This window comes from Vipera ursinii (genome assembly GCF_947247035.1).
Source record: "Vipera ursinii genome assembly, chromosome: 1".
Lineage (NCBI taxonomy): Eukaryota > Metazoa > Chordata > Lepidosauria > Squamata > Viperidae > Vipera > Vipera ursinii.
In genome coordinates, this window is record NC_139512.1 from 335,795,715 (window position 1) to 336,084,072 (window position 288,358).

Here is a 288,358-nt window from a genome sequence, read left to right on the forward strand (position 1 = left end):
TCTGTACGATCAAACTGCTAATGCAAAAGCCAGAAATATTGGGGCTTTTCATTATTTTAAAAAAGCTGCTAAAATATCTTCACAATATGTATTCAAAATATGTGTTCAATTCTGACTGCCCTCAGGAATGAAAAAATAATAAATTTATCAACCACATAACTATCTACAATGATTAAAATGCCACAGAAACATGGGGCTTTCCAGTTCATAAATAAGATTGACACATAGATTGTACCTTTTGATTCATTTCCTGTTCGAAACAAGTTTTCTTTAAAAATGAAGCTTCAGTCATGATGGGGATTCTTCTACCGGTTTCATTCTTCCTTTTGAATCTTTTGACCTGTCTGTTCAAGGGGAACTGGATGATCATTCTTCTCCCACAATGGCACCTGGACTAGGAATGTTTGATGTTAGAAACCCCAGTCTCTTGATTCAGTCTGTAAACCAGTGTCTAAATCTAGATAGAAATAATTTTTGATATTCAAAATTTGGGTGTCCCCCTTCTCCCCCTTGTTCTTTCTGACAAGTCCTGTTGGACAAATCAATCTTTGTCTCACATGCATTTTACACAAACAGTAGAAATGCGGGGAGGGAGGGATTCGTTGTAGTGTTGCCCCTGTGGTATTATTGATTCCAGCATGCTGCAACTCTAGAAATATGACAAGGGACCAGTACTTCATGAAAAGCTTTCATTTCAAATCATAGAGTTTAGAGCCATTTTCCCCCTCTCAGATATATGGCAGTGTGTTTCAAACGACACTGAACATCCAAATCTAGCCATTTTAGTTAACTGAAATCAACATGCGCATATGGAAAATATATAACTGCAGAAAATCAGTCCGGAAAAGGTAGTTCCATTCATGCTAGAGATGTGTTCATATCAGTTGGCTCAAAGACCACTCTTGGCTTTGCACTGCATGTAGAAGTTTGTAAATCAAAAATAAGCAGATCCTAGTGCTGTTTTTATGGTGGAAGTGAAATATGTACCTTTGATATCTGTGAGGCTGATGACATCCATTTTGTATCTTATTTCCCTAAATTCTCAAACATGCAAAAAAGAAGAGGAACAATAGTTTTCTTTGGCTACATCCATTCTGGAGGCCCCCAGATTGATGATGCTGTGTCACGTATAGTCCCTGGGCTGCAATTTTGACACTTTCACTTTCTCTTCCACAGTTGGCTTTCTGGAACGATCTGATTGGCCACTGGAATATTAGATTTCAGATGAGATGAATTTTTCTCATTTGCTTTAGCAGGTCATTTCTTATCATAATTTATTTTGTAATTAAAATGACATTATAGAAACAGCCAATGCTACATATTGTGGTAGTAGAACCAATCAGATGCTAATCAAGATTGGCTGACCTTGTGTTGCCCATCTCTCCACAGGTCTGGGAATACCTTATGGTGTGCACAACCACCTTGGAAGTGGGGGACAAACCGCATTTGGCTGACTTTTGCTGTGCTATGTCTCACTATACTGAGCTTAGTTTGCCTACAGTCAAGGCTAATGCTGCATTTGGGTTCCCGTGACCCAGGAGTGCCCTCCAACTTTACGAGAACAGTCTTCCGGGACATCCAAATTTCCTCAGAGAGAAACAAAACTCTGAAGCTCCTCTTGGCTGCTGGATCAGTCAACCGGAACTTAGAAATTACAGCACAGACTCTGACAGAAGATTCCTTCTTCTCCAGAATCAAGAAGTTCTGGCAACGTCTTGAGAAGGTGCTTGCTGGATTTCTACAATTCAGGAAGATATCTAATTCCATCCTCCCAGCACAGCCCTTACCATGGCCTATGTGGCAGAAAAAGCTTTCATCCGAAGTACTGAGCCCTCGTCTTAAACAAATCTTCCAGAACTATCAAACAAGGAACAAGTATCATGTGCCCTCAGGTGCTGGGCTGCACCCAGGCAATCAACATCTAAGTGGGATGGACCTCTTGTGCCAGCTCAAAAGCCATGTGAATGTGTCCACTGTGTTGAGTGATGAAGGACCCTTTGCAGAACCAGAATGGAGAGATATGCTGCCTCAGAGGAGTTTGGCAGAAGATCTTGGTCACCTGAAGACATGTGCAGTTGTGAGCTCAGCTGGCTCCATGTTGGGCTCAGGATTGGGCAATGAGATTGGTGAGTGTTAAAGGAAAAATAAAATATTCCCATGGGGTGGTTGTGACTCAGTCTACTTAATCTTCCCTATACAGTTGGTAAATATATTCTTCTTAAACAAATGCTATATTTCATGGTTGTATTAAAATGTTATTATCTTCTTTTTATGGAAGAGCCAAAGAATACAAATGTATATTGCAGTAGGTGCTCCACCTTTCCTTTCTAGCTTGTAGAATAGAAAACCTGTTTCTAGCTCACTGCTATTTGGATGATGAAAATCATTCTCATTTCTTTGGGATTATTCTTTCTGATCTGGATACTCCCAGTTCCTGTTAAGTCCCACCCACCCATGCACCCACCCACCCAGGATTCAATATCAAAACTATTATTTTTTAATACACCACTAGTTAGATCATTATAATTAAAACTCTTCATCCATGTATTGGGATTTTTTAACTTAACCAGTTAAAGTGAATCTGTGATTGTCTTCCCATGAGCTTTTGTGGCAAAATAGGTAAAGATTCGTGTAGCTTTGCATAATACACTAAGCTTGGTTAAGATTATTGGTTTCTTTCTTTTATTAAGTGAATCTAGTGCTTAATAATGGCTGTGAATATATTTCTGCATAAATATGAATATGTCCTAAAATTAGATAAGGAGAACCCAATTAAATAAATGCATAAAAACATTATTCTTGTTCGCTTACTTATTGAGGACAATCATCCAAAGCTCCATATTTGCATGTGATAAAATCTGAATCTTTGCTTTTAGTGACTGGTGTGCCATTTTGGTTCAGAGGCACAAAACAGGTCCAAACCATGATACTGCCACTACCATCGGTAGGAATTTGGGCAATATTCTGAGAAATAAAATATTTCAAAATATATAGCTAGGTCCAGAAGCAGCAAAGTGTGCCCAAACTAGGACCAATGTCTTTTGAAGGGGATATGTTGATGCACATCATGCTACTCCAACTGGGAAAATAGAAGCAGCCTATACACTGCCAGTCTAAAAGAAGTGGAACAAATATTTGAGAAATATACAGAATACTAGAGTTGAAAGTTTTAGGTTGGATCACTCTTTGATAAGTTTCCATTTGTTACTTCTTAACTTGCCCTCCTGTACTTGGAAAATAGGTTGTCCCCTTCCTCTTTGTGACAATCTCTCAAATATTGGAAGATTGCTATCATGTCACCCCAATCCTTCTCTTGGTTAGACTAGACATGCACAGTTCCTGCATTACATATTTTAGCCTGTAGACCCTTAATCACCTTTGTTGTTCTTCTCTGCACTCTTTCTAGAGTCTCAACATCTTTTTTGTACCATGGTAACCAGAACTGGATGCAGTGTGGTATTACCCAGGCATTATATAGTGGTACTAAGACACATTATCTTGATATTCCTCTGTTGATGCAGCCTAGGACTGCTTTGGCTTTTTGGCAGCTGCAGCACATTACTGGCTTATACTTAAGTGGTTGTCTACTAGGAGTCCTTTCACAATTGCTGCTGTTGAGCCAGATATACCATTTGGTTTTTCTTGCCTAAGTGTAAAACACTACATTTCTCACCACTGAATTGCATTTTGTTAGGTAGTGTTCAAGGCTGTCAAGATCCTTCTGGATCTTGAGCCTATCTTCAAAAGTGTTGATTATCTCCCTAGCTTGGTGTAGTCTGCAAATTTGATGAATTCCCCTTCTATCCTGTCATCTAAATCATTTATGAAGATGTTGAAGAGTACTGGACCTGAGACAAACTTTGGGATACTGCATACTTCCCTCCATATAGATCTAGTTCCATTGAGGACTACACATTGAATGCAGTTTGTCAGCCAGTTATGAATCCACCTAGTAGTGATGCTGTCTATGTCACATTTTTCTATCTTACCAAATAAATTGTGGACTACCTTGTCAGATGCCTAACTGAGGTTCATGTATACTATGTCCACAGCATTTCACTAATCCACTAATTTAGTCACTTTATCAAATAATACAATAAGATTTGTTTGGCATGATCTGTTTTTGATAAACTCATGTTGGCTTCTTGTAATAGCTTTGCTTGCTTCTAGGTGTTCGCAGATCCGTTGCTTGATTATCTTTTCCAGGATCTTTCCAAGTATTGATGTCAGGCTGATTGGTCTGTAGTTTCCTGGAATCATTCTCCCCGCTTTTTATTGAAGATGGAAACCACCACAGCTTTTTTTCCAGTCATCTGGTAGTTCTCTGGTGCTCCAGGATCTTTTAAAAATATGGTTTGATGGCTCCAAGATGACCTCTGCCAGCATTTTTAGAACTCTGTGATGTAGTCCATCTGGTCCTGGTGATCTAGGGTGGACAAGTGTTGTCTTATCATTTTCTTGTCTGTTATAATGTATTGTGGGGTGTATAAACTTGCTGTGAAGGAAAAATCATGTTTGCAAACTGATCAGGAGAAATTAGAACTTTTTGAGGGCTGGAAAGCTGTCAAGGGTATTGGGTAGGTGGTGTGAATTCACAGCCCTGGCAATGTGTATGAACAGGCTGCGGGTGGTGAAAGATTTGCAAGGTTAGTTAATTGAAGACAGCAGGCTAATCTGCAAGCAGCTCCTTCTAGTCGCACGGGGATAAAGTGAAAAAGTGGGCTTTTTCTGCCACTGAGAAACAATAGTGAAACGGGGTGGGTGGGTTTAAAGAGACAGGTGTCTAGTGAATACCATGATAGTTATAGAGTTTCTTTAGAAGAGGCCTGTCCAGTTAAGACATTGCAATCCCTGATTTTTCCTCATAAGAATGAACCAATGACGAGGAAAGTTTTAGAAAAGGGTTTTATTCTGATACAGAATAATAAAAGATTCTATTAACAATCCTCAACATACAAGCAACATCAATAAGTTTATACAAACTGGCACATTATCAATACTGTGGAGTTCCTGAAGCTGTTCTGAATATTACTGTGGGCAGAATAAAAAAACGGGAAGGATGGATGGGAGTGTGTTTGGAGAGTTACATACTCAGCCCATAGATTGGGAAGAGTTCCAAATTCTGTGGTGAATGGAGGAGTAGAGAAAACAGCAGCTGCAGATAATGGTCATTCAGTCTGGTGAGACACTTAAAAACTGTAGGTTAGATCAGGGGTCCCCAACTCCTGGTCCATGGACCAGTACTGGGCCGCAGCATGCCAGCAACTGGTCCACAAAAACAAGCAAAGCCCCATCCACGGGATGCAGGCAGCACCTAAAACCATGCCCCCTCTGGTCCACGGAAAAATCTCTTACCACGTAACCAGTCCCTGGTGCCCAAAAGGTTGGGGACCTCTGAGTTAGATGGCACTTAACAGTTTTGAGAAATTCTGTGTAACAGGGCCAATTGTTGTCTTTACTTCTCCAGAGACTCACAACACAAATGAAGCTTTGTTACTTTTCTTGTTCCTTTCCTATTCTAAAAGCTTTACTGCCTCACATATAGACACCCTAAGCAAACTATCCAATGCAATATCTAGCTAGCCAAACTAGATTTGAGTTCCACCATGCAAAATATTTCAACTTATTTGATGGCTCTGAAATTACAGCTCCCATCCACTTGCATTACTTCCAATAAGGCTCGACCAATCTCACTGTAGCATTTTTCTCATGTCTCCTTTTACATTTCCACTTGAGTACCATTGTTTCATCCCACTTCACTTGAAAGTATCAATTCTCTCATTATGGGAACCACTTCATGTTTAAGAACTATCTCTTGTAGATTTAGAAATCTTAATGCTTGTATTTTTTACATGACACAAACATTAACTTCTTGGAAATATTTGTTCCATTCCATCCTCGAGAAACTATCACTGGACAATTCATTCTGCCTCTATGGCTTGCTTTGAGTGAGTCTCAGATACTCCACTTTTCATATAGGTACTCATGCAGCATTATATATCTATATTAACCATATGGATATAAAACAGAATATATATTAACATAGTTCAACACTAGTAACAACATAGCGACAATTGTGCCCACCTCCTGTTTTATTGTATATCATGGCTTCATAACCTAAAAACCAGATTGTTAGCCAAATGTGAATTATAAATGGAACAATGAGCACAGTTTACAAAGAACATTTTAAAAAGAATTCTAATGCACCCCCACACGCATAACACTAATGCATACACACGGGACAGCCAATTTAGTTTAGTGGTTAACTTGATTGATTAAGATTGAGAAAACCCAGGTTCTAATTCTGACATTGGTACAAAAACTATCTGGGTGACCTTGCCTAATTACTCTCTCTCTCTCAACCCTAGGAAGAAGGCAATGCAAGCCCCAGGGCTTGCAAAGATTTTAATGTAGCCCTGGTTAGCAGGGACATTGAATAAAGGAGGTCAGGCCACATCAGCAATGTGGCTGTTTTCTCCACCTCATCTTGCTCTGAGAAAGGGAATGTTATTGTAAAATAAAGCCAGATCAGGGAGGGATGACCTAGGGATCGGATCTACCTACTTTCACTCTCTCTTACCCTTATTTTTTCATTTTCTCAGATGCCCATGATGCTGTTCTTCGTTTCAATGGAGCCCCAACTGCTGGCTATGAACATGATGTGGGCACAAAAACAACAGTCCGCCTTGTGAATTCCCAGGTTAGTAATAAACTTTGGAGGGCCAGACTGAGCTGAGGTAGAGAAAATCCAATGGTTTAATTTCATTTGTTTGCCATGAAACAGACAGTGGCTTCAATTCGTTAACACTATTAGATCAGAGGTATCCTTAGATAGTCAAAAAAGTGAAGATGGTGGCCAGGTACCAATGTGATTGAAGTTCTAGCCATTTTCATATGCATCATATTTTATAACTTACATTGTTACTTCAATATATTTGGCTAACTGTCCTCAAATATATCAATATATAGGAAAGATATAAAATCAGATTCAGATAATTACAGACCTATTATAGACAATTATAGACAATTACAGACAATTACAGACCCAGCTGTTATGACAGAAGTAGGCAAATTGCACTGTATACCTTTAATTACAAGATAGAATGTGCATTACTTTGTCTTGAGAGGAAAACGTGAGGTGCCTAGGCTCATTAGGTTAGAAGATTTCAGGTGTCTTTTACTCCAGAAGACTTAGAGGTCTCCTACTTCAGCATGTGGACTGGAGAATTCTGGAAATTGAAGTCTATGTGAAGTCTATGCTTCTTTAAAAAAAGCCAAGTTTTGAATTACACTGTTCTAGTCCCTCTCTTTGCCCAGGGCAGTAATCCTTATGCTAACCCAAACAAATAAGCTATTCAACCTTTGCTTGAAAATTTCCTGTGATGGTACATGTCCAACTCTAGGTAGGAGGCAGGCTATTTGTGATCACAGTCAGGAAATTTCTCCTTGTCTTGATTTGGATTTCCCACAGTGAAGTTTCTATATCCTAAAGCTTTCACAGAGAGTTATGGAAGAATACATGACTTGTACCAATCCATCATCCTCCGGATACTTCAATGAGACATCATTACTGAAACAGAAACCCCTTCATCCAAAGGCCAACTGAGATGACTCATTTAAGAGATGCCATGATTTCAAGGACAAGTTTGGGGTTTTATGCAGCCTTTCTCTAATAGAGGCCCAGATTCAGTTTCCTGTGCTTGATTTTTCCTTCTGGCACTGAGAGCTATCACTCACTTACCTGCATTTGTTTTTTAGCTGATATAAGGAGAGACCTGCAAGGCTTGTGGTTTGGGATCTGGTTGCTAGGTTACTGGGATTACTGTGGGGTTATAAAACCTCCTGAAACCTGGCAGAGATTCTCCATCACTGTAAAGATTGCTTTACCTGGAGTTAACCTACATTTCATTTCATTTATTATATTTGTATACCGCCCTTCTCTCAAAGGACTCAGGGCGGTGAACAGGGCACATAAAAAATACAGAATACAAAAATTAAAAAAAGAATTAAATCAGAGCCCGAGCTAAAAACAGTAGAATAATAAAAATCCCCAATAAAAACCCCAGCACATCCCTCATCAGGCCAGGCTGGCTTGCTCAAATAGGTAGGTCTTCAGACCGCGTCGGAAGGAGCGAAGGTCAGGTGCCATCCGGAGCTCAACCGGCAGCTGATTCCATAAAGCCGGGGCGCCCACAGAGAAGGCCCTCCCCCTGGGGGCCACCAGCCGACATTCTCTGACCGGTGGCACCCTGAGGAGGCCCTCTCTGTGGGAACGCACAGGGCGGAGGGAAGTTGACGCCGGCAGCAGGTGATCCCCAAGGTACTCCGGACCCATGCCATGTAGGGCCTTGAAAACCATTACCAAAACCTTGAACCTCACCCGGAAGACAACTGGTAGCCAATGCAGCTCGCGGAGCAAAGGTGTAACATGGGAGTACCGGGAAACTCCCAAGACAACTCTCGCGGCTGCATTCTGTACCAGCTGGAGCTCCGAGTGGTCTTCAAGGGAAGCCCCATGTAGAGAGCGTTGCAGTAGTCCAGACGAGAGGTCACGAGTGCGTGAGTGACCCTACACAGGGCAACCCGGTCTAGATAGGGCCGCAACTGGCGCACCAGGCGAACCTGGGCGAAAGCCCCCCTAGTCACAGCCACTATATGATCTTCCAAAGTAAGCTGTGAATCTAGGAGGACTCCCAAGTTGCGAGTCCTATCTACGGGGGGTAAAAACTCACCCCCCATGGAAAGAGGTGGAATATTCTGAATATCCCGGGATGCCGGTATGCACAGCCACTCAATCTTGTCCGGGTTGAGTTGAAGTCTGTTCAACTCATTAGCAGGTGCTTCAAACCCATCTCTACTAATTTTCCCTTAAGCATTTTTAATATAAACCTTGATCTGGCTATTTGAAAAGAATTAGAATATGATCCCAATACATAATCTTTAATTAAGTAACAGAGGCTAAAATTTCCATATCCAAGGGTATAAAGCAGTCAGAAAAGTCACGATGGTGGCTTTGACTGCATGATCAAAACCCTGCCCATTTTTGCATGCATTGCACACATACATGTGTTAAAAAGGGTCAGGACTTTGATCATGCAACCATTGTCACTATTGTGCCAAAACCTCTTATAATTTAAGGTATTTGTGAGAAGTCATTGATGATGTTTATGTCTCACATATCAAGAGTGGATGCCTGAAGCTCAACATTCACTTTGTATTTAGAGATGGAGATAAGCTACCAAAATTGTTTTTACTTGTTGGGAAGAAGAAAGAAATATTTCTTCTTTCTTTTTTTGTACTTTTCTTTTTTCTTATACTTTTTTCATTTTGCAAATTTTGTATTGATTTTTATTTTTTTCATTTATAATCCTTAATAAAAAAATTTGGAAAAAATGAAACTCAACATTTACTTCACCGTCAATTAATTGATTTATTACAGTATTAATTCCAATTTAATGCCAAATATAACTGCATAGGACTCATATAAATACATTTAAGTTTTATCATAATTGAGATAGTTTTCATTTTATTGCTATTAAGGTCATGAATGCTGCTGGTGTTAGTATTGCATTTTGATATTCTTCACCAGCTGCATTTTGATATTCTTCAATAGATCTTTGATCATTGTTCTAAAAAAAAATCTTCTCCTCTGAAACTATAGCAGTGGTTTTCAATATAAGGTGGACTGTTGGGAGATAGTGCTGAGATGTTTTTTCTATTTCTGCCTGGCATTTTGCTGAATATGCCTGGAATCCAACCCATAGTTCAAAGTCAAATATCAAGGCCAGAAAATTATCAGCATAGCAGCCTTCAGAATATGTATTAATTATTACCTTAAGGAGTTCCAAGAGAAGTTGAATGAATGTTATTTGGACCTAGTCAAATGAGTTCCAGCAAATCTGCAAAGTACAATGTGAGGATGTCGGCATTTAGCATTCTCAACTAAAGGAATTAGGGCAAATTGCTTAGAATGGAGCAGCACAACTATGAAAGGGTAGAAAAAATGTATATCGCAAAGGAAGCTGAATCTGACATTTGGGGCTCTCCCTCTATGCAAATGAGGGACGCGGTGGCTCAGTGGGTTAGGAAGCTGAGCTTGTCGATCTGAAGGTCGGCAGTTTGGCGGGTTGAATCCCAAGTGCCGCGTAACAGAGTGAGCGCCTGTTACTCGTCCCAGCTTCTGCCAACCTACCAGTTCGAAAGCACGTAAAAATGCAAGTAAAAAAATAGGGACCACTACAGTGGGAAGGTAACAGCTTTCCGTGCGCCTCTGTCATCTAGTCATGCCGGCCACATGACCACAGAGACGTCCTTGGACAAGCGCTGTCTCTTCGGCTTTGAAACGGAGATGAGCACCAGCCCCTAGAGTCGGAAACGACTAGCACACATGTGCGAGGGAACCTTTACCTTTTACCTTTACTCTATGCAAATATATAAGGTGCTTCTGGGCAATTCTTGCAAAATGTAGGATATTCTTCTGATTGTTTCTAAGTTATTTCTAAATGAAGGGGAAGTACGCTTATTCTGATGAATTGGCCAGGCTTGCCATGAATGTCACTAGATTATTTTCCTCACAACTGCATGGTTGACTTGAATGTGTGGGTAAAAAAATGTTCTCATTCACATTCTTCTTCACAGCTGATGACTTCTCCAAAGCAGCATTTTCTAGATGGACTACTCTATGCCCAGGGAACGCTAGTTGCATGGGATCCAGCCCCTTACCCTGGGAATCTAGAAGAGGTGAGATTCTCTAGTTAGAATCACATTATGTGCTAGCCTAGGTTAAAATGGGGCTGGGGTAACTTGTGGTTCCCAATGTTATTGTAGCATCTTGTGTGAGCCAGGCAAACTTCTTAAGCTATAATATACAGGTAGTCCTTACTTACAACCAAAATATTGAGCCCAAAATTTCTGTTGCTAAGTGAGAGAGTTGAATTTTGCACCCTTTTATGACCTTTCTTGAGATAGTTGTTAAGTGAATCACTGCAGTTGTTAAGTTAGTTAGAATCACATTATGTGCTAGCCTAGGTTAAAATGGGGCTGGGGTAACTTGTGGTTCCCAATGTTATTGTAGCATCTTGTGTGAGCCAGGCAAACTTCTTAAGCTATAATATACAGGTAGTCCTTACTTACAACCAAAATATTGAGCCCAAAATTTCTGTTGCTAAGTGAGAGAGTTGAATTTTGCACCCTTTTATGACCTTTCTTGAGATAGTTGTTAAGTGAATCACTGCAGTTGTTAAGTTAGTGACATGGTTGTTAAGTGAATCTGGTTTCCCTATTGACTGCTTGTCAGAAAGTCACAAAAGGTGACTTGACTACGGGACACTGCAACTGTCATAAATATGAGTCAACTGCCAAGTGTCCACATTTTGATCATGTGACCATGGGGATGCTGCAATGGTTGTAAATGTGAAAAACTGTCATAAGTCACTTTTTTCAATGCCTTTGTAATTTTGAACGGTCACTAAATGAACTGTTATAAGTTGAGGACTACCTGACAACAATTGTCTATGTTGTATGAACATAGTCTCTTTAATATCTGTAGTCTGAGACAGAAAGGGATCTGTGCATACATACATACTGTTGAAAGAAAAATCTTCATCAGGGCCTAGTCCAAGCTGGGAATTAACAACATGGAGACTGCTTTAGAAAGAAGGTGTCGGGCCTCGGGAGCTCGACACTCGAGGGGGGGCCCCTCCACCTCCCCAGCACCCCAGCAGTCCGCGAGGCTCCTGCTGTCGCGCCGGACGTGACCGGCTCCGTGGCGGCCCGGAAGGTTCCGGGGGCCGCGCCGCCGCTTCGGCCGTCTTCTCCCGCGTCACAGCTGCTGTCTTCGCCTGGCGGCGTGTCGGCGGCCCGGAAGGCTCCGGAGGCCGCGCCGCCGCTTCGGTTGTCTTCTTCCACGCCACAGCTGACCGGCGGAGGCCCGGGCCCACTCACGGCGGCCTGGGAGGGTACAAGAGCTACGGCTGATAGCGGGACCGCCGTTTCGGGAGCCCGCAGCACAACGCCGGCCCTTCCCCGGCTTTGGCTACCGGGACTACGTTTGGCAAGGCAGGCCGAGGCACTGGACAGTCGGGCACAGGGCTGTATGGCCTGGGAGCCGGTGGGCCCGTTGGGGGACAGGTCCTTTCCCGCCGCGGTGCCTGGGTGGCTGGGAGCCTGGGGTGTGAACGACCACAGGGGGTTTCGGAGTTGGGCGCGGCAGGGAGGTGGTGAGGGGGTGGAGCACGGTGGCGGCAGCGCGCGGGGGGAGGCTTACCTGGTTGGGCGACGGGCGAAGGGACTTGTAGGGGAGGGGTGGGAAAGTTATAGGGAATGGGAGGGCGTGGGCGTGTTTGGGTGGAGTATGGGTGGGTGTTTCGGGTGTGTATATAACAGCGTTGGCTGCAGGTAGCGGCCAACGCTGGCTTTGTTTCTTGTTGCGGCTGTTGCCTTGGAGAATAAAGTGCTTGCAGATCGCAGCGGAGGTCTCTCATTCCTGTGTTCGGCACTCTGCCCTGCTTGCTGCAGGACGAGGTTTGACAGAAGGTTGTAGTTTATTGAAGAGGAGAGCCAGACAGAAAGATGGCTCTGGAAAAACTGACCACATGTAACAGGGAGTGGTGGCCTTTATACCTCCCTTGGGCTTTGTATTTGGAGTTCTTCCTGTGGCATGAACTTTGACCTGTGTCTGAGGGTGCCTTTCTGGTATTCTGATGGTGGTAGGTTAATCCTGTTATGTTCCAAAGATCACATATCCTGCTTCCCTTGGGCTGTGGCTGATGACTGTTGGATTTTTGGTGTGAGGGATTGTTGATTCTCGGGATCTTTCTTTCTAATCCAAATTTCCTGGCTCCAATCCTTTTGACAAGATTATCACATCTGCATTTCTGCAGATCTGGTTTCTATTTGGGGCAGAGAGACTTGTGGGGGGGGGTTTAGTTTCTGCCTTTAAAGTCCTTTGGGGAAATATATTCTGTCTTTTCAATATTTCCCCAAATATTTCTTTCTCTGGATTCTTCCCACAATACATACATGACGCCAACATAATACTTAAAATAGATTGTTATCCTAAAAACAATAAACCCAAGCATGAAAAAATCAGGTCCAAAGTCTAATTTAAAAAATATGACTCTATGGTATGAAATGTTCCTTTTCTGTAGGGGATTAGAGAGATTCAACAAGTTATAGAGAGAAAATGAAGTATGGCATTCTTTGCTCCTCCTAAGTATTTTTTTCCATTGGAGGTATATAGAAGCAGTCTTTTGCAGCTTTTTACTTTTCAGTTGTAAGCTATCCAGAGTCACTGAGAACAGAATAGATGAACAGAATAAATGAACTGTATGATGATTGAAAATGGACCTAGATATAAGTACTATTTCCTTTCATTTGGATTGGAATGAAACCAAACTTGGCCAGAGTTTTAATTGACATAGATTTAGGCCAACACATGTGGAAATGTGTTTATCTGGGTGAATATAGTGGAGAGACATTTATATAAAATACAACTATCTTGGTCTTTGATACTTTAATTTCCAGATCCATGCTTCTGGTTGCATCATACAGTGCAGGGGTCCCCAACCCCCAGTCTGTGGCCTGCTACTGGGCTGCAGCCCATTTAAAACCAGGCCGTGGAAGTGGTGGGTAAATGCATGTCCACCAAGCTGCGTTTGTGAAAGAGGTGCACACGCATGCAAAACCATTCCCTCCCCCACCGTATTTGCTGGTCCACCAAGTTGGACAGTTTGGAGACTGCTGATATAGTGTATCTAAGTTTGCTGCAAAATCATTTTGACTTTTAACCGAAACCATGTGTCCTTACAAAAATACTGAAATATTAAATAATACATCTCTATTCTTACAACAATCTTTATTTACAGTGGTATCTTGGTACTTTACTCCTTTGAAACTCATCAAATTTGGTACTCAATGCATTTTGATGCAAAGATTTTGTCCCAGTACTCATCATTTGATTGGTACTTAATGCACAAGCTAGAACTTGTTGGTGTCGGCCACCTTGTGACTCACTACATAATTCTTTATAGAAAAATGTGTTTGGTACTCATCATTTTTGATACTCTTTGTGCCTCCTGGAACCAATTAATGATAAGTGCCAAGGTACCACTGTATATGTTAATCCATAAAAACATTAAGCAACCAAGGAAACCTCATAAGTCTTTGTTGTGCACTCTGCTCAGTATTGGACATTTGCAAAGCATTATATTTTATTCTCAGGCATCATATCTTATAACAACTGACCTTTAGCAACCGACCTTCAGCTGTAGATTCAGAAAAAGACAAAACCAAAGTCACTTGGTTGAATTGGACAGCTATAGAAATTGATTGAATGAATAAATAAAAAACATGAACTAATTCAAGTATATTAATTTAACGTATGCTTTCTCTAACTTAGCAGGTGCATAAAATAATTTATGTTTCATGAATGTGGTTGCTTCTTTTTTTCCAAAAGCACAATTAGTGATCTCACAGTTAGAAAATGGAGTTACAGACTCCAACTTGGACAATTAAAAAAAGATCATATTTGGTAAAACATAAGGGATAAATGGACCCTTTTGTTGGAGTTGGACATCCAAATTCCAGTCCACACCTAGGTATAAAAGTTCACTAGATGACTTTGATCTGGGTGGGAATAAATGACCCAATCAGCCTTACATTATAGTCACTGTAGTAAAAAATTGGACAAAAGAGAGCTATGAATTTTGCCTTGAGATTCTAAATAAAAAATGGGATATAAATCTAATGAATGAATGTGCTTTCCCACTTTTAGAAGCACTAAAACTATCAAAATGATATTAAAAAAGCTAAATTAAAGAGATATGTCAACTCTTTCTAAAAGTAAATAAAACGGGCTTCAAGTAGAATGAAAAGGGTTGTTCCTGCAGAGAAAACCTTTCCCATTCCTTTATCCTTCTGAGATGCCTTCAAAAGTCCTCTGCAAATTCACTTTCAGGAAAGAACTTGAAAACTTTCATTGTTGAAAAACATGTTAAATTTTGTAGGAGGATTGTTTTGTTTTATGATGTTTGTGAACTCAGGCCATTTGGTATGTCTATATTTCAGCCCAGGTAGTCCTTGACTTATAACCATTCATTTAGTGATTAAGTGAAAAAAGTGACATGAAGGTTTTTCACACATATGACCATTGCAGCATCCTCATGGTCACGTGATCAACATTTGGATGCTTGGCAACTGACTCGTATTTATGACAGTTACAGTGTCCTGGGGGCATGCAATCACCTTTTGCGACTTTCTGACAGCAAAGTCAATGGGGAAGCCAGATTCACTTAACAACCATGCTACTAGCTTAGCAGCTGCAGTGATTCCCTTAAAAACTGTCGTAAAAGGGGTCAAAATTCACTTAAATATTGTCTTGCTTAGCAGTGGAAATGTTGAGCTCAATTGTGGCAGTAAATTTTTTTTTTATTCCATTTATATCCCGCCCTTCTCCGAAGACTCAGGGCGGCTTACAAACTTAGCAGTAGCCGCCCTGAGGATGGAGGGATAACTATGTAAACCCACCAAGAAATTCAATTAATTCAGCAACTAGGTTAAGAGCAAAGTGCTATTGCAGCCATCATATTGTTACCAGCTACTTGACCTCTCTACTGAATTTGGGGAAACCTGGAGATGAAATATAACGTCGGTCTTTGGGACTGGCGAGGCAGTGATGTTCTATCCTGAGAGATTTGTCTTTTTCATTCCCAGTGGTACAAGTCTCCTGAATATCCCCTCTTTGAACCCTTCCGTACCTTGAGAACCAAAAGACCCTGGCAGCTGTTCCATCTATTGCATCCTCGGCTACAGTGGGAGCTCTGGGAGCTGGTGCAAGGAGGGGCAGATGAGCTGGTGCAGCGCAATCCTCCCTCTTCAGGCCTGTTGGGTAAGTAAGAAAGGAAGTTATTCAGCCTAATGCTTTCTCTGTAGCCTCAACTATTACACCCATTGTATTTGCTTGCAACTGCCTTCTACACTTGCTGTTTCAAAATAGTCACTCTCTTCATACCTGTGGCCTTAAAGTTACTGTTTTGCATTCCTTGTCCCATACTTCATTTTGATCAAACTTCCTGAACCAAACCCCTAAGTGCCAAGAGACTTGTCCTGTTGACTTCCTAGACTGAGACTGTGTGGCTCAAAAGTATCTGGAAGGCATTCCTTCCTTAATCCCAAGAAGCTCTTTCTGCTAATTATAGCCCGGGGGGGGGAGCAGTTGGAGGTAAACCTGAAATTATTTAGTGACAATAGCTGAATTGGGTATGTCTAGTGTAGTGAAAGGAAGAACTAGGGGTGACATATAGCAGTAGTTCAATATTTGAGAGGCTGCCACAAAGAAGCACCAGAAGACAAGAAACAATGGATTGAAAGAAGGAGAGAAGCAACCAAGAACTAAGGAGAAATTTCCTAACAGTAAGAACAATTAACCAGGAACTGCTTGCCTTCAGAAGTTGTGGGTGCTTTTAAGAAGAGACTGGCCAGCCACTTGTCTGGATTGGTATAGGGTCTCCTGCTGGAGTAGTGGGTTGGACAAGACCTCCAAGGTCCCTTCCACCTCTATTATTCTGAGTTCACATAACACACTAAATCTGGGTTAGCAAAACGTTGCTATATTTACATAATATGCCAGCCTACGATTACCAGATTTGAATTGCAAAAGTCCAGATGACCATTAAAGGCAGCAAACAGAGACAACTTTTATATTTTTTATATTCAGCGTGTGGTCCTCAATGGAACCGCATCTACATGGAAAAAAGTGTGTAGTGGGGTGCCCCAGGGCTCTGTTCTGGGCCCAGTGCTCTTCAATATCTTCATTAATGATTTGGATGAGGGGATAGATGGGGAACTCATCAAATTTGCAGACGACACCAAGCTGGCAGGAATAGCCAATACTCCAGAAGATAGGCTTAAAATACAGGAGGATCTGGACAGACTCGAACACTGGGCGCTATCTAACAAAATGAAATTCAATGGTGAAAAAAGTAAGGTGCTACATTTAGGCAGGAAAAATCAAATGCACAGGTATAGTATAGGTGGCACCTTGCTCAATAGTAGTAACTGTGAGAGGGATCTCGGAGTCCTAGTAGACAATCACTTCAATATGAACCAGCAGTGTGCTGCAGCTGCCAAAAAAGCCAACACAGTGCTAGGCTGCATTAACAGAGGGATAGAATCAAGATCAAGTGAAGTACTAATACCACTTTACAATGCTTTGGTAAGGCCACACCTGGAATACTGCATCCAGTTTTGGTCACCACGATGTAAAAAAGATGTCGAGACTCTAGAAAGGGTACAGAAAAGAGCAACAAAGATGATTAGGGGGCTGGAGGCTAAAACATATAGGGAATGGTTGCTGGAATTGGGTATGTGTAGTTTAATGAAGAGAAGGGTGAGGGGTGACATGATAGCAGTGTTCCAATAGCTCAGGGGCTACCACAAAGAAGAGGGAGTCAAGCTATTCTCCAAAGCACCTGAAAGCAGGACAAGAAGCAACGGATGGAAACTAGTCAAGGAGAGAAGCAACCTAGAACTAAGGAGAAACTTCCTGACAGAACAATTAACCAGTGGAACAACCTGCCTCCAGAGGTGGTGAATGCTCCAACACTGGAGGTTTTTAAGAAGAGACTGGACAGCCATTTGCCTGAAATGGTATAAGGTTTCCTGCCTGAGCAGGGGGTTGGACTAGATGACCTCCAAGGTCCCTTCCAACTTTATTATTATTATTATTATTATTATTATTATTATTATTATTATTATTATTATTATTATTATTATTGCTGCCATCTATATAGTAATATATAGCATTTCACCTCTATTGCTAGATTCCACATGTAGCTGAATCTAACCCATTTTTGATCTAGTTAAGCATATTGTATGGACCAAGCTAATCAGAGGTATAAGCACGGGGTAGGGTTCAAATGGTGAAAGCAGAATTAAGTCGAAGCCACACCCAGACCATCTCTTTTATACTGTATATTGGTCATGATATTGTACATATCAACAAAAGGACCGGAGCTTGCATGGTATAACCTTTCATTCATCATTTTAATAAGCATTGGATTCTATAAGGTTCCCCTGCACATGCGTGCTAGTCGTTTCCAACTCTAGAGGCCGGTGCTCATCTCCGTTTCAAAGCTGAAGAGCCAGCGCTTGTCCAAGGCACACGGAATGCTGTTACCTTCCCACCGTAGTGGTCCCTATTTTTCTACTTGCATTTTTACGTGCTTTCGAACAGCTAGGTTGGCAGAAGCTGGGACGAGTAACAGGTGCTCACTCTGTTACATGGCACTCAGGATTCGACCCGCCAAACTGCCGACCTTCTGATCGACAAGCTCAGCGTCCTAACCCACTGAGCCCCCGCGTCCCTATCCTGGATTCTATAGATGCCTCTATAGCCAATGAAAGAGTCATTTTGCATATGCTCACAGGAGATCTCATCAATATTTCAATCCAGATGAAGAGAAAGCCATAACTGACAGAACTCTTGTCTGATCTTGGTAATGAACTTCCCAGTCCTGGAGTTCCTTGTGTACTAATCACTTTATTTCCTTATATCTCTCATTCTCTCCTCAATCTTTAGGAACAGTGCTAATGATGTCCTTATGTGAACTTGTCCATGTGTATGAATTCCTACCATCTCAACGGCAATCCCATCAGTGCCACTATTACCAGAATTTCTCTGATGTAGCCTGCACACTGGGTGCTTATCATCCATTGCTCTTTGAGAAGAACTTGGTGCGGCGCATGAACCGTGGCACACAGAGTGACTTGGCACAAAGGGGTCGTGTGACTCTGCCAGGCTTCCAAGTCCTCAATTGCATCCAGAAGGCATAAAATCTGAGCATGGTCTGAAGTAAGGTGAGACAATCTATTTTATATGGCAACGGAAGGGCTCATACAGTAACTCTAGGTCAAGGCTTTTCAACCTTTTCACTCATTGTACCACTTTTAGGATATGGCAATATCCAAGTACCACCAGTTGCCTAGCAAGTTATCAAAAACTTAATGACCAAAGAAAAAAGTGATGAAGTACAGGTAGTTCTCGACTTACAACAGTTCGCTTAGTGACTGTTCGAAGTTACAATGGCACTGAAAAAAGTACCCCCCCAAGCCACAGCCGAGCAAGACACTTGCCTGCCCGCCCGGTGGCACTTTTCCTCCTGTCCGAGATTTTCATTGTTGTGAGTATTTCTGTTGAGGATTGGCAGCGGTGGTGGGTGGGGGTGGGTGTTTGGTTTTTATTCCCCCTGCCCCCATCTGCTGGGTGGTTGCAGCAGGTTTTGGTCACTTCACATGACCCTGGGACACTGTGACCGTCATAAATACGAATCAGTTGCCAAGCATCTAAATGTAAATCACAAGACCCTGGAGATGCTGCAACATTCCAGCTGATCGGTGCTTCTTTTGGGCTCAGCAGAAGTGCCAGGATCAGTGCTGCTTTCCAGCTGAATAGTGCTTCTTCAGGGCTCAGCAGAAGCACCAGGATCGGCGCCAAGCTCCAGCTGGAGCCTGGCGCTGATGCTAGTGCTTCCCCTGAGCCCTGACAGCCCCGATCAGCTGGAAAGTGGCACTGATCCTGGCGCTTCCGCTGAGCCCTGATAGCCCTGCTGCTCCAGTCATCTCTTGCTCAGGCTTGTGCGGTGCTGCCACCAATCCAGCTTATTTCCCTCCCCCACTACCACTTTTCTAGGATGGTCGTGTACCACCTGCCAGGTGCAAATGTACCACAGGTGGTACCCGTACCACTAGTTGAAAACCCCTGCTCTAGGCAGGATACAATTAATCAATAAAACACCAATAGAAAACATTAAAACAATAGTAACATCACTTTGATTTAAAATTAACAAAGATGGGGAGGAAGGGAGCAAGAGGTACACAGGAAGGCGGTGGGTCTTAATCTATTAATCACTTCCCTAATGACACATTCCCATTGGGGCCCCACACCAGTTGACAGAGCCAGGTCTTCAGGCCCTTTCAGAAGGCCAAAAGGTTTACCCTGGATTTCACTTGAGGAGGGGGGAAGTATGATTTTCCTGAGTGCTGTATAATGTTATATTATGGCTGTCCTGGCATTTTAACTGCTTCCCTAAGACAGCTAGAAAAGTTGAACAGTGTGTGTTAACCTCTTAGTTTAGCTAATGCCATTTGCTCCTTCAATGTAAGTCTAAAAGGAAATAAAACTATCAATTTTTGCAAGGGCATTTGAGACATTGCATTTCTGAGCCGAGAGTGGTAACAAGACCTAATCCAATGATAGAGCTGGGTCCTTTAATTCTGGGTTCTGAATTCTGCCAGCTATGTCTTAGCAGGATAAGAAAAATGAGAGATTGTTCTTTCATTCTGAAGGAAAATATAGCAGGATCCAATTATATGTATTTAATCCTCCAAAATAGCAGCTTAGCAATTTAGCCTTATTTGAAAGTAAAATTCATTTTAAGTAAGTGTTAGGTAGGACTAGTCTGCAAAAGATTAGTATGCAAAATCTTCAAGCAGAAACTTAGCATACTCATGTAAAAGCCAATCAGCAGCCAATGCTATACCTTGCCAAGCTGGTACAGATTATTACAAACACAAGAGTTATTTATGTTTTTCTATTTTTAAAAGGTATGCACCATCTAGCTGGGCAAAAAACAGACAAGGCAGCTGGCAACAGAGTAAAAAAAATCATCAATCAACACAAAATGCATCATGAAAAATCTGTAATCCTTGATGTTGGAGCTAAGATGAAGAAAACTGGAAAGTGGCTGGATCACAGGTGGAGGAAAACCTATGAATCTGATTAAATATGACTGAGGGAATTCTGTGGAAGTGATAGAGAGGAAGAATAAATTTTTCTTTGCTTGTGGAATTCACAGTAGCCTACTGTTTTTATTTTATTTAGTTATCAAATTTAAGCACTGCCCATCTTACTATCTAAGTGATTTGGGGTGATTTATAGGTTAAAATAGGGACGTGGTGGCTCAATGCGTTAGGACGCTGAGCTTGTCGATCAGAAGGTTGGCAGTTTGGCGGGTCGAATCCCGAGTGCCGCGTAACAGAGTGAGCGCCTGTTACTCGTCCCAGCTTTTGCCAACCTAGCAATTCGAAAGCACGTAAAAATGCAAGTAGAAAAATAGGGACCACTCCGGTGGGAAGGTAACAGCGTTCCGTGCGCCTTTGGCGTCTAGTCATGCTGGCCACATGACCACGGAGACGTCCTCGGACAAGCGCTGGCTCTTCGGCGTTGAAACGGAGATGAGCACCGGCCCCTAGAGTCAGAAACGACTAGCACGCATGTGCTGGGGAACCTTTACCTTTACCTTTTATAGGTTAAAAATCATCAAAAAACTATACATGCAAAAGACATTAATAATGTTGCAAGAGATGTCTAGAAGGATTGTCCAGATCTGAATCTAGAATAACAGAGTTCTTCTTCTAGTTCAACCTCCTGCTCAAGCAGGAAACTCTATAACCTTCTAGACAGATGACTATCCAATCTCTTCTTAAAAATCTCCACACCCACAACTTCCGGAGGGAAGTTGTTGCACTGATTAATTGTTTTCAGTCAGGAAATTTCTCCTTAGTTCCAGGCTGGTTCTCCTTGATAAGCTTCCATCCTTTAACTTCCTGTCCTGAGCTCAGGGGCTTTGGAGAGTAATGTGGTCCCCTTCTTCTCTGTGACAGCCCCTCAAATGTTGGAAGACTGCTACTCTGTCACTCCAAGTCCTTCTCTTCATTAGACTAGATATACCCTTGTCAAGTTTCCGATGTATGGGCTTTTCAAGTGACTCTGAAGCATTGTTAACCTTAAAAGTCCTTTATTAGCCTAATACACCGGCAAATGCTTGCTCAAAGGAAGCTGGAATCTGAAATCTCCGCCCCTTGCACAATATAATTAAACACAATTTTCCACCTTTCTTGTTATGTATGCAGGCACCTGCATAGCAACAGCCACCAGGGGGCGTTGGCCTGGACAGTTTTGGCGGGAAACCTAGGGCCAACCCCATTGGCTGTTAGCTTACCTGGCCTGGTATATAATATTTTTAATATTTAATATTTTTAATATTTTATTGCATTTATATACCGCCCTTTCCCTGAGGACTCAGGGCGGTTTACAGGGAGTTAAAAATCAAGCATACAAAAGTTAAAAACCAATTTAAAAAATATTAAATCAACCCTGTATTATTAAAATAATTTACTCCTCAGCCTGGGCCCGAGAGCTCAAAGAGCCAGGTCTTCAGGCCCCGGCGGAATGATCGGAGGTTGGGGGCAGTCCTCAGCTCCACCGGCAGCTGGTTCCAGAGGGCAGGCGCTCCCACCGAGAAGGCCCTATCCCTGGGTGTCACCCGCCGGCAATCTCTTACCGGCGGAACCCTGAGCAGACCCTCCCTGTGGGAGCGCACTGGGCGAAGGGCGTTTGATGCCGGCAGTAGGTGTTCCCTCAAATACCCCGGACCCAGGCCATGTAGGGCTTTATAGGTAATAATAATATAATAATAATATAAGGAGGTCAGGTAGCCCTCATTCCCCAGTTCACTTCCCCTTCCAATAAAGAGCTGAACTCACACACCGGCTGGCGTCTCTCTTGCGTCGGACCCACTACACAATATTTCTAATTTTGTTATTAATCATATTCTCCAATTAATTTAAAGAATCAGCTTCCCTTCCGTTAGAAGAACCACCAAAGTCTTATCTTCTTTAGAGAGACAAATGGCCTTCAAAGTGAATTCCTACTCTTCCCTCGCACCAATTTTAAACTAAAACAATACACAAGTCTTAAAGCAATACACAAGTTTAACATATGAAATAGCTACTTCTTCATCTCATGTCAAGCAATAACATTCAATGTTAACAGCGTTGACATCCCTCTTCCTGCAGCCATTCATCGTATGTTTTAGAGCAACCATCTTTGTTGCTCTTCTCTGCACTCTTTCCAGAGTCGCAATACTGTTTTTATATCATGTTACCCAAAATGGACACAGTATTCCAAATGTGGTCTTGCCAAAGCAGTATAAAGCAGATCTAACACTTCATGTGACCTTAATACCATCCCTCTTATGTGAGTTCTGGTTATGTTGGTCAAGGAAATTTCTACTCTTGATTAAATCAAAGGCCCTTCTACCCCGGCTCCATTTTCACTTCCCAAATGCAATTTGAAGATGATTTACAACTGTCTTCACTTCCTGTGAAACTGAGCTGAGGAGGAGAAGAGGTGAAAATCACCATAGGGAAATTTAGTTGTGTCCATGAGAAAGGGTTGGCAGAGAATGTACAATTATTAGCCCTGAGAAAATAGAAAGTATGAGACAGATTCAGAACAGCCCAGCTTTGACCTATTGGCCCTTTAAAAAGGGCAGGCTTTTACAATTCTCTTAATATTTTTTCTTCTGTTTAATTGTGTCTTATTCTGGACATGTTTTGCCATTTTCTTGGCAATATTTTTCAGAAGTGGTTTGCCACTGTTTCCTTCCTAGGCAGTGCTTTTTTTGTAAAAGAAAAAGGTGCCGGAACTCACACATGTCATGCAACCCACCTTGCCTGCCCTACAAGGTTCCATCCAAAAAAGGTGCCGGAACTCCGTTCTGAGCGTTCAATGAGAAAAAAGCCCTGTTCCTAGGGCTGAGAGAATGTAAGTTGCCCAAGGTAACCTAATTGGCTTTATGCCTAAGGCAGGACTAGCTTTCTTGGTTTCCTGATTTCTTACTTAACCACTACACCAAACTGTCTCTCTCTGTTAAAATATTCTACAACAATAAAGTAGCATGATTACTTTGTGCAGTGTCTGTTTCTTTATCTGGTCTGCCTCAAAGGGCTGACAACCACAGACCCAGCCCAGACCCACCCCTGCAGGTTGTCTAGAAATAAAACCCTTTTGTTTTACAAAAAAAGAGACAGAGGGAGAGGAGGGGAAAGAAATCCAGCAGTCTGACACTTCATATCTGGCTTTCAAAGCAAGAATCAAGCTTACAGAATCAGCTTTTAGATAACCAAAAGTCAAAAACCTGGGAGGAAAAGTGATGCAGAATGATGGCAGATAACAGAACTATAGCTTTGAAATAGTTTCAGCTACACCACAGCTGAGCTGTGAATATAATGTATCTCAGCTTTGTTGCACTGCTGTTAGTCCAGAATAGTTCGGATACTTCAGTTGGTCCAAAACAGCTTGCGAGGATATTAATTAATCTGGGTTTTTGATCATAGTGTGTTTTTTTTATTATTATTACATGGCTTACAATTTTTCTGAATGAAAGTTTTTTCCCTAAAATGGGTGGTGAGCAGGCTATAGTAAGGCCATCATACTTTTGTTGCCATTTAACAAGCTTCGGAATTTTGCAGCCCGTCTAGTAGCTTTTGGTTATGAGAAATATGACTTCAAGGACTTTATTCTCATTTGGCACAGTCTTGGATGCCCTTTGAATAAGATAATAAATAAATTCTATATCTTAAGTTTGACAGGAAATTGTTTTGCTTTTTGAATGTTCTGTGTATTATTAATTTGCTTTTCGTGATTATTACAATCACTGGATCTTTTAGTTTGCTCTTTAATAATAGATTGCTTAAATGTTGATTCTGAAAAGGCACTCTGCTTGCATTCAATCTCTATGGGTAGAAGGAAGTGTCAGTTGTTTAAATAATAATAACAGGAGGGAAAACATACTTTTTCCAATTTTAAGAAAATAATTGTTTTTTACAGGTTGCTGAAACTTTCACAGCTAATAAGAATACTTAAGAGATTCATGTGATTATTGCAACTATTGTTCAGGCAGATGGTGTGCTCTATTAGATGCTGCAAATCAGTATCTTTCTGAGTTTCTTGAGTTAACTTCTGGCTGTTTAGGCCCCTATCTCAAAAAACTTTTAGAAACTATTGATTTTATCCAGCCATGAGCTAGATTAATATCTCAAACTGATTTCTTTGGAACTGATTGCTGGCAAAAGTGTACTGTGGAAAGGGAACAAAGAATATCCTCTTTTAACCAAATTCATATGGCTGCATTCTTGTAATACTTTTAATTGTGTAAGCTCCCTCTGTGAAGCAGAAAATATTATGATATATGATTTTGACAAATAGAAATAATAATAGATAGTAGAAAAATGAGTAAACTTGTAACTTAGAATGTTTAATGTACATTTACACTTATATCAGGGATGTGGTGGCTCAGTGGGTTAGGATGCTGAGCTTGTCGATCAGAAGGTCGGCAGTTTGGCGGGTCGAATCCCGAGTGCCGTGTAACAGAGTGAGCGCCTGTTACTCGTCCCAGTGGGGGAACCTTTACCTTTACCTTTATACTTATACCTGTTGTAAAAGAAAAAAGTCATTCTTTGTATTTCTTTTTATTTCTGCACTTTTGCTTTTGTTTTCATTCTTTTTTGTCTATGTTCTATCTTTATCTATTTATTTTATATCCCACCTTTATAATTGGCTCTTGTAAGTTTTTATCTCTTTATTTTAAAATCTAATAAAGTTATTTAAAACCAATACATTTAGGTGTGTCATGCTGTATTTGTCTAATATGTTAGGTATAGTCAATTTTCACCTTAGTGATGCATAGGTGATGAAATTTCATCATAATGACTAAAATACATCATAAAGTCACAGTGCAAATTCTGTCCCTTGCGTATTTACAAATAGGAGAAGAGCAGGCAGAGCTCTGCGTCAGAGTTCAATGTGTCATCAACTTAGAGTACTTACATTGTCACAAATAATCCAGCCTCTCTTGAATCCCATTGACCATTACCTGGCACCAATTCAGATATGAACTATAATTGACTAGATTCTTGTGTATAGGCTTAAACAGTAAATCTTTTTGAATTGCAACTTAACGTATAGTCCTACTTTGCACCTGACAATGACATAACACATACAAAAAAGGCAGAGTTGTGTCACACACATTGTGGCATCCCCCTATGCCCACACCAGGCTTAGTGGACTTAGCATAATACTGGGTTTAGTGACCAGGTTGTGCAAATTAAGCCATTGAATATTTGAAGATAGATTCCTGTCTAAGACAAGGGTTTGTAATTCTGCTAGAAGCTTGTGTGACTCTTAGGGTCTTCTTAAGGAAGGAATCCTTTCCTATTAATAGAATGGTTCTAATTTGATGCCTTGCGAAGTTTCAACCTGGAGATCTTTTACCTTCCCCCACCAGTAAATAGTTTACAGAAAATGTTTTGAAAAATGTAACTCAATTGGCGCAAGTACTGAAATGACTTCTGAGAATGCGGTTTCTATCATAGGAGGTGGAGTGTGGTTTTCTTCAGCTTTAAATTTTAAACAGCAGGAAGGAAGATGATTGTGCTGAAGATATACATGCAGGTGATCTCTTCAAGCAGCTCCTTGCTCTTATGACCTGTCATTCCAGGATGTGAATATCTGTGAGTAAGTTTTTGGGAAAGAAAGGAGAAGATAGATGTTCTGATTAAGGGAATACCTGAAGGAGAGGTTGCTTTAAGATCCATAGAGAGATTTCCCACCCTGACTTACATAGTCACTCTGTGTTAAGTAGACAGAGATACCTTGGATTGTAATGGTTATTCTTAAATGGTTCTTTTCCCCCTAATCAGAGATGTAATACCATAACTTTTTCAAGTCGAAATAGTGTCAGATGAAATGTTCAGTAGTAGAAGTCCAAATGGTGCAGTTTATCTATAACAAATTTCAGACACATTTCCTTGAGTGTCCCAAAGGTGCTTTTCAAAAGGCAACAGGTCTTTCTTGGTTTTTTCCTTTAAAAAGTTTTGCTTCTCATCCAAGAAGTTTCTTCATTTCAGCTGAGACAACCACTGTGGATGATTGAGAATCTCCATAGACATTTCCTTGAGGGGTTCTATGCAAAGAAATTAGTGGCTGTAAAGAATAAGGATGTTTCTTGAGGGATATGAGGGAGCATTTTGTCAGGGCATCAGAAATTAGCTTTCCCCAGAAATAAACCAGCGGTTAAGACAGCTAATATGGCTCCCAAAATAGGGTTACAGAACTGCTCAGAATAAAAGATTAAGTCTAGGCCTTTTTGACAGTCTACTTCAGAAATGTCTGGCTGTCTTTTTTTCAATGCTCTAAGCTAAAATGGAATTGAGGAATTTGTAATATAGCATTGATGTTCAAATCCAACCATTGTCTTAGCATGTTATGCAAATCAACTCATCATATGAAGCCACGCTATTGTTAATATTATATGTTATTATGTCACTATGTTGTAATTGCATTAGCTATAGCTAATTACATGCTATTATGTAAATTACATTGCAGAAATTGTATTCTACTGTTTATTGTGGTGTGTGAACCAGCTCAAATTTCTGACTCATGGGTACTATTGGGGTTAAAAAAAAGTTAGCTCAAGTCATAATATCTTGCTCTACCGTAAAATTCTAATATTAGTTGAATCCAGTATATAGCTGAATAGGGAAAAGATCAGTGACTTAATCCATGAAACCCTGAAAGTTGAAGGATTTTCCAGTGATTCTTCATGAAAACTAAATTATTTGAGGAACTACTACTACCTTAGAGTAACTAATAATGGTTAACTGACATGTTGGCCAAACAATCCAGAAATAATACAATTACTTATGAAAAATATCTAGCAGAGCTGGGAAAGATGCAGAAAAGAGTACAGTAACTATAATATCCTTATATTTTAAATTTTAAAAAAAATCTTTAATTTAAAGGTAAGGGAAGGTTAGGATATGATATAAAATTATGCACGACAGAGGGGGAAAATGGAGTCGGGCTTTTCTTCTTTTTTTAGGACAATGATAGCTTTAACCAGGGCTTTTTTTCTCATTGAACGCTCAGAACGGAGTTCCGGCACCTTTTTTGGATGGAACCTTGTAGGGTAGGCCAGGCAGGTTGTATGACATGTGTGAGTTCCAGCACCTTTTTCTTTTACAAAAAAAGCACTGGCTCTAACAGTATATAATGTGAAGACAAAAGTCACAAGGAGAGGGGTGCCGGCTTGGAACTACTACAAGCCGCTTAAAAGAGTAGAACTTTGATTGTATTTAGGCAGAATTTGTATGGCTTGCGTCAGTCGCTTCTGTACTTCAGTCATTGCCAAGTATAGAACCAGTTTAATCAAAGTTGAATATAGAAAAGAAACTATTGAAAAACCAATTTGTTAAGTAAAAGAACAAGCCAATGCCAGTGCCACAGCCTGATAGCTTCCATGCCATGCCGCATTGAGGCAGTAATTGCTGCAAAAGGGGCCCAAACCAAATACTGAGTACATATACATGCTTATACTTTTCAGAGGTCCGATATTGTTCTATGTACACTCCTTGTTTTATTGATTGCATGTAATATTCTAATTTTCTGAGATTGTGGATTTGGGGTTTTCATGAGCTGTAAGCCATAATCATCACAATTATGACAAATCACGGCTTGAACTATCTTGCTTTGCATGTAATGAGTCTATCTCATATATTAGTTTCCCCTTTTAAGTTGCATTACTGAAATAAATAAACTTTTGCATGATATTCTAATTTTTCGAGTTTCACCTGAATCTGTGGCAAATGCAGTATTTCAATCACAGCAAGAATGGCTATTAATTTTGACATATTTTGGGCAGTGTGCCTCAAATGCAACCAAAAACCAGAACATAGGCATCTGATAAAAGCCACAATGCTTGTAAGAGCAAACCAGAATGATGATATTTGTCTTAACATCATAACCCAAATAATGTAATGATATTGTCATGGTTCCAACAGATGAAATGCTTCAAAGAACTTTGAGGCATTGTTTACCTTAAAGAATCTTTATTTGAGTAGCATAGCATCGCCATTAACATAATTGAAGCTAAAATCTGAGTTCCCCTCCCCTGAGCACATAGTATCAAAGCACAATTCCCTCCTCCAATTAACAATCATAAATCACATTCTCCAATTAGTTTGAACTGCAGGCTTCCCCTCCAGTTCTCTAGCCCGCCAATTCGTATCATCTTTTATTTCAATAACCTTGGTTCACACACTAGCTTCAATATTGTTATGTCTAGCTAAATTCTCATGCACATACCTTCCCCCAGCATCATCTAACTCTAACTCTGAGTAAAACATAAGAAGAAAATGGTTGCATCTCCATCCGTTGTCAAAGCAAAAAATCCAAAGTTACCAGTGTTGATATACAGATAGTCCTCGACTAGCAACAGTGACTATTTGAAGTTACAACGGCATTGAAAAAAATGATTTATGACTGCAAATATTTCATGACAACATGGTTTACAGTACATTGGCTCCAAATTTGTAAATTTGTGTTCTCTCTGGTGTATATCAAGTTTGCAAATAAGGATTCAGAAATCTGTGGAACTTCATTTTTTAAAAAAGATTGTATGTCTGATACCTCATTCTCTTGATATCTGTTTTAATATTATGACCTGAAGCTCAGTTTAGGGACCAAATTCTGTTTCAGAAAGCCTACAAACTTATAGGATGGCATATCCTAAGGATCAGCCATCTTTTTTACAAAGATGATGTATACCAATTAGTCAAGAATAGAATAGAATAGAATAGAATAGAATAGAATAGAATAGAATAGAATAGAATAGAATAGAATAGAATAGAATAGAATAGAATAGAATAGAATAGAATAGAATAGAATAGAGCTGGAAGGGACCTTGGAGATCTTCTAGTCCAGCCCCCTGCTCAAGCAGGAGAATCTATACCATCTCAGACAAATGGCTGTCTGATCTCTTCTTAAAAATCTGAAATGTTGTTTAAACTTGAGATGGCCATCTATCCTGTTCACTATAAACTGAATGCTGTAACTTACAATTTTTAATGTGGAATTTCAGTCTGGAGAAAAGAAAAGTCTTACATTTAAGCAAGAAAAATCAAAGGTACAACCTTACAAGTACAGATTAGGCAAGACCTGGCTTAAAAACAGTAACTGTGAGAGGAACCTTGGAGTCCTAGGGGACGATCACTTGACTATGAGCCAGCAGTGTGCAACAGCAACCAAAAAAGCTAATACAATCCTGGCTTATATAAACAGAGGCATAGAATCAAAAACACGCGAAGTATTAGTACTGCTTTATAAAACCCTAGTAAGATCACACCTGGAATACTGCAGCCAATGTTGGTCACCATATCACAAAAAAGATGTTGAGAGTTTGGAAAAAATTCAAAGAGCAACTGAGATGATCAAAGGCCTGGAGACTAAAACATATAAAGAATAGCTGCAGAACTTGGGTTTGGCTAGTGAAGTCTAAAGAAAAGAAGAAATAGGGGAAATGTGATAGCAGTATTCCAGTATTTGAGGGGCTGCTACAAAGAAGAGGGGGTCACATTATTCACCAAAGCACCAGAGGGCAGGACAAGAAATAATGGTTGGAAACTTATCAGAGAGAGAAGCAACCTGGAATTAAGGAGAAACTTCCTGACAGTGAGGACAATTAACCAGTGGAATAGCTTGACTCCAGAAATCATGGGCGCTCCATCACTGGAGATTTTTAAGAAGAGGCTAGACAGTCACTTGTCTGAGATAGTATAAGTCATGCCAGCGTTTCCCAACCTTAGGAACTTGAAGATGCGTGGACTTCAACTCCCAGAATTCCCCAGCCAGCTATGCTGGCTGGGGAATTCTGGGAGTTGAAGTCCACGCATCTTCAAGTTCCTAAGGTTGGGAAACGCTGAGTCATGCAATAGCACTCAAAACACATGGCTTTGAAAAGCTGCTTGAACTCTTGGATTTTAAGTCTGAAGGATGGGAATAGAGTTCCTATTTTATACTGTGAATTATTAACTGAAGGTCAGGGAGAAAACTCAAGATTTTAATTTATTCAGCAAATATTGTGGACCAATTGGATAGCCCTCCAACTTTATGGGGCTGTGGCAGTTAAAACCCATTACCCACTTCTGTTGAATCTCTGCAAGAAACTTCTTGGCATATTCTAGATCAACTAAAGAATTGAGATGTCTATGATCTAGCTACCCACTGAGAAATTCTGGCTGTAATGTGTGGGTGTCTAGCTCCTTTGCAAGATCTCAACCCCAATGCACGCTTTGCTGCTTTCATTGGATAGAACTAAACCAGACATTCTCTTGGCTTTTCCCTGCTTTATAGATCAGGGGCCATAAATCTATATTGGCCTCTGTTTTTTGTCAGACTATATGAATATTTGTTGATCACTATTGGACTGCTTCCCAATCAGGCTTTATTTGTTTAACTATTAACTTTTTTCCCTTCCTTTTTTGCTATGTTAAATGCCACCTCTCGTTTACTTTTTCCTCTGCATCATTCTGCAACACAAAGATTAGATCTATGAAATAGCTGAACTTTGCCCTTAAAAACTTAGGCAGTTAGCTAAATTTCCATTTCCAATGCCACAGCTTCCTGTCTGATTGGTGAAGTTTAGAGGGTTTGTTTTAAGGCGTCCAAAGACTGTTCAGGTTTCAGAAGTAAAGTCTAAAAGAGTGCAGTGGGGGATGACTAAGAAGAACCATTATTTTGGAAGAAAAGTTCCACCTTGAAACTTGGGGTAAATTTCTCACAAGTGGCACAAAATAGATTGTCCTTAGCCCCAATATTGTTGCATGAACAAGGCTGCAGGGAGCTTAGTTTGAAATAGATTGGACTTAAGCAGAAAGAATAAGAAGGAAAACTAATATTTATAAGTCAGGAAAGATTTGGTTGTATGGAACTTTAGAATGAAACCTTAAGGCAATGACACAATTTGTGGAACTTTATAAAGTCTCTCACGCAGACAATATATGAAAAATAAGTATCTGACCTTGGCAATTGTAATCTCACAAATATAATATACATTGCAAATTTTTTTTTTCAACTAGGAGGAAGGCATCACCTGTTTCATGCTAGCCAGGATATATATATATATATATATATATTTAAGTCTGCAAAGTGTGGATCTGCTGCTAGACATTTAAAGATGAATTTCAGCAACTGCAGCAACTGTGCCAGAGTACATGATCTGGTCTTTGCCAGTAGCTACTCACTAATCTTTATGATAGGCCTCCTGCTGAACTCCACAGCTCTGTACATTTTTATCTTCGGAGATGTTGTTCGCTCCATCACCACCATCTACATGAAGAATCTAGCAGTCTGCGATCTTCTGCTGTTGGCATCAATGCCTCTGAGGATATACTACTATGGCTGGCAACCCCAGCTATCTCAAACCACATGTGAAGTGGCAGGCCTGCTACTCTTGGTTAACATGTATGGCAGCATCTTCCTTCTGACTTGCATCAGCTCAGACCGCTGGATGGCTGTGCGCTTTCCACTCAGCTCCTGGGCACAGGCCATACGTCGACAAGCCAAGTACATCTGTGTGGGTATATGGACCTTGAGTATTGGGGGAGCCATTCCCACATACTTTGCTGCCAGGAATGCTACAAAACCCAACAGCACTCTCTGCTTTGATGAAAATCCTCAATATATCACAAATGCTGGTATTTCCAGTGCTATGGTGCTATGCTATGCCATTACATTGGTTGTCACGGTAACTTCCTCCTATAATTTGCTGCATGTTTTCCACCAGAGTGTAAGTGTGGAGATGGAACTGATCAATATATCCAAGATCAGATTAATGGTAGTGACGAATGTGGTCATCTTTCTGGGTTGCTTCTTGCCCTACCATTTGACAGTACTTTGCTTTCTTGTACCAGAGTTGAATGGAAAGTATTTAGTTCAGGCGTACAGATATGTCCTGCTCTTATCCTGCGTGAATGCTGCCCTAGATCCTCTGGCCTATTATTTTACCACTGAGACCTTCCAACGACAAGTACCCCTAGAACCTTTTCTTAGGAGCCGGGGTTCACACTGTGTCTACGTAGAAGAAGAAATGCTGGCTGGCCAGCCCTTGGAAACACAACCTCCCTCTGCGTCTTGAACAAGGAAGAGGCCACTGCAACAGGACAGCTTTTCCACCCAAGCTGTAGCTTTTAAATCAAGGATGCACAATTTTTGGGCTAAGACAGCAGCCTCCAAGCTTTTGAGCACCAGGAACTGGTTCTGTGGATAGAGGTTATTCTGTGGACTGGAGGGGGTGTGGTTTCGTGTACTGCCTGCATCCTGCAAATGGTGCTTTGCTTGTTTGCAGTGCCTGATTGTTGGCATGCCACGGCCCAGTGCTGGTCCACAACCCGGGGGTTGGATACCCCCTGGGCTAAGGGTAAAGTTTTGAGAGCATAGAGGACACACACACAGCAGTTGTGTTGAGAAGTTTCTCCATTGGCAAAAGTGGCTGTTGTAATGGGTAGTTTGTAAAGCCCTATTCACCAGATGAGATCTATAGACTGTTTTCTGGCATCATCGTGGAACCCACTGTTGTGCATGGATATTTTTAGGTAAGTCATCAGGCATTAAGGACAATTTAATTTTATCTGTTATTTTGCATTCATGTGCATGCATGCACACAGACAAATGCAGACATGGAATGAAAAAATGACTCTCATTATGGCCACAGTGTTGTTGTTAGCTGCAAAGTCGTGTCTGAGCCATCGCGACCCTATGGACAACGTTCCTCCAGGCCTTCCTGTCCTCTATCATCTTCTGGAGTCCATTTAAGCTCACGCCTACTGCTTCAGTGACTCCATCCAGCCATCTCATTCTCTGTCGTCCCCTTCTTCTCTTGCCCTCAACCTTTCCCAGCATTAGGCTCTTCTCCAATGAGTCCTTCCTTCTCATTAGGTGGCCAAAGTATTTGAGTTTTAGCTTCAGGATCTGGCCTTCTAAAGAGCAGTCAGGGTTGATCTCCTCTAGGACTGACCGGTTTGATCGCAGTCCAAGGGACTCGCACGAGTCTTCTCCAGCACCATAGTTCAAAGGCCTATGGCCACAGTAGTGCTGGCTATATGCTTAACTCAGTGTTTCTCCACTTTGGCAATTTTAAGATGTGAGGACTTCAATTCCCCAAATTCTCCAGCCAGCAAAAGAGTTCTGGGAGTTGATGTTCATGCATCTTAAAGCTGCTAAGGTTGAGAAACACTGTGTTAAGAAAATGGCAGCACCTAGCGGGTCTCATCCGAAGTGGGAAGTGAAACAGGGCCAGGCCTTGTTAATACACGTGGAAGATCACCAGGGAATTCTAGCGCTATACATTGTGGACTGGAAATGGGAAAACCATCCCAGCAGATGACAGTAGAAAACCAATTCCATATTTTTATTCAAAAAACTATCTAGGGACCAAGGCTCAAGCACAATACAAAAGACACTTGACTTCTTTTAATATTGCCACTGATGTTCTTTCTCTTTTCTTCATACAGGATAAACAACATTGTGCATGCATGAATGTAAAAGCCAAGCTTCACAGAAGCTCAGGCAATGTTTGTATTTGTACGCTGGCTCAATGACTTCTGTTAAAGTTCTTGGAGCTTCATTTGCACAACATTGCTAAGTTTGGCTATTGTGAAACGATTAGTTTTCCATGGCTTATCATGGTATGGAAAGCCAGCCCATGTGATTAGTTTATAGGTTAATGTATTGTTTGGTGCAAATACAGAAAAGAGTCAGTTTAGTAACCAGGAACTTGTGTGAACCTGGCCCAGATACATTTTTCTTTTTATTAAAAGTATTCTGTAATTGCTCTAAGGCAGGGGTCGGCAACCTAAAAAAGAAAAAGAGCCACTGGGAACCGGTTCCATCACAAATTAAAAAAAGAGGGAGCCGCGTGCGTGTGTCCATGCACGCGCATGCGCAAAAAGGTTTTTTGCGCATGCGCGGACGCACGCGGCTGCCATTTTTAAAAAAATGAGATGGAACCGGTTCCCGGTTGCCCGATGGCGACGGCCCGTCTGCAAAGCTGCCGCTTTCGGCAGCTTTGCAGACGGGCCGTGGCAGCTTCCGCAAAGAGCGGCGCCCCTGCCCATTCCGAGAGGTGCGCGCGCACCTCTCCGAACGAACGGAGGTGCGCGCGTACCTCCGCGCGAATGGGCAGCGGTGCCGCTCTTTCAGGAAGCCCGCCGCGGCCCGTCTGTGAAGCTGCCGAAAGCGGCAGCTTAGCAAACGGGCCGCGGCAGCTTCCGCAAAGAGCGGCGCCCCTGCCCATTCCGAGAGGTGCGCGCGCACCTCTCCGAACGACCGGAGTTGCGCGCGCACCTCCCCAAACCTTTGGGGAGGTGCGCGCGTACCTCCGTGCGAAGGGGCAGCAGCGCCGCTCTTTCAGGAAGCTGCCGAAAGCGAAGGGTCAGCGGCGCCGCTCTTTCAGGAAGCTGCCGAAAGCGGCAGCTTCCTGAAAGAGCGGCACCGCTGCCCGTTCTCCGAACGACCGGAGTTGCGCGCGCACCTCCCCAAACCTTTGGGGAGGTGCGCGCGTACCTCCGCGCGAAAGCGGCAGCTTCCTGAAAGAGCGACACCGCTGCCCGTTCGCGCGGAGGTACGCGCGCACCTCCCCAAAGGTTTGGGGAGGTGCGCGCGCAACTCCGGTCGTTCGGAGAGGTGCGCGCGCACCTCTCGGAATGGGCAGGGGCGCCGCTCTTTGCGGAAGCTGCCGCGGCCCGTCTGCTAAGCTGCCGCTTTCGGCAGCTTCACAGACGGGCCGCGGCGGGCTTCCTGAAAGAGCGGCACCTCTGCCCATTCGCGCGGAGGTACGCGCGCACCTCTCAAAAGGTTTGGGGAGGTGCGCGCGCACCTCCGCCCATTCGGGGAGGTGCGCGTGCACCTCTCCAAACGGGCGGTGCCACTCTCCATTTGGAGAGGTGCGCGCGCACCACTGCCCGTTGGAAGAGGTGCGCGCGCACCGGGCGGCTGGGAGCCGCAAGAGACGGCTCAAAGAGCCGCATGCGGCTCCGGAGCCGCAGGTTGCCGACCTGTGCTCTAAGGCCTTTTGAAACAGGAATGGTTTAATATATGAATTGTATTCATTTCAGTGAGATTACAATTTTGATTTATTCTCCGTTTCTGTCCCCTCAATTGGACATCACCTGAATAATTTTGTAGCTCCCATAATTAAAGCACTGCTATAAAACTGTGTTCTGCCTCTTCCCTTCTATGCTTCCCCTCTCTGTCACGAACCCAAGGCAACTTATATGGACTGGAGGTTACTGAATTTCTTTTTCTCATTTTCATTGGAATCAGGTTTTCTTTATTTCTATTTATATGGCACGCAAAGGGCAAACATTTTCTGGACTGTGATAAGCAGTGTAAATTATAAAGTGTGATGCACAGTGGGTTTTTAAAGACCTGGCTTTCTAGCTTCACCCAGTTACAAAGCACACCAGAAAGCTTAGGCTGGGCACTCTCTGTTTAGAGGTCACACCATACTGTACTAATCAAAACTGGGATTGCCTAGTTGTGCAAAGCCAATCAAACTAGCCACGATTGCAGTTTTCCTCCTGACTTTTTAAACATGCACCTGAGCTTTGTCAATTGTAGTTTGGCTATAGACAGACCAACTGTTTTTATATTTATATATATATATATATGTATATGTGTATATATATATATATAAGGGACGCGGTGGCTCAGTGGGTTAGGATGCTGAGCTTGTCGATCAGAAGGTCGGCAGTTTGGCGGGTCGAATCCCGAGTGCCGCGTAACAGTGAGCGCCTGTTACTCGTCCCAGCTTCTGCCAACCTAGCAGTTCGAAAGCACGTAAAAATGCAAGTAGAAAAATAGGGACCACTACGGTGGGAAGGTAACAGCGTTCCGTGCGCCTTTGGCGTCTAGTCATGCCGGCCACATGACCACGGAGACATCCTCGGACAAGCGCTGGCTCTTCGGCTTTGAAACGGAGATGAGCACCGGCCCCTAGAGTCGGAAACGACTAGCACGCATGTGCGGGGGAACCTTTACCTTTAGGTTTAGGTTTAGGTTTTATTTAATTTATATACCGCCCTTCTCCCTGGGGACTCAGGGCGGTTCACAGGGCATATATAATTACGATACAAAAGTTAAAATAAGATTAAACCAATGCCCAAATAAAAACGATAATACAATAATAAAAACAACTATTTTAAAAACCCAAATATTCCCCCATCAGGCCAGACCAGCTAATTCGAATAAATGGGTCTTCAGACCGCGACGGAAGGTTCGGAGGTCAGATGTCATCCGGAGCTCCACCGGTAGTTGATTCCAAAGTGCCGGAGCGCCCACAGAGAAGGCCCTCCCCCTGGGGGCCACCAGTCGGCATTCTCTGACCGGAGGCACCCTGAGGAGGCCCTCTCTGTGGGAACGCACAGGGCGGAGGGGAGTTGACGCCGGCAGCAGGTGGTCCCTGAGGTAACCCGGACCCATGCCATGTAAGGACTTGAAGATCATAACCAAGACCTTGAACCTCACCCGGAAGACAACTGGTAGCCAATGCAGCTCGCGGAGCAAAGGTGTAACATGGGAGTACTGGGAAACTCCCAAGACAACTCTCGCGGCCGCATTCTGTACCAGCTGGAGCCTCCGAGTGGTCTTCAAGGGAAGCCCCATGTAGAGAGCATTACAGTAGTCAAGGCGAGAGGTCACGAGCGCATGAGTGACCGCGCACAGGGCATCCCGGTCCAGATAGGGCCGCAACTGGTGCACCAGGCGAACCTGGGCGAAAGCCCCCCTAGTCACGGCCACTATATGGTCTTCCAGGGTTAGCCGTGAATCTAGGAGGACTCCCAAGTTGCGAGCCCTATCCACGGGGGGTAAGAGCTCACCCCCCATAGAAAGAGATGGAACATTTTGAATGTCCCGGGATGCCGGAATGCACAGCCACTCAGTCTTGTCAGGGTTGAGTTGAAGTCTGTTCCTCCCCATCCAGACCCGAACCGCCTCCAGGCAACGGGACATCACAGCGAGGGCATCACTGGGGTGGTTTGGGGTCGAAAAGAAAAGTTGGGTATCATCGGCATATTGATGATACCCAACTCCAAAACCACGAATGATCTCACCCAGCGGTTTCATGTAGATGTTGAACAGGAGAGGCGAGAGAACAGACCCCTGAGGAACTCCACAAACGAGAGACCTAGGGGCCGATCTCTGCCCTCCTGCCAACACCGACTGCGAGCGTCCCAGGAGATAGGAGGAGAACCACTGAAGAACTGTGCCTCCCACTCCCAATCCCCTGAGACGCCGCAGCAAGATACCATGGTCGATGGTATCGAAAGCCGCCGAGAGGTCTAATAGGACAAGGACAGAGGAATATCCCCTGTCCCGCGCCCTCCAGAGATCATTCACCAGAGCGACCAATGCCGTCTCCGTGCTGTACCCGGGCCTGAAACCCGATTGGTAGGGGTCCAGAAAATCCGCTTCATCCAGGACCAGAGGGAGCTGATGCGCCACCACACTCTCAACAACCTTCGCAAGAAAGCGAAGGTTGGAGACTGGACGAAAGTTGTTCAATCCAGCTGGGTCCAAGGCAGGCTTCTTGAGGAGAGGTCTCACCACCGCCTCCTTCAAGACGGTGGGGAAATAACCCTCACTCAAGGAAGCAGATATAACCGCCTGGAGCCAGCCTCGTGTCCTCTCCCTGGCTGCATAAACCAGCCAGGAAGGGCACGGGTCCAACAAACATGTGGAGGAGCTATATATATATATATATATATATATATATATATATATATATATATATATATATATATATATATATATATATATATATATATACAGGGAGTGCAGAATTATTAGGCAAATGAGTATTTTGACCACATCATCCTCTTTATGCATGTTGTCTTACTCCAAGCTGTATAGGCTCGAAAGCCTACTACCAATTAAGCATATTAGGTGATGTGCATCTCTGTAATGAGAAGGGGTGTGGTCTAATGACATCAACACCCTGTATCAGGTGTGCATAATTATTAGGCAACTTCCTTTCCTTTGGCAAAATGGGTCAAAAGAAGGACTTGACAGGCTCAGAAAAGTCAAAAATAGTGAGATATCTTGCAGAGGGATGCAGCACTCTTAAAATTGCAAAGCTTCTGAAGCATGATCATTGAACAATCAAGCGTTTCATTCAAAATAGTCAACAGGGTCGCAAGAAGCGTGTGGAGAAACCAAGGCGCAAAATAACTGCCCATGAACTGAGAAAAGTCAAGCGTGCAGCTGCCAAGATGCCACTTGCCACCAGTTTGGCCATATTTCAGAGCTGCAACATCACTGGAGTGCCCAAAAGCACAAGGTGTGCAATACTCAGAGACATGGCCAAGGTAAGAAAGGCTGAAAGACGACCACCACTGAGACACACAAGCTGAAACGTCAAGACTGGGCCAAGAAATATCTCAAGACTGATTTTTCTAAGGTTTTATGGACTGATGAAATGAGAGTGAGTCTTGATGGGCCAGATGGATGGGCCCGTGGCTGGATTGGTAAAGGGCAGAGAGCTCCAGTCCGACTCAGACGCCAGCAAGGTGGAGGTGGAGTACTGGTTTGGGCTGGTATCATCAAAGATGAGCTTGTGGGGCCTTTTCGGGTTGAGGATGGAGTCAAGCTCAACTCCCAGTCCTACTGCCAGTTTCTGGAAGACACCTTCTTCAAGCAGTGGTACAGGAAGAAGTCTGCATCCTTCAAGAAAAACATGATTTTCATGCAGGACAATGCTCCATCACACGCGTCCAAGTACTCCACAGCGTGGCTGGCAAGAAAGGGTATAAAAGAAGGAAATCTAATGACATGGCCTCCTTGTTCACCTGATCTGAACCCCATTGAGAACCTGTGGTCCATCATCAAATGTGAGATTTACAAGGAGGGAAAACAGTACACCTCTCTGAACAGTGTCTGGGAGGCTGTGGTTGCTGCTGCACGCAATGTTGATGGTGAACAGATCAAAACACTGACAGAATCCATGGATGGCAGGCTTTTGAGTGTCCTTGCAAAGAAAGGTGGCTATATTGGTCACTGATTTGTTTTTGTTATGTTTTTGAATGTCAGAAATGTATATTTGTGAATGTTGAGATGTTATATTGGTTTCACTGGTAAAAATAAATAATTGAAATGGGTATATATTTGTTTTTTGTTAAGTTGCCTAATAATTATGCACAGTAATAGTCACCTGCACACACAGATATCCCCCTAAAATAGCTATAACTAAAAACAAACTAAAAACTACTTCCAAAAATATTCAGCTTTGATATTAATGAGTTTTTTGGGTTCATTGAGAACATGGTTGTTGTTCAATAATAAAATTAATCCTCAAAAATACAACTTGCCTAATAATTCTGCACTCCCTGTATATATATATATATATATATACATATATCACTGGAGATTTTCACTGGAGACCAGCCTGAGGATGACGGATGGGAGTCCGTCGAAACGTTGCTCCTACACCTTCAATTCTACGCAGGAAAAACCCGAATGACCAAAGATCCATATATATATATATATATATATATATATATATATATATATATGTGTGTGTGTGTGTGTGTGTGTGTGTGTGTGTGTGTGTGTGTGTGTGTGTGTAAATTACTAACAAAGAATTAAGGGAGACTGAAATGCATTTCTAACTTATTAGTTTTCATCAGTCAGCCATACCCTTCGGAGATTCGAACCTGGGCTGATTGCACATTAGGCAGTTGTTTTTACCTCTTGAGCCACAGGATCTCTCTCGCTTTGTTAGCTTCTGCAAGGGGAGATATGTGTCAAATGTTAACTATTTAGATTACCTTGCTAGGCCCCAAACATGGGGCAAATCATGGGGCCTAGCAAGGTAATCTAAATAGTTAACATTTGACACATATCTCCCCTTGCAGAAGCTAACAAAGCGAGAGAGATCCTGTGGCTCAAGAGGTAAAAACAACTGCCTAATGTGCAATCAGCCCAGGTTCGAATCTCAGAAGGGTATGGCTGACGGATGAAAACTAATAAGTTAGAAATGCATTTCAGTCTCCCTTAATTCTTTGTTAGTAATTTACACAAATATATGAGCTGTCTGGTGTGACTACTGCCTGTTCGATGGCCTTCAAGATAGGCTGAAAACAGGAAATAAAGATTTGCCCCATGTTTGGGGCCTAGCAAGGTAATCTAAATAGTTAACATTTCACACACACACACACACACACACACACACACACACACACACACACACACACACACACATATATATATATATATATATATATATATATATATATATATATATATATATATATATATATATATGTATACACACACACACACACACCTGGTTTGCCCCCCTTTTTCTTTCAGATGGAATATAAATTATTTGTCCCTCTTTATGATCTGCTTCAAGTTTCCCCTACAAAAGCTCTTTCTTGTATTTCAGTGATGCCATGAGGGGATTTGGTTCTTTCTCTTTCTCACCTGGCAGTTCTTGGCCCCATTTCCCTGACTGCAGTTGGGCCTTAGAAGGAAAACCACACAGAGGAAGAGAGAAGATTGCCACGTGGAGCATTCTAAGGTCCTTATTTTGGATCTCCAGTCTTTATGCAATTCTCACCACAATCCTGCACCAACTCCCAAGCACTGGGGCCCAATAGCCGATAGTTTCTGCTACGATAGGTGCTCACACTGCAGAGACGGCTGGCATGGGTATCTTCATAAATTTGTTGGACAGCAGGTGGCACAGGTGTGAATCCAGCAAGGTGAGCTAGCTCCTCCATATAGCTCCACTGTTGTTCCCTCATCTTCAGGAAGTACCGGGCCAACCCTCCATTCTTCAAATGTTGTTCCAACTGTCTTTGGACTTCAGCCTCCATATCAGCCGCAGAAGGGAGGGAACAGCGCCCACTTAGCACAGCCAGTGCAAATAGCACCTGGCAGTGGAAGTGTGGGAAAGGACAGATGTGCTGACAAAGGCCAATCAAGAAAAGTGAAGGGTGCTGGGGGGGCAGTAAATGCTGGTACAGGGGGCCCACTCCATAATCTGTCTCTTGTAAGCCCAATTTGGCCAAGTCCAAGAAGGGGAAGTTGTACTTGTAGCCTGTACAGAGAATCAAGACATCAGCTGGCATCTTGGAGCTGTCAGTGAATACCATTGTCTTTTGCCCCACCTTCAAAAGTGGGGGTACCTGTATCACATCCTTGGGCAGCCCACACACATGTTGCCTTTTATGGCTGAGCACTACTTGAGCAGCTACATCAGAGAGTTGCAAGGCCAGGTCAACTCCTGATGGACCAGCACCTACCAGCACTACAGATTGGTTGGCAAAGGGCTCTGGATAGCGATAGGAGTGGCTGTGCAGAATACGGCCTGGGAAGACAGAGGGAAAAAATGTTGGCAAGTAATGTTGGCATTCTTGCATAGGGTACAACACATATCCAACCTGTGCCTATTGCTCTGTTTTAAAATTATTTTAAGATAAGGATGGCATCTTTAAAATGGCTGTCTCGTGTAACTCTGCACTGCAACAAAAAACAAACCAATCACAAAAAGGAAAATCCATGAACAAAGTATGAATATGCAATGCAGGACTAAGTTCATGGAACTGGCTGCTTAAGACATAAGGGTGGTCATTGGCTTTAAATAACTTCAAGGACATTTATGACAGGTGTGTGTGTGTGTGTGTGTGTGTGTGTGTCTGTGTGTGTAAAATTGACTATTAGGCACTGGGCTGTGCTACATGGAACATTATCTTTTAGAGGCAGCCTACGTCTAAACAATAACAGAAAAAAAGCCCACAGCCTTCTTCCTCGGGTTAAGCATTTTCCAGGGGCCCCTGGTTGGACAATGTAATAAGTACATTGTCTATTAAATAAGTCTCTAGACTATTTCAATTAATTGGACAATGGAGGAAGTAAAATGCTGGACCTGATGTTTTTAACTTGATCCAGCCGCAAGTTCACCCTTGTCACTAAAGAATAAGGAAGATTTAAAGCTTACCTTGGAAAGTGTCCAACCCAGGAATGGGAGGTATAAATGGGACAGTGTAATGGCTGCAGAAATAAAACTATTAGGATGGAGGTTGGAGAACAGAGACATGTCAAGCATCACAGCGTATTCTCCTTTTCTTTCTTGATTTATAAAAGCATCAAGTGATTTGCCTGGCCTTTCATTCATTCTAACATGATCTTGCAGCAATCATGAGGAGGTTAGTCATCTTCACTCTCTACTCTCTCTTTGAATCTTGACCTCCCCGCAAAGCAACAAGAACAGCAAAAACTTCACAGGCTATTAATTTATTGCTTCTTCTCTACTTATCAAAAGCACCATCCCTGCCCCAGCCCAGCTCAACTAGGACTTACCCAGTGCAGACCATGACGGCATCAAAATGCTCTTTGACTTGCTGAGTTGACTCTGGGTGCTGCACTGTTGCTGTGACTTCCCAGCCACCTAGGCTGCCTGCATCCCTCTCAACAGGCCTGACCTCCTCCACTTGCCATTGGAACTAGTGAAGAAAAAATGGAAGAGAACAGGTGAGTTCCCAGAAACCAGCTAGCTCTGGATCTGTAAGGCTCTGAATATTCTGCGGCAAAACTAATGGTGTAGTGGTGAAGGCGCTGGGGCAGAAACCAGGATGCTGTGAATTATATGCCACCCTTAGACATGAAAGCCAACTGGATGACTTGGTCCATTTACTCTCTCTCAGCCCAGTCCATCTCAGAGGGGTGTTATTGTGGGGAAAATAGGAGGCAGGTGTATCACATATGTTTGCTGCCTTAACTCTCTTGACTCTCTCGCTCGCTCGCTCTCATCTATCTATCTATCTATCTATCTATCTATCTATCTATCTATCTATCTATCATCAATCTCAGGATAAAAATAATAATTTTAGCTCTTTGGGAAGGGCTTGATAAGCATATAAAAATGCCAAATCCCTTCTAAACATCTGGCTCACTGTGCAACCAACCGTGATAATAATATGAAGAGGTGCAGCATTTAATCTGTATTGCATTGAAAGATCTAGAAACAAACCGTGGCAACTTATTGTGCTCCCATCCTCCCCCAGGGAGCACGTGCCTCTTTTTGCTCTGCCACGCCCTGCTTTTAACAGCCCGATCATCTCTCACCCTGATATGGTCACAGACTCCAGACTGCTCTGCATAGCTATCCAGGTAGGCCAGAACATCCGAGTGGTGCAGGAATGAAGGCAGTGATGGGTCAAAGGGGAAATCTGGAAAGGCCATTGATTCCTTGGGCAGGTTGGTCCTAGGAGCAGAAGCAGGATAAAGCACACTTTCCACACTGCATTCCACTCCTCTCCCCTGCCCAGATTCCATTCTTTTTTGCATTTAAAGAACAGCTGCCTGAGGCCTCTTCCTAGGCTGTCTAGTACATTGGTAGAGTAGGGCATAAAGAACCCATCCCAAAGTGCAGAGAGGCTGCAGCACCCTTAGGTGACTACCTGAGGTCACGATACATGCTGGAGTGGATGGTTCTTCCCATGGCATCTTCTTTCTCCTCTGTGTAAATCCAGGTGCCTCCCAAGCGATCTGAGGCCTCAAACACCACCGGCGGAGCAAAAGTCTCAGAAGAGACAAGGATGTGCCGGGCGGCGCACAGTCCTGCCGCTCCTGCCCCAATTACCGCCACACGTAGCTTCGTTGGTACCATTTTGCAGAAGGGTCTGCAGGGGAAAAGTAGGAGATACCTACAATAAGCATTGCAAATGAGCCCTCCAGTTATGTTGATTGAAGAAGCCTGCAAGGCAGTCTTCCCTTTGACTCCAAGGGATAAGAACAGTCACGACACTCAAAGTCCAGAAGATCATCATTGGAATAACTGGAGGGGAGAAATAAATGAGATATTTGAGCATAGGGATAGCAAGAGGTCACATTGGCAGAAATAGACAAGATCTCAAAGCATGGAGCCCTAGACCCAACTATGTTGCTATTTCTGAGACAATAATCATTTTGAATGATTGGAATATACAATATACAGGCACCAGAAGTCTGCTTGGTTGTATTTAACTAAAATGTAAGATTAATAAACTCAGAATTCTCTGTCAGATGCATGTGACAAAAATTAAGGAAAGAGTCTGTTTCATTTTTCTATAAAGCAAATAAATAAAATTAATCAGGGCTAGAAACACTAGGCTGTAGTGTTCCTAGGAATGAGTATTGGCATTTAATCTCAGAAAGGTACACAAAAAAGCAAGATGCAAAGCATCATTCCAATAGCTCCATTGCTGGGGCACATAAAAAATGCTTCAGAGTTTCACCTCTGAATATACATTTGCCACGTAAGCACATAAAGCCAACCTCCTCCAACAGGTAACTGTGTTTAGGGTTGTAGGGCTTGCATCCAATCCCCTTCACCTAGCTACATTACCATTGGCCTTTGTACCTTGTTTCTGAAAGGGACAAACCAACATAGTGATGATTAAATAATTAGCTTGTGGATTAACTGGACATGCCTAGTCATGTTTACTTGCTTTCCTCTTTGACTTTATTCTTTTCCTCTCCCCTTTGACTTTGTTCCTTTCACCAATAAAACTGCAAGGGAAAAACTGGGGAAAGACCATGAGAGCAAGAAACTGAAATAAAAGATAAAATTATCCTCTGTAAGCAATTTTCAGTTGCAGCCTGAGAATTCCTCCATTCGGTACACTGTAGGCAGTGAGAAATCAAATAAACTCTTACAGTTGATTTTGAGACTTTCCAGGTTTGCTGGCTGGGGAATTCTGGGAGTTGAAATCCACAGATCTTCAAGCTGCCAAGGCTAAGAAAAGCTGGCCTAGGCTGAGCATCACGGTCTTCATCCCACTGAGGCGGCATGGCTTGGCTTAACCTTACCTCTCACTTCGTCCTGAAGCCAAGCATGGGTTCCATGTCACCACTAACATTGTCCATATTGTGCTCCTTTTCCCTGTAAGCTTGGCAAGGACTCATCCTTTTGCTTATTTCCCCAAACATCATTGAAATGAACAGCGCAATAATCTCTGGCTGAGTTTGCACAACATTCATGATTGGCTCAGTTAAAGATAAAGACCTTACAGTTGCAAGCACACAGTAAGGAAAGCTTGATTACTGTTAATTTTGATTAGCTTTTAGGGTGACTCAGTCTGTTATGCAAACTCCGTCTCTATCCAGTTATGTTTCAACACATAAACTCAGAAAATGAATTACTTCAGCAGCCAATTTAAGCATAATGTAAAAGCCCATCTGTGATGACACACGACTGACATTGATAGATTGGTCTTTGAGAATGCTTGACAATTAGAGTTTCTATAATATTAGCTTATCAACTTCTTGCCTGAAACAGCTCTTTGCAAGCTCAGGACTAATTTCTTTTTAATCAAAGGGATAAATCGACTGGCTGGTCTCAGAAGTACAGATAGTTCTTGGCATACAACCACAATAGCGCCCAAAATTTTGGCTGCTAAGTGAAACATTTGTTAAGTGAATTTTGCTCCATTTGACGATCTTTCTTGCCACAATTGTTAAGTGAATCACTTCAATTGTTAATTTAGTAACACGGTTGTTAAGTGAATCTGATACCCCATTGATTTTGCTTGCCAAAAGGTTGGAAAAGGTGACCACATGACTCCAGGACACTGCAACCAACATAAATAGGAACCAGTTGCCCCTGAAGTTTGATCACATGACTACAGGGATGCTACAAAGGAGGCTACCCATTAGACTAAATTCACCTGTCTATTACTCTATGTGCTGTATCAGTTAATTCCTTTGAACAGTCCCATCTCCCCAGTCTATCAGCACACTGATTCTGCAAAACTTTGTCCTGCTCCAAAATCTTGAGTGGGTTCCCACAACTTGGTTAAAACGGCCAGCATGGTTCAGATTATCACATCATGTAGTTAACTGCTTTGGACAGACCATGTGCAGTGGATACAGCAACTGCATTTATTAACCCAGTATTAGGGTCCTTGTGAAGCCAGCCTTCAAATTAGACACGGGGGACCCTGGGCCGGCTCTGCACGATCAGAGCTGGTGACAATTTGGTAGAATCGTTGGTTCCAATTGAAACTCAACTCCCAGCGGGTCTCCGGTGCTCTCGCCCTTCCAACATGTTATCAAAACAAGGACGGCCGCCCCAGCAATCGCAGAAGGACAGCCTGGAGGAAACCCCAGTAATTAGTGGCCCGGCCAAGCATTTTGCAAAGTTCCGCGTTTGTGCGCGTTCGCGGAGTTGCCCGAGAGGGTCTCCGGGCTGAGAATGATACTCCCACCGGTGTGGCAGCGAGCGGGGCTACGGATGACGGATGAATTAGGGCAGGGGTCTTCAAACTTGAGCCTTGGTGGAGCAGTGGGCCAATGCCTCCTTAAGTAACACCAGCTGCCTGCAATTAGTGCAGGTTCGCTTCCCACCAGGCTCAAGGTTGACTCAGCCTTCCATCCTTCCGAGGTAGGTAAAATGAGGACCCAGATTGTTGGGGGCAATTAAGCTGACTTTGTAATAATGCCGCTTGGGGTGTGTGTGAAAGCCCTAATAAGCAGGCATATACATAGAATGAAGGCTACTGCTAAGCTTGTAAGCCGCCCTGAGTCTTCAGAGAAGGGCGCGATATAAATGGAATTTTTAAAAAAAAACTTGGCCCTTTTAGGACTTGTGGACTTCAACTCCCAGAATTCCTCAGCCAGCATGGCTGGCTGAGGAATTCTGGGAGTTGAAGTCCACAAGTCCTAAAAGGGCCAAGTTTGAAGACCCCCGAATTAGGGGCTCCGGAGCTGGGAGCTTTTCTATGCTTGCAAACAATGGCGGGCTGTTTGGGTCTGCGCGCGCGCGATTCTTCACCTCCCCCCCCCAAACCTCAAAAAGCGGAAACACCCACCGCTCGTACCCGGGTCCCAGCAACTCTAGTCGGCGTCCGTCCCTGGTTGGTGGAGCGGCGGAGTCCGAGGCGAGGAGAGGCCCGTCTCTTCTCTAGGAAAAGAGCGGAGGAGGCGGGCTAGCAGCAATAACTGTCGGCTCCTCCTGGCGCCTGCTTTGGCTCTCTATCCACGCTCTACCAGGGAGGGCGGGAAAGGAAGAACGGCCGATTATAGGCCAAGGCAGAGGGCAGCGCTGCCCCTCTTCCGAGGGTCATCCTCCGCCCATTCAAAGCCAGCCCTTTGGCCCAGCCGAGACAGAACGGCTGGCTGACTGTGAAATGGCTGAAGGATCAGTGGGATTATCTTTCTGTCCCCTCAGCTCCTAGCAAGAAATTGCGGGGTTTTTTTTGGGGGGGGGGTTCGTCTCGCTTCCCCCCCCAACATCCCTTGACTGGAAAAAAGATCTAGCTAGCCTGCTAGAAATCAGAGTAGAAACCAGGGGACGTGAGTTCTAGTCCCACCTTTACCCATGAACACCAGCTGGGTGACCTTGGGTAATTCTCTCTCAGCCCAATTCCCCTCCCAGGGTTGTTGTTGGGAAAGGAGGAGGAGGAGGAAGGTGTGTATGTTCACCACCTTGTGTTATTTGTGAAAATAAGAAAGGGATACAAATAAATACATACATACATAAACAAACTGATGTGCATCGGGCACCTTCTGCTTCCCTTTGTCTCTTTTACTTTCTGGTAAAAGTCACAGTGCTTTGTTTTGCTATTCTTCTTTCCACCTTCTGTTTTTCAGTAAAACTGGATGGTGTGATGCCCTTTAACGCAATTTGTATTTTGAAAAATAAAGCGGTGGATAGTATATTAGACATTAAACATTTAGGGATTTTTAGATATTGTAGGACCTGCTTTAACTCAAGGCAGGTATTTGCAAGTCTCTTATAGCACCACAAGAGGGAGCTTTGGTCAGCTCTCAGCACAGTACTGCATTCCCTATCCTGCATTCAACATTCACAGACAACAGTGAAGATAGGGGCCGATTTGAGAACTTTAGTGGGATTGGAGAATAGCTGTGTAGGTGCTGATTCCATGGACTCTATGGTGAGTTTGCCCTTCATTCTTCTTGGTCTTTTGGGGTTTTTTTGTTATAAAGTTTGTTATTGTTTTTTAACCTCCCACCAGGCTCAAGGTTGACTCAGCCTTCCATCCTTCCGAGGTAGGTAAAATGAGGACCCAGATTGTTGGGAGAAATTAAGCTGACTTTGTAATAATGCCGCTTGGGGTGTGTGTGAAAGCTCTAATAAGCAGGCATATACATAGAATGAAGGCTACTGCTAAGCTTGTAAGCCGCCCTGAGTCTTCGGAGAAGGGCGGGATATAAATGGAATTAAAAACAAAACAAAAACATACATATGTTAGTTTTTCAAACAGCGTGCGATCTGGATTCATAAAACGCTAATACATAATCAAGTCCTATTCTTTGGTTCTCTCTTCTAACCATTTGTAGAATAAATTCCAGCTTTGGTAATATTCTGTTTCTTCTTTATCTTTCAGCCTCATAGTTAGTCTATCCATCTCTGCGCATTCCAGTATCTTTTTTATTACCTCCTCTTCTGAAGGTATTTGTTCATTTTTCCAACATTGCGCATAACTTATTCTTGCTGCGGTAAAACCAAGTATAATTTTTGCTTATTAATCTTTTCTGGTACTATACCTAATAAAAAAATTCAGGATTAAATACTACATGTTCTCCTAATATTTTTCTAGCCAAGCATGTATTTTTTTCCAATAAGCCTTTACCTTGTCACATGTCCACCAGATATGAGAATATGTACCTAAGTTATGTTTACATTTCCAACATTTACCTGATACATTTTTAAAATTTTTTGCAAGTTTTGCTGGAGGTAAGTGCCATCTATAAAACATTTTATACAAATTTTCTTTATACGCAGTTGACATTGTCAGTTTATAATTTGTCTCCCACAACTTTTGCCATTTTTCTAATTCTATATTATAACCAAAGTTTTCCACCCACCTTATCATCGTCCCTTTAATTTGTTCACTTTCCATCTCTAAAGTTAACAAAAAATTATACATTTTCTTAATTAATTTCTCATCTGAAGTTAATAATATCTTATCAAATACATTTTGTTCTTTATAAAATCCAATTTCATATCTTTTTCATATCTATTTTGTATTTGTAAGCGTACCCACCATGACATGTTGATGCCCTGATGTTCCAGCTCTTGTTTCAATTTTAATGTCCCATCAATATTTAAAATATCTCTATATGTCCAAGTTTTTTTAAAATCTAACAAATTTGTGTGTGAGAAAGCTTCAATTGTTGATAACTACCCTGGAATTTTTACATATATTTTCATTTTAATTTTTTCCCATACTGTTATCAAAGCATTTCTAATACAGTGATTTTGAAAATACCCATGGATTTTTTTCCCCATACCACAAAAAAGCGTGCCACCCCAACTGTAAGTCATGTCCCTCCAAATATAACAACCTTTTATTCCTAAGCATTATCCATTCTTTCACCCATGTTAATAGACGCTTGACAATACAAAGCCCACTCAGGTAGGCCAAAGCCTCCATTTTCCTTAGTATTTTGCAAGGTTTTCATCTTTATTCTAGCTTTCTTTCCTTGCCATACAAACTTCAAAACTAATGAATTCAACTCTTGAAAAAAATTTTCCCCAAGTTTTATCGGAATTGTCTGAAACAGAAATAAAAACTTAGGCAATATATTCATTTTAACTGTAGCTATTCTTCCTAATAATGACAGTTTTAAGTTCTTCCACTTTTCCAGGTCTATATTTGTTTCAATAACCTTGTGTAGTGAGACTTCCGGTGGTGGCGCGGCGCCGAAGACAGCCTTCCCGGGCTGCCCGCGGCTCAGCTGTTTGTTTTTTCGCCCGAAACAGCGCCGATCAGCTGTTCGGGCGAAATTGAAGCCCCCTCCTCGGGAGAAGAGGAGGGGGTGAGGCCCCAGGTAGGGGTAGAGTTCTCCGGGGCCGCCTGAGCTTGGAGCTTGGGCGGCTGAAGGATCGAACTCCCCCGAAGCCTGGGTTGCTCCCAGCTGGCCGGCGTCTCTGCTCCGAACTTCTTGGAGCAGAGCCAGGCGTCTGCGAACCATCCCTGCCTGAAGAAAGGACTATGATTTAAAGGAGCAGGCAGAGCGGTACAAGAGACAAAGGTGAAGAGGTTTATTTTACTATACTCTCTAGCTTGTTGGACTTTTTAAACTTTAAGTGAAAGTGCGTCATAATTGAGGACTAAAAGATGGCGGCGAAACCTCCCCCTAAAACTCTTCGGAGTGGTGGATCCTCGCCAGTGCAACAATCATCATTACAGGCATTGCATCCTCCTGAAGCGCTGACACCGAAGGATTTACGAGATGCTCTGGATAAACTTTTGGAATCAATCAATCAATCAATGGCTGACAAATTTGCGCAGATGGAGGAGAAATTGGAGAAATTGGAGGAGAGAATGGAAGAGAGGATGGAACAGAAGTTCAGCGTGATGAAGGTAGACATTTTGTCTTCAGTGCATAAAGTGGCGGAATGTGTGGAAGAATTAGATGAAAAAATGGATGATTTGGCTCAAAGGAATGCTATATTAGAAGTAAAGGCACGGGAGAATGAAAATGCAAGAGACAAAGTGGAAAAGGAGTTAAGCTTAGCCCAATATTACCAGATGCAGTTTGCTATCAGAATTAGAGGTTTAAAAGAGGATATTAAAGAAGATTTAAAGCAGCTGATCTCTGAGGCTCTTGAAGTGGTATTAAACCAGCCAGCATCTGAAATAAGAGCAGCTATGGATAAAGTGTTCCGGGTGAATTCATGGATTGCCAGACAGAGAAAGTTGCCTAGAGATGTGGTGGTTTATTTTGCAAAAAGAGAAATCAGAGACCAAGTTATACAAGCTGCCTATGATGCTAAAGTGGTGATTGCTGAACAAGAAGTCTTGGTTTTAAAAGAAATTCCTCCAAGGATCTTAAGGGGAAGGAAGGACTATACATTTCTCGTGCATGAGCTTAAGCAAAGAGATATAAGGTTCAGATGGGAGATTCCAGAGGGGCTGATGGTGATGCATGAAGGTAAAAGGTACCGGCTGATTACTGTGAAGCAAGCGCGTGATTTCTACAACAATGTCTTAAAAGCAACCCCATTAACACTTCTGGAAGCTGGAAAGGGATCTGGAGAAGGAGAACATCAAGAGGATGAAACAGAGGAAAGTGGTGTTGGAGGAGATCAAGTTACAACTTCTTTGGATGATCCTAGAGAGCAAAGAGTAACGCGTGCTGCTTTAAAACGAGCAAAGAAAATAAAAGAACAAGATCAGCAAAAGTCTTCAGATTCTTCACAACGTACATATAGTCAAGCTGTGGGAGGAGCACGGCCTAAAGAAGTTAGTCCTATCAAAGCTGTGGTCCAAGAGCTTCTGGAGGATATGCATGGCAACTAAATTTCTAACTTGGAATGTTAATGGACTGAATTCACCGCAGAAGAGGAAGAAAGTTTTTCAATATTTAAAACAATTTAAGATAGATGTTATATGTTTGCAAGAAACGCATATTAGAGTTTTGGATCAAAAGCATTTACTGAACTCGAGACTGGGTACGCATTTTGTTGCCTCTGCAGAGAATAAGAAAAATGGAGTGGTTGTTTATGTTAAAAGTGCCTTAACAGCAAACTTAATTGAAGCAGATAAGCATGGAAGATATGTTATGATTGAGCTGTTGTTAGAAGGTAAAAAGACGCTTCTAGTTGGATTATATGCACCTAACCAACAACAAGCTGATTTTTTTAGCTTACTCCACACAAAGCTTACCCAGTTGGATTATAAATCTTTTATTTTTATGGGAGATTGGAATGGTGTTCTGGATGTACAGTTGGATAAGGCTGGAGCTTTTAAGCGCATTCCAAGTCATGCTAGACTGCCTAAATCTTTTTTTGAAATGAAGGATGACCTGGAATTGCGAGATATCTGGCGTGAGAGACACTTGCAGGAGAAGGATTATACTTTTTATTCTGACAGACACCAATCTTTTTCGAGGATTGATTTTATTTTGTTGACTAATGATTTTTTTTGAGAACTAAAAAGGTGAAGATATGTGCAAGAACTATCTCTGACCACAGTCCAGTTTGGTTGGAGATTGATAAGGAGAAAAGAGACAGGCGCTCGTGGCGCGTAAATGAGAATTTGTTTAGAAATCAGAGAAATGTGGAAGAATGTAAACAGCGGATGAAGGATTTTTTTGAGATTAATATGAATAAGGGTACCTCTATGGCTATGGTTTGGGATGCTAGCAAGGCCTATATGAGAGGAGTGTTGATATATATGAATAATAGACTTAGACGTGCAGTGGAAACTAGAAGGAAAGAACTGGAGAATGAAATAAAGGAAAAAAAAAGGCTTTGATTTTGAATTCAGAGGATGTGAAGATCAAGGAGGCTATTAGACTGTTAAGAGGACAATTTGATAAATTAATGGCAGATCAAGTGGCAACCAATCTGCGGTTTGCTAGGCACAATACTTTTTGCAACGCTAATAAACCAGGCAGATGGTTAGCCTATAGACTGAGGAAAAACAAAGGGCCTCTAATATAGACAAGATTGAGTATAAAGGAAGGGTTGTGTTTAAACAGAATCTTATTAAGGATGCTTTTGTGGATTTTTATTCGAAATTATATACTAAAGAGGAAATTAATGTGAAAGATATTGATAAATATTTGGAGAATGCTAGCATCCCGGTTCTTACGCAAGCACAAAAAGAGGGGATTAATCAACTGATTACAGAAGAAGAAATTCTTATAGCAATTAAGGAACTGAAGGTCGATAAGGCGCCAGGCACGGATGGCTTGACCGCGGCCTTTAATAAAAATTTACAATTTGAGATGATAAAGCCGTTAAAGGAACTGTTTCAGACAATTCAGAGGGGGGGAAAGGTGCCACCGTCTTGGAAGACAGCTTTTATCTCTTTGATTCCGAAGGAAGACCAGGATGCTACTCAAGTTAAAAATTACAGACCGATATCGCTCTTAAATACAGATTATAAGATATTTGCTAAGGTTTTGGCTAATAGACTGATGAGGGTTCTGCAACAGGTGATTCATGGGGATCAAACGGGGTTTATTAGTGGTAGGCAAATGAAAAATAATGTGAGACATATAGTTGATGTGTTAGAGTTTTTGGAAAAGCACAACCAGATCTCTGCAGCGCTAATCTTTTTAGATGCTGAAAAGGCTTTTGATCAATTGAATTGGCAATTTTTGTTGAAAGTGTTAGATAAAATGGATTTTGGGGAAAATTTTTTACAGCCGATTAGGGCATTATATCAAAAACAAACTGCCCGAATTATAGTTAACAATAGCCTGACAGCAGCATGTAATATTGAGAAGGGCACAAGGCAAGGGTGTCCGTTATCGCCCTTGTTATTTGTGTTAACATTAGAGATACTATTGGTTAAGATTCGGAATTCGGAAAAAATTAAGGGGATACAAGTTGGAGATCAGGACTATAGATTGAGAGCATTTGCAGATGATCTGGTTGTTACAGTGACCCAGCCAGAGAACTCTGTTGTGGACCTGATGGAGATAATAACACAATATGGGAATGTTTCTGGATTTAAAGTAAATATACAGAAAACTAAAATTTTGGCTAGAAATATGACAGTTTCACAGAAGGCTCTCTTAGAAGGATTAACTGGATTTGAGATTGTTAAAAGGGTTAAATATCTGGGGGTGATTTTGTCGCCCTCTAATACAAAGCTATATAAAAATAATTATGAAAAACTATGGGGGAAGATTCAAAAAGAACTGGAGAGTTGGCAAAAATTGCAACTGTCTTTGTTGGGACGGATTGCAGCAGTGAAAATGAATGTCCTGCCCAAATTTTTATTTTTGTTTCAAATGATACCGATTCTTAAGAAAGATTCCAACTTGGAGGAATGGCAGCGTGGTATCAATAAATTTGTGTGGGCAGGGAAAAAGCCACGAGTTAAACTTAAGATAATGCAGGATACTCGTGAGAGAGGTGGCCTTAAACTGCCTAATTTTAAATTATATTATGAAGCTGCTGCATTAGTAGGAATAAGCGATTGGATTAATTTGACGCAATTGAGGTTATTAAATCTTGAGGGCCATGATTTGTTGTTTGGCTGGCATGCATATTTGTTGTATGATAAAAAGGTAGATACTGTGTTTAGGATGCATATTTTAAGACAGGCATTGCTGAGAGTTTGGAAGAAGTATAGACATAAGCTAAGCAGCAAGATACCATTGTGGGCAATTCCAAAACACGCAATAGAAAATATACATGCTGGTTTCAAACATGATGTGACTACGTACAAGGAAATTTTAAGCTTGGAAAGGAACGTTTGGTGTTTGAAATCATATAGCCTCTTGCGAGAAGAGAAGGTTGTTCAGACTTGGTTTCAATATATTCAATTACAGGCCAGGTGGAAAGAAGACCAGAAAAATGGATTTACAATGACTGATGAAAATTTGACAAAGCAGATTAGAAATCAGGGACCAGCACATATTAAACGGATATATCTTGCATTGATAGAGATTGACTCGGAAACAGAGCTTGTTAAGGATTGTATGATTAAATGGGCCCAAAACATCCAGGAAGTTATTACAATGGACACGTGGGAAAAGATTTGGGTGAGAAACGTAAAATTTACTCAAGCTCAAAATCTAAGAGAGAACTTTTACAAAATGTTTTATAGATGGCATCTAGATCCTAAAAAGCTTGCAAGTATGTATCCGAATTATCAGCCTAAATGTTGGAGGTGTGGTGATGAGGATGCAACATATTTTCACATATGGTGGACATGTAAGAAGGTTAAGGCTTTTTGGATAAAAATCTGGTGGAATATGCAGAAGATTTTTAAACAGAGGATAAAGTTTTGTCCGCAACTTTTTTTGCTGGGAATAATTGCAGACGCTACAGTTGTGGACACCAAGCTGATGTTGAACTTAATTACGGCGGCAAGACTTTTGATAGGCCAATATTGGAAGAAAGAGGAGTTGCCGACCATAGAAGAGTGGACTTTAAAGGTTTCCGACCTGGCAGAGATGGCGAAGATTTCGGCCTATTTGAAAGATCATTCGCAAGAACGTTATATTATGGAATGGAGAAAATGGATTGAGTTTATCCAGAACAAGTATAGGGTTAAGAAGTTTTATGTAGCATTCGAATAAGTCTTCTTTCGTTTCTCTTTCTTTTTTTTATTCTAGTTTTTTATATATATTTAATATTGTTAAGGTGTGTTTTATCCTATATAAGCTAGAGAGTGATGGATTTTAGAACTTATAGTTGTTAGTATATGGTTGTTTATGATTGCCTTTTTATATATATATACCTTGTATTTAGCTCTGGGAAGTCGGGGGGGGGAGGGGGGGTGGAGGGAGGGGGGGAGGGAGGGAGGCTGGGGGGAGGTAGGGGGGGGTATAGGGAGGGGGAAGGGGGGTTTTTTAAAGGAAAACTGTATTTTAAAACTTTTCAATAAAAAAAATAACCTTGTGTAGTTATCTTCTTTTAATGTTGAGCACTTAGCTGATAAATATATACCCAAATATTTTACCTTTTTCACTATCTGTACCTCTGGCACTTCTGACATTTTTTGCTTATCCGTAAGATTTTTAACTATTATCTTAGTTTTTTCTTTATTAATTTTTAGTCCCGCTACTTCACCATATTGTTCTAATTTCCCCCACAATTTTGGAATCATCTCTAAGGGATCTTCCAAAATAAATAATAAATCATCAGCAAATGCTTGTAATTTATATGTTTCACTCTTTATCCCCAACCCTCTAATTTCTGTATCTTGTCTTATATTTCGATTTAAAACTTCCAAAGTGAAAATGAATAACAGAAGGGATAGAGGGCATCCTTGCCTTGTGCCTTTCCTTATTTCTTTTTGATTGTTCCAATATTTATCTTTTGTAAGCCACCCAGAGTCATCTTATCAATGAGATGGGCAGTATATAAATGGAATAAATTGAATAAATGAATTTGCTTGGGAGATGATGGCATAAATTTGAGGAACATTTTCTTTGAAAAGTAGTGAACACACAACAAAGAGTGCATTCACTCCCTCCAGAAAGATATTGCGTGACTGATATAAAGAGAATCCTTACTAAGTGCAGAAGTCAGTCAAACTGCAGAGTACTATAAGAAAGGTTTTAATCTTTAACAGAAATTCCTTATGTGACTGGAAAGACTGCAAGGGAGGATTGTAATGATAGGAGTTGTGGTGTCAGATGAACACTTCCATTCTAGATTTCTTTTTTTTATTGAAAAGTTTTACAATACATTTTTTAATACAAACCCCCCTCCCCCTCCCCTCTCCCCAGCCCCCCCCAATCCTCCCCTCCCCTCCCCCTTCCCCGACTTCCCAGAGCAAAATACAGGGTATAAAAATACAAACAAACATAATCTAAAATATGCAAACAACAATAAAATATTAAATTCTATCGCACTTTAACTCTTGGTAAAATAACTACAAGCTAGTTATACATGATATATATCCGCTACTTATTCGAATGCTAAGTGAAACTTTTTAGTCCCATATTTATTCTGAATATAATCAATCCATCTCCTCCACTCCACAATGTATCTCTGTTGCGATTGGTCTTTCAAATACGCTGAGATCTTTGCCATCTCCACCAAGTTAGAAACTTTTAAAGTCCATTCTTCTATAGTCGGCAGTTCTTCCTTCTTCCAATATTGCGCTACTAAAAGCCTCGCTGCCATAATTAAATTCAACATCAACTTAGTGTCCACAACGGTGGTATCTGTGATAATACCCAGTAAAAACAGTTCTAGATTTCTTAAATAATTCCTATTCCCATTCCAAAAGCAAATCAACTGCAGTTCCTGGTTGTTCCTGGCAATCTCCCCCACAGTTGCTGGATCTTTGCTGTGGTGGCGAGAATCAGCCAGACGGTAGGAGGAAGGCCTTTCAGAGAGCTGGCTAATGAGCCAACCAGACTGGGAGGTCTTCACTCCTACTTAGCCCAAAGCCAGTGGTTGCAGTCCAAGTTGTTTTTGCCAGTACCCTAAGATTGGGGCATTTGGCAGTGATAGATTTGGAGCATGTAGTAAGGGCAGTAAGGGGAGAGATATTTTGATATGAATAACAAAAGCCTACATCAGTACTAGGTTGGGACAAAATCAAAGGGCCTCCAGTAGGAAGCAAGCCACCTGATGAGATGGGTGATCTCTGGTCTTCATATTGGCAGAATATATAAAGGGGTTTCAGCCCCCTCTAAACCTAGACATCCACTCCACAAGAAGTGTAAAACCATTTTTATTAATATTAATTACAGCAACAGAATCTTACAAATCTGACTGCATTATTACCCATCCACCTGTACCACCACCACCCCTTTATACTTATGCAAAGTAGGGAGGTGTTGCTTGCACATGCTTTCTTCTTGCTTGGGGCTTAAGCCAACTTTTTTTTTTGCTTTATCACTTTGCTAATGGACCTGGCCTCTTTCTTTCAAAGTCTTTTTCCTTTATGTCTGCAAATGGATACTACATCCAATGAACTCCAGAAAAGGGGGGAAATCTCCATCAATCTATTTATGACAGCAGATGAGCTGTTTTTCCCCCCTCCAAGTTCCATGTCTACTGGGCAGAGGGAAATAATGTGTTGTTTACATTATGCAAAGTGGCATTCTCTATATACTCCTGCCAACACCTGTCTAAGCAGCATGCAAGATAAAGATGCTCAGGAATTCAACTAATCTGGCCCAGGTGGTCATGGTGTTTAATCTTAGTAGAGATGAGGCAAGGGCCTTGCAGGCATGTGTGAACACAAAACAGATCTGCTAACTCTAAGGGCCAGATCCAGAGTAGTTACGAGCTGTATCTGGAGGATGAACAGAGGCATGTGTGCTATGCTGGCATGTCAAAGTAGAGATTGTTTTGATAACTAGACATCCCACTACAAGGAAGCTATATCAGAAAACCTGGACAATATTTGAATGGCAATGTAGAATTTTTTTTATAGCAATAAGATAAGGAATTGGAATTGCTGAGATTTCTACAAGCTGGATAGGCAAAGAGCTGCTATATCACATGGGATACTGACGTGTGGTCCATTCTTCTGGACAAATGGCAGAGCCTCTTTCAGGGCACCTATGCATGCTGGTTTCTTAAAGGCACAAGTTTCATCTCCCAATTATCTTCATGGGATTTTAGATTAGTTTTCTAGGAACTGACCACATTCCCCTTGTCTATTAAACAGCTTCCAATGAACATTCCGGGTGATAAAATGGGTTTCCTAGTTACTCTAAGTTCAGCCAAGAGGGTTAGGAAATTAATGGCTCTGTGAGGGAAGATGTACCGGTATCTCTTTTACCAGGTTAAGGTGATGTTAAAATCAGAACTATCCTTCAGACCTGAGATGGACTCCAATTTTTATAGGGCACAGTGTTCCACATAAACCTTGTTCTATGCCTTTGGTGAATTCCAATATTAATTTTGGTTCCAAATTTCTGCCAAATCCTTACAAGTGCTCAAAAGCTGCCATAAGCTAGATGTGCATGTTACCTTCAGAACTTACATCAAGCACACTCAAAGGCACAGGAAGTCAGAGAGTCTGTTCATTTCCTCTTGGGCAAATGTTCTAGGAATATGAGTAATAGCCTTCTCCTTCAGCAGATGGGTTAAGGAATGCACCACACTGGCCTATTCAGCTAAGCAACAGTCAGCTACCCAGGGCTATTATTGTCCCGTTGGGCAAAGGAATATCAGCCCTGTCATCAAGGGCTCTCCTGTTAGACATGGATGGGTGATATGGTCAGAAGCATCAATACTCGTGAAAAATTATAGGAAGACCAGTTTGAATTTGCAGAGGCAGCCTGTGATCCTGCAAGATTTCCTTAACCTTTTTCTCACCACCAGGGTACTTTTCTGGTTGGCTCTGTCTTCAGGTGCTTGAGAATGGCACTTTGGACAGGATTTATGAGGACACCAAAGACGGACCTGACAGCCCCAACTGTGCAAGGGCTTAATATGAGTCTTTATATTTACCCAGGAAATGTTTATGCTCTAAAATAAATAACCATGTTTGTTATGTGGTACATGCTGATTTACAGCTACATTACTTTCTGTCTAATTGGACTGTAAATAATAAAACTTAATTTAGGCTTCTTTCATGGAAGTCAGTTCATGCAAAGGAGGGATGGCAAAAAGTTTAGGATCTTTTAGTAAGAAGATGTAAGTTATCACTTCCCCACCAGACCCACCTTGGGCGAACAGAAAGACCTTCAGAGGTAGGTAAAATGAGGACCCAGATTGTTGGGGGCAATTAAGCTGACTTTGTAATAATGCCGCTTGTGTGTGTGTGTGTGAAAGCCCTAATAAGCAGGCATATACATAGAATGAAGGCTACTGCTAAGCTTGTAAGCCGCCCTGAGTCTTCGGAGAAGGGCGGGATATAAATGGAATTAAAATAAATAATAAAAAAAAAACTTCGCAGTGAGCCCACCTATTCTATTTGGCTGCACCCAAATATGATCCGTGATTACAACAGCATCTTATGTGCAGATGCAGACAATCTGAGGGTCGCTTGCTTCTCTTAATCACGCTTCCCCCCCCTAATATGGGAAATCCCGGTTCTTAATTTGACACCACTAATCCCATCCCCCAAACCATTATGTTGCAATTATTAACGACTGCGCTCCTCTTGCGTTCAGCAACGTTCCGCGATGAAAAGCACATCCCAGAGGATCTCATCCCTTTCAACCACTGCTGTTCGCCTATATGCGCAGATACGTCTCGCTACCTCTTCCCCGCCCATTTGGTTGACCCGGAAATCTCCCAAGGTATTCCCTCTTTTCAATACATCTCCGTTCTCCCCCCCCCCCCGCGATTTTGCAGCCGTGAAATGGTATATTCGAACCAATCAGCAGCAGCTACTTTTCCCGGTCCAGCCGTCCCCGCCATCCGAATGGTTTGTCCCCCTCTCTTAAAAGGGACCGCGTGGAAGCGCCTCGTTCTTTTTTTCGCGCTTCGTCGCTGGCGTCTTGTGTGTGGTTAAGAGGGAGGTGAGGGATTTCATGGCGCCCTAGAAAAAAGGGTGTGAGTTGCGGGGATGACGGGTCGGTCCTTTTCCGTTGTGGTTTTTTTTTTGCGAGCCAACATTCTCCCTGCTTTTTTTTGTTGTTGTTGTTACGCGGAGGCCTATGGCGCCTCGCGGAGGCCGAGAGGGAGGCTTTATTTTTTTTTTTCCCCTTCGCGGGGTGATGATGCCAAGATAGGAAGTGCCGTCAGATGCGAGAACTGACGAAAGACTCCTCATGGCTGACCGCGAGTTGCCCTCCCCTGTCACCGTTTCTTCCTCCCGAGACAGGCCTGTGTTCAGTCCGGAGGAAAAAAGGGAGGAAGAGGAAGATAGTGGGAGGTTGGGCCTATCGTTACAGAAATCTCTCTTTTTTTTTTAAAGGTACTTGATCGTCTGTTTTATCTTGCAGGTTTTCTGCCGTTGCCATGTGGGATCTGACTTCAAAAAGACATGGAAAGAACCAGTGCGAGAAACATCCAGAGGTAAATTTAGAAGTCTCTGAAGTTGGGTATTATGGAAAGGAGGCTCACCGTGATGATAGAAAACCTTAAATACGCTGGAATTACCGGCAGACTCCTGCTGTTGAGATGGTCTTTCTGAGTAGCCTCTAAGGCAGCGTTTCCCAACCTTAGGAACTTGAAGATGCGTGGACTTCAACTCCCAGAATTCCCCAGCCAGCTATGCTGGCTGGGGAATTCTGGGAGTTGAAGTCCACGCATCTTCAAGTTCCTAAGGTTGGGAAACGCTGCTGTAAGGAGGGAAAAACCATTGTTCCCACAAACACTCTTTATTACAAGCCTGTCTTCTTTCTTCAGGGAGCCAGAAGCTGCCCTCCAAGATGAGCGGTTGTGATTGAAATGCCAACTAGTGACTGGAAAGATGTAAGTCAAATGGATAGTTCTTGGCTTGTAAGGGTGTGTGCAACGTGCAAAAATATTTCCAACCCAGAACTATTATATCAGCTTCTGCAAATAAACCAGGTTTCATTCTGGATTTCAGGCAATTCAGAATCTGGACAAGGTATAATTTGTTTGCTGGGGTTCTGTGGAACGTTTGTGCAGGTTAGGCTTTCATAATGCTGGAACTGCCCTTAAGCAACAAATCTCGGACATAGATTTTCAAACAAGCCTAAGTAAGGAGTCACACTTGCATTATTTATCATTTGTATCCAGCTACATATTTAAAATCCTTTCTAATTTTAAATTTTTGTGAGTCCTTTAGTATCCAGGTTGGATACTATGTCCTCAGCAGTCCTTCCTGGGGTTATTTGGTTATCTTCATGTGGTGATAGTGCTTAATAGAAGTGCTTAATAGAAACTCTAGGCCACACACTATTACACTGTTCCCTACATAAGGTGTCTAGAAAAAAAATTCAGGTGGGAAGTGCAGTTTATTTAATGCTACTATTCAAAAGACAAGGACTTGAAAATAACCTCTCAAGTCACCCAATTCTGTGATATCATTTCTGTAGTATGCTGTACCATTACTTAGGATTGGAGTTTATTTTATTTGGATTAATTTTAGTAACCATGTTTTTAATTTTAGGCTCCATTATAGTTAGTTTTTCTCTTACACAGATGTTTTCATTCAGTATTAAATTCATTCAGTATTCTGGCCTTTGGGACTCTAGTAAAATTTGAATTGATAATCTGGATAAGGCAAGATTTTTTTCTTGACTTTCCTATTTGAGAAAAAAAGTGGCTATTTTTTAAAATAATTGCTTTATAAATAACTGAAAGCAACGGCATTCTTGGTGTTCTCTCCTATTTTCCCCACAATAACATCCCTGTGAGATGGATTGGGCCAAGAGAGTAACTGGCCAAACATCAGTCAGCCACCTTGCACACCTAAGTTGGGACTAAAATTCAGTCGTCTTGGTTTCTAGGGTGGCATCTTTTAATAACCTATTACACTAAACTAGCTTGGCAGCCAGAAGTCCTTTCTTCCCAATTTTTTTCCTTTATTCTTTAGATTTCTCACCTACCCAGTCTTCAAAGATGGAAGTCCCTCCAGATTTCGTTAAAGAGATAGATACACACTAATTGTACTTACTGTGAACATGGTTAAAACCAGAGACCATATTTGCATTATTAAAGTTGAGAACTGAAAGAGGAATATACTTCTAAGATGCATGGAGGTAGGTACAGATCCAGTTCTCTCTTTGTGTAGCTGAGACCCTCTCTGATAATCTGGGTGATTTGAAAGCTGTCTTCAGAGAAACACAGTCATTAAAAAAAGATATCTAAATTTGAATGCTAGAATGTTAATGTATTTTGCTGGGATTGATTTCTGCATTTTATTTTCAAAGGGATCTGTTCGCCTAGGACACAGGTCGGCAACCTGCGGTTCCGGAGCCGCATGCGGCTCTTTAAGCCATCTCCTGCGCCCGGTGCGTGCGCACCTCTGAACGGGTGGAGGTGTGCGTGCACCTCTCTGGATGGGCAGTGGCACTGCCGCCTGTTCGGGAGGGGCTGCGCGCGCACCTTGCGGAACAGGCGGTGGCACCGCCAGTTTGGAAAGCTGCTGCGGCCCATTTGCAGAGCTGCCGCCTTCCTCTGAAGGCGGCAGGTGTGCAAACTGGCCGTGGCAGCGTTCCAAACCGGTGGTGGCAGGTTTACAAACGGGTGGCGCCGCCTCCCGTTTGGGTTCAGGCAGAGCTGCTCGCGCACCTCTCCAAAGGTTTGCAGAGCTGCGCGCGTACCTGTTTGCTGCTGCAGCCCGTTTGCAGAGCTGCGTGCATACCTCTGTTTGCTGCTGCAGCCCATTTGCAGAGCTGCCGCCATCCTCTGAAGGTGGCAGGTTTGCAAACTGGCCGCGGCAGGTTTACAAATGGGTGGCACCGTCGGACGGAGGTGCACACGCACCTCTCTAAAGGCTTGGAGAGCTGTGCACGCACCTCTCCGAACGGGTGATGTGCGCGCGTAGCTCTCCAAACCTTTGGAGAAGTGCATGTGCACCTCCGCCTGTTCGGAGAGGTTCATGCGCACCTCTTCGAGTTTGCATACCTACCGCCGCCCAAACAGGCGCCACCAGGTCTGCAAACAGGTGGCGCCGCCTCCCGTTCGCAGTGGGAAGGTTTGGAGAGCTGCGTGCGCACCTCTCCGAACAGGCGGTGGTTTGGAGGTCGTGGGGGTGGCTCTGGCAGCGCCACAACCCAGTGCCCATTACCAGGGAGACCCGTCGGCGCGCCGGTGCCTCCCATTTTGCGCATGTGCAAAACATTTTGTTTTATGCGCGTGCATGGGCGCATGCACGCGCACATTTTGCAGCTCCCACTTGTGTCTGTGTGTGATGGAACCAGTTCGGAGTGGCTCTTTTGCTTTTTCCGGTTGCCGACCCCTGGCCTAGGCATACTGATTAGGGATAATGCTCTTCTCCCTCAAGTCTGTTACAAATGAATATTCACTGACTTCATATAAGAAGCTATTATTACAAGTAGAAAGTGCTTCAATGTAGGTTGCTAACCAATTTGTAAAATCTGTTTCAGGTTTGGACAAACACTACAATGCACTCAAGAGTACTAAAAGTGTCCTTTTCCCTTGAGACCTCTGAAGACCCATATACTGAGGCAAAGAGATTCTTTCCTGCATTATTGTGGCAGTAAACTTACAAGCTAGCTTCTCTTCCCTTTGTTGTACACAGTCACTGAATGGGTCCAGTTTCAGATGGCAGGGAAGGGATCCTTAACAATTCATCTTGCATCTCTGACAGCAGTCTCAAAGGTGTCTAGGCCCTGGGCCATCTAGGACTTTGGAGGTAATAGCACTTTCAGTTGAACCCATAAGCCAACTGGCGGCCAGTGCAGCTCTTAAAGCAGTATGATTAGGGAGCCTTAAAACTAAATGCGCCCAAGACCTATGGAATGCTGGCCTTAACGGAAGGTTCTGGGTGGCTATATTCAAAATGAGTGGCATTAGTTCAGCCAGAAGGTGACAAGGAAAGGAAAGCCGATCATTTGCAGATGTGCCTAAAAGTGAAACTGGTATGTTCCAGATGTTAACAGTTTCCATTACTTTTCTGCAGCCCTTAAGATTTTTTTTACTTAAGCCTGTAGATAAACTGTCCTTTAAAATGCCTATTGAAGTTACATGGAAAAATAACAGCAAGTGAACTGCTAACATTAATTCAAGCAATTAAGGCTCTGCACAATGTCAAGTTTCTGACATATGGGCTTTTCAAGTGACTCAGGCATTGTTTACCTTAAAAGTAACATCGAATGTGCTTGACACGCAACATTTACAATTTTCATTCATAACATTTAAATTGTGAAGTAAGACTACACTGTAGCTAAGCCTCAACAATGAGCTAAAGAAACTGCAGAGTTGTAAGTTTGATGACACCACCATTCTGTTTTGCTTCTGTCAATTTTGTACCCAATGTTGGAAATTCATGCAGGTTACAGCATCTCTTCTGCCATTATGCTTATCAATGTTATAATTGTGGCTTGAAGGGAGCCTCCCTGGAAGATGTATTTGTTTCCTGAATGCTCCTCTTTTATGATTGCTTATACCCAGAGATGGATATGGAGGCATGAGGATGCTTGGATATTGCCACCCAGCACAAGTGGGCTTTCATTAAGGAGTGCACAAAATGTTAATATTTATAAAAGCAAATAACACTTAAGCAATTGCCTGTCTTCAGAGTGTAATCATTGCTTCATAAACAGATGCATTGAATAATGTCTATTCTGTAATTTTTTCCTGGAATGGTGAGTTGGGCTAGTTTCCTATGGGGGCAAAAGTCTTTTGCACTATTAGACCAACTCCATAGAAGGAGGAATTAATTCCAGTTGCAGATTTTGAATTGCTTTATGCAGGTCCCTAGTTTCCTGATCAGTGCAGTTGAGGCATGTAAAAAAATGTTACTTCTATTTTGACAGGCAATTTTACAACACCCTACTTTATTTCCCTTTTGAGCAAGTATCCCTATGTTTCTATTCAGACAGCAAACTTTTAACTAAGCCTCCATATTGCGTTTTGGATTAATGGGATTGGAATGCATGAGTAAAAGCGTGATGGAAGGCATAACTTCACACTTTAGGAGTGGTGATGCTCACTACCCACCCTTCCTGCATAATCCAGTGTAACTGCCCAGCTCTATTCAGTAGCTGCACAAGATTTAGCTTTCCATTCCTGTGAATACATTTTCACAAGGAAAAACAGACACCTTCCAAACCAAGTTTTATTTCTTGACAAAGCATATAAAAGACTTGACTACATGCAAACAAGGACAATATGGAGCTGCTGATTTCTATGCGGTACCAGACTGACACTACTGAAAACGTGCAAGTACTCAAAAATGGGCACAATAGCAATGGGGTTTTAGGGAAAAACATTGTCTCTGAAAATTGGTCAGGTCTACATCTCATCCCTAAAGTAGATTAGTCCTAGCAATTGCTCATCGGAGCTCGCTCTGAGAGGTGTTAGGGTGCTCCTCAAACCTGCCAGGATGAAGTGCTTTGATGTACCAAAACTAGCATTGAAAGCTCACACGAGATTGGCATGATAGTTAATTTGGGCAAGATTCTTCATGGGTAGCTCAGGAAAACAACAAGGCCCACATTTACTTCATGACAGTCAAGTGCTGCAAAGGATTGGTTGGTGGCTTGAGCCCCCCCCCCCCAAAGTATGTAATCCAGGTACCTAAGAACAGCAGGAAATGAGACACTATAGAGCCGAATTGATTCTATTGTCTCTTTGCCACAGTGATGAAATCCAGAGTGACTGAAAGTAGCTGCATTTTTCCACAAAGTGTAATTATAACAACTTGCAACAAATGCCTGGGGTTGCCATCACCCACATTTCATCCCCTGGTGCCTAGAGCAAGGCCTTGCTAACCAGAAAAGGTACCCCCTCCCCACCAGGAAGGCACATGTTTTAAAGTACCACCAATTCACACATGTTAAAAGCGAGGGAATGGGGATTTTTTTCATTCATACTGATTTGTTTGCTTTATTAACCAATGCAATCTGTTATCTACCAATGCATAGTGTCTTCCTTCTCTTGTATTTAAATTTTATTTCGTTATAGAGGCAGTAGGAGTTCAGAAGGTGCAAGTTTTTCAGCCCTGCCATCTCGCACTGCTTTGATTTATAAAATTACATTTGAAGCTCAGCAATCTTGTAGCACCTTAAGACATTACAAATAAAACTCATGGATTACAGCCAAATTCATTAGATTCATGGCATAACCTGAGATAGGTGCACATCCATGGCTTATTTGGGACAGGAGACAATAAATTGGGAGAGAATGAAATGCAGAAGGTACAGTAGTGATGGTTACCATCTTGGCAGTGATTATTCAGTGAGACATTCAAACTTGTTTTGGTGAGTTGATTAACATGTTCCTGTTTAATCCATGGGATTAAAAAAAATTTCTAGCCAAGCATGGCATTTTCCCACCTAAAGCTTCTATTCAAAGTAATTTATTTGGAAAGTAAAAGCTCAGTAATGAGTACAGAATTATTTATATACCTAATATGAAAATTCTGATTAGTGTATTTAAGTGTTCAACCTTAAAAAAAACGGGCTCAATAGTGGCATTGCATTGTTTTGTGTGTGTGTTGTACCTTCAACTGAATAGTCAACTAGCAATCATCCCTGTGATGACTGCAAGCTTTCAGGGATTAAAGGGATGCTTTGATTTGGATACTGCACTGAGCAAGTAATTGGACTTCAGCGTAAATAATCCCTTCCAGTATAATTCTATATAATGGTACAAATTGTAGCAAATTGTTAATATGTGAATTGTAGCAAACTAATTTGGCCTCCCCTTTTTGGTCCTGCAAGTTAAGGAATTAAAAGTTTTTATTAGAAGAGAGCTTCATTAGCATAAACTGGCCAAGATCCTTTGGTTATAAAGGATCCATTTGGCACATCCTAGGCAAATGAGAAGCCACTATTTCATGTCTGAAACAAACCAGTAGAAATCTGTTCTTGATTTGTAGGTTGATTTGGCAACAGCTTAACCTCAATAGCTTCACCTGTCCATACCTGCCTGGTTTTAGTGTCTTCCAAGCCACCATCACTTTGGTCTTCATCCTGTGATGAAAGACCACCTTGGCTCTCAAGGTCACTCACCTGACCTTCACCAAATTCAAGAATAGTTGGGAGATTGCTTTGGGTAGGGCTTCGTTTCTTAAGGCTAACCAGAAAAGGCTGTGGCAGAGAGAATATGTCCACATTATTGCCCAGATCAATCCAAGTCATGCTGGGGAAGTTTCTGGTGTCCTTCAAAGCTTCAGTCAGGTCCCGGAGGACGGCCTTTGTGAGCCTGTTGCCATTAAGGGCAAGAGTTGTCAGACGAGGTAGGGCACTGAGAACTGGCAAAAGCTGGAGGAACACCTCATCTGTCAGCTCCGTGAAGCAAAGCTCCACATTTTCAATATACTCAGAGCTGTGCTGGAGGTACGAGATAAGCCGATCTAATTCCTTCATAGTCAAAGGGATGCCAGACAAGTCCACTGTGTTGTCCAGAGGATTCCCCACCAAGATTGTTTTCAAACTGAAAAACAATGAAAAATGAAATTATTGATTCACTTCCAGGTTATCTTAACAGCTGTAAAAGTTGTCAACTCTGGGGAAAATGATTTTGACTAGCTTAATATACAATTCAGTGGGGAGAAAATGGAACAAATCCATCCAACACAGTAATTTTTCTAGGGGATACTGCAGCCATTTAATATACAATACTCAATGACTACATTCACATCAATAGCATTTACTTGATTACCAGCCCATTTGGGAGATTTGCACACTGCAGAGCCATTAAGTGAATAGGCTGAATTTGTATTGAGGCAAATCACACACAAAGCAACATTAACTATGTTTATATTATGTAAATTCAGAATAATTTGGTCTGGGGAACATTTGTTCCATAAACAATATTTATATAACAGGCAACCCACATACGTAAAGCTGTTCATATATATTACACCATAATCTCTGTTGTGCAGAAACATAATAAACATGGAAGGTAGAAAGAGGCTGATCATGAGAAGCATTCTGGGAAGTCATTTTTTGCAATAAATTTCATACCAACAGGACATATAAAGCACCAAACCTATTAAGTAGTGGTCTGTTTAAAATAGTGAACCATACAAGGAAAGCAAATTATGTCTCTAATGCTCTTAAAGGGCATCTGACAATATAAAGCTTAAGAAAGGCAGAGGATTACTTAAACATCCAATAAAAGGGATGGCTTTTATTGAGAAGACGGGTAAGATACACTGGTGTCAAATACTTGAAAGGGTAATATTTGAAGTCCAAAATATTCTCTATCATCCTAGAGTGTAGGATGCACAATAATACAACTGCCGTATCACACAATAAGCTACTTACGGTAGCTTCCCACTAAACGTTAAGAACTTCAGGACAGCAATTCGAACAACAACCAGTCACCAAACAAAAAGATGAGTGCCCATTGTTGAATACCCAAGCACAATCAGGACAAATATTTGTTGAAAATACTTCATTTTGGATTTTTGCCTTAAACGGTTGTGGGAAGAGGGGGACATAGAGGTCCAATTCTATGAGTCTAAGGGAGCGCAAGGTTTGCTGAGATTATTTCCCTTTTTCTCTTTGTTATTTTAGCACAGACCTTTATTGAGTCATGAAATCTGAAATTACCACCTGAAATCAGCTGTTTTTTCCCCTATATATTGTACAGGGACACACATGGGCTGGCACAGAGCTTCCCTCCTTTGGTGGGGAAAAAAAAACTTTAGTGACTCACACCAAAAGGAGTGAAGCCACTGCATTGCAACAAGGTGAGGATCATAAATCATTCTGCTTGCAGAAGCAACAATTCAGAAATGCAAATAGAGGACATCAAAATAAAATGTTATGAAAACCTTTCTAGAATTTTTAACTGATACTAGCAGAGACCTTCAAGTGCAGGAAATGTAACAGCATGAGGAAGATCAATTAGACTTCAGCGTTCTGATTCATAACAAATTTCTACAATTTTACTACCATTTTTGGAGGGTTCTGTTTTTAGATGGCTTTTAGTAAATAAGAGACCTAGTTAATAGGAGCAAACCCTCATTTTACTTGTCTCCTCACTGCATCTTATCTCCTTGTTTTAAATAAGGTACTAAACTATCTTATAATAAAAATGATCATAATGGATAATCATAGAATTAAAAAATTAAAAATATCAGTTAAAATACTGTGCAAATGGTCTGCCTAAAATACATTGAAAAATAAGGAAAATGGTTGTGGCAGGGATGCCATATATATTATATTTCTCTAGGGAGAAACTTGAGTTTGCACAATACTCTAACCACAGTAATTTTTCATCCTGCCATATAGTTTAAATTACTATGAATTAGCATGTTGCGAGAATACACAGTGCCACTATTAACATGGTCTTTACCCTATTACCTAGAGGACAAATCATACAAATCACTACACTACCTCTAATTTCTGTCACTTTTAGTTGGCTGATAGGTTTGTAATCAACAGCATCTAAAAGGGACTGTTGTTAGAGAAGACTGCTAAATATTATGCTTTAGGTGTGAAAACGTTTTAGCAGTTTAATTCAATAAGACGAAGAGGAAGTAAGTAAGCTATCTTATTTTCTAAATGTATATTGTGTAATATGCTCTTTGCTGAGATGATCAGACAGGTTGTATAAAGAGCACATTTAATCATAAAAGATTCAGAAAACGAACTAACAGGCCCACTTTTTATAGTTAACTGGGACAGTATATAAAGTTTGTAAACCAACTTTTACTACTGTACATATATATCAAATAATGCTTAATACAGAAAAATACCTATCTGAACAGAATTGGTCCAGCAATGTTTAGTGGAAGAATTGCAATTGTTGTCAGACATAGCCCACCCAACTTTTGCAATTGCATCAAATGATTTCGTGGCTTCAAAATCTATTCTCAGGAATGTACCTCCACAAACAGGTACAAAAATAATTTAAAAATCTTAAGTTCATAGCAGCATTAGAATATCCACTGGACTTTATTTCCTCCTAGTCTATAAAAATTACAGCCTTCCAGATGTTGCTGAATAGACATAGCCAGCATAATCATTGATAAAAGATGCTGGAAATTAGCTCAGGAATAGAGTTCAAAACACATTATCCACCCCTTTGACCTAGTAAGTAGGCCCAAAGTAGGTTCATACTAATTTAAGATTGTGCCAATCTGAAATACAATATTAAACATAAATACAGCTTTGCATCTATTTTAATTTTGCAAAGCTGAAACTACAAGAACTAGAATTATTTAAAAGTGTGCGCATGCACACGCAAACAGATGGAAAAGGATCAGAAATTATAGGTTTAAAATATTTATCTCGTTATGACGCCAATAAGAAATAGAATTCTTTATTTATAATGAATGATATCAAAGCAGAAGGGATTTTTCTCTTCTTTCTACTTTCCTGTTTATAGACAATGATTGCAAAAATTTCTTCATAGAAATAGCTTCTAATTATTTATATAAGTTTTTCACAATTTCAAAATTTTGGTACAATCTGATGAAGTGAAAAAGGTTACTGTCTGAAGTATATCCGGTTCAATTTAAATTAGGAAAAAAAATAGTCCAAATCACTAAAAAAGTGATCTGTGCTGATCAACAGTAAAATTTCCTTGAAATCAAACCTGACTCCTAGTGGATTTTTGGACACATACCAGCAGTACATGTGGTGTTTTTTTCAGCAATACACTGTTTTGCTACTGCTATCTTCTAGTCTCCCACCAAATACTAATCAGAGCCAAACCTGCTTAGCTTACAAACTAAGACAAGGTGCACAAGGTTCTATATGTAGGTGCCAATGTGCCAGTTGGTACTATATAGTAAAACTGTGAAATAGGTAATATATATTTACCTGCTTATCTACAAAAATATAGGTTTGCTAAAATTCAGGAACAATGATGCCATTAAAATTTTTACGGTACTGAATATAAAAATCCAAAGCACATATTATAAGTAAAGTACTATAAATTATGTATTATTTATGGATATATAAGGTCAAAAAGAAGGTCATTTCATTGATACATTAGATTCCTATTTATTCCCTTGATGGAATAATACTTAACCTCAAATGTATTTTGTAGGTCAACTTCACCAGTTTGTTCTTTGGCAGACATCCAGTATGGGGATAAGATATCTAAAAGCATCACTTTATTCTATATCGACCTGCCTATTATTTATGACTGTCATCATAAATTGTCGTAGATTCTATTAATTTAATAGATTAGCTTGGCAGGTGGTTGAAAAAGGATCTTTGATAGCAGTACAATGACTGTAAAACCTTCTCTATGCAGCATTTTTTTCAGACACTAGCAGGAATTTAAACTATATGTTTTGTCACCATATAACATTAATGTAATTCTAAATTTTAATTCTATGATGTTTGTTTTTATAGGGTTTTTTGTTTTCTATGTAAAGTGTTTACAGTACTGTACAGTTCAATATCTTCATTAACAATTTGGATGAGGGGATAGATGGGGAACTCATCAAATTTGCAGACGACACCAAGCTGGCAGGAATAGCCAATACTCCAGAAGATAGGCTTAAAATACAGGAGGATCTGGACAGACTCAAACACTGGGCGTTATCTAACAAAATGAAATTCAATGGTGAAAAAAGTAAGGTTCTACATTTAGGCAGGAAAAATCAAATGCACAAGTATAGTATAGGTGGTACCTTGCTCAATAGTAGTAACTGTGAGAGGGATCTCGGAGTCCTAGTAGACAATCACTTCAATATGAGCCAGCAGTGTGCTGCAGCTGCCAAAAAAGCCAACACAGTGCTAGGCTGCATTAACAGAGGGATAGAATCAAGATCAAGTGAAGTACTAATACCACTTTACAATGCTTTGGTAAGGCCACACCTGGAATACTGCATCCAGTTTTGGTCACCACGATGTAAAAAAGATGTCGAGACTCTAGAAAGGGTACAGAGAAGAGCAACAAAGATGATTGGGGGACTGGAGGCTAAAACATATAGGGAACAGTTGCTGGAATTGGCTATGTGTAGTTAACGAAGAGAAGAGTGAGGGGTGACATGATAGCAGTGTTCCAGTATCTCAGGGGCTGCCACAAAGAAGAGGGAGTCAAGCTATTCTCCAAAGCACCTGAAAGCAGGACAAGAAGCAACGGATGGAAACTATTCAAGGAGAGAAGCAACCTAGAACTAAGGAGAAACTTCCTGACAGTTAGAACAATTAACCAGTGGAACAACCTGCCTCCAGAGGTGGTGAATGCTCCAACACTGGAGGTTTTTAAGAAGAGACTGGACAGCCATTTGCCTGAAATGGTATAGGGTTTCCTGCCTGAGCAGGGGGTTGGACTAGATGACCTCCAAGGTCCCTTCCAACTTCTTATTATTATTAGTAGTATTAGTATTATTAGTATTAGTATTATTAGTATTGAATGTTTAATGAGTAGTACTATTCACATGGAAATACTGATTAAAGCAGAAATAGGGAACCAATGATCCTCTAAATTATTAACTGAACTTCAATTTCTAACATCTTTCACTGTTGGATAGGGTTCTATGAGTTGTAGTTTAGTAACATTTGGAGGAGTCCTGGGCTTCAGCTTGTATTTAATGAGAAATGTGGAACATAACTTGTTGAACCTTGGGTAAAGCTCCTGCTGTATTTATGGCTCAGATTATAAATCTACAGAAACAGAAGAACTGTTTGCTAATGTTATTTTTAAAGTGCAGTATCGCCTTGTTGACAACTAAAAACTAAATAGCAAAGTTATGAAACATCTGCAAGCCCATATTCTGCCAAGATTTAGAAATGTATTGTCCCAAGAGAAATTTCAAAGAGCTGTTGCAATTACAAGAGCAGGTGATTTCTGAAAACAAATAGAAATTAATCTTTTGATATTTTTAAACTAAATTAAAATCATATAGGGGAAATAGGTGTAAAAAATAATCATAAAGTAATCATTCTCATAGGAGCCATTGGACTCTTAGATTTTACCCAGTAAATAAGCAACATCTCTTAAAAATAATAATGAAAAAGACAAGAGATCTATTGTATGTATATATTACAATCTATAAACTTGATTTTTACAACTCTAAGCTGGCACATTTCATTTCTCCTTTTTAATTTTTCCTTTGTACAGAGCAGTAGCTGTTGGAAAAAAGATCGGGTTTATGAAAGAGGTGAATCCATTATATCCAAGGCTAGAACAGTGTGTACACACAAACAAGATAGTTATGACATAACACATAAATATTTTCAAACATGGGAAAAGCCACAGATCACCAAATTGATTTATGACCCTTGTCTTCACAGATTCACCCTGCACTGTAATATAGAAAAAGAATAGGCTTTGGCTGATTTATAAAACAGAAAGAGGGAACCATTTTGAGGAAAAATAATCCTCAACTGGTGTTTTGTAACCTGTACAGCACTGCTTTCTTCCAGTCAAGAAATAGCAAACTAAATACTACTTTACGTCCATTCCATCCTACTTCTTTATGTACGGAGATACCCTGCTATTGCTGAATGCTTAGTAGGCACAAAGAAACGTTTCAACTGCAAGAATTGATTACTGTGAGTGTGTGTGTGTGTGGGGGGGAGATCGAAGGAAACAAAGAACAGCTGTTAACAAATCCTGTTGACTGCCAGACTTCATTTAATGTTTTCACAGACTAATAAAATTAAAAGCTAACTTGAAGGTCATCCATCCCAACTCTCTGCTTTACCTATGCAGGAGATTCCAAAAGGGAGGATGGGCTTTTCAACAATGAAGTGTTTTTGAAGAAAGTAGAAAGATTAAGCTCCTTCCCTCACAACTCTGCTTTGAACTGAGACTCCCATATCTGCTTTTCTTTGAAAAAAGAAAAGAGACATATTGGATTTAGTTTGACTATAGCTGAAATTTCAAATCCACCAATTTGCTGAACTGCACTCAATGGGATCCTCAAAGGCGAATTATTTTTCCCCCACCTGCTCAAGAATAGCAACAATAACAACAGTTGTACAAATCAACACAGATGCATAGAGACTTCATTTTCTGAGGATGCATAAGACTTCTTCATCATAAAATATTATGAGTTTAAAAAAACTTTCTAGGAATATCATTTACTAAATGCAATTACTAAAGGTACTAATCTTGTAGATCAAGGGAATGCCAAGTGAAAAAAATGTATTTTAGTTTCACCAAGACTGTCAACAATTTTTCCCATATTATTGGCAATCTTGTAAAATGCTGACTAGAGGTAGTAATAGATTTAATGACAGATTTATTTACTTATTCCATCAATTTATGTAGCCACCCATCTCAACAACAACTCAGAGCCATGAACAATACAAATTATTAGACTTTAAAAGTTCAGAAATGCTTCCACAGCAAACCAAAGTTCCGATTTTGGATTTATGTAAAAATATTAAATATTATTTGGATTTTAAAAAAGGTAAGGAATGTTCATCAAAGTTACAGATAAAACCAAGCTTGGAAAAGTTTAAAATACTTTTAGGACTTACCAAGCTTGGAAAAGTTTAAAATACTTTTAGGACTGAAAATACTTTCTGTTCTTCATGGACCACAGAACAAGACAAAATCTAAGACGTTCTGCATCCAGGCAGATGCACTAATTCAAGGTGAGTGACACCTATTCTGAAAGCAGCACATGTAGAAAGGCTGTAGCGGTTTTACTGAACCTCAGGCAAACCTGACTCAGATAAGATTCTTGATTGAAGCAACAGAATAATACTGCCCATACTATGACACTTGACTGCTTTGGTCAGGCCTCAGTGGAATACAGGTAGTCCTAGACTTACAACAGTTTCTTTAGTGACATTTTGAAGCTACAATGGCACTGAAAAAGTAACTTATGACCATTTTTCACACTTACTACTGTTGCAGCATCCCCATGGTCACATGATCAAAATTCAGATTATTGGCAACTGACTGATGTTTATGACGGTTGTAGTGTCCTGGGGTCATATGATCACCTTTTGCGACCTTCTGACAAGCAAAGTCAATAGGGAATCCAGATTCATTTAACAACTGCAGTGATTCACTTAACAACTGAGGCAAGAAAGGTTGTAAAGTGGGGCAAAATCCACTTAACAACTGTCTCGCTTAGCAACAAAAATTTTGGGATCAATTGTGGTCATAAGTTGAGAATTACCTGTACCGAGTATTATATATTCTAGGCATCACCATTTATGAAGAGTATTCTCAAGGCAGATTATTCAAAGATAATATAGGTGGCAAGAATGGAAATGAAGTCCTACCAGGAAAGGTTAAAGAAGTCAGGTGAATTCAACTCAGAGAAGACATGATTAATAGGCGTAAATATTTTCAAATATCTGAGAAGCTCTCGTACAGATTATGACGCAAAATTATTTTTTGTTATTCCAAAAGATTAGGGTTGGAATCTAAAACTAAAGGTTCACATGGAAAGGGATTTAGATGAGACATTAAGAACAGCTTCTACACATTAGGAGATATTTGACAATGGAGCAGGCTGCTTTGAAACTAATGGTTCTGGTTTCATTGTAGCTTTTAAAGGCTTGAATGCCAACTTTCAAGGAATGCTACAGTATTAGAAATTTTTAATTGGCAAGAATCTTTAATTGGACAAGATCCCTTCCAACAATGTTATTCTTTCTATTAAAGTGTCTGAAGAGGGTTGGACTAGATGATATTTACACATTCTTCCAGCAAAAAACAAGTCCCAAAATCAATTCAGTAAATTCTGGCAGAAAGGAGAAAAACTGCTTTCATACTGCAGTTGACACTGGCAGAGTCAATTTCTTAATTGCCAATTTTTCTCCTATTCTTTCTAGTAATTCCTAGCTCACGGAGTACAAAATAAGTGCCTTTTCAGTTGCTGCGTTTGGCTTTTGGAATATACTGTCTAAGGTTAGGGTGGTGCTGACTCTGCTGACCTTTCAGAAAGTCCTTAACAATCATAGACTCATAGCATTGGAATAAACCTTAGACTCTTCTAGATCTACCCTCTGCCCGGTCTTTTCATGAAAATCCCAGTGATGGAGCAATTAAACTTTAGGAGGCAAGCTGTTTCATTACTTAATAGCTCTCACAGTCAGGAAATTCATCCTGAATTCAATTGTTTAAAAAAATTCAATTTTTTTTTAAAAGAAGTCAAGATGGCAGCTGCAGCAGCATGTCGACTTTTTTGAGCAAGCCAGTATATAAGCAAGCCTGCTTATAATTTTAAAAAGAGCAATTGAAAATGCTGGGAATTTTTTTTACAATCCTGTAAGGGATGGGGGATATACAGGGAAGTATTTATGGGCTGGGTTCACACAACTTGCATAACCTGGTAAGTAAATTAACCCATTTTCTGGTTTTAAACAATGCAACAAATCATGCACTAACCAAAGATTCTGAAACTGCACAATATCCTAAACAACAATCAATCCAATCACCAAGGTTAAAGCTAATTCAGGATGCTGTGTGAATGCAGCCACTAAGCCTCTCAAACAGCTGTGGAAAACTTCAAAGAGATATTTCCCTTTGAAGGTTGATGCAAAGCATCTCTTCAAAGCTGCTTTGTGCCATAGCTATCCACCCCGTTTCCAGGAGCAAAGGTGCCAACAGCCTCCTTTTCACAGAGCTTTTGCAATTCCCTTTGGCAGTTCCACTTGTCAACACAGGGATAATAATATATATAGAGAGAAGCAAAGGGTCTTGACAGGGCAATAAGACCTCTGTGGCTCAAAGCACCTCCCTAAAGGCATGAGTTTGCCTAGGCTTGAATTTTAACTGGCTTTAGCAACTTCCAGGGAAAGCCCCTTCAAGGGATTTACTTGCATCTCTAAATGGAAATAATCAAATCTATTACAACTTGACAAAATAGCGAACTGAGAGAGAGAGACTGGTCATTAAAAACATAGAACACAACTCTTTCATTCATGCTTTCCCAACTTTAGAGCGCAGACAGATCTTCATAATGGACTACTCTTTGTTAGGCACTTCCCTCTTTTGTTAGACGTTAAATTAACTGAAATGATTAACTGCTGGATACAAGAACAGCAGAAACTTTTGGATGGTGTTGTCTCAAGCCACTCAAATGACCAAGGGGACCCAGAGCTGAATACTAGGTAAAAGGACCACTCCATGAGCCAGGATACAACAGCCACCTGCAAGCTTTCCTGGCCTGGCAAGGGCTGTGCAGATCATTGCAATAGACAAAAAACAAGCTCTGGTAGAGAGACAGAAAGAGACAAGCTATATAACTGATCTTCCAAAGACTGAGGAAAGAAAGGTCTGTATTTAACCAGCAGTGGACAGCCTGCAGGGGGAGATATCTGGCTGCTTTTAGTCTCTTATTAAGTTATTATGGTCACTCTATTTGTATTTTGTTCCTCTAGCTCAAGGCATCACATGTGAGGTTCTTCCCCTAATTTTATCCTGACAAATCACCATCTTGTAAGGTTTGAAAGAGTGTGTCTAGTCCAAAATTGCCAAAAGCTCAAGACATCACCCTGCCAACAAAAGTGCATATAGTCAAGGCTATGGTCTTCCCAGTTGCAATGTATGGCTGTGAAGAATTGAGGCCTTTGAACTATGGTGCTGGAGAAGACTCCTGCGAGTCCCTTGGACTTCAAGGCAATCAAACCGGTCAGTTCTAGAGGAGATCAACCCTGACTGCTCTTTAGAAGGCCAGATCCTGAAGTTGAATACTTTGGCCACCTAATGAGAAGGAAGGACTAACTGGAGAAGAGCCTAATGCTGGGAAAGCTTGAGGGCAAGAGAAGAAGGGGACGACAGAGAAGGTGTGAGCTTAAATGGACTCCAAAAGATGGTAGAGGACAGGAAGGCCTGGAGGAATGTTGTCCATGGGGTTGCGATGGGTCGGACACGACTTCGCAACTAACAACAACAACAACATCTAGTGCCAATACTTTGTTTCCCGAATAAAAGATTCTTTAAGGTAAACAATGCCTTGAACTTCCTTTGAAGGGTTTCATCTGTCGGAACCATGACACTGAACTCAAGGAGACGTGCTCAGCCCAACCCATGCCAGGGGAATCAAACACCTTCCTTCACATGCATCTGCCATCACTTTTCTTGGCAGTGGACACAGCTTTGCTCTCTTATTCAGCCATGTATCTTGTAGACGTTTCATTACCAAATTAGATAACATCATCAAAAACAACCAAGCTCAGAAACCATCAAGGAACCCACAGTTTAACTGTGAGCTTCAAACCTTCTCTTTTGTCAAAAGCAATAAAGTGTTATCTTAGACTTAGGGATTCAGAGTTTACAAGTAGTCCTTGATTTACGTCTGGTTGCTTAACAATCATTCAATGCTATAATTAAGTTGAAAAAAGTTACAACTCATTACAGTATAGTTACAATTGCTACCCCCCCTCCCCGAGCATGTGATTGCATTCCTAGCACCTGGAAACCACCTAACATTTACAACTGGTTGCTGCTTCCTCTGGTCACATGATCATATTTCGAAACTTTTTTGAGTGCCTTCCAGCAAAAAATACCCATTGGAAAAGTGAAAGACATAGGGCCTTTTCAGCTACTGCCCCATCTCCAGAATAGCATTCCCCCAGAAATTAGATTGACTCCATGCTCCTGAGTTTTCAAAAAGCTATAAAGCTATAAAGACCTGGTTCTTACAGTTACATTACCTTGTTCCTTTGTGTAGGAAAAAAATATCTTTATTTGAATTTTTGATACAGTAATCATGCCTGGGATATTTAAGTTTTTATTTTATGTACTATTTTAATCCAATTACTATACTGGGTATGTGTGCTATTCAGAGTCTACTATGATGTAGAGTCTGTAAGCCCAATAAATAAATCCATAGAAAACAGAATTAAAACAAAAATTAAAAAAAAATCACAAGTTCATCAAACAAGAAACACAGATTTATTTATTAAACTCATATGCCACCCACCTTGCAGAAGTCAACAGATGGCATCATTCCCCAAGTGCCGTCAAGCCAGTTTTTGCTAGCTTATGGGAAGCCATCAAGATGAACACATGCCTGTCCTTGAGGGGGAAGTGATTGCAAAGTATAGGAGCTATCCAAAAAAGAGGCTAACTGTGACCCCAATTTCCTTTACCTCCTTTGCCTGGGACCACTGACAGATTTGACCAAGGAGCATGCACTGCATGGGTCACTTCTTGAGGACAGACGTAATTAGTTCATATATGGCTTTATAGATACAGTAGAACCAGGATTTTGGATTTCAGCTAGAAACATCTAGGTAACCAATGCAGAGCCCACAACACAGTTATAATTTTTTGAGTATGTGACCTATTTGCCAACCTGCTACTTTTGAGACCAACTGAAGACTATTTTAAAATGTCTTGAATTCCTCTCTCCACATAGATGCTACCCCTTGTATTTTTCACAGGTTCCAACCTGCTGCTATGACCAGAAGGGTGGTCTCCAGCCATCCCAATTTTACTCACCAAGCCTGTGGCTTCCTCTTCACTATGCCCTGGCGTCTCCACTGAGAGTGGGGGCTCAGATGGTATGTCAGCTGCCTGCAGAGCTTCTCCATAGCCCCTAGTGAATCCCCCTCCTGCAGCAAGAACAAAAGAGGAAGAATAGTTATTGAAAAGGACGCCATGGCAAGGAACTAGCCTGAAGGAGATTGCCTGTAGACAATGTGCATGACCTCTTGAGAAGGAGGAAAAAGAGACTAAGCATAGAATAGCTTCTGCAAGACACAGGCCTCTCTGGATAAGCAAGGAACCAGTTCCTAACTGACTGAAAAGGGTCTGAAGATGACAAGTCTTCTCTCTCCCCCTTGTGATGAATCTCACTCTTCTACAGACCAATTAAAACGTTAACATATCAAATCCCCACTTTTACTGCAAGTACTCAAAACTCTGGTGGGGTAATTAAGCCAATATGATCGGTCCATTTCTCACTGTCAGTACTGTTTCTTCTTCGAAGGGTTAACACTGCTAATTAAGATTCTTAGTGTGCTAAGCAGCAGCCTCAGATTGCCCCAAACAAGCCCAGTGAAATACAGCCAGTGGTGAACCTGCAAGCATCATTATATATCAGATAATAATTTGCTTCCACCATTGTTAACTTAAGATGACACAAAATTCTTAGAGTGATCCACATTCATCTAGTTCTTTCACTCACTGTGAAGCATGCAACAGAGAAATGTCTAGCTCTGTTCTGTCACTGATTCAGGAAGCTCTGCAGCAAGGTTAGTATGCACAACATGTTTCCACTGGAGAAGAACTCTAGCCCACAGCATCAGCAATGACTCAGGAAGTGCAATTACTTGGCTTGGCTTGCTATCTTTCACACAGAAGTTGCTGTGATTTCACCCTGCTACCAACCATTGCGGTTATGATGGATCATGCAGAGTGGATTCTGCATCCCAGAGAACACCCTCTGTGTGCAGTGAAAGACTCTTTGCAGACCTCTGCAAAAGCACAGTAGAAAGATGGGCAAAGCAAATCTGCTAATCGAACAGTCTCATTTACTTATAGAAAGATTCTATCGCTTTGCTGCACTGCAAATAGCAGTACATTTTCTCACAGCCAAAGGAAACAGAGTAGATCCAAGACAAAACACACATACAAATCCAGAATGTGACAAGTTCAAAAGACAAACCCTTTTATTTCAAGCAGGCTTTGGGGTGAATGGGTATGTACCCCTTCCAAGCTGCATACACCCACAGGCTATTGCCAGTGGCACACCTGGGCAGGTATCTTTATCTGACAGCCCCCATTATCCATGGCCAAACAAATAGCATCAGAGCACTGGAGCAGAGCCAGAGGGATTATGCCTCTCATATGCTGACCCAGCTTCCTCCTCCATTAACTACTGTCCGTATCAGCCCTGTCGCCACTGTCACTAACAATATCATCAGATCACATTTTTAACCTTTTCCTAAAGATGCCCTACCAAAAGAAAGCAAGAAAAAAAAATCAGATATTTGCAAGAACATGGCTAGAGGGCCCAGCTGTGTCTTTTGACTGGTATATATAGTTACTCAAGAAAATGTGGTAGGAAGAACAAGGTAACTGTGCAATTGTGCGACTGCAATCAAATCAAAGGCCCTAACTAAGAGAGCAGGTTGATGTAAATAGAGGCCACTAAGCCAAACAGGAAAAACAGATTGGGTTGTCTAGCAAAAAAACCCAAGTTCAAATAGCAGAGCTTCCAATCAGGGGTGTCAAACTCAATTTCACTGAGGGCCGCATCAGCATTGCAGTTGCCCTCAGGGGGCCTGGTGGATATGGCCTGGGTGGGCGTGGCCTACTGGGTGGGCGTGGCTAGAGTGCATATGGCCTACCGGGGGGGCATGGCCAGCTCTACATCGTTCGCATCAAGGGTGCCTATGGGGGCCTGGGCAGGAGTGGGACAGATCTGAGGGTCTCTGGGCCAGGGCCAAGACAGTGGGGGCCATTGCCTCACTGTTTCCAGGATGGCTTCACGGGCCGCATGAAACCACTTCGCGGGCCGGATCTGGCCCCCGGGCCTTGTGTTTGACATGTCTGCAATAGAACAACTCTGAGATTAAGCAAATGGACATAAAGCTATCTCCTATTAAAGCCAATGACAGAAGAAAAAAAATAGCAGAGCAGTATTGAAACAGGATTCTGCTCAATTTCCTCCAACAGAACTTGCTTTTACCCAAAGGCAGCAGACGATTTATTAGTATTTATTTGTCTTTCCTCCAAGTGCCCAAGAAGGCATGCATTGTACATTTGTTTTACCATTGCAACAATCCTGTGTTTGAGAAAACCATCTGCCCAAGAGCATTCATGGCTGAGTGTGGATTTGGAGCTGGGCCTCCCAGATTCTAGTCCAATACTGACACTCCTCTCTGATTTACACATACCATTAGTCTTGCCAAATCTCTCCATCACACAGAGTAACCATCATCTCCTCACTGCATCCATTTCTGCTTATTGTCCCATGTCCAAATAATGCCTGGTAATAATGCTTCCTATTTTAATCAAGGAATCAGAGCTGAATATTCAAACTGAATTAAAAATTCTAAGTGGGGTGCAATGACTACCAAATGCTAAGCCTTGGAAATGTGGAAAAACATTTGTAAAGTTTCATGTTGTCTCTGGCTGTTTTGATTTTCTGTCAGATTGTTCCAATCTTATTGGAAGTTTTTCAATGCTGTTCTCACCATTCTGGAAGAGTTTCACAATCAAAACAGGGCCATTTGAGGCTCCTAACCCTTCTTGAAAGGACAAAACTGCTTTGGAACACGTCCAGGAAAATCAGGGCAGTCCATGTCAAACTATGGACAAAGAGTTTTGAATCTAAAAGTTAAGATTATAACTACCTGGCTTGCTTCTATCATGCTCAATGGGAAGTACAACAGAACTTGTCATTTAAGACTTGCAATTAATTCCCAGACATAAAACACCAACGAAGAGCCTCTGGGGGAACACTAGTTCTATGCCTCTCAATCTACAGCTCACTTCCAAAGCTGCCTTCCTTCCCTCCTTTAATTTATCATGTTCAATTGTCACAACTAAAAATGGTTACTGGAATGTTATCAGTACTGAGAACTCAATACAGCAGAGCTGCAGCCAGTAAAATTCCAGGCATGCACTGAAGTCTGTCTGGCTTTCCATATTAGGGGGTAGAGAGGAACCTCTCCCACCCAGATTTAGTCACATGCCTCATCTCCTTGCTAGATTGGAAACAAGTAACTGCAATACCCATACCCTTGCTCTTTACTTATAGCATGCTGTCTGTCTGGGTAGTGGGGTAGCATGAACGTTACAGAACGTCCTGGTTTTCAGCAACATTTCTGCTGTTTGAACACAGTCTTTAGTACTAAACACTGTTATTAGTACCCTCTGCTTTGGACTGCATCCATCCTACTTCTCATCACAGGGAATTTGTAAAGCTGAAATTAATCACTGCCTTTATTTTCAAGTCAAAGAAAATGATGTCATAGAAAGGCTTTAAAAGTCCCTGCTATGCTAGAAATCTCCTTGGCAGGTCATTTTAGTGAATTTAATTCATTCTGGGAACCTGGAATGCTAATCCCAGGAGAAAAACAGGGGAGGGGGCTTTGGCTGCTCAGAAGAGCTTTGGTTTATGCCCAGAAATACTCTATAACATGTTCAAAGATTTAAAAGTACGTGGTCTACAGCGGAGAGCTTACTTACTTTGAGCTTCCTGCAGAAACAACAAAGCCAACTTTAATGGCAGCGTCTCAGTCTGTTTCTAAACCCTGAGTGGAAGGGAGAAGTATGAGCAGGAGATGCTGGTAAAGCCAGACTCCCTTGGCCCTACATCCACTCCCAGGGAAGTTACTAACTAATTACTCTGTAGGATCAACCCCCTACTGAATTTGGGCATGAATTATTTATCAGGTACTGTGAAATATTCATGGTGACCTATTTTAGTTAACAAAGTAGGCCCCTGCTGCAGGTAGCCTAGCAGCATATATCTATGGACTGCAAATATGGTCTGGGAAAGTATTTTGGAGAAAGGGAACTGATGTGCCAATATTTATTATTCTGAAAGTTTCTTTGTTATTGGCAGTTTTTTTAAATTAAGGTCAGTAGCCACTCATCAATCTTTCTTTCTCACATAAATACTTGCCACTTGTTCCTACATTTGTGATGCACCCTAAAAAATTTCAAAGTCTTTCAGCCAGTGAGTTCAAGCATCTGTGCCAACTGAAACAGAATTCTTCAGGCATTTGGCACAGCTGCTGATCGTCATGTCTCCCAAATAAGACTTCCCACTGATCATATATGAGCTTACCCCTTCCTAGTGCCCACTTACTCTATTTTACTCAAATAATGATACACAAGAGCACATAATTAAGCACCCTCAAGCCAAGACTGTGTTGCCTTTTGACGAGATGGGCAGCAAACAAATTTTATAAATAAATAAATAAATAAATAAATAAACAAATAAATTTCAAATTTGAATACATGGATAGAATCTGTCCAGAATTATCTGTTTTCAATCTGGCCTCTCACTAGTGCATTCACTGCTGCTGTAGCTGAAGCCATCCACCTTGTCTCTTCTTTCTTCCAATTTTTCCAAGCATCAAGGACTTCTCAAGGGAATTGCATTTCCACATGTATGTCCAAAACATGCTAGCAAAATGCCAGAGGGCCTAGACTGTATTGTGATCAACCAGAAGCTTAGAAGCTTCTTGTTTAAAGCTCTAATAGCCTCTTTTGACTATGACTACTAGATATTGAAGAGGTATCTTTCAGAGTTTTTGAGGTCTGAAACAGATGAAAACAACAGCATAAGCCCTCGTATTACAAAAATGCTACCAGATATCTGAGATAAGTTTGACAATTACAAATCCATAGACATTTTTTCTTCTTCTTCTTCTTCTTCTTCTTCTTCTTCTTCTTCTTCTTCTTCTTCTTCTTCTTCTTCTTCTTCTTCTTCTTCTTCTTCTTCTTCTTCTTCTTCTTCTTCTTCTTCTCACATTTTTTTCAGGAATTATATGGAAATGAGTTTATTGTTATTTTATTTCTCATTTTTTTCAATTTTCACTTTGATATACATCCACAGGTTTTCCAACTAGTACAAATATGGTCCAACCTGATAGCCCGTGACATTCAACTTAGTGCTGCCACCTAATTGGTATGCTCTAGACAGCTACATAAACACACACACATACATACACACAAATATGTATACTAAGCCACAGACTCGCTTGCTGGTCCCAAGCCTGGATAAATGGGGATGGCTGAGATAAGACCTGGCAACCTATTATGCAAAACCTTACCAAAATAATTTTATAGGAAGCCTCTCAAATGAATCAGATATGGTGCCATTGATAACCCCCCCCCCCCCCAAGCCAGAAGCTATCCAACAAGATACTAGGGAAGAGCAAGCATCTGCAGTTAGTAGCCAAGGCATCATTGATGCACTTGGGGCAAATCTAACAGGCATTGGTAAAGCTGCCCAAAGACAGGTTGGGTGGCAATGTAAAATGTCTGAGGAATGAGCCAGGGTAAATTGGATACCATCAAACAGGAGAGTGCCAGGTGGAAAATTGACTTTCACGGCGTCAGTGAGCTGCATTAGATAGACAATGGCTATTTCCAGTCTGAGGAATTCACTATTTATTACATAGGACATGACATCAGGAAAACAAATGGATTGGCATTTATCACAAGCAAAAAACTCACCCAAGCAGCAGAAAGCTACTTGATGGTTAATGATCACATAACCATCTGAATCTGCGCCAAAGCCCTCAGGATCACAGTTGTCTAAGACTATGCCCCAACGACTGGTGCAATGGAGCTTGAAATAGAGAATTTCTATGCCAGCATTGAAAAAAACTCTGAAACAAGTGTCCAAAAAAGATATCATGTCTATACTGTGTGATTTCAATGTAAAAGTTGGCACCCAAGCAGAAAAAGGGCATCACTGGCAGCTTTAGGTTTGGGGGAAAGAATGATGCAACCAATCATTTGGTCAATTTTGCCATGAAAATCGATTTCATATCATGGAAGCCAGATTTAAATGGCACAAGTGTCATTTATATACAGTTGGACTTCACCAAATAAGCTGCATTGTAATCTGATTGACTATGCCCTAAGCAGCCATTGATGGACCAGCTTAGTCCTCATTGTTAAGACATATCCAGTTGCTGGTTGCAGTGCAGATCATGAATAGTTGGTGGCTCAGAGCACAGTCAAATTATGAAACACCAAAAAGACACTACGAAAGAAGTCTTGATATCGCCAAAATCCCATCCATGTATGCAATTGAGATGAAAAATACGTTTAAACTACTGGGCACTGCTGAGAAACTGGTTGACAAACTGTGGCAAGAAATTCAACTAATTTCATTTCATTTATTCGATTTCTATACCGCCCTTCTCCCTAGGGACTCAGGGCGGTTCACAGGGCATATATAAATAGCTATACAAAAATTAAAAGAGAATTAAACCATGCCCAATTAAAATACAGCAATAATAAATAATAAAAACCAATTAAAAACCCATATTCCCCATCAGGCCAGACCAGCTAACTCAAACAAGTGGGTCTTCAACCCGCGATGGAAGGATCATTACTGAAACAGCATTTAAATACAAACCATACAAAAACCCGAGAACAAGTATATATGGCTCTCAGATGAAACCATCAGAATAGTTGAGTGAAGAAAAAGCCAAAGCAGCAGGCAAATGGGAGGAAACAAGGAGACTGAATACAGATTTCCAAAGAGCAGTAATGAAATACAGCAAGGAAAGAAGAGGAATACATCTGTACCAAGTCAAAAGGATTCAAACACCATTTACTGCTCACAAAAACATCATCAAAAACAAGAAAGAACTGTCAACAAGATGTCAAGAACAGATGGCGAGAATATATAGAACAGCTATATGCCAGCAACAAGTCCAGCCTCCTCAGGATGATGAAGAAAGGGAAGTAGAAATAGAACCAGCCAACTTTTAGGAATATGTTTTGTGGACAATGAGCCAACTGCCAAAGAACAAGGCCACAAGTGTTGATCTCATCCCCACAGAACTCCTGAGGCCTGTATCTCCCACAACCATCACAGCCTTGTTCCAGATAACTTAAGAAATGAATACATGGCCACAGGATTGGAAATGATCCACGTTCATTCCATTCCCAAAAAAGGAGGACTGCAAGAATTGCTCTAATGATCACATAATTACCCTCATGCTATATGTCTCCACTATATGGAGACAATTCCTTCAAGATAAAGGACTACAGCAAGGTTGCATTCATTCACCTTTCTTATTCAATAGGTATGCTGAAGTGATCATAAGGAAGCTGGAACTTGAAGAATCAAAAATTGGAATAAAGATCGGAGGAAGGAACATCAACAATCTTCAATATACTGACAACATAACTCTCCTTAGAAACCAAAGTAGGCCTGAACCAAGCCTATGACCAGTGTGAGGAATGGAAATGTCAAAATAACAACTGATGGTGAAAGAGATTGAATATGTGCAAGAATTCACTTTTCTAGGATCACAGATTGATCAAAGCAGTGACTGCTGTCCAGAAATAAAACACTACATCACACACTGGGTGTCACAGCAATGAAGAATATAAATGAAATACTGAAAAGCAAGGACATCAGCTTGGCAACTAAATGCAGATTAATCCATCAGAAGACACATAAACAACTTCTGATACTACTCAGAGACAATCAAAAAGCCCAAAAGGACATAAAAAGCCCATAATATCTCTTCAGCAGCAGTCAACACCCCTATGAGCAGAGATTATCACTAGACCAACAATCAAGAAGTAAACAATACTCCAATCAAGGAACTCCCAATGCAGACAAACAAGCTAACAGTAAACAACAGCCTGATCAAGGAACCACTAAGAACAATCTCTTCCACACTGATAGGGCAACCACTAGTATATAAAAATAAGAGCACACCCCACTCCTTTCTAGCATTCATGATGGTACCTAGTTTGGTATTGAATAACTACAAGAAAACCACCAAGAAAATATCAAGGGCCCCACAATTCAACCCTGATCTACAAATATTCTCTTCTTTTGGCAGATTAGTCTCTACTGTCATATTTCTCTTGTTTGTTCTGTACCAGCCTGCTACCGGCCCTGCAAAAAAGGCGGGGACAACCCCTTTACAACCGGCAAGAGGCTGGAATTACGCCTGCCAAATTTATAGCTACAAAAACTAACAAGACACGAGCCAAGAAACAGGAGCTTTAAGAAACATGAACCATCCGAGCGGTTGCCTTCAGCAAACCAGCCCTCCCAGACATTCCCCTTATATAGAGTTCAGGGCGTGGCTTCTCTCTGCCTCCTTCCGAGAAGCCCCATTGCCTTCCTCTGTTTACTCCTAATTGACTGCCTCCTGCATCAGGCGTCCTTGAACAGGGCCAGCTGTGGGTCATCTTCATCCACACTGTCAGGCTCACACAGCTGGGTCTCCGTGGTGACCAAGCTGGAGGGGCCTGGCTGAGGGCTCTCATCAGCAAGATCTTCAACCCCCTCAGCAAGGTCTTCAACACCCCCCTCCTCCTCTGAGTCGTCCGACCCAACTGCCGAACCCACAGGCTGACCCTGAATCACAACAATGTTTACCTATGATTGTAAAAGTTGGACCATGAAAAAACTAGATAGAAGGAAAATTTGTTCAAGCTGTGGTGTTGGAGAAGGCTCCTGCACATTCCTTAGATAGCAAAGGTGACAAAGAAGCAAATACTGGAGCATATAAAACCATGCATATCACTGGAAGGCAAAATAAAAAAAAGGTTTAAGGTTTATTAAATTTATATGCCGCCCTTCTCCCTTCTGTCTTACTTGCTTCAGCCATGTCATGTTCTTAAACTTGCTGGAAAAGGCAGTTATAGACCGATTTTCTCCAGGAGGATCATTCTGTGGGTTCTTCCAACAGCGTACCCATCACCTTTGTAACTGAGTCCATCCGTCTTGTTGCTGATCATATCTCTCTTTCCTACTTTTCCCAGCATTGAAGCCTTCTCCAAAAGCTAGGACAGCAAACCTTTTAGAGACCGAATGCCCAAACTGCAACCCAAAACCCAATTATGTATTGTCGGGTGCCGGGTGGGCGTGGCCCATTGGGTGGGCGTAGCCCATTGGGTAGGCATGGCTGCAGTGGTAATGGCAGACTAGGTGGGACTAAAAAGTTCAATCAATCAATTCCAACTTTGCGAGATCTTTTTTTTCCCCCGCAAGAAGTTGAAATTGATTGATTGAACCTTTTTTTTTTTTGCACACGGCGGTGGAGGCCTAAAGCGAAAAGGTTTTATAAAACCCAGCTTGAAGGCCTAGGACTGGCATCATGACGTGTGTGCCCACAGAGAGGACTCTGCGTGTCTCCTGTGGCATGCGTGCCATAGGTTCGCCACCACGGAGCTACGTCTTTACTTAATATGTCCAAAGTGAGATAATCTGAATCCAATGTTTTGTACCTCAAGTAGGAATTCTGGGCTGATTTGTTTGTTGACCCATTTGGTGTTCTCTCTCTCTCTCTCTCTCTCTCTCTCTCTCTCTCTCTCTCTCTCTCTCTCTCTCTTTCTCTCTCTCTCTCTCTCTCTCTCTCTCAGGAGTCCATAAATATTGAAAAATGGTTTTTGAAAAAATATGCATGTGTCAGGCAATACGCCACAATCAAGACAGAACATGAAGAAACAAACATTCTAGATCAGTAAAGAAGTGAAAACATATCATATACTCTCTCCTTAGTTATTCAACTTACATGCTGAATATAAATTGAGGGAGGCTGTACTAGAAGAAGAAAGTGTTAAAATTTACCAGGCAAGCCAGCTTTCCCAAAGGATGACTGTTCTTCAAATGCATCCAGGTTTTTGAACAATAATGTCAAGGATCATTTTCACCTCCCCTTTGTTTTCATTGGGGATTGTCTTTTATTCTTTTCTTTTTCCTCAGTGAGTGACAGAGTCCCTCACTCACAGCTTAATATTTGGAGAAAAACCTAATTTTCTTATAGGAAGCTATAGCTGATCAACAATGGGTTGATTGTTGTGAACTCCAATGTGAGTTCCATATATCTATTTCTCCTCTTCTCCATTACAAAAATTAGTTGTTTTTTTTCTTTAGGAAACATTGCCTGAGATTCTCAGAATGCACTTTGCTTCAATGACGAAGATGCTTCTTGGCAAACAATAGGTCTCAGGTTAATGCCTACCCTTTCCAGATAGAGCTGGGTCTGTGACTTTGGATGAACTGATTCTAATCAGCAGAGACAAAGACAGACCATTGTTTGACTAGGCATAAAGCAGTTTCCCATGTTCCTATTTTATATCAAGAAAAGTTATTAAAATTTATCACCCAAAATATTCAGTACATTCTTGTTACATTGTATAATTGTCAAGGAATATCACATAAAGAAACAAAGCTAATTAATATATACCAGCAACTTGAAATGCATTGCGATACATACAAAATAAAATTATATTTTATAGTGCTGCTTTGCTCTATCACTTCCAGGGAAATAATTTTTACAAATGCCTGTGTTAACAATAATTTAGAGCAGCCAATCAGATCTGAGATACTTTAAAACGTTCCAGATTCCTATCCTGTAGCATTTTATTGGGGGCACTGGCACAGACTTACTTCTGTTTATCAGGAGCAGCTGGGAAACTGCTGTTATGCATCGGCATAACAATGTCATCACAAGCATCTTATTAACAATAGCCTTGTGAACTTCCCATCACTGAATAAGCATCTAATATTTCACAGTTGAGAGGAATTACCAAGAATACAGAGAGGAGGAAGAATGTATAATATCTAATGCCTATCAAGATCAAATCAAGGCTGATGGCTGTATTTGGCTGATTTTGAAAAAAAACTAAACAGGATCAAATCTAGTCATAATTGGAAAGGAAACTATCAGGTAATCCCCAAATTTTAGACTGGACTAGAGAGACACAAACATCCCAAATGAAATCAATGGCAAGCCAGTTGCCAAGAAAACAAGAGATGAGTTCACTCTGTTATGTGCCTTTACATTTTTCTACACTCCACCACTGTAGTAACTAAAGCAGTGTTTCTCAACCTTAAAATTTTAAAATTTGTAGACTTCAATTCCCAGAAATCCCCCAGCAAGCAACTGGGAATTTCTGGGAATTGAAATCCAGACATTGCAAAGTTGCTAAGGTTGAGAGCCACTGAGCTAGAGAATTGCTGAGGATGATTAAAAATGACAGTTTAAAAATCTGAAGCAACTCTCTCTGAGCATCCAAGGACAAGTGCTCAATGCCCTCTCTACCAAAGCCGAAAGAGAAAATAGTTCAGTCACCAACAACAGCAGATGCCTTCCTTATATATAATTGTACCCATAGCAGGTCCAAGCCCTACCATATTAGAAAGTTGATTTAAATAAATTTAAAACTGGGGTGTAATCAATTCCTGGTGCTTCTCTGAATATATACTGTACAAAAAATTACTGAAGATTCCATATTTTTTTCTTTTTTTAAACAAGATGATAAACAGTATAATTGCTGTAAGCAGACTCCATTAAGTTGGCTTCTGCACTTGGTGGCTGGATGGGCAAACGATCACTATTTCAACCTGCTTTTAGTATATAACACTAACTTGTAGAGGTTCCAATAGTCTTTGATTCTGTTCCTCCACCCATTTCTCCTCCCCCCCCCACTTTCCCTAATCTTGCCAAGTATAATCATCACCCACCTCATATGTGGATCAGAGTACACCTAAAAAGGGGAGAGGGAAGAGAATATACTTTACTTTAAAATGATGTCTTAATTAAAAAGGTAAAGGTTCCCCCGCACATGCGTGCTAGTCGTTTCCGACTCTAGGGGGCATGGCAAAATAAAAATAAAAATCTATATGGTCCACTAGTCTGTTTAAGTAATTAACCATGGGAGGGTTAGAGGAAATCTGCTTTTGGATCAAGCATGGTAAAAATATTATGCTATATAGGAGATAAAGATCACCACCAGGCTCAAGAAAAGTGCAGTTCTGGATTATTACTCAGATGACTAATCTAAGTAATAATCCAGCTGTTCAAATATTGCAATCTGTATCATTGTCACATTACAAACATCTAATATCCATGCTGTTAGGAAAAACCGGAGAACTTCTAAAGCTAAATAATATCCAACTACCTACCGATGACTTTGTTTAGGGTAGCTGTAGTATTCAGCCTCCTGAGGGTTTGCAATGGGTGCAATTAATTTCTAGTTACCATCTGAAAGCAGCACCATCAAATAAATAGTGATTTAACTATTCAATAAAGTAAGCCCATTAAAAAAAACAATGGAACTCATTTCTAAATCAAGGAGTTTTAGCAATAATTATCATAAATGTCTGCTTAAGGAGTGCATTGGATTGCCTAGCAATCAAGTTTTATCATATTCCTTAGCTTGGAAATGTCTCTCCAGGGCATGCCTATTTCTAAAAATCATGCTCTTGTTGCTTTGTGTCCCCCACCCAGCATATGCAACTTTCCTTCTGCTTTTCCTCTCTGCCGTGAAGGATCTAAAGGCACCTGCTGTATTAAGCCATTCATTTATCCCCAATTCAATTTGCTCTTCAGCAGTTTATGCGCTTGGTCCTTGTGATAGAGCAGAATAAAAATATTCCAAGCATTTACGGAAAGCTCATTTCCATGTAAACTACACTCACTATTGTCAGAAGGAAAAGCTGCTATCGTCCCAGAAATACCGAGGATTGCTCAAGAGGGAAAGAATCAATACAGTTGCTGTCTATTCAGTTAAACACAACCTCCCCACCTTAGATGTTTAAAATAAGTAACTCAAATGGCAATTATTCTTCCAAATCATCAATAAACAATGTAATGGTAGTCCTTTTTTTCACCTGCATATGGACACAGTTTTGGTTGCCATCGCATAAAAAAGAAAAGAGTTTAGAAAGAATACAGAGAAGACCAATAAAGATTACGGGACTGAAGACCAATAAAGATTACGGGACTGAAGAGAAAGACCAATAAAGATTACGGGACTGAAGGCTAAGACGTATGAAGATTAGTTGCAGGAATTGGGTATGTCTAGTTCAGGGGTCAGCAACCTGAAACAGTGAAAGAGCCACTCGGAACCGGTTCCCTCACAAAAGGAAAAACTGGGAGCCGCAAAAAATATGTGCGCATGTGCATACATGCGCATGCACAGAACAGGGTTTGACTGAAGAGTGGAACCAAGGCGAGATATGCACCTGTCCTGCATATTTGAATTGATTGGTTGAACTTTTTTTATTTATTTTATTTTATTTTTATTTTAATTCCATTTATATCCCGCCCTTCTCCGAAGACTCAGGGCGGCTTTACAAGCTTAGCGGTAGCCTTCATTCTATGTATATGCCTGCTTATTAGGGCTTTCACACACACACCAGCGGCATTATTACAAAGTCAGCTTAATTGCCCCCAACAATCTGGGTCCTCATTTTACCTACCTCGGAAGGATGGAAGGCTGAGTCAACCTTGAGCCTGGTGGGATGCGAACCTGCACTAATTGCAGGCAGCTGGTGTTACTTAAGGAGGCATTAGCCCACTGCTCCACCAAGGTTTTTTAGTCCCACTTTTTTTTTTTTTGGACTGCACATGGCAGAGGACTGGGAGCCGCAGGAGATGGCTGAAAGAGCCGCATGTGGCTCCGGAGCCGCGGGTTGCAGACCTGTGGTCTAGTTTAATGAAAATAAGGACTAGGGGTGACATGATAGCAGTGTTACAATGAAAAAGGGGTCAACCTATTCTCCAAAGCACCAGAAGGTAAGACAAGAAGCTATGGATGGAAACTAATCAAAGACAGAATCAACCTTGAGCTAAGGAGAAATTTCCTGACAGAACAATTAATCAGTGATGATTTGCCTCTAGAAGTTGTGGGTACTCCAAGACTAGAGGTTTTTAAGAATAGATTGCACAGCCATTTGTCTGAAATGGTATAGGTAGGGTTTCCTACTTGAGCAGGGGACTGGACTAGAAGACCTCCAAGGTCCTTTCCTATTATTCTGTTGTCCTAAAAAAGTCAGGATACCCCCGTACCTATGTCTTGGGTAAGAACACTTCCTTGGTTTAAGGGTACATTTTGATCTTGGCAAGTATCCTGAGAATCTGGAAAGCAGGTCACAGGCATAAGGTAAAGGTAAAGGTTCCCCCGCACATGCGTGCTAGTCGTTTCCAACTCTAGGGGCCGGTGCTCATCTCCGTTTCAAAGCCGAAGAGCCAGCGCTTGTCCGAGGACGTCTCCGTGGTCATGTGGCCGGCATGACTAGACGCCAAAGGCGCACGGAACGCTGTTACCTTCCCACCGTAGTGGTCCCTATTTTTCTACTTGCATTTTTACGTGCTTTCGAACTGCTAGGTTGGCAGAAGCTGGGACGAGTAACAGGCGCTCACTCTGATACACGGCACTCGGGATTCGACCCGCCAAACTGCCGATCTTCTGATCGAGAAGCTCAGCGTCCTAACCCACTGAGCCACCGTGTCACAGGCATACCTGGTTACAAAACAGCAGCCAGACTGGACTTGACAAACTGGTCTTTTCCCAGAAATTGGCAACATTGCTCCCTAGCCCCAGAACTTACCTTTGCCTAGACGTCTTGATATGGGAAACAATTCCAGCAACAGATTAGACTGCAGCCAATTACTACTTTTGTTTTCTAAGGATGCCTATGGGTAGAATTATAGCAATTATTGAATGAGCAAGGCCCAAACGAGGCATCGAAAAATTGGAGCCAGGTTGCAATAAATGCTCGGATTCTCTCTCCTGCATTAAAAAGGCCGAATCCCCATCATAAATGCTAGACTGTTCTTCACAGGCAGGCAGCTGAAAAATTTCCAATGACAAATATAATCTCCTTATAGGAAACAAGCATTATAGGAACACAATATCTCAAAAAGAGGGAAATAAGCCCAATAACAAAACAAATAGGAGCAAGGAATTCCCAGTGGCAAATATATATGCAGTTTTGTTTAAACAAGAACTACAGTAGGCTGCTCGAGAACAGCCCTAGAGTCAGATATTGAAGGATGGGCAGGAAAATGGAGGGAACATTCCTATTTATGCCTGTTTCTGCATAAACCATTCAGTCAGAGCCACAAAGAAATTGTGTGCCTTGCATATACTCAGTGGCGTAGCGTGGGGGGTGCAGGGGGGGCCGGCCGCACCGGGCGCAACATCTGGGGGGGGCAATCGCACTCGCAGCTCCCTGCCTGGCTCACTCACTCTCTCTCACTGCAGTGCTGGCTGTGCGAATCCGATCCGAGCCGCCAGGTTGCCGCCCACTGTGGAGGGGGGTGGGTGCCAGGCGTGCGGTGCGGTGCGGAGAGAGAGCGAGGGACTATCTGGGGGAGGGACAGTGCAGCGGCTGCCCAGCGCAGCGCTGAGCGCGGGACAGAACCACACCAGACCAGACCAGGCACGCTGAAAGGGGGCACGCTGGGTTAGGGGGCGCAAATTACTTGCCTTGCCCTGGGTGCTGACAACCCATGCTACGCCACTGCATATACTCCTAGATATTTTGCAGCTTAGACAAAAGCAAATTCTCTTCCAAGTCAGGCTCAACATCTGGCAACTTCATGGAACATTCATGTAGTTTTCTTGGCAACAAAACAATAGTGGTTTCCAATTTCCTTCTTTTAAGATTCTTTTCTCCAATTTCCTAATCTAACTAACTACAACCTTGGATTTCATGGAGTCTTTCATCTAAGCACTAAGAAATGCCTGGCCTTGTTCTACTTTTCAAAATCAACCAAGGTCAGCTAGAGGCTCCACCCACCTAACTTCTGTGGATAGTACAAAATGTACTGTGACATAAAAATTAGATATCAGATGAAAAGGATTACCAAGATGACGCAGTGATTGAGCTCCCACGCACTTATCCTGATTTATAAATTAACCTGGCTACTACACCATAAACTACCAAAATAGACTGAATTTACACTTTATGATAAACAATCCATATATAAAATCAAAATGAATGCTAACTGCACATAGTATGTTGTGGAATGTAACTGGTAGTTCTTCATTTAACCTGCTTAAGCAAGTTCTGTGGATACAACCTAGTTTGTATTAGCTACCACAACAAGAGCTCCCCCCCTTTATGCTCATCTTTTTCATCCATTTTGGATGACAGACTTTCTATCATAAGCCCAAACATTTTGCTCCCCTCTAATTACAACTACTTCCACACTCAGAAGCCCTTTTTGCAAATACTTGTCTTCCAACATTACATCCACCAGTGGCTGTTGAAACATTCCTGGACAGTTACCTGCATCCTATAAATCCAGCCCCAGAATCAGTCTCTGGTTCTCCACTAGGCAAGGTAGAAAAGTCGAGCAAGATGTGATCTCAGAGGAACCAGTTAGCAATTCCTTCTAAGAGATGTGAGCTCTAGCAACCCTTCTGTTCTAGGTAGCAATTTTATTCTTTCCTTGAACAAGCCCAAACAACTGCAAGCGAGCACTTACTGGTTTAGGGCAGTGGATGTATCTGGCAAGGCTGATGATCAGGTCATGGGTGATTGGATCAACAAGGTTTCTGAAGCTGGCATAGCGATATAAGACATCATCCAGTGAAGTTGATTCCATTCCCAAATCCTGCAGAGGAACAAGTAAATAAACATTTTGAAGTCATCAATGCATACTTAGTGTTCTCAGTGACTGGATGTATTGATGGGTACAGTCCTCCAAACAGACAACAGTCCCATTTCCATCATCTTTGGGGTTTGAGATTCTCCAGAAATAAGAACTTGTACAAATATACATATGCGCATATGGTGAAAGAGCCACATGCTATTGCTTTGTTCAATCAACTCAAGTTGGGACCTCTGGAGATAACCTGCATGGATGAAACTCATCATTATGCTAGTTATTGAAGTAGTCCATATTCTGGTCACATAATATTAAACCATAAGGTCATTACACTGGTTTTTCACACCATGCTAGCCCACAGGAAAGAAATTAACACAATAAATGACCTAGTATAGGATGTTGTATGAATGTAGCTTTAAAGTTTGGAACAAGCAAGTTCTTGGCTTCTCCCTCCCTCTTCATTCATATTCCTTAGCTTCGCAGAGAAAAATATAACAACTGCACTTTTCTTTAGGGGCTGCATTAACACCCAATCATCTGGCTTCCTCTCCCAGCAAATTTGGCTGCTCCCCTTGCACAGAGTGCTTCAACAGGCACCGAAGGAAGATAAGAGCTCTGCACAGAACTGTTTTTCCTGTAATAGGGAACTTTTTTCAGGATGACTCACACTCAACATGAGTCCAAACCAGACATATGAGAATTTCTCTTCTCTTCACATTTCTGTAACTGAAGCAGAATAAGGTATAATTTATTTAATGCTTGCATCAATCATTTTTTAATCTGAAGACCCTCCAGAGTCCAGACCATTCCTCAAATTCTCAGCCAATATAGCCAGGTAAATTCCAACCTGTTTGGAAAGTGCTGGCTGGATGATTGGAATTAATATATATCTGTCCTGATCTCTGGCCAAATCTCAAGTTTCGGAGGATTAGCATGATTCTAACATTATGAAAGAGGGGGAAAAAAGTCTGTATTATCTATGTTTGCAATGCATGACTTTACACATCTCTATCATGTCTAATTAATATGCAACTCCTTAATCCCGAGTCCATTTTCTTCCCAAACAGAGCACTTCAATTTTACCTAGATTGCAGTCCAAATCCTAATGTAAAATCAGCTGCTGTCATTACTATAAGAGAGAATGATAATATACCCATGGATGCTGGCTTTGAAGAAGTAAAACAATCTGAGCAAGTATGCTTGGCTCTGCCGCAAGGCTTGGTCAAAAAAAAAAAAGACTTCCATGGCACGGTGAGCTGTTAAGTCTGGCAACAGACTTTCATCAATTGCTCAAGCTCATGATAAGGTGGAAAGGAACAATTGTCAGTTTGCTTCAAGGTGTTGGTTATTATCCTTAAAGCCCTTTATAGCGTAGGTTCTGGGCATCTGAGGGGTCATTTTGTCCCAATGGGATTGGCCTGCTCCACTTACTCCAGCAGACCCCATCTGTTAAGGAATTTTGGCTGGTGGGGTTTAGGAGATGAGGCTTATCTGCTGTGGCCCCTGCCTTTGGAACATCCTGTTGTCGGACATGAAACCCATCCCCATCCTCTTGGACCTCTGGAAAGGCCTTAAAGCTTGGCTCTGCTGGTTGACTTGGGGCTCCAATGGAGTACTCTGTGCTAGAGTTGGTTGATTTGGTAAGAGAGAAGACCTCGCTTCATTACAGTTTGTCCTCTTGGTTTTTAATTCTTTAATTCTTACTAATTTTAGTTGTTTTTCTATTTATTTATTTTATTTATTTATTTTATTGCATTTATATACCGCCCTTTCCCTGAGGACTCAGGGCGGTTTACAGGGAGTTAAAAATCAACCATACAAAAGTTAAAACCCAATTTAAAAAATATTCTTTTATCATTTTGTAAGCCACTTCAACAAAGAGCTGAGTAGTATTTAAATTTAATAAATAAATAAATACAATAAACAGTCTTTGCTTTAATTCATGGCAGGAATTGCACTTGGAGAGTTCCTTCAGAACTACATAGCCTAGCAAAGTTTTGATATGAAATTCAATACTGTTCAGCTTTTTGAACTAGCTATGCTTCCATGAAGCAATAAGATCATTTCCACCTTCATTCTTACCCATTCTGGCAAATTTTTCCTCTCCAGCATGGAGCAAAATACAAAGCAAATCAGACCTGAATGGGCCAATTTGCCTTTCAGAGTGAATACATAAGCCATCATAACTGACCAAAATCCCCTGCTATGCTGCGTAACTATTTGGTACATTTAAAAGTGAAATGCATATGAGACAAGATTCAAAAAGCAACTCCTTTTATGCCTACTTAACTGACAGATACAATAGTACTAATAAAAGAGAATATTTGTAGCTCAGGGTTGACATGTGGGACCCTTGGTGCTCTCTGAGTTGGTTGTTTTCTTACAGACCTTTTATTAGACTATCACCCAGCCCAAAAAGGAAAAACAAGGCCCAATCACCTCTCCACCAGCAATCAGCACCGGGATCAGCATGGATTCCAAGGCTAACATCAGACCAACAATCAAGTAAACAATACCGCAATGGAGGAACTGCCAAAGAAGCCAACAGTAGACAGCCCAACCAAAGAATCTCTAAGACCACTCCCACCAACGCTGACAGGCAAGCACTAGAATATAAGCTGACAGCAAACTGCACTTCTTACTACCACTGCTAAGCTTGTCAGCCGCCCTGAGTCTTCGGAGAAGGGCGGGATATAAGTGGAATTTAAAAAATAAAAAATAAATGTTACCTAGTTTGGGTAATAAAACATCTGCAAAAAAACAAGCAAGCTCAGAGAGCTCCAAGGACTCCTGAGATACAATAGTTTTATGGAAGTATTCAGCAACATTATAGTTATTGATGCAAGCCGTCAAGGCCCATTGTGTGTGTGTGTGTGTTTTTTTAGGCAAGGCAATTTTGCTTCAAACCAATTTTATTTACAACACTCTCAGAAATTGAGGGTATTCAACAGGAACAACAACATAAAGTTTAAAATCTTGCTTCTTCCCATAAGAAACTAAGAAAGAGCAATCATTGGCCTGTCTCTTTACAACATATCTTGCGTTTATCTGTCTCACCAGCTGACCATTCTATAAAGCAGAAGAGAATTATGACAGCTTCACTTACTTAGTGAAGTACAAGCTGCTTTTTTGAACATAAGCTGTGTGCTGTTGGACCGGACCCCTGGCCCATCTAATCCAGCAGACTGTTCTTATGATGGCCAATCGACTGCAAAAGAAGCCAGTCTGTATTTCCCCAAAATATTTTCTATGTTTCATAAGTTTATTAGTAACAGATGGCAATGGCAAATACAATATTAGGTAAGAAAGCAGCTTTAAACAATTTTAATCATGATTATCCTTAGAAAGTATATGTTTCACCTGAAAATTAGCTTGACTTGAGAGATTTTTTTAATTTATTTTTTCCCAACAACCTTCAGCATTACAAATAGTTGACTTACAAGAACTGTTGGAAGTTATGACAGCCCTGGAAAGGTGCTTTATGGCCTATAAAGAACTTTTGGCTGTCATAAAAAGGGCCCTGCCCAGTCACATGATCATGATCTGGATGCCTGGCAACTTGTTCATTCTTACAACTGGCTGCCAAGTGCCCTGGAATCATGTGATTGCCATTTTCAGTCTTCTCTGTCAGTTTCCCCAGAAAATCAGTGGGAAAGCCAGCATGGAAATTTGCAAGCTGCTGGCACCTGCCAAGAAGACTCCTTCTCATCTCTTGGGGCTAGCTGAAAGAGCTGCTTGCCAAGGGGAGCTGAACTCCCTCGGTGAGCTCACTTCCTGATGATCTGAGCTGTTTCTGCACCCCATGGAAGGAGTTCCCTTCTGGACATGGAGAAGAATTGAGTTCCTTTGACGGTGTAGAGAAATGGACCTGATATCATGAAGATCTGAGGCCCATTCCTGCATCCCGCCAAAGGCATTCCCTTCCATGCACAAAGGGGAGCTGATATCATTCTGCAGGCAGCTCTTTCAGTGAGCCTCTCTAGAGAAAAGATGGAGCTGAAATCCAAGCAGAGATTGGAGAGGCAGTGCAGTAAGGTTAGATGTGAAGAGTGCCTGAGATGAGTAGGGAAAGCTTTAGGAAGCCTGCGGAAAGTTACATGTAAGTGTCCCTTCATTCAATGGCTCAAAATCCTGCATTTTGGTATGGAGGTTTCTCAGCAGAATCTCCCAGGATCTCCCCCACCCCAACCTCCACCCGTAAGGCACTCCTTGTTTCTTACCTGGGACTCTGTCCGTTCAATAACACACACAATCACTTAACAACAATATCAGGATTGCACTCATTAAGCCAAGCAATCACATCGGGAGTCATATAATACCTCAAATAAGGATAGCTTCACTTAAGATTCCAGGCTCAATTGTGGACATAACTCAAGGACTATCTGTAAGCAGTCTGTTGTAAACTACAGTGAAGAGTCATTTGATCATTAACATGGAAGACCACAGAAAGCTTCTGCAGTCAGGGGGAGAAGATTGGGGAATAAAGTCAGCCCATCTCATTGATATATGGGGTAATCAAGGTTTGGTTCTCTCCTGCTTTTTTAAATATTTATATGAAGCCACTGAGAGAGGTCATTCAACAATTTGAGGTCAAGCATCATCAGTGTGCTGATATCATCCAGCCCTATATTGCCACTCCAGACCATGAGAGATGCTGTCAAAGTTATTTTCTGACATTTAGAAACTGTTAGGATCTGGAAGGGAAAGAACAGACTGAAACCTTTATAGATTGCTACTGATACACTGGGATTCTTAGATGCTGCCACAGTTGTTCATAGATGGACAAGTTTTACCCCTGAAGAAGTAGGTTCACCAACTGAGGTTTCTTCTGGATTCACAGCTTCCACTGGACCAGCAAGGTGAAGTGATTGCCAGAAGGACCTATGTTCAGCTTTGGTGAAGTATCAGTTGTGACAGTACTAGGCAGGAGGATCTGACTACAGTGAATCATGTATAGGAACTGACCAGGCTGAGGCCAAGGGAGGGATCAAGCATGTTATCAGTTTGGAGTCTCTCTGTGCCCATAAGAGATCTAAGTCCAGCCCGTCTTGAATTCTGTTGACTCTTATCTACCGCCAATTTGCCTTGACCATTAGTAGTTCAGATTCTTGTTTAGAGGATCTAACTCTGACTCCCAATTTCTTGTACCTGACCTCATGCCCTTATCATCCATCCGCTCCAGCTAGACTACTGCAATGTATTCTATTTGGAGCTGTCCTTAAAGATTACTTGGTAATTGCAATTGACCCAACATACAATGGATCATATACTTTTTGGTTCCTGGCATTTGGAGCACATAACTCTAGTTTTGCAGATCCTGCATTGGTTGCCAATTGGTTTCCAGGTACAATTTTTGACCTATGAAATTCTTTATGACCTGTTACCCAGATATCCGCAAGACCACCCACAACAATAACTACCAGCCCAACTGATCAGATTAAACAGAAACTGCTACAAATCTCACATTTTCAATGCAAGAGGAGCTGAAGTGAGAAGGTGCTGTTTTTCTTTTATAGCACTGATGCTGTGGTAGAGATTAGACCAGCCTACTCTTTGATGATGGTTCAAAAACTATTGTAGAGGGAATTGTTTTGGTGTCTTCCCCTGATTTTACGATGCCACGTTTAACTTTCACTATTGAAAGTTAACTATTGTCTTGCTTTTGGCTTGAGGCTGCTTTTTGTTACTGTTATTTGTGACGTTTCAGTGTAGTGATGTTACTGTGGATGTTTTAAATTGTCTTTTTATATTCTATGCAACCCACCAAGAGTCTTTTTAATGCAGTGGGATAGAAATGTATTTTAATGATGATGATGATGATGATAAGACAAATATTATTGTTAAAAACATATCCAGGCTTATAATTAAAAGGTCTTATGTGGTACTGAGCCCAAACTGAAGTGCTGAAACAAAATCAAAGTTATAGATAATGTTTCCTAAATTGTCTCTTTCATTAATTTCTTCTGAGCTGTTTCAAAGTTTCCGAAACAATTACATGACAACAGAGAGTCAAATTTTCATCCCACAAATGTTTAAACGTTTCAGCAGATACATAACCTAGGCATATAATTAAATTAAAATAGCATTTAGGAAACAAAATCATATATGGGAGGGCACTTTAACAGGAAACTTTGAAGCTGGGCTGCTCTGAAGAATACTAAGACACTTTAAAACATGTCTTTAATTAAATTCCAAGGGAGTCAAGCTTAACTGCATCCTGCCTTTCTGCACACACAAGCAATGACTTTCCTCACAAATTTGGGATAGCTAAATTGCCATCAGGAACAACGTCAGTCAGAAACATAAAACAGAAGTTCCATAAAGGACATCAATTGTATCAAGCTTTCAAATGTTCACCAGCTGCTCAGTATTACAGTAGACATACGATGGTTACTTCCATAATAGCTAACCATGCTTTGGCAAGCATTCACACTGAATGCTTACCAGAGCAGAAAGGCAGGGTATAAATCAGATACAAATAAACAACTTTGTGTTTATGGTTTCAATCCAGTAGATACACCTAACATAAATACTATAAAACAGCTAGGCATATGTTGATGAAGGGTGGAAGTCACACCAAGAGAAATGGCCAAAGCCATGCAAAGGGCAGCAACTGTAATACAGAGCAGTGGCTTGACATCTAAGACCTAAACTGCACCTGATCCCCCACCTCTGATAGAATAATAGAATAATAACTTTATTGTCACTTTAGGTAAAGGTTCCCCCGCACATGCGTGCTAGTCGTTTCCAACTCTAGGGGGCAGTGCTCATCTCTGTTTCAAAGCCGAAGAGCCAGCGCTTGTCCGAGGACGTCTTCCGTTGTCATGTGGCTGGCATGACTAGACGCCAAAGGCACACGGAACGCTGTTACCTTCCCACCGTAGTGGTCCCTATTTTTCTACTTGTATTTTTATGTGCTTTTGAACTGCTAGGTTGGCAGAAGCTGGGACGAGTAACAGGCGCTCACTCTGTTACAGGTGCTCATATCGGACAGCACTCGGGATTTGACCCGCCAAACTGCCGACCTTCTGATCGACAAGCTCAGCATCCTAACCCACTGAGCCACCGTGTCCCTCTTCCAACATTGTCACTTTGAATGTACACTAATTGGCATACATTAAAATGAAATTTTGTTGCATACAGCTCTCAAAGGGTCACTACTTCCGATATACACTACATAAATATGGCAAAAATAAATACAGAATTATGCATATACCCACATATATTATATGACACAGAGAAACAATAGTCTAGTACAGGGTATGTATACATGAGCATGGAGAGAAAAAACGAATCTTGAGAGTTTACCAGACGGATGGCATAGGGAACAAAGCTATTACTGAATCGGGTAGTCCTGCTAGAAATACTTCGAAACCTCCTCCCAGAGGGGAGCAACAGAAACAGATGTAAAGTGGGTATGTGGGTTCTCTAACAATGCTTTGAGCTCTAAGCAAATATAAGTGCTTATAAGCACCATCCTGAATACCAGGAAGCGAGCTTCCTATGTCTTCTCGGCTGATGCAACAGACTGTTGAAGACTTTCGGTTTTCTTGTTATACATGTCAACAATCAAATGCTCTAAACTGTGGGAAAAGACGTAAGAACATATGTATAAAACCATTAGGCACCAGACAGTGAACTGACTCTTAGGCTGCTAGATTGATTTGCTCTGGAAGAATTATGTCTCACGAAAAAAGACACAAAATTAGAACATAAAATTAGCAAATTTACTTTTCTGGAATATATCTTAAAAGCTTATTGAGTTGATATCGGACAGCCATCTTTTAGCCAAGTTTACATATCATAATGGTGTCTTAACAATAATTAACACTACTTAGGAGATAACATAGGCTTTCCCAACCTGAGCACCTACTATATACATGGATTTCAACTCCCAACATACTCAGCAATGACTGTGTTGAGAGGGAATTCTGGGAGTTGAAAACCACACATTTGGAGAGTATTGCAGGTTGAGAATATTCACAATAGATGAGTCATGCCACACCACACCAAGATCTGCACATCACCATTAGAGTGTAATATGAATTAGGTCTCTGACTACATCAGTGAATGCAAATGAAGTGGCTGAGCTAACCATTAGAAATTCTAGATTGAAAACTTACTGATCCTACAGAACATTTTCTCAATAGCAGATCTGATAGCCCATTCACTAAATTCAGGTTTAATATGAATTAACCCAGAATATTTTCAATTGCAAAAAAACCATTCAGCAACATTTCAGGGCTTCCACTAATATATGGAATGGAGGAGGAGATGCAAGAAAACAAGGATTTTCAAAATTATGCATGCATTTATTTGCTAGAGGGAATTACACATGGAATCTGATTCACTGGCTTTCTCATAAGAACATCTTAAATTTTAAAACATATGATTATCTTCCTAGAGTCAACAACATGGATCTCAACAACAGAAAATCTCATTCTAGTCTTTTTTTTATTAGATGTTCAGAATCACTCCATACAGAAAGCTTTAAGATAGGAGGAGTATAGTAACCAATTCTAGAGGGATAGATATGTTTGTGGTGGGTACATTTGGATGACATAACAAGCCAGGCTTGTGGCTTAGCTTGGAATGTGCCAGATTATACCCTCTGATTCCCCTGTGCACAGTTCAGAGTTTTTGTCAAATTATTACTCATTCTGCAAGCCTGTTTACTGCACATCACTCAGGTGTTGTGCTAGTGTGTGTGTATGCACCACACATTCCTTTATTGTGCATCTGTGTGTGGGAATGGTGTGTGTGTGTGTGTGTGTGTGCGCGTGCGTGCGTGTGCACACGCACAGAAATGCAGACACTCAAATACATCTTCTACTGGATGTTTGCATTTCCCCCCCCCCCTCAAAGTTTGCTTTTCTTTTTGTTCTTCCATTTGAAAGACTTTCATTTGGGGTCACTTATTTGATCTAGTGCCTGGGGAGGAAAAGCACATTGGCCTTATCTCTGAAATAACTCTGAACAAAGACATAATTGTTAGTTATACAAACTCTTCAGGATAATTGAGCCAATGAAGCCAGAAATCATGCCTCTCCCTATCCTTGTGGTTTCTTCCAACAGCCTCAACAGCTCCTTCATATATAGGACAAAGTGGAAGATAGGTGAGGGAAAACAGAACTTTCCCACAGTACTTAAAATCCTTGGATTTTTTTTTTCATAGGAGGCGTAGATGTATTGCCACAGATATAATGCAGAGCAAAGATGTCAGAGAATTCAGCCACGTCATATGAGGCAGGGAAAAAAGTATTTTGGACACACATAGCAAAATCAGAAGTTTCCAGGTGTCAGTTGGTGTTACTATACCCTGCACAAACCAACAGGAAGTAGGAAGTGCAAATGAAGGTGGCTCAAGTACTCTTGAAACTTCTCAAAGGTATCCTCTCAATCAATTGTAGCATAAGAGCAACATTTACTTATTCTCTAATTTCCTGAAAAAGGTTAGCGCCTATTCTTCCCAAAGTTTTCTGTCTAAATTTCACTCTAGTTATATTATTATTCAAAGGCCAATTAGAGAACCAAAGTTCTCTAGTTCTCCTTGTATTTTTTGGAACATCTTTAGAGCACTCCGAACTGCTTAAAACAGCTGATGGGATGAAGCTTATAACCACCACTTCACAATCTACAGTTGGAGATAAGAATGATTATATTCATACAACCCACTCAGTCGTGTTATTGAAATAAGTTCCTAAACCATAACCTCACAAAGTGAACATCTGAGCAGTATATTAAGCCACATACATAATAATAATCAAAAATAACATTACTCATGCTTACTATTTTGTGTGAAAATTTCTTCTAGGCTTTACCCAAGGTTTGCTCTGGAAGAATTATGTCTTATGATAAAGGACATAAAATTAGAGAACATAAAATTAGCAAATCTTATCTTTTGCTTAATGTAAGTGTAGTAAGAGGCTCTCCCTCCTGAGGGTGGAGATTGCATCATATTTCATCACAAGGCCAAATCATTTTACCAACAAGGACTTCTTTAGTAAGACCTGCTGCTTATAGCTGGGCATGGCATGGAAGGCAGAGAGTATAGTATATGGCCTCCATTACTCACAATGACTCCCCATTCCCTGCCACAAGCCTTGGCCTACATTTTAGGGAAATGTCTCAGAAAGAGTTCCCTGCAAGATAAGGTGTTCCTACAAATATACCCTTTTTTCAGGCAGAGCTTAGCAGATTGTTTATCAAAGCAGATTTAGATCTGACGCAGAAAAAGGCATATGGTCCACTCCGTTCAGGGATTATATTGTTTCCAGATCCAAGTAGACATCTCAGAAATATAAATTCTTCCCTACACTTATCTTTTCTGGCCTGCCAAAAACTAATGCATCTAGATGACGATGGATTTAGAAAACAGGAATTCTTCAAAATGCTAAGGTGATCTTTAGAGAGGTTTCAGGTCTCATGCCATCATCTCAAACCACACCTACTCCAGCAACTGAAGTGGTCCATATTTAATCGCTGCCGATTCCTTCCACAGGCATTGAGAACAAAGGAATGGATACAGATCTCATTCACAAAACTCAACTCGCCCATCTGACAGAGTGGGCTGTGATCCCTAAAAGCTTGCATGAAAATAAACTTATTTGCTAAGATGCTCCAAGATTTTGGGTTTGGAAGGGAACACAGAGACTGCAGCAACAAATAGAAACCTCGAGGGAAGGTTCTTGCAATGTAGATCCAAGAGTAGAATGCAATAATTTTGGGGGCACCAGTAAAAATACTGGATAAAACAGGAAGCCAGAGAAGTGTGTTATATGTGGGGGAAAAGGAACTGGTGGGCATTTTCCTAGGAGAAAGATCCTTTCAAGGGTCTTTATCCAGGTCAATCGGTGACTTTAGCAGAAACTGAAAAATTCCATCAGATTCCCCTTATTCTCTGTTATGGCATCGGGCAAAGTCAGTTCAGGTTGTTCAGCACTGAAATATATTCTGAAATTTTGGCACTAGGGAGAAATTAGTTACAAACCTAAATTTGATTTTATTATTTACTACATAAATAATAATTCATGACACAACAGATAAAATTGCACTGTCACTCCTACTTAGAAAATATTCAAAGTAAATACCTAGTAGGCCAATCCTTTACTCCAGGGGTGTCAAGCTCAATTTCACTGAGGGCCGCATCAGCATTGGGGTTGCCCTCAGGGGGCCGGGTGGGTATGGCCAGGGTGGGTGTGGCCTACTGGGTGGGCGTGGCTAGAGTGCATGTGGCCTACTGGGTGGGCATGGCCAGCTCTACATCATTCGCATCAAGGGTGCCTATGGGGGCCTGGGCAGGAGTGGGACAGATCTGAGGGTCTCTGGCAGAAGGAGGGTCTCTGGGCCAGGGCCAAGGCAGTGGGGGCCGTTCCCTCACTGTTTCCAGGATGGCTTCGTGAGCCACATGAAACCACTTCGCGGGCCGGATCTGGCCCCCAGGCCTTGTGTTTGACATGTCTGCTTTACTCATTACTGTATTATGACTTGTAAGTGGTTCTTTACTGGACTTCTGAAAACTGTTCTAGGATAACAGACTATAGATATTTGATGGTGTTTTATTAAATGATATTATACAGTTAGTTATTCCATCTAAGATGCTTCTGAGAGATTTTCACCATACCGTAGAATCAAAATAGGTCTCAGATGAATCTCTCAGTACAATCGGTTATCTTACATCTACCAAATTTTAGAGCAGTACCCTAAACTTTCTGCTCCTACTGTAGAATTTTTGCATATCTACTCAAAACAGCCAGCGCAAGTTAAGCCATTAAGACGTCAGACAAAGTACAGAAAGAACTAGGCTGCCGTCTACTCTCAGGCTACAGAACCACACTGAGTAATCAGCTCTCCCAGAGATTTTTTGTTGTGTGGAAAAATACTAGGGAGGGCTACAATGTACACCAGAACGAAAAGTGGTTTATAAATCTAATAAATGAAAATTTCATTTCAGAGCTGGTTCCCAAAGCCATGCTTCAGACTTTGGCTGCAGAAAATAAGGATGTCTATAAAAGTGCACAGAATGACAAAATAATATACTTCCTCCTACACCTTCCCCTCTCCCATGTACTGCACAAAGTGCAGCAGAGAATATGATCTATAGGTGTCTGGAATTATTATTTAGAGGAAAGATTTTTGTCAGCAAAGCATGCAACATATAGTAGAGATGCCATAGTACAGAACATTTATTTTATGAAATAATTAACCAGAAACTATATCAATAAAACATAGTTATTTTCTGCAATACTGTTCCAGATTTCATGCCAATCCAAAGTCGTCAATAACTGTTTACACTATCAATTAACACTGCTAACAAGCACCTTGGATACTATACTATGTTCAAATATGGTAGGAGATATTCAATTGGCGTATAGTTTTCAGTAGAAAGCCATGTTTTTCTGGCCTAAATGCCCATTTGGCAATTTCAAAGAAAAGCAGTTGTCCAACTACATATTGTATTTTTTTATAGATGTCTAGGTGTCCTAGTGGAGAATCACTTATGTATGGGCCAGCAGTGTGCTGCAGCTACCAAAAAAGCCAAGGCAATCCTAGGCTGTATCCACAGGTGGATAGCATCAAGATCACAAGAAGGAATAATACTGCTTTATACCATATTAATAAGGCCTCACTTGGAATATTGATCCAGTTCTGGTCACCACAATACAAAAAAGATGCTAAGATCCTAGGAGGTATACAGAGAAGAGCAACAAAGATGATAAAAAGTCTGCAGGCTAGATCATATCATAAACGGTTGAGGGAGCTAGGTATGCGTAGCCTATCAAAGAGAAGGATTGGGGTGACATAATAGCTGTCTTCCAGTACTTGAGGAGTTGGCAGAGCAAAGGCTTGAGGAGTTGGCACAGCAAAGAGGGTTATTAAAAGGAAGAACAAGAATGGTTGGAAGCTTGTTAAAGAGAGATCCAGCCTAGAACTAATGAGAAATTTCCTGACAGCGAGAACAATTAATGGGGGGGAAAAAAGCTTGCCTCCTGGAGCTGTGGGTGTTCCATCGTTAGAAGCTTTCAAGAATTGACTGGACAACTGCTTGATTGAGATGATATGAGGTCTCCTGCCTTGAACAGGGATTTGGACTAGAAGACTTCCAAAGTCCCTTTCCAGTCCTATGATTCTATTTTTATGTAGGTTATGGTTACCCAATCTATATTATGCATTTCCTTGTAGAAACATATGGGGATAGGGACATAAAATAGCTTCCATGAAAAACTTCCAAGGAAGGAAGGAAGATTGTACAATCTGTCCAGACAGCACACACCCACACCAAGCAGATCCTGACTAATATACAACTTGCCACTGTTTTGCTTGTGAATTGCTGTGTCTTCCAGACCTACATGCTAGACTGAAAACTCCCATTATACCCTCTATGGCCTGCAGCCTACCACTCAAGGCTAGCATTTGTACTTGCGCAATAAGGCTATGCATTAAACATAAGTCCCCACAGCTCAAATGGCTGCAAGTCTAGCTACAAACTGAATACATGTGAATATATGTACATATGAAGCCACCACCCATCTCAAAGCTTTGCTCCTATTATTTCTTCACTTAGGTTGAATTCTGAATCCTTCTCCTGGAACTCACATTTGTTCCTGTCTCTTCCACAATATCCTTCCCTTATTATTTGACTCAGTTAAGTGCCTGATCCTTTTATTTCTCGAGGTTTCAACGGTTCCATCTTTGGCTTTCTCTCCATCTTGATCATCTCTCAAATGCCTCTAAGAGCAGTGGCGTAGCGTGGGTTGTCAGCACCCGGGGCAAGGCAACCGGAAGCGGAAATAGAGGGGCGGGCGGGCGGTGACGTCACGGCACTGCTGAAAAGACGCGCCCCACAGCGGCGTAGACTTTCCAAGAAGAGTCGCGCGCATGCGGGATGCTTCCAGGTCCCTCTCGAGGGCGGCTGGGCGGGGCTCCGACCTGCAAGAGCCACTGCATTCAAGCTCGCACGTGAGCCCCGCTAAATAAAGCCACGCATGCACACGAAGCTAGGCCGGCCGGCCAGCGGGTCCGTCTTCGCTCGGCCAAACCTGCCAGGGCGCCTGCGGGGCGCTTGCGGTTGGCCTGAGCCTGGGCGGAGAGTTGGCCGCTTCTATTTATTTTATTCAGTTTATGTGGCCGCCCATCTCACCTGCCGGTCTCATTTCGCTTTGCAAGAAAGAGCAGCTCGAGAGCGGAGCCAAGCCAACTCTGTGCAGCCCTTGGGGCTCCCTGAGCAGCTCAGTGCGAGCGCGCCCCCCCAGATGTTGCGTCCGGTGCGGCCGGCCCCCCCTGCACCCCCCACGCTACGCCACTGTCTAAGAGCTTCCAAATGCTTCCATTTCCACAGAACTGATGAACGGATTGGTAGAAAACCAGTCCACCTAGCAACAGGCAAGCTGGGTTTTTGATCTCTGCCCGCCCCCCATCAGCATTTCTTCCCAAGAACACAAGGAATTAAATGCACAAGATGGCATGAGCATCTTCCAACAGTCACCTGGAATAGAGCCCACAAAAAACTCTTCCCCCTTTTATTTATTTTTATGCAGTCTTTAGCATAAACCCTTTCATTTTATTAAGAATTAATATTTCATTTTCATCTCTTGAGATAGGGCAAATTTGGACAATGGTTATACAGGATTTCCAACTTACATAGTACATGCTCTGGGCTGGGCCTTTTTAACTCCTGCCTACCCAAGAGATGAGAGAAAGGAGCACCCAGCAGCCACTGTGTCAGGTTCAACACCTTACAAAGAACATTTGTCCTAGCATTTGGAACAGACATTTGCCCAGTTTATCAGCAAACATTGAGAATAAATGGGCCAACAGCTTCTAAGAGTGCTACCTCACATGGGTGAGCCAGCTTTTGCAAACTTTTAAACATTCCACACCTTGGAATCTCCCAACAAATAAAGCAAATAAGTCTTAGCTATCCTGTGTCACTAATAGCATTTGAGGAGCACTGAATACAGAGCTGAGATTTCAAATACAACGCTGGCAAGCTGCTGTGCTGTAATCAGTAATAATTTAATGCAATCACGGCAGGTATAAGAAGACCTGAAATACATGAAAGAGTCTCCTCAACTGGGGACTGTTCCTTCCAAGCAAAAATCAAAACACCAGGAACCATAAAAACAAATTATAGTAGCTGCATGGCCACTCTATAAAGGGAAAAGGACTCTGCAAGAGGCAACTGTGCAAGGAGTTTGCTACAACTGGGGGGTTGAAGAATAAAATAAGGTTAAAAGATACTCCCCCTCCCCCCCACATAGGCCGTACCTTGAATTTTAAACAGCTTAGGTGATGAGAGGGCAACTTATACCTTTGGGCACCAATTTGCCCACAGTCACCTTTGCTAAGCTCCTTGCTCCATTTTTTTTCCTTTTTTAAAATATATCCATTTTAAAGAAATGGAAATTTGGCACATTGCAAAGCAAAGTCCCTGCAACCAGCAGACATTTGGGTTCCCCACAGGAATTCTTAGAAAATAAAAGCGATGAATGACTGCAACTTAGTGCTCTTCTTGGGAAGGGTGCTCATCTGGAAAATTAATGTTTTGTAGCTGACCCCATTCACTATGACAGCCCCTCTGCAAATGCCCAAACATCTCTCCCTCATGGAGGTATTTTATTAGCAAATGATAAAACACATGTTATCATAATCCAACCATTTTCTAGTCTTCATCTCAATAATATTGAAGTATCTGTTGCAATCCAAGACTTGGTTCTGGTCTCAATCAATCAGAATAGAGCTGGAAGGGACCTTGGAGGTCTTCTAGTCCAACCCCCTGCTCAGGCAGGAGACCCTATACCATTTCAGACAGGTGGCTGTCTAGTCTTTTCTTAAAAACCTCCCGTGATGAAAACCTCCCACAACTTGCCTTTTTTCAGACTGTTTTTTCCAATCTTCAGTCCTACTTTTACATTTTAGTGCAGTCTGGAGGGGGGGGAGAACTTATCCTAGAAATGCTACTGCAAGAAACTCAATAAATAAGAAGTCTTCCTAAGGAGCAATTTCCAAGCTGAGCTCAAGAAACCACCCACGGAAAGGGGTTTTAATAGCCAGACAATCAAGAGATTTGGATGTCTCTGATATTGTCAGTTATTATGGTTCCCACTAGAACAGAGCTTATTTTGTTAATTCTATCATTTGTATTCCCTCTCTGGAACATCCAGTTCAGCTAAACTGGTGACCCTTTGGCTAAGATCTCCCAAAGGAACATAACAAATTAACAACAATTCCTGCTCTGGGGTAAAGCTGGAAACTGTAATGGGAGAGGGACAAACTGGGAATTCTCAGCATTCAACAAAGATAATTTCTATAAGTTTGGGGGGTTTATTTTAAGCAGGATAAATTAATTTTATTAACCCAACTTAAATGAAATGTACTCTTACGGGGCTCCGTGCACTGCAACGGTGCAAGGAAATATGTCAAGTAATCCACAGGGTTCACTAGGCCAGTCCAGACTCCCTTTAATTAATTCTCAACAAATGTAATTCAATTACTGCCAAGAAACATCGGGCAGGGGGATTTAAACATGTTGTTAATCTCTGTACTGTAGCAAAAAACAAAGCAAAACAGAAAACAATTATACTAGCATTTGCATTTGATCTTGGCAAGTATGGCATAAGACTCATCTTCCTCAAATCCCCCCATCTTTATAGCTGATATACAAATAATCTTCCATATTAGTCTTTTTTCCTGTGCATACACTTGCAAATCAACTGGGCTGCCTTTGCTACTGAAGAAAAATCTGCACGCTATGAATCAACATATCTAGAGAAAAGAGGAAAAACCTGAACACATCGGATACAGTAGTTGAGTGCCAGAATTTCTCTCTGTCAGACACGGAGTAAAGTCAATCAAATAATCCTTGCTACACTTTTCACATAGCAGGTCAAGTGATATAAATTGATAGGTTACATCCAGGAGTTTTATTGAGCAGATTATGCAGTCCAATTGTTTTCAACCCATCCATCTGTGTAACAAAATGCTATGCTCTAAATTGGGACACTTCCTTTATTATTGCTCTTAGTGCCATGCAGAGGTCTGGATTTGAAGAAAAAAATATGATCCAAAGGACCCATCAACATGCATGTAACATCTGTTGACAACCCTTCAAGTTCTCTTTTCCTTGAAACATACGACAGCTGTGGAGGGGAGCCATAAGCCCAGGAAAAAATACGACACCTTTAAGAAGCTGCCAACAGGTGCTACATGTGCACCTACGGATGTTCTGAGTCACTTCTCCCTTCAAACCTGGATTTCTACACAGCCCCTTAGATGCCAGACCGGAAAAGTATCCCATACAATTCTTTCCAGGGGTCACCAAGCCCACCAATAGTAAGAAAACAATGACTGAGCTACAACTTGCTTAAACATGCTTTCCTGTGGCATTAGATAGATTTTAGACCACAGAAAAGCTTGGTTTACAACTTTTAGTGGTTTAGTAAAAGATCTAAACTCTATCACAACTTTGAAGAAAATCTTCTTTTCACCTCTAAGGTGACTACCATGAGTTTCACCCTAACCGAAACCAGCTCCTTAATGGGAAGGACCACAATCAGCTCCAACCTATCTGAGTTTCTCTACAGAGTAAGAAAATGCAAAAATGACTATGTTGTGACAGAGCTGAGAACTGAATGGATGCAAAGATTACTTTGAAGGGACTTTTGTACAAACAGTTATTCTTTATTTGCTCACTGTGGTACACAATCCTCTTTTGATCTTACAGAATGTGGAGGACATTCTTTTCAGGGACCTCCAACTCTTCTTCACTCAAGATAAGTCACTGAAATCCCCTTTGAAAATTCATTCAAGAGCTTCCTTTTTCAACTGTATCTCTTGGCTTTATGCCAAAGAATCTTCCTGGCTCAAAGTCAAATGGAGAACTTTGCCAATCTGCCACATTGACTAATGCCTCTCAGCCAGTAGCTATGCCAACTTAACCATAACCCACTCCCAATTTCTCATTTCCACATTCCTCCACTTCAGTGGGTCAAACCCCAATTCTATTAATTGGTTAGAACAATTCTCTGGCTTTCTCCTCGGTTAAGTACATACTAATAAGCCAAGCATGTCGAATATGCCCAGCAGGAACTGTAAGGTCCAGTACATCCATCCAGACATCGCCTACTGTTGTTGGAGCGTGTCAGTCGTCCCCCCCCCCACCCCGCCCAAGATCCCTGCTGAGATCCCATCTTCTTACCTGGCGCAGGTACTTCAGCAGATCGGTTGCCTCCTCGTGCCTGCCTTGTTTCAACATCCTCAGCATATCTTGGATCAGGACGATCCGGCGATGGTACGGGGGGAGGCTGCCGCCAGCCCCTTTGCCAAACTTTTCACTCGATCGTACTACGAGGGACGCCAAGAAGTTTCCGCGCTCCCGAGAAGGCAAAATCCGTCGGCGACCGGCGGAGAGGGGACCCTGGGGGCTGCTGCTGCTGCTACTACCGCTACCGGCGGAGCCGGGCAGCGAGCAACCCTTGGTCTGTTTGGCGCCCATACTGGAGCAAAGCCCACTCTTCCTCCCTCTCTCTCTCTCTCTCTCTCTCTCTCCCGGCCTTCAGGAGGACATCCTCGGCTCCTGCCCAGAGAGAGAGGCTAACCCGAGCAGCCGCAGCGCCGAGAGGGCAGAAAGGACGGCGTCTCCGAGCATCTCCTGTCAGCCCCGGCGGATGGATGGATGCCCCTCTCCGGCGCTTCACGCGGGGCGAGCTGCTGCCTACCAGCCCGTCTGCTCTCGTCCTTCCACCCTTTCGCTCGTCAACCTCCCGAGCGTCCGCCTGCTAGCTTCGGGCGCAACTTCGGGGAAACTGTTGCACATCCGGACCGAGCGCAGAATGGGCGTCGCCGGAGTCGGGAGGAGGTATGCGCGGGCCGGGCGAGGGCAATCGCACCCCAGCCGTAGCGAGCCGCCAACGGCGAACGAGCCAGGCCGCCTCCCTCCTTCTCCTTCTCCTTCTCCCTCCTCCTCCCCCGCTACGATTCGCCTGGAGCTGCAACTGGGCTGGGCCAGTCACAACCCCTTCCTGGCTGGTCGCGTCTCTGCCTGCCTGCCTGCCTGCCTGCCTGCCTGCGCGCGCCCGTCCTTCTGGCTATCCTCCTCGCTCCGCCTGCCGAAGGGGGCGAAAATGCACAACCGCCGCCTCCTGTTTGGGCCGGGAGCACGTGACGAGCGTCTCTCTGAGCACGTGCAGAGCGCGCGTCCTCTCTGGCGCGAAAGGAGCCGAGAAACATCTCCTGGGGGCAGTGGCGTAGCGTGGGGGGTGCAGGGGGGGCCGGCCGCACCGGGTGCAACATCTGGGGGGGGCGCTCGCACTGAGCTGCTCAGGGAGCCCCAAGGGCTGCACAGAGTCGGCTTGGCTCCGCTCTCGAGCTGCTCTTTCTTGCAAAGCGAAATGAGTCCGGCAGGTGAGATGGGCGGCCACATAAACTGAATAAAATAAATAGAAGCGCCCAACTCTCCGCCCAAGCTCAGGCCAACCGCAAGCATCCCGCAGGTGCCCCGGCAGGCTTGGCCCAGCGAAGACGGACCTGCTGGCCGGCCGGCCTAGCTTTGTGCGCATGCGTGGCTTTATTTAGCGGGGCTCACGTGCGAGCTTGAATGCAGCGGCTCTTGCAGGTCGGAGCCCCGCCCAGCCGCCCTCGAGAGGGACCCGGAAGCATCCCGCATTGCGCGCGACTCTTCTTGGAAAGTCTACGCCGCTGCGGGGTGCGTCTTTTCGGCGGTGCCGTGACGTCACTGCCCGCCCGCCCCTCTATTTCCGCTTCCGGTTGCCTTGCCCCGGGTGCTGACAACCCACGCTACGCCACTGCCTGGGGGAAGGCGGGGAAGGGAGAAGGAGCGACTGAGCGGATCCCGGGTTTGCTTCCGCCGCCGGCGGGCGGGCGAATTCCTTCTGCCCTCTGGCTGCGCGCCGCTCGCCAGTCTTTCGGGAAGTACCGTCTGAAAGCCGCGGCACGCTCTCTGCCTTCTCTGTCTCTCGAACTCCCCACCCGAAGCCTCGTTCCCATCGCGCCGACAGGGAGGCGGGTTGGTCCAGCCCCGCCCTTCGATTAAAAAACAAAACCGGTTGAGGCTTCTTGCTTCGCAAGGACGTCGTGATCTCTCGAGGTCTGAAAGCCTCGTCTTGGGGAACGGGGGCGGCTGCCGAGGGACCTCAAGGCAAGAGGTGGTCCGTTGAGTAGCTCACTGGTATTTCAGGTCCAGTGACTGTGAAGATGCTCAGTCATGGTTGTCCCGAAGTGCTTTTTTTCAAAAGGCAACTGGACTTTTGTTTTTCCTTGAAGACGTTTCGCTTTCTCATCCCAGAAGCTTCAAGGAAATACAAAGTCCAGTTCTGAAGAAGCTTCTGGGCTGAGAAGCGAAACGTCTTTCAAGGGAAAACAAAGTCCAGTTGACTTTTGAAAAAAAGCACTTTGGGTTAGGTCAGGGGTCGGCAACCTCGGCTCTTTTATGACTCGTGGACTTCAACTCCCAGAATTCCTGAGCCAGCTATGCTGGCTCAGGAATTCTGGGAGTTGAAGTCCACGAGTCATAAAAAAGCCGAGGTTGCCGACCCCTGGGTTAGGTCCAGTGAATTCAGACAACCCGCTAACCCCGAGTTGCAAAAAAATAGGTACTTCATTGCATAACTCATGCTGAAACATTTGATTCAATTGCTAAGACAATTTTTGGTTTCCCACAAGATAACCAAAATTACCCAAACTCATTTTAGCCTAGATTAGCATACTGAATTCAGGCTATCTACTCTGTGAATCCTTATCAATTTTATTCAGATCCCGTCTTTTCTCTGAGTGTTGGATGGGGGGAGTCTTGACTAGTTTTATTCTCTGGTAGCTTTGACTGAGAAATTCACTGAAATCAGATAATTTTGTGGGCAGATTGCTATTGCTTATCTCTTAAAACTAAGAAGTTCTATTTGTGGCCCTTTAAATAACTCGGGACGTTACAACCAGAGTTTTCCTTCAGAATATTGTCTAACTTAATGATTCAATCCTACAAGTCAGTGAGCCACCATAACACCACTTTAACCTTTTGATACCTTTGGATCAATCCTAACTCCCCAGAACTGCCTGGACAAGTGTCTGCAATTTGCTTGCAAGATTTCAAAAGTGATTTACCATTTTCATAGCTAGAAATGAGGGTGTTTTTTTTTTAAAAAAAAGAAGCAGCAGATTTCTTCTAACTAGTCTTAGAAGATTTCATTCAGCATTGCTGTGTGGTTTAGTGCTCTAACTATAGTATTACAACAAGTCTTCTCTGCATTTACCTTACCCTTCAGTTTTCAGCTTCTCTGAGATTCACTTTTAAAAATGCTATTCCAAATCCCATGGAACCTCCTTTTGCTTTCCTAGTCAGAAATAATGAACAGTATACATATTGTGAATTGATTTTCCACTGGGAAATATTATTTGAAGCAACCCAACAACACTCCCAATTATACAGAGCTGAGACAATCAAAATTATCAAAACGGACATCTCTGTTAATATCTGTACTACAACATTTGTTCATGAAACAAAGCCTGTCAGGCGTGAAGAATCAGGACATGTTAAGTTCCAGTTAAGCTAATTTATTACTCATGCTTATACACAAGAATCTAGTCAACTAACAGTCAGTATTAAATTGGCATTAGATAAGAGTTAATGGAATTTGGGGGGGGAGGGGCGGACTTGGATTGCTTGTGGGAACATAAGGACTCCAGGCTAATTCCTTTCTTGACTCCACCCCAGGCTCTCCCTCTTCTCTTACAAAGATGTAGCCGACCTTGAGTAATGTTAGAAAGCAGTATTGGGCTTGGATAAGAATTGCATAAAGCTCAGCAACCTTAGCTAAACTGGGAGATTAAAAAGACATCTGAATAAGCCACTGGCAAACCACTTCCGTTTTGGTCCCTGAAAATAATATGGGTGTGTTCATGGGTATATAACCATACATTTCATGTTTCTGAAACATACATCTTTATAGGACAAAAGCTTCTAATTCTGGCATCTATTCCCCATTCTAATGTCAATGTACTTTTTTTGAAATTACTTTCAAAATTAGTAAGAAACTTCTCAAAATACTCAGGCTGACACAAGACTGCAATTATAAACTGTAATGTCATAATGAATATTTGATCCTTTAAGGTTCCAGCCATGACAGTATTCTAAGGTTCAAATATAACTTTGTAAATATAACTAATTATGAAATTATACTGTGGTATAAAAACATTAATACCAAATGAATTCCAAGATCCCAGAGGATTCTCCCCCTGCTTTTCAGAGGAACTTACAGAGTTGAAATGAAATAAGACATGAGAGCACTTCTTTCACTTCTAGAGAAAGAAAAAGGGCAAATTTGGCCAGAAATAGATTAAGAAACTTTATTAAGGTTTATATGAGGACAATTCGGAAATAAACCTCTGTTTGGTTATCAATGACAGACACTTGCAGATACAGAACTTTTCTTATACACATTAGAAAACTACAGCATTACATTACTTTTTGACATAATCGCCATTCAAATTGAGGCACTTGTCATAACTTCTTACAAAGTTTGAAATTCCTTAGCAGGCGAGCATTATCGTAAACAAACACCATGGTGGTGCCATAGAAAATCCCGCCAAATGTGAAGATGCCAAAGGAGTGCTGCTAGTGAAGTTCATGGAGCGTTGTTCGACCATCAATTCAGAAGTCTACTGTGAAACATTACGAAAACTCAAGACAAGCCATCCATAACAAACGTTGAGGCATGCTGACTTCCGGTGTGGTGTTGGTTCACGATAATGCTTGCCCGCACATCACTAGACGCACCCAAGTACTTTTGAAGCAGTTCCGTTGTGATGTTTTTGATCATCATCATCCCCCCCATAGCCTCAGATTTGGCACTAAGCGACTACTACTAAGGAATTTCAAACCTTGTAAGGCGTTATGACAAGTGCCTCAATTTGAATGGCGATTACGTCAAAAAGTAATGTAATGTTGTAGTTTTCTAATATGTATAGTAAACGTTCTGTATCTGCGAGTGCCTGTCATTGATAACCAAACGGAAGTTTATTTCCAAATTGCCTTCATACCATGAAAATAAGAAAGGCAAAACATAGGTATTTTTCCACTCTATTTGCATCAACAAATTGCTCTTTGGCAGTCCTGTTTAAGGTAGCCCATTCTTCTTAGATAAGAGTGGGTCAGATTATTTGACCTTTGAAAGGACTTCTTGAGAAACCTATTGGATAAGGTTGTTTGGATTTACTCAGAGTTGAACTCTACCCATCCACGTCCTGTGGTTATCTGAAATGAGTTTAGCCTATTTGTCCCGAGGAATGGACAGAGCTTGGATGGACTTTGAGTGTAGCCACTTGTGTATCAGATCCATGTCCTTCCTGGGTTGCACAAGGGCCAGGCCTCCCAGGAGGTTGTCTAGTCATTGGTGAATTCATTCTTAAGTGAGGTTTCCTCCTTAGGGAATCATTTCTGAGCCATTTCCAGCTTTCCCTTGGGCAGGGTTGTGGAGAAAATGGGCAGGCTGCAGCTTCAGAATGCTTTAAATCCAAGGTTTTCTGGATCTCTTTTAGTTGTGTTTCAGGCCTGATCATAGGACCAAAACAATATTGATCACCCCTATGGTGGGACTAGGGTGGGGGTGGAATAGCCATCCTGACCCTCTTTGATTTCTTGGTGACCCTTGATACCACCAGTCATGGTGTCCTTCTGGATGTGTTTGATTTTACAACTGGGAGACATGATATGCTTCCTTTTCTCCAAGTTGGTTCCAAATCTTCATAGTGTGGGGAAAAGGAGAGTCATTGACCCCTTGCTTTGTGGGTACAGGTACCTCTCTGCACCCACTTAACATCTACAGCACACGACACCACTGAATGAGGTCATTGCTATAGAGCTGGGTATCATCAGGTCTATCCAAGCTGTCTTGGTATCTCAAAGGGTATGGATCAAAAACAGACAGAGAATTAAAGTTATCAAGACTGATTAACTATGGATTTTGAGGCCTCTTGAATCTAGGGATTTTCTATCTTTGGTTCTGAATGTAGTTGTACACCCCATTGGCCTTACCATTAATTATACTAATAGATCTAGTATACATTTTGAGGGTATTCCTAATCTCAGTTCCTCCTTGAAGGATAGGTGGCAGTCATGGTTTGGGGGATCTTCACATAAATCCATCTTATGCTTCAGTTACTCCAATTCCTGGATCAGCAGGTTATATTCACAGTCCCTCATATTTCAGTTTCCTTGTCTAGATTCCCTTTTGTTGTACATTGAAGACCACTTTGAAACTACAGCTGGTCCAGAACGCAGCAGCATAATTAGTACCTTGCTACACCCACATAGCATTGCTACTTTGTGAGCCACACTGGTTGCCAGCAGGCTTTCAAGTGCAAGTCACTGGTTATCAAAGCACAGAACCTGGTTATTTGCAAGATCATCTATTTCTAATTATTTCAACCTGGTGAATAAAATCCGATAAACTTGGCATGCTCAGAGTCCTGTTAGACAGCATCACCACCAGATGGATTCGTAGCTGGCTGACCGACTGTACTCAGCATGTGGTCCTCAATGGAACCGCATCTACATGGAGGGAAGTGTGTAGTGGAGTGCCCCAGGGCTCTGTTCTGGGCCCAGTGCTCTTCAACATCTTCATCAATGATTTGGATGAGGGGATAGATGGGGAACTCATCAAATTTGCAGGCAACACCAAGCTGGCAGGAATAGCCAACACTCCAGAAGACAGGCTTAAGATACAGGAGGATCTGGACAGACTTGAACACTGGGTGCTATCTAACAAAATGAAATTCAATGGTGAAAAAAGTAAGGTTCTACATTTAGGCAAGAAAAACCAAATGTACAGGTATAGTATAGGGCAGGGGTCGGCAACCTAAAAAAGAAAAAGAGCCACTGGGAACCGGTTCCATCACAAATTAAAAAAAGAGGGAGCCGTGTGCGTGTGTCCATGCACGCGCATGCGCAAAAAGGTTTTTTGCGCATGCGCGGACGCACGCGGCTGCCATTTTTTTAAAAATGAGATGGAACCGGTTCCCGGTTGCCCGATGGCGACGGCCCGTCTGCAAAGCTGCCGCTTTCGGCAGCTTTGCAGACGGGCCGTGGCAGCTTCCTCAAAGAGCGGCGCCCCTGCCCATTCCGAGAGGTGCGCACGCACCTCTCCGAACGACCGGAGTTGCGCGCGCACCTCCCCAAACCTTTGGGGAGGTGCGCGCGTACCACCGTGCGAAGGGGCAGCGGCGCCGCTCTTTGAGGAAGCTGCCGAAAGCGGCAGCTTCCTGAAAGAGCGGCACCGCTGCCCGTTCGCGCGGAGGTACGCGCGCACCTCTCCAAAGGTTTGGGGAGGTGCGCGCGCACCTCCGCCCATTCGGGGAGGTGCGCGTGCACCTCTCCAAACGGGCGGTGCCACTCTCCATTTGGAGAGGTGCGCGCGCACCACTGCCCGTTGGAAGAGGTGCGCGCGCACCGGGCGGCTGGGAGCCGCAAGAGACGGCTCAAAGAGCCGCATGCGGCTCCGGAGCCGCAGGTTGCCGACCTGTGGTATAGGGGGTACCTTGCTCAATAGTAGTAACTGAGAGGGATCTCGGAGTCCTAGTGGACAATCACTTCAATATGAGCCAGCAGTGTGCTGCAGCTGCCAAAAAAGCCAATACAGTGCTAGGCTGCATTAACAGAGAGATAGAATCAAGATCATGTGAAGTATTAATGCCACTTTACAATGCCTTGGTAAGGCCACACTTGGAATACTGCATCCAGTTTTGGTCACCACAATGTAAAGATGTTGAGACTCTGGAAAGAGTACAGAGAAGAGCAACAAAGATGATTAGAGGTCTGGAGGCTAAAACATGTAAGGAATGGCTGCTGGAAGAGTATGTCTAGTTTAATAAAGAGAAGAACTAGGGGTGACATGATAGCAGTGTTCCAATATCTCAGGGGCCGCCACAAAGAAGAGGGAGCCAAGCTATTCTCCAAAGCACCTGAAAGCAGGGCAAGAAGCAACAGATGGAAACTAGTCAAGGAGAGAAGCAACCTAGAACTAAGGAGAAGCTTCCTGACAGTTAGAACAACTAACCAGTGGAACAACCTGCCTCCAGAAGTGGTAAATGCTCCAACACTGGAAGTTTTTAAGGAGAGACTGGACAGCCAATTGTCTGAAATGGTATAGGGTTTCCTGCCTGAGCAGGGGGTTGGACTAGATGACCTCCAAGGTCCCTTCCAACTTTAGTATTATGATTAAGCAATGTCATATGGTGGGACTAAAAAAGACACCTTCTCTGTTGGTGCACCTACACTATGGAATCTATTCCTCATAATATCCAGATGGCCCAACACTGACTTTTTTAAGGTTTTGAAGACTTGGTTATTGCCCCAGGCTTTGGGTGTGAAGAGGTCTCGTGACCCATCTGGATTGCTGTTGGTTGTTAAATTGCATCTGGCAAAATTTGGTTTAAGTTTGGTTTTATTTTATATTTTTGTAATACTGTATACTACTTTTAAGTTGCCTATCAAGTGAACAGTTATAAAAAGTGACTATATAAATTCACAGGACCAACAATATGGGTTCTTTTTCCATAGCCATAACCAACGACGTGACAAGTAGATGATATTTGGACGTCCACCGTCAGTCCAATGTTTGATTTAGCAAGTCCCTTGGATGAAACTGCTGAAAGAATATTATGAAGGTGGTTTCTCTGGATCAAAGCCACAGGTGGTTGCCGAACTTCCAAAGTAGCCATGTTTTTTAATCAGAAGTTTATATTAGGATCTCCCATTTCACACACTGGGTTTTTCTTATTCCCCAAGGTCTCTAAGCAAATTCGGGACTTGGACAGTGTTGCCCAATTGTTCTAGATCATGAATAATGCACTTTCTTGCAACCTGTAAATGCTGCAGCCAATGAAGTAGATGCTAAAACTTTCTTCTTCGAAAAAATTCTACCTTGTCTTTTCAACATTTATAGCTCACTCTTCTGTGCAACAAAAATGGGACTTTGGATATCTTCTTTGTTTGTAAAAGGGGATTGGTCAAATCCATGCAAAGTATTTTTTTTCAGTGAATAATAACCAAGACCTATAGTGTGCTGGTCAGAACTCAGTAGGAAATTGCTAGGTTTTTTTAAAGAATTTTAATGTTGTGTTGCTATTCTGTGGTTTCTATTGAATTAATCATAATTCCTATTCCTATTCCTCATGTTTATGTTTTGCAGTTCTGATTTTAATCTTGTTTTATCTAATTTATTTTTATAATAACTTAACTATCATATGCAGAGAATTCCTGTCATAGCGTGGTATAAAAGCACTACATAAACATTTTAATTTCTCTAATTGAGAAATCTGATGTAAAATTTCCTTCTAACAAGCCTGACCTAAATTTCTTCTAAGGAGATTCATTTGTTTCTCAACTATGAAAAGTAGACCATAACATGAGCAAACAGAATGAGCCCACTCATACTCAATAAAATACTTCAGGTTCCCATTTTGTCAATAGGATTGATAATAAACTTTATTTTTGCAAAGCAATATCCACATCTTACAAACACAAAAAAATTTAACCTAGGAGAAAAATTGCATTAACAAATCACTGACCACCAGGCTCAGAGACAAATTAAATGCCATCTTAATTCTGCTGCTTAGAAGACTGTAACCTGCAGCGGGAGGCTAGGGGAAGGGAACTAACCTTGGGAACCTTCATATACTGCAGGGTTTCCTAACCTTGGCATTTTAAAGACATGTGGACTTCAATTCCCAGAATTCCTCAGCCAGCCATACTAGGGAATTCTGGGAGTTGACATCCATGCATGTTAAACTTGCCAAGGTTGGGAAACCCTGATATGCTGTTGGCCAGAGACCAACAGAAGCGGCAGATTCTAAAAGAAAACAAACAGAATCAAACTGATTCAAGTAATAAGCGAACATAAAAAAAGAAAAAAAGGCAAGATCAATATGATCCAAACAGCCACTGCAGTATTCCATTTGTACCCTCTTGCCTGGATTTTTTCACCAAAACCCTATAACCCACTGTAGCCCTCCACTGCCTGAGAATCATTCCTGAACCATCAGTAGTTCCTATCTAGAATGGACTATAAAAGCAAAAAGTAGAAATATAGCATTGTTTCCACCACCACCCCCAATTCCACAATCTATTTCCCAAGCTAGTACATTTAAAACCATCGGAAGGGAATGCTATTAAAAAACACAATGCTGTCTTTATTTCAGCCCATTTGCTGTTCAACACTAGAATGTGGATATCTCCCCTCTCTTGGAAATATATCAAGATATCAAGCAAACAAATTAACTTAATAAGAAATCTTTTTGAACAAAACAAGCAACCTGTTATTTGATGGAGACATTTGAAAAGGACATCTACTGTGAGCATCATCATAGCAGAAAGTGCAAACCAATTGCCAATGCGGGAAGATGCTGCTACCAAAGGAGAAAATGGAAAAGTCATTAAGGCAATTAGCAGTGTTTTCAGAGTAACGTCAAGATACAATATCCTGTGTTCCTTGAAAGAAGGAAGCTGACCAAAGTTATGAATGCTAAGAATCAGGATGGGGGCCAAAAAGAGTTGTGGGGAGTAAAACTTGTGCAGTGTCCAGAGCTAAACAGAGTTCATCTGTTCTCCGCAGCTCTAGACAGTTTGTCACTTCTCTTCACAAACAAATCAGCAGAAAAAGTGCTTCAGGATGCATCAAGGCAATAGTTTGGCCCATCCAAAGAGACTACCTACCCTTTTACATCATTAGAACCTCCCAAAGCCCAATTGTAGTTTTAGAAAACAACACATGTAGATAGAAGAGTTTCATTTCCAAATGCTTTCCTACATTCAAATGGTGCAAACATCTGGACATCCAAATACTTCTGTTCCATAACCTGGAAGATTCTAGTGAAGGCAAAACTTACTCATGGGTGACATACCCCAATTATGTCATGTGATTTATTAGTATATGCAACCCGACACAAAAGTTTTCTCTGCAGACAATAGCCCCAGCTTGGGATCTAGCATGAACAACGGACAATCGGCCTATGCTGACTTTAAACATTTTACTGCAACTTCAGAAGAAAGAGAATGTTAATTGGAACACTGCCCTTCTTGGTTTTTTTCCAATCTAAAATTATAAGCATCATTACTTTCTTAACTAGTATTAAAATGTGATTGAATGCTGGTTGTTTGTGTTGTTTTTTTTTAAAAAAAACAAATCTAGAAAAGTGGATAATTTTGCAAGCAGGACGAAAATGGGAAGAGAAAGCAACTCCCCCCCTTTCACACACACTTATGCACACACACACTTCAGTGGAACACATCAGTGACTTTGGAATTGTACTGTCATAGAAGAGATGTGTACTGTCTGGAACGCTGAAGAGATCACTGGGAGAAATAAGGTGCTTTGTTTTAGACACCCGCAAAGGCATCTATACTGTCCCAATGCAGTAAGACATCTTTCCAATCCTTCTGCTGCAGAGTCACACAGACACAAAACATTTCAATGAAAACAGAAAAGGGCTCCCATCAATCTTAGCTGCGCTGGCAAAATCTGTTCCAAGGATACTCTTTATATAAATAACCATTACAGGCACTTTAAAAGTCTTTGGTTGGAATAATCCAACGTCTCATGATAAATCCATAACCAATCAGGACCCACTTCTGGATTCAGCAGGCAATGACTGCAGACTTGGTCATTTTGGAGGAAGGAGGCAACAGATCACGCTTCTGAGAAAGCAACCTGGAGTTGAGGAAAGAGAAAAGGAGACCATATGGTCAGATTTCAGCTATCAGTTATATGTCATAATAACGAATTCCCATCGCCCAGTGCACTCACACAGAGAAGGCCTCCTCAGGGTACCGTCGGCCGCTAGACAATGTCGGCTGGCGACCCCCAGGGGGAGGGCCTTCTCTGTGGGAGCGCCAGCCCTGTGGAACCAGCTCCCCCCTGAGCTTCGGATGGCCCCAGATCTCCAGTCCTTTCGCCGCGGCCTCAAAACACTCCTTTTCCACCTGGCTGACCTGGACTGACAGGGATTTTAATTATGTTTACAATTTTTTAACTCTAATTTTTAATTTATTTTAATTTTAATTTATTGTACAGAGGCCTTTAATTTTAATTTTATCTTAACTTCTGTATTTATTGTATGTTATTGTTGTTAGCCGCCCTGAGTCCTTCGGGAGATAGGGCGGCATATAAGTCCCAATAAATAGATAGACAGACAGACAGACAGACAGACAGACAGACAGACAGACAGACAGATAGATAAATCACTGAGTGATCTGAATTGGGAAAATGATGAAAGACTGATGGCATATGGAGCTCCCCTTAGATGGACTTTGACATATGGAGCTGTTATAAAGTAAATCAGATCTTTTGCCTGTCAAACTCCTTAACTGTCTCTGTTGTCACCAGACAATACGATTCCCTTGAATAGATACATCCACATATGCAAACTCATAACTCTATGATATATCCTATTATATTCAGCAGAGTGCCCTTCTGAAAGCTGTGGTTTAATTTTGCATTTAAATATACCGTACTCCTTTCAAGCAGCCCAACTAATACCCCCAAGTCCCACATACCTCTGAAAACAAAATGTGTCAGGGAACCAACAGAATAGTGCTTCTTTTTCATGATGTTTATAATTAGCTTCACCCACCACATTTTGTGCACACAGCAGCTACTTGGTGATGCTGCCCATGACAGCCAACATTCCAGAAATGTCCTCTAGAAGTGCCTAGCAAAGATTCTGCAGATTTTCAGTCATAGGTCTTACTTGGAATGGGGGTTAGGGGGTTTCAAATCCACAAGATTAATCAATTCGGTTCACAGTATGCTTCTAGGCAAGTCATGTTCTCCTAGCTTACCTACATTGCAAGGTTGTGATGAAACTAAAACAAGCACATATTTTCAAGTCACTTTGAGTTTTTTGATAGGGAAGAACATAAAACTGTATGATAGAAGTCAAAGGTATCTAAACAAGCTGAAGTGACATTCTGTCTGACAGGGAATAAACAACTGAATAAGTTGATCTTTAAGTTTCTTTCCAACTCTGATTTTATAATTCTGTATAAAACACAACCAAAATAAAATAGGCAAGAGTAAAAAAATTGAGAAGGCCCAAGTAGCTTCCGTTAGATTTGGAAGACAAAAAAGCTGTCAAGTCTGCTACTGGTTTCCCTATTTGTAAGAGGTTAATCTATTACAGCAGGGACGCGGTGGCTCAGTGGGTTAGGACGCTGAGCTTGTCAATCAGAAGGTTGGCAGTTTGGCAGGTCGAATCCCGAGTGCCACGTAACAGAGTGAGTGCCTGTTACTCGTCCCAGCTTCTGCCAACCTAGCAGTTCGAAAGCATGTAAAAATGCAAGTAGAAAAATAGGGACCACTACGGTGGGAAGGTAACAGCATTCCGTGCGCCTTTGGCATCTAGTCATGCCAGCCACATGACCACGGAGACGTCCTCGGACAAGCGCTGACTCTTCGGCTTTGAAATGGAGATGAGCACCGGCCTCTAGACTTGGAAATGACTAGCACACATGTGCAGGGGAACCTTTACCTTTATCTATTACAAAACATCGATGGGGTGGAGGTGCCAATGCGTGAATGCAACATTAGTGCTTAGAGCTGTTTTTGAATAATTCCCAGAATGACAATAGTTGCTAAGGAAGCAGGGGCTCCCTCCCTCAAGTTAGCTCCTCCGCAAATAATTTTGGCCCTTACCTTTTCAGGACAGAACTCTGAGTTGCTTTGTCGCAATTTGATTGGTCTGCCTCTGATGACTGCGTAGCAGAACATGGTGATGACCATCACAAAAAGAAAGTAACTGGTGTGCATTAAATGCAGATTAATTAGGGAGCGGTCATCCTGAATGGAGAAAGAGACAGCATTTCCTAAGGCTGTAGAGAAACTACCGGCAACTGCCTCTGGAAAATGTAGGGACATTGTTGAGGCAAAACAATTCCAAACAACCCCCTCGCCCCACACATACATTTTGGCAAGCTCTGGACAGTGATACAATAGACAAGAACATGTGCACTTCTAAGGAGAGCATTTCCAAATCTTGCTCATACAAGCTCATTCACAGTTCACAGCAAAGTGTAAAAAAATCACTTACATCTGGAACAATAACCGTCAATTTGGGATTTAATGCATGATAGACTTTGCCGATGGCTCCTTTGTAACACCAGAAAGGGTTGTAGTCTTGGGCATATTTTGTGTTGGAGTCCCTTGCAGTGGTGACGATCTTGTACCAGAAGGTTGCGTTAATATATGTTTCCGGAATACAGTGTGGTGGCTGACTGTAGAGCAACACACAATTTTGAGCTGTTTATCTAAGTCTCCACCATCTCCTTCCACTGGGTCAACCATTCCCTTCCCATTGCTTCCCAGTTTGTAAGCCCATGCTCTCCTGCAGACTTCTCAGTGGAATGGCTCCCACTTATCCACATTCCCCCATTTATCTCACTCGTGCAAAATATATCTATCACTAAATTGGGGAAAATGCTGGTGATCAAACTAGAAGTTCCTATTTCTAGGAACACAGTATAAATTCTGTTTAAAAAATTTAGAACTGGAAAAACTGTCTCCATGTCTCTTAAGCAGCAAACCTGAAGGCATGAAAAACTGCAGTGAAATGCTTCCCTGGGAGAAATAAGGACTGGTTAGAGCCTTACACTGTGACTGGAAAAACTGATGCAACAGCTGTAACCGTCATGCAAGTCGTGAAGACAACTTGGTCACAGCGGCCATGCAGAGCACAGTCATCGGAATTCCAGGCAGTAGGTAGGGTGAATGTGATGTTGATTTCCTCATGAGCTTCTCTGCCTTTTGGAAGTAGAGCGAGGGGAAGAAAGAGAGAAAGCATAGCACGTCAGTAAAAATTTAGTTTTCAATGTTTAAGTACAGGTAGTCCTCAACTTACAACCACAACCGAGCCCAAAATTTCTGTTGCTAGGTGAGACAGTTGTTAGCTGAAATTTTGCCCCATTTTACAACCTTTCTTGCCACAGTTGCTAAGTGAATCACTGCAGTTGTTAAGTTAGTAATACAGTTAAGTGAATTTTCCCTCATTTTACAACCCTTCTTAACACAGTTGCTAGTAACACAGTTAAGTGACTCTGGCTTCCCTATTGACTTTGCTTGTCAGAAGGTCACAAAAGGTGATCACATGACCCCATGACACTGCAACTGTCATAAGTATGAGTCAGTTGCCAAGCATCCAAATTTTGATCACATGACCATCACATGTCACTTTTTTCAAGTGACTTTGTAACTTTGAACAATCACTAAATGAATTGTTATAAGTCGAGGACTACCTTTATTACATCATTTAAAGCCAGGAGAAAATTATGGTTGCAAACAACTTTCAATAAACTACTATGACATTATGGAAACCAGTTATAATGATAAGATAATGAAAGTGGATGCTTATAGGAAAAACAAAAAACTGTGTGGTGAACACAGGGTGCTCCTCAGGGTGCCGTCGGTCAGGGAATGTCGACTGGCGGCCCCCAGGGGGAGAGCATTCTCTGTGGGCGCGCCTGCCCTCTGGAATCAGCTCCCTGTTGAGCTCCGGATGGCTCCCGACCTTCACTCTTTCCGCCGCGACCTGAAGACTTGGCTACTTGAACTTGCTGGCCTGGACTGAGGGACTGGGGTTTTAGATTTTAGATTTTACTTTTTACATTTTAGAACATGTTTTATTGTTTAGGGCTACTTGGTTTAATTTATTTTAATTTTTGTATATTATGTGTTGTATATAGTGTTTTAATTGCCCTGTACACCGCCCCGAGTCTTTCGGGAGAGGGGCGGTATATAAATCCAAATAATAAATAAATAAACTTGTCAATAAAAGCTGTTCCTTTTTTAACCTTTACAGAAAGATGATTTCTAGATAAAGGAACATCCATGAAGAAGATCAAGTGAAGTACTAATACCACTTTACAATGCTTTGGTAAGGCCACACCTGGAATACTGCATCCAGTTTTGGTCACCATGATGTAAAAAAGATGTTGAGACTCTAGAAAGGGTACAGAGAAGAGCAACAAAGATGATTGGGGGACTGGAGGCTAAAACATATAGGGAACGGTTGCTGGAATTGGGTATGTGTAGTTTAACAAAGAGAAGAGTGAGGGGTGACATGATAGCAATGTTCCAATATCTCAGGGGCTGCCACAAAGAAGAGGGAGTCAAGCTATTCTCCAAAGCACCTGAAAGCAGGACAAGAAGCAATGGATGGAAACTAGTCTAGGAGAGAAGCAACCTAGAACTAAGGAGAAACTTTCTGACAGTTAGAACAATTAACCAGTGGAACAACCTGCCTCCAGAGGTGGTGAATGCTCCAACACTGGAGGTTTTTAAGAAGAGACTGGACAGCCATTTGCCTGAAATGGTATAGGGTTTCCTGCCTGAGCAGGGGGTTGGACTACATGACCTCCAAGGTCCCTTCCAACTTATTATTATTATTAAGTGCAGACGTGAATCTCTCTGCTTTGCTTTTAGTTATTCCTACTTTCTTTCACAGGGCTTCAGGTCCTTAAATATGACATTTGAAATAAATGGTACCTGAAAGTCCAATTTGGTGACCAAAAATGGTAGAAGATAAACTTGTGACATTCCGGGAAATGCCACCAAAGGGTCTGAGGGGGTCCAGTGTCAAAGTGATGGCAACGGAAGTATTGACAGGACCAGAATCTTCAAGTGTTTGTGGTGATGGCGTGGAAGGTCGAGCTTGGCTGCTGGTCATGGCATTCTCTGGAGTTGTGGTGTCATTTATGAGGTGCTTTAATGTTTCATTCTCCGAAATACAGAAATCCAAATCATTAAATCGCAGAAGGAAAGTGTTCCAGTCCTTAAATATAAACAGATCTTTAGTGCCTTTTGTGGAATTACAGCTCTCACAAAATCAGTATATACAGTATTATACTAACAAAAAACAAGGTTAATTCAAGAGAGCTCAGTCTCACCCAGTAACAGCAATACTTTTGATTTAAGACATACAGCCATGTCCAGATGCTGCACCTCTGGTTAAATGACAATGATTGGGACATCTTGAAAGAGATTACAATTTGAAACTACTATCCTTTAGTTATGGGGGAAAAGTAATCTAGGAAAACAGCATGTGGCACAATGCTAAAACCATGAATTAAGATGCATTAATCTGTGCAACAGTAGAGGTAAGCATCCATTTTACAATTTTAAATCTGAATTGCTAAAGTTTAAAATCAATTCAAGATTGGTGCCAACAAAACGGCCTTTACTTCTGAGGCAATATTGAGCGGCCTCATTAAAATAAGGTGCCAACTGTGTTCCTGTCTCAGCCCAAGGTTGTCCATATCCATCAGACACACATATTGAACCACAAGCCACTCATTTGAATCTTCATCTGTTATGCCATCCTGAACAGAACTCCCATTCATTAAACTACAGAATAAGTTCTACTCTATCTACTTATTCCTTTCTGGGGGGTAAGTTATAGATAGTCCTAAAAGTTAAACAGACAGTTTCTAGTCCCAGATATTCAGATATAGGCTCGATTTATACATTACCTCTGTCATTTCAGGGGACTTGATCTCTTTGATCTTAAAGAAATAACCCAGAGTCAGAAAGGCGATGGCCATTGCACTGACACTGATCATGAACACCACAAGGGGTGGGCGGCTGCTGATGAAAACCCTGAGGTTCTCCAGAGGATTTACGTTGAACATTATTCTGATCAGGCCCACCTGCAGAACAGCAAGAGCACAAACTGTAAAAAGCATTACATAAAATAAGGCCTTTGAGATAAATAAGACGTGAGGGAGAATCTTTTGAAATCTCCATTACCGCAACGTTTGCTTCTGTTATTAAAGGTGAGGAAGGAAGCTGGACTCTAGCAATCTGTGCTGAGATTGCTGGCAACTAGAAATGAGGAAGTCTCCTGCCTTGCAAGCTGTTCGGTACAACTGGCAGTAGCGAGGGCGTCAGCTGACTCGCAATGGGCACATGCTATTCGTCTGTGTAGTCAGAATGGAGTGGATCCCCTTGCTCCAGCCCAAGGCCATCTAGGTTTATATTTAGTTTAAAAATTGTTTTGGAATCTTCCCAAGGGGAACCTGCTTTGCTCTCTTCATCCTCTATCTCAGGGCTAAGGTCATTCATTACAGGCAGCTTCTTAGCTCACACCCAGCCAAGGCACAAAAGCAACTCTACAAGCCTCCTTTATGGATATGGAAATACTTAGGCTCTCTCCCAATGTCCACATTCAGGACTCCATCATGCTCTAATCAAGGCAGAAACAAGTACTTTTTTTGGCATAAAGTGAACCGAAGCATATGTTTTAAATTTAACTCAACTGAGAAATAGGGCATTTATTACTCTGCAGCATTAAAATTCTGCCCTATCTTCACAGAGCTCAGCACTGTTTTGTTGTGTTTTTTTAAAAAATCTGAAAACTAATTATCTACCCTGGTTAAAAGACTGCTAAACTCAAGATGTCTCAGACAACAACAAAGTTAAACAGGGATCTGAAATTTCACTGCCCGCTTCCAAATCACACAGCACTGCCTCTCTCTCCTGAAATATGACTGAAAAATTAAAAAGTTTTGTATTTATTTTTGGAAAGACACTATATCTGTGCCTAGCCCCCTTCCATTTTTGTCTCACAATTCAACAAAGCAAGCAAAGGAGCCCAAGTCTTCTTGGGCATTATTATCAACTCAGTAGTTTAATTTAATAATTTAATAATTCATGGTGACTGATGTAAAAGATAAAAGGACTGATGAGAGAACTCCTGGTCTGGAGAGACGTTTCATTCATTCCCTTTCCTGACAGAACTGTCACCTTCAGAACAGGCAGCCTCCGTAAGTATTATATTCTCTTTCACTGGACTGCAGAGATTGCAATCCCTGCTCTCCCAAACACCTTAGCAAATTCTGCACTGAATGGGGGGGTTGGACTAGATGACCTCTGATATATATTGCCATTCCAAGACTGCATGAACAATTCATGGAAGGAATATGGATCCCCTGCCCTCTGGAATGGCATCCTCCCAGCGACAAGCAACAGCTCACACTCTTCAAGCATTTCAGGCTCTGTTACCAGGCCTGGGGTTAGGCCAGGGGTAGGCAACCTCGGCTCTTTTATGACTCATGGACGTCAACTCCCAGAATTCCTGAGTCAGCTACGCTGACTCAGGAATTCTGGGAGTTGACGTCCATGAGTCATAAAAGAGCCGAGGTTGCCTACCCCTGGGTTAGGCTATGTTAGCAGAGACTTTGTTGAATTTGTATGTGGCTTTGTCCAAGCAGCCATGTTTTTAAAAAATATTTTTAAATATTCTAAAACATCCAGAGTCTTTTTGGAATCACACAGCCTCAAAATTCAATCAATCAAGAAGTTCATGACAGGTAAAAAGCAAAACAAACCTTCAAATAAAACAGACTAAAAACACTAGCAAGACATTGATGACTGGCAGGGGGAAAAAACAAAACAAAACAGAACTCCAGTTTTAACTAGTTCTGACATCATTAAACAAACCTTTTCTGAAAGAAAGATATTTATGCCACAAAGAAAGAGCATTAAGGAAGTGGCAGAGTAAAACTCATAGTATAAATCCTCTAGAGTTCTAGCACAGTCAATAAAAAGTCCCTTTTCTCTTTCATTTCAGTCAATAATAATAACAATAAAAAAGATTGGAACAAAGAGCATAATGATTGGAAATGACCTTGCAGATCACCTCGTCCCACTTTCTGCCCTGTTAAGAATCAGGTCTTTCTTGATATCACATTGGAATAACTTTATCATCCACAAAGTGTGAATTGTATTCCTATCTTAGGTATGAAAACCAGCAGGGCAGCTTTCGGCCAATTATTGTCTCTCGGCCAATTCTCCTTTACAAGGTTGTTGTGGGTAAAATAGGAGAAGGAAGGAGTATTAAATATGTTCCTTGCTTTGAGTTGTCTATAAAAGTAATAAAGGTGGGATATAAATAAACATAAACAAACAAGTAAAACATTAAGCCAGCTGAGTGTGTTTGGGCCAGTCACTTTCTCTTAGCTCTTGGGAGGAGGCAACTAAAAACCGCTTCCAAAAATCTTGCCAAGAAAACCGCAGGAACAAATCTGGGTAGTCAACAGAAGTCAATAATGACTTGAAAGCTAAAAGAAACAGAGAAAACAATTCTTCTTCATGCTTTTCAACTGCCTTCTTTTCTAGGTCACTGTTGATGCCTGGTTTTGCCTAGCTCAGGGGTAGGCAACCTCGGCTCTTTTATGACTCGTGGACTTCAACTCCCAGAATTCCTGAGCCAGCCATGCTGAGGGGAAAGGGAGAGGTTTCCAAGCTGAGCCATGCTGGCTCAGGAATTCTGGGAGTTGAAGTCCACGAGTCATAAAAGAGCCGAGGTTGCCTACCCCTGGCCTAGCTGTATCTTTGGCCCACATAATGTATTTCAAGTAACAGGCTGAAGTCTCCCAGAATGAAAGAATAAATGAGAGCTGCAGAAAGCATTCTAAAGGCCAATCTCTCCTTCCCTGAGGCCATATGAGGCATTCTGTGAAAGTATACAATTTTGAAAACACAAGCACCAATAATGCTGTAGATGAGTGTACCAAAATCCTTGCTATTTTAGTGCTGCATGCAGGTATTTTAATAGTATATACAATAAACACCAAACCATTTTCCCCAATGTGAAATCCACATAAAAACTGCCAAGCATCTGCCACAATATGTCACATAAGTAGATTAATAAATTGTAGATACATGTACAGTCTGCTAAGTGTCAAACATGTTTTCCTTCAGCTAAAAGCTAACTATTAAGTTACATACAAACCTTTCGCCTAGTCACGCAGCAGCAGCCCTGCCTGAGCTGCTCGATGTCCTCTCTGGGCTGGTGGTTGAGTTCCCGAAACTTATAGTTTTGGGGGACTTCAATCTACCATCGCTGGGAGGTTCATCTGAGTTGGCTCGGGAGTTCATGGCTTCCATGACGGCCATGGACCTGACGCAAGTAATTTCGGGACCGACTCATGAGGGAGGCCACACCCTTGACCTAGTTTTCTTATCTGGACGGTGGTTAGATGATCTTGGTGGGGGCTCTCCAATTATTATGCCCCTGTCATGGACCGATCATCATCTCCTGCGGCTGGTCTTCCGTTTTGCCACCCCCCGCCGTGGGTGTTTGGAACCAATTAAATGGTACCGCCCCAGACGCTTAATGGATCCCCAGAGGTTCCAGGCAGCGCTGGGGTCCCCACCTGCCTCCCTTGCTCACAGCTCGGCAGATGCCTTAGTGGAAGCCTGGGAAAGGACGGCCACTGAGGCTCTTGACCGAGTTGTACCCCTGCGGCCCCTGACCCGGTGCAGATCCCGTCGAGCTCCATGGTTCTCTGCGGAGCTTCGGGAGATGAAGCGTCGGAGACGGGGCCTAGAGAGCGGTTGGAGGTCCAGCCGATCCGAATCCGACCGATTGCGACTAAGAGCCTACATTAGGTCTTATCTCGCTGCGATAAGGGAGGCGAGGTCTAACCACTTCGCCACCCTTGTCGCGTCCGCAGATAATCGCCCAGCCGCCCTGTTTAGGGTGACTCGCTCCCTCCTAAATCAGGAGGTGAGGGAGGATCCCTTGCAGGGTCGTGCCGAGGAGTTTAACCAACATCTGTCGGACAAAATCGCTCGGATTCGGACCGGTCTGGACTCTGACTGGGCAGAGTCTGACGATCAGGACACTGGCGATCTTGTCGATATCACCTGGGAGGAGTTTGATTCTGTGACTCCGGAGGAAGTGGACAGGATCATGGGGAGACTGAGCACCACCACGTGTTTATTGGACCCGTGCCCTTCCTGGCTGGTTTATGCAGCCCGGGAGAGGACACGCAGCTGGTTCCAGGCAGTTATATCGGCTTCTCTGAGTGAGGGTAGCTTCCCCGCCGTCTTGAAAGAGGCGGTGGTGAGGCCTCTCCTCAAGAAGCCTGCCTTGGACCCAGCTGTATTAAACAACTTTCGTCCTGTCTCCAACCTTCGCTTTCTTGCGAAGGTTGTTGAGAGTGTGGTGGCGCATCAGCTCCCTCTGGTCCTGGATGAAGCGGATTATCTAGACCCGTACCAATCGGGTTTCAGGCCCGGGCACAGCACGGAGACAGCATTGGTCGCGCTGGTGAATGATCTCTGGAGGGCTCGGGACAGGGGATATTCCTCTGTTCTAGTCCTATTAGACCTCTCGGCGGCTTTCGATACCATCGACCATGGTATCTTGCTGCGGCGTCTCAGGGGATTGGGAGTGGGAGGCACAGTTTTACAGTGGTTCTCCTCCTATCTCCGGGGACGTTCGCAGTCGGTGTTGGCAGGAGGACAGAGGTCGACCGCGAGGTCTCTCATTTGTGGAGTTCCTCAGGGGTCGGTCCTCTCGCCTCTCCTGTTCAACATCTACATGAAACCGCTGGGTGAGATCATTCGTGGCTTTGGAGTTGGGTATCATCAGTACGCTGATGATACCCAACTTTTCCTTTCGACCCCAAACCACCCCAGTGATGCCCTCAACGTGATGTCCCGGTGCCTGGAGGCGGTTCGGGTCTGGATGGGGAGGAACAGACTCCAACTCAACCCCGACAAGACTGAGTGGCTTTGCATACCTTCATCCCGGGTTTATTCGGATGTTCCACCTCTGGCTATGGGGGGTGAACTATTACCCCCCGTAGATAGGGCTCGCAACTTGGGAGTCCTCCTAGATTCACGGCTCACCTTGGAAGACCATATAGGAGCTGTGACTAGGGGGGCCTTCGCCCAGGTTCGCCTGGTGCGCCAGTTGCGGCCCTATCTTAGCCGGGATGATTTGTGCACGGTCACTCATGCGCTCGTGTCCTCTCGTCTGGACTACTGCAACGCTCTCTACATGGGGCTGCCCTTGAGGACCACCCGGAAGCTCCAACTGGTACAGAATGCAGCTGCGAGAGTTGTGTTGGGAGTCTCCCGATACTCCCACGTTACACCGCTGCTCCGTGAGCTGCATTGGTTGCCAGTTGTCTTCCGGGTGAGATTCAAGGTACTGGTAACAGTGTTCAAAGCCCTTCATGGCATGGGGCCGGAGTACCTTAGGGAACATCTGCTGCCGGCATCAAGCTCCCTGCGCCCTGTGCGTTCCCACAGAGAGGGCCTCCTCAGGGTGCCACCGATCAGAGAATGTCGATTGGTGGCCCCCAGGGGGAGATCCTTCTCTGTGGGCGCTCCGGAGCTGTGGAACCAGCTACCGGTAGAGCTCCGGATGGCGCCCGATCTTCGCTCCTTTCGCCGCGACCTCAAGACGTTTCTGTTTGTACAAGCCAGCCTAGCCTGATGGGGATTGGTGGGGTTTTTTTTTAATTTTTTGCTTTAATTTTAACTTGGTGTTTTAGAATTTTATTCCAATTGTTTTAATATGGGCAATTATTTAATCTTGTTTTAACGTTTGTATGTAGTATTTTATTCTGCCCTGTGAACCGCCCTGAGTCCTCAGGGAGAAGGGCGGTATACAAATATTATTAAATTAAATTAAATTAAATTAAATCTTTGAGGATACTGTTTTCTGAATTAATCCTAAAGTTCAAATATTCAGGAATATTACACTTATATAACATTGGAAGGCACATGAGCATAGAAGAAGAAATCTTACTGAATTTTTCCATCAGTTCTTATCCTTTGCATTCAAAGATAAATTAACTTCTCAAAAATATGCAGACGTGCTATTAAACACTGTCCAAACCAGTTCGGTGAATAAACAGCTAACTAGTTCAAGGAAATGAAATAGTACAAAATTTGAGTTTCCTGTTCCCAGAGCAATACTCCAAGCTAATCATCCACATCACCGGCACACATTAGGAAGATTTAGGAGAAAAGAGACAAAAAGATCAGCAATGAACAGATGACAATGCTAAACCTCATCTGTCCCTGGATATACCCAACAGGACAAGTTTTTTCCCTCAGAAAATGTCAATATTTGCCATATTACACGTAAGCATTTTGCCCCCCCACCGCCCCCCTCCACTGTACCAAGTGACATTACTGGGTAGTTAGAAATTAACCAATAGGGTTAACTATCATCTTTTCTTTGAGCTACCTAGTCGTTTCTTCCAACATACTATAGGTAGTCCTCAACAACTGTCCACAATTGGGCCCAAAATTTCCATCACTAAATAAGTAGGTTAAGTGAGTTTTGCCCAATTTTACAAGTTTGTTTTGTCACAGATGTTAAGTGATTCACGTGGTTGTTAAGCGGAGTGGAGAAATCTCAGATGGTGATCACATGACCCCAGAATACTGCAGCCATTGTGAATACCTGCTGCTTGTCAATTCTGATCACTGACTGTGGGGATGGTGCAACGGTCGTAAGTGTGGGAACCAGCTATAAGTAATTTTTTTCAGTACCATTGTAACTTCAAATACTTGCTAAATGAATGGTTGTATATTTGTATATAATTGGCTATGTAAATGTTTAAAATAAATAACATTCAGTCAGAAGGAGTCCATAAGCAGACTAGATGGTACTGGGAAAAATGATCTTTGGGTTTTGGATCCTAAATCTTCTAGGGAGCTACTGACCTTAAAACGGATTCACTAACTCACAGAAAATCATTACAGGCTATCAATACAGTTGTTATGTAATCCTAGTAGCAATTGGAAAGAGACGTTAATGTATCAATAACATCTTCTTTAGATTGTCTTCGAGGACAGCCTAACACAGAGTATACAATATTTAAGTAATCCAATCATTACACCGTATGTTGCAGATGACTCCTGTTTTTCCTTCTGGGGTTGCTTGGCCTTTTGGTTTACTTAGGATTTTTCGGAGGGCTTGTGTGTTATGCTGATCTTATATGGTTATGTAGTCTGTTGGTGGTTTCTGAGATGTTTCTGATCTATGGCAATGTTATTTTTTTTACTTGCTTGCTTTGGTTATGCTATATTGGGTTGAGTGGTCAGGCACTTTTTGATGAAGTTTTGTGGATATCCATTTTATTGGATATGCTCTTTTTCCTTTTTCCGCTGTTCAGAGTTGCTGCAATGTGTTTGTGCTTGGCTAAATTGAGTTCTTACCACAGTTTTTCTTTTGGGAGCTTGAGTTATTGCTTTGATAGTGGAGCACTTGATTGGTGTGGGTGTTTTTTTCAGTACACCTGTGTTTCTAATTTGCCATACATCAGAAACTTCTCAGAAACCATCAACAGACCAACATTAGACTAACAATCAAGAAGTAAACAATACCCCAATCAAGGAACTACCAAACAAGCTAAGGTAACAATAACAGCCCAACCAAAGAAACTCAAGACCACTCCCACCAAACTCTGATAGGTAAGCCATTGTAATATAAACTGGGCAAATCCCACTCCTTATTGCACTGATGATGTTAGATAGTTTGGCTAATGAAAAGTCTGCAAGAAAACAACCCAGTCCGAGAGCAACAAGAACCTCTCATTTCAATCCTGAGCTACAAATATTATCCTTTACTGGCACTACATATGGGTGTCAAACGCTTCCGAAAGTATATGAAAGGGAAAAATTTGCCTGCGGGTACACTTCCACCAAGGAACAACTTTTCTTCCTACACAAATGCCTACAACAGCATGTCCTACCTATTAGCCTGAGATACAAACCTCCAATTAACTGCATAGCTGGATAGAAAATAGCCCAAGAAAGTGGGCGAAAATAATACGACTCATGATCACAGATGCACGCCTCAGATTAAGTATCAGCACATGATAGCAAACACAAAAAATAGCTGGAACCAACCATCACACCACAGTACATGGAGAGGCTGGCCACCCCCATCGTGATTGCATCTCATAGACATGCCGGAAAAAGAAAAACCAAACTTCAAAGCAAACTCCTCAAACTCAACCCCAGAATCAAAGAGGCACCAGAGCCTGAACATGTCCAGCCGTTCACTATCTACTGCAGAATACAATATTCTACACAAAGGCCTCAACTATAAAACAGATAATGCCAATGACCTGGAATTCTGTGAAGGAGCATTCCAAACTACTGGACTTCCCACAGGAGTCCAAGAAAACATCAGACAAACTATCATACCACAGACCAGAAGAAGTTGACAACAAAATCAACTCACAGCAAAAGATAGAGCAGCCCTTAGAAACCAGACTATCATCTTCCTACTAGAGATAAAGGCAGAGCCACGGTTACAGACAGATCATAATATATACAAAAAGCGGAAAAACTTACCTCCCAGTGAACACCAACACAATACAGAAATTAGACAAACCAGATCAAGAGAACTTAGTGACCTCACTAAGAAAGGCCTCCTCAGGGTTCCGTCGGCTAAGCAATGCCGGCTGGCGACCTCCAGGGGGAGAGCCTTCTCTGTGGGCGCGCCAACCCTCTGGAATGAGTTGCCAACCGCAGCTGCGGATGGCGCCTGACCTTCGGTCCTTCCGCTGTGACCTGAAGACATGGATGTTCCAACAATTGGGCCTGGACTGACTATAGTTTTAAATTTGGTTTTATTGGGTTAATTGTTATGTATTTATTACATGTATGGTTTAATTCTGTTTTAAATTTTGTATTTTGTGTAAAATTTTGACTTTTTATTGTTGTGAGCCGCCCTGAGTCCTTAGGGAGAAGGGCGGCATATAAATTTAATAAATTCAATTCAATTCAATTTACCAAAGAAAAACAGTGGTGGATGAGAAGCAGTGAAGTCATCTTCCTATGCCTCTAAGGATACCCCAAAATACAAAAGCCTGACATACCTCTCTGTCCAATTATACCATTATCAGGGATTACATTTATAACATCACAAAAGAATTAACAAAAAAGCTTGGGCATCTCACAAGGGAAAGCAAACACTCAATCAACTGCCTAGTACAGTGCCTTCAAACAATCAAAGATGTTAACTATAGATAAGGACAAAATCCTGGTCTCATCTGATGTCACAGCCCTCTTCACGTCCATAGACCCAGACTTAACAAAATACACAAAGACTGAAACACTCATAATTAAAGATCTCATAAACCTCTGCCTAACTACATACTTCCAATTTGATGGACAAACTTATCAACAAATTAAAGGTACACCTTTGGAATCACTACTTTCAGGACTTATTGTGAAGGTCATAATGCAACATCTGGAAGTGATAGCACTCCCACAAATATGAGCCAAAATATGATCAGATATGCAGACAACACATCATAATAAAAAAGGAGCAATTAGAGAATGCCCACAAAACCAATCAACAACATCTTCAAAGGAATTTACTTTATCAGAGAAGAAGAAAACAACTTACTATTCTTGGATATCCTGATCAGCACAGACCACAATGGCAAACTAGAAACACCACCCATACCAATGAAATATTCTCCTTTATTGGTATCAAACCTGGCAATAATCGCTTGACAAGGGAGCCTTGATCTCTTCAACCTTTCTGAATCCAAATTAAGAAAATACCAATAACCAAGGTGTTTATATAAACATCTCAAAATACTGAACTCTCACATCCTTTCCTTCCCTTCTTGAATCTTGCAAACTTTCCTGCACTTCTAACAAACCCACTAATCAAGTGTATTTACAGATGCCTCTAGATTGCTAAATTCTCCTACTCCCTAGATACTTCTTCACATCCACTGAAGTTACAGAAAAAAATAAAACAAACCTATTTAGGCCACCCTTAAACACACTCAGTTTTCCAAGACCAAGTTGGCTGTCAATTCTACAAGTTGGCTGCAGCCATTTCCTTTGTTCTAAGTTGCCACAGGATTGGGAGGGGGATGGAGGATTTCTACTAGTCAAAACATTTTACTGTCCCATGGGAACCAAGGTCATTTCTGTCATTTAGGTAGGGGCTGGAGCATTTAGTTAGAAGGCAACCATAGCTGATTGCATAATTCTAGAGTGGGAAGTTCAACTTTGTAATATTGTTGCTTCTGAAGGGAACTTCAGACTTGGTTTAACTTTTGACCATGCAGATACTATGTAACCAATAAACATGTTCTTTTGGGAAATCTCAAGCCATGGAGTTCTGATTTATTTGATCTTGTCTACTGGAACCTTGACATTGGCATTACTTGGTGTAGATCCAATTTGGCGCAGTGGTTAAGGTGCTGGTATATAAAGCAGGAGACTGAGCATTCCAGTCCCACCTTAGACATGAAAAAACAGCTGGGTGACTTTGGGCCAGTAACTCTCTCAATCCAACCCTCACAGGGTTGTTGTGGGGAAAATAGGAAGAGGAATGAGTATTAGCTATGTCTGCCATCTTGACAATATACAATATACAGAAGGTAGGATAAAAATCTAATAAACAAGCCAAACCCAAATCTTCTGTCCTAGAAAGATGTTCATCTTGTAAGCCGCCCTGAGTCTTCGGAGAAGGGCGGGATATAAATGGAATTAAAATAAATAAATAAATCTCACGCCTGGCTGGCCCCCCACTGCCCGTGAAAAGAACAAGCAAATTACCAAACCCAAGTCTTCTGTTGCAGAAGGATTTTCATCTCAAGGTCTGGCTGGCCCAACGCCCATGAAAAGAACCTAAGCCTGCAGCACCATTTGAAGCAGCTTCGGAGAACCGAGGGAAGCAAAATTCCTCCTCCGTTCCTGAGGCACGGCTCCTGCGAGGACCGGTTGAAATCCAGGCCTGGGGGGCTGCAAGAGAGAGCGCGGAGAAAGATGAAGGAAAAGGCCGAATAGGAAACAGGTCACATTTGCCACCCCCGAACCTCCTGCACCCCGTCCCTTGGGAGGTCAGGGAGGGATCTGCCCCCCAAAGGGAGAAAGGAAGCCTTTTCTGTATCTAGGTCAGGGGTCGGCAACCTTGGCTCTTTTATGACTCGCGGACTTCAACTCCCAGAATTCCCGAGCCAGCATAGCTGGCTCGGGAATTCTGGGAGTTGAAGTCCGCGAGTCATAAAAGAGCCAAGGTTGCCGACCCCTGATCTAGGTGGATGTGTCCCGCTCCACCCCTTCGAGGGGCACCACGAGTGGAGCAGGCAGCCACACTCACCTCGCCCTCCCTGGCAAAGGAGTGCCCTGCCCCCGAATGCCACTCCACCCACCCCCCGAAAGAGCTTCAGTGGGCTCGTCTTCTCTCTGATCACAGGACGCCTCCTCCACTACCTTGGGGGCCTGGCAGGTTTTCGCTCCCTTTCTCACCTGCGCCGAGCTCAGCACGGAGGCTGCCGCATCTCTTTTATCCTTGCCGTATGGCCGCCCTCATAGCGGAAACGCCGCGCGCCGCGAGGCCTGCCAGCAGCCCTGCCTACAGGGAAGCGGGGACGGCGGCGCCGCGGGGACAAACTTCCTCCACCTCCGCGCCTGGCAACGCAGCTCGCCCCGCCCTCCCCCTTCTCGGAATGGGAGCAGGGTCTTGACGTCATCGGCCTTTGCGAAGTTGCGCGCGCCTTCTCAAAGTTCTCGGCTCCGCAATGGTTATTGCCGCCGAGAGTCAGGGCAAAAAGACGCCAAGCGGCCAGTCGAGACCTAGTAAACACGTCCGGGACCGGGATCGGGACCGGTGCGTCTCAGTCTTTGGAAATGTTTGGATTTGATTTATGCACAATGTTTTGTGGGGAAACTCTGACACAATCGGCTGTGACACAATATTGCAAATCATTTCTATCAACAGCCGTAGCACGTCACCAAAGAAGTGGAAAGCTTCTTGTGGTAGCAATCATACGTACAATAGCAAATGGGAAGAAACATTTGTATGGGTCCAAAAGGCTGCTGATGGATCAGAGGCAGCTTATTGTAAATTGTGCCACTACAGTCTACTGATAATTAGCAACCTCTCAAATCAAGAAAAAACAAAGAAGCACAAGTGGAGAACTCCCTTATAAGGCCAGATGCAACGTAATGTAAGAAAACCTCCTAGGCAAGACAATGATAAAGAACTTCAAATTACTATAAGCATGACCTGCCATTGTGTGATACCTTCAGTTAACCACTGGGTGAAATCATGATAGTACACGATTACGGAAGTACAATGGTGCACATAAAGTTACATAGAAGCAGGGCTTCTTTTGTTATAGAATGTCCAGAACAGTTCTGGCACCTTTTTTGGATGGAACCTTGTATGGTAAGGTGGGTTGTATGATGTGTGTGAGTTCCGGCGCCTTTTTCTTTTAACAAAAAAAGCACTGCATAGAAGTAAATGTGTATGCTTAATCAAAAACATCATTTTGCCTGCATTAAAAACATGACTTTCAGAAATGTTTTTATTTATTTATAACCTGCCTTTATTATTTTTATAAATATATCAAGGTAGTGAACACACACAATACTCCTTCCTCCTATTTTCCACACAACAACAACCCTATAGAGTTGGGTTGGACTGAGAAAGTGACTGGCCCAAAGTCACGTTTATGCCTGAGGCAGGATTAGAATTCTTGGTTTCTAGCCTGATGCCTTAATATGCCATCATCATAGATAAATCTACTGATATTTCAAGACAAAAACACTTATGTATTTTAGTTTGATTTTTAAAGTGATCAGAGGACGTTGTAACTAGATCTGTAGGTTTAATACCACTGTGAAAGGCTATATATGATGAGGAAATAATAAGATGTGGCCAAAGTCTTGCAAATTGCATTGCTTTTGCATTGGGTAGTGCATCAAACATGATTGGGTGCTACAACTTTGTGTGGTCTAGACTCCTTTCTGTGTGCAACTCAAATGTATCTCATTTGCTGGAACAGTGCATTCAGTATGCAGAACCAAAGATGCCATCAAATATTGGGTTTTTACTGTCAGAAATACCTAATTGGTTTGCCATAGTGAATTAAGATGAGAAACATACAAAAGGTTGTTTAAAATGAAGAACACAGCTAGAGAATTTGAGGCAACCCAAACTGTTCCCCTCCCCTTTGAAAAACCTTCACAGTGGCTTGTGCATGGACAGGTTATGTTTAATATTTTGATGAACAGGGAAGAGCTAAAGACTTATTTTGCTTCTGCTGAACTTGCCCGTTCAAAGTTTGATACAAAATTCAAAGCAAAACTCCTAAAGGAAATTTATTTATTATTTATTAATTCGGTTTATATACCGCCCTACTCCCAAAGGACTCAGGGCGGTTTACAAGGCAAAATTTAAAAACAATACAATATAAAATTAAAATTAAATTAAGTCTAGCCACAAAAAATAAAATCACAATTTAAAAACATTAAACCTCTCAGTCCAGACCAGATAGCTCAAAGAGCCAGGTTTTTAGGTCCTGGCGAAATGAACGAAGGTCGGGGGCAGTCTGGAGTTCCGTTGGCAGTTGATTCCATAGGGGAGGCGCGCCCACAGAGAACGCCCTCCCCCTGCAGGTCGCCCGTCGGCAATCCTTGACCGGTGGTACCCTGAGGAGGCCCTCCCTGTGGGAGCGCACAGGACGATGGGAAATTGACGCTGGCAGCAGGTGTTTCCTCAGATAATCCGGGCCCATGCCATTTAGGGCTTTATAGGTCATCACCAGCACCTTGAATCTCACCCGGAGGGCAACTGGAAGCCAATGCAGCTCACGGAGAAGAAGTGTTACATGGGAGTATCGGGAGACTCCCATCACAACTCGCGCGGCTGCATTCTGCACCAGCTGAAGCCTCCAAGTGGTCCTCAGGGGCAGACCCATGTAGAGAGCATTGCAGTAGTCTAGCCGGGAGGTCACGAGCGCATGGGTGACTGTGCGTAGAGCATCTCGGTCCAGATAGGGCCGTAACTGGCGCACCAGGCGAACCTGGGCAAAAGCCCCCCTGGCCACAGCTCCTATATGATCTTCCAAACTGAGCATCCCAGTGTTTCCTAACAAAATAGCTGCTTCACCCAACATATTCATTAATACAGTTTATTAATTTTAGCGTAGCTGATTATATGAACTCAGCTTGTTTTTCCCCCACCCAGGTTCATTGGTTATATATTGTATGAATCCATACAATATTTGTTACTGCATATCTGAATCAGCCAAAATGTAGTTTAAATAATTATTTCTGTTCAAACTGCTGAATTGGATTATTCAATTTGAAGATCTGGTTCAATAAAAATGCATTTGTGTGCACTCAAACCATTTAAGTGATTAGATTCAAAGTGATACTTCGACTGTATTTAATGTTTGAATCAAAACTTCTCACATCCATTGGCTAAAAGTCTGTGAGATTTAAGGATTGATTTTGGTATAGACCATTCCTGTTTGCACAGAATGGATTCTTTTGTACTGAATTTTCCTCATTCTTAATACTGATGATGAATCATGGGGGCTGTCCTTATTTGTGTAATATTTTCAGAGGGGTTAGACTTCCCTAAATAAGACCTATCCCAAATCAACCATTGTTATTGTAAATTTCCAGACATGAAAAATAAGCCAGACCCTCTTATCCCAGATTGACCCTTCATGTAGGCTAGTGGAAAAGCAATCTATGTTCATATGTTAAAATTTTCTAAAATGTTGTCAAACTTATTCAGCATTATTTAAGTGTTTCGATATCTTATAATGGACCTATTTTGTTTTTGACTTCTTCCAAACCATGGAAATTTAGAAAATGGACTACCCACCTCCATGCTTGCTGCCCTTGGCTGAAGCAAGATGAGAAAAGTTTTGTCTTATATATTTAGTTAGTAAAGCAGTATACTGATTAGCTAACAAGGATGAAATGATAGATCTCCTCCATTGTTGCTTCTTATTTTTCTACAGCTAAATATCTATGTTCTCCTCCCCATAGATATTGCCCTCTCCACTGAGGCCTGATTATTTATGAAGAATTACAGAAGATGAATATACTAATACAGAATATGAGACATAGTGCTGGACAAACACTTTGTTATATTTTTCTGATGTATCACTGGTGATGACTGAGAAATTTCCCTCTTTCTGCAGAATATGGCAGCCATTCATTCCCCATCCTGCACCAGAGAAACATTTTGGGATCATATTGCTGAGTTCTGCCTGGGTCACACAAGATATACTGGCTCTGTGGCCTCATAAAACTTAATTGGACAGACATTAAAAAAAAGACTGCCACCTGTCTGCTACCAAAGTTTACTGCTGTGCATATGTTTGCTATAGAATAGATTACGCAAAATGCAGAAAAAGAATGAGGTGAGAAAAACCAATTCATTAACATTAAATATACCTATAGTTTAGTGCTCCATACCTTTCTGTCCTTGGAAGTCATCCTTTTTTCTACCACATTGCCTTTTGTTCTTTAAGTTTCTCATGTCTGTTCTTTGTGGATCATATCAACTCCATCCAGCCATGATTTTCCTGATCTTCCCGTTCTTCTTGATCCATTCTTTCTTCCTTCATATTGTTTCATGATTCAATTCTCATTCATTTTCTCTATAATGACTAAAGTTAAACCAACTCAACATTCTTTCATACCGATCATTTCAGTACAAATCTCCTTGAGTCCAGAGAACCTCAAGGAAAAGGTTGAGGCAGTCCTCATCTTATGACCGCAATTTGAACCAGAACTTTTGTTGCTAAGCGAGATGGTTGTTAAGTGAGTTGTGCTCAATTTTGCAATCTTTTTTTGCCATGATTATTTAAGTGAATCATTGCAGTTGTTAAATGAATCACAACGTAATTAAGAGAATAGGCTTCCCCCACTGAGTTTGCTTGTTGGAAACATTCGCTTTTTTTACAGTTCCTTTCACGTAGAGGAACAGTTATGACCTTATTCCAGTTATCAGAGACAGATGCATTTTTCACATACTTGTTAAGCAAATTATATTGACACCCCATAAGTAAAAAAATCATTAATTTCATTATTTCTTCAGCTATACCTTCTAAAATCATGGCTTTATTGTTTTTCAAAAATCTTATATTTATGATTTAATTTTCATTAGCTGTCTCCCTGGATACTGGCCTTTATATATTCCCTTTGATTCCACTCTTCAATATATTGCTATCATCCTAAATATTTTTTTTCATTTTTAATTCCCTTGATTCTATTTTAGACCAACTTTTCACCTACTTCCAAGATTTTTTAAAACATTTCCATAAAAATTATTCCACATTTTTTTGTCTTTTTTAATCTTAAAATTCCTTACTTCGACTATATTCTTCACAACTGTTCTCTGTATACATTATATAGTATTTCTTTGTTCTCATTTTTCTGTAGTAATGTCTTACATTCAGGTTTTTTTTCTCATTCAGTCTTTCATTTCATTTCCCAATCATATTTTTTCCTGTGGTACTTCATATTATTCTATTCACGCTTTTCTGAGCAGCTTTCTCATTACCATTCTTTATATCCCCTTTCATTAATTCAAAAAAGATTCATAATGCACAACAAAGCCTTAATAACTTAATAGCCCGGTAAGGAGACGTTTGGAAACCAACCCACAAACTCAGAGAATGAACCTTCACCCCCCAAAGCCTTAATAACTAGAAAAGTTCAGTTTTGCTTATTTTAATTTGTTCAGAGAGTATGTTGAAGAGAAGCAGCTTGTTAAAACACTTTATGCCAGGACATAAAAAGCTTGAATCAACATTTTAAAATGTTTTTAAAAATCTTCTTGGCTACTTTTGTATAAGGCTGTTGTTAGAGAGAGCACTGTGTGGGGGTTACAAGACTGATGTTTCCGACTCCAAAGAAAAATGAGGGAGCAAAAAACTTTTTTACATTCCCATTATTTCTCTATGGCAAAACACTTAGAACTTTTTAAATCTTGCTGTGTCATTATGATGAAATGTTCAGATTAGGCTGTTTTGATCCATGTTTATTATATTTCTTTTCCCTCATTCCACATAATTAAGAGTTGTTACCTATGATTTGTTCAGCTGCAAGTGAAAAATTTCATTTTTAAGGTTGGGAACATACATAAAATGTACTATTGAAAAATTCAAGGAAAATGGAAGTTGAAGATACCCCTCAGCATTAGCCACCAAACTGATCTTTGAGAAAATCCTGTGAACTCATGTTATTCCACAGAAAACACATACTGTTTGAACTACAGATAGTCCTCAACTTACAACAATTTATGATCAAAGTTATGATGGTGCTGAAAACTGACTCAAAAAGTGACCAGTCCTCACACTTATGACCATTGTATTGCCCCCCCCCCAGGGTCATATGATCAAATTTTGGGTGCTTGCAACCTGCAAATATTTAGAATAGTCACAGTGTCCCATAGTTATGTGATCACCATTTGAGACCTTCCCAGGGACTTCTGACAAGTAATGTCAGTGGGGGAAGCCAGATTTATTTAATCTCTGTGAGATTCGCTGAACCTTTTATTCTTCATCCATAGACACAGGGTCTGCGTCCAATCAGATAATTTTAATGTCCATGTTAATTGAGTCCTGTCACCTCTGCTTTGGTCTTCTGCAGGGGGATTGCCATCAGTGCTAAAGTGCTAGGTGGTATAGGCAACAATGTGAGCATACAACTAAGCATTTTTCTGCATCTCTAGGCATTTTCCTGCATTTTCTGTTATTGGTGCAACATCCATGATTTGCTTAATGACCGTGGCAAAAAAAATATTGCAAAATCCGATGCAACTGAATTAATGATATCGCTTAGCAATAGAGATTTCAGTCCCAATTGTGATTGTAAGTCAAAGACTATCTGTACTATTACAATCTTTAGTTCACTTGCCAATTCACCTGAAACAATCCACTATTGACCTAAACACAAAACACCATTTTAATGACCATCTGGTCTCCACAAAAAAGCAGCCTTATTTTGTGGTCTTTTTACCATTACTCTATATTAAACAGTTGTTTGTTGCAAAATCGTATCTGACCCATTGCGACTCCATGGACAACTTTCCTCCAGGCCTTCCTGTCCTCTACCATCTTCTGGAGTCCATTTAGGCTCACGCTTACTGCTTCAGTGACTCCATCCAGCCACCTCATTCTCTGTCATCCCCTTCTTCTCTTGCCCTCAACCTTTCCCAACATAAAACTCTTTTCCAGTGAGTCCTTCCTTCTCATTAGGATAGGTGGTCAAAGTATTTGAATTTCAACTTCAGGATCTGGCCTTCTAAAGAGCAGTCAGGGTTGATCTCCTCTAGGATTGACCGGTTTGATTGCTTTGCAGTCCAAGGGCCTCGCAGGAGTCTTCTCCAGCACCAGAGTTCAAAGGCCTCAATTCTTTGGCGCTCAGTCTTTCTTATGGTCAACTTTCACAGCCATACATTGCAACTGGGAAGACCATAGCCTTAACTAAACGCACTTTTGTTGGCAGGGAGATGTCTCTGCTTTTTAGTGTGCTGTCTAGATTTGCCATGGCTTTCCTCCCCAGGAGCAAGCGTCTTTTAATTTCTTGGCTGCAGTCCCCATCTGCAGTGGTCTTGGAGCGCAAGAAAATAAAATCTGTCACTACCTCCATTTCTTCCCCATCTATTTGCCAGGAACTGAGAGGGCCGGATGCCATGATCTTGGTTTTCTTGATGTTAATATTAAACAGTAACAAACTAAAAATGATAGCTTTAAAGTGTGAACCTGCTTTGTTGGGTCTATCAATTCCTTGTGATTTACTGACTTTTTCTTATTTGAAAGTACTTCCTATACATCAGAATGAACAGGCACCTGCATTAAACACTCTGCTTGTAGATCAGAGGAATTCTGGCTTAACACGATGTGACAATATCATTAGTTTCCTTCTTTCAGCTAGCTTTATGGCTTTCAGCTCTCCAGAGTTTGCAGTCAGAATTGAAACTGTGATAATCAGATAGCAGAGATGTTGAGATATACTACAGTTAAGATCAGAATTTTATTTGTAATAAAAACGTTTTGTTATATTAACCATGTGTGTGTGTGTGTACATGCGTACAAATAATTGGGTTTTATATGATGGAAAGTATGCACTTGAACAGTTCCTTCATAATCAAACATCACATTTACTTTGTCATTTATAATCTTTAGAATCCAGTTAAACAAATGAAAACCAGTACAAAAAAGGAAAGTCTTCAAGACCTTTTAACTGACCTTGCAAGTTTTGTTCATGGAAATAGTTTAAGTCATTTACTGCTCTTCTGTGTCACAAAACTCCAAACTAATGATCCAAAGCCCCCAAGCTGCAGAGAATGGGGAAAGCTCCCATTTTGTCAAAAGGAAAAGACGGAAGACCCAAGAAATGTATTAAATAAGCACTAAAGAGGTACATTCCCTGCAGAAGTCTAACAGGCTGGGAAGATTGTTTGCTACATGTCTTACTTTAAAACTTTAAAAAATCTGTTTCCTGCATTGGAAGAAGCAGGGACAGGGGAAGCTGCCCAGATAAAGGTTTATCACTTACCCATCAAAGTAAGAGTGTCAAAGAAACAATACAACTTAGGGAATACGGAGGAGACTCTACTACAGATATCTATATCATGACAGCAATAATGACAAAACATATGCACACCTCCAGTAACAGGGCTATGATTGACCAGAAACTAATCTTTACTTCACTTCTCATCTCAAAAGGCCTTATGCATAGGCTTTTATTGGATGCTATGCCGAGATCCATTAATCTATTTTATACACACGCACACGTGGATGCACGTGTGCATGCACATACACACACACACACACTATATATATATATATATATATATATATATATATATATATATATATATATATATATATATATATATATATATATATATAATGTGTGTGTGTGTGTGTGTGTGTGTATATATATACGTATATATACATATGTATATGTATATATATATATGTATGTGTGTGTGTGTGTATATATATATATATATATATATATATATATATATATATATATATATATATATATATATATATATATATATATGAAACCACAATAGTAGCTGATATATATATGTATATATAAAATTCTGTATATATAAAACCACAATAGTAGCTGTTACTGTAACCAACAACAAAACTGCCACAAAGATATGTGTGTTTATGTCTGTACATATGTATGTGTACACACATACATACATAAATTAATATTCCCAGTGAGCATTATACACATGGGTATTATTTTTAAGTTAATTTTCCATAATAAACAAAAAGTACCATTTAGGATTTCATCTGTTCATTTTAGATAAGAAATTTCTCTCCAATATAGAAAACCAATTCTGATGGAATCACATTCAGAAAATGCTGACACTAACAGAGAGAACATTTTCATTGTCCTTTCTTGGATTTACATTCATGGTCATTCTGGAGAAGGAGAAGCAGAAGCAGGGCCAGCCCAAATGGCTAACCAGAGAAAAACCAGAAAGGCAAAGGTGATCAACCAAGAATGTTCTGTATCATTTGTGGAGTATCAGAATCTTGTTTCCATTTTAATGGAAAGATACAAGTCTTCTACAAATCTTGACGGCTTCCTAACAGGAACACACACACACACACACACACTGCCTAAGTCACCTCTGCCATGCAAGGACATCTCATACTAGAGATTCCTTGAAACTTGGACCAGATGTTTGGCAGAGGAAGGCTCCTGGACCCAGGCCAGACAAGTCAGTTTGGAGCTGTAGAACAGTCTCCAAGGATGCACTAAAAGCCATCATGATTCTGTGTCCGAGCCTGAGCTGCTCTCTTGACTAATTTCAATCTGCAGCGATGGCAAATTATCAAGTCGGCTTTTCTTCTGACGTGACTGTTCTTTTTCTTTAATGAGGGCCCCCCATGCCCGCTGGAGCTCAGAGTCGTCATCTTCTGGTGATCCTGATGATTTTTCTGCTCTCTCTGGGACTTTTTCCTGCGTCTTTGATGCAGATCCCAAACGTGTCCGTAGATTTGCTGTCACTGTACAAAGAGAAGAATGTAGTAAGAATTGTATGCAGAGAAAAAGCATGCTGTCAAAGAGGTATTAAGTCTTCAATGATACAATTCAAACTAGGATTTTACAATTACAATGTATTCTGAACAGTAAGAATAAAGTATTGAGCATACATATCTCTTTTCCTGGGATAATAATACCTCATGTACTTTGTATCTCTGCCTACAGCTGTTAAAGACTTCCAGAGTGGTTTATAAAATATCCATCATTTTTTACATCTTTCTCTCCCTATCCTTATCATTACATATTAATTCCTGCCTAAGTCATTGATAACCTTTTTTTGGCCACCTCCCACTTTATTTACCACAGCAAGAATTTTAGGATCAGAGTTTTTCATTCTGTATTTCATTCCAGATAAAGTGGCAAAATGCAACTCTTCGTTTACACAGCAAAGATAGTGCTAAAACATGGAAAGAAATGGGTATTACTATCCCCAGAATCTCTCTCTGAAGAGCCAAATGTTGGTAAATGAAATATTTTAACCATTCCTTTTGAACAATATTAAACCCAGCATTCTCACCCATAAGGAAGGACACCGACACTCATTCTATTTGTGTCTGATTTGGTACGGTATAGAAAATACTATTTTCAATCTTCCAATCTTAACCCCATCTAAACAGCCTACAACTTTAAAAGTAGATCAAGTGGAAGACAGTAATGCCAAAATAAAGGATGCTAAAGATTAACAAAGACAGCTTATTGAAAGCCTAGATAGCCAAGCAGCAACTACAAAACTGGATAAGACCTTCTACTCAAATCAGATGAACCCAGAGGATGGAAGAGATCAGACCGAATTGAAGATAAAGACACTAGAGCAAATACAGAGATTTGAACCAACAGGGCAACAACCTAATGATTGTAATTGGTTTAGCTTTTGTGGATTATTGATGGTTAGATGGTCTCCTTCGATTCAAATAATATATGCTGGAGCGAAGGGAGACCTATCTGGCAACCTAAAGGTTTTGGTCTGGAAACCTGGTTGGCAAAAAAAGAAAGCTAGGGTTAGGTTTAAAAAAATGAGTTTTTAGAGAGCTGCTAAAGGCTATTCTTTTAGTAATGTGTGATCTATTAGGATCTGAAATAGAAAATGTTTATGAGATAAAATTAGAAAGTGCTTATGTATCTATCAGACTTATCTTAGATATTATAATTTGTGTAGTGAAATAATGGAAATTTGGTTTATGGATGCCACTTTTGATGTTAAAAGATGTTTGAATACTTCAACTAAGAACTAAGAATTAGGTAAAAATCAAAACAGAATTTGGTTATGTATAAGTAGAAGTAGATTGATAAATATAGGTTATTGTATTGGTAACATTTGATGTATCAGGATGAAAAATAGAAAATGGATAGGTAGATCTATTCAGCTATTTTGTGTATGTTAGATGTTACAATTTTTGGTGTAGTGAAATAAGGGAAACTTGGGTTGTGGATGTTATTTTGGATATTAAAGGCTAAACTCGAATACTATAACCAAAATCAAAAATTAGGTAAAATTAAAAAACAGGACATGGATAGGTATAACTAAAATTGGATTGACAAATTTTTTTAACTGACCATGTTATTCTTAGAAGTTTACTAGTTTAAGCATGTTGTACTAAATGTTAAGGAAAACAGAGAAGGATGTTTTGATAATGTAACCTGAATTATGTACTAAAAACTCTGTTACTGAATTTTTGATTACCCAGTCACCACGATGCTTTCTAAATATATGGATGTTAAACTGGAAAACCAATTAAAACTTGTTTAAAAAAATACTATTTTTCCCAGCCATAATTGTTTTATTTAAATCCAAATAGCTAAGGAAGCCTAAGGAATCCGAATAGCCAAGAAAACCTAAGGAATCCAAATTGCCAAGGAAGCGAATGAATCTAAGTGTGGTTTCCCAAAAGTTTTCAATGAATGATCTGATGTACAGAATTAAAAAAGATGTTGAGACTCTAGAAAGAGTACAGAGAAGAGCAACAAAGATGATTGGGGGACTGGAGGCTAAAACATATAGGGAACGGTTGCTGGAATTGGGTATGTGTAGTTTAACGAAGAGAAGAGTGAGGGGTGACATGATAGCAGTGTTCCAATATCTCAGGGGCTGCCACAAAGAAGAGGGAGTCAAGCTATTCTCTAAAGTGCCCAAAGGCAGGACAAGAAGCAACGGATGGAAACTAGTCAAGGAGAGAAGCAACCTAGAACTAAGGAGAAACTTCCTGACAGAACAATTAACCAGTGGAACAACCTGCCTCCAGAAGTGGTGAATGCTCCAACACAGGAAGTTTTTAAGAAGAGACTGGCCAGCCATCTGTCTGAAATGGTATAGGGTTTCCTGCCTGTGCAGGGGGTTGGACTAGATGACCTCCAAGGTCCCTTCCAACTTATTATTATTATTATTATTATTATTATTATTATTATTATTATTATTATTATTATTATTATTATTAACTTCAGCCATATTGTTTTTATAAACTTTCTTCTTGAGATAAGATTCATTTATTGTACAAAATTAATTCAACATACTCTAATCTTCTGGAGAACCAAAAACACTTATAGGTAATCTTCAATTTACAACCATTTCTTTAATGACCATTCAAAATTATGATAATGCTGAAAAGTGATTTACAATCAGTCCTTGCACCTACGACTGTCACAGCGTCCCTGCAGTTGAAGAAAGAGTGACCGTCTCAATCAGCATCAGAGTTCAGCAGAGATTTCAATCTATGCTTGCCAGATCATTGCACAATAATGAAGCTACTGTATGATATTACTTCCCATGCTGTCTACTGCAACAGAGAGTGACTTATGATTTTTATATAAAAAAAGAAACTAGTGCTGAATTACATGCTCTGTTTACATCCTTTGGCCACCACTGCTTCTAAAAAGCATCAGAAAAGTTGCCCGACAGAACGCTGCACAGAACTGACCAGATTTCTTCTCTCTGGTATCTGAATAAAGGCCTTTCCCTTCTTGCCTGGGGATCCCTAGACGACTATGAACATCAGACAAAGGCTCACGATGAGATGAAGAGATGCTGCTCGGCTGAGGAACTTCTGGTGAATGTGGCCTCTTGCCAAGCCTCTGTCGGACATCTGGAAACAATATATGGACAATCATGCATATAATTTCACTCTGCTTACTAACACTCAACATGGCAATGAAGAATCTGAATATAAGCATTATTATTAAGCTGAGTATACCAGTGGTAGTACATGTTCCAAGAGCCCGATGGGAAGACTGGGGGCGTGGATGGGGGTGTATGTGTACATGCACATGCAGTATCAGGAGGGTGAATGATCTGAAACTTCTTAACAGTGGGCCAAATCAACAATGCCATCTCAGGGGCATCGAGCATCTGAAAAATATCCACGTTGTTCATCCTATTTATTCTGAATTATGCAAGTAATACAATGTTACAAAACAGGTCCTCCAAAGCTGAAGTAAATCGGGATAATCAACAGCAGAGAATCCTTTACCTGATTTCACAGAGCTCAGGGGCTGATGCAGGCCAGGACTCCCATGCCTTTTTTCTTCCAACAGCAGTCTCACATCAGTAACTTTCTCCGAGGCTCCTTTGCTTCCAATACGATTCTTGATATTGCTGGAAGTGACACTGTCTGCTCTCATTGAATTTCTACATTAAAAAAAAATCTTGCATGAATCAAAATGCATGAAACTGCAAGCTCTGCAAACTCCATCAGAACACCTTTGTGTGTAAAAGGTGTGTGGGTTTAATGAGAATAGGTAAATCTGAACTTCAAAATCGAGGTTCCAGTTGTTTTGGAGTGAGAAAGTGCTCCAACCTCTGTTCTGTTGAACATCTCAAAGCCAAGGAAAGATCACCCAGCGGCTAGCTGAAGTCCTTGACCCCAGGGAAGACTAAATATTAGCAGGAGCAAACATTTCCCAAATGTGATCACCAATGTGAGCGGAAAGGAGTCCCAGCACTAGAATGGTGTGTGTCTATCTTGACCAAAATAAGATGTTTGAATCCTCCCAGGCAATTGCTTCTTCTGCCCATGTCTCACCATCTCTAAGAATTAAAACCTTCAAGTTTTCTGAGATGGGTATCGTTCAGAAAGTCTTAATTTGGATATTTGTTGATGTTCCACAAACAAGGAAACTGGGAGAACCCACTAAAGTCTGGATCAAAAAAAGCATGAACCAAATTCATATCTTAAGGAAGCTGTGGGAAAAAATAACCATCAGAACCTGAATCAAATGAAGACTGAATTGGGTACATTTGGTGTAGAAAACATTGTTTGGAGCATTGCTCAGTTCAAAAATTAATTTAAATGGACCTAAAAATTTTGACTCACAGAATCCACATGTGACTTTTCTCTTTTCCAAAGATGCATGGAGTCCAAAAATAAAAGTTGGTCTAAATTAATGAAAAGGTTTGCTGGACAAAAAAAACACAGCAAAATTATATGCTGTTAGAAGCTATTTTAAGTTTGAATGAGTAAAAATGATGCATCTACATTCCTTCTCATAAAACTGAATTATTAAAATGATTACATTCACTTTTATATATAGCACTTCATTGGATCATGAAGGACCTAGAACTTGCTAGAACATACTGAGTATTTAAAACTAACAATGTAGAAATAAAGTCAATAATAATGTACATAGCTATTGCTAAAAACATGGAACTTCACCTTAATGTAAAATTATTATTTAGCTTTCATAATTGCACTGTCACCTAATATTTTGATACAGAAACAAAATTTTATTAGAACATACAGACCCATGTGTGATTTGTTTGAGCTTTAGTAACAACGGTATTAGTAACTAACTTTACTTCTGCAATGTGTCAGTGAGAACCAGAACATATTATCCAATTAAAGTCTTACATTCTGCTTTCTTTTGCATATTGTCAGAATTATGTTTGTTTTATTTTTAACTTTTATGAGATGATTTCTGGAAACTCTAGGAAAAATGTATGGTCTGTCTTGCCAATTCAATATGGAGGCTTTAGTATCATAGACAGAACATCTGGCGTGAGCCAATAAATGGTTTGGTTACTGGTAGGAAAGTTCAGATGCATCAAAATTGAGGAACATAGGATCAAAGAAATTACTGATGTCTTCAAAGTCCAGAAGTATAGGAACATAATCAACCCAATATACAGGTACTTCTTGGGTTACAAATACAGTTGCAAGAAAAAGTATGTGAACCCTTTGGGATTACGTGGAGTTTTGCATGAATTGGCCATAAAATGCGCTCTAAACGTCATGTAAGTCACAACAATAGAAAAACACAGTCTGCTTAAAATAATACTACACAAACATGAGCTGTTGTCATGTTTTAATTGAACATAAGATGGAAACATTCACAGTGCAGGGTGGAAAAAGTATGTGGACCTTTGGACTTAATAACTGGTTGACCCTCCTTTGGCAGCAATAACCTCAACCAAACTTTTCCTGTAGTTGCAGATCAGACCTGCACAACGATCTGGAGTAATTTTGGACCACTCCTCTTCACAAAACTGTTTCAGTGTAGCAATATTCTTGGGATGTCTGGTGTGAATCACTCTCTTAAGGTCATGCCACAGCATTTCAATCGGGCTGAGGTCAGGACTCTGACTGGTCCACTCCAGAAGGCGTATTCTGTTCTGTTGAAGCCATTGTTTTGTTGAATTACTTGTATGCTTTGGGTCATTGTCCTGTTGCATCACCCATCCTCTGCGGAGCTTCAGTTGGCGGACAGATGGTCGTACGTTTTCCTGCAAAATGTCCTGATAAACTCTGGAATTCATTTTCCCATCAATGACAACAATCCGTCCAGGCCCTGAGGCAGCAAAGCAGCCCCAAACCATGATGCTCCCTCCGCCATGTTTTACAGTGGGGATGAGGTTTTGATGTTGGTGTGCTGTGCCTTTTTTTCTCCACACATAGTGTTGTGTGTTTTTCCCAAGCAACTCAATTTTGGTTTCATCTGTCCACAGTATATTTTGCCAGTAGTGCTGTGGAACATCCAGGTGCTCTTTTGCAAACTTCAAATGTACTGCAATATTTTTTTGGACAGCAATGGCTTCCTCCGTGGTGTCCTCCCATGTACTCCATTCTTGTTTAATGTTTTCCTTATTGTAGATGTGTCAACAAAAATGTTAGCTTGTGCCAGAGATTTCTGTAGGTCTTTAGCTGACACTCTAGGATTCTTCTTTACCTCATTAAGCATTATGCGCTGTGCTCTTGCAGTCATTTTTACAGGACGATCACACCTAGGGAGAATAGCAACAGTGCTAAACTTTCTCCATTTGTAGACAGTCTGTCTTACCGTGGACACATGAACATCAAGGCTTTTGGAGATACTTTTGTAACCCTTTCCAGCTTCATGCAAGTCAACAATTCTTGATCGTAGGTCTTCTGAGAGCTCTTTTCTGCGAGGCATGGTTCACATCAGACAGTGCTTCTTGAGACCAGTAAACCCAAAACAGGTGTGTGTTTTTAAAGGGCAGGACAGCTGTCAGCAACACATCCAATATCATCACACTGACTGGAGTCAAGATTGGCTCACTCCTGGCTCCAATTAGCTCTTGGAGAAGTCATTAGGCTAGGGGTTCACATACTTTTTCCACCCTGCACTGTGAATGTTTCCATCTTATGTTCAATTAAAACATGACAACAGCTCATGTTTGTGTAGTATTATTTTAAGCAGACTGTTTTTCTATTGTTGTGACTTACATGACGTTTAGAGCGCATTTTATGGCCAATTCATGCAAAACTCCACGTAATCCCAAAGGGTTCACATACTTTTTCTTGCAACTGTATTTCTTCAGTGACTGATTATGATAGCACTGAATGAGGGGGACTTACAATGAATACTCAAAAGTTGTGACAGTCACAGCATCCCCAAGTTCATGTAATTGTGATTTGGTGCTTGGCGCTCACTCCTGCCCCTGCTGCTTTCTCTCCTGAGGCATCCCTGGGCAGCATGGGAATTTGTACTCTAGTGCCTGCCTGCCCATATTCCATTAATGCCCATGCAGAGCACCCACTGGTCTGCTTCTCTGGGAACACAGTTTCAGCATTCAGAGCCGTGGTGGCACAGTGGGGTTAGAATACAGTGTTTCAGGCTAACTCTGCCCACAGCCTGCAGTTTGATCCTGACTGAATCTTGAACTTCCACTGGAATGTTTACATTTAAATATTTAGAATGCTCAAGTGTGTTTATAGTATGAATGGAACAGGCAAAAAATATATATGTTAATATACTCTTTTATCTTTTGAATTTAATATTTTTCCTAATTTGATTTATCCTCAGTCTCTGATTTACCTCTTATTATAATTCTGTGGTCAGTTACATTGCAATTGCTTCATTTATTCTGCTTTAAATTTATTTTATTTCATGTCAGTTTTTTTCATATCACCAGTGTGCCTGTAATTCCAACATACTTAGTTTGAACCAATTTTTCTTCTTTTATGCAATCTTAATTTGATGGTCAAACCTCATCTGCTCGCCAAAGTAATCTAGGATTAAGAAATAAAGGAACTCAGCTTTCTCAATGTAAACCAGCCTTACCTAATGCTCTTCAACTGAGATTCTACTTCATCTGCATACATAGTCATTTTCATGCTTTTCTTGGGGGAAGGGGTAGAGATCATTTTCAGCTCAAGATCATAGTCCATTTCATCAGAATCAGATTCGCTAGCACTGGACCGCCGAGCACTCCGTTCACGAGACTGCTTGTAAGCCTGCAGTTCATCTCTGTATTCCACAACTACACGATCATCCTCATCCATATATTGATCATCATCTTGGTCCTCCTCCTCTTCTTCCTCAATTGGTTCTTCAGGAACATTTACTAATCCTGGAAGACAAGAAAGATCTTTCTAAAAAGGCTAAAACCGCACCCACCATTTTATGTGTGAAAATGGTTGGATACAAAAAACAAAAGCCTTTCATTAGGTGGTATGTAGAGTACCTGCAAAAGGAAACCAAAAAATAAGAAATCAGTAAATATTTTGTTGGTTTAGTCTACTTCCTCTTTCCCAAATGACTTCTACTGATGCCTAAGCACATTAGAAATTTATTTTGCTAATTCCCCTGTTAAAGAATTGTATATTCCCTGTATGTATCATGAATTATGATCATAAATAATAGCTTGTCTATTACATCAGTAATGATTGTGGCAACAGACCACTCTCTAATGAAGAGGAAAGAAGATAAAATAACCTCTATTGTCATTTTTCTGTATACACAATGGCATACATTAAAATGAAATTCTGATGCCCACTCTCAAAACAAAAAGTGCCATCCACCAAACAATGTCACCATCCCAAAGATAACAGTAATACAATAACAGCAGCAGCATCCCAAAGTGCCAAGTTATACAAAAATAACAACACAACTTACAAACATAATAATCACAGTTCATTTTGAATGTATGATGGAAAGAAAAGAGTCTTGAGAGTTAAGGTTGATACTATATGCTACAAAGCTCTCTTCAGGTAGCACGAAGCCTCCTCCCAGAAGGCAACAATGAATACTGGTAATGGAGAGGATGTGTAAAGTCCCTGACAATATTGTGGACTCTGGTCAAGCTGGGCTTATATGTCATGTGCTAGATAGAAGGAAATGAACTTCCAATTATCTTTTCTGTCATCCTCACCAGTCTATACACAGCCTTCCAGTCCAAAGCAGTAATACTTCCAAACCAAACAGTAATACATATGATAGGATATTCCCAATCATCCCTTTATAGAAAATGGTGAGGAAGATGTGCTCTTCTCATACGACGCAGAAAATGCAGGTGCTGCAGTGCTCACTCCACCAGTGTCTCACTGTTGTGAGACCAAGCTAACCTACTTGTTAGCTGCACCCCAAAAAATGTAATACAGTACTCTTAACCACCACCACCACCAGTTGAATTATTAATACACAGAGGTATGTATCGCTGTGTCCTACTTTTCTGAAATCAATGATTTTTGTTTTGTTTTTCCTACATTTAGAACCAAACTGTTCTTATTACACCAGTTCACTGAACCCTCTTCCTATAAGCACCATCATTGTCATCCTGAATGAAGCCCACCATACTTCACAATATGGTTGGTAGCAAACTTTGCACATCATGAGTCATCAGGGTGAACAATAGTGGACTTGGGACACAGCCTTGAGGAAAACCTAGGCTAAAGAAATGGTGCTAGAAATATTAGTCCCAACTCGCACATACTGGGGCCTATCAGTGAAAAAAAAATCAAGAATCCAATTGCACAAAGGAGTATTAAAGCCTAAAAGGCCCAGTTTCTTTGCAAAATGTGGAGGAATTATCATATTAAATACCAAATTAAAGTTGACAAACAGCAAGTTGACAAACAGCACACACACGAGTGTCTCTTTCCTCTAAGTGTGCCAAACTCAGATGGGGAACAGATGAATTAGCATCCTCATCGAGTGATTCACCTGGTAAGCAAACTGAAGTAAGTCAAATGCTAGAGGGAGGCTGGATACAATACACTCCTTTATCAGTCTTTCAAAGCATTTTATCATGATGGATGTTAAGTGCAACAAAACAATAATTGTTAAGAATTATGACTGTAGAGTTTTTAGGCACTAGCAAAATAATTGCAGTCTTAAAACGTGAAGGGTCCACTGCCTGCTACAATGAAAGCTTAAAAATATCTGTAAGAACACAGGCCAACTCATCTGCACACTCCCTAAGAACTTGCCCAGGAATATTATCCAGGCTTGCCGCTTTCTGAATGTTAAGTTTCTGCAATGTCCTCCTCAAACCTAAGCACTTGCTCATTAGGTCGAGGCAGAGCTTTCCTCGCAAAGGTGCTATTTGATAACATAAAATCATGAACAAACCAGCAACATAAGAAAATATAGGGAAGAAAAAACCCAGGACAATTTTTTTAAAAAAAAGGTTTCTCAAATGAACATTCACTTAAATTCCAAAATATATTTTTACTTTGCAGATAAAGATGAGCTCTCATCTGTCATTACCCAATTCTTGATAGGAAAGGCTCTGAAATCATCACCCAAGTAAAACAACTCATACTTAGCTCCAGAAAATATCATTGATGTTACTAACCCACAGATGTCATTGGACACTTATTGAATTACACTGACCATTACTATCTAGTCCATCTAAGTGTCAAGAGTGGCTATGAGGAATCAAATCATTTCTGCCCAATATGGTTCACCTCAACTAAGAAAAGTCTTATTTTATTTTAACCATTATGAATGAGTGGACAAAATATACAGTTCTCTGGGTCACTGTTGTTCCTTTACTAGAATAGGTGTTTAATATACGGAGCATTCATTTTGACACAGAGCAGCATAAATAGTAATAGCAATGTCTTGGATGAAAGCAACTTTTACCAGGTAGAATCAGATGTCAGAAATAATGAACATGTCTCTCTCCTGAAAAACATTAACTCATGGTATTTGAAAATCAAGAAGCAGGAATCATAAAGACACACTACTGGAAACATTTGTTCTTATTCTAATAATTTCTAGAAGCCAGTCCATGGTATCTTTTCTGATTATAAGCTAAGCTTCTCTGTTTACTGTTATTGCGACATTTGGATTATGGCATTTATGAATGGTTTGATTCCCTAATTTTAGAAACACTCGCAGATTTCCAGATAGTTCCCCATCCAAGTAATAATTGGGTCTGGCTGAATATTTTTTGTCAAGATCAGCTAGTTGAGGTGACCTTCTTTATGGACGTTTTCTTAGAAACCTTGAAAAAGAGCTTAAAGTGCAAGATTAGTCACCAGATATCAGTATAAAGATTTCAGTGAGGTTTTCTGTATAGAGAAGTAAAGTTTGTTCCCTGGTTGTTGTATTTTTAGTTTGCTCATACATGTCATTTGCATGCGCAAATTCTTGGCTGTTTTGGTTTTGCAAGAACCAATTCTAAAGGCTGAAAAAAAGTAATTAGTTTTATCTGAGTTTGGGGCTGAACGATGACGCCAACTCCTGCCTTAAAATATTTATCTAGTATTTTTTTTTCCTATTTGTGTTATTTGCTCCATAAGATTACTTCGATTCTTAAACTATCTTGGCCTATATTCCAGGAATAACACTTTCTGTTGCTTTTAGAGAGGAATGAAAGCATAGTCCTAAAACCCAGTTTTTCCTTCCTATGCTATTCTATAATACAGATAACTGTTTTTACTGGAGAGCCCATATACATGCAAAATTAGGTAATAAAGTCTTTATGTCAGAAAAAAATACACATACACACCTATTCATACACCTGTTTTATATACATAGTCCACTTTTATAATGTACAACAGACCAACTGTGTTAGAAGTAGTTATAATTTGCTTGCATTACAAAAATGTTTTCACTTACCTGAATGATGTTTATAAGGGGGTGTCAGACCATCATCATCCCCAATGAGAGTTCTTTTTTTAATTACATCCCGGTGAAGTCGGCGTGAATGATACCTCCGCTTCCTGCAATGACACAGAAGGTTTGCAGCTATCATGTTCACCAACGTTAAGTTTTTCCTATAATCTTCCACTAAAAACTGGGCTTATTATAGACAATTTAGATATAACCAGTCAATTTTTGGTCAGGGATGATTTGGTTGTGCCTCCCTCCATTTGCAAATGACCCAGAAAAATGATGAACTTTCATTTACTCTTTTGTCACTATCATGACAAAATACAATGAAGCTTGGTTATGGCTACAGTTCAGTATTCTGAGAGAATCCAGCAAGCATCCTAATGGGTCATATGAACCATACCACTGTGTTATACCATAACATAATTTACATTTCTTTAATCATAGCACGTTATGCAAATATGCTGTTTGCTACAAACACAGTAATTGTATTTTGTTCATCCAGGATTAGCTTTAGCATATTCTGTCAACTATCACAACTAACAAGCCTGTTTCCCCCCCAACCCATGCCCAGATATACATATTAATTTGGTCTTGCAGATATGTTGGCAACTTTTCAAACTACAACTGAAAATTATATGGAGTCTAGGAAACTATTCTAGATATTTCCTGCATTCAAGAGTGTTCCTATTTCCAGTATTACTGAGTATTTATTTCTTGTGCTGTCTGCTGCAGTTCTTCTACTTGTAAAGACATTACTTCTTGTAATCAAGACATGTCTTCTTGTAATCAAGCATGTACCTAATTCCACACCCCAAGAATATAGTAAGAAGGGCCTGGACTAAAGACAGCCCTAATGAAACCAGTGCATTAACTGATGCTGCTATAGAGAATGAAGAGCACACTGAGAAGATACTTCCAATATATCTTCCTAGCCTGACAGACACAGGAGATGTGGGAAATGAAAGATACCTTCAAATGAAAGAATCAAGCTAACACGATAGCTCATATTTTGGAAAATACAATTTCCGAGGGGTATCTCTCCCCAGCTCACCATGAATTGCTCAAGATGCCTTTCATGCCTCCATAATTAGGATTTCCGTATTTCATGTAATATTGGCTTCTCCTGGCAGCTCCAAGCTCCTTTTTGTCATCTGTAAGAGTAGCACAAATGCTAAGTGGATGCAGGAACATTCTACACTAGTGGAACTACGGAACCAATCACAAATTCTTTCCATAGTGGGAATCAATTTCAATGGCTAAAAATGTAACCCTAATGCTTTTTAATGTTGTGGATTTTTTTTGTTTTTTAACTCACAACATATGGGTTAATTCTGTAGAGGCTTACTATCTAAATATGAGTGTTATTTCGCTAAAAATATTTTAAAAAGCAACAAATAGGGGAAAAAATCACAATCACATTTCATTGCTGTGGCTTCATGCAGTCCACAGACAGCTGATCTATAGCCTATGAATCTGAGAGTGGAAAGCATTAGGAAAGATTAAAAGATGAGATGAAAACCTACATAGATAAAACTTTTTCTGATACACTTGGTGACTCTTAAAGAGACAGGCTTCTCTTCAGTAGCATCTTTGTTATGCAGAGCCTTCCAGAGAGGATCACTTGGCACCCATATTTTCACCACTCCAGCAACACATTACATGTTATTACCAAGTGTTTTTTTTTACAGATTTACAAATGCTTTTAATTCTTTTGAAATTTCTGTGAAATTTTCGGTTCATTACTGTATAGATGGGAAATAGCTAATTCGTTTTATTTCAGGGTTCATGAAAGATTTCTGTAGACCATAAAACCAAGACAAACTGGGCCATAACTATGCACTGCATTGCAATGGACTCTTTGTATAGGGTTAGGTCAAGCTCTTTACCTCTGGTGGCAAATCTCATGAAGAGCTTGTTGCCTTTGGCCAGCTTACTGGCTGGACGAAGGTCATTACGCAAAAGGGAATCTTCTTCAACTTGGGATAAAGTGTCCAGCTGTAGGGAAAAAAAACCCCCACAAAGGTTCAAGATCTCTCAGCTTGAAGAAACCAGCCCAGTTTTTTATTTTGCTTTCAGATTTTTTCATTCAGTTCATACATGTCTTTGAGAGGAGCAGAAGGCTCAGCTTCAGGGGCTTGTTTTGGTCTAATATGCAGCCAACCACAGTTCCTATGTTATAATATTTTATTTCAGCCTGTCAATGAAACTCTTCCCCCCCCCCCGGGTGGCAAATTAGATTGTAGACACTCATTAGTCGTATTCTGCTATTTCATTTCAGTTTTCCCCATTATGGGCCCTCTTCAGATACGTAGAACATCTCCCAGAATCAGCTAGCATGGTAACTGCTAAGAATGTTAGGAAGACCATAAATCTAGACAATGCTCAAGTTGTGGAGGACTATATAGGTAATATCTTCCTTGGTTTTGATTTCTTTTTTGGGTTCTTATCCAAACAGACTTGATCACAGCCCAAACATGCTACACTGACCTCTGTATCACTTGGATGATCATCTTCTACCTCACCTTCTTCAGTTTCTTCATCTGAGCTTTCCTCCTCTTTTTCTAAAATAAACAAAAATACATTTTACAATCATTACTTTGTCTATACCTAGTAAATAACGGCCTAGTTGATCACCCAGAAGTGACAAAGGCAGAGGTCATAAGATGAAGCAGGATTTCTCCACAAGAATGGAACGGAGCTGGCCTTTTTGCACTAACATTGACTCTCCAGGTTCCCAGCACTAAAGCCATGTAGGACTCAGAAAAGGAAGAAGATGAAGATGAGCCTCAAGATGAACACAAAATGAGCCACACTTCTTATGAAAGAAATACATTTTCTATCTAGTACCAAGTAGCTCAGAGACAGGGAACGTGGCTCACATGCAGATTATCCCAGTATCAGTCCAAAGCATTCAAGGTTACAACTTTTCAGGGAGTAATGCAATTGGAATTCAACTTGGCTTGAAACGTGGAAGAGCATAGGAAACACTCTTGCATTAGGGAAAGCCATTACTTTAGTTAAGGACTGCCTAACTATTTGCTGTAGTCTGATCAACCAAAAATTGGAGATAAACCGGATGGAGTCTTTCGATATCTTTCTAGTATAGTCAGAATTGAACCTAAAAACTTTTGTATACGTAACATGTTCTACTAATTAAGTAAAGTTCTTTCTACAGCACAGGCAATACAGGTACTCCTTGACTTACAACCACAACTGAGCCCACAATTTCTGTTATTGAGACATTTGTTAAGTGAGTTTTGCCCCATTTTATGACCTTTCTTGCCATAGTTGTTAAGTAAATTACTGCAGTTGTTAAGTTAGTAACACTTTGTTGTTTAATGAATCTGACTTCCCCACTGACTTGTCAGAAGGTTATAAAGTGATCACATGACCCCAGGACTCTGCAACCATCATAAATATGAGTCAGTTGCCAAATGCCTAAATTCTGATCACATGACCAAGGGGATGCTGCAATGGTTGTGTGAAAAACGGCCCTACATCATTTTTCCCCCAATGCTGTTGAAACTTTGCACTGTCACTAAATGAATTGTTGTAAGTCAAGGACTACCTGTACAAGCTCAGCCAAACCAATAGTCCACCTCAATAGAGTATCATGTCACAAACGTATAAAAAAAGACTCAGGAGAGCCGAATAAAAATATTTAATTATAAAAATAAGGAGTTGAACCAAAAGCAAAAAGATAAAAATGGAATAAAGGCTTAAGTCTGATTAGCACTAAGGGTCTGAAACTGAGTTAATTCTTCTGAACATGTCTACTGTTTCACATGTTCAGTCTCAGTAGTTTTCTTGAAAATACTTTTCAGTCTTGTTACCTAAGCCGCCTTTTCACACAGGTGATGAAATACAGATGAAATATGAGTACAACATTTAGAGGTAGAAGCTGATACTATGATCTCTGCAAGCAAAACTATCACTGGAACTACATAAGTGATTTCAGCAGTGAATTTCAGAATTCCACATAACACCAATTAACGTGTGCCTAGATGTACCATACAAAATCCAAAGTCCTGTGGCTAAGGAACAAAATGTCTTTTACCTTTCTTTGTGGATTCTTCTATTTTCTTACAGTTTTCTTGGGATTTTATTTTTGTCTCACCAGGCATAGAACTCATGTTGATAAGTGCTCGTGTCGCCGTTACTTCATCAAGCCAAACAACATTGCCTCAAAAGAGAGAAAAAAATTCATTTAGTGCCCAAACTACAAACACATAATGAAAAATGCAATAATCTGTCTCAAGTGTAAGAGAAATGTCATAAGGAAAAACTCTTCCATTCCCACTATACGTTTCACAGAAAATAAAGGTGACAATTCCCATAGAATAATCTTTCTGCTTAAAATAAATAGTACTTACAAGATGTGTCGTCCAGCCACTCAATGTGAGCAGGGGGATATTCCTTGAAATAGGCAAAAATATCCTGGGTGCTCATTTCATCAACACCATAAATATATATGGTATCTAGTCGCAATTTGGGAATGGCTGCAAGAAATTCAAAATCTAGTTTAAGTGTTAGCAACTAACAAAAGAAAAAAGGCAAGCAAAACAAAAAACATCAGGCAACAATGCAAATAAATCAGCTTTCCATCACTTTTTTGAAGCTTCAACAAAGCACAGTTCAAAAAAGGAAAAAAGGCTGCTTTGTCCCATTATCAGATTTATCTAAATGAAAAACCCGGAAAAAGATTCCTTTCATTCCCTTTTCCATAGTCCATCATGGAATTCTTTCCCTAATGTAGGCATAACAAGGTTAAAGGAGTGATAGGGGGTCATCATTCTTTTGAAAACAGTAAATAATGCACATCGTAAAAATCTATTCAGATTTATATCTGAGCAGATTTTTACAATGTGCATTATTCACTGTTTTCAAAAGAATGATGACCCTCTTTAAATTCAACAATATTTGTTCTCATTTTAGGATCACAGGAAACATAGTTGCATAAGAAGACTTTAGCTTTTTCAATGTGAGCATATTTCCATGTAAAATTATATGTCCTGAAGTTCACTTCCGATATCTTCCACTATTATACCATCCTAGACGGACTAATGATTTGACTCAGTACATAGCAGATAACTATGTACTAAAATAAACATTTACCCACCTACTGTGTCAGACCTGCCTCAGCTTGAACCTGTAAATAAGAATGATCCTTAACTCCATTTACTAAGAAAGGTGTAGTTTACTAGAGGTCAGGTGAATTACAGTAATGCCTAGCCAGAATTGAAAACCGAGCACCAAAATCCCCAAGTCCTCCATTAGTCACCTCCCATGGGCCCTCATGTCATATCAAACTCAGACAAGATGCTTTCAGAACAGTCACTACAGGCGTAGGTTTGGTATGCAGCTGCATTCCATTCCCAGCCGGTTGTCCTTGAAGTCCATTTCAGAAAGATACAGTGAAGCTTTGTTTCCCGAAGCATCCTACCTACCATCCAGCCCCCCACCCCGTTCATGGCAACTGATTCTGAATGGCTGAGAAGTGCAAATGTGAGGTGGCAGTCAACATACTGTTTCTACACAAAGTGCCTGATTCCCAAACTACTAGCATCAACATGATAACTTTATTGTCACTTTGAATGTACACCAATCGGCATACATCAAAATGAAATTTCGTTGCATACAGCTCTCAAAGGGTCACCACCTCCGATATATACTCCTTGTTCGGGGCCCGCTCAAATTTCACATTGTCCATTTTAGTCTCTAGGGAGTGAACGATGACAAACAGGAAAGATGGAAATGGGGCTCCATGTGGATTAGCCCTCAAATTAGCTTGTATTCTGACAACCTCGCCTTCTTTCCTTTTTCTGATCCTGACTCTTCCACCCTTTCCTTAAAGAGGCCTTGCTTCTTTTCGCCTCTGGAGCACGCTGCTGCCGCCACCAACTCCTCCAAATCACTGCTCTAGTCTACAAATTCATTTGCTGAAATTAAGAAATGTAACATTTGGATTCTCTCATCTGTACAAAGTTGTCCACTGAAAAATACACTCATTAAGGAGGATCAGTTGTGCATTTCATCCAACCTGAAAGACCAAAACATCAAGTTTTACAAAACCCAGAACAAATGGGAAGATTTACTTGTTTACAGAGCACACAATTCTCAATACCTTTCTTCATCATATCTCGATCCAGTGTTACATTTCTTTGAGCAAGATTGATTTCTCCACGAAAATGAAAACGTTTTGCTCTCTGCTCCTTCTTCTCAATCGCTTCCTACAAAAAGGAAAAAAGGTCATTGAATATCCAAGTGACTGGTAGTAACAGCAGCTGATATCTGCTTTGCAAAAAATAGAAAAGACATTCGTATGTCTTAAAACCTAAATTCATTTTTGTACTACTCTGCAGTATTACAACATTACCTGTATGGGATAGCAGCAGAAATTATGGTCTGATGCTTTATGCAGTATAACTGGAAAAACAACTTGCTCCTTCTATCAAGTCTCCATGTGATGCAGAAACATTTGGCTCTCCCTGACAGAAGGGAATGATGCAATTGGGAAATAAAATCCAGGCCACCATTAAAAAAGCTTCTGAATAAATTTAGACAGCTACAATTTTTCACGTTCACAGCAGGAAGATAGGTTGCTTCCAATTTAAGAAAAATATGCAGAAGCCCAATTGTTTCAGGATACAAAATCTTCCCATAAATTGCTTCTTGCAATAAAATATCAGCTGTATTCAATAGCCTTCCTAAAACTGGGGATGAGTCCAGCGTGTGCCATAGCCTAATCTCTGCAAATAACTATTAGAGTAATTAATTAGAGAAGCTGATGATAGATGACAAGAAAAAGCAACCATTTCCCAGGCATACTGAGACCAAGTTCTTGTGTCAAATGTTATTTTCAATTATTCGAATTGTCACAGTCCCATTTAAATATTGATTGTATTGGGGAATGAAAATATATTTCTTCAGGCTCAGAGTTATGTATGGAGATCAGTCAACTATGAAGGGAAGCTCACACTGAGAGATTCTAGAGAAAAAAAATAATGAAAACTATTACATTTGCCATTATATACTTATAAAAGAACAGATAATTTACAAAATTGCAAATAACACATTACTTGGATCCTGCCAACAACCCTTATGTAGAGATATGCCTATATACATTAATGAACCTGACACTTGACATTTTCCAGGTTTCCAAAATGAATGAAAAGCACATCACTGTACATAAATACCTTTGAAGTCACATCTATTCCAGTGATAAAGCTCCCAGCTTTGTTTTCATATCTTCGGCTAGTATCCTGAAATAAAACAATCATTAATATAATTATTGAACAAAGTGCCTTTCTGTAGGATATTGTCCCCGATTAACGATGAAAGTTATAATATACTTTCCTAATCTGAAGTTCTGCTAGAAACCCTGTTTCAACCTTTTGTCATCTCCCAATTCCCAAAGATCCAAACCAATTTATTAACAAGGGCCATCCAAGCTAAAAAAACATTTCAGTTGCTATTTCTTGTTTTTCTCAGGCTTCCTGTTAAATTTAAACTGAAGTAATGTACTTTTTTTTTTTTGAAGCCCAAAGGACTGGTAAATTTCTACCCTTCCTCACCCGCCTCCAAAAGAGCATTGCCACCTGTGAGAAAGCCGCCATCTCCATCATGTCCTCCATAAAGGGCTCTTCCAAGAGCCCATGAAGCACCCTAGAGCAGGGGTCTTCAAACTTGGCCCTTTTATGACTTGTCGACTTCAACTCCCAGAATTCCTCAGCCAGCTTTGCTGGCTGAGGAATTCTGGGAGTTGAAGTCCACAAGTCATAAAAGGGCCACGTTTGAAGACCCCTGCCCTAGAGAAATCTCCTCAGCTACACTGCACTGTCCGTGAAATGACGAAGCCCAAGTTAAAAAGTACTCAGTAAATAAAACTCCCTTTTTAGTGCAAGCCTGCCAAATCTTGGGAAGGCTTCTATCTGGGGCCAGGCAGCCAGGCAAGCAGTTTGAGGCAGAAGAAGAAAGGAGGGGAGAAAGCTAAGATCTTGCTAAGCTTGTAAGCTGCCCTGAGTCTTCGGAGAAGGGCTATATATAGATAGATAGATAGATAGATAGATAGATAGATAGATAGATAGATAGATAGATAGATAGATATAAATAAATCAGGGTTCAACTGCCTATTTGTCAACATCCGCGTATCTCGGTAACTCCATTCATCCGGATCCAAGGAATTCAGTCTCTCTGGTCATGGAAATGCAGTCTACACATGCGCAAAGAGTGCCCTGTCTTTTCAAGCCTCGGATCCCGGTTTGCGTGTCTAAGGGCCTCCGGAAGCGGCGGACTGCGATCCCTTCCACCCGGCCCGTTCCCCAAGCTCCGTTACCGGCAGCAGCTCCCTCAGCGAGCGCCCCACCGGCGCGGCTACTTCCTCCGCTGATGCCGTAGCTATCGGAGGCGAGGTGGTTGCGGGGGCTGCAGTCTGAAGCAACAGCTCGCCTTCCTCCACTTCCATGGGCTCCGGCTCGGTCGCCTTCACCGAAATACGGAGGCCCCGTACGGCCGCCATCGCCCCACAGGCCCCGCTGCCGCCGAAGGAGGGCGAGTCCGGAAACAGGAAAAGTGAAGGCGGAAGTCATAGAGATACGTCGGTCGGCGGTGCAGAGCGCCACTCGAGGGAAGGTGCTGAGCCCATCAGAGGGCGGTCTGTGGAGGCCACTCGAGGAATTATCCTTCGCGCCGCCTCGGAAGATGGGTTTGTTGTTATCCCGCCTCGCCGTTGCCGGAAAAGAGGAAAAAGGACCTTTTTAGGTTAGGTCAGGGGTAGGCAACCTCGGCTCTTTTATGACTCATGGACTTCAACTCCCAGAATTCCTGAGTCAGCATAGCTGACTCAGGAATTCTGGGAGTTGAAGTCCATGAGTCATAAAAGAGCCGAGGTTGCCTACCCCTGGGTTAGGTGAACCTGATCATTATTAGTGTTCTCAATTCGCACAATATATTGAACCGTAAACTGAGCAAATTGAATTTCCAACAGCATGTTAAGCTACACATACGCGTCCGGAGAGCACAGCTGTTATTTTTGCAGTCTGTTAGTCCTACACATAACTTAATATGTGAATGACTCAACTAGATGTTTAATTAACTTAATTAAGCGCATTACATCAAGATAGTATTCGTTTGCAATCACGTGACACCCGTTCATCAAATTCCAAAGTGCCTCAACAAAAGTATGTAATGATTATGCTGCTGTGCAGGTTCGACATCCTCTCTCCCCTTTCTAGCCTCAAATGACAGAGTCAACTTAATTATCACTGCCAACATTCCAAGAACCTTCAAATCAGTTTCTAGTACCTTGTCCTAGAAAGGAATATAGACCATACTTGTTAAGTGCAGTCCAACTACAATATCTTCCAAATTGACAAATGTTCAAGGAAGCAGCAATGCTGGCAGCAAGTGGCTGTCACTGGCAACACTCAGAAGTAGCCTGTGAAGTAGATAAAATGGCATAGGAGTAGACAAAATTGTCTCTAGAAATAAAAACATAAAGAGGGCCATATGAAACTCCTTTTCAGCAGAAGTACCAGAGAATCTGTAATGCGTTCATTTGGAACACGACTAGCAAAGTCATAGGTGGCAGAACTCATTTCTCTTATCAAGAGAATGATCAATGCCAATTGTAATTGTGACTTGCTTACAGAGTTAGTATTTTGCTAGCTGTACAATTCTGGGAATGGCAATCCCAATGGATTTAAGAGAGCCCCAGGTTGTAGAAAATTCTGCACAACAATGGTTCTGGATGGGTGGGATTCAGCACTTGACTAAAGTGACACAAGTCACGAGTCATGCAAACTGTAGGGCTTACTGCAAATTATAAATAGAATAACTACATGCCATAAACATACAAATATTTTCAGAAAAAGTGATCTTTTCATTTTTATCACAGTGAGATTCAAGTTCTTTGACAACATGATTGTTGGGACTTAAGATATGAAAAGAGGTTCAGTTACCTTGGGACTAAAATTATATCATTAATTTGTTTCTGATTTTTCAAATAGCTCAAATGCCATTTGACAACATGTGGGGTATTCTTGAAGGTTTTCAAATATGGTTGAATGGCTCCTTTCAAAGGTACCTAGGGACTGCAATGATCCAGATGACCACTGGATGGCAACAAAGAGGATTTTCTGAGTAGTCTTGTTTTTTGTAGTCTAGATCTGGTAACCCTAATTAAAAGCAACAAATTTCTTACTGACGGTGTTTTTCTTTACCTTAAATACATGAGAGAATGATTTTGTTTTGAAATATCCAGCTTTCTCTTGGTAAAAGAAAGCGTCTGCTCCAATTGCTGCTCTGGATTTTCTTAGAAAGGGGAATAGGCCACGCAGCTGGGACTTGCATCTGCTGGACTGTCTACTCATAGACATTTGTCTGGCTCTTGTTCTTGGCTCCATCCCAGGTTTCTGAGCTCTAGGCTCGGAAATGTTTGTCCCTCTTTCTCATTCCCCTCCCCACTGAAACGTTTTTAGCATGATATTTTAAGACTGTATGGTGATACGGCCAAGCTGCTGCTCCTGCTCCTCTCAATAGAAATGTCACCTCTTCACTTGACTCCTTGCTACTGGGGAAATGGTTAGAATTGGCTGAAATGGCCTTTCAAGCTGGCAAGTGCTTTGTCGTTTGGGATATGCCTTCAAGGATGATGTTTGTTCATTTGGGCTTGAGGCTGGCCTAGTCTGGAGACCTCCACCCTCTTCCTTTTGAAAAATCTGCTGTGGCTCCAGTGCAGACTTTACATTCTTTGCCCTTCCCCATAGCAATTTATGAAGCCTTTGTGCTACTTTCATCAGGTCCCGTTTATGTGTACACTTGTACACACGACCTCTCACTCCTCCTTTTCATCTTGGCATGCAGACTTTCCTTTCTTCATTTGCTTTGGAGAGAGACCAGTGCATACACTAAAGTCCCATTTTCCAGGAAGACCTTCTATTTTACTTCTCTGTAAAACAAGAGAAAGGGAGACACCCCCCCTCCATCATGTTTGCCACGTTTTCTTTATTTTTTATTTTAACTTCTTTGCTTGATAGTTGTGAGTCAGAGTCATTGAGAGTTGGGCAGTACACATGTTTTATTATTATTATTATTATTATTATTATTATTATTATTATTATTATTATTATTTTCATTAAACAAGAACTACAGTCAACTGAACACTCAAATTGACTGGCGCTGATGGTTGACACAGGTTGCTGCCAGCATCCTAGATATCAATCAGGTACCTCCTTAAAATGTAAGATGTTCTGAGTAGTGCAGTTTTTTGTAGCTTTTCTGGAGCTATAGCAGTAAGCTGCAATTTCTTGAAGTATTTTGCAAAGTTTTTGGACATAGTTCCCAGTGCCCCGATGACAATGGATATCACTGTTACACGTTTCATCCATAATCGCGCAGTTTCAATGGCCAGGTCGTGGTATTTCATAATTTTTCCCAGTTCTTTTTCTTTGACATTTGCATCTCCTGGTACAGCGATATCAATCAACTGTATGCTTCGGTTCTCTACGACTGCGATATCTGGCCTGTTGTGCTCCAAATGGCGATCTGTCTGTATTCGGAAATCCCACAAGATCTTCACCCTCTCATTCTCGACAACTTTTTCCATCCTATGTTCCCACAACTTTTCGGACACAGGCAAGTTGTATTTTTTACACAATGCCCAGTGGATTAGTTTAGCAACTCGGTCATGTCTAGCTTTGTAATCAGTTTGCGCGATTTTGCTGCACTCACATATTAAATGTGAAACAATTTCAACTTTATCGTTGCAAAGTCGGCAATTTGGATTGTCAGTAGATTTATGTATCTTCGCTTTCACGGCATTAGTTTGTAGTGCTTGTTCTTGAGCAGCCAGTATTAAGCCTTCCGTTTCTTTCTTGATGGTTCTCATCTTAAGCCATTTGTCATAACCTTTTTTAAAAAGAAAAACCCACATAGAAACCAGCCATTGTTCTATGCAGAATTAATCCTGGAGATGTCCCATGAGGGCAGGCCCTAAAAACCCTGGCTGGCATCTTCCAAAAAAGGCAGAAAGATCTGATAGCAAAGAGCAGGAGGAAAGACAAGGAAGAAAACAACAGGAAGATGAAGGGATTGGCCATGGCCCCATCTGGAGGTCAAGCACTTGCAATCATAACTCCAGGAATGTGTTGGGAGGATTAGTCAGACCTCCTTGAGCAGTTTGGCTATCAGTTGGTTATCATCAAGCAGGGGATTCTGTTCTCATGAGTAGGCCTGAGTGTACTTAAATAACTTCTGAGAATGTCCACTTATGGCATGTTAATTGTTTGTGGAAGGCCTACCTGTGCAATGCTATATAGTAGAATCCAGGAAGGCTGGAGAAAGTAGATAAAGAAACTATGAGGAAGATCTCCTGAAGAAAACAAACAAATACTTCCCAAAAGGGGACTCCCTTGCTAGATGGCCCATGTGTAAAAGTGGAGGATTCCTTTGAGTCTCAACTACCTTCAGGAGCCTCCTCAATGTTTCCACACTACATTTAGAGTTAACTTCTCAGCTCAGCTCATCCAATACACTGAATCCTAAACAAACCAAATGAACTGGATGTACACAGTGCACTAAGCCCTAACCTGTCCATGATTTAACACGAATCATATTTAGTATACTGTACAAATGCAACTGCTGAATTATTAAATAAAAAAGGAGTCCCTGTGGATTTTACTCTGCTATTCATTGTCGACTAAAGGGAGCAATGCTTATCTCCATTTCAAGGCCATTGAGCTGTCATTTCTATGGTCATGTGGCCAACATGAGGTCACGGAGCACTGTTACCTTCCCACCATAGTGGTAGCTATTTATCTACTCGCATTTGCCTGCTTTCAAACTGCTAGGTTGGCAGAAGCCAGAGCAAGGACGGGAGGTCATCCCGTCACGTGATGATCTATCCAGCTGACAAGCCCAGTATTTTAATTTGCTAAGCCACCGCGCCACCCAAATCTTTAAATGCCTTAGTTTATATAAAGACAGCTGCCCAGTAGTGGCATGGTAGCCTTGTCCGCATGGTGCAGAAAGCAGTCACATGCATAGGGGCACCAAGGGCTAATATGAACACATAAGCCGGGTCAGTCTTGATCTGGTACATGGCTAGACATGTGTATCAAATATTCTATGGAGGTCTGTTGAATCAGAATCACAGGATCCAATGTTTCAGTAGCTATATATACATTTCCTGCCATCTTCCCATTCCACAATGCAAGAGAAATACAAGGAAATTGGCCAGTATAAAAACGTTTGATAGCCTTCTTAAGGCAGCAGCTGCCGGATTCACACATCTAAGGAGAATCTCAGAGGAAAAGGATAAGGAAAGCCTCTAAGAATAGGAGGAAGTACAAGAAAAAGAATCCTCCTGGGCTGATGGTGGAAAGAAGAAATGACAATGCACTACCTGAATTCCACATCACCCAGGTTAAATCACCCACATTGTGCTTAGAGAGTGACAATAGGCCGCATCTGTATAAATACAACTGTGTCAGGCATAGATAGGTATAATAGGGTGATGAGATTAAAGCAAGGGTGAGCAACTTGTAGCCCCCCAAGCTTCCTTTGTGCAGTGTAGCTTTTTGACTGTGCCTGCTGAAAACCGATAGCATAATTTCCTGCCTTTTGAAGAGGGAAATGGATGCAAACAGATGCCCCACATAGGTATGTTATAGCTAAAAAGAATAAAATCTCTAAAACTCCTTCCAAGGTCTTGGCACTTGTGTAATGTGATCCCATCCACTTGTGGCCCTTAACTTTTCTCTCCCAAGCTGTTACCGTAAGGGCGACTTTGGTGCCTTTGTCCAGTTAAAATTGGCCTGTTCTTGGAACTGTGCTCAAGATGTCACAGAAAAGATGGTTTACGAGGAGAGATTTGAAAGAATTAAGAAAAGTGCCCTCAAAGAGGCATTCTTATTCCAGAAGCTGCAAGGGGGTAAAATTGAGCTCAAAATTTCTGTTGCTAAGTGAGACAGTTGTTAAGTATATTTTGCACCCTTCTGCGACCTTTCTTGCCATGGTTGTTAAATAAATTTACTTGCTCAGTGGAAGAGAAAGAGAGGGCCATCTTCAGCTAATGCAGTTGTAGGCATAACATTTGCACTGTTCCAGGATCACCTCCATGCCTGTGATCACATGGCATTTTCCTTGTTTAGCAACTGAGGTGACTTATTTCTGGCTTAGAAATAATGTAACTAAAGCTATTATGAGGTTCATTTTCCATCTAAATTGCAGGAATTGCATGGAACTTGGGGGCTGGCCATATTCCCATTGTTGGGAATTTCAGACTTCTGGATGCTGAGCCATGGTATTATGACATATTTTTTATCGTTCATCACTGAATAAAATTGTGAGCAGAGGACATCATTTTAAGAATAGCACTCGCGCTAGCACGTAGACTTATATACTGCTTCATAGTGCTTTACAGCCCTCTCTAAGTGGTTTATGGAGTCAGCATATTGCCCTCAACATTCTGGGTCCCGTTGTATTAGACTTATGACAAACAGGGTGTATTCACATATTATCAGATGATACTTATCAAATTAACTCATTTTATGGGTTCCAACAATATGATAATTCATAAAGTAACCCAAATAAGTTGGATCTTCATAACATAAGAGTCCACAAAAGCACCACCCAAGGCTAACACTAACTGAATATAATATGCCCAACTGTATCTACTAAGGTTTTAATCACATTGGATAAAAGCTGCCATACATCTAGCATCTTATTTTTCTCACGGGCCAATCAAAAACTATTCTCCCCTGTTAGTACAGTAGTCATAGGTTCCTTCTGAACCTGTGAGTTGTACATTTCATCACAGTTAGTAGCCATTGAGAAAACCCTTATCCTCCATGATTTTGTCTCATTCCTTTAAAGCAGCAGTCCCCAACCTTTCCGGATTTCTGGACTAGAGGGGGGATGGTGCAAGTGGTGGGCACGCACGCATACCACTCGCTCAAATGGAGCTTCACGCGCTTGCTTGTCCACACTTCTGCAGCCCAGCTCTTAACAGACAGTGGCCCAATATTGGGCCACAGCCCAGGGGTTGAGGGCCCCTGCTTTAACATCATCTCAGTTATTTCCTCATGTTGTGGCAGGAAAATCATCAGTTTAGCTATATGTTATTTACAGCTATTCCTATTTTTTTGTATCTTCGATCATTAACTAAATCAAAATTCTAGTGTGAGAAAAGGAGGTAAAACTACTTTTGTGTCCTTCATTTTTTACTGCAGAGTCTTGCAGATGGCCTAATATCCTTCTAGCCCCATGATGCTGGCCTTGACTTTTTCCTACACCGTGATGAAGTTTGCTCTTGCTAGTTTCCATAGCATAAAACACACTAGCCAAAACCACACATTTAGCAGCAAAGAGAGTCAGAAGGACAAGTCCCAGTTGTGCTGTCATTTCTATTGATCAATATAGGAAGGTCTCTAGGTTCTGTGAAGTTATGCTACTGCAGAAAAGCTCTGAATCTGTTTTGTCTATATTGTAATTTTGTTACTTTCCATAATGTCTCCTTTCCCTCCACCTTTAGAAACATTTTCTCTATACTTCATTCGGTTTTGTCCCCTAGATTCTAAATGCTACCCACAACTTCCAGCCTTATATTGTACGTTGTATACATGTTGTATACAGTATGTTTAAATGTGTGTTATTATGTATACACTTTGAAAGTCATTAAATTTAATTTTTAATGTGTGCCATTTTGCCCATAGTAAAAAAGACAATAAAGTCTCTTTCTTTCTTTCTTTCTTTCTTTCTTTCTTTCTTTCTTTCTTTCTTTCTTTCTTTCTTTCTTCTTTCTTTCTTTCTTTCTTTCTTTCTTTCTTTCTTGTCTGTTTCTGTTGCTCCCCTCTGGGAGGAGATTTTGAAGTATTTCTAGCAGGACTAGAAATTCTGTAACAGCTTTGTTCCCTATGCCATATATCTGGTAAACTCACAAGATTCATTTTTTTGCGCCATGCACATGTATACATACCGGTAATCCAAATTAGACTGTGTTGTTTTTCTGTGTCATATATGTGAGTATATGCATAATTCTGTATTTATTTATTTTTGTCATATTCATGTAGTGTATATTGGAGGTGGCAACTCTTTGAGAACTGTATGCAATGAAATTTCATTTTAATGTATACTGATTAGTGTACATTAGTGACAGTAAAGTTATTATTCTATTCTATTCTATTCTATTCTATTCTATTCTATTCTATTCTATTCTATTCTATTCTATTCTTCTAAGTTTCAATCATATCATATTCTTATCTGCACAGCCACTTTGATTCACAAAATAAAAGGAGAAAGAATGTAGCATTCTGTGCTTTCTTCTTCTAAAATAGAAGAAAAGACATAACCCAGATGGATTTTTTATAAATAATATCTTGACCATGAGCCGAAAACCTAGTTTTTCCAAATGTTAGTGAACTATAACTCCCAGTATTCCTAATCATTGCACATACTAGTTTTGACTCGAGAACTGTAGTTCAGCACTATTTGAAAGGCTGTAAATATGTTTTGAAAATTGTTATCATAGTGATATGATGTGTCTCATATAGGCAACTACAGTACGTAGTTCAAGACTTTGATTATACTGTATTACATAAAGTGGGACTCAGGAGGAAATTGCCTATAGCACAGAGGACAGCCCTCATTGCAATCACAGATGGAGGGGAGCAGTGATCAACTCCAGTTGACAGGATCAACTGAAGCCCTCTCCTAGACCAGGGGTGGTGAACCTGTGGCACGCGTGCCACAGGCGGCATGTGGAGCCATCCCTATGGGCACGTGCGCCATCACCCAAGAGGGATGCGGGGCCAGGCTGCCCCGCCCCCTCTCCACGTGATCCTGCGCTCTTGCTCACTTTCTGCACTGAGAGTCAGGGAGCAGCTGCAAGAGCTGGGCGGATCCAGGCTGGATGGTGGAGGCAGCTGCAGCATGAGTCCAGGTAAGCCTCAGGAGTGATTTCGCACACCCCCCAGCCGATCATTTTACGATGCTCCAGCAGCCCGATCCGGGCATCAAAGGCCTGCAAAATGCTTCTGCTGCCCAGATCTAGGGCTGCAGAGTGATTTCGCTCCCCCCTCCCCAACAGCTGATCTGGGCAGCAGAAGCATTTTCAAAGCTTCTGGAGTTTGCTGTGGGGCAATTTTACGATGCTCCAGAGGCCCAATCTGGGCATCGGAGGCCTGCAAAATGCTTCTGCTGCCCAGAGCTAGGGCTGCAGAGTGATTTTGCTCCCCCCCCCATGGCTCATTTTGCAGGCCTCTGATGCCTGGATTGGGTCGCTGGAGCATCGCTCACTCAGTGGCCACGCCCCCGGCAACCAGTGATGCATAAGTGAGTTTCGGGTTGCAGTTTGGGCACTCGGTCTCAAAAAGGTTCGCCACCACTGTCCTAGACCATCCATTGTCAAATATTATTCAAGGTAACATACAAGGTCTTGAAGAAGTGTCTTAAAGAAGTGTTTAAGTGTGAAATATCTATTTTTAAAATTTGTAGATGTCAATATAAAGTCAGTGGTCCTGTTTGCACAGTATGGTTAAAAAGATAAGAGGGAAGGTGTGTTATATAAATTCTAAATCCAGCCAATTAATTCAGAAGAGTTTAGATTTGGCCACTTGTTTGGACACTAAATTGTTCCCCAGAAAAGTAACTCCCCACAATTTCCTGAAAACCATGTACCGTATTTTTCGGACCATAAGACGCACTTTTCCCCTCCCAAAAGTGGGTGGAAAAACGAGGTGCGTCTTATGGTCCGAAGGTAAGCGAAAACACTTGTCTCCCGTTCAGTCAACGCAGTCCATCAGCTCCATTGGAGAGATGTGATTGAATGAAGACGTGGAATTCTCCGCCCCACCCCTGTGATTGGTCGGCAGGGGAGGAAATACGGACGTATTTCCTTCTGACTCCCTCCCCCTCCCTGCGCGTGCACATGCTAAGCTTGTAAGCCGCCCTGAGTCTTCGGAGAAGGGCGGGATATAAATGGAATTTAAAAAAAATAATTAAAAAAATTCTTTCTTTTACCTTGCTGCTAAAGAAATAGTTTTTGCTAAACTAAACCTCATAGGCGACTTGCCCCAGCAAAGCCGTGAGGAGTTGTCCCTGCAGGTTTCTCTGCAAAATTTATTGGAAGTGATTTCCCATTTGTTTGAAATTGCTTCGGCATCTTAGAAAACCTATTCAGGGAAAAGAAACTACCGGTACCTATATTTCTTTCTTTCTTTCTTTCTTTCTTTCTTTCTTTCTTTCTTTCTTTCTTTCTTTCTTTCTTTCTTTCTCTCTCCCTCCCTCCTTTCTTCCTTCCTTCCTTCTCCCTTCCTTCTCCCTTCCTTCCTTCTTTCTCTCTCTCTCTCTTCCTTGCTCCCCCATCCTCCCTTTCTTTCTTCTTTCTTTCTTTCTTCCTTCTTTCTCTTCTTTCTTTCTTTCTTTCTTTCTTTCTTTCTTTTCTTTCTTTCTTTCTTTCTTTCTTTCTTTCTTTCTTTCTTTCTTTCTTTCTTTCTCTCTATCTCTCTCTTCCTTCCTCCCTCCTTCCCTCCCTCCTTCCTTCCTTCCTTCTCTCTCTCTCTCCCCTCCTTCCTTCCTAGTATACCAGTACTATTTGGTTCAGAATATTTTTTTTTCTTGTTTTCCTACTTTAAAAACTGGGTGCGTCTTATGATCAGGTGCGTCTTATGGTCCGAAAAATACGGTAATTGGGACTACCCTTTCCCCTCCAGTGTGTGTGATTGCTATGAAGTCCAAGAAGAACTCTGAATACTTCATTGGATGAGATTTTTCTAGCTGTTCCATCTTCATTTCTGTTTCAGTTTGTAACTCTCCCTCCCAGCCACACAATATATGGAAAAGGGACAACAAGCAAACAAGCAGATAGAGTCCCCCATACCTGCTAGCAACTGTCCAACAGTAATAGTTTATGGATGGAGAATAAAAAAAGGCAGAAAGTGGGAAGAGAAATAGCAGACTTTGGTGGCCTTGTGAATTGAAAATACAGTCATCAAATGGTTGTCTGTGTTATCTGTGATGGTTTTTTGGTGCCAGCACAGAAAGGTATGCTGATTAGGGAAGGGGTGCAATAGGTCAACTATGTGATGTAGACAGGGCCAAAGGCTGTATTCACCAAGCTGGATTTTCAATTAACTCGTTTTTATTTAAACAATACATGCAACCAGGGCTTTTTTTCTCATAGAACGCTCAGAACGGAGTTCCGGCACCTTTTTTGGGATGGAACCTTGTAGGGTAGGCAAGGCGGGTTGTATGACGTGTGAGTTCCGGCACCTTTTTCTTTTACAAAAAAAGCCCTGCATGGAACTGTAAACTTACTATATAGACTAGGTTCACTTAGCACACCACCAATAAGCATAAGAATGCAGGTTGTAGCAGGTCTTTACCTGCTCTGGTTAAGCATTTTGTATGACCACCACCACATGCAGCTCAAGGTCTCACTGCTCTTTTCTGTCATTTGCTTGCAGGGTGTCATGTTGCCTTACCCTCTACAAAGTGAGACCCTTGCTCTGGAAAGAATGGAAGCCACCCTGAGAATGCCAGCCATCTCCTGCTCAGATGACACCAGTCTGTTGCTGCAGAAAGGGCCTCCGTCAGCCCCAAATCTTGCCCACAGTCAACATTGGAGAAACAACATTTGCATCCATAGCAGCGGCTTGGGCTGTGAAAATCCAGGGTTTCAGTTTCTCCTGGCTAAGGACTGCCAGGGGATTGCTGGCAATCCTGATTTGGAATATTTAAAGTACTAACTGAATGCTTCAAAACTGCTTTTCATAACAAAGTGTTGATTTGAAAGAGGGAAGAACATGTTTAAGTAATCCAGTCCTCATTTAGAAGACCTTAATCTAACTGGGAACTCTTTGAGCCTTCCAAGAAACTGCTGTGAGCTTTGCCTGTTGAGGAAGAACTGCAAAATATTCACCCACCAAGTGCAACATTTCTAAGGACACGCATCCTTCAGACAAGCACTCCACTAGCTATGATATGAACAATTGTTAGTTCAGTGACACCATTAGGTTATGTGCATTCAAACGTTCATAAACAAAGCAGGAATCAAAGCCACCTCCTGCTGCTTGCAATCTAAATTTGGGAAACTGGAGAAATAACAGCATGTATGGAATTTAATTACTTATTTGCTTATTTTATTAATAAGCTGCCTCAATTCTCTAAGGGTCTGTAGAGGTGACGTACAAATTAAAAATACAAAGAGAATAAACAATAAGGGAAATGAAGATAATATATATTAGTATACTGGAAAGAAAACATTATACAGCATCAAAGAGTAAAATACTAATATTAATATAGGATGTTAAATTGCCCTGACCTGAAACAGCCACTTTTTAAAGTGGTTTTCTAAATGTTAACAAAGTCGGGGATATGTGAACTTTTGGTAGAGATACTGTGACACAGACAGACCTGGTCATAGGAAAGGCATGTCTCCAAAATCACCCGCAAGATGATACAATTTTAAGGATGGAAACTCAAGCTTGACCACTCAGTTCTAATAGGGCAGGCAGACATAACTGGAAGAAGGTTGTCCCTTGAGAAGCAAGAGGTTCTGCATTTAGGCAGGAAAAATCAAATGCACAGGTATAGTATAGGTGGTACCTTGCTCGATAGTAGCAACTGTGAGAGATCTCGGAGTCCTAGTGAACAATCACCTCAATATGAGCCAGCAGTGTGCTGCAGCTGCCAAAAAAGCCAACACAGTGCTAGGCTGCATTAACAGAGGGATAGAATCAAGATCACGTGAAGTACTAATACTACTTTACAATGCCTTGGTAAGGCCACATCTGGAATACTGCATCCAGTTTTGGTCACCACGATGTAAAAAAGATGTCGAGACTCTAGAAAGAGTACAGAGAAGAGCAACAAAGATGATTGGGGGACTGGAGGCTAAAACATATAGGGAACGGTTGCTGGAATTGGGTATGTGTAGTTTAACGAAGAGAAGGGTGAGGGGTGACATGATAGCAGTGTTCCAATATCTCAGGGGCTGCCACAAAGAATAGGGAGTCAAGCTATTCTCCAGAGCACCTGAGAGCAGGACAAGGAGCAATGGATGGAAACTAGTCAAGGAGAGAAGCAACCTAGAACTAAGGAGGTAGTAAGGATTCAATGATAGACAATGTGGTTTGAGTTATTTCACTGGAGGATAAAGATATATAGGTAGAGAAAAACACAACTACTTTTCCCCAACACACTTAACCAGGTCAAGTAATGGTCTACTATAGCAGTAGACTATATTGACACAATACACTACCTTGATTAGTGCTAGCCAATTTTTTTTTTTGTGGTGTAGAATGTCATGTGAACTTCTTAGGTTAGGTTATAGGTTAATGCATGTACATGAGCCCATTGTTGGTTCTGTAATGAGGTTAAGGCTGTTGGAGGAATAAAATCTGTGAAGTGGTGAATTGTGACATTTCAAGGCAGGAAGAGGCATCAACATTTCAGTATTCTGCAAGCATTTGCAAGCAGAAAAGGCACTGAAGGTGAAAATATCGTTTTAGAGATTTTGTGAACTTTTTTGGTTCGCTTGTTTGATTTGTTTCAAAGTTATTTTTCCTATTGATTTTCTCACAAATGATGCATTTCAGTTGTACTACACGCACCCCAAAATGAAAATCAAGCCATTCTCCTCCTTTGGAATGGCCCCAGGAAGGGATGCAGTGGATGAGCAGTGCTGGTGCACTTTGTCAAATTGCCCTGTACGAGCACATTACAAAATGGAACCTTGATTCTGGTGAGAGTTAATGAGATGGTCATTATAAAGAACTCACAATATATAAGAGACTAATTTTGTTACGAACAGACCATTTTTAACAACAACAAAAAAAGGTCATCCACATCTCCAAAAATTTGACCTTTGACCATGCTGCTGTTATTATTTCATTTCCTTCATTATGCAGTAACATGCATAATCAATTAAAAGTAATGTGTCTATTTCTTTTTTGCCATCAAGGCTTTAACTCAAATATAAATGACTCTGAAAAACTGCCTCTTGACTATTTTAACCAGTGAAAGGCATTTGGCTGCAAGCCAGCCTGAACACTATGTTATCTCGCTCAGCTGTTTTCCAGTAAACTCCCGAGCTTAGCCCTAGGATTTCAGTTTATAGAACCCTCTTAGTAATAACAGACGAGGGACAGCGGCCTCAAGTCAGAACTTTCCTGATGCCTCTGAGGTCCCCTCTTCTTCTGCCTAACTGATGATTCTAGAAAGCCGTAAGGGCTTCAGGAAAAAATTCTGGGAATGATACTCCAGAGACAGGAGCCACAGCAGAAAAGGCATGCCGCCTGGGTTCCGCCAGAGGGAGCTCCTTGCCAGATGGGAGCTGCATCCTTTCCTGTTAGACCTGCTGGGGTGGGTGGATGTGATCAGGAAGAGGTGGTCCCTCAACCTGTTCTCCTGCCATGTTGGCTGGATGACTTTGCTCACAACTTAGAGCTAAACTACAAGAATCTGTAAAAGTTGCATTTGGCTTTTGAATAGCATGCAAAACCATAGTTAGCAAATGGAGGGGGAGGGAGTTAATTAAAATATAAATTAAATAAGACAGTGACTCTGTTTCCTTAACCTACAAGGCTCTTGTATAAATCCTGAAGATATTAGAGGTTGGGTGACAACAGATATGAGTGATGCCATTCATCTTTAGTGCAGATTCAGTGGAATAGCTGCCTGCTTTCACTGCTGGAGAGAGAAAGCAGGACAGGATGGTCAGATCCAACTGGGTTGGCTGTTATCTAGAGACTAAATCCCAAGAATTGCCAAAGGCTCTTGCCTGGCCGTTTCCCACTATATATTTTCCCTAAGTCGCCTGGCCCTGTGATTTGACACATTGGAACAGTGTTTCTTCTTCTCAACCTTGGTAATTTAAAGATGTGTAGACTTCAGCTTCCAGAATTCCCCATGCTAGCTGAAGTCCACATATCTTAAAATTGCTGTGGTTGAGAAACAATACAGAAGAAGGAGCCTCCTTACTTCAAGTCCATCAAAAATGAAAATGTTTTCTTGTTCCATCTTTCCATCTGACATTTTCATCATGATTTAGACTAATATTTCCAGGTTGGAAATATGTTTCCCCAGTTTTGATGAACTAAGGTTAAAACCTGTCTTGTTTCTCTGCTTGTGTAACCCTTGCAGCATTCCACTGCAGAATTTCCATCAGTCTTGGCTAGCAATATGGGCACTATCCCTTTAAGGCTCCTTGCCGTACCTGACTTTTAAAGAGTGTTTTTATTAGAAAATAAGCTCACATGCAGTAAAACTCCAATGCAATTGTACCTTTGGTTCCATTGAACTCTTACTGGGAAAGCATCATCTGCAGTTAATCAACTTTCTGGCACACATAGGGGTTGGTGATGGCTGTCCATCCTAATAGCTGTTTTTAGAACAAACCATATATGTATGTCCTCTAAATGCCCTTGAAATTCCCAAGGTGTCCTTACCCACTAAAGTCAGTACACAGCCTTAGGAGAACAGTGATATCACGCAATTGGACTTCAAACAGTCTGAATGTATGCAATTATTTTGGCCTTCTGCATGACAAAAATCGGTTTTATCTTCATATTTAATTGGATTTTCATTATGGAATAGAAAGAGCCTCTTCCCCAGGGATTAGGCAAGGGGCATAAAGACCAATGGGACTTCCCACAAAGGAAGATGTGCAAGCAATAAGATCTCTCCACAACCCTTTTCTGAAAAGAAAACACAATTCACAACCACCCCCTGGGACTCTTACAGCTGGAGCCAAACGATGTTTTGGAGTGTACAACACAAGGGTATTTTTAGCTCCACAGCTAAAACTGCAGGGCAGCAGTAAAACAGAGAGGGCAGTAACCCCCACTGTGTTGTAATCAGAAGCTAAAATTAGAGGAAGATGCAGAGCTGTCTCATACAAAGATTCTTCTCCCCCACCACTTTATATTGCGGGGAAAATACCAGTAGTCCTAAAGTTGTGGCTCTGAAGGAAAAGTATACAGCTTTCTTAAAAGCTTTAGGCACTTAAAGCAGTGAGAAATGACATCTTTTCAAGTAACAGAAGCATCAGTGTCTAGAAGACTTTTGTTCCAACACCCAGTATTCCCATATATTATCATGGTATCTCAACTTCCAAGCTATCCTCCAATGAGCTGCTTCAAGGAGGGATCTCCTCATTTCATACAGGCCCAAATAATTTGCTTCAACAGCATCTTCCATGCTGCCACAGAAAACCAACACTACAAATCAGCAACACTTCAGAATTGTATCTCCTGCCTTTAGCGATGTTCCACCCTGTTGAGAGCATGTCCTTGAAGGCATTTGCAGATACTGTCATTCCTCAAGTGAAAGCCCGACAGCCAAGATCTACTTGTGGGCAATGGAGTAGAGCAGTGTTTCTCAACCTTGGCAGCTTTAACATGTGTGGATCTCAATTCCCAGAATTCCCCAGACAGCATGGGGTGTCCTTTAAGCTGAGTTAAACTGTGGTTAGAGCAGTTTACTTTATAGCAGACCACTGAAGTCAAGATGGCAACAATGACAGTGCAGTTGAAGCTCTGCCTAGTGTTATGTGCATTTGTGTGCTTTGATTAGTCTGTTGTGGCTGCCATTTTGACCACACCTTGCAGACACTTTTAATTCTTTTTGGGAAGCTGGCTAGGGAATTCTGGGAGTTGGGTCCACACGTCTTAAAGCCACCAAAGTAGAGAAACATTGGAGTAGAACTAAATATATTCACAACACACACTGAACCATCCAAAGGGAGTGCTAATACTCAAACCATGGTCTGGATCCTGATGGCCTTCACATTTAGAAATGAATCCTGGACACCACCATTACTGCCCTGCCCCATAAGTTGCCTAATTTTTATCCAAGAAAACAATATAAAAGATGGGGAATTTTGTTCTGCTCCAAATCTGTAGCTGATAGATGGCCTCTGCTTTTTAGCCCTACATTTTATGCATACCTATAAGCCCTTTTTCTTTTCTTTTCACAGTATCATGGTAAGATTACAAAATTCAGGCTGAAATCAGAGGATGATGCTGATCATAAAGGCTCCAGCCTCTATATTACTTGCTGTGAGTCTTGGTGACGCTTTTTAAATTTTTATTGATTATAAAATTTACATCCTCTCTTAAAAAAATATTTTTGAAGCATAGCTCATTTCCCATAACTTGATCTCCCAGCCTGATAATATAATCTAAATGTCAGTTTATATTCTTACTACAACAGGACCTGGTTTTTTTTTTGTGTGTGTTTTTTTAATTGGCAACTCCATAAAAGAAAAGTCTACTTTAGGACAGCTCTGATTTTCCATGACACGTACAGTGCGGAGCAGAGCTATATCCCTTCCCTTCCTACAGAAGATAAACTGTCTCTCTTGTGAGATTATCCTGCCAAAGAGGCCATGAGAAATGCTACAGGGAGAAGTGGAAAATGTGAGCCGTCCTGGGGAAGGAGAAGAGAGCATTAGTTAGCAGACATCACTCAAAGCGACACCAGAAAGAGAGGAACTGCTGGCCATCTTCCTAAGGGCAGGTCAGAGTGAGAAGAAGCTCTTTTTCCACGCCAAAGCAATTAGCCCTTCTTCACACCTCTGCTACCTTTCTCATTACTTCATTCTGTGGGGGAGGCAGAGAGGGGGTGGGGCGGCCACATTGGGAAAATGCCTACTCTAAAAGGCTTAATTCCCATACAAACCTGGACACACTGAGTGGGGAACCTTGTAAAAGAGGATCTGTACCTTCTCTTTTACACGCTGTTTTTAGCTCTGGTAATTACTTGCCACGTGACCAACTCCAAATAGCCAAAACCTAGCCTGCTGCTTAGACGGCATCAAATAGCACCTCATATGACACACATTGGTCCATGTAGGACAGCGATGCTTGTTAATTTGCTCCCTGAATGTGAAACAATACGGGAGGTCACAAAATGAATAGCTTGCTGAGTAAATACGATCCAGACGACATGAATAATTTAGTAAGAGACTGGCATCCTTTCAGAATAACCTGCTTTCATCATCCTATTTCTCCTAAGCAGCTTCGAGAACTCGTGCTGGTTGACATAGTTCTTGCTTATCTTGAGTCTCTGGTTGCTTTTCAAAACTAGGAGGAAATTTTAAAAGCCAGAGGAGGGAAGCAGACACAATTCTGCATGACATAAAATAACAAGCAAGATTTTTTGTTCTTATTCAGTGGATGGGCAAAGAGTTTGTACAAGCAAAACGAGAGCCGAAACCTACAAAAATAACAGTAAGCTCTTCCCAACTTCAGAAACTATAGCACATAGTCACCCTTAGAGAATGGTCATTAGTAGGTTGAATGAATTTGGGAAGAGATGAAAACTGTTACTTTGGCATGGATGGATGGATGGAGAGAGGAAGGGAGGGAGGGAGGAAGGAAAGAAGATCTTTTCTTTTAGCAAAGAGCACTTAAAGCATGTTTGAGCATGATGCTTCTTCCTTGCTTTGTTTTCTTAACAGTTTTTCCCTGTCCTACCAAATAAGAGGCTAAAAATAGGGGCTCAAGCAGGAATATGTCTTCCTCTATAAGCCAGATGCAAGTTATGTCTTCCTTTAGCCTTCACTTTTTATCTGAGACAATTAGAGATTAACCTCTTTTCCACCTGTAGCAAGTGAAAATCTGTTCTTTGTTTACTTATCAGGCAAGCTGGAATCCTGGTCAGCAGTAGCAAAACAATTCACTAACATTGGTACAAAAGATGCTGTGGCATCCTATTCTTCTGTGCAGTTCTGCAAAATCCTTTTCACCCTGGACAAAAAACCCTATCTTCCTATCCTTACTGTTCAGACTTGAGGTCATCCATCGAAACTAAATGCAGGGGCATAATTAAACTCTGGGACTCACTGGTAATGGCAGCCAATTTGGGTAGTTTTAAAAAATGATTGAACAGATTCATGCAGTATCAGGCTATCAGTGTCTATTAATATTAATGAATGTTTACAATTTCCTGAATCATGGGCAATATACTTTAAATATCGGTTGCTGGGAAACTACAGCGGAAGGTTGTTATTATTACCCTCCAGACTTGAATGCATCCAGCTGGCCACTATGTGGCACAGAATGTATTTATTTAAAACTTTTATATAGTCCATCTTTGAACCAACTCTGGGCAGCTCCCAATCAAAACAACATATAAATCATATTAAAGCTATAAAATTAATCAGTTTTAAACATTAACATATTAAAAACAACAAAGACCTAATGCCAGGTCAACCTTCTTTTGTGCAATTATCCAGTGTCACCCCAGCACTTGGGGGAAAAGCCAGGTCTTCAAAGCTTCACAGAAGGCTAAGAGGCTAGAGGCCACCCAAACTTTGGGGGTAAAGTATTCCATAGGGCAGGGCTTTTCAACCTTTTCGCCCATTGTACCACTTTTAGGATATGGCAACATACAAGTACAACCAGTCGCCTAGCAAAGTGTCAAAAACTTGATGACCCAAAAAAATGACCCTGGGACACTATGACCGTCATAAATATGAATCAGTTGCCAAGCATCTGAATGTAAACAAGACCCTGGAGATGCTGCAACATTCCAGCTGATTGGTGCTTCTTCTGGGCTCAGCAGAAGCACCGGGATCAGTGCCGAGCTCCAGCTGGAGCCTGACGCTGATCCTGGGGCTTCCACTGAGCCCTGACAGCCCTGCAGCTCCAGCCATCTCTCGCTCAGGCTTGTGCGGTGCTGCCACCGGTTCAGCTCATTCCCCTCCCGCTACCACTTTTCTAGGATGGTCACGTACCACCTGCCAGGTGCCAATGTACCACAGGTGGTACCCGTACCACTGGTTGAAAAGCCCTACCATAGGGGAGGAGCTGTCACAGAAATGCACATTTCCTAGCTCCCATCAGATGGCAATATTTACTAGGAGCATGCCCACTCTATCTGACCTGGTAGGATGGATAGATGTCCTTAAGGAAAGGCAGTCTCACAGATAACCTGGTCCTGTGTGGGACAGAATGCTGGACAGATGGACTTTTAGTGTTAACCAACAGCGCTTTTCTTACCTGGAGGAATGAACTGAATATACTTCACTGAGCAACTTTCTCACTATTTAAAATTGATGAAAAATGTGCCTGGAATGAATGTTTGGGAAGCTGGTTTCTGAGCAACTGCTATTCCAGCAAGATGCCCTAACCTTGAAGGCCTTACCAGCCAGTTAGCAACAGAGGGCAACGATTCGTAAGCAAATAATTGTTAAAGAAAACAGATGAGAATAAAGTTGTTCAGAACAGTGGATGTGGGGCATCTGCACCATCGCATGCCTATGTTCCCAAGAATTTTAAGCTAAAATTCTTTAACAGCCAAGACAATCACAATAATATCTGACTCAGCTGTAACACACGAGGAAATATTGCAAAGAGATTTCTGTGGCAATAATGCTGGACTTGTGAAGTACATTGCTTTGCACTGATAAGAATTATACTTGCCTCATCTTGACCTCAGTTGTCACCTATCGTTTTTTCTATGCTTTCTAAACAGAGTAGCTCTCCCACCCTCATCCTTTTAAAAACAAATGGACAATTGCAAAGCAGGCAGCATTAGCGAAATGTCAATTTTTGCATTCCCTCATTGGTTAGATGAGGAAAGTGCTGGTTGGTTAACAGAGAGTACTAACTGTGAGGATAACAACAGTGAGGATGTCCTCAGGATGATGTGGAACTGCTTCTAAGGGTAGAGGGATGAAAGCCAGTGGAAGTGCTCCAGATTAATACGAACCCTAATTTCAATCTTTCTGCTTCCTCAACAATCTGTAAGAATATTCACCAAGATGGGGTGGGCTGGTAAAGCCATAGGGCTTCAATGTCCAATGGCTATTTATTTATTAAATGTACTGTATATGCCAGAGCTCCCCAATCTTTCCGGGTTGGCAGCCCGGAGAGAAAAGGATGAGCAGGGAAATGTATGTGTGTGTGTGTGTGTGTGCATGTGCATTTGCAAATGGCAGCGGTGCTAGCACCTGCGTGCATGCGCAAGCTGGCTGCACGCACCTGCAGCGGTGCTGGTGCTGGCGTCTGTGCAAATGGCCCACTAGTGCCTGCATGACTCTGGCGGTGGCACTAGCGCTCCCATGCACGCAGAAATAGGGCTGCTAGTGCCTGTATGGTGGCACTAACTAGCACAAGTGGGGAGTGTGCGCACACATGTGTGCTCACCAGCCATTCCTGTGGCCCAGTGGCCAACAGGCTGCGGCCCAGTTGGAGAACCCTGGTAAATGCCACCCATCTCATCCTGAGGCAACTCTAGGCAGTTTATAACAAATAGAAGCAACAAGATAAAACAGTAGTGTGGATTCCAGCTTGCTTTATCTTATGGATTTGTTCTTCTGCTTTGAGGGCAATGGATGGGTCCTCAGATCTTTCCCTCAGCCCCAGAAGGAAAAGGTGGGGGTCCTCCAATTCAGGGGCCTGCTCGTTATATAAATTGCTCAACCATTCAGATGCTTCTCCCTCTAGGTTGGATGCAATCACATCGACCATCGCACCTGGGTCCGGGTAAGAGTGACCCCAGCAATTCAAGTGAGAGCGTACTTGCTTGAGGAAAAAAAAATAAAAAAATAAAAAAAAATCTACCAAGGGTATATGGGAATTTCTAAATATTTTGGAAGTGGTTATTTTGCAGCAGACGTCGTTTCAAAGGGACAAGTGAGAAATAGTTACTTCATCCCGAATCTGTATAAACCTTCTTAGTGAATCCCCAGTTCTAGCTTACAGACCATTAAATACAGATAGTCCTCAAACCTATGACCACAATTGAGCCCAACATTTCTGTTGTTCATTGAGGCATTTGTTAAGTGAGTTTTGTCCCATTTTATGACCTTTCTTTCATGGCACTTGTTAAATTAGTAACATGGTTGTTAAGTGAACCTGGCTTCCACATTGACTTTGCTTGTCAGAAGGTCACAAAAGGCGATCACTTGGCCCTGGGCCACTGCAACCGACATAAATATGAGTCAATTGCCAACTGTCCGAATTTTGATCACGTGACCATGGGGATGCTGCAATGGTTGTATGTGTGACAAATGGTCATAAGTCACATTTTTCAGTGAAGTTGTAACTTTGAACGGTCACTAAACAAATTGTTGTAAGTCGAGGACTACCTGCACAACAGCAAGAGGATTTCTGAACCCCTACCTGTCTTGGTTTGATTGCTCTATATTGCATTTAGAAATTGCTTCCCCTTCTGTTGTCTGTTATTTCCAATTCCTTCACTCTTTTCTGCCCTTCTGTTATTTGGCCATGGCCATAGTGCTCATTTTTTCCTGACTCTTGAGTGAGTGCCCCTAACAAATAGGCAGCTAATAAAAAATATTTTTTAAAGCCCTCCTACAATAGAGTATCCAGCCCCCTTCTTCCCACCCCTGGAGAGGACCTTGGCAGATGTTGCCAGCATGAGAAGGGGGGGGTCATCTCCCTGGCCCTCCTTTGCATCTGGAAAAAGTTCACAGCACAGCATGGCCACTTGAGGGTCCACTTGATTTCCCCGGCAGTTCCCTCAGGGCAAGCTCCTCTCCTTCTCCAGTGCAAGCCACATTCCAATGCCTTTCCCCTCCCTGTCTTCTGGGAACCTTCTGAGCACCTACGGCTCTTATCTCGGAGCGCATGGCGCCATGCACGCCTCATCCCTCCTGCCTGCTCTATGTAAGGCTCTGGCAGGAACAAGATAAGTGCCAGGATGCAGGGAGGCAAACGGAGCATCCCCTCCAAAGGCCCCGATTGCAAGGCGAAGCCAGCAGTGGTGGTGACCTAATTGTTTTCCTCCTTAACTGCTCTCCATTGCATACTGCAGGACACCACCTGGAGAGAAGGATAAAAGGGGGAGTGGAGGAGGAATGGCCCTCAGCCAAGACAGGTCCTTGGGCAGCAATCACAAACTAAAGTTATGTTGATTCTAACATACAGGTAAAGTCCAAGCCATGCTTCTCACACCAAGGACTCCTTGGTGGGCCACACCAGGTTTGTTTTGTCAGCAGAGAGAGAGACAGCAGAATGGCTAAACCCACTCATAAGGTAAAGGTAAAGGTTCCCCTGCACATGTGTGCTAGTCGTTTCCAACTCTAGGGGCCGGTGCTCATCTCCGTTTCAAAGCCAAAGAGCCAGTGCTTGTCCGAGGACGTCTCCGTGGTCATGTGGCCGGCATGACTAGACACCAAACAGAACGCTGTTACCTTCCCACCGGAGTGGTCCCTATTTTTCTATTTGCATTTTTACGTGCTTTCAAACTGCTAGGTTGGCAGAAGCTGGGATGAGTAACAGGCGCTCACTCTGCTACGCGGCACTCGGGATTCGACCCACCAAATTGCTGACCTTCTGATCGACAAGCTCAGCGTCCTAACCCACTGAGCCACCGCGTCCCTTTGAAACCCACTCATAGTTAAGGTTAAAAGGGGAGGAAGCATCATATGCTGTACTAAACATTCTTTCAGAACTCTGGGCAAGTAATAAGCTCATCAAATGGCATCTACACAAAGAAAAACTTGGGATAGAGAGGACAATTGGTTTGAAAGCGGGGTAAAAGAGGTCATTTATGTTAACATTGAACAGCCCTCTGTCAACAGAGAAGGAGGGATAAGACGCTACCTATCTCCTATTTACAATGCACTCCTTTTGGCTGTTCCAAGAAGATTCCACACCTCTGGTTCAGGTGACCCTGAGGTCAAAGATTAAAAAAAAAAACCAAGTAACCACAATGGCTCTCAGAGAGTGTTAAGACCAATTGACTGCAAAGGGGACCCCCCCCCCAAACTTTCCATTTCCATCCTCCCCACCACCAACTAATCTAAACCGTCAATAACTGTCCTTCCATCTCTCACAGCATCCAATACAACTGATGAAGCTTCCAGGACAGGAAGTGAAACATCTTGTTTTTCCTCAAAATCAGTGCAGCTGCCTTTTTCAAAATAAAAAACCCCCACTTTTGATACAGCTATGACCTGGATAACTGAGAATCTTCATAGACATTACAGAAAGAAAAGAACAACAAAAAAGGACATTAGATTGGGTCTGACACTCCAAATATTTTGGAAAGCACTGAAGACCTGGATGCCCTCCAAGGCAACAGGTTTCAGGAGATTGGATGGCCCACAAGATGTTATAGTCATTGGGTATTTATTGGGTCAGATTTTGCTAATCATTACAGGTTTTTATGTGTTTGTTGTTATCAGATTTTGTATTGTTTTTAAAGTGTTGCTAGTTGCTCGGAGATGCCCTTGTGAGCTGGGCAACCGTTTAAATCAATTAAATAAACAAGACAAAATCGAAACATAAAAACCATAATCCTATCAACATCAATATTAACTTGCTCTGCACTTAGCATCTGTCTCACCAACCTAAATAAGAAGGGCTTTTAAAGAAAAGCTATCACCAAACTGATCGCCACTATCCTTCGCTAGCAGGACAGAGAGAACCTATCCCCCATCACAGCCCAGGACATAATTCCTGGTGAAGAAAAACCTCAGCTCAGATAATGGGAAGAGAAGAGGGCCTGTGAGGTTGACCTCATAAGGGAGATGGGGTATCATATGCCAACAACCTTACCCTGGAAATGAATCCTTGTACTTTGCATATGGTCACAAGGACGACATCAGAGCCAATAAGCTGCTTGTCTGAAAAATATTCAATCGCACTTCACATCTGAATCAAAGTTGCCAAACTGAAAAGGAGCAAGAACTGGGGCAAGTGCTGGCCTGCTGGAATACAAATCTTCCTCCACCAGCGAGAGGAGCAAATTTTAACTTTTAAGAAGCCTTCATAGCAACCGCTGGTAAATATTGACTCCTAGAAGGATGCAGAGGTGCTTGGCATGAGGGGAAGGATGTGTAACCCAGGTCTGTCACTGAGTATTGCTGGCACCAAAATGGAGAAAGGAGAGGGGGGGGGAAACCAAGTGGATCTCTGGGGTCTTTATTATGGAACCTCCAGTGATCAAATTCACACTGCATTATAAGGTTTTTTCTTTCTCTCTGTTCTCACATCCCCCCTCTTTCTCCCTCTTGAAAATGATGACTATAATAGACTTGCTGAGGGAAGCAGAAAGGTCTCCCCTTCCTTTCAGAGGCCAAGGAAGGGGACAGAAGCTTCCCACCCCCTTGGCCGGGACTGAAAATAAGTACAGAGGACTGCCTTTAGTTGCATTCCCACAGCCCGCTAAACCATATCATTTACATTACTCAGCAGCTGTGAGGGCATCACATACAAAGTCTCTTTAGTTATAATGTTGGTTTCTTGGGACCGAGCATACTGCACAATGTCAGCCTGCTTGGTTAGTTTACAATTCAATATATTATGTGAACCCAGAAAATGAGATTATAATTGCTAAAAATCATTCCTTAGGCACCCTTTTTTTTTAATGCAACCATCACAAGAGCTAAAACAAATGTTTGGTTTTCAGGCCAGCGGCTTCAATCCCAACCACTTGCAAACTATTTAAAAATTGAATTTCTGGGCAATGTGGCATTTCTCCAATCCAGTGTCTTGGTTTGGGACATTATTTTGACCCTCCTTAAGGCTGAAACTGGAAGGTGTCGCTTGACATATGAAGTGAAAAGAAATTTGTGGAAGGATGAAGTGCTTGGCTGAAAGAAAATGGCTGGGTCTGTGCCAATGTCATCTTTATACCTATGTAAAAAAAAACCTTCCCTTTCTACAAACATAAACCTTACTGTCTATCCATTCTCATTTCTGGTTATAGCTTGCAACATTTTTTTAATGTAGGATCTTCCCTCTGTATGAACCCTATGTCTTTGACACCAATCTTTGCCTTTAGCCTTAACTGCTCATCTCAGCTCTTTACTTATTTATTTATTTATTAATTTGATTTGTATACCGCCCTTCTCCCGAAGGACTCAGGGCGGTGAACAGGGCAATACATATTAAAAAACAAGATACAAAAATTAAAAGCGATTAAACAACAATGCCCATGAATAAGTTAGTACACATTAAAAAAGTTAAAACAAATTTATAAAACCCAACCCCATCCCATCAGGCCAGGCCAGCTTGTTCAAAAAGATAGGAAGCTTCCTATTATCTAACTGGAATAATGGAATAATTTCTGTTATCATTCAGGTTTATCCACTGCAATGTGTAGCTGCAAAGATAGGTTTCGCATCCATGACGCACCTGGAATAGAGCTGTCTCCCAGAAATGTGGAATGAATTTAGGTCTAAAATTTTATAGGGCCTCATAACATTTCTGGCATAATGGCAGTTCTGCTTTGTAGCACGGGTGAGAAAATCCATTTGAAACTCTTCCAGCTCCCTCCAGCTCCTTCCTCTGGATTTATATTTGGATTTTTTTTTTTAAAAAAAAAGGACACCGAGAGCATATTGCAGTCTCTTCAGCGATAGCTTCAACAGAGTCATGGCTTAGATTCTTGAGAACCCATTGGGAATATCCCCCTCCTGCTCAAGGCCTCAGTTGTTGATTATGATTCACTGATCATTCCCTGTGATCTCAGCAATGGCAGCACCTGGCCAACCTTATGCTGGCTCAGAAACTAAGTGGGATTGGGGCTAGTTACTTCTTGGATGAGGCATCACACGAGAATCCAAGGTTTGTAGTTACACTGGAAACTGGACAAAACAAAACAAAAAAAAACACCATTGCAAAAAGAGTGGTAAACTGCCAAGAAAACCACATGGCTATGCCTACAAAATCACCAGGACTAAATCTGACTTTACTACTTCTCTGAAAGGCCAGAAAAGGCCTTTAGTGTAATGGTTCTTTGCCCTTTAATCTCTCTCAACCAAGCAATATAAATTAATATGATGAAAGCCCTTGCAAAGGGCATTTGATAACATTTGAATAGTAATTCCAATGAACTACATTAAATTCCAGTTGGCTACATTGAATTTCAATTGTTTACTCCCCAGGCAGACAAGTTAAAGGTCAATAAGAGGATCTTTATCCCCCCCCCTTATGTAAAATGCAATTTTCCCCCAGTAGTAGGTAAGCTCTTTTAAAATTATAGTATCTTCACATAGTGCAATTTCTGTCATCAATGCTCTTCTATGTGATATAGAACAGAACAGAACAGAACAGAATAGAATAGAATGAGTTGGAAGGGACCCTGGAGGTCTTCTAGTCCAACCCCCTGCTCAGGCAGGAAATCCTATACCATTTCAGACAAATAGTTGTCCAATCTCTTCTTAAAAACTTCCAGTATTGGAGCATTCACAACTTCTGGAGGCAGGTTGTTCCACTGGTTAATTGTTCTACCTGTCGGGAAGTTTCTCTTTAGTTCTAGGTTGATTCTCTCTTTGATTAGTTTCATCCGTTGCTTCTTGTCTGTTTGGAGAATAGCTTGACTCCCTCTTCTTTGTGGCAACCCCTGAGATATTGGAACACTGCTATTATGTCACCAGCAACTATTCTTTATGTGTTTTAGCCCCCAGTCCCCTAATCATCTTTGTTGATCTTCTCTGCACTCTTTCCAGAGTCTCAACATCTTTTTTTACACCATGGTGACCAAAACTGAATATAGTATTCCAAGTGTGGCCTTACCAAGCATTATAAAGTGGCATTAACACTTCACATGATCTTGATTCTATCTCTCTGTTAATGCAGCCTAGAACTGTGTTGGCTTTTTTGGCAGGTGCAGCACACTGCTGGCTCATATTTAAGTGATTGTTCAGTAAGTCTCAAAGATCCCTCTCATAGTTACTACTATTGAACGAGGTACCACCTATACTGTACCTGTGCATTTGGTTTTTCTTGCCTAAATGTAGAACTTTACTTTTTTCACCACTGAATTTCATTTTGTTAGATAGTGCCCAATGTTCAAGTCTGTCAAGTAACACATTCATCAGAACATGCAACAGCTGTACAGTAACTATTTGGCTGAGTGTAGTTGCACACTCCTTTTTCTCTGACACACCATGATATATGGTTGCACACATCTATTTTAAAGATGGTGTTGGTCCAATTTTCCTGTTCTGAAGTGTACAGAGTGTCTTACATTGTGCATGCTTCCCACGGCTATGCAACACAGCAGTGGGCAATACCCGCACACAGTAATGCTTTTGAAGGCAGATTTAGACTAATTTTGAGTATATTATGCACAAGCATCTAATCCATTAACATGGCAATGCCACAGTCATTCTTTTAGCAAGTTGGTAACCTATCTTCTGGATCTACTGCCAAGCTTCTCAATCTAATGAGTCACTTTAGAGACTGTTTCTTTTCCAGTAGATCAGACTAAATTCAAGGAAGGTGCAGAAAGATCAGTGGTCACAGTACTGATATGTATAAGTACATGTATACATATAGATATATGTATATACACATGTGTGTATACATGTCTGTGTGTATATGTATATGAATATGTATATTTATCAATCAGGACTGTGATCTATCTATCTATCTATCTATCTATCTATCTATCTATCTATCTATCCATCCATCCATCCATCCATCCATCCATCCATCCATCCATCCATCCATCCATCTTTGGAGTTATAATTTTATGTTGTACATGTTTATGTAAAGTCAGTTTGTATCCACAAAATACTTAATTTTGTTACAGTACACTGAACCATAACTCAGATGGGTTTGCATGCTGTACCCAAATCTTAACCATGATTAACTCCAACCAAGTTTAGCTTGCAGTACAAATGTAGCTTTTGGGCGATTGACTAAATAGGTTAAGAATATAATATGAGCCTATCCAGAAACATTGGAAGGTCTTGCAGCTAAATATGAATTCCAACAATGGCCAGTTAATTCCTTGGCTTGCTTCATACATCACAAACTGGTTACTAATCCATTTTCAGGGATCTCCCAATATACTGAATCCTAAACAAATGGGACAGGCTGCTTTTATAGACTGTGACCCCTCCTCTCCGCTAATAAACTGAAAACTAATAAACTAACCAGGCTCTGCGTGTTATGTGGAATAATTTATCTGCAAGCAGTGTTTTCAAAATAGTAATTGGAAATTAGCCCCAAAGCAATAATAAAATACAGCAAGATTACCTAGAATATCCCCTTGTGAGTCAGAACTCCCAGCAAAAATGATCCCTGAAAAAAAGAACATTGCCCATCCATCCTTTCACAGACTTTTGATAACTGTCCTCGCCTTGCTTTTAAACAGCCCCCTAATTGAAAACAGTGACTCACCAGCAGCAACAGATCACATAACAGAGCAATGCTCTTATAGGACCCCAATGCGCTATATGCTCCCAGTTGCCAGCAATTTCACACTGCATACTCCATAGGTCCTGTACAAACATGGCAAACTCCAACTGAACAGGCTTAATGAATTACATCTTTAACATAACAATATAAGAATGGCCCTCTGGGATCAGGCCAAAATGCATCTTTGAGCTCTTCACAAGGGCAGCACTAAATTGCTGCTCTCCAGTGTGAGAGTTGCAAAAAACATACCAGCTTAAAGAAGTGTGGACTGTACTCCTAGCCTTTACTCTGCTTTGGCAATAAAGCAGAACAGGGGTTCTGTCTATACTCCAAGGCAAGGGGCAAAAGAGAGAGAGATGGCTAAATGCCTCCTTTGCTGTTAGTTACTGGCAGCAGAAGACTGAAGGTCTTTGGTCTTTTCTCTGATCCCATGGATTGATCGCTCCAAAGGATTGGAGAACTGGCAACAAAGGAGGAGTTCTCCCCTGCTTCTCCCTCCCCATCATGCCCTTCCACCCCATCATGACCTTCCAGACAAAGCAGAGAAGGAAGGGAAGCCCTTTCTCTAAGCAGGGTAGAAGTTGCCCATGGTTTAACTGAAGGGCTGTCAGCTGTTTCTACCCAGACCACTGCACAGAAGCCATGGGCATCTTTCCTGCAAGGCTGCCAGAGTGAACCAAATTAGTTCATAAGCTTTTGTGTTAAGGGATTGAATTTTCAGCCTTGAGTGAAAAGCATTGCCCCCTTGATCATTTCCAATGCTGCATCACACTTAGGATGAGTCTCCATCACGTTTCAAGTGGGCTTCCCCTTCACAAGAGTTTTCACAAAGTTCTGAGGCTGGTCAGCAACTCTGGTTGCCTTGCACCAAAGTTCAGGAATTCAGGAAGTTACCATTTGGACAGCCTTTTTGGAGGTTACAGCCGTGCTCTGAAACAATCTCCCCTCAATAAACAAGCCCCAACTCTGCTCACCTTTATGAAAGTCATTAAAGACCTGGCTTTTTTCTCAGGCATTTTAGCCCAGCTGAGTGGAGTCCCCTTTTGGTTGTTTTATTATGTTTGGCTGCCATTGCGCATTATTATATATATGTTTTATTGTTATATGGTATTTTTCTTTCTTGTTCTTTTTTTATTGTACACCATCCAAAGTCAAACTGTTTTGAGTTGGGCAGCCCTATAAATCCAATAAATAAATAAATTGGCTCCCACTGTGAGATGTGGTTCAGATGGAAGTGTAATGTTTTGTTCTCATATTGCCAACTTTTAGAGATACCTAATTCTCAGGTTGGAATTTACAGCTGCTACACAATGAGTCATTTTCATCAACCTATCTAATATGACCCCAAGATCATTAAAGACAGCTCACACCCCATCAGTGCATACATGGTTAGTTTTGGTTGCCCCAGGGCACACAAATTTACGCTTCCTTAAATTGAATTAGATTTTCATATGGTTGATTGTTTACCCAGTTTAAAAAGATTCTTCTGGAACACTTCACAGTCACTTCTAATTTTTTTACCAGAAAGAATAGCATGGTCTGCAAACTTGGCCAGCATACTGCTGCTTACTTCTAAGTCAAGATCCATTGTGAACAAATCAAAAAGCATTGGTCCCAGCAGGGATCTTTAAGGCAGAGTTCCCCAGTGTTTCTGGCTTTACGGACCAGCAGGAGGGAGGGGACGGTTTTGTGTGATGGTCAGCAAGCGCATGTGAGCGCACTCAGCTCCATTGGCGCTAGTGGTATGCCTGTGAACCTGCCGCTCGTGCAAATGGAGCACATGCACACGCACTCGCTCGCTGCTGGTGCAAGTGAGGATGCGCATGTGCACTCACCGGCCATTTCTGCTGCCCAGTTGCAAACCCCTCATGACCCACAGATTGGGGACCCCTGCTTTAAGGGATTCCACTCTACATCTCGTTTCACTGAGAAGACTGGCATTTTATTCCTACTCTGCTTTCTGATACAAAGAGAATATTTGTAGCTCGGGGCTGAACTGTGGGGACTTGGCGCTCTCTGAGCTTGGTTATTTTCTTGCAGACTTTTTATTACCAAACTAGGCAACATCATCAATGCTAGAAGGGAATGGGGTTTGCTCTCATTCATTTGCTCTCAGTGGTGTGCCCTTTGATGTTGGTAGTTCCTTAATTAGGTTGCTGTTTATAGGTAGTCCTCAACTTACAACCACAGTTGAGTCCAAAATTTCTGTGGCTGAGACATTTGTTAAGTGAGTTTTGCCTGATTTTATGACATTTCTTGTCACAGTTGATAAATGAATCACTGCAGTTGATAAGTTAGTAACCCAGTTGTTAAATAAATCTGGATTTTCCCATTGACTTGCTTTCTCAGTGACAGGTGATCACATGATCTTGGGACACAGCGATGGTCATAAATATGAACCAGTTGGCAAGCATCTGAATTCTGATCACTTGATCATGGGGATGCTACAAAAGTCAGAACTGTGAAAATTGGTCATAAAGTCACTTTTTCAGTCCTTTTGTAACTTTGAATGGTCACTAAATGAACTGTTGTAAGTTGAGGACTACCTGTTAGCTTGTCTGTCTGCATTGGTAGTTTTAACATTAGGCTAACAACCAAGAAGTAAACAACACCCCAATGAAGGAACTACCCACGCAAACAAGCTAACAGTAATGAGGAAAGGCTTATAACACTTCAATGACTCAAAGAACTTTGGATGAGGGACTTAGGTTGTTCTTTTTAATTCAAGTTGCAATGTTGACAAGATCACTTTCATCCTCTTACCCACTGATGTCTCCTTTGGATCCTTTTTTTAAACATGCGCCAGTTCTTTCTATCCTCCAGTACCAAAACTAAATTTAGTAACTTCCACATTTTGCCCAAATATTTCATATTTGAATTCTTTACAGATTCTTGGGCAGGTGCCACCAGGACCTGACGATTTGGTAGTTTATCAAGATTTCCTCCTAGAGCTACCTCAGTTTGCTATTTTTGTTTCTATAAACACTCAAAAGAATTTTCAGTAATTAAAATATTAAGACCATAAAAGAATGAATCTGAGGGTGATCTGGATGGTCTAAAACTATATTCCTATTCAACAACTTTTAAATCTGACAGAACCAGATGTTGTAACTCAAAAAGCAATGCCTCTATATAATTCTGCTCCTCCTGGTCCTCTTCCTCCTCATTCTTCCTTTTTGCTTTCCTGATCATTTTACACTTTTTATTTTTTCGCCAAGGTTTGTATTCCAATTTGTTCCCTTCTTTAAGACAAGCTTTCCGCTTCCTGAAAGAAAACTCTTATCTTTTACCGTTTCCTGAACACTACTAGCCGCGCTGGCCTCTTCCTGAATTTGGTTGACCCTTTCTTCCTCTGTAGAATAAACTTAAAACAACCACCTGGTACTGTGAATAGATTTAGCCCCCTTTACATTTTCTTTCATTTTCTTATTGACCTTTACTGTTCATACATGACTACAGTATCTTCCCTAGTCATCCCAATGCGCTAAACAAGGCCAAAATAGGGCTGGAGAGTTTAGTGTGCTGTCGGATCCCAGCCGTTGCATTACCGTCTTGTATGAAATGGGCTATTATTAAATCATAACTTGATTTATTTTTAGCAGAGCAAGTTGAGTGAGCCCTGCAACTCTGTTCTGCGAAGCGAGATTTTGGGTTAAGATGCTGGGTGAACCAAACAGTGCTTATCGCTTAGCTTAATGACTCAAACAAACCCTTTTCTGGAATCACACCATGCACTGAACACAAAGTACCCAAATGAGTTTGATTCAGCCATCAGACTACCCACAAAAGACCAATCAAGGTTACCCCTGGCATGGTGTGTGAATGCAGGGGCACCGCCTTTACCTGACCTGGCCAGACACTGGGTGAACGAAGCCTACAACCTTACTGGGGAATGTTTGATTCTTTGGCGGCGCCTCAGAAACCAGCGAGGTCGCCACTCCTCCCGCAGCCACCAGCTCGGCCCCCGCCTCAAACCCAGCCAGTTCCCCCCTCCTCTCCAGCTCCTCCTCCGAAGGGGCGGTCTGCGCAGGCAGGGGGAATAGCCGGGCAGCCCCGCTTGCTCGGTGTGCTCCTGCCCAGCCCCTATCAGCCCCTGGAAACCTTCCTTTTGCACCCTCCCACCTGCTCCTTCCGCCCAGTCCACCCGCCTATAAAAGGAGAGGTTGGGGCTGGCAAAAAGAGACGGTGGAGGAAGCGACCCGAGTCCGCTTTGCTGCTGATGAAAGCGGGCATCCCGCTCTGAAGGCTCGGTTGAGACCGGCCGGACCTTGTTCTTTGGACGAGGAAACGGGCTTTTTTTTTCTGGACTAAAGGAGGGAAGACCCATTTGCGGGGCCGCCATGGAAGTCAGCGCGACCCGGACGTCGTCGAGCGACATCGCGGACCTGAACAGCCAAGACGCCCAGACGGTGTGCGAAGCGCTGGGCCGCTACGAAGAAACGCTTCGCGGCGCCGTGAAGGAGATCCACGTGGATATCCAGGTCTTTAAGAATGGCGTGGACCGACAGGTGGCCGAAGTGTTGCGCTTGGCCAATCCGCTGGCCAGCACCGTAGCCGAGCTCCAGCAAGAGAACCAGCAGTTGCGGGCGCAGGTCGAGCATTTAGCTCAGCAGGTGGAGATGCTCAGCCGGGCAGCCGGACTCTCGGACGTCTTGCTTTCCAAGCCTGTATCCTCGACGGTGTCCGCCGCATCGCCGAGGCTGGTGGGAAGCAGCAACAGCAGTCGCTTTGCTAGCCACGCTAGACTGTCCCTTTCCAGCAAGAGTCAGGTAACCCGTGTAGCAGGAGCGGGAAAGCACCGTCTGCCAGACGGCTGCGTGCGGAAATCACGGAAATCCTTGATCTCCTAGCCCGCGTGGAAGGGATTCCTGGCGCGCTGTTGAGCCAGTCGGTTGCCCTCGGCCCTTCTGCCCCCGAGCTTGGTCAGATCTGTGTCTTTCCTCTTCCGTCCCCCGACCTCCAGCGCCCCCTTCCCTCCTTTTTCCTCCCTGTTTACACCAGCGTTTCCCAACCTTAGGAACTTGAAGATGCGTGGACTTCAACTCCCAGAATTCCCCAGCCAGCATAGCTGGCTGGGGAATTCTGGGAGTTGAAGTCCACGCATCTTCAAGTTCCTAAGGTTGGGAAACGCTGGTTTACACGATGCCCTCCCTCGGTGCGATTTCACTTCTGCACGCAGCTCCACCCAGGAGATCACAGATAGGACGAAGTGGCGCTCGTACGCTCCGTCGGGGAGCGTCGTAAGATGCCGCGCCCCCGTTTCCCCCCCCCTTTCCCGTTTCCCCCCCCCCCGAACCCGGATCTTTCAACATTAAGCGAACTTCCAGGGCGGCGCAGTGGAAGTTTGCTGGACCGGCGTAGCCGTTTCAAATGCTGTTGTACCGGTTCTCTTGGGAGCCTATTTTGGTTCCACGCTGGGGCGGATGTTTGCACGTGTGTGGGGAATCTCGTGTACGGGTGTTTCGTCGCGGACGGGGTTTGCGGGCAATTCGTTTTGCGCCCCCCCACCCTCCCCCCAATCGCGTTTTGAGGGGCGGGAACGCTCCCTGCGAGCGCGTTGACTTCTTGCGCATGACTGAAAACTGCGCTAAAGCTGCGATCTCGTTGCTGCTAGGCGGGGCGATCGTGGGATAGGAATTTCGGAAAATTAGAAAGGGCAGTTCCCCCTGCTGTCGCCCAAGCAAAAAAGCAGCCATCCTTCTTAATCAAGCAGATTGCCTTTGAAATGAAGCAGGGTTTTATTTCAGGTCAGGCTTTCTGAACCACAGACTTGATTTCATCACAAACGATCAAGCTTTGGACACGAGTAAAGCGTGCTCTTAAGAGTGATCGTCATATATCCTCCTGGCTTGGAAAGTTTTTCAAGACGCGATCCTTCCTTCCGGAAAAGAATTGGAACAAATCCTCTGTTGAAGGAGAGGCGTTTAGCCAGGAGAAGGGACAATAAGAAGCAATGGAGTCTTTCTCTTCAAGTATTTGAAGAGCTTTCCTGTACTAAATGAACAGAATTTGCTTCATGTTTCAGAACCAGCGAGTTCATATTACAAGGAAGGGGTTTATATGAGGGCTGTGCTAATCACAAACCTTTCGGCTTTCAATAAAATGTGTCGGTCTGAAAAGATACCACTAGACTCCCTCTGAAATAAGGTGATCCTAAGTGATATAATTTGTTTGAGAATAGAGCAGACTGGTTTGTTTCATGCTTCAGGTTTGTGGTTCAGTGTGTTGTAGAAATCCAGTAGATTGTGTGAACCAGGCTATTAGGTGGTTTATTTGTTTGGGCCTTATGTGCTTTATGAGTATGCCAACTAGGATCACGTTTTATTAACCAGGTACATTGTATCAACTCAGCCATAATCTTGTAAAGTGGTGATTCATTCAATCTTTTAAAGAAGAGCCCAGGAGAGAGTTAATTACACATGACTTTTGAGATGGTCTCCAACTCTGATTTCTCTGCGGTTGTGTGAATCATGGTTTTATTTTTCTCCCACAATCCCCCTGGATGTCTCCATCTGACTGAAGCAGCTGCCTCCTTTTTCTGATTTAGCCGTTGCCCAGAGATATTTGAGGTACAGCAGTTGTGCAGACGTCAGTCCAATGTAGAGTTGGCCTCTGTTGTGCTTCACATAAGGGATTCCCTTTTCCATCTCAATAGGTGCTTCAGACAAGCTCCATTCTCTCAAATTTTCAGACTGCAAATTGGTTGTTTTTCCACACCAAGTCAGTGAAACTCCCTATGGCTGCTCTATTTGCCTACTATGGTAAAATTGCTTTGTGTTCACCTTGGCTATTTTTGAGGCTTAATACAGTAATGTTGTTCAAAAGTGCCGGTTTATGGCGTTGAGTGAAATTAGAGAATGGATCAACTTTGTAAGTAAGTTACACCTAGATTATTTTATGATACTCTTCAAAGACAGTGGAAAACAAGAATATGGCTTGTTCTACTCTTCATCCGTGTAAAGAGGTTTAGAATGACAGAAGACCATCAGAAAGTTTTCCACTCAGAAATAAGCATAATTAGTTGCCATGCATTTGAGATAGCTTTGATGATTTGATTATGCACTATCAAGTTGTTTCAACTTCCTAGTTCCTACATAGACAGATTTTCTCCATGACAAACTCTCCTTAATCTGTTCTTCTAGGTCAGGGGTAGGCAACCTTGGCTTTTTTATGACTTGTGGACTTCAACTCCCAGAATTCCTGAGCTAGAGTTGAAGTCCACAAGTCCTAAAAGAGCCAAGGTTGCCTATCCCTGTTCTAGGTCTTCCAACGGTGTACCCATTGCCACTGTTATTGAGTCCATCCACCTTGCTGCTCGTCATCCTCTTCTCTTTCCTTTCACCCTTTCCTAGCATTAGAACCTTTTCTGCAGGATAAGATCTTAGCATTATGTGTCCAAAGTAGGATAATTTGAGTCTAGTCATTTGTGCCTTGAGTGAGTACTTCAGGTTGATTTGTTTGATGATACATTGGTTTGATCTGTTTGGTTGTCCGTTGTATTCTCAGAAGTCTTCTTCAGCATTAAAGTTAAAAAGCATCAATTCTCTTCCTCCTATCCTGCTTCTTCAAAATCCAGCCAGAAGGCTTAAAACCAGGATAGGTAGTTTTTGGTAGTTTGGGAATCACCCTTACATGCTTTGAATGGGCAAAGGCTATAATACCTCGATACCTCGAGGACCACCTGCTGCCGGCGTCAACTCCCCTCCGCCCTGTGTGTTCCCACAGAGAGGGCCTCCTCAGGGTGCCTCCGGTCAGGGAATGTCGACTGGTGGCCCCCAGGGGGAGGGCCTTCTCTGTGGGCGCTCCGGCGTTATGGAACCAACTGCCGGTTGAGCTCCGGATGGCATCTGACCTTCGCTCCTTCCGGCGCGGGCTGAAGACCCACTTATTTGAACTAACTGGCCTGGCCTGATGGGGAACATTAGGGTTTTTTAATGGATTTTTACTATTTTATTGTTATTGTATTTTAAATCGGGCATTTGTTTAATTTCTTTTTAATTTTTGTATTGTTATTTATATATGCCCTGTTAACCGCCCTGAGTCCTTCGGGAGAAGGGCGGTATAGAAATTGAATAAATAATAATAATAATAATAATAATAATAATAATAATAATAATAATAATAATAGATTTTGTGTTAATGTAAAGTGGGAAGGGAAACATTTTTTTCTCCCGTCTTTCCCTGGTGAGGTTCAGTTTCCTTTTAAAGTAGGACAAGTCTATATAAGATTTAAGATTCCTTTTTCCATGTATTTGGGGATTGCTCTACAGTTTCCAGAAAACAGTGAGAAGGTGCTTTTGGTGCCAAAAATAACATTCAGTCTTGTATCTTAGATTGTTTACCTCCAGTTTAAGAGCTGTCTGAAAGGAGCAAGGGACTTGCACCATTACGTCTCCCACATACCTTCAAAAATGAAAAATACTGTCTGCTGGAGTGCTTTGTCCACACCTATCAGCCTGAGGGTAACTTACCACATACTGGACTGTATTTGTACAACACACCCAACCCAGTTTCTAAAGGAGCCCATTTGGGGGGCCTGAAATATATTTTTCAACCCTTAAACTATCCCAAATATCTGCATTTGCACAACACACTAAGCTATGAAAACATTTACCAAGCTTACACATTATATAAATGCAGCCATTAGGTTTTCTAATGACTTGGTTAAGTACGCTACACTGTATAAACACAGCAAAGATGTCTCTTTGCATAGATCTGCCTTGCAAATAATTCTCTCAGCGAAATGCCAGGGGTTGAATTGGAGGTCATGATTATGATAGGAAAAAGACACTCTACATATGCTCCAAATAATTTTTCTCTTTTTTAAATGTACTCCAGGATACAACATAATGTATATACTGTTCAGATCCTAATCTGATCTGGTGTTGCAGCCTGCTGGCTCCTAAACTCATTGAAAACTGGTGGGATCTTTCTAAGCTCGGGCTGATGAAGAACAGACTGGGCAGCCGTTTGTCTGAAATGGTATAGGGCACAGGTCTGCAAACCGCGGCTCCGGAGCCGCATGCGGCTCTTTCAGCCGTCTCCTGTGGCTCCCAGTCCTCTGCCATCTGCAGTCCCCCCCCCAAAAAAAGTGGGACTAAAAAAGTTCAACCAATCAATTCAAATATGCAGGGTAGGTGCATATCTCACCTTGGCTCCACTCTTCAGTCAAACCCTGTTCTGCACATGAGCGCATGTACGCACATGCGCACACATTTTTTGTGGCTCCCAGTTTTTCCTTCTGTGAGGGAACCGTTTCCGAGTGGCTCTTTCACTGTTTCAGGTTGCTGACCCCTGGTATAGGGTTTCTTGCCTGAGCAGGGGGTTGGACTAGATGAACTCTGAGGTCCCTTCCAACTACATCATCATCATTATTGATGTAGTAATTGGAAAGAGCTTTGGACTTGAAACTTAAACTATCAGTCATTTAGTTAGCCCGTAAAAAGAAGAATGTGTATTGGTTTGGGACATGGTGTCCTGCATCTACCATCTACCAAAGACATTTCTCAAAAAGGAAATTTGCAAACTTGATTGTACAGCACCCTTTATCTTTCCTTTAGGAATTATTAATTCTCTTTCTGGCAATATTCATATACCTACGCCCTTACCCTCAGATTCTCAATTTATTCCTTCAACATTCCCAAACATCTGGAAATTGACTCCTGTGGCAGGTGGGCCTTTGTAAAATCTTTATGAACCCAAATGTTACAGAAATTAGGTAGGGCAAACAGACAGACCTGTCTGTCTATGGAACTTGTCAGTCATCCATGGTTTCCCCCAAAGGCGTTTTTCAAAAGTTAACTGGACTTTCTTTGTTTTTCCTTGAAGACATTTCACTTCTCATCCAAGAAACTTCAGTTCTGGTTCTCTCAGAACTGAAGAAACGTCTTGGATAAGAAGTGAAATGTCTTCAAGGAAAAAGAAAGAAAGTCCATTTGCCTTTTGAAAAAGCTGTTTAAAAAATGCTGTTTCTTTTCAGGCTAAGTGACACTGAAGAAAATAAGCAAGAAATAATAAGAAAGAAAAATAAGAAAAATAAATTACGGGTATGAGATAAGAAAAGGTAACATAGCTAAAAGAGGTTTCACCAGGCATTCCAAGCATAGTAGAGAACGCTATCGGCCTTATTTGTGCACCATTCTCTACCAAATATGAGTAAGCTGGATTTAAGCACCAGGCTATGAGAATATATAGTAACAAGATCTCTGCTGTTGAGTCAGGAAAACAACCATCGCTTGCCTCTACCACGTTTGACTATCCATAGTTATATTCTCTGGCAGCAGTTAGTTCATTAACCAGGTTCAGTATGCTCTCTGGAGAGTAAGTTCCAGGTAGCTAGCTGTCTTGCTAGTAGTGGTGATTTCATCTCCTTCTTTCCCTAAGTAATGTTTTTGAAAACCTTCTCAACTAGTGGCCTTCATCCTATTTTGTGGTGGTTGAATTCTGAAGGTTAGTCATACATGAGGTTATCTCTGCTAATTTCTGCTCAGTGAAGCTGGTGTGTTTCACAAAGGGGGGAAAAGCTGCCATAGCCCAGTTTCAAGGGGTTTTGACTCCCCCCATTTAACCTTTTTTATTTTATTTTTTAAATTTAGAAATGAGTTATGGGAACAGCCAGTGCACATTTTGGGAATGGTCAGCAAAGTAATTTTGGGGATTTCCTAAATTTTTCTGTTACTCTGGCCAAATACTGATTAGCACCTCCCTATAAACTCCCAGAGAAGCCCAATATGTACAAGTCAAGATGGATGTAACCAAATCATAGATAACCTGACCAGCTGGGGAAGGGCCACAGTTGGAGTATTAGCTGCAGTTGTGAAAATACCGTACAGTTATCACAGCTATCACCTAGAAATGAAGTGCTGTTTCTTTTGCTTAAAGTTGGACTGCAAAAAATTTCAAATAACCACCAAGTAGCCTCTAGAGATTTGGATTTTGGCAGCCCAGATCTGGTAGCTCCAGGATCTAGAATGAGCTTCAGCTCGGAGTATTTGTTGATGTGCCAAGCTATCCATTACTAACTCACAAAAGCAATACTAGTATTGTTTGAAGTGTTAATAAAATTAAGGCAGCCAGGAGTGCCTAACACTACTTCCAAGGATATTGTAAAAAAAAAAGAAAAGAAAAAAGAAAAACCAAACCCTACCTCTATCCAGGTAGTCACCAGGAGACAAACTTATCTTCAGTGTGAATGCCCAAATGTGCTGCTCTCCTAGTTTATATGAATTCTAGGTTCACCATTTGACGATCTTGTGCTCAGAGGAATCTAAAGAGAATAGCTGCCTGCAATTAGTGCAGGTTCTCATCCCACCAGGCTCAAGGTTGACTCAGCCTTCCATCCTTCCGAGGTAGGTAAAATGAGGACCCAGATTGTTGGGGGCAATAAGCTGACTTTGTAATAATGCCGCTTGGGTGTGTGTGTGAAAGCCCTAATAAGCAGGCATATACATAGGATGAAGGCTACTGCTAAGCTTGTAAGCCGCCCTGAGTCTTCGGAGAAGGGCGGGATATAAATGGAATTAAAATAAAATAAAATAATAATAAATAAAGCTGGATAACAACTGAGTGCATATGTTGGAAAATGACAAGACTCATTTCTTTCATCAAACTCATAATTGTTAGTTGAATTGGTTTTTAACAATACTGTTATATCTCTTCTTTCCTTTAGAATCTGGGAGAAACAAATAAGAACCTCAAACAAATGAAATGGGCTATCCTTCGGTCCTCTTAGCTCTTGTTTTAGGGTGGTAGTTCTATCGTATCAAAGTTGCCACAATTCATATGACCAATAGATGGCAGCAGAGTTATCCTGGAAACGAGTCCTTGCTGCCATCTAGTAGTCATTCTGACTTTTGCAACCCAGATAATAGTAATCCTATTTCTAAGTGTTGTTAGTATATAATTGCCATTATTTTAAGATATAATACATTTGTTTGTTTGAATACACCATATTATTCAAACAGCACAACTGTGTCTTTTTAATCAATGTTAATATTGAGCATATTGTATAAACCTAGCCACATGGTTGGCAGTGATCTGGACCACCAGGATAAGTGATGAAGTGCCATTACTGATGCATTTTCCTTATGCTCTTAATTACCCAGAGCCTCCAACATCATGCCAATAAATGGAATGGCTGTTCAGGTCTGTCCTTCTTCACAAAGTTGTCTCTCAAGGTTTCTTTTAGTCAACAGACTAAACTCTGGCTGAACAACCAGTCTTACTTCCATTGTTTATCTCCTTGGCTAGGACGTTTTCCTCCTTTGTGCAGCCTCCAGCCAGAATCTGGTGTGGATTTCTTGAGCTCAAGCAGGGCAGCAGTACACTGTCTCTATGCTGTTTTGTTCAGGTGGCTGCGGCTTGGAACTATGGTAGGTGTCGTGACTATTTAGCAGTGATGTCATCCTAATGAGCTAGGCCCCATTCCTGGCCTTGGGGAGAGGAGAGAGAACACTGGCAGCTGGAGCTCCCTTGAACTGCCATCAAGTGCAATAAACATCCTCTCCATTTCTATCAATATGATTAATGGCTTTTCTGGGGAATAGTCCTGGTGTATGTTACGCCAAGTGGCACTGAAGGCTGACAGCTGCAATGGGATATGAAGTAAGGATTTTTGAGGGATGCGTATTTTGTTCCTGTAAATCTAGGATGGTCTCGTGAGTGATTCCCAAGTTGGTTGGAGCTTAACTCCAGCATTTTAATCTCACCATGATGTGTGATGATCCTTCACACTTGGAAACAGCTGGAGTTAGACTTTCTGCACAAGGAGGAAAAAGATCAGACTGGTTTGGATGCCTGTTCAGAACCAGCATATAACTTTAGGAGAACTAATCATGTTCCCTTGACTTATTTTGGCTCTAGACTAGTTTTTATTTTGTTCTAGGAATGTTGCTCTTGAGTGAAGTTTTATATTACCATTATGTGCCTCATAACAATTTCACTTGATGCTTTTAGGTGGAAAAGGATGGATTTAGAGCTGACCTGGCCATTTGAGGTTTTCTCTGTTTTGAGGGACGGTGACTAGAAGAGGATCCCACCATTAATGGCCTTTATCATCCCTGAATCTAGTAGTTAGTAGAAGACATTAGCGCTCCTGTCAACTGCTACTTGCCATACAGTGGTCACCAGTCCATTTCACTGGCTTTGCTGCCTCAAATGTTCCTTTTACTTTACCTGGCTCTCAGTAAGAAAAGCACTGAAGAGATGCTTGCTCCTTTAGAAGGAAGAATAATATGTAACTATTACTACCATAATTGTTTCCCCTGTATCCTATACATTTCTGTATTTGGACATTGTTTTCTGAGCTGATATGAATACAGAAATGGTCAACCTGGCTGTTCCTACAGAGAAAATGCTCTGCACATGCATAGATCTTCTGTACATGTTCCCTCACTATCAGAAGCAAGTTTTAAAGCCAAACCCTAACTCCATTTATATATGCATTTTGGAAATAATGTATCTTTTTGTAGTATGGTGAGTTTTTGGGCCATAAGCCTATAGTTCTGCAGGTCATTTCATGACCATTTGTTTTGGGCTGGAATTAAAAGAAAAAGAGGAATAAAGTGTTTAACGTTTGGATTTTGCATTTTTGAAATTAATTTTAAATATATAAAGAGTACTAGTTTGAAAATCAGATAAGGGCTATATCTGCATAAGCAAAGCTTGTAAGAGCGTGCTTTATTGAATAAACTAACTGTCTTTGAAGGGCATTGCAGCGATAAGGTTAGTAACAATTTGCACATGTGTTTTTCTGTCTTTCAGGTTTTTTTATAGATAGCAAAAGCACTGCAGAGGTATAGGTAGGGAGGGGAATTTGGATTTGTGGTTGCAAGCTATTCAGACATGAAAAGTCAGATACTGTTACAGGCTTCTGGAATTAATTTTCTTATTTTCTGACAGGAACTCAATAAGGTAGTGCTTAATCAATTGAGCTGTTCCTGTATTTGTTCAATTGGAGATTGTAATCTATAAGAGCATTTGTTTTTAATTGCTGATCCCTCCTCATAATAGAATTTTTCCCAAGGTGTTCAATTGCCCCCTCTTCTCCTACTTTTCCAAATGGTTATTCCATCATGCCTTTGGGACAAGGTTGCTGTGACTACTGCATTCTTCTGCACATTGAATTGGTTCTTTGGTTTTTAATGTTCAGATCATCAGTTTGTGTCTAACTGTATTGCGATTCATGGTTTTTAGTTTTGGTTTAGATTATGAAAATGATGATCTGTTTAGCTTCTCTATTAATCTCTGTTTTAATCCAAGTTGTAGATTTTGGGAATTGTACATTGCCCCAGGTTGAGAGGCTTTTAAGCAGGGCTGTATGTAAGAAGTTAATAAATGGTCATGATGCAGCTGTGACTATATGATCGAAGCCCCATCCCATTCTAATATGTATTACTGTATATTGAAAAGTGCAGGGCTTTGATTGCTTGATCAAAGCAGCCATTTTGAGTTCTCTCATCTCTCCCAGTAGATGATGCCCCTGTTTGTAAATTAAGAAATAAGCATGTATGTTTCTTGGGTGGTTGGGTGCTTCAAAATGGCCCCTGCTTCAGAAACTTTGCTTTTCAGGACATGATTTGGTGTAGTGGTAAGTGTTATCAGGCACAAAGAGCCAGGATCATCCGTTAGATTGCAGCATAGAAGATTTATTCAAACCCATACACAAAAATCTAGTTAACTAAAGTTTAACACTAACTGGCGGAGGATAAGGGTCAGTGGAATTCAGGATAGTTTACACTTGAATCACTTGTGGGAATCTAACGACTCTAAGCTGATGACATGCTTAACTCCACTTCCCCCTCCAGCTATGTCTGCTCTTCTCCCACAAGTGTAAAATATGAATGGATGGCAACAACACTCCATCCGGGCATTTTTAAATGCCACAACCTTTCATACTTTCATACTTATGAATTTAAGCCAAGTTTAGCCAGTAATGCTGCTCTATAGCAAAGTAGGAATCCAGCCTCCTTCAGTCCCTCTCATCTAGGATGGGCAATGCTGGTTTGAGGGTAGACTTGTATCCTTTTAGTTAGATGTTATTGAGGATAGTATAGATTAGAAGAATCTCACAGAGGTATTTTCAAACAGTGGATGAAATTCAATTAAAATTTACAACTGAGAACTAAGGTAGTTGATTTACAGGAAAACAAATCAAATGTATGCTGGGGAACAGCTTTTATTCTTGGCCTCAGGAGAGATAGATTTAGATTTAATAACATTACTATACCTCATACATATTGTAGCTATCTTCCCTCCCCAATCTTTTTAAAACAAATGTAGCTACAAAAACACAAGTACATGTTCTGGTGGGATGGCTTTAAGCCACTTACGTAGATCACATATTGCATTAATCCATAGGTTGTATAACCCATGTTTTATTAAATAAAACACTCACTGTAAGCCATAAACCAGGGTATGTAAATCACAACTGGCTGGGTTCCCAGAATTGACTAAGCCATAATGAAGTTTGTTCTTCTAGCTTTGTGTATTTTGTGAGCACAGCCACAAATTCTCTTTAAGCACTTCTCTTCCCTTTCAACAGTGCAATGTGCCCTCTTCCTTTTGGCAAACTTGGAAGCTGGGGGTTTCCAATCTGGAATAACCGTCTGCTCTCTGGTGTTTTTGACTCTCCTCCCCCCCCCCCAAATCAGTGCTTGTAACAGTGTGCATTATCTTCTTGCCTTTGCAGAGTTTGGACATTGAGGATGAAAAGAACTTTATGAGCCAAAGAACCCCTGATTCAGCCATAACTGAGAATGGGCATCAGTTGTCAGGAGGTAAGGAAAGGAAATCCTTTTAGTGAGACCATAAATCTTTACTGTTTCTGATGTGGTGAAAGTTAAACAGGCTTTTGAAGTGATGTTGCACAGGCTCTGGAAGTTTGATTCACTGTTCTTTTTCCTGCCTAGATTACAAGAAGAAAAATGTCCATTTAGGCTTGGAATGAAATAAAAAGTGTCTTCTAAATCACTAAATATTTTAATGTTGAGCTTAAACCCAGGTGGATGGCCAGCATTCATTCTATTAAAAACTTATAGTTCAAAGTGAAATGGTATTTCATGTTAAAAGAGAGGGTGGTTCTTTTAAATATGTGATTAGGATCATCATATGTAGTAGCCTATTTAGTATCGTATTTAGTAACTACCACTGTTTAGTGGTCATTTGCAAATAGGATAGTAATAAAAAATATTTTCCGAACAATGTGCACATTTACAACCAAATTTAGTATGCTTGACAACAATGCATCCCAGAGTGAGAGTAAGGCTGGCATAGCTGAACGAGAACTTTATTTGGATAAGATGGGAGCAACCACTGTTCTTTGCAGTATCTCCCTCTCAGTCATGTGTTTAGCAACCATTTTGCTTAAGAACTTGGTCATTGGAATGGAACTAGTTGTTAAATGGGGAGTGGGTATATAGGAATGATTTCTTAAATAAATATTGATCTATTTTTAAAACAAGATATTTATTGAAAAGATAGGTCCTTGGTGCTCTCTTGAGTTTGGTTGTTTTCTTGCAGACGTTTTCTTGCAAACATCCAAGCTCAGAGAGCACTAAGGACCCCATTCCAACCCTGAGCTACAAATATTCTCCTTTATTTATTGAAAAGATAAAACAGCATAAACAAAGCCATAGATGTCTTTTAAGCAAGTAAAAGAAAGCCTATAATGAAAGCATAGATTTTCTTGGTTCCATATTGGAACATACTCCAATAACCTCAAAATAGAATAACTTTTTTATAATAGAATAATAATTTTATTGTCACTTTAAATGTACACTAATCAGCATACATTAAAATGAGGTTTCATTGCATACAGCTCTCAAAGGGTAACCACCTCCAATATACACTGCATAAACATGACCAAAAAATTATGCATATACCCACATACATACACATATATGACCCAGAGAAACAACACTGTCTTGCAAATGGAACTTATGAGATTGTACAGTCAGATAAAAGTTGGAGATTGGTTTCTTGTTGTTTGTATGCTGTAATAAGGCAATTACTTGGCCATTTGGACTGAGCTGTCATTTGCTTAACTCTGCTTAAAGGAAGCTCATATTTGTGGCATTTGAACTTTCCTTAAATGATATTATTCTAAGAAAAATAGTATTTAGAAAGAAGAACTCCCTGGAAAATATAAGACAATGTAGAATTTTAATTTTAAAAAATGATCCCAACATAGTTTTGCTCTTTTCCTCACTAGCCCTGGCTAGGCTCAGCCAAGAAATACTCTTCTCTTCACTTTTCAGATTCTCCTCTTGAGGCCCATGCTCCAGCCATGTCTTCGCGGATGCCCCACCAGCCTGTTACTGCAGTAACCAGAGTATCAGAAACATTTTCAGGAGAAACTGTTGGACAGTCAATTGTGCCAAACTCTCCCAGTGGGCAGCAGAGCGATGCTCATAATGAGGCTGTGTCCAAAACATTGATTCAATCAGGTAAAATAGTGGATGACTTGAATAAAATAATCCCCACTTCTGCAAGTCTAGCTGTGCAAAGGTACCTATTAGTGCTATGCACCCTTTGGAAATGGTGTGGAAGAAATGCTTTGAACTTCACAAGAATACAGTGCCTCTCTGCTGTTCATTAAAGCCGTTCTCTTTTCTTCATATCCTAAGAAACTAATCATATGGTAAGTCAACTTTTAAAGTGGCAGCACTTTTATTCAGGGTTCTGCGGAACCCCTGAAAAAAAGCTGTGCCTTCTTTAACGAATAGCAGAGAGGTTCTCTACAAGACTCCAAATATGATGGAATGACTAGAAGTGGTCTTCATCAGTAACCCAGGAGTGTCCCATTGCATCCATTCCTCAAAGGACCATTTCTGGTGCAAGTTTTTACACACACCTTTTCAAAAAGATGTTAGAGCTAAACCTGTGGGGAAATGTTTGTTTTGAGTGAGGCTTAGTGGTGTTAGCATTTTAATTGGGTGTGCATATTTTGGGTTTTAGTGGTGATAGCTTTCTTGTATATAAAAAATGGCTGGTTCTTTTTTTAAAAAATAAAAACATCAGAGAAGTGTGGCTTTGTTCTGGAAAGTTTTCTCTCTCACTGAATGCATTCCCACAATATATTTAACTTGGTTACAAAGTTAAATCATTTTCTGGGTTTGCACACTAACATAGAATCTCATGCTAATCAAATGGGCTGTTGGGCAAATGCTGACTTGTTGTAATGTAGCCTTTTGATAGGAGGGACCTAACGTGGCCTGATGGGTTAATGGTCTAATCTGGTTTTCTTCTTCTCTCCATTAAAAAAAATAACATTTTTTACCCTTTGTTTTTTTAAAAAAAAGATATAAAAGGTGCTAGCAGTTCAACCCTGAGCACTGCGAAGAACTGGAATGTGAGTTCAGTGAGGACAACAAATGCTTCCTTTACTTCAGGTTGGCAAATGGGTTTGCATATATTTTCCTATGTTTGAATAATACTTTTCTGTACTATTGTACTATGGTATGGAAAAATTGACACAATAAATAGGTTTCCAAAGACCTCCACATTCAGGTTCCATGCATTTACCCTCAAATATCTGAAATTTAAATGCATTTTTCTTATTTATTGTTTTAATGCTTTATACGGTATTTTAATTGTATGACTGTAGGCCGCCTAGAGTCACCTCAGTGAGATAGGCGGCACAGAGGTTTAACAATAAAATTAGAAAAAAATGCAAATGCTGTCTGACTGACATTTGTATCAGGCAGATGTTTGGCTGAAGAACATGCACCCCTCACTGAAAGATGAAGAACTTTGGGACTAGAAACTGTGTAGAAACCAGATAGGTTGATTAGAGGGGAAGCAGAGGTGTCCACAAGATCAGAGGATTTGATGAAAATGATAAAAATAGTCCATGCTCTTCTGAATCAAGCTGTGTCCCTTTGATTTGTGCATTGTGTGATATCATGACGCACAAACAAAAGGGGTGGAGTGTGCAGCGTGACAGCCCAATGCTGTTTTCGTCATCAAAATTATCAAGTGGGTAGATCCTTTTGGTGCATGGTGAAGACATGGGCTGCTCTTCATCATAACACTGGCATCTTGCTGATTTCAACACATAGTGCTTATAGTGTCATCAGCTGAATATGGAGCTTCTGCCTTAATGGTCCACAGATGGGCTTTGATCCCAGACATGGATGTCTGCCACGGATTCCACAATGTCAAAGTGGATGCAACAGGGCAATTGAAGACTTGCCTCTATTTATCATGCGTTGTGCGCATTGCATATTTGGAAAAACAGATAGGGCTCCAATCTCCTGTCAGTCCTACTATTTTGACATGATTAACTCCCCTCTGCCTTCTACACCCACTCCAACTCCAGATGCCACTGAGAGAGATGCCTCAATAGCCACTGTGAGAAATAATAGGACTCTGCATAATTCAAAAATTGATTTAGGTGGACTGCTTCAGACCTTGTGAAAATGAGCACAGCACCTTTCTGTTATTCTTTGTAATAGGCTTGGGCTTTTTAGGCTTCCATATAAATCTGGGAAAAAAGCTGCTGCTGCTTTAAGGACTTTTTTTTTAAGTGGGTCAATTTTTTAGGCCCATCTTTTTTTCAAATTCAGACTGGTATCTGAAAATGATGTGGCTACTTTAATTAGTAGGGAGGTTCAGTGCTTATCCAGAGTTCAAAGCACTGATTTATAATCATTTTTAAGTCCTAAACATGCTGAACTAGAGAGTTTTTGATGTAGTCCAGCAGGGTCAAGTGTTTGCATGGTGACCAATAAAAATCTGAATCTAATTTTTAGGAGATTTTGATGCATTTATACTTAATCTTAATAATATAAGCAAGCCTAATAAAATTATCAGAGAACTTTATATCCTGATCCAGATTAAGACCAGTTTACTTTTCCTGGGTTTGTAATCCAATGGTGAAATCTATATAGTAAAGAATTCCTCTTGGATGACATTGATGGATCGATCATCAGCACCAGTGAATTGCAGATTCCAACCTCTTCTCTATTCAGAGCATGATTCCATCCCCCCCCTCCCCGCACACATTTAGAGTCAGGCATTCCACCCACCCCCTCAAAAACAAATGCTGTAGGAGAATGATTTGGAAGAGAGCCAATTTCTTTATTTAATTTTTTGTGCAGATAAATTTTCTTCGGGGACAAAATCCACATCGACTGTAAACTATGGAAGCCAATCTAGTGAAAGGTGAACATACTTGGATTTGCAAGTATCTTACTCTTTGGATTTTATTGTAATAGGGGCACAGCATGGACATACTGTTGGGTGGAATAGACATTGGGTCTTTCCCCACTGCTTACCTGTGGAAAATTTGTACCACTATGAAATGTCTTGTTCCCATTTCCTATTATGCCATATTCTTCCCTTTTCTTGCACTGTTTCCAGTCATTGCAGTACTCTTCACTTCCCGCCAAGTTGATGAGCCTTATAGATTTTACACATCCTGAAGATGTCCATGGGTGGTGTTAAAGCATAGGTCCCCAAGCTTTATGCACCAAAATGAAACTACACTGACAACACAGGTGTGGTAACGTCACATGCAATGCCACTGTTCCATACTTGTTTACCAGTGTCCAAGTTCATAAAGTTTGTATGATTGCATCCTTGTGCCCATGTTGTCATTTGCCCTCTGTTTTTACTACCTGAAAATGTTATGAGCCTAGAAATGTTCGTGCTGCGGTTATGGCCAGTGGGGAAAGAAGGCTCATTGGTTTGTTTTGTTTAATCAGGGCTTATTAACTAAACTATATTTGGATGGGTTCTCACATCATATTAAGCCATAAAGTAGGAACTGAGTTTAGCACAGTTTTTTTTTAATTGGGAAAAATATAAATGGGAAGTCAGTATGTTATAGAACAAAGCTCCACCCCAAGCATAAACTTTATTTCCAAAAGTGCCTCTGGGCCCTGCATAGAAATAAATAGTAACAGAAAATAAAAATGATAGGAGCTGCAGCCTATTTAGGTGCAACTTCAGCCTTTGGTAAGTGGTCATTGGTTTTTTGTTTTAATTATGCATATCTTCCCTGGCTGCTGTGTTTTGAGAGTGCCCGTGTCATGGTCTTCAAATTTCAGATATGCCTACTGATCCAAATTGTGTGAAGAATATGTAGAGGGCCTGATGTAGCATACTATATGAATCCAGCTATTGTATTTCATCCCTTTTGGAGAATCCAATAGGTCATCCTTTGCAACTGTGTTCTTTTGAAGTGTATTTTCTCTCTTTTTTGGGGGGGCAGTGTCACCACAAGCCAACAAACCCAGGCTTCAAAGTCCTACTCTCCACCTTCTTCAGTCCATCGACAAGTGGAAAAGCGAAGGGAGCTGGTGAGATCTCAGACCCTGCCCCGGACCTCAGAAACTCAATCTAGAAGAGCACTCTTTGAGAAGTTCGAGCAGGATACTGGAAAGTACGTTGGGTCCAGTTCAACTTTTAGAGACTTGGTTCAGGGAAGGCCCGGAGGTTGTCTAAAAACAGCTGCCTTAAATCAGGTCACAGTTTCTAGCCTAATGGTTTGCACTTGTTTGTCTGCAGCACAAGGCTGTACCAGAAGTTCTGTTCTGGTAAAAACACAACGATTTAAGAAAAATGCAAAACTGGCTGATCCTCAATATAAGTATAGTTCCTCCTTTAGTTTCAGCAGTTCACTAAGGCAGCATATTTAGCTGACGCAAAACCGCACAAATCATTGCAATGTTCTCTAACCAGCATGCAGGAAAAAAGGTCTTAAAATTTGTTTTACTTATGCCAGTTCAGTGGAGGAGTTGAATAGGAGAGAAGGGATTTGAATGGGAAGGTAAAAGCTAATGTTCCTTCAGATTGCTGGTGTTCATCATATACACAGGATGACAATATTTCAATGTGTTCTCTACCTCTGACAGCTCCTCTATGATGAAATAGGAAAATTCTGGGTATAGGTTGAAGGAGCTGTTTTTTTCCATTTAAAATACTACCTCTCTAGATAACAGTAGCAATCTCTTCTCTTTGTGTCCCTCGTTGTGCAGGGGGAAGAGTGTGGGCCGGACCAAACTCAAGAGATCCCAGAGTTTTGCAGTTGCCAGTGCCAGCAGCATCAAGCAAATCCTCTTGGACTGGTGCCGGTCCAAAACTATTGGCTACAAGGTAGGTAAGGAATTCTGTAATTCCTCCCCCCTTCTTCACTGTTTCACTTTGTGAACCCATATGAAGTACCATAATACAACTTCTGGTTCCTCGCCGATACTTAAATTCAGGCTTCTCTACCCCAACTGTGTCAGATCCTTCTCCTGCATTACAGTACTTGCCTTCTCCTTCTTCTTTTCTGCCGCCCTACTCTTCCCCCACCCGCCCCCAGCACATAGATCTGCAGAATTTCTCCTCTAGCTGGAATGATGGGATGGCTTTCTGTGCACTGGTGCACTCCTTCTTCCCCGAAGCATTTGATTACCACACATTGGACCCCACCAAGCGCAAGGAGAACTTTGAACTGGCATTCACAACAGCTGAGTAAGTAGGGTGCTACTGTCATAAGTTGCCTGCTGCAGATTCTGCTGCAGAATTTTATTAATTGCACAGAGCTCTTAGCTTTCCTCGGTTAGGAAGGCTACCCTTTTACATCATCCTTGTCTGATAATGAAAAAAAATATGAGGAAATTAATTTTGAGTAAAGTTTTGTAAGATGGTGGGTTGGTACTTGTCCCCTTGAATGATAGTTTTCCTTCATTTTCCCAGTTCCCAATTTTTCTAAATTGCCTTGCTTTCTAAATCCGATGCCTTGCTTCCCTTTGTAGAAAAATGGCCAACTGTGACCGCTTGATTGAAGTGGAGGACATGATGCTGATGGGCCGCAAACCAGACCCCATGTGTGTCTTCACATATGTGCAGTCTCTCTACAACCATCTTCGGCGCTTTGAGTGAATCCAGGAAGGCCATGACTCTTAGAATGGGACTGCTCCACAACTGCTTTTGTGCTAATGTTTGGTGCTGCTATACAGCTGCTTGCCATCCCTGCCGAGGAAAGTCCCAGGCTGCTGGACACAGCCACAAGCCAAAGAAAAAGGAAAGATAAAAACAGTCAAGATTCTTGGGCAGCTAGAGCTCTTGCTGAAAAAAGATAAAGGGCCAGCAGTTCCTTCCTTGTTTTCTCTAAGCAGCTGTGAATAGAGATTCTTGTTCCAAGAATTTTCTTTTAACTGTATGTGCAAGCTGACTTGACCAAATTGACCTAGAAGGATAATTCAAGCATGATCTCCTCTCCTCCTCCCTGTCTTCCTTCTGTAGATGTCTCTCAAAAAAGTCTAAATGCTATGTCTATCATTTGTGGACAGCTGTGCTATTAGTTGCTTTGTATTATATCCCCTTTCTTTTTCCTGATTCCACTTCCTTATGCTCTGGAATTTCTGGGATAGATTAAGACCTAGAGACAGATTCCAGTGTGGATAGTTTGAAGGCTAATGTGCAAATTCTCTTCTTGATCACGGGGGCTTCTTGAATACTTGTAGAACTCAGCCTGTTTCCAAAGGCTGCAGTATTGAAACCCGTTTTCCTTCAAACCAAAAGACTTGCTTGTACATTTAAAAAAAACGCTCTTGCAATAATGGAGTATATTAACAGGCATGACCACAACTGACACTTCATCACAATTTGCTCCAGCATTACTTTCCCCCAGTATGTCTTAATCTGTCAGCTGAAAGCTGCATGCTGAATCCTGAATCGGACCCAGTCAGGCGATATTATCTGATACTGGAGCAGGCATTGGCAACCGTGTGAAGGTTATCAGATTTAGCATTTAGGGAAAAGAAAGTCCACATGAAAGGTGCAGAAAAAGGCAACAAAGAAAGGGACAATGAGGCAGAAAGGCCATAAAGAAAGGTGCAGTGAGGCAATCTGGTTGGAGGAGAACTTCTGTATTATTTTTCCTAGTTGTGGGGAGGAGTTTATTTTTAAAAAAAACTATATTAAACCTGTTATAGGTGTACATTATGATGTAGTAGGAGCGGGCTCTGGGGGAGGCAGAAAAGAGAGTTAGGGGGTGCATAACCCTGAGTTCTGAGGTTGCTCACTCCTGCAACAGAGCAAGAATACTTACTCCAAATAGCTATGGTGATGCACAGGGACTGTTTGGAGAGACTCTTATGGGCAGATAGTTGAAATTCTGCACAATACTTGCATACCTTAGTCTTCTGGTCTCGAAGGAATGAGGAGAATTTGCTCTTTATGATATACATCAGACTCCTGGGCGGTGATTGCCAGAAAGGAAACTGATTACAGTAAGAGCACCTTTGAGTCCAAAATATTTGTCCCAAATATCTGAAGTAACTGGTGCCAGATACATCAGTCCTGGTGCACGCTGACATGAGAATTCTGGACGGTACCAGATTGGAAAGATTTACCAGAGCATTTGCTCTGCTGATGTGTGAGAATTGTGCTCAGTAAAATAAGGAAGAGGCTCCAGATCTTCCCAAACTAACATGGCTAAAATGGAGTCATGGTTCAGATTAGCCTGGGCCAGGAAAAGTGTTTACGTCCATCCATAGGAAGTTAGGTAAAGGTAAAGATTCCCCCGCACATGCGTGCTAGTCGTTTCCGACTCTAGGGGCCGGTGCTCATCTCCGTTTCAAAGCCGAAGAGCCAGCGCTTGTCCGAGGACGTCTCCGTGGTCGTGTGGCCGGCATGACTAGACGCCAAAGGCGCACGGAACACTGTTACCTTCCCACCGTAGTGGTCCCTATTTTTCTACTTGCATTTTTACGTGCTTTCGAACTGCTAGGTTGGCAGAAGCTGGGACGAGTAACCGGCGCTCACTCTGCTATGCGGCACTCGGGATTCGACCCGCCAAACTGCCGACCTTCTGATCGACAAGCTCAGCGTCCTAACCCACTGAGTTACATTGCACTTAAACCACACCATTGGAGAAACAGGCAGCTAAGGTGTAGCACACTTCTAATCACAGTTTTGGGATTGCTTTTCACATCTTGAGGCTATTTTGAAAATGGTCTCAAGTATTATACAAGATTTTGCATGAAAGCAAGTTGCCTAGTACCAGCATCAGCTTCTTTGTAATGTATGACTGACCCAGCTGGCTACTTGTTAAGAGATAAATAGTTAGTTTTGTACTCTGGGGAAATTAACTTTGTCTCAAACATCCTTTGGATTTGGGCTGAAACTTATCCAAACCCATCACTGATTAGATAAGCTACTTGCATAACATTTTAATTTCTTCTTGATCCAGTTAACTGTGTTGTGTGACGTGAATCCTAGAGTCATGCAATTTTTTTAAACACAAAAAAACAGATGAACAAAATCCAATTGCTGGGTTCACATAGCCTCTTTTGCATGGAGAAACCAAATTGTGGCTTAGGTTGGTGGCCTGATTCACACAAAATGTAAGAACAGCAGAGATCCAAGAACACAATAAACCACATTCTATCTAATGTAGCTTCAACTACCATGTTTGGTCATGTACACTTGTGTATGTTTGGAGCAGGGCAATTATGTCATAAGTGAAGACTTTATTCAAGTAAAGAAAATACAAGTCGGACATGACTGACAAATTATGGAATTTGTACCATTTGTATGATGTCAATGGCTCATGTGAGATGTCATACTGGCTTTTACAGGCATCTATGTAATCCTTGCCATTTGGCTATCCTGAAGCAGCAGGAATAAGCATATGTGTGTTTTGGGATGAATTTGTGCTTTTTAGCTGTCTGGTCCACACAACTCTGCCACTGCAGACCCCCATCAACTTCTTTCCAAGGTATTTCCCTGCAGTCAATAGCTTGCTCAGAGCAGTTTCCTACCTTGGGGCTGTACAGATGGCCACTATAAAACAAATAAAATAAAGGCAGCTTTGTGTTTGGTCCTTATTTTATTCTTGGGAGCAAAATGCATGAACTTACAAACTAATTCATAGTAAGATGACAAATCAAGAGTGGAGTCAGGTAATGCAATATCCTAAGCATCAGAATGGCTGATCCTTTGAGTGGGTGAAGTTTGCGCCCTTTCTAGACTTCATGGATGGGGGAAGAGAAATGTTATTTTTTAAAAATTCACACTTCTGGAAAGAGACTCCTGCTTGAGCAGGGGGCTGGACTAGAAGACCTCCAAGGTCTCTCCCGGCTCTATTCTGATTGATTGCATCAGTCTACCAATTGTCTATCGAGCTAAATGATGCTATGATTGGAAAAGACCCATCAGCCCGCGTTTTTCATTGTTTCGTTGATAGAACCACGAGTTAGCCAATCACATGTTGGCTAAGTGTGGCGCGAGTCCCACGCTTGTTAACTTCGGTCTCAAACTACCCTGCAACCAGTCTAATTGTGGATGTTATCAGACACCTATTTGGGTGAAGCTTAATCAAGTCACTTAAAGACAAGGAATTACATTCACACAATATGCCAAACCGATGATTGTTAGCTTGATCTTCTTCAAACTAGTCACTTGTCTGTCTGTATGCAATTCATTTAAGTGTATAAATATAAAATACGGATTAACCTAGTAACCAAACGAAGCAAAGGTTGTTGAAGTAATTAAACATTTTTGGAAATAAAATCTCTGAAGAGAGGAGGCCCTAGTATTCCTGACAGAAGAACGAGGAGAGGTCAAGATAAAATCACACTTCAAAACTAAGGAAATTTCGAGACTCCTAGTCTCCGGAAGTCTCTCTTTTTCGGGCTGCTGCAAAGATCCGGAGTATGACAGCGACGAGTTTCTGGGTCTCTTCGCTGGAAATCTATTGGCCAAAAATCTATAGATTTTTGCAGCCAGACGTGTCAATGCTACTTGCAAATCTTTATCTTTATCTTTATTAGACTTATATACCGCCCTTCTCCCGTAGGACTCAGTGCGGTTCACAAGGTTTTTAAAATAACAATACAACAATTACAAAAATTAAGAACAGTTAAACTGCTTGTCCGTCGCATCAAAGGCGAGATCAGACAAAAGGATTCCTCAGCTTTCTGCGCTGCAGGGTTTGCGCCCTTCACCACTATCTGCATCTCTACAGCGAATCAACCCACCCAGGGCTAAATGTTCGATTCATTAGTGTTAAAATTGCTGCCGACAGGATCAGGTATTTACTATAAGGATTTGCGTATTCAAATACCTCGACCTCGCGCCGCTGTTGATTTATTCATTCATTCATTTTTTTCCTACGGGTCGATAGAGAACAGCAGCCAATCACGGCTCCGTTCTACAGCGCCTGCCACGTTGCTATAGGAGGCGTCGCCCTATTTCCATGGAAACAGGTTTGTTGTGCCTGCTTTTCCGCTTTCCTACGCCCCAATTCGAACTCGCGAACGGAGGAGCTGCTGTGGAGAGCACCGCCAAAGAGTGGGTAGCCAGGCTTGCATGGGACGGCCAGCTCTGTAAATCATAGGGATAATGAATATATAACAAGATCCTCATGCACGTAAGATTCGGAGCAGTTCCCTTCCTTTCTGGGGATTTTGCAAGAAGCTGCTACCGTACTGAACTTGGGAAAAATTGCATTGGAAGTCTATCAGTTCTTGTATTTCTGGCTTAAGGCAGTGGTGTTCTGCCCTTACTAGCTTATTTCCAGGGGATAGTTTCTTCCTCTTCAATCTGATGCGAGGCTTTTATGTCTCTGACTGAATACATTTTTAAAAATAACTCAAGGTTGCAAACATACCTAATATTCCTTCTTCCTCCTGTTTTCCTCACAACAACAACCCTGTGAGGTGGATTGGGCTGAGAAAGTGATTGGCCCAAAGTAGCCAGCCAGCCTTCATGCCTTAAGGTAGGACTAGAACTCATGGTCTCCCAGTTTCTACCCTGGTACCTTAACTGCTAGACCAAATGGTGTTTTTTTTAACAGTATTTTAAATATTTTTTAAAATATTCATTTTCTTTTCATGCATTTCTGTCTTCTTAATGTTTCCTATAACTTAAGAAACTGAGCAAAACAATTTGTTTTAGCATTCAAGGACTTTTGGATCTGGGTAGCCATCTTTTCTGGATGAATCCACGGAGCTAGTTGTTTATGTAAAACTATATGATCTTTCTCAGTGCTGATCCTTGGAGGATGTCCTTCTGAGCAGAAAGCAGCATGAATGGAATACATGAAATGTTCAGAGGGTGGCCTAGTTCAGCATTTTAAATATACTGCTCAAAAAAATAAAGGAAATACTTAAACAACACAATGTACTGTATTTAACAGCAGTATGTCTTATTTTCTGTTCCCTTTATTTTTTTTTTGAGCAGTATAAATCAAGAAGCAGTAAATGTGCTCAGGGCTGGGACCCTGTCTGTGTGAAGAATCCTATCTTCTGGCTGTGCTAATGATTGTAGGTTGTGGTATTTTCCTCAGCTACTGTGTATTTTAAATTTGTGATTGGAATTGTTTTAATGTAAAGTAGATCACAACCTACTACTTGATAAGATAGAAAAATGTGGGTTAGGCAGCATTACCACCAGATGGATTCGTAGCTGGCTGACAGGCTGTACTCAGCGTGTGGTCCTCAATGGAACCGCATCTACATGGAAGGAAGTGTGTAGTGGGGTGCCCCAGGGCTCTGTTCTGGGCCCAGTGCTCTTCAATATCTTCATTAATGATTTGGATGAGGGGATAGATGGGGAACTCATCAAATTTGCAGGCGACACCAAGCTGGCAGGAATAGCCAAGACTCCAGAAGACAGGCTTAAGATACAGGAGGATCTGGACAGACTCGAACAGTGGGCACTATCTAACAAAATGAAATTCAGTGGTGAAAAAAGTAAGGTTCTACATTTAGGCAGCAAAAATCAAATGCATAGGTATAGTATAGGTGGTACCCTGCTCAATAGTAGTAACTGTGAGAGGGATCTCGGAGTCCTAGTAGACAATCACTTCAATATGAGCCAGCAGTGTGCTGCAGCTGCCAAAAAAGCCAACACAGTGCTAGGCTGCATTAACAGAGGGATAGAATCAAGATCACGTGAAGTACTAATACCACTTTACAATGCTTTGGTAAGGCCATATCTGGAATACTGCGTTCAGTTTTGGTCACCACGATGTAAAAAAGATGTCGAGACTCTAGAAAGCGTACAGAGAAGAGCAACAAAGATGATTGGGGGACTGGAGGCTAAAACATATAGGGAACGGTTGCTGGAATTGGGTATGTGTAGTTTAACGAAGAGAAGAGTGAGGGGTGACATGATAGCAGTGTTCCAATATCTCAGGGGCTGCCACAAAGAAGAGGGAGTCAAGCTATTCTCCAAAGCGCCTGAAGGCAGGACAAGAAGCAACGGATGGAAACTAGTCAAGGAGAGAAGCAACCTGGAACTAAGGAGAAACTTCCTGACAGTTAGAACAATTAACCAGTGGAACAACCTGCCTCCAGAGGTGGTGAATGCTCCAACACTGGAGGTTTTTAAGAAGAGACTGGACAGCCATTTGCCTGAAATGGTATAGGGTTTACTGCCTGAGCAGGGGGTTGGACTAGATGACCTCCAAGGTCCCTTCCAACTTTATATTATTATTATTATTATTATTATTATTATTATTATTATTATTATTATTATTATTATTATTATTATTATTGTATTTTAAGACTGTTCACCACTCAGAGTCACTTGTTGAGATGGACAGCTATTGAAATGAAATAAATACCCAGATATGGAGAATTGTGAAGATATACATTCCATTGTAATAATTTTGAAATAAAACTATAGCCTTACTGCTTCTTGCTGAAGGGGAAGGAGACCCTTTAGTGTTTTTTTTAGGGAACACACCTTTTAAAAAATCAACTTCTGTTTATTCTCCCTGCTATTAAACTTTTGTTGTTGTTTTCCAGTTTTATTTCCAAGTGTTCACTTAACTTCTGTTCCCTTCCCAGGGTCTTCTGGATGCCATAATGGCCAAGTTGATACAAGCACCCCCTAGGTTTCTGCCCCCCGAATGGCACATTGCTAACAAGGTCCAATACAGTAGTGCCGAGGCCCAGCGGTCTCGTTCGGAACGCTTGGTAGATGAGAGCCAGCGGTTGCTAGATGAAATTGAGAGAACCACTCAGAAGACTCAGAGTGATGTCAACAAGAGAATAGGTGATGGATGCTTTTAATGCATTTATATGGACGCATGTGTACATGAGTTTGAAAGCGGGTGGCTGGGTTTGCATAAGATCCTTGAACCAAGTCAGTTAAAGATCTGTATTTGTACAACATGCAAAGGTTTGTTTTAAATTTCATTATTGCCGGTGTGTGTGTGTGTGTGTGGGGGGGGTGTTAGTATCTTGTGGGTAATTTGTTTGTTTGTGATTGTAGTATACACAACCAGAAAATACAGGTAGTCTTCAACCTACCACCATATTTGGAACCAGAATTTCCAATTTGGTAAGGCAATTGTTAAATGAATTGTGCCTGATTTTATGATTCTTTTTTTTTATTAAAGAGTTTTACAATACATTTTATTTTTAACAAACCCCACCCCACCCCCTTCCCACTCCCCAACCCTCCCCAACCCCTCCCCCCTCCTCCCTCCCCAACTTCCCAGAGCTAAGTACAGGGTATAAGAATACAAACAATCATAAACTATTAAAACTATCGCACTTTAACTCTTATAAGTTAACTCCAAACAGTATAAATATCACATCAATAATTATTCAAATGCTGGATAACACTCTTTAGTCCCATATTTACTCCACAGTATTTCTCTGTTGCAAATAGTCTTTCAAATACACTAAAATCTTTGCCATATCCTCCAAGTTGAGAACTCTTACAATCCATTCTTGTATAATCGGCAGTTCTGCCTTCTTCCAATATTGCCCTACTAAAAATTTTACTGCCGTAATCAAATTCAACATCCGGATATCCATGACAGTAATATCAATAAAAATACCCAATAAGAACAATTACAGACAAAACAAATTTACATCAATCATTAAAAATCAATTTTCTAATCTATCCACCTGGTCTGTAATTTTTCATACTAAAACCCCTTAAAATATTATGCAGCTTCAAATACCATACATTCCTTTCCAAACTTAAAATTTTCTTATATGTAATCACATCATTTTTGTATTTTCTATTACGTATTTCATTATTGCCCTTGAAAGTAACTTACCAATTAGCTTGCATCTATACTTTTTCCCAAATTCGCAACAGAGCGTGTTTTAAAATATATACCTTAAACACATTATCCACCTTCTTATCACACAATAGATATACATACCAACCAAATAACAAATCATGACCTTCAAAATTTCAATAAGCATTACTACAATTCTTCCCAATTAAGTTTTCATAATTATTTTAAAATTAAAACAACATAAAATATTACAAAACATAATTATTTTATATAACTCTACATTTGAGGGTGAAAAATATATCCCCAAATATTTAACCCTTTTAACAATTTCAATTCCCGTTTACTCTTCTAAAACCACCTTTTATGATCCTTATTACATTATTATTTCCTTCAGTTCTACAACTAAATCTTCAAGCTCGTCTCATCCATCTAGAAGCAGCACGCCTCCTCCAATTTCTGGCCTCCTCCAATGATACTGAAACTTGATCCACTCCTGTAACTTTCTCATTTGTCTGCATTGTTCCTTCAGCACCTTGTAAATTCTCTCTGTATCATTGATACTCTCCCTCACCTTTCTTCTTTGTAGATTCCAAAAGTGGTAGGGGGGCTGCTTTTAAAACATTACTGTAAAAATCACATGCCTGAATCACCATAGTAAGACGATGTCTCATACCTTCATAGGTCACCACCATACCCACTGGTATCTCCCATCTATACTTGATATCATGTCGTCTTAATTCTTGTGCCAAAAAAGCAAATTTCTTCCTTCTACTTAAGATTCTTGGAGGGATCTCTTTTAAAATCAAGACTTCTTGCTCAGCAATTGCAAATTCAGTATTGTAGGAGGCTTGAATAACCTCATTTCTAATCGCTCTCTTTGTAAAATAAACCACCACATCTCTGGGTAATTTCCTTTGTCTTGCAATCCACGAATTAACACGGAAAAGTTTATCTATATCTTCCATTATTTCATCTGCTGATCGCCCCAGCACCCCTTCTAAAGCCTCAGAAACTATTTTCTTCAGGTTTTCTTTAGGATCTTCTTTTAAGCCTCTGATTCTCACGGCAAACTCCATCTGATGATACTGTACCAAGGTCAAATCACAATCAATTTTTTCCACCACATTTTCAGTTTCTGTCATTTTTACTTCTAATCTAGTATTATTTTGACTGAGATCCTCCACTCTTTCGTCCAAACGCTCAATACATATTGCCATGCCTTGAAATGCAGATAAGATGTTTGCCCTTAGTTCTGTGAATTTCTCTATGATCTTTTCATCCATTATCTCAACTAATTGTTGCAATTGCTTTTCCATAATCTCTTGCATCACATTCTGCAAATCTTTAACTGTGAGGGCTGATGCAGGTATGGGTGCAGGGGGCAACAAACCTCGCAACGAAGACTGCTGCACCGGAGAAACCCCGGCACTTCTAAAAACTTTCAAAGATGTAGCCGCCATTTTCACCCACTATTGTCTGCTACGCACTTTCACTTTAGCTCAGCAAAATCCATTGAGTTAAAGATCAAAAGTCCACTTTCACCTGAATCTCCTGCATCGCTCTGCCTGCGTCCAAGTTCTCCAAAATTCTTTCTTGCTAGCAGGGATGGTTGCGGACGCCTTGTTCTGCTCCAAAAAACCCGGAGCAGAAGCGCCTCGCAGTCCGGAGCATACCCAGGCTTCGGGGGGGCTCAATCCTTCAGCCGCCAAAACTTTAAGTTCTGGCGGCCCCGGAGAGCTCTACCCCTACCTGGGCGCTCACCCCCTCCTCTTCTTCCGAGGAGGGGGCTTCCGAACCGCCAAAACAGCTGATCGGCACCGCAGGGCTGACAGCCTAAGAATGGCTGCCTCCGGCGACGCCTTGCCATCCGGAAGCCTGATTTTATGATTCTTTTGTGCCATATTGAATCACTGCAATTGTTAAGCGAATCATGCGGTCATTAAGTGACTATGATGGCCCCATTGACTTTGCTTGTTGGAAGCCAGGGAGGAAGGTTGCAGATGGCAATCACATGACCTTGGGTTGCTGCAACCGTTGTAAATACATATCAGTTGCCAAGTGCCCACTTTTTGATTGCTTGTATGGGGATGCTGCTATAGCTGTAAGTGTGTGGACTGTTCATAAGTTCAATTCAAAGGGTAAGGAATTGCTGGGTAAGGAGTGCAGGAGATGGGGCAATGATATCTTCATGTACAGGAGTGGATGGACCAAAAAAGAACCCTGTTTCAGAGGGGTTGAGGGGCAAAACAGATATCTTAAGCATTAAAAAACAAGATGGGGAAATTGGCTTGATACTGGAAGCTTTCAAAGGGGATGGTAAATTTCTGTAACACAAGGTATCAGTTTTGCCTGTGAACCATACAACCTCTCCCCAAAATAGAAAGTCTGGAAGGAGAGTAATTGGAGCTTGCTATGCGACATCCTCAGGGGATGATTAAGCTGCAAAGTTCTTGTTGTAGTTTGATTGTTTTATGTTTCAGTTTTAATTTTTACTGGTTTTACTGTTGTGGGCTACCCAGAATTGTTTCAGATGGGTGGCCATAGAAATCTTTTAAACAAATCATTAAAAAGATCTGGCCTTGTCCACACTAGAATGGCTGTGGGATCCAGGGACCCTCAAAGGGAGTCTCGGAGGCTGCATGCCAGCTGAGGTTGTCCACGCCTGCTGAAGGGACCTGATCTGTGGGGTGTGTCTGTCACATTAACGTGTGTTTGTTTCTTCATCCTGTTTCCAACATTTAAGAGCCGCAGAAGGCATGTGTAGTTGTCCCAATGACAATGATGCAAGGATGAATTTTTTGTCCCTGGAAAGGAAGGGGTTGGAGGTTGTTTAAACTGGAAAAACGTATGTTAACATGCCCATTTGACAGTGTCCATTTTTTAAAAGACAACTATATTATTCTGCTGGAGGGTACCATTTAGTCAACACATTTTAGCAATACACTGTTGGGCTGCAAAAATGGGTTTGGGGAAGTGCATGCAGGATTCTGGTTGTCCATCACTCTTCTAAACCAACTTAAATATTGCGCTGTGAGATAAATGTGCAGATATAGCAATTACCCCTTGCAATGTATGGAGATTAACATGTCCACCCAAGATGCCTAAGCAGGTAAGGTAAAGATGTAACAACTACATTCGTAAAATATACAGTTTATAGTTTTAGAATTTTGTGTCTCATCATGCAATGCAAACCCAGACTTTTGGACTACGGTAGGTTATGGTTCAATATATTGCGCAACCCCAGAAAATGGCTTAATTCAATACTGTGTGAACTCAGCCCTTGAATTGATGGCATCATTCACTTGAGCTTCATCCACATTGTCTGTTATGGGTGGTCATCAGATTCTCCTTTTGGATGAAGCCCTGAGATCTAGCTGCTGTTGGACCTGGATGCTGCTTTCCTCTACCTTGGGGTGATTGAGTATTCTCACTTCTGCAGAACAGAGACTTGAGGAGATAAAATTCTGGAAGCAGCAGTTGGATGACAAACTTGACCAGATTGTGAAGGAGACTGAAGTGCTTTTGTCATTCAAAACAAGGCTGGAAAAAGCTCTGGAGGGCTGCAAAGAACCACTTTTCACTGCTCAGGAGTGTCTCTTAAATCGGTGAGAGGATTATTTATTTTTGGACTTGAGAGGCTACTTCAGTTTCTACTTGCTGGAGGCAGGTGGGATAAACTTGTCTGGATTAAGAAAAACACTGTAATGTCATCATGACTGGTTAGCTGGGAGAAAAGGTCTTGAGTCACTCATAGTAGCTGGCAGGAAAAAATGTTATGAGAAATAACTGGAGACGTGCAAATATTTAGTCTAGAAAAGAGAGTGGTGATCTTCAAGTTTCTGAAGGGCTGTCACGCACAATAGCAATAGCACGTAGACTTCTATACCACTTCACAGTGCTTTACAGCCCTCTCTAAGGAAGGAGAAGGAGAAGACCTGTTGGAGTTATTCCTTGTTACAGGACAAACAGTAGGTTTAAATTAACTTCCTGAACTCTAAATTATTAACCAGTGGACCTGGCTGCCATATGAAGTGGAGAGTTCTCCTCTACATCAGAGACTGCATGGTCATGTCAGAGATGCTCTAGTAGATCCTGCAGTAGGGCTTAAATACGGTGACCCCTAAATACACTTCTAACTCTTCCTATTGATAAATGACACAGGTAGTCCTTGACTTTCAATAATTCATTTAGCGACCATTCAAAGTTAGAATGGCACTGGAAAAAAGTGACTTATGACTGTTTTTCAAACTTACAACCATTGCAGCATCCCCATGATCATAGGATCAAAATTTGGCCACTTGACAACCAGCAAGTATTTATGACCATTGCAGTGTCCTGGGGTCATGTGATCAAATTTTGGGACCTTCTGACAAGCAAAGTCAACGGGGAAGCCAGATTCACTTACGGTAATAACCATATTACTAAATTAACAACTGCAGTGATTCACTTAGCAAGTGTGGCAAGAAAGGTCGTAAAATGGGGCAAAATTCACTTAAAAACTGTCTTGCTTAGTTCATAGAAATTTGGAGCTCAACTGCGGTTATAAGTCAAAGACTGCCTGTAGTATATTTCAATTGGACATCAAATAAAATTTCCTAATGACAAGAATTAGCAATGGAACAGACTGCCTTAGGAAATTTTGGACTTCTACACTGGACATGTTTAAACAAAGCTTAGCTCGCCATCTATGGGGAACCTGAAGTAGTGGATTTCTGCACCGAGTAGAGAATTGGAGGAAATGATCTCTCTAATGTACCTTCCTACTGTTATGTCTCCTATGTAGTGGTGGGATTCAAATATGTGAACAACTGGTTCTCTGTGTGGATGCTGCTTCCGAAAGTCCGTTCTGGACCTGGGCAACAAAAAATTAGCTACTGGTTCTTCCAAAGTGGTGCGAATCGGCTGAATCCCACCACTGCTCCTATGGTGTGTTTGTTCTACAGCTAAGCAGTGGGACATTTGCTTTGTATGTAGAAGATCTTGGCCTAACCTCTGGTCTAGCTAGGTAGAGCTGGCAAAGCCCTTTCTAAGTATTAAAGAACGGTTGTAACCAATACATAAGTATTAAGGCAGATGTTGGACTTCAATTAAGGTATATGCCTTAATATATGAATCCATATATTATGTTTGCACAACATACTAGGTTTGCACCATATATATGAAATCCGAAGCTGGTCTGATAAGTTGGGTTCATATGACAGGCAGTCCTTGACTTATGCCCAACATTTGTTTTACTAAGCAAGACAGATGTTAAATGAGTTGTGCCCCATTATAGGGCCTTTATTGGCGCAGTTGTTAAGTGAATCACTGCAGTTATTCAGTGTGCTCTACTTTATGAGTCCATACTAATGAAAAAGTAAGCCTAAAGAAGGCTTGGGTGACATTTTGTGTGGAATTATGGATGCTGCAAATGAAAAGGCGTAGGAGCTTGCAAGATAGTTTAATTTTGCAGAAAGAGTAGCTGACTCTTATTTTAGGGATTCTGGGGCTGAAGATCATTCTCAAGAGTCCCAGTCTCTACCTTGAAAAGAAACGGGTGAAGAACTGACTGCCTGTAATTATACTGATATTTATTAATTAAGATTTAGTTATTTATTATATTTTATTATCCTATCCTCTTCAGGTTTCTTCTCTGCTTCTTAGAGGATGCACCTACATTAGGCCTTTTCTCTAAAATGGACATCTTTTGTCTATATATGCATTTTTAACTAGAAATACTCTCCATCTGGTACCAATTTTACTATTTCATGTTTGTCACACTTGAGGAATTACTTCTGAATTGTCTCTTGATCAACTTCTTCATGGGGCTGGGATAAAAAGCTAATTAAGAGTACCTCTGTGACAGAAAAGTATAGAAGTTTTATCTGAGTAACAATCTACCTTGAAGGGAACAGAATCACGTCAATCTGTGAGATGGGTGGCAAATAAATTTAACAACAACAATAATAATAATAGTTACAAAGGACATTGTAACATTTTACATTTTGGGAGGGTTTTGACATTGGAAAATCTTGCAGAACAATATAGGATTGGTTTTTTCCATCTAAGTACCCTCCAGATATATGAACTCCTAGATATTTCCCAGCCTTCTTAGCTACTACTGAGAATTCTCCAGATTAAAATCCACATATTGAAGGAACATCAAATTTGAGAACCACCTGTATAAGTTTTCCTCCAATTGTGTTCAGCTTCTAATAGCAAGATGAACACAATTGTGTTATTTTCCATGTCTGCCATTGTTTCCCTCCGGGATTTTTAAAACTTTACAGTTTAACCTATTGTTTTAAGATTTTTTGCTAGTCTCCATTGTACGTACTAACCAGATCCGACCTACAGTATTTAGGGTAAAATTAAGTATGGGTTTTTTTCAAGATCAGCTAGAATGGCCTCTGAAGACTATTCAATAAACACAATTGGGGCAAAGAACCAGTTTAGTATAATGGTGAAGGTGCTGAAGTAGAAACTAAGAGAGTGTAAGTTCTAGTTGTGCACAGCTGTGAATCCTTGGGAAGTATAGTGATATAAAAATATAATAAATTCACAAATGGTGAGAGGTAAGCTCTAGTGGTTGAGATTTTTAAAATTATTTTTCTGTGTATGGACCTTTATTTATTGTTATATTATTTATTTGTGAAATTTATTTGCCACCCATTTCACCATGGCAGCTGACAACAATAAAATGGAGGGGGAAAAATCAGACATGCTTGATTATTGGGCAAACATTAATATACCCACAGAGTTAGGATTTCCTGTTGTGTCAAAACCCTGAAAAGAATTTTTGTTTTTGTTTCAGGGAAAGGCGGGTTGGTATTGACTTGGTCCATGATGAAGTGGAACGGGAGCTGATCAAGGAAGTTGAGGTCTTCCAGGGAGTTGTTGCTTTGCTTGAACGTACTCTGGAGCAAACGGATGAGCAACTCAGGTATAGGAAAAGGAAAAGGCTGAAAAGAAAAGAAAAACAGAAAGCTGTGGAAATTCTGGAGATGATATGGGCAACAGGGAAGAACCTAAAGTGTGATGCAGTATGAACTAAAGCTGTTAATCCCACAGAGTATAGTGGGATAGGTATGTAGTCTTGGGTGTTAAGACTATAACTCAATGGAACAGCAACTATTCTGCATGTAAAACTTCTCAGGTACAATTGAACAAAGTCTTCACTAATTTCCAGACAATGACATTGGGTGGATTGTGCATTTGACAATGTCAGACGCAAAGAAACAGCACGATTTATAACCTTGCAGCATAAATAATTTATTGAAGCCTATACACAAGAAGAAGGGATGCGGTGGCTCAGTGGGTTAGGACATTGAGCTTGTCGATCAGAAGGTCGGCAGTTTGGCGGGTCGAATCCCGAGTGCCGCGTAACAGAGTGAGCGCCTGTTACTCGTCCCAGCTTCTGCCAACCTAGCAGTTCGAAAGCACATAAAAATTCAAGTAGAAAAATAGGGACCACTACGGTGGGAAGGTAACAGCGCTCCGTGCGCCTTTGGCGTCTAGTCATGCCGGCCACATGACCACGGAGATGTCCTCGGACAAGTGCTGGCTCTTCGGCTTTGAAACGGAGATGAGCACCGGCCTCTAGAGTCGGAAACGACTAGCACGCATGTGCAGGGGAACCTTTACATTTACCTTTATACACAAGAATCTGGTCAACTAACTGCCAGCATTAAATTGGTGCTAGATAAGGTCCAATGGAATTCAAGGGAGGACTGGACTTGGGTGTCTTGTGGCAATGCAAGGACTCTAAACTGATGATGCATTTAACTCTGCCCTCCAACTCTGCCTGCCCTTCTCTTACAGACACATACAGGAGGACTATGAGCTGGTTTCTTCATTCTACAGCAAAAATCATGAAGGAATAAGAAGGCTTCTTTGTAAATCTGATGTTCTGTTCCATAGAGTTTGTAGCATGCATAATACTGCTCTAATATATCAACTGTGTTATACCGAGTCCTTTGATACATGTGTAATCTGCATTTTAGAACTGTATGGCTGGACAGCTTTTTATTTATTCTCTTCCCAAAGGCTTTTTCCTCTTTCAGGCTTAATCGCACGGCCAAATACAACCTTGAACAGGATCTGAAGGATAAATTCACAGCCTTGACAATTGACAACTATTGCTCCAATCTGACCAACAACTCCACTGATATTGGATATGCCCAAAATGTTGTGAAGGTTGAGGAGAAGTAAGTGTCATATGGGGAACTGTGTGGGAGAACCAGGAAAACCTGTCATTGGGACACAGGGGCTCTTTTGTAACCATGGTTCATTTCAACAAAGGCCAAACTTGGGAAGGACCTGGGCAGTTGATGGTGCCACAGATGAGAATAGCATGAGGGAAGCTCATTTGGGTTCATGCTCCACCAATGTCAATGTGTATGGATATTCTCAGTCATCCAAATCATGATTGTCCCAAAGATGCTTTTTCAAAAGGCAACTGGACTTTCTTTGTTTTTCCTTAAAGATGTTTCGCTTTTCATCCAAGAAGTTTCTTCAGAAATATTCCACCAATCTATCTTTTTTCCCTTATTGCCTCATAGAGCCATAACTAACGCCCAGAATACTTGGTATTGTATTATTTGATGACAGGACTTTGATTGCATGGTCGTGACCACCATCTTGTGATTGTAATACACCCACCCTATGGACATTCTTGATTGTGATTCTTCCCTCAAAGATTTGAACATTTCACAATGATTCCCATCCTTTCTCTGGACACTGAATACATAGGGTTGCATGTGGGAGTCCATTTTTTTCTCTTGTTTTTTGGACAGCTCAGTGAGCCCTGAACAATGGATGGATTTCTCCAACACAAATGTTGAAAAAGCCGACAAACAGCGAAACAATTCCCTGGCCCTCAGAGCCTTGATTGACAGCATTTTGTCCCAGACTGCAAGTGACATGCGCAAGCAAAACAGGACAGTAAACATTGCATTCCAGAATAGGGTGAAGGAAACCAAGGATGCCAAGAACAAATTAGAAATTCACTTGGCAAAGGTAAATATTGGAGGGGTACCGAACTTTGGGATGGGGAATAAAGAGAGGGAAGAACTAACTAAACAGTTTAAAAAGAATAAAGCCAAGACTTAAAATGAACCAGGCTTCTTATTCTTATAAAGACAGCCATTAGACCTTCAAGGGATCTAATTGTGTGCTATGAACACAGCCGAAATGTGTTCCTCTCTTTGTTCTGTCTGTATTTGAAGGTGATGGAGGAGATCAACTCTCAGACAAAAAATATTGATGCTCTGAAGAAGGCTATCCTGGATAAGGAGGGGCCAGCCAAGGTGGCCCAAACTCGCTTGGATACCCGGACTCACCGTCCAAATGTAGAGCTTTGCCGAGACATAGTGCAGTATCGACTCATGAGTGAAGTGCAGGAAATCTGCCATAATATCCAGAGGCAAGTACAACCGAGAAGCCACAGAGCCTTCGTCAAATCTGGGGTTGTCCCAGGAAGTTAGTAACTTTCTGGGGTGAGGGAGGAGCAGGAAACAGTGTGAGATCCCTGTTCTGCAAAACCTGTATGTGCAATGGATTGTTTCATTTCATTTTGTGATCGATCCTTTGATTGGTCCATCATTTGTCTTAATTTTAGACCTAATTCTCCCCCTTTTGGTCAAAGATTTCAATGGATTTGTGGGCTAACTTCTCTCTAGTAGAAGTGAAGGTGGGGCTGCTTCATGGGGGAGATCAGAGCAGTTGGTGGCTCTTCTATGGACAAAGAATTTAAATGGAGGGAGTTTTGATTTCCCAGAATTAAACTCTGGGAAAGTGCATAGCATTCTAAGTCCTAGGGAATGATTTTTCTCCCTAGGCTTCTAGTTCTCAGTGGCGTAGCGTGGGTTGTCAGCACCCGGGGCAAGGCAACCGGAAGCAGAAATAGAGGGGCGGGCGGGCAGTGACGTCACGGCACCGCCGAAAAGACGCACCCCGCAGCGGTGTAGACTTTCCAAGAAGAGTCGCGCGCAATGCGGGATGCTTCCGGGTCCCTCTCGAGGGCGGCTGGGTGAGGCTCCGACCTGCAAGAGCCGCTGCATTCAAGCTCGCACGTGAGCCCCGCTAAATAAAGCCACGCATGCGCACAAAGCTAGGCCGGCCGGCCGGCAGGTCCGTCTTCGCTCGGCCAAGCCTGCCGGGGCACCTGCGGGACGCTTGCGGTTGGCCTGAGCCTGGGCGGAGAGTTGGGCGCTTCTATTTATTTTATTCAGTTTATGTGGCCGCCCATCTCACCTGCCGGACTCATTTCGCTTTGCAAGAAAGAGCAGCTCGAGAGCGGAGCCAAGCCAACTCTGTGCAGCCCTTGGGGCTCCCTGAGCAGCTCAGTGCGAGCGCCCCCCCCAGATGTTGCGCCCGGTGCGGCCGGCCCCCCCTGCACCCCCCACGCTACGCCACTGCTAGTTCTGGCTCTAAATGGAAACTTATGATACACAAGCAATGCTAATAGGAATCTCAGCAATCCAAATGAGACGAATTGAGACTGAGCAGGTGCTTCTAGCAGCTGAGTTGGGAGGCATTTGCCTGCCATTCTGGCAAGCAGGAATACAATGATATACACGAGCAGACTGATTACCCTAAAGCTGTGTTCATGTTAGAAGCTTAGCGATGTTGGGTAAAGATTTTGCAAGTGCATTTGTACAATAGGCCAAGCTTGGGTAAAGTTAAAGTAGATATTTGTGGCTTAGCCTATTGCGCAAACCTAGCCTATGGATTGGTTTATCATTCAGTGTATTGATGGGATCCATTTGGTAGCCAGATTAAGCTGTGTAAATACAACCATTTCTTGGTTTCACAGTGCTAGATTAAAATGTGGTTGGCTAGTTTGTAGCTTGTGACTACATTCATGGAATATGCTTAATTTGGTTATTTAATTAACCATTTTCTGGGCTTGCACATATTTCGAACATTAAGTAAGATGGATATGCAAACCCATTAAATAACAAATTAACCAGTGTTTGTACATACATTTGCAACTGCTAGGTATCTAACCTCACTAAAGAGCAACCAAGACACTTGGTTTAGTTCTGTAAATAGTGTTCAAGTAAACCATACATTAATGTATTAATAGTGTTTGCAGTAAAAAAAACAGTGCCACCATGCCTGCAAACCTCTCAAAAGTGAGGGATTTGCAATAGTTTCTTCCTGTTAGAGTTAACGATAATGGGAATAGCTGGTCCTAAAGGTGCCTGGGCATCAAGACATAAAAGATGCAGGCTGATACATTTTGGACCAAATGTAGTATCTCAATATTCTCTAAGGGCAGAACTCAGTAGAGTGCATTACAGTAATCCAAATGGGTGGTGATAAGGTTATGATTTATTGCTGCCATGTTTCCCTGTCCATGATTTCTAGTTACGGAGTAGAAAGCCAAGTCTAGAAACACCCCTAAATTGTGAACTTGACTATCACAGGAATTTGATGACAACAGGGCACCTCATGTATTGACAACAAATTGCCAGGATTCAACTTCAGGCTGTTCTTTCCCATTCAGATCTAGGTAGCTTCTGGACAGCAGGAAAAAGTATTTCTCTCCCTCCACTCCCCAGCTCAGAGTGGCAATGTACAACTGAGTACATCAAACCTTTGGGTGACCTGTCCCGGTAGCTTCATAAAGTTGTTAAAAAGCAGGGCCGATAGGACCAACTCCAGCATCCCATAAACCATAGGCTACTAGGCCAACCTGTCTTCCTTCTCAACACAGAGACTACCCACTAAGGAAGGAGTGAAACCATTATGAAATAACAGTTCCTACTCTCGCAGATGGTCCAAAAAAGCGTACCATGGCTGATAGTATCAAAAGCCATCACAAAGTCTATTAAGACCAGGAGGGGTACATTTATCCAAGTTACAACACAGATCATTTAAGAGTGTGACCAGTGTCATCTCTTGGCCTGAATCCTGATAATCTGATTTCTCTAGGTGCTGTGAAGTTGGTCCATCACCAGTTCTTTTTTTAGGGAAGGTCGTTGACTGGTTGGTTGTCCTCTAATACTAATGGTTCCACAAATTCCCTCTTCAGGGGGCATACTACAACTTCTTTTTTAAAGAAAATTGTATTGGTTTTCTAGTTTTACATTTAAATATTTGAAAAGCAACGTGGCGGCTGAGTTGGTCAATAGTTCAATAACATACAAATATCTTTAGTACAGATCTCAAACTTTTACATTAAATATTTCCTCTCTTTTCCCCTTAGTATTTATTGTCTGATATTTAAATTAATACAATTCTTATTATATTGATTAAATAAAAATATCTTTCTTACATTTATCAATATTTTTTAGTTTAGTCATATCTTAGTTGTTTTAACATTCAATCTTTTTAGACAATCAATGTTGTGGTTGATTTTTCCCAATTTTTAGTTTCCCATTAATATTTATATTTAGTGTTTGATATTTATAATTTCTGAGGTTTAAATAATCCCAATTCCCTTTATCACAATTCATCACAATCTAAGGTTCAAAATACACATCTTATCTATTTGGGTTCTCACCATCTTACATCAATTAATTATTTATACAATATAATACTCTTATTTTCTGGTAATTTACAGATATCTTAAATTTAGTAACCAAAATTCCTCCTATTTCAACCTTTAATACTTCCTGTCTTTTTTCTCTTAATATCTACTATCTCTCGTGCTTAAGCTAATAATTCTTATTATTACCATTAAATAAAAAAATATTACATTCATCGATTAATTTTAGCTTATATATATCTTAATTACCTTTACATTTAATCTTTATAAGCAAATCAATGTTCAAATTTAACTATTAATATTTATACTTCTAAGTTATAAATGACCAAAGTTTTCTTTATCTCATCTCATAAAAGTATCTAGTGTTCAAAATACAAGTTTTATCCATTTGAGTATATTCTATTTAAATTCTAACGAGTAAGTCAAAACCCCAATTTTGTTCTGGCTTTCTTTCTTTGCCAAATCGTCTTCCATGTCTGTGCTTTTGAGTTTGTGTTGTTATGTAGATTGTTTGACGTAGAAAAAACCATCCGGTTGCCATTTTTGTGAGAGAACAAATCATCCCTGTTTTTCCATCTCGACGTACCGTATTTTCCGGCGTATAAGACGACTGGGCGTATAAGACGACCCCCTACATTTCCTGTTAAATTATAGGGTTTGGGCTATACTCGCCGTATAAGACTACCCCTCTTCCAACGCACACCAAATAAAAATTAAAAAACATCAGATTTGATTTTAATATGGTAATTTTAATTCAAATGCTTATGACATGCAGGTGCTTAGTAGGAAAACTGTCACTTATAAACATAAGGCTGTTTGTCATCAAACAGCTGCTCTTCAACTTTAGAAAGACAGACGCCCAGACCATAAAAAATCACAGACTGCAGCTTCTTCTCCAATTGGTCCCGCTTTCCCTGCGCAGACTAAATGGGAGATCCGCTGCAGGTTTTCCAGCCAGCCCTGTCCCTAAATTTTCAGCACCCGGCGTATAAGACGACCCCTGACTTTTGAGAAGATTTTCATGGGTTAAAAAGTAGTCTTATTCGCCGGAAACTACGGTAGTTGTCCCGAACTGTTTATCTTTAACTTTAAAAAATAGATTTCCAATTAGGATCAAGTTATTCTTTCAATGTTTTAAGCTCCCTGGATAGTCAGTTGCCGCTGTTTCTAGAGGGAGGGATAAAATCTCCCTTCCCTCTCCACAGGGCGGAAAGTAGGTTTTGCAGGTAAAAAAAATAGTTAGGATTTAAGATAGATAGATCTCACCCAGTCTCATCCGTGCTGCTTTAAAATTGCCTGGTGGTTAAGTGTGACTTCAGCTGTCTGCAGCCTAGTGACGAGCCATATTGCTGTGGCCAGTTTTTCGTCTGCTAGTTTGGAAGGCTGCCCTGCCCTCCTGCTATCCAACGGGGATCCCCTCCTTGCTGGTTGCCCCTACAGGGCGACTTTCAACCCTTTCCAAGGTCCCCCAGCAAAGCGAAACTGGGCACGGAAGACGGAGCTCGCCTTCCAGACATTCATGGCGGCTGTGTCGGCAAACCAGAAGTTCGGGCATACTACAATTTCTTTCAAGGTTGCTAAAAGCAAACTCTTCTCCAATAAGGCATTAACAATTGTTCATATCCACATGGTCACCTCCTGCCTGCTTTCCCTACAAGCTGGGAGGGCAGGGATCCAACCAACAGGTAGCAAAAGGCAACTGAGACAGAAGCTATCTACTTCCTTGGAGGCCGTAGATCAAAAGAATCCCAGATAACAGAGCAAGGCAAATAGTAAAGACTCTGTGCCTGCAGAGTCAAGGTTACAGGAAATCCAAGGAGCTACTTCCCTGCAGGAGATGATTTAGTGCCAACCAGAATCTCTTTGGAACTAAACCTACTTTCTTTGGACACCCACCTTTTATGACATACTAACATGGAAGCAGGGCCAGACCAGAGCATACAATCAGAAGATTGTTGTGATTTGTTTGACTTAAAGCCATGGAGAGGCTTGCCAAATTCTTGAAAGTAGTAGCCTTCACCTTTTTTTCTTCTGTTTCTCCCGTAGGCTGAAGGACACATTGGCTCAGGCTGAAATAGAACTGAAAGGCCTACACCGCCGGCAGCTCTCTCTGGAGGAAGAGATTGAAGTCAAAGCAAATACACTTTACATTGATGAAGTGCTCTGCATGCAGATGAGAGAGTCCATTTCCATCAATAACTTCTGATCCACGACGCTGGCAGAATCTCTGCTTGCTGGACCCTACGAATAGATCTTGAAATGTTGGCTTAAACTTTCAAAAATCTTTTATAGAAGCCAAACATCTGCCCTGAACTTTCTACCAGATAATAAATTAGTGAAACCTCAGAGCCCAACTTCATCATAAGCTCCTGTGGGGGAGGGGGAAATCCCTGTGACAGAGGATGGCTGGAAAGAAAACAAGTAGGATTTGAACTGGTATCTTTAGTGCAGAAATAGTTTAAAAACTTAAGGCGAGTGCTGATTCTACACATTGCTTTCATAGGATTTGTAAATGTTCTGTCCTCTTCAGGGAGAAAACAGATTTTAAAAAATTAACCTTAGGAATAGGCTAAAATGGGGATAATGTGGAGGCTACCCACCCTAAGATTCTGACCCTGATTACTAATTGACAGCCCCATCTAGGTCACATGGTCATTCATCCAATGAGACACAAGATCAAAAAGGACACCAGGGATATTCACAGGAGAGTGATGGCTTCAACCCAATGATCATAGCTGCCATCTTGACTTTTTTTCTCCCTCCTTTCCCTCAAAGACACCTGCATAATTCTGTGCAATGTTAAGCGACTCCTACCGGTAACACTTGGGCTAATTTTTAGAATGTGGATATTCTTTAGGCCAAGGGCCGGCAACCCGAAACAGTGAAAGAGCCACTCGGAACCGGTTCCCTCAGAAAAGAAAAAACTGGGAGCCGCAAAGAAGAGTGTGCATGTGCGCGCATGCGCATGCATGCACAAAACAACAGGCTCCAACTCTTCCCCCCAGGAAACAGGTTCGCGGACCGGTTTTCACGCCGCCTTCCAGCTGCTGCCACTACTGCTGCAAACTGGAAAGGGCGATTCGTAGCTTCGGAAGCCGCCTAAGCAGGAAAGTGTGTCCCGATGAAGCCTTTTCCTACCAGGCTTTGCTGCAAAACTCCACATCGTCCAGGGCCCCCGTGATCGCCCAGAAGTGACCCAACAAACAGTTAGCAAACCTTTCTCGGCCTGCAAAACGCCACAAGCGCAGCAAACGCCCTCTCTGAAGGGAACCGGGAACCCTTACACTCCGCTCCCTAAACCCAAAGATTGGCGAATGGCGTCGGCTGGTGTTCTCGCTCCTTTCCCTCCCTCCCTCTGCCGCCTGCCATTCCCACGTCACCTTTACTCCTCGCCTTTACCTTTGCTAAGCCTGCCCGTGATGAGTTTGAAGAGGGTGCGGGCAAATTTCACGAAGCCGTGCTTGCACCACTTCCCACACCTGCTCATGGCTCCCGAGGAGGAAGGGCCCGGCTTCTCTTCTGCTAGCTAGCCCGAAAAGTCCTCGCCACCTTCGAGAGCACAAAACTCCCAACTGAAGCCGGGTGGGGGGGAAAGGGAGGCGGCCCTTTCGCTGCCGCTTCCCCAGACGCTGGGCTTCCCGTGCGAAGCTTGCAGCCTTGGGAGGCGGCAGCGGCGGCGAGTCTGCCTGGTGACGGGCGCTGGGTTGCGGCGCTGTTTTCAGCCCGGGTGCAGCCAGAGCTGCCAGAGCGCCCTGCCCCTCCCCCCAGGGCCTCCAAACCACTGCTGCCAGTTTGGAGATCATGTTTGACGAAGGCAGAAACTCTGCAAACAGGATGGTTGAGGTTTGGAGAGCTGCACATGCAGCTCTCCAAACCGCCGCCACTCGTTTGGAGATCTGCTGCCACCCTCAAACATGGATGAAGGCGGAAGCTCTGCAAACGGGACGGTAGCGGTTTGGAGAGCTGCGCAGGTCTCCAAACCTCCGGCGCCCCATTTGGAGAGCTGCTGCCTTCTTCTGCGTTTCTTTCAAATGTGGACAAAGGCAGCAGCTCTCCAAACGGGGCACCGGAAATTTGGAGACCTGCACAGCTCCAAACCTCCGGTGCCCCATTTGGAGAGTTGCTGCCTTTGTCCGCATGTGAAAGAAACACGGAAGAAGGCAGCAGCTCTCCAAACAGGGCGCCGGAGGTTTGGAGACCTACGCAGGTCTCCAAACCTCCGGCACCCCATTTGGAGAGTTGCTGCCTTCGGCGCCCCGTTTGGAGAGGTACTTCCTTCGTCCGCATTTAAAAGAAACACGGAAGGGAGCAGCTCTCCAAACGGGGCGCTGGAGGTTTGGAGCTGCTCTGCCCATTTAGAGATCTGCCGGCTTCGTCCATATTTGAGGAAGCCAGCAGCCCTGCAAACAGGGAGGAGGTTTGGAGAGCTGTGCGCGCAACTCTCCAAACCGCCACCGGCTGTTTGGAGATCTGCTGGCTTCCTCAAACATGGACGAAGCTGGCAGCCTTGGAAACGGGGTGGAGGAGGTTTGGAGAGCCCGAAAGGCATCAGCTCTCCAAACCTCTGCCGCCCCATTCTCTCAATGGGACTTTTCTGCAGAATGGCAGAGGAGGCCTGGGAGCCGCATGAGACAGCTTAAAGAGCTGCATGCGGCTCCGGAGCCGCGGGTTGCCGACCCGTGCTTTAGGCAATGACTCCCATAGCTTATACAGATAGTCCTCGACTTATGACACAATTGGGACCAGAATTTCTGTTGCAAGGCGGTTGTTAAGTGAGACACACTTGATTTTGTGACCTTTCCCCCCACAGTTATTAAGTGAATCATGCAGTGGTTAAGCAAATTTAGCTTACCCCATTAACTTGGTGGGAAGCTGGCTGGGGAAAGTCGCCCACGGAGACTACATGACCCTGGGATGCTTGCCACTGTTGTAAATACATGCCAGTTGCCAAGTGCCCAAATTTTGATCACATGACTGTTGGGATGCTGGGACAGTAGTAAGTGTGAGGACTGGTTGTAAGACACTTTTTTCAGTGCTGTTGTAACTGAGGAATGGTTGTAAGTTGAGGACTACCTGTATATACTTTTTAAGTTCTGGATTCCAGCAAACCCACATTTTCTTCCCAGGATAACCAAGTTTCTCCTCAAAGACCAACAGGCTTTTCTTTCTTCCCTGAGAAGAGAAATGCAAGAATCCTTGCGCTGCTTCTGGTCCAGCATCTTTTGCAGGCGCCATTCAGCTACCCCAAACCTCACTGGCCCTTTTGCATTCCAAAGACTCTCTTTGTTGTAAACTCACAAATGGTGCTTATGCTCAAGTCTTGGTTGTCAACTGCGTAGCTCTTTTATTCTTAAAAAGGGCAGATCGGGGTGTTGCAGGGCACTTTCCTGCTGGAACGAAAAGGGCCAGTTCAGCTGCTGGGAAATGTCATTGCCAGCTACTTCCTTCTGGTGAACTTTGCATGGATTCTCCTGCAACACAACACAGGGAGAGAGAATATACTTTAGAACATGGCAGAGGGCAGCAGGGAACAGTCGCTTTGGGGTGAGGTGGGGGAAATCTCAGGGGAAGGGGATCCTCTCCTCCTTGGTTCTTAGGATAACACCCCCCCCACCCCCAACGCACAAATTCATATTTTACATGCACGCAGGTTAAAGGTCTTAAACTCTGCGCTTTATATGTTTATTTAGGACCAGCGCTTGGGGGTTGGTGGTACTATTGCAGCCTGCCCCATTTGTCCGCTTAAGAGAATATAACAGAATTGGAAGGGACCTTGGAGGTCTTCTAGACCAACCCCCTGCTCAAGCAGGAAACCCTATACCATTCCAGACCCTTCTTAAAACCCTCCAGTGATGGAGCACTCATAATTTCTGAAGGCAAGTTGTTCTGCTGGTTCAGGGCTCTGCAACCTTGACAACTTTTAAGACTTGTGGACTTCACAGGACTGGCTGAGGAATTCTGGGAGCTGATGTCCACAAGTCTTAAAAGTTGTCAAGGTTGCAGGCCCCTGTAGCTGGTTAATTGTTCTCACTGTTGGGAAATTTCTCCTTAATTCTAGGTTGCTTCTCGATTAGTTTCATTAGCTCAAGCTACCCTCCTGTCCTCCCATAAAAAGTGGAAGTATTTTGGAGGGGCGGAGCCAACTGTCAGAGCGGGCGGCTGTGTGAACGGAGCTCTCTCCTCGCACAACCTCTCACCCAGTGTTCGCGGGGGCTTTTCGGAGCTTCAGGAGGTCCTGTAGGGACATCCGAAGTTGCAGGCAGCCCGGAGAACCTTCATGAGCGGCAGTTCGTGTTGAAGATCCGGAGAAAGTCTGATGCGAGCGAACCGGGGAGAAGGAGGCCAGTAATGGCCGACATGAAGATCTGACAGAGGGACGGAGCTAGCACGTAAGCAGCGGGACAACGGTAGAGCGGAGCTGACGGAGAGTGTATCCGAATATTAAATAGGAAGCGCTTGTGAAAGAGGTACTGGTTCGAAGTGGGAGCCTCACGGAGAGGGAATAAGCGGCGATAGAAGTCTTGAGGGAGGCGTTTGGCAAAAACAGCAAGGGAAAGAAAGCCGAAGACTATATGACTGTATTCTAGCTGGAGAAAAGCTACAACAGGTCAAAGTCTGAGCTTTGGAGCCTTAGAGACTGAACTCTGAATTGTCGGGTGTGGAAAGCGATCAGCTTGGTCTAGTCTGGTCTATCTTGGTAAATTTTGAATTTGTGAACTTTTGAAACTTTTGAAATTCTACTCTACTTGTCACGGGCGGCCATTTGATATAGCAATTTAGTAACTGGAGGTTTGTTTAGTGGGACACCTACTGGTCTTTGACAGCAGAGGAAGACGGAAAAGGTGCCAATTTCTGCGCCGGAAACGGGGGGGGGGGGGAAAGAAGAAGAACGTGACTTTGATTATATTCATACTATAGAATTCTATTATATAAATTGCTTAGTTGGTAATAAGTATCTGGTGGTAACTGTTTTATATATCTTTTGTCATAGAGTTAAAAGGTTTATATAAGACTCAGGGTATTATACATTGATAAAACGCTGTTAAAATTGGGGAAACATGACAAGTATCTCGGGAGCAACTAAGCCTAGCGCTGGCAAAAAGGCAGCAGCACAGGGACAGGGGATGGCCTCAAGTCCCTCCAATCAGAAATCTATAGAGGATATGCTGCAAAGGGAAAGATCTAACTCGAATTCCTTTAAAGATTTACATGCCCTTTTGCAAAACCTACACGAGGTAATGGCCAAAAACCACGAGGAGATGAAGAGAGAAATAGGCCAAATAAGAAACGACACTGGTGAATTAAAGGGGAAAATCCAAGCGATAGATGATAAATTTGAAGGGATTCAACAGCAATTAGTCAAAAATGAACAAAGACTTCAAGATATGGAAGCTAGAATGGAAAAAGAGGAAAAGAGAGTAGATGATTTAAATGAAACACTCCTTCAGGCTAATAAGGAATTAGAAACAACAGTCATTTTTCTGGAAGCAGAAAAGGCTGCTCATTATCTACGCTTCCAGAACGTTCAAGAAAAAAGAGGGGAAGATCTGTTGGTCATGATGGCAGAACTGATGGCAAAGGCACTCGGTGTAGGGAAGGAGGAAATGCTGGCGGAAATTGATGAAACATACAGGGTCCAAACTAATTATGCGAGAAGGCACAACCTCCCAAAAGAAGTACATGTAAGGTTAGTTAAAAAATCAATTCGGGATGAGCTTCTGCATAGATCTAGAGAGGAACCATTAGAATTTCGGGGCCAACCAATCACCATCCTTAAACAGATACCTAAAAGGATGAGGGATCTGAGACGCGGCTATCAATTCTTAACATCCAAACTAATAAGAGAAAATGTAAACTTTAGATGGCTAACTCCAGAGGGTATTCTTGTTACGTGGCAGGATAGAAGGCATAGACTGGACACGATAGAGAAGGCAGAAGATTTTTACAAACGCCACTTCCATAGCCAAGAGGAAGTAGATTTAGAAGATCAAGATGGAAGGGAGGTAAGAGAAAGAGATACAATACGTGTGGCAATGGATGGGAAGATCTTAGCTACAGAGGATAGAAGGAACAAATCCGGTGAGTTAACAGAGAAACATGGAACTAGAGACAAGGAAGAGAGAGAGCCCCGAATCACGGGATCCACAAAAACCAGAAATAAGTAAGATGAAGGGAGGTGAGTGTAGTATTATGTCTGTGAATATTAATGGATTGAATTCGCCAGTGAAAAGGCGGAAATTTTTTAATAGGCTTATTCACCAACAATTGGATATCGTGGCAATACAAGAAGTCCATATAAAGGAACAACAAAAATATTTGTTAGTACAACCAAGAATAGGGAACCTATTCGTTTCCCTAGACCGACACAAGAAAAAGAGAGGAGTGGCACTATATGTAAACCCAAAATTGACTGCAAAACAAATTTATAACGATAAAGAGGGTAGAATACTGATAGTCGAGGTTATAATAAATCACAGGAAGGTCATGATGGTAGAGATATATGCTCCAAACCATAACCAAGAACAATTTTTCAAAACACTTCACAATAAGATATGTAGCATTGATTATGAGGAGATTTGTTTAATAGGAGATTTTAATGCTATCCTAGATATAAATTTGGATTATATGGGAAAGACGCTTAGGAAAAAGAAGAGAAGAACTCTACCGAGATCTTTTCTTAACTTGGCTGAGGAACTAAATATCCAAGATGTCTGGAGGGAAAGAAATCGTAAGGCTAGACAATATACATATTACTCCAACCGACATAACTCATGGTCTAGAATAGACATGGTATGGATGACGAAAGAAATTAGTTCAGAAATAGACGAGGTACATATAGCGACAGGTACTTGGGCAGATCACAATCCTATTAAACTTATCTGGAAAGGTTCCAAAAAAATATCCAGATGGACGCTTCAAAGAGCAATTTTAAAAGAAGACGAATTCAAATCTAAGATGGAGAGAGAACTAAGTTTTTTCTTTAAGGAAAATAAAGCTATAGACACCTCAGTACAAAACAATTGGGATACAGCTAAGGCAATGATGAGAGGGGTAGCGAGGGCATATATGGTATATAAAAACAAGGGGAAAAGACAACAACGGGAAAGATTAGAAGAGGAATATAAGAGCTTAGAAGTTACACTCCAACAAGATCCACAAAAAGAGAATATCAAGCAATCTATGGATCTGATTAAACACAAACTTAACATTCTAGACAAAGAGAAATTGGCACAACAATTGAGAAACACGAAACAAAATTTTTTTGAAAATGCAAATAAACCGGGCCGGTGGCTCGCATACAAATTGGGAAAACAAAAGGGGAAAAACTGGATTCACGAACTACGAGATGAGGAAGGGAGAATATTCCACCAGGAGGAAAAAAAAAAAATTATAGCCCAGGAATTTTATGAACGTTTATACAAAGAAGATAGCCAGGCAAGTGTGGAGAAAATGGAGGAATATTTTCAAAGAGCCAAACTACCTAAGGTCACAGAAGATACCAGAAATATGTTAAACGAGGAAATTCGACTATCTGAGGTGATAAAAGCTATTAATGCACAAAAGAATAATAAAGCATCGGGACCCGACGGTCTTCCATCAGAGATTTATAAAGAATTACAAAATATCCTAGCTCAACCCCTAGTGGAGGTATTTAACGCAGTATTAGAAGGCGCAAGGATGCCTAAATCTTGGCTAGAGGCAAACATAACCCTTATTCCGAAAGATAACACAGACCATACATTAATCCAAAATTACAGACCCATATCACTTCTTAACTCGGACTACAAGATATTTACATCAATTATAGCGGAACGATTGAAACGATTTCTGAATGATTTCATACACGCAGATCAAAATGGTTTTCTCGCTAAGAGACACACTAAGCACAACATTAGAACAATATTAGATACATTGGAGTACTATGAATTACATAGCGAACAACAGATGGCATTACTTTTCTTAGACGCCCAAAAGGCATTTGACAATGTTAAATGGTCTTTTTTGTGCCAACAGCTTAGCTTTATGAATATGGGAGAAAAATTTATAAATATAATTAGGGCAATTTATGACAATCAGGAAGCAAAAATAATTATTAATGGGGAAGCATCTAGCAAGTTTCAAATTCAAAAGGGAACACGGCAAGGCTGCCCCTTATCACCGTTGCTGTTTATATTGACTCTTGAAGTATTAACGAGAACTATAAGAAACGACCCAAAGATAAAAGGATTAACCATTAAAAAGGAAACCTTTAAATTGCAAGCTTTCGCGGACGATCTAGTTTTTATTATGGAGGATCCATGTCAGACGGGACCAAAGCTATTGGAAGAATTATCTAAATATGGTGAGGTTGCCGGACTGCGAATAAATAGAAATAAGACCAAGATGATTGTTAAAAATATGACCAATAAACAAAAAGGTAATCTGGCCGAAATCACGGATATAGAAATAGTCAAGAAAATAAAATATTTAGGGATTAACATTACGGCTAGATGCACTTCACTCAAAAAGGATAATTATGATAGTGTAGTGAATCAAATAAAAGGTGACCTGGAAAGATGGGGAAACCTAAAACTCTCATTATTGGGAAGAATCGCTGTCATTAAGATGAATATTCTGCCTAAAATCCTGTTTCTGTTTCAGAATATCCCAATTCAACTCGACTCTAAATTTTTTCGAAATTTGGATAAATTATCACTAAATTTTATTTGGCAGGGGAAAAAACCAAGAATTAAATTGAAATATTTACAAGACACGAAGGAAAATGGGGGTTTTGGATTGCCAGACTGGGAATTATATTACCACGCCGCGGCCCTGAGCTGGATTAGAGAATGGGTAATCTTGAGAAATAGAAGACTATTAACTTTAGAGGGTCACGATTTGCAATATGGCTGGCATGCTTTCCTATGGACGGAGAAACAAGGTCTTTTCTCGCATTTTCAAAGACACCGGATCAGGCAAGCGCTACTCAATACTTGGAAAAAAATTAGATCTCACATTTACACCAAAATACCGGTCTGGCTATCCACCCTTGAAGCGATAGTTTACCCAAATCTGTTTGATTTGGGTAACATAATCTCATACAAGGATATTCTGAATGAGGAGGGGGAATTGAAACTTAGGAATGAACTAGAATTACAAGGTATAAAACTCGATTGGTGGGCCTACTTACAAATCCAATCGAGATTTAGGAAGGATAAAAATGAATGGGGGATATATACCTCTGAAACAGCATTGGACAAAATATTATTGGGACCGGACTCTAAACAAATAAGGAATTTTTATAAATTACTTTTGGGATATAAGCTGTTTGAAGAGCAAGTGAAAGACCCCATGTTGATCTGGGCTAACAATTTAGGACATAACATCGACCTAGATACTTGGCAAACAATTTGGGATAGGAATAAAAGGATAACACTGGCCTCATCGTATAAAGAAAATTTATTTAAAATGTTTTACCGATGGCATCTTCCCCCAGCCCGCTTAGCAAAAATGTACACAACAGCATCTCCCAAATGTTGGAAGTGTTCTGAAGAGATAGGCACATACTTCCACACGTGGTGGTCTTGCAGTAAAACACAAAAATTTTGGAGAATGATTTGGATTTGGCTGAAAGAAATATTGAAACAAGATCTGGAGTTTAGTCCAGAACTTTTCTTGTTGGGAATCACGAAAGAGAAATATCCTAAAGATGTGCTATACTTAACGATCCATATTATCACAGCAGCTAGAATATCATTTGCGCAAAAATGGAAAAAGAATGAGATCCCAGGACAAAAAGAGGTTATTAGGAAAATTTGGGATTGCGCTGAAATGGACAAATTAACTTTGGAATTAAAGAATAAAGATCAATCAGACTATTATAGAATTTGGAACAAATTGTATCTTTGGATGGATAAAAAGAAAGGTCTCTATTAGGTTTTACAGACTAGCTCACTGTTTTAAATATTGTGGTATTTCACCGATTTGTAATCTAAGTGTATTTAAGTGTATTTTTGATGTACATATATACATGTATATATATATATATATTTAAACATTGTAGACAAAAAGGTTTGTCAGCTCGCTGGTACTGTGTCCAATGTTTTTAAATAATAAATTTAAAAAAAAAAAAAAAAAGTGGAAGTATTTTGTATGAGGAGTTTAGTCAAGTATAAATTCCATCCGGTCACCACCACAGGGCATTTTCAAATGGAGGGCCACCCTAGGGTGGCCCCTACGCCTCCAAAAACTGCTGAATAAAACAGATGTTCTACTCCTCAGTCTTCAAAGCGGCTGCTTTATTTGGAAGAAGACAAAGCTGGCTCCATAGGAGAATGAGGCCTGAAGAGGCACAGAAAGAAGAGAGCCTGGGGACAGAAGACAGTACGGCAACTCCCTCTTTTCGAATTCCTAGTTTCTGGAGAAACAAAGGAGTTGCTTGCTTGGTTTTTCCTGAGTGATACCAGGATGGTTTTTTTAAACTTTGGTTGTGTGAGTTTGTTTGTGTGGTTTTTTTTTAAAAAAAAATAAGCTAAGCAGCCCCTAAAACCTTGCTAACTATGACTTTTCTTGGCTTAAAGGCTGTAATAAAGGTTTTGATTAGGACTGGACTGAATAAGGCCAAACTGGATTAGTTCTTAAATGGGAAACCCACCAAGAAATACTAGCAATGTACAGAGAGTACTCGACTTATGACCCTAATTGAGCCTGCCAATTATCGGCATAAGTCATGTCAGCCATAACTGTGAGCAACATAATTTCACTACTTTTCTTGCAGTGCTTATTAAGCGAATGGGGCAATTGTTTAAGCAAATGGGGTGGTCATTAAGCAAAGCCATTGTTCACTATGGCACGTTTTTACTGGAAACTGGAAGAAAATGCATACATGTTGTAAATTGCGCTTTGCAAATAGCTGTATATGTGGACTGGTTGCCAAGCACCCGAAATATGGTCATATGATCATGGGGGGGGGATGGCCACTGGAATTTTGGAACTGGGTTCTAATTATCTTTTGGGGGTTCCTCAAAACTTCAAATGGTCGCTAAGTAACAGGTTGTAAGTCAAGGACTACTTGTGTGCTGGAATGTGAAATGTTCACACCCCCCCCAAATAAATAAATCTGGCAACCACTTGCGTGCTGCTTTAAGGAAAGCAACTCTATGGACCTATTCATAAATAGCAATAGCACTTAAATTTATATACTGCTTCATAGTGCTTTCAGCACTCTCTGAGCGGTTTACAAATATCACCATATTGCCCCCAACAATCTGGGTCCTCGTTTTTACCAATCTTGGAAAGATGGAAAGTTGAGTCAACCTTGAGCCAGTCAAGATCGAACTCCTGGCAGTGAGCAGAGTTAGCCTGCAATACTGCATTCTAACCACTGTGCCACCATGGAAGTTACCAAGAATCTCTCCTTAGAATTGTTACTAGACGCTGCTTTGGGAAATGAAATTAAAAAGGGAAACCACTCCTTACAATGACCCTTTAACCCCTGTTGTAGTTCCAGTGGTGGCAGGGCAGAGAAGCAGATGCTGCTTTCCAATTCTGAATCTCTAGCAGTGCAGAAATATGGCAAGTACTTGAGTGAAACTGTGCAGCCTTTTTGAACAGGTGGAGGTATTTTCAACGTCTTTTTTTTTTAAAAAAAGCATGAAGTGGTTTAAATAATTACTAGGGAGGGAAAGAGCAAACCGGAAGTTATAATACTACCTTCTTTTTCCAAAAATCGTGAGCTCTGTCGAATTGCTTGTAGGGCAGCTGCCCTTTGGCACTTTTTCTGAAATAGGAATGAAATTGGAATTTTATGCGTGATCTGAGGACAGTTTTGCTATGGCAGCCTCTTTTTTTAAGTGTCCTTTTAAAAGGTAATGTAGAGAAATTCAATTTCGAAAGGCCACTAAACTTGAATAATCTTTTTTTTAATTAACATTTCCCTTCTCCCACCATTTTCTAAATACTGAGATTACTAGCCTGCTGTGGCTAGGATTTCAGCTATTTAGCAGCAGTGCCAGGGAGGTACACATAGCTTCCCCAAGAGAAGGAGGCCCCACTGTGAATTCTCCCCTGCAGCAGCTTCAGATAATACCCCGTCCTCCAAATGGCTCCCTTATTGCCACATTCCCAGAGCGTTCATCTTCCTCACCTCATGCTTCTGTAGGACTGGGCTTGGAAGGAGGATGTTGCACTGGGAACATGCCACCAGCTGGTCATACGTGTCATTGAGGGCCTGTGGCCCAGTGGAGGTCAGGATGGAAGCAAAGTCCTGGCAGCTAGATGCCTTTTTGCTTTTTGAAGACCTCAGAGATGCTTTCTTGAGAGAAGGCACTTCTCTGTCCCTCCTCTTGGGGCGGACATCCTTCTCGGCCTTCATTTTCAAAGTAGGGGAAGAAGAAGAAGGAGCTGGAATTAAATGGAAAAATATCAGTGATGGAGATTATACAGGCTATAAAAAGGCAAAAAAAGGAAAAGACTCCTGGCCTGGCCCAGATGGATTACCTGCAGAGTTTTATAAATCACTACAAGATGTATTAAGTCTGATCCTGAAAGAACTGTGTAATGAAATTCTCCTGGAGGCTAAAATACCAAATACATGGACTGAAGCCAATATTACTTTAATACCTAAAGAAGACTCTTATTTTACGCAAATAAAAATTATAGACCAATATCACTATTAAATGTAGATTACAAAATCTTTGCCTCAATAATGGCAGAAAGGCTAAATAAATTTTTGATCGAATTCATACACTCAGATCAAAATGGCTTCCTACCTAAAAGACAGATAAAAATAATTTAAAAATGATTCTTGATGTGTTAGAGTATTATGAAATTCATTCAGGGAAACAGATGGCTTTAATATTCCTTGATGAGCAGAAAGCGTTTGACAATGTAAACTGGCAATTTATGTTTCAGCAAGTTGCAGAAATGGACTTTGGAAAAAAACTTTATAAATGTAATCAAAACAATTTATTGTAAACAAACAGCCAAAATCATTGTAAATGGAGATCTTACAGAAAACTTCAATATTAAAAAGGGCACAAGACAGGGATGTCCACTATCTCGATTACTATTTATACCAGGGGTCTTCAAACTTGGCCCTTTTACGACTTGTGGACTTCAACTCCCAGAATTCCTCAGCCAGTGTGCCGGGCTGAGGAATTCTGGGAGTTGAAGTCCACAAGTCGTAAAAGGGCCAAGTTTGAAGACCCCTGATTTATACTAACATTGGAAGTATTGAATAGAAATATTAGACAAGATATAGAAATTAAGGACTGGAGATAAAGGATGAAAAATATAAATTACAAGCATTTGCGGATGAGTTAGTTTTTATATTGGAAGATCCACTGGAAGCAAGCACTAAACTTCTGGAGAAAATAGAAAAATTTGGAGAAGTGGCAGGGTTGACAATAAACAGAGAAAAGACTAAAGTGCTAACAAAGAATCTAACAGAAAGACAAAAAAATCAACTAACAAAAAAACAAATCTTCAAATAGTTAAAAAAGTTAAATACTTGGGAATTTATCTAACAGCAAAGTGTGTAACAGTAAAAAAAACATAACTATACAAGACTGCTAAAACAAATAAAATTGGATTTGGAAAAGTGGAAAAACTTTCAATTTTCAATGTTGGGGAGAATAGCAACAGTGAAAATGAATATCTTACCAAAAATACTTTTTTTATTTCAAACGATTCCTGTAAGGTTGGGAAAAGCCTTTTTTGATGAACTGAATACAATAATATTGAAAAGCTAGAATTAAAGTGAAAATGCTACAAGAAGCAAAAGAAAATGGAGGATTTGGACTGCCGGACTGGAGGTTATTCTACCAAGCAAATATTCTAACATGGCTTAAAGAATGGATAATGCTTAGAGATAAAAAGACTTATTGTACCTAGAGGGGCATAACCTACAAATCGGTTGGCATGCCTTTCTGTGGTATGGAAAGAATAAAATACATAGATACTTTCAAAATCATTTTATAAGGAATGCACTTCTTTCATAATGGGAAAAAATAAAAGAAAAAAAACATATAAAGATACCTGAATGGCTTTCAACAATGGAAGCTTTTGCTTACCCAAATTTAATTAACTACGACAAAGTTGTGACTTATAAAGGTATTTTGGACAATGAAGGAAAATTAAAAGAGACAAGATTTACAAGAACATGGTATTGATCTAGCATGGTGGCCATATCTGCAAATTCAAACGAGATATGAAAAAGATGTCAAAACAACAGGATTTTATAAAGAATAGACAGAATTTGATCAGATACTGCTATAAACAGATGAAAAGTTGATTAAGAAACTTTATAGATTTCTGTTAAATTTAAAGATGGAGGAAGAACAAGTAAAAGAAACAATGATAACACGGGCAAAGAATTTTGGATATAATATAGAATTAGAAGATTGGCAAAAGTTATGGGAAAGAAATATTAAATTAAGTAAAGCAGGGGCATATGAAGAAAACTTATATAAAATGTTTTACTGATGGCATATGACACCAGTGAGATTAGCAAAAATGTTTAAAAATACTTCAAACAACTGTTGGAAATGCAAACAAAGACCGGGTACTTATTATCATATGTGGTGGACATGCCCTAAAGCCAAAAGATTTTGGGTTAAAATACATTTATGGTTGGAGAAAATGACTAATAAACAAATAGACTTTAAACCAGAATTATTTTTGTTAGGAATAATAGGAGCAAATTATGAGAAAGATTGCAGATATTTAATACTACATGTATTAACTGAAGCAAGAATTGTATTTGCCCAACATTTGAAAAATGAAAACTTACCAGCTGAAGAAGCACTAATTAAGAAAATTCTAGAGTGTGCAGAAATGGATAGATTGACTTTAAAGATTAAAGAAAAATAAGACTCAGTGTAGAACAAGGGATAATTTCTATCAATGGCTAGAAAAATGAGTTAGAGAGAAAGGAATGTGGTTGAATATATATATTAGCAAGAAGAAGGCTATTGAGTGATTAAGTAACATATTGTTTATGATAATTAACTATATCTATTATTGTTTGTTAAACACATGAACCCAGACATTATCCTTGATGGGGAGGGAGACTAGACAAAGGTAGCAAGAGACCTACAGGTGTGAAACTCACCAGGGCTCCTCAGCATGTTGCCTGTTTGACAGGTGAGCTTGTGCTCTTCTTGGGCATTGTGCATGACGTATTTGCCACAATCCCAACACATGGTAGTGCGGCTGCCACAAGCATCCAGGTGAGATTGCAGTATACGGAATGGCAGATCCAGCTCGCAGAAGTGGCATTGAACTAAGCGCTCCTGGCATTCTTCAGCCTGCAGGGGTGGGAAGAACAAAGGACACAAAGTTCAGTTTTTGCAGTTGTGTTTAAAGCCTCAGAGCTTGCAGAAGGAACTTTGGACAGAATTAGCTATGGCGCACAGGAGGTGTGGATGACATCTTGCCTTATATGAAGTCTTGTACATTGCATAAACCTGAGTCTACAAAAAGTCATGTATTTTTACCCCACCTCTATTATTTTTAAAATAACTCAAGGCAATGAGCATGCATAATAATATTCCTTTCTCCTCCTATTTTCCCCACAACAACAACCCTGTGAGGTAGCTTGGACTGACAGTGATTGACCCAAAGTCACCTGATTGGTTTTCATGCCTAAGGTGGGACAAGAACTCATGGCCTCCCACTTTCTATCCCAGTGCCTTAACCACTACACCAAACTGGTTCTTGTCCATTTTCTGGGTTCACCCAATGCAAGAAACACTTACTGACCAAAGAGACAGAATTCCCACAAAATGCTAGCCTACACAAACTCTCTCAGCTGCTATATTGCTTTCTATGATTAACACTAAACTCTACTAGACATGTGCAAATGCTGCCTCACCAAGTAACAAGCCTGGCATACTGCTCTGTAATGTACAAAATGGATACCCATCAGAGGCAACAGAAATATTCTCTTACCTATTTACCTCATTTTTGTTAAATTTATGGACCACCCATCTCTTGGCATTTACAACATTAGCTTCATCTTCCTCTGGTTCTGGATGAAGCGGATTATCTAGAACTGTACCAATCGGGCTTCAGGCCCGGGTACAGCATGGAGATGGCATTGGTCGCTCTGGTGAATGATCTCTGGAGGGCTCGGGACAGGGGATATTCCTCTGTCCTAGTTCTATTAGACCTCTCAGCGGCTTTCGATACCATTGACCATAGTATCTTGCTGCGGCGTCTCAGGGGATTGGGAGTGGGAGGCACGGTCCTTCAGTGGTTCTCCTCCTATCTCCTGGGACGCTCGCAGTTGGTGTTGGCAGGGGGGCAGAGGTCGACCGCGAGGCCTCTCGCTTGTGGAGTCCCTCAGGGGTCAGTCCTCTCGCCTCTCCTGTTCAACATCTACATGAAACCGCTGGGTGAGATCATTCGTGGTTTTGGAGTTGGGTATCATCAATATGCTGATGATACCCAGCTTTTCATTTCGACCCCAAACCACCCCAGTGATGCCCTCGACGTGATGTCCTTCTGCCTGGAGGCGATTCGGGTCTGGATGGGGAGGAACAGGCTTCGACTCAACCGTGACAAGACCGAGTGGCTGTGCGTACTGGCATCTCAGGATATTCAGGATATCCCATCTCTCTCTATGGGGGGTGAGTTATTACCCCCCGTAGATAGGGCTCGCAACTTGGGAGTCCTCCTAGATTCACAGCTTTCTCTAGAAGACCATATAGTAGCTGTGACTAGGGGGGCCTTCGACCAGGTTCGCCTGGTGCGCCAGTTGCGGCCCTATCTAGACCGGGATGCTTTACGTACGGTCACTCATGCGCTCGTGACCTCTCGTCTGGACTACTGCAACACTCTCTACATGGGGCTACCCTTGAAGACCACTCAGAGGCTCCAGCTGGTACAGAATGCAGCCGCGACAGTTGTGTTGGGAGTTTCCCGACACTCCCATGTTACACCTCTGCTCCGCAAGCTGCATTGGCTTCCAGTTGTCTTCCGGGTGAGATTCAAGGTGTTGGTAATGACCTACAAAGCCCTACATGGCATGGGTCCGGAATACCTTAGGGAGCACCTGCGGCCGGCGTCAACTTCCCTCCGCCCAGTACGCTCCCACAGAGGGCCTCCTCAGGGTGCCACCGGTCAAAGAATGCCGACTGGCGGCCCCCAGGGGGAGGGCGTTCTCTGTGGGCGCGCCGGATTTATGGAACCATCTTCCGGTCGAGCTCCGGATGGTGCCTGACCTCCCCTCCTTCCGGCGCGATCTAAAAACTTACCTCTTCGAACAAGCTGGCCTGGCCTGATGGGATGGGGTTGGGTTTTATTAATGTGTTTTAACCTACTTTTTTAATGTGTTTTAACTTATTCGTGGGCATTTTGTTTAATCTTTTTTAATTTTTGTATTTTGTCTTTTAATATGTACTGCCCTGTTCACCGCCCTGAGTCCTTTGGGAGAAGGGCGGTATACAAATAAAATTAATAAATAATAAATAAATAAATAATAAATTAACACGAATACATCAGTTAAAGCTTCCAGAGCACAAGACAAGAATCACAGTTAATATGAAATGAGATTTCACTTCACCCTAAAACCTTCCGGACTGACTTCCAGGAGGCTACTCCAAATAGGGTCGCTCTTGTTCCAGAGTGAAACTGTTTCAAAGAAGAGTGCTACCACTCAGAAGCAGCATTTCTGGTCTCGGTCCTTTCCACCTCCCCCAAATAAGCAACTGCAAGCAAATTCACCTGAGAAGGTTGATTCTTATTGGAGAAGGTGGTCCTGAAATTACCTAGGTGCCAGGTCATAAGACCTTTACGGCATTTCATTTCCTTTGCAGTGACTATGGTGCAGCTGGATTTCAGCTATTTAGCAGCATTTCCAGAGAGATACACATAGCTTCCCCAAGAGAAAGACTTCTCCCCTGCAGCAGCATCAGATAATACCCCGTCCTCCAAATGGCTCCCTTATTGCCACAATCCCAGAGGGTTCATCTTCCTCACCTCATGCTTCTGTAGGCCCGGGCTCGGAAGGAAGATGTTGCACTGGGAACATGTCACCAGCAGGTCATACGTGTCATTGAGGGCCTGCAGCCCACTGGAGGTCGGGATGGAGGCGAAGTCCTGGCAGCTAGATGTCTTTTTACTTTTTGGAGACCTCAGAGATGCTTTCTCAAGAGAAGGCAGTTCTCTGTCTGTCCTCATGGGGTGCATATCCTTCTCAGCCTTCATTTTCCAAGTAGGGGAGGAAGGAGATGGAGGTGGAGGTATCCATGGAGATGGAGGAGACCTTGATCTTGTGGCAGAATGGGTGGCGAGAGCCCCCAGGAGCTGAGGTGGTGAACTGCATTTGTTCTGTGGGTGGGATTAAAGAGAGGTTCCAAAGAAGGCTTGGTTAATGTAGGTTAAGTAATGTAGGTTAAGTAGCCATCATAAAAGTGGGTGAGATAACCCAGGAAATAATTGCTTCAATTATACAGAGACTAAGATGTTTTGTTTTCTGGTAAAACGTCTCCCTCCTTTTCACTAAGTTGAGTGAGAAGGATTTCCCTTCATATCCAGCCCCATATTTCCAGAATTGGCCCTCACCCACAACAAAGGCCAAAGCTCAGTGGTCCGCATTCAGGCATCCTGGGTTCAAGCTTTAATATTCCAATTGTAGGGATAAAAGATGGAGGGAAGGGTTTTTTTCCTCCTCTGCCCCAAACTTTTTTCTCTAGATATTTTTATAGTTCTTTTACAGTCAGCTTGACTAAAAATTTACATTTAAGTTTATTTAAATTGTTGCCTCTTTTGTTCTTCCACTGCTATAAGAAGGCCAATTTTAGATGGCTGAAATTCTTACCAGGTGGAGTAGATATTCATCTGCCGGAAACCATTTGTTACACTGCTGGCATAAATTTGTTTTGGAACCTAAAAGTAAGAGGTAGAAGACAATAATCAGTACCAACATTCTGACTAAAGAACTGTGTTGTGTAGTGAGTTTGTTGTGCAAGAATGGAGACGAGGCAAGTGAGTTCAGCAATGGTCGTGTTTATTTGCTTGCAGGATCTGAACTGAGAACTGGGCTGCAGCCTGCAGCAATTTATAGCCTGGCCCCTAGGCGGCAGCCAATAGGTTTAAAGCAAGCCATTGCCGCCTAGGGGCAGCCAATAGCAGCACTGGAACCAGGGAGTCTGAGTTGCTGGAGAGCCGTTAGCTAGCTCCAGCTTACCACATGGTATTACAATTGAGCCTAATACATAACACCCCTCCCCTCTTAGAACAGACAACATCACAGCAACAATTACCAAAACAATACAAGTTACACGATTTAACACCAAAATGAATAGGCTTCCATTAACAGCACACTAGACAGTTAACAACATCATAGTTCCATTATTGTTGCAGTACAGCAACAAGTCAACAGTACAGACAACATTATAGTTCCTTTATTTTACAAGATAATCTGCTAGATAAGTAGGAGGCTTACGTGCCCTTGTGGAATGCCTCAGGGTTCCAGTCACTTTCTGGTCTACCAGCTTACCCATTGGGCCAGCCAGACCAGTGTCCCTTAATGCACTTGAGTTAAAGGAATTAGATGCTCTCTGGCTGGCCTCTCCGGGTTGGCCCACCCCAGAGTCAGATTGTTCAGCAGATTTGGCACAGTGGTTGTTAAAATCTGGTTGGCTTGCTCTGTCAGGGGATCCATGTTGCACTTCTGGACTCCCCTCCTCTACGCCCAATTCCTCATTGCTTATGAAGGAAGAATCTTGATAGTCCATGTGTGGGCTGGCTTGGCTGCAAGTTTGGGGACTTTGGGAGGGACTTATGACGCAGTCCTCGCTTAGTGGCCATTCTGGAAACCATTTTCTGAGTTGATCAATGTGGCGTCTGATGACTCTCCCTCCCTCCAGCCCCACTTCATAAGAGAGGGGACCAGAAGATTTGGTAATTTTACCAGGAACCCACAGATTCCCATGTCCATAGTTTCTGGCCCATACCCAATCGCCTACTTGCAGCCCCCTTGGGGGTTTTGGTCGAGAGGCTTCTGCTGCCACTCTATCTGGATGCAACCTGTCCAGTTTAGTGATCAGTCGCCTCACCCAACTAAGTTCTACAGGACTTTTGCCTGTAGCAGTGCAGGGCGTAGAATGGTGGCAAAGTAAAAAAATCTGCCAGTCTGTGATGCCAGTTCCCTGTTACTATGCGTTTAAGTGACTCCATGGTCCTTACCATACGTTCAGCTTGACCATTAGAGGACAGGTGAAAAGGGGCAGACGTTGCGCATCTGATGAGATTTGCTCTTAGGAAGGCCTGAAATTCAGCAGCAGTGAATTGGGTCCCATTGTCTGAAACTAAGACATCTGGCAACCCATGCGTGGCAAAGAGTTTTCTCAGCACCTGGATGGTCTTAACAGTAGTCATGTTTGCAACTGGGATTACTTCAAGCCATTTGAAGTGGCTGTCTACTACTATGAGGAAGAGCTGCCCCTGAAAAGGCCCAGCGTAGTCTATGTGAATTCTAGACCAGGGAGTGTGCGTCTCCTCCCACCTGTGAACTGGAGCGTGTGGCATTTCAGGCCTTGATTGCTGGCATGTATAACATCCATGTACCTGTGCCTCAATGTCCTTGTCTAGGCCTGGCCACCAAAGCTTTCATTCTGACAGTGCCTGGATGGCATTCATGTAGTGACTGTAAAACTCTTATCTCTCAGTGATGAGGAAATTATGACTCTGTTCCCCCATAGGATGCACCCCTTGTGAGCTGATAGCTTGTGTCTTCTAACAAAGTAACGCTGGAACTCAGAGCCTGGGCTTTTATCTAACCACCCCGTGTGTACCCATGAAAGCACTCTACTACGTGTTTTATCAGTAGCTGTTTCTGCAGCTATGTCCCCAGTGTGGAGAGGAAACTCAGGCAGGTCCTGAATGGACAGAATTCTGGCCGCAGGGTCTGGGTCTGGTTCCGTTAGTGGCAGTGGGAGTCTGCTCAGGCCATCAGCATGGCCCATTTCTTTGCCGGGTTTGTGAACCAGCTTAAATGTGTATGCAGACAGAAAAATAGACCATCTCAGCATTCTTGGGGAAAGTATGTGGGGAGTTTGTTTGTCTGTTGTGAAGAGTCCCAGCAGTGTTTGTGGTCTGTGAAGACTGTGAACTCCCTGCCATATAAATAGTCATGGAATTTTTTAATTCCTGTTACAATGGCTAAGGACTCTTTGTCAATTTGAGCATAGTTACACTCAGCAGAGGACAGTGTCCTTGAATAAAATGCAATAGGGATTTGTGTTCCATTCTTTTCTAAATGACTCAAGACTGCCCCCACCCCATAAGGAGATGCATCACATGCTAAACAGACTGGTTTAGACTCCCTAAAATGAGTTACAGTAGATTTAACTGACAATAGTGACTTTAGGTCCTGGAAACTTTTCTCGTGAATGCTGGTCCATTTCCATGGAGCTTTTTTATCTAAGAGCCTGTGAAGAGGCTCTGCCAATGCGGCCTTGTTAGGCAGAAACGCATGGTAGAAATTGAGGAGGCCCAAGAATGCTTGTAGCTCTCCTTTGGATTTAGGACTAGGAGCCAATTGAACGGCCTTCACTTTGGACTCAGCAGGGTGAATGCCGTTAGCATCAATTCAAAATCCCAGAAATTCAGTTGAAGAAACCTCAATACTACATTTACTCTTTTTAAATTTGAGGCCTGCTTCATGCAGCCTTTGTAGGACAGCTCTGAGCCTACCGGCTAATAACTCTGTAGATTCTCCAGCAATTAGTACATCATCAAAATAAGGGCAAACACCCTGAATGCCTTTAAGTGTGCGTTCCATGATTCCCTGGAAAATGCCTGGAGCAACACTAACCCCAAATGGTAAATGCTTCACTTTGAAAGCCCCCCTGTGAGTCATGATCGCCTGAGCTGCAGCTGTGGCCTCATCGACCGGCAATTGCTGATAGGCCTGTGCCAAATCTAACTTTGCGAAAATAGTGCCCCCTTGCAAAGAAGCTAAAATGTGGTTCGCCACTGGGACAGGGTATGCATGTTGCTTAAGGGCTTTGTTAACAGTACACTTATAGTCTGCACATATTCTAATTTCTCTGTTGGCCTTGAGTGGTGTGACTATAGGAGTTTCCCACTCCCCACCATCAACTGGTTGTAAAACATCCTGTTCTACAAGCTTGTCTATTTCTGTGTCAATTTTATGTTTGAGGGCAAAGGGGACCCTTCGAGGCTTAATCCTAATGGGGACCACGCTGGGATCTAGCGTGAATGAAATAGGCGGGCCTGTGTATGTTCCTAGGACTGAATCAAATACGTCTGTAAAGTCCTCGCAAACTGACGTTAGATTTGCAGCTTGTGTCCAGTTGATACCGGTTACTTGAATGCCTAAAGCATCAAACCAATCGAGTCCTATTAGACTCGTTCTCTGGCCCCCTACTACTATGACATCCAGGTGCCCATAAAACCCTTTAAATTTTACAGCCAAGATGGCTTCCCCTTTAACTTTGACTTTAGCATTTTGAAAATCAGTTAAAATTATGTCAGAGGGCCTTAGCTTGGCCCATTTTCTACTGCGACTGCACACGAAATTAAATGTGTCCAGGGAAATAATGGAGAGAGCTGAGCCTGTGTCCAACTCCATTTTACAGGGGACACCTTGTAGCTCCACCTGAAGTTTAAATTTTGGCTTAAGGGGGCGTCAGGCCCTGGTGCGGCATACACTTCTGCGGCTTTTATAAAACCCCACACTAAATGGTCCCTGGGCCCCAGTACCTCTCCTGGTTGGATCTTCTGACTGGTGTTTCGGTGGCCAGACCCTCTGGCGAGCTCTGCAAACTGCTGCAATGTGGCCAGTTTTGCCACAGGCCCTGCACGTGGCTGACCGGAATCTGCAAACAGCGTGTTGGTGGCTGCCGCCACTACATCTAGGTAAGAGAACTGCCTTGTAAGGAGTCTCTTGTTGCTTGCTGCTGCGGTGCTGTGCATCGGGCTGCTTGTGTAGCTTGTTGACTTCGGCATCTTCTTCCTCTGATGATTCCTCTGAGTGTTTGGCGTCCTCGTGGTGGACTGTTTCTTTGTGTTTCGTTGTTTTGGCAGGCTGGATTGTTTGGACTGCACCCCCGGCAGCTTCGTCTGCCATGACTTCGTCCTGGTCTTCAGTGAAGGTTAAATTCGGTCTAGCAGTCTTTGCTGCAGCATTCAGTTTCATAGGCTGCAGACGAGCCGGTCTTGCAGTCGCTCTTCAACATCCGCAAATTTACACAGGCGTGTGGCCTGCCTCAAGGCTGCGATGTATTCTGACGCAGTCTCACCGGGCTGCTGCATTTGCTGTTCGAATTTGTAACGCCAAGCAATCACCAATATCTTCGGCTGGAAATGTTCTCCTAGCTTCTTCTTAAGCTCAGCGTAGGAGACTGACTCCAGCGGTGTTGGGGTGAACAGATTTTCGGCCAGGTCAAATGTGGCTGGGCTGCACACACAGAGCAGTGTGGCGGCCTTCAGCCCATCTTCTGTGACCAGATTTGCCCAGAGGTAGTTTTCCACCTGGGACAAGTAGGATGGCCATCCCTCCGGATGCTTGATATAGAACTCTTGCAGCCTTCCGACCTTAGGCATTCTTCAGATCTTCTCAGCTGGTTCCTGCATCTTCTGATCCTGCTTCTCCGATGCCCAGGGACTGATCCACTGAGCATGTGGTCACTAGTGTGTCTGGCTAGCCGACTGAAGGGGGGGGGAGAAATGCCTTTTCCCACCAGGCGTGCGCTGCCTCTCCCCTAGTGAACTTCAGCTCTTTCAGAGAAGCAGGATCCCACCTTTGTCACCAGTGTTGTATAGTGAGTTCGTTGTGCAGGAATGGAGATGAGGCAAGTGAGTTCAGCAATGGTCATGTTTATTTGCTTGCAGGATCTGAACTGAGAACTGGGCTGCAGCCTGCAGCAATTTATAGCCTGGCCCCTAGGCGGCAGCCAATAGGTTTAAAGCAAACCATTGCTGTCTAGGGGTAGCCAATAGCAGCACTGGAGCCGGGGAGTCTGAGTTGCTGGAGAGCCATTAGCTAGCTCCAGCTTACCACGTGGTGTTACAATTGAGCCCAATACATAACAAACTGCAAAAAGATTTTAGACTGGTCTGTGCCTCTTCCAACAGCCTCTCATTGGCCAAAATCATCTAGACACAGATTTAACAAGGGGAATGAATGAATGAATGACTTCATTCATTCATTCATTCATTTTATCCCTCCCTTAAGTTTCCTTGGATAAATTGGAAAATAAGTGAGGTTTAGAAATGGGTCGCACAACCCCAGTTTTAGTAAAATCAACAGTATATTCATAAAGCAAGTTAAATCCCTGATCAGCCATTATTTTCATCTAGACACAGAGAAAACACAAAACCTCAACAAGACCCAATGTTGTATTCATACAACATTTAAGCAACCAAAACAATTATATCAATGCACTAACATCACACAACAGGCTAAGACAATGATTAATAGGACACCTGCACTATAGCCAGTCAAAACAGTTAACACAACTCGATTCCCTGATTTTTTAAAAATAACTCTAGGTAAAGGAAGGCAAAATTTAAAAATGGTGTTAAGAGCTCAGTTGGTGGTAGGTAATTACTAGTAGAAAGCAAACTGCTGAGCCTGTTACTCACTCTTAAGCAAGGAACAAGATGAGCTTTCATGGAGCATGCAGTTATCCAGTATGCAAGCCATGCTCTGCAAGAGTGTCGCAACATAGTAATTGAAAGAAAGGAGTCGTGCAATGATGGGTAAGGATTGTCCTGCTTTGCTACAGACAACCCTGAGACATTCTGAACTACAAATTATTCTACCTCATTTCAGCCTTCCCTGAATACTTACAATTTCCCTAACCCTTATTCTAGCTTCCGGTCAGGAATGTGCCATTCCTGGGGATCTTAATTTTTAGTCTGACTCTTTCCAGTTGTTTAAATGTCTAGGCCAGGGGTCTTCAAACTTGGCCCTTTTATGACTTGTGGACTTCAACTCCGAGAATTCCTCAGCCAGGATCTATGGTAAATGGAAAACATGGGTTTCTCTTGGTGGCTTGAATTCAGCAGGAACCCATGTTAGAGGATGTGCTCTCAAATATAAGGAGAATGCTGAATGAATTCTGAGGAACAATGTTGTGTGTCCCTCTTTAAAAAAAGACTGTTCATTATGTGACCCTCTTGGATGCAGATTATAGGCTCAGTGCAGCTGTCAGCAAATGCTAACAGATGCTTATTACATCTGAGGTAAAAGCTAGATTCAGAAATGTATGAAGATAGGAAAGCCTGACTTCTATCTAAACTACATTTTGAAGAGAGGAAAGCACAAGAGAGAAAGAGAAAGATGGGGAAGGGAAGGTCATTTTGATCTTTCATTTCACTAATCATAGGCCAGGGGGAAAACAGACCCAGCTTCAAGATCAGGGGTGTTAAACTGGTGGCCTGCGGGCCGGTTTCATCATACCAAAGCCGCCCTCACCCCATTGGCAGCAATGCAAAAAGAGTCGCGATACGTCGCATCACATTACATGACGTGGTGAATTTGACACCCGTGTCCTAGATGAAAAAAGTTTGGGCCATCTCCATCAATTCCCAGGTAGCATTTCAAAAGGGCATTGATGGGGAGAGTTTCCGGTGACGTCGCTGCAAGATGGGCGCTGGGGAATGAATCTCCCTTCCCCAAGCCTGATTTCTACCAGCTGGGGAGTCCAATAGGACCGAAAGTTGCCCCGTAGAGGCGATTGGCCTGCTTGATTCAAAGGAGCCCTTGGGACCGGAAGGACGAAAGACTGACCCCACCCATGTGGTCTTCCAGAAGCAGATGATTGTCAGAGACAACAAATTTTTAAAGCGGAAGGCAAAACAACCGATCTGGGTGAGACTACTTTCCTTATCTCTCTATAAATGGAAATAGCGGTTCTGGGAAACAGCATTCAACAGCAAAGCCCTTAGCTCCAGGAAGGGGGGGTTTCCTTACCCCTCCCTCCTGAACTTTAAGCAGTGGTTTAAGCTTTGGGGAAATTAAAACTGACTTGAGGCATAAAAGGATAACTTCGGAAAACTTTTGGTTTTATAAATCTTTTTTTTGATTATTTTTTGTTTGGAAACCATCAGTTTTTTAACCTCTTAAACTTTTTTCAAGGTATGGTGGGAATGGACATCTAATGACATCTAGTGGCAAAACTGAGAAGTACATGCAGCTTACTCTGATTGGAGTAAAACCTGGCTATAAGCCCATTGTTTATAGTTTAAACATTATGGTGTCTTTGGAATTTAAAGTCCTGAAGATTGTGGCTGAAAAACAAAGACTCTTTTTGGATTGCCCTTTCTTACAGGATGGATTACAATTATAAATAAAAACTGTGTTTGAAGTCATTAGATCTATCTACCTATCTCTACACACACACACACACACACACACACACACACACACACACACACACACACACACGACATTGATGGGGAGGGAGACTAGACAAAGGTAGCAAAAGACCTACAGGTGTGAAACTCACCAGGGCTCCTCAGCATGTTGCCTGTTTGACAGGTGAGCTTGTGCTCTTCTTGGGCTTTGTGCATGACGTATTTGCCACAATCCCAACACATGGTAGTGCGGCTGCCACAAGCATCCAGGTGAGATTGCAGTATACGGAATGGCAGATCCAGCTCGCAGAAGTGGCATTGAACTAAGCGCTCCTGGCATTCTTCAGCCTGCAGGGGTGGGAAGAACAAAGGACACAAAGTTCAGCTTTTGCAGGTGTGTTTAAAGCCTCAGAGCTTGCAGAAGGAACTTTGGACAGAATTAGCTATGGAGCACAGGAGGTGTGGATGACATCTTGCCTTATATGAAGTCTTGTACATTGCATAAACCTGAGTCTACAAAAAGTCATGTATTTTTACCCCACCTCTATTATTTTTAAAATAACTCAAGGCAATGAGCATGCATAATAATATTCCTTTCTCCTCCTATTTTCCCCACAACAACAACCCTGTGAGGTAGCTTGGACTGACAGTGATTGACCCAAAGTCACCTGATTGGTTTTCATGCCTAAGGTGGGACAAGAACTCATGGCCTCCCACTTTCTATCCCAGTGCCTTAACCACTACACCAAACTGGTTCTTGTCCATTTTCTGGGTTCACCCAATGCATGACACACTTACTGACCAAAGAGACAGAATTCCCACAAAATGCTAGCCTACACAAACTCTCTCAGCTGCTATATTGCTTTCTATGATTAACACTAAACTCTACTAGGCAAATGCTGTCACACCAAGTAACAAGCCTGGCATACTGCTCCGTAATGTACAAAATGGATACCCATCAGAGGCAACAGAAATATTCTCTTACCTATTTACCTCATTTTTTGTTAAATTTATGGACCGCCCATCTCTTGGCATTTACAATATTAACACGAATACATCAGTTAAAGCTTCCAGAGCACAAGACAAGAATCACAGTTACTATGAATGAGATTTCACTTCACCCTAAAACCTTCCGGACTGACTTCCAGGAGGCTACTCCAAATAGGGTCGCTCTTGTTCCAGAGTGAAACTGTTTCAAAGAAGGGTGCTACCACTCAGAAGCAGCATTTCTTGTCTCAGTCCTTTCCACCTCCCCCAAATAAGCAACTGCAAGCAAATTCACCTGAGAAGGTTGATTCTTATTGGAGAAGGTGGTCCTGAAATTACCTAGGTGCCAGGTCATAAGACCTTTACGGCATTTCATTTCCTTTGCAGTGACTATGGTGCTCATTTTCAGCTCACGTCAGTCCACATATCCTAAGTGAACTCAAGGAAGACGCTCTTATCCCAGCACAGCTGAGAATGAAAACAGGGACCTGTACCTGTGCCACAAGCTTTGTCCAAAGATGGAGACAGATGTCCATGGTCAACTGTGCAATGAACCTGGCTGAAGCCATCTTGCTCGTTTTCGGTTTCCACAAGAATGGGGGGAGGGGTATGGAGTTTTATGCTAGTCTAAACAATTCTCTGTCCCGTGAGAACCAAGATCATTTCTGCCAATTAGACTGGGGGACTGGGTCTTATTTAGAAAGCCTGCCAAACTATTCTATTGGGAAACGAAGTTGATTGCATAGTACTGGGGTGGGAAGGTTAACTTTGTAATAATGTAACTTTTTGGAGGGAACTTTAGCCTTGGATTCACTTTTGACCATGCTAATGTTTTGTAACCAATAAACATAGAGGAAAACTCAAGCCTCGGACTTTTGTTTTAGTTGGTCTCATCTATTGGAACCATGACACCCGCCTTACCTCATGGTGCTCCAGCAGATACTGTTGCATCTTCTGGTGACAGAGCATGCATCTGACCTGGAAGATGGAAAGGGAGGATGGAAAACAGGCAATAAGTTGCTTTGCCCAAGGACACAACCACCCACTGGAAGTCAGGAAGGCAAGACACAGCACTGATTTGTTCCAAAGTTGTTGGGGTTTTGTCAGAGAGCATATCTTGTTTGGTAAACTCTTTTTAGTGGCTGCCTGCAATGTTATAGCTCATCGATGGATGTGCATGCATGTTTTGGAAATGATCATGGAAAGGCAAGGTATATGAAGGTTAATTTTAGACAAATTAGCTTTATACCGTAAATGAAAGTTGAAGAGCTTTCCTTCTAGATGAGATTTAGGAACGATAGGGCTAGATGAGGGTGCTCCAATCAATTACCTATTTGTTTTCTACATCAACCTCATTGACACAGAATAAGTCATTGCAAATATGTATCTGTAGAAAATCATGGCCATTTCAACACTGTCACTATTTTCACACTGTAAGCTTTCAGAAGAATATCCAGCATCGTTTTCATTTCTGCAGATCTGGTGCTCAGAACAAGGAGTAAATATCTCTCTCCCACCTCAAATTCTGCAAAACCTGCAGCAAAGATAGTCCATTTACTCCACCCCACCCACAAAATAAAGTATTCCAATAGTTAACCAGTGTCAATGTTTCTTCAGTGGGAAGTCAAGGGCAAAACTGACAACTGTTGCAGGGAGACATGTGTGGAGGTGGAGGTTAGAAGGTAAATCTATCAAACCAGCCCTCCTCTTACAGGATCTGAAACTCAGAAGTTGTATAGAAAGAACTCTTTCTATCACTGGGGAAATAGTGGCACAGCATTCCCCCCAAACAATGCAAAACTAAGCTATTTCACGTACAGGTACTTGACTTATAGTCCTTTGTGTGGCAACCATTCAAAGTTACAACAGCACTGAAAAAAATCACTTACAACTAGTCCTCACACTTACAATTGTTGCAACATCCCCACGACCAAATGATGAAAATACAGGCAGATTTTTGGCAACTGGCATGTAACATAAACATAAACTCTCATCATACCGTGTTCCTGTTACTCCTTAGATTCAGCAGCCCACAGACTGCCTCCTATCAAAGGCTAGCAAGGCAAAAGATCCTCCCTACCTTTTGGTGGGCCTTGGCAAGATGCTCATTCATGTCCTTCGAAGCAACCAGTTCCTCACACTTGGGACAGACAGCAAGAAACCGCATGCAGTGAGCTTCGTGGAGAGAGAAGTTCACCGCAGCCACATCCCTCTTGCTAGGAATGAAAGAAAAAAACAGCCATGGGCAAGATCATCAATGTGTCTGAAACTTCAGTTTTGATAAACAGACTGATTCTCCTTTTTATTCCTTGCAAACCAATGGAACATTGGGAATACGTTACATAAAAAAGATTGGGACTTGCTAATTCTTGATAAACCGAACGGAAAAGGATATTTTGCATTATAGATCACCAGCAAAAGAAAAAGAATAAATTTGAAAATGGAAAGTATATGAAAAATACAGGAACTTATATTTTACTGTGTGATACAGGTAGTCTTCGACTTACAACAGTTCATTTAGTGACCATTCAAAGTTACAGTGGCACTGAAAAAAGTGACTTATGACTGTTTTTCACATTTATGACCATTGCAGCATCTCTTTGGTTGTACGATCAAAATTCAGATGCTTGGCAACTGGTCCATATTTATGATGGTTGCAGTGTCCCAGAGTCATGCGATTAGCTTTTGCAACCTTTTGACAAGCAAGGTCAAGGGGGAAGCCAGAGTCACTTAATAACCATGTTTGTAACTTAAGAATTGTGATGATTCACTTACCAACTACACCATGGGTCTTCAAACCCGGGCCTTTTATGACTCATGGACTTCAACTCCCAGAATTTCTCAGCCAGGCATACTGGCTGAGGAATTCTGGGAGTTGAAGTCCATGAGTCATAAAAGGGCCGAGTTTGAAGACCCCTGAACTACACCAAGAAATGGGGCAAAACTCACATAACAAATGTTTCACTCAGCAACATAAATTTTGGGCTCAATTGTGGTTGTGTCAAGGACTATCTGTAGATGCCTGGCTAGGGAATTCTGAAAGTTTAAGTCCAGCTATCTGGGCTAGAGTTTAGCGGCTGGGCTTCCCACACCACTCCTGCCCAACTTCAAAACGCGTTCTCCTCTCTCCAGCCTGCCACCAAGCAGATGCTGGAACAGACAGAAGCTACCACTGGAAAAAAAAAAAAAGCACACTTGCCTCGCCTATGTGAGAAGTTGAGATTAGCCCGGAGGCTTTTCTTACCAGTTCTTGCAGATGCGTCTCTCCTCTTCCATTTCTCCGCTCGCACTCCCTCCATCTTTCACTTTCATTTCTGCAATCTGGATCGGCGGAAACGAAACTGAAAACATCAGCCTGCCTGTCGCACATCCCTTTTGCTGCTGCGACCACTGACAGAAACTGGGCGGCCAGCCAGGATTTCTTCTTCCTTCAAAGACAGAATACTTGGAGCCCCCTTCCCCTCCCGGGAGCCCTCCACTCCTGCGCCGCAGCTAAGCGGAATCAACAAAGTGATGGAAAAAAAAATCCTAAACATTTTATCTTTGTAAAAAATATTCTTTCAAACCTGAGAAGCCGCTAGAGGGCAGCAGAGCTCCTCATTTTAACCTTCCTTACCCATCGTCGAGGCCCAGAGACCAGCTCGCTTCTCTGCTTAGATCTGCTCTCACGTTACAGCAGGGAAAGTACCTCAGACAGCAGATGGTAGGACAGGCAGGATGAAACATTCCTCTTGTGGGTCTATTATACAGCCTCCTCTCTTGGAAGAGGACTGACATTTTTGGCCTGTTGGGCCACCGAACTAGGTTGCTACTTTTTGAAGCAGAAAACCTTACTCCATAGAGCAGTAGTTTGCTTCTATGCGTGTAATGGGGAAGGTGAAGGGACTAAGTTTGCGATCAGCCTTACCCAGAACTTTTGCTTGCAAGAATCGTGTGCCATTTCATTTAAAATGGCAAGATCTCTAAGTGGTTAATCATTTAGACTGGTGTTTCTCAGCTCAGCTACTTTAAGATGTGTGGACTTCACAAACTAGAATTCCCTAGCCTAGTCAGCAGCATGAAGTCCACACATCTTAAAAGTTGCTGAGGCTGAGAAACACTATTCTAGAAGACTTTCCTTATTTGAAGTTTTTGTTGATAAACAGTGCCTGGCAACTCCATTGTCTTGCTTTGATTATGTAATGCTGGCCAAATTGTCGTCCTCCAGGATGGCAGTAGTCTTACATTAATGAAATCAAGCTGTTTTCCTTCTTAAATCACCAAACACCATTGAATATAAGTTTAATTGTGGATGTTTATGTCTCAGCCTTGATCATTCCTTAATAGATTCCCCGAGGTGGGTTCTACTTCTTAATAGGAAGGACATCCTCAAAATATTCTCATCTTTCCTGCTCTCCACAATGAGGAGAATATGTTTTGCTAACAAGAGTAAGGGTAGGCTACCATTCTCAGGAAAAAAGCCAAGTGATTTTAAGAATCTACATGTCAAACTTGTGACGTCACGCAATGTATCGTGACTTTCCCATTGCCGGTTTTGGAGTGACGCATCTGGCCCGCGGGCCGGCAGTTTGAGATGCCTGATCTACAGTAGTCCTTGACTTATGATAACAATTGGGATCAGAATTTCTGTTGCTAAGCAAAGCAGTTGTTAAGTGACGCGCTATTTTGTTAAGCCAGTCACTATAGTTATTAAGTGAATCATACAATTGTTAAGAGAATTCTTCTTCCCCCACTGGATTGGTTTGTTGGAAGCCAGCTGAGAAGCTTTCAAGTGGTGATCACATGACTGCAGGATGCTGCACCTGTCATAAATACATGCACCTTGCGAGGTATCTGAATTTTGAACACGTGACCATGGGGATGCTGCAATGGTCATAAGTAGAAAGACCAGTCACTTTTTTCAGGGCTGTTTTAACTTTGGGAGGTTGCTAAACAAATGCTTGTAAGTCAAGGACTCCCTTTACACCAGAGAAAGGCTCTAAGAAATAGAAGAGGCATCTTCTGGTTCCCAGGGCTGACTTCCTGAGACACTGCACATATATCCCCAACGTACAAAGCAATATCAGTCTTATCTTTTATAACAAGCAGGTCTGAAGCTTGTGCAGATCTGTCCTAATAAATCTGTTGGCCTTTAAAATGCCAGGAAACTCTCTGGATTTTTGCTGTGGCTGATAAGTCTTTGCCATCCCCTTTGAAATGTTAATCATAACCATTGTGCCTAAAAGGAGCTGTGGCTTCCCAAAGATGAACAATCAACTATCTGACAGTGAAAGACTTTAGGGCCCGGGTGAGAATGGTCCAACCAAGAGAATTATGCCTGTTGGGACCAATTCAGTCCCACAGCGCTGGGATTGCTCAGGCTATGGAATGCAGCAAGAGCCAAACCTCAAATATTCAGCCAAGGCCGCCAAGCAGCTCTTGAGAGGTCACTATTTTTTCTGAACTTACCGGTCCTTGGGCCCCTTATGATGTCTGGACCACCCCCAGAGAGCAAAAAATGTTTTTATAGCTCATCACCTTGTCCTCTAGCAATGTAACAATGGTTTTTGCTGAGTCAACCAATCATGGCTCTGGGATTCAACCAACCTGTCACTCAGCAATCATTGGGGAGTGATCTTTTAAAGAGTTGTTCACTTTTTCATGCAATGTCATAGGAACCTCAGCCAGGTTGTGATCCTTGCTTGCTCAAACTGGAATCATGATGCTGGACCTCAAAACCATTCTAGGATAGGGAAACTCTCTCCTCATACATTGAGATTGTGATGACTCAGGCTGAAGTCATATAACCCACTTCACCTGGATATTGAATTATGCCATTTACTGAGGTTCAGTGATACATTCCACTTAAACTAGCCGATAAGATTGGGTTAGGCTGAGAGAGGAAGAGAGAGAGAAATATGAAAAGTTCATGTTATCCAAGAAAAGCAGGAATATAGTTACAATGGTTTTTAACTGACTTAGTTTAATCAGTTGTGGGAACATAGCCAATGTGCATCCTTGGTTTACGAGAACCCCAGCCAAGATAAATAATTACACAAAAACTAAAACAAGTACCGGTATTGGTGAACTTTAAAGATTAGCCTGTTTAACTTGTACAAAGCCATAACTCACTTCCTTAATACATGAAGTGCATCATTTACATATGTTCATAGTTAGGGGCTGTTATAGCTCAGTGAAGAACACATGACTTGAAAGTACATGACTGTAGGTCCACTCCAGTGGTGGGATTCAAATATATGAACAACCGGTTCTCTATGTGGATGCTGCTTCTGGAAGTCCATTCTGGGCCTGGGTAACAAAAAATTAGCTACCAGTTCTGCCAAAGTGGTGCAAACTGGCTGAATCCCACCACTGGTCCACTCCCTTTTCATTACCTGGAAAAAAGCAGCACTGTAAAATTCTAGGGGACCCCTGCTAGTCGGTGATGACTGTAGGAGTTACATTGGAGCTAATTTCCCAGGAAAAGAATGCTAAGAATATACTGTAAATGGACATCTACTCTAGCACAAAGCAGAAGTATAAAACCACTTAGGACAAAGTCTTGAATTTAAACTTAAGCTGGTATAAGTGGTACTGCAGCTGTAGTTGTCACAAAACTACAAACTGTTTAAAATAGTTTCATTCTTTATAGACAATAACAATTCTTTATAGCTGTGTTACTCTAAGTGTTTGGAGAACTTCAGCCAAGTCTGAAACAATCAAGAGGAATCTGAGATTGGCAATCCTGGGCTAGCTGAATCCTTGGTCTGACCCGATTGATGGTTTAATTGGCTATAATTGTGATTGACTGGGCCAAGCATGCTATGTGAACCCATCTAGTTGGCTAGTTGATATTCTGTTAACTCAGCCAACAGAATTAACTAGTTACCAGGGGCTAAATTTAAACTAGTCAATTAAAAACAAATAATTGCAATTGCACATGTAAAATGTGGTTAGGCATAGCTCAGTGTGTGGTGTAATACTTACTGGTTTACTAGCTTATATTTCAATATATTCTGGCCCAGAAAATGGGATAATTCAGTACACAGCATGTTGTACGAACTAAATCAACCAATATAAAATAAATGTACTCCGAGTCAGTATTGAAATAAATAGGGACATTAAAAATAAAGAATAGTTAGTGACAATTACGTTATTGTAAATTACCTTGAGAAAATTACCTACTCCTTTAAACAATGAAAAATAATTATTAAGATTGGCCATTCAACAAAGAGATGTTGCTGATAATGGAAATGTTGAATATATTTTCATCTCTCTCCCTTTTGTAAGTTTTCATGCAAATCTGATAAAAAAAACACATTTCATGCCAAGATTCATCTTCTCTTCTAATTCACAGACTGGCTCCTACAGACATTGATGGCCTTTGATTGAACACCTGATTTCCCCACTCCCCCAGGCACTTGGGCCAGGATGTTGTTTGAACTTGCCTAGATGTGTTCTTAGATTTAATTGTCTCTGATTCTGTATGTTTTTATGGATTATTATTATTTCATGCATTGATTTTTAAAAAAATCTATAGACATACAAGACACCTGGCATTGCTCTGTGAGTGCAGGCCTTAAAATTGACTAAATTAAATGAATTTTAATACTAACCCAAATCAGTCCATCCAGACTGATGGACTGTAGTTGGTGTGATACGGACTGAGCATTTTATGTGGATTGTGGTTTTGTAAAGGATATTTCCTCCTTAGCTGTAGGGGGCTGTCTGTCCTCTCCTGGATGAGAACCTGGAGTGGGACAGCAATTTGGGTTATCCTCAAGTTGGATGGAGAAGTGGGTATCTTCACCTGTCCAGGTTGTTTGGTAGAGAGTGGATGTTTGATTGAAGTGGATGCTGATTGGGATAACTGGGAAAGCTGAGTGTGGGAGTAGAACTGCCCTGAATCCAGACAGCGCCTAGGTGTGTTTGGTTTGTGGTTTTTGTGGGATGACAGTCCTCTGATTTGGGGCCAGCTGATATGTATTGGTGGAGAAAGAGATTTCAGAAGGCCCAGGGCATGCCAGAATATCTCTATGGTGACAGATAGGGATGTATGGTGGGAGATGAGGGGGCCGATCTCAGGGTCCATGTTCTTGATGTTTTATTCCAGTGTTGTATCCCAGCTGCTAACTTCACCCTCTCACTCATCTTTTAAAGTAGTTAAAGAAGCCATTAGTAGACCCAACCGTACTGAACAAATTTCATCCAGTTTCCAACCTTCCTTTTTTTAGGGAAGGTTGTAGAGAAGGTGGTCATACAGTAGCTCCAGCAAATGGAAAACACAGACAATCGGGACCCCTTTCTGTCAGGTTTTAGACATGGGTATTGGATCAAAGCAGCACTGATTATATTTGTCAATGCCTTCTGGCAGGAATGGGATGGGGGTGGTGTATCCATCCTTTCTCTTCTTGATCTGTCAGCAGCTTCTGATACTATTAATCAGGGCTTTTTTTTCTCATAGAACGCTCAGAACGGAGTTCCGGCACCTTTTTTGGATGGAACCTTGTAGGGTAGGCAAGGCAGGTTGTATGACATGTGTGAGTTCCGGCACCTTTTTCTTTTACAAAAAAGCACTGCTATTAATTATGGTATCCTTCTGGATCTACTCTGGGAGTTGGGACTGGGTAGCACTGTACTATACCAGTTCTCCTCCTGCTTCCAGGCTGGTTCAAACTGGTGTTGATCGGTGGAGGGGAGAGTTCAGTTTCTGTTGCGGGGTGGGTGGGTTGGGGGGGTTTCCACAAAGGTTTTTAGTCTGTCTGTTCCTGTTTAACATCCACATCATTTGGGTGAGATCATTTGGCAATGAAATATCAGTATGTTAAAGATGTACACCTTTACCTCTCTACCCTGTACCTCCCCAAGTGATACCTAGGAGGTTCTCTCTCAGTGTCTGGAGGCTGTGGGGTTAGAATGGAGGCTTTGGATCAACTGGATATTAGGTCCCCCTGGTTCTGGGGATTTTCCATCATTCATTGTAGATGGGATTGCACTATCCCCACATGCAACCTGCATGCAATTTGGGGGCTCATGTTTGAGGAACAGATGCAGCTATGGCCAGGAGGCCCTTTGCAGGACTTCGTGTTGTGTGCAAAGTGAGCCCGTGCCTGGGCTAGAAGCTTCTGCTCATGGTCACTCATGCCTTGGTCACCTCCCAAAGGCACTACTGCAATGCGCTTTACATGAGAAGATGCCTTGATGTTTGCAGAAGATGTCAGCGATCATATCTGGGTAGCAGGCCTCATTCAGGGAGCGTGCTATAGAAAAAGAATGTTGGTAAACACCTTGTTAATACAGCACTACTACTGTTGTCATACTACTGTATGATTGTATTTCAGATACAATTCTGTTTTCTTTTTTGTTTTCGTAAAGAAGGCTTGGCTTCCTTTCTTGGGTGAAATTTCAATTCAGCCAAACTGCAATGATGGAGTGCCCGCTATTCAGGAAAAATAAGCAAATCCTGCTTTAATGCAGCAGTCGGGCCACAGACGTTAGCAACTGACATCCTTCGTGGCACCTTCCCTACTGATTCTGGTAGACCAAACGTTGTCTAAAAGGTCTCCGGTGAAAGGTGGCTCTTTGAAGGTACACAATGGCTTAGTGAACAGGGACACTGTGGAAGGACATGTCACTCATTCTGTCACCACCTCTCCTTCATACAACGGCTTGTGTGAGCTCTATGGCGCGTAACAGAACAATACAAAATAGGTGTGTTGGGCACTGTGAGCTGAGGGAGGCCTCAAGGGGGCCATTTGTTTGGGGGTTAGTTCTTGTTTCCTGCCATTATCAGATTCAACACAGGGGGCTGAAATTTACTGCATTCATATCTGAGATTGCAATTCAACATTTATTTTTAAAAAGGGATACTTTGGGGGAAAAAAAGCACTTTAAATGTTTCCTGACACGGCCACAATTCATTCTGAAGAAACTTTATTATAGGTAGTCCTCAGCTTACCACCAAAACTGGGATTGGAAAATTAGTTGTTAAGGGGTGCGGTCATTAAGTGAAGTGTCATATGACCAGGACCTTTTTTCCCCTCAGGTCATTATTTATTTATTTATTTATTTATTTATTTATTTATTTATTTATTTATTTATTTAAATTTATATGCTGCCCTTCTCCCTAAGGACTCAGGGCAGCGCACAACAATAAAAATTAAAAACATAAAATAGAAAATTTAAAAAGAATTAAACAATAAATACAATAATTCTATGACAATTTAAAAACCAGTAAAAAGCTAATTAAAACCATAGTCAGTCCAGGCCCGCTTGTTGGAACAACCACGTCTTCAGGTCAGAGCGGAAGGACCGAAGGTCAGGGGTTGTCCGCAGCTCCGGGGGCAATTCATTCCAGAGGGTCGGTGCGCACACAGAGAAGGCTCTCCCCCTGGGGGTCGCCAGCTGGCATTGCCTGGTTGACGGCATCCTGAGGAGGCCGACTCTGTGGGAGCGAACCGGGCGATGGGAGGTTGACAATGGCAGCAAGTGGTCTCGCAAGTACCCTGGGCCTAAGCCATGTAGGGCTTTAAAGGTTATAACCAGCACCTTGAATCGCACCCAGTGGGCAACCGGAAGCCAATGCAGCTCGCTCAGGAGTGGTGTAACATGGGAGTACCGAGATACTCCCATAAGCACCCGTGTTTGTTAAGCAAGATATCATGTGGCCATGACTCATGACCTTCCTTGCCAGTTTCCCTGCCCTCCCCATTTGCTTCTGTAACTGACCTTTTGCTGATTGTTCTCCTCTTTACCATACATGTAGTCCTCAACCTACAACCACAATTGGGAGAAGGTTTTCCATTGTTAAGCAAAGCTGTTAGGTAAATTGCGCTCCATCATATGACCTTATTTGCCACAGTTGTTAAGCAAATCTCTGCAGCTGTTAAGTGAATCATATGGGCGTTAAGCGAATGTGGCTTCCCCCCTCCCCCCATTGACTTTGCTTGTTGGAAGCCAGCTGGGAAGATCTCAAGACCTTGCAGCTGTGGTGAATACATGCCAATTGCCAAGCAGCCCCGCAATTTTGATCACATGACTTTGGGGAGGCTGAAGTGGTCACAACCACAAGGAAGGACCTGTTGTAAGTCATTTTTTCAGTGCCATTGTAACTTCAAAGAGTTGCTAAACAAGTGGCTGTAAGTAAAGAACTACCTGTACTTCCATTTTCCCCAACCCCAACCTTTGAGAATGAATGGATAAAGGGAAAGGATGCTTTCCACCCCTTCCAGTATTCAACTGATTAATTGATTGATTGTGTGCTGTCAGCATCCCAAAATTGAAAGTCTTGCGATGGGAAACACCTTGTACTTTGCAGGTCATAGATGGGAATGATGGTTTGAAAGACCCATCACAAAACCAAGGGAAGGAAACACATTTGTGAGGAGAGAATTAAGAGAAATAGTCGGTAATGGGCAAACATACACTCATACGTGCAAATAAAAACGTATTTTTTAGCAGAAGTGCACTTACTGCAAATAGCTGAAAGGGTTTACCGAAAAATGTGCTGCACCGTGAGTAATTCTGTCCTACTACAGGATTCTCAAGGTCAGTGTTACTCTGACTGGCAAAATGAGAAACAAATTTGCATGATTTCCTCATCATGAATAAAAGTAGTGATTTAATTATGATCATAGCTGGGCAAGAACCATACCCTTACTATACTATTGACTTTAATAAATACATTTTAGTCTGTGCTTCACACTATTTCTCACAGTTTGCACTACTACAGTTACCGTGTGATACAGGTAGTCCTCGAGTTCATTTAGTGATTATTCAAAGTTACAACAGCACTGGAAAAAGTGACTTATGACCAATTTTCACACTTATGACCATTGCAACATCCCCATGGCCACATGATCAGAATTGCTTGGCAACTGATTCATATTTATGATGGTTGCAGTGTCCTGGGGTGATGTGATCAGTTTTTGCGACCTTCTGACAATATAGGTAATCCTCGACTTACAACAATTCATTTACTGACTGTTCAAAATTACAACGGCACTGCAAAAAGTAACTTATGACCATTTTTCCGTCTTATGACCATTGCAGCATCCCCTTGGACGCTTGGCAAGTGACTCATATTTATGATGGCTGCAGTTTCACAGGATCATGTGATCACCTTTTGTGACCTTCTGGCAAGCAAAGTCAAACCCAGATTCACTTAACAACCACGTTACTAACTTAACAAATGCAATGATTCCCTTAACAACTGTGGCAAAAAAAAATCATAAAATGAAGCAAAACTCATTTAACAAATGTTTCACTTAGCAACATAAATTTTGGGCTCAATTGTGGTCGTAAGTGAATGACTACCTGTGCTGTGATATTCTTCCATCACCCAATTGGATTGTGATGGGAGACAATAGAAAGTGACCGACTGAAGAAATATTATAAATGTGAAGAAAAAATGTGTTCATAAATACCTTGAAGAGATTCTTTGTATTAGTATAATGCCCTTAATCAAGCCAGCTGAGACTAACTGCTTTCTGACACGTTAATTTAATTAACATTGGTTTGCTTTTTTGTTGCTCAGTGTGTTGTATGAAACTAGCCTATTTAGTCACTGTGTGGTTCCAGGTGTGGTACATCAGCATAGGGGTGGGTATTCTGGATTTGCACAACACATGAAGCCGAGTGGTTCCTGAGATTATGAAGACAAGTGTTTCTGTCAACAGTTTTCTTCTAGAATGACGAATGTTGCAACCTTAGGCCACAGGGCACCATAATGTCTTTGTCCATGTAAGAAAAAAAATTATAATGGGGCAATTGGGCAACTGAAGCTCCACCCCTTTTTTATATGTCACAATGCATGACAAAAAGCGATGGGGCGTTCATTGCACAGACCCAGCCACCCTCTAATTGCAGTCACAATACTTTTGAAGAGCCCTAATTTAGGAAGGGCTTTTATGAAAGACATAAATCATTTTATTGCTTTATTGCTTTAATTGCAGTATGCTTTTTGAAGTGTAAGGCACTCAGTCATTAACTGAGATAAGCAGCTGTAGAAATCAATCAATCAATCAATCAATCAATCAATCAATCAGCTTTCAGTTTTGACGTCATGGTAAAATGGATGTAGAAAGATGGGGCTCTGTCTTTCACATTTTATTTCACCTTGCTGGGGATCCTGGAAAGGGTCGAAAGTCGCCCTGTAGAGTGCGTATAGTCAAGACTATGGTCTTCCCAGTTGCAATGTATGGCAGTGAAAGTTGGACCATAAGAAAGGCTGAGCACAAAAGAATTGAGGCCTTTGAACTCTGGTGCTGGAGAAGACTCCTGCGAGTCCCTTGGACTGCAAGGCGATCAAACCGGTCAGTCCTAGAGGAGATCAACGCTGACTGCTCTTTAGAAGGCCAGATCCTGAAGCTAAAACTCAAAAACTTTGGCCACCTAATGAGGAGGAAGGACTCACTGGAGAAGAGCCTAATGCTGGGGACGACAGAGAATGAGGTGGCTGGATGGAGTCACTGAAGCAGTAGGCGTGAGCTTAAATGGACTCCAGAAGATGGTAGAGGACAGTAAAGCCTGGAGGAACATTGTCCATAGGGTCGCGATGGGTTGGACACGACTTCGCAACTAACAACAACAACAAAGAGGCGACAAGCAAGGAGGGGATTCTCGTTGATCGTGGGAGGTTGGTGGTCCTTCTGTTTGATCCGAGGAAGTCCTCCAAACCGGTAGGGGGAAGACTGCCTACATTAGTAAGACTTCTTCCTGGAAAAAACTATCCAAAGCACCCTTCCCGATGAGAGAGGGAAGGGGAATTTCCACCCCATTCCCTCAGGAAAAGAAAAGTGGCGAACAAATTACTTGGGAGAAACATTACAAGATTAATTTGGAATTAATACACATATATGCAGTGATGGGATTCAGCCAGTTTGCACCACTTCAGTAGAACTGGTAGCTAATTTTTTGTTGCCCAGGCCCAGAATGGACTTC

General features: G+C 41.7%; 9 protein-coding genes and 1 long non-coding RNA gene across 14 annotated transcripts; 5 read left to right on the top strand and 5 right to left on the bottom strand.

Annotated features, from left to right (window-relative positions):
* Positions 1-1,510: 1,510 nt before the first annotated feature.
* LOC310650381 (beta-galactoside alpha-2,6-sialyltransferase 1-like) lies at positions 1,511-20,729 on the top strand (the record flags this gene model as incomplete). The annotated part of the gene is made up of 6 exons (XM_083379313.1): positions 1,511-2,126; positions 6,603-6,700; positions 10,639-10,740; positions 15,712-15,886; positions 18,578-18,855; positions 20,602-20,729. 5 exons carry the CDS (start codon positions 1,511-1,513, stop codon positions 18,829-18,831), a joined length of 1,245 nt encoding a protein of 414 aa, XP_083235439.1. The 3' UTR covers positions 18,832-18,855; positions 20,602-20,729.
* Positions 20,730-31,853: 11,124 nt separating this feature from the next.
* On the top strand, positions 31,854-32,813 carry LOC310650439 (lysophosphatidic acid receptor 6-like; the record flags this gene model as incomplete). The annotated part of the gene is made up of 1 exon (XM_083379433.1): positions 31,854-32,813. One exon carries the CDS (start codon positions 31,854-31,856, stop codon positions 32,811-32,813), a length of 960 nt encoding a protein of 319 aa, XP_083235559.1.
* An 8,220-nt stretch (positions 32,814-41,033) lies between these two features.
* Positions 41,034-47,704, bottom strand: LOC310648398 (uncharacterized protein). 3 transcript variants are annotated; one of them, XM_083376204.1, is made up of 6 exons: positions 47,530-47,704; positions 44,140-44,516; positions 43,805-43,943; positions 43,040-43,182; positions 42,678-42,730; positions 41,034-42,047 (listed from the first exon to the last, which is right to left on the bottom strand). In XM_083376204.1, exons 2-6 carry the CDS (start codon positions 44,346-44,348, stop codon positions 41,260-41,262), a joined length of 1,332 nt encoding a protein of 443 aa, XP_083232330.1. In that variant the 5' UTR covers positions 44,349-44,516; positions 47,530-47,704; the 3' UTR covers positions 41,034-41,259. The 3 variants fall into 3 exon arrangements, with proteins under 3 accessions (XP_083232330.1, XP_083232331.1, XP_083232332.1); XM_083376205.1 differs by having other exon boundaries at positions 47,539-47,635; XM_083376206.1 differs by having other exon boundaries at positions 44,140-44,361; positions 47,530-47,566.
* A 13,027-nt stretch (positions 47,705-60,731) lies between these two features.
* LOC310640386 lies at positions 60,732-65,288 on the top strand. The gene is made up of 4 exons (XR_014492519.1): positions 60,732-61,091; positions 61,425-61,490; positions 62,581-62,746; positions 64,097-65,288. It is a non-coding gene; the product is annotated as an uncharacterized lncRNA (long non-coding RNA).
* Positions 65,289-65,377: 89 nt separating this feature from the next.
* Positions 65,378-115,567, bottom strand: LRRC75A (leucine rich repeat containing 75A). Its single transcript, XM_083362586.1, has 4 exons — positions 114,780-115,567; positions 96,461-96,589; positions 80,007-80,119; positions 65,378-68,111 (listed from the first exon to the last, which is right to left on the bottom strand). Exons 1-4 carry the CDS (start codon positions 115,074-115,076, stop codon positions 67,511-67,513), a joined length of 1,140 nt encoding a protein of 379 aa, XP_083218712.1. The 5' UTR covers positions 115,077-115,567; the 3' UTR covers positions 65,378-67,510.
* Positions 115,568-124,051: 8,484 nt separating this feature from the next.
* Positions 124,052-143,818, bottom strand: TMEM248 (transmembrane protein 248). The gene is made up of 8 exons (XM_083374827.1): positions 143,674-143,818; positions 142,981-143,166; positions 132,108-132,284; positions 131,125-131,410; positions 129,234-129,384; positions 128,675-128,858; positions 128,281-128,424; positions 124,052-126,297 (listed from the first exon to the last, which is right to left on the bottom strand). The coding sequence occupies exons 3-8, from the start codon at positions 132,264-132,266 to the stop codon at positions 126,277-126,279; spliced, it is 945 nt and encodes a 314-aa protein (XP_083230953.1). The 5' UTR covers positions 132,267-132,284; positions 142,981-143,166; positions 143,674-143,818; the 3' UTR covers positions 124,052-126,276.
* An 8,439-nt stretch (positions 143,819-152,257) lies between these two features.
* On the bottom strand, positions 152,258-173,102 carry NCBP3 (nuclear cap binding subunit 3). 2 transcript variants are annotated; one of them, XM_083374895.1, is made up of 13 exons: positions 172,886-173,102; positions 171,747-171,812; positions 170,675-170,780; positions 168,924-169,049; positions 168,608-168,733; positions 167,038-167,111; positions 166,437-166,545; positions 165,602-165,701; positions 164,554-164,657; positions 160,768-161,056; positions 156,720-156,877; positions 156,171-156,335; positions 152,258-153,215 (listed from the first exon to the last, which is right to left on the bottom strand). In XM_083374895.1, exons 1-13 carry the CDS (start codon positions 173,066-173,068, stop codon positions 152,980-152,982), a joined length of 1,842 nt encoding a protein of 613 aa, XP_083231021.1. In that variant the 5' UTR covers positions 173,069-173,102; the 3' UTR covers positions 152,258-152,979. The 2 variants fall into 2 exon arrangements, with proteins under 2 accessions (XP_083231021.1, XP_083231020.1); XM_083374894.1 differs by having other exon boundaries at positions 152,258-153,221.
* Positions 173,103-205,876: 32,774 nt separating this feature from the next.
* Positions 205,877-227,479, top strand: SMTNL2 (smoothelin like 2). 2 transcript variants are annotated; one of them, XR_014494086.1, is made up of 9 exons: positions 205,877-206,449; positions 217,369-217,456; positions 218,936-219,124; positions 219,980-220,069; positions 221,780-221,843; positions 222,895-223,065; positions 223,661-223,782; positions 223,990-224,141; positions 224,426-227,479. XR_014494086.1 is itself a non-coding variant. In XM_083376185.1 (9 exons), exons 1-9 carry the CDS (start codon positions 206,021-206,023, stop codon positions 224,550-224,552), a joined length of 1,428 nt encoding a protein of 475 aa, XP_083232311.1. In that variant the 5' UTR covers positions 205,877-206,020; the 3' UTR covers positions 224,553-227,479. The 2 variants fall into 2 exon arrangements, 1 of the variants encoding a protein (XP_083232311.1); XM_083376185.1 differs by having other exon boundaries at positions 223,661-223,778.
* Positions 227,480-228,958: 1,479 nt separating this feature from the next.
* On the top strand, positions 228,959-247,493 carry TEKT1 (tektin 1). The gene is made up of 8 exons (XM_083349631.1): positions 228,959-229,047; positions 231,473-231,680; positions 236,102-236,267; positions 239,456-239,584; positions 240,705-240,848; positions 241,437-241,659; positions 241,869-242,065; positions 247,184-247,493. The coding sequence occupies exons 1-8, from the start codon at positions 229,042-229,044 to the stop codon at positions 247,341-247,343; spliced, it is 1,233 nt and encodes a 410-aa protein (XP_083205757.1). The 5' UTR covers positions 228,959-229,041; the 3' UTR covers positions 247,344-247,493.
* Positions 247,494-250,422: 2,929 nt separating this feature from the next.
* XAF1 (XIAP associated factor 1) lies at positions 250,423-277,750 on the bottom strand (the record flags this gene model as incomplete). Its single annotated transcript, XM_083376174.1, has 10 exons — positions 250,423-250,608; positions 258,830-258,896; positions 259,263-259,519; positions 262,230-262,425; positions 265,100-265,450; positions 265,941-266,008; positions 273,604-273,799; positions 275,360-275,416; positions 276,519-276,654; positions 277,683-277,750. The coding sequence occupies 10 exons, from the start codon at positions 277,748-277,750 to the stop codon at positions 250,565-250,567; spliced, it is 1,440 nt and encodes a 479-aa protein (XP_083232300.1). The 3' UTR covers positions 250,423-250,564.
* Positions 277,751-288,358: the final 10,608 nt, after the last annotated feature.

Bases quoted from the DNA above. Each gene is read 5' to 3' on its own strand.
- TEKT1 (XM_083349631.1), top strand. The intron at 231,681-236,101 runs GTGATGGATGCT...TCACTTCTGCAG, and splicing joins TGATGTCAACAAGAGAATAG to AACAGAGACTTGAGGAGATA. The intron at 236,268-239,455 runs GTGAGAGGATTA...TTTTTGTTTCAG, and splicing joins CAGGAGTGTCTCTTAAATCG to GGAAAGGCGGGTTGGTATTG.
- TMEM248 (XM_083374827.1), bottom strand. From the start codon at position 132,266: ATGTTCAACGTAAATCCTCTGGAGAACCTCAGGGTTTTCATCAGCAGC. The intron at 131,411-132,107 runs GTAATGTATAAA...TTTATATTTAAG, and splicing joins AGTCCCCTGAAATGACAGAG to GACTGGAACACTTTCCTTCT. The intron at 129,385-131,124 runs GTACCATTTATT...TACTTCCAAAAG, and splicing joins TCACCAAATTGGACTTTCAG to GCAGAGAAGCTCATGAGGAA.
- LOC310648398 (XM_083376204.1), bottom strand. From the start codon at position 44,348: ATGGTACCAACGAAGCTACGTGTGGCGGTAATTGGGGCAGGAGCGGCA. The intron at 43,183-43,804 runs GTGAGAGATGAT...TTTCTTCACTAG, and splicing joins GAGTCTGTGACCATATCAGG to TTCCAATGGCAAGTGGAGGA. The intron at 42,731-43,039 runs GTAAGTCCTAGT...TTATTTCTGCAG, and splicing joins GCCGTCATGGTCTGCACTGG to CCATTACACTGTCCCATTTA.
- LRRC75A (XM_083362586.1), bottom strand. From the start codon at position 115,076: ATGGGCGCCAAACAGACCAAGGGTTGCTCGCTGCCCGGCTCCGCCGGT. The intron at 80,120-96,460 runs GTAAGTGCTCGC...TTCTTGCTGCAG, and splicing joins ACATCCACTGCCCTAAACCA to GAGGGGGATTCACTAGGGGC. The intron at 68,112-80,006 runs GTGAGTAAAATT...ATTGTTTTTCAG, and splicing joins AAGAGGAAGCCACAGGCTTG to TTTGAAAACAATCTTGGTGG.
- SMTNL2 (XM_083376185.1), top strand. From the start codon at position 206,021: ATGGAAGTCAGCGCGACCCGGACGTCGTCGAGCGACATCGCGGACCTG. The intron at 206,450-217,368 runs GTAACCCGTGTA...TTGCCTTTGCAG, and splicing joins CCCTTTCCAGCAAGAGTCAG to AGTTTGGACATTGAGGATGA. The intron at 217,457-218,935 runs GTAAGGAAAGGA...TTCACTTTTCAG, and splicing joins TGGGCATCAGTTGTCAGGAG to ATTCTCCTCTTGAGGCCCAT.
- NCBP3 (XM_083374894.1), bottom strand. From the start codon at position 173,068: ATGGCGGCCGTACGGGGCCTCCGTATTTCGGTGAAGGCGACCGAGCCG. The intron at 166,546-167,037 runs GTCAGTGTAGCA...TTTTCCCTACAG, and splicing joins ATCATCCAAGTGATACAGAG to CTGGACACTTTATCCCAAGT. The intron at 165,702-166,436 runs GTAAAGAGCTTG...CTACTCTTACAG, and splicing joins CATGAGATTTGCCACCAGAG to ATGACAAAAAGGAGCTTGGA.